This window comes from Mauremys mutica, chromosome 23 (genome assembly GCF_020497125.1).
Source record: "Mauremys mutica isolate MM-2020 ecotype Southern chromosome 23, ASM2049712v1, whole genome shotgun sequence".
Taxonomy (NCBI): Eukaryota; Metazoa; Chordata; order Testudines; family Geoemydidae; genus Mauremys; species Mauremys mutica.
The window spans coordinates 10,925,319-11,203,881 of NC_059094.1; the positions used below are offsets into that span (position 1 = coordinate 10,925,319).

The 278,563-nt window shown below is 55.7% G+C and overlaps 6 protein-coding genes across 11 annotated transcripts; 5 read left to right on the forward strand and 1 right to left on the reverse strand.

The window, feature by feature from the left end:
* Positions 1–21,805: 21,805 nt before the first annotated feature.
* Positions 21,806–130,756, forward strand: AHDC1 (AT-hook DNA binding motif containing 1). Of its 4 annotated transcripts, XM_044997915.1 has the most exons (7): positions 21,806–21,921; positions 22,319–22,439; positions 110,277–110,445; positions 115,715–115,752; positions 116,430–121,520; positions 123,549–124,225; positions 130,099–130,756. In XM_044997915.1, the coding sequence occupies exons 2-5, from the start codon at positions 22,343–22,345 to the stop codon at positions 121,475–121,477; spliced, it is 5,352 nt and encodes a 1,783-aa protein (XP_044853850.1). In that variant the 5' UTR covers positions 21,806–21,921; positions 22,319–22,342; the 3' UTR covers positions 121,478–121,520; positions 123,549–124,225; positions 130,099–130,756. The 4 variants fall into 4 exon arrangements, with proteins under 4 accessions (XP_044853850.1, XP_044853849.1, XP_044853851.1 ...); XM_044997914.1 differs by lacking the exon at positions 21,806–21,921 and having other exon boundaries at positions 22,241–22,439; XM_044997916.1 differs by lacking the exons at positions 21,806–21,921; positions 22,319–22,439 and adding an exon at positions 55,545–56,000.
* Positions 130,757–142,333: 11,577 nt separating this feature from the next.
* LOC123355354 (methyltransferase-like protein 24) lies at positions 142,334–156,932 on the forward strand. The gene is made up of 5 exons (XM_044997717.1): positions 142,334–142,626; positions 151,441–151,539; positions 152,318–152,460; positions 154,253–154,484; positions 155,528–156,932. Exons 1-5 carry the CDS (start codon positions 142,381–142,383, stop codon positions 155,843–155,845), a joined length of 1,038 nt encoding a protein of 345 aa, XP_044853652.1. The 5' UTR covers positions 142,334–142,380; the 3' UTR covers positions 155,846–156,932.
* Positions 156,933–164,582: 7,650 nt separating this feature from the next.
* Positions 164,583–205,289, forward strand: WASF2 (WASP family member 2). The gene is made up of 9 exons (XM_044997720.1): positions 164,583–164,705; positions 186,070–186,223; positions 190,275–190,409; positions 190,943–191,096; positions 193,137–193,254; positions 194,706–194,836; positions 196,945–197,100; positions 199,554–200,065; positions 200,581–205,289. The coding sequence occupies exons 2-9, from the start codon at positions 186,094–186,096 to the stop codon at positions 200,733–200,735; spliced, it is 1,491 nt and encodes a 496-aa protein (XP_044853655.1). The 5' UTR covers positions 164,583–164,705; positions 186,070–186,093; the 3' UTR covers positions 200,736–205,289.
* Positions 205,290–217,055: 11,766 nt separating this feature from the next.
* GPR3 (G protein-coupled receptor 3) lies at positions 217,056–220,273 on the reverse strand. The gene is made up of 2 exons (XM_044998181.1): positions 220,102–220,273; positions 217,056–219,024 (listed from the first exon to the last, which is right to left on the reverse strand). Exon 2 carries the CDS (start codon positions 219,006–219,008, stop codon positions 218,022–218,024), a length of 987 nt encoding a protein of 328 aa, XP_044854116.1. The 5' UTR covers positions 219,009–219,024; positions 220,102–220,273; the 3' UTR covers positions 217,056–218,021.
* A 29,386-nt stretch (positions 220,274–249,659) lies between these two features.
* CD164L2 (CD164 molecule like 2) lies at positions 249,660–266,766 on the forward strand. 3 transcript variants are annotated; one of them, XM_044997901.1, is made up of 6 exons: positions 249,660–249,881; positions 253,872–253,976; positions 257,745–257,822; positions 258,894–258,959; positions 261,186–261,348; positions 265,651–266,766. In XM_044997901.1, the coding sequence occupies exons 1-6, from the start codon at positions 249,692–249,694 to the stop codon at positions 265,655–265,657; spliced, it is 609 nt and encodes a 202-aa protein (XP_044853836.1). In that variant the 5' UTR covers positions 249,660–249,691; the 3' UTR covers positions 265,658–266,766. The 3 variants fall into 3 exon arrangements, with proteins under 3 accessions (XP_044853836.1, XP_044853835.1, XP_044853837.1); XM_044997900.1 differs by lacking the exon at positions 265,651–266,766 and adding an exon at positions 262,706–262,979; XM_044997902.1 differs by lacking the exon at positions 265,651–266,766 and having other exon boundaries at positions 261,186–262,687.
* Positions 266,767–268,168: 1,402 nt separating this feature from the next.
* FCN3 (ficolin 3) lies at positions 268,169–278,427 on the forward strand. The gene is made up of 8 exons (XM_044998150.1): positions 268,169–268,992; positions 269,709–269,831; positions 270,646–270,690; positions 271,461–271,496; positions 272,586–272,713; positions 274,673–274,802; positions 275,237–275,371; positions 277,568–278,427. Exons 1-8 carry the CDS (start codon positions 268,425–268,427, stop codon positions 277,807–277,809), a joined length of 1,407 nt encoding a protein of 468 aa, XP_044854085.1. The 5' UTR covers positions 268,169–268,424; the 3' UTR covers positions 277,810–278,427.
* The last annotated feature ends 136 nt before the right edge of the window (positions 278,428–278,563 follow it).

Here is a 278,563-nt window from a genome sequence, read left to right on the forward strand (position 1 = left end):
CTGTTAATTAATTCCCCAGCACAGGAGCAAAGGCTGCATCTGGCAGGACCAGCTGGGGGCGGGGGCTCTGGAGCGAGCTTGGCTGGCCACGGGGGTCGCTGGCTGGAGAAAGCCCAGTGGGACTTTGGCCTGGTTTTCAGCGCCTGGGCGGCTCTCAGCCTCCAATAGAAACCCCAGGCCCCAGCCCTGAAACGAGCAGGAATCAGGATCTTGTTCTGGTTTCTTTACACTGAAACCCACCCCTTGGCAGCCCTGCGTGTGTGACCCACCCGCCTCCTGGGTGGGATGTTCTGGCCCAGCTAGTGCCACCGAGACCACGTAGAGAGAGTTCAATGAGTCTGCTCTCCGGCCTGAGCTCGCAGCCAGGTGCCTTTCAGCTCATCAGTAGAGGCTCGTGCGCTAAGCTCCAGAGGTCCCAGGTTCGATCCTGCCGACCAGGCTCTATCGTTCCGCTTGGGCAACCCAGCTCTGGCCTGCTAGCCACCTCCTCCATGAGCCCTGGTCAGGAAAAGCCTTGAGTGCCACACTGGTCCTCACGGACGGTGAGAATACGGGCACAGGTGAGACTCCCCCAGCCTGTAAGCAGGGGGCAGCGATTCACCTCGGGTAACCCCGAAAAGTGTCCCAATGGGAGACCTCCTAGGAGTAACTGAGCAAAATGGGCTCCAATGCTCTTGTAGGGAGGGGACGCCTGCCCCCCAACATTCCTGCTGGGGCAGCTCTTCCCGCTGCCCCTTGGGCACATGGCTGCCGTTCCTAGGGGCATTGCTGCGGTGCTGGGCTGGGAATCACTGGCCTGGGGGACGCCTGGTTCGGCTGAGCACAGCTGCTCAGGTGATCTCGGCCTCTCCCCCGGCTGCCCAACCCCTCCGGTGAGCAGGCGCCCCCAGAGCAGCGTGTGCCCCTGGGCTGTGCTTGGCAAACAGACTCCCCCTGAACCTGCCTGCGTCCCGCCCGGCTGCTTTCTGCCGGGTGGCAGCAGCGCAGCCGTGAGTTAGTGCAGGCAGGAGAGCCTGCCAACCAGCCTGCTTTGCGCTGCGAAAGCCCAGGGGCGAAAGGCACTGGGAGCGGCCCCGGAGAGACGTGAAATCCCTGCAGCTTCCCAGCCTCGCTACCTGCTTCCCGCCCAGCTCCCCAGGCAGGCTCCTAAAGCACCCAAGGGCAGCGCCTCGGTGATGGAACCAGGGCACCGCCTGGAGCCAAGGGGGCTGGGCTAGGAAACCGGCTTGTCTTGCAAGGACAAGGCGAAGGACTGCCCCGGCCCATGGCAGCCGTGGCCGTAGGTGGGCCGTGAGGGGAACGGGCTGGCAAAGCCCGATGTGCCCGCTCTGGGGAGGGGCTGCAGTGCGGCAAACACACACACACACACGAGCACACGTCCATGCAGACACAATCCTGTGTACATGCCTGCAGGCGCTCTCAGAAGGTGTGTAAGCACAAGTGTGCACGAAGACACACACTGGGGTTCCAACGTGTGCATCTCCCCACACTGCCGTACCTTCCTGCGTACACGACATGTGAGCACACAGAGGCACTGTTGTTGTTCCTGGCTTGCTGAGGGCCAGGAGTGTATTTGGAGCATTAGGATACACATGGGGGCACGTGGGGCCCTGTAGGAAAGAGCTTCTCATCCACATTGTGCGTACGGATGTGTGCCTGCCTCCGAGTAATCGTCACCATAGACACACATGGTTATGGGCACATGCAGTATACAGGGACAGTCACATATTACATGTGTGCACAGACACATTGCACGGGTGTGTGCTGCACTCTCACGGTGAAGAGCCACATATCCATACCCTGTGCATGCGTGCACAGAAAAGAGGTGCACAAGCACATATCGTGTACATGCAAACACACGCACTCGCACAGTACACATGTGTGCACGCACACCGTGCATGAGACCGTACGTAGATGTGCGTGCATGCCTATGTTCACCATGCGCACGAGCGCCCAGTGCCCAGGCGTGCGCGCACACTCACGCACGCTCACACATATGTCTCTTGCACACATCCCCACCAGTGCACGCATTGCACGGGCTGCCACTGGCCTCCGGCCCCTGCTTGCTGACCCAGGGAATCGCCGTGTGCCCTCCGGGGATCCCTGTCAGACAGAGCGCCCCACTTCAGCAGCTCTTCCAGAGGTGAGGTCATCCATCCTAGGGGCATTGCAGATCCAGGACACTGTCAGTTCTCTCTGCCTGCAGCTGCCCCCCCCCCCCCACATTCAAAATTCTGCACAGCCAAGTCCTTGGCCTCTCAGCACCTCCTGGAAGAACAAAGAGAACCTTTGACCTCTCTGCCCCCCCACCCCCACCCCCGGAGGGAGGGAGTGGGCATGCAGCCATTCTGGGCTCAGCCCTGCTGTTTGAAGTCTCAAACAGGCTCGGATGCTTAATTGCAGCTGGCGGTTTCCTGTTGCACGGAGGAATTTATAGAGCAGGGTTGGCTCCAGGGTAGGGGGCAGAGAAAATTGATGTCGTTCCCATCTGTACCCCGGCCAGGCAGCCATTTAGGGCACCTGTAAAGAGGGGCCATAAAGGGAGGCAGATGGGAAGGAGGGAGCAGGGCTCAGGCAGCAGACGGATGATGAGGGGGAAGGCTCCTCCGGCTGCATGCCAGGCCTGCGTGCTGTCTGCGCATGGGCCCACCATGCCCTGCAATCACAGGCCCTGGCTGGGTTTGCCTGCCCTATGGTGCAGCCCGCAGGGCTCTCGTCAGTTGTTCCCAGCTATGGGGCAGCTCTTCCTTTGGGAGACCGTTTCCCAGCCCCGTAGATCCCAGGGGCAGGGGAGCGCTCCAGCCAGCGATGGCCATGTCGGAACTCCTCCAGCGTTCAGACGGGAGCAGGGAGGTGGAGACAGGGGCTCAGGCCGGGCCCATCACCCTAGATTCAGCCTGCGTTTCCATTGGTCAGTTTCAGCCCCTTCCTCCTAGTTCTGCCCCCGCCACGGGAGAGATCAGGGGAGACAAAGCCTGTAATGGCACAGCCTAATGGTGGGGTAGGGGGCGGTTATACTGTCCTCGCCCTGGTCTTGCTGACTCCTCCTGGTTCAGCCTCTCTGTCCCCGGTGGCTGCGTGGCCGTGGCCGGCAAAGCAGAGGGGTCTCTCCGAGCTAGGCATCCCAAGGTGGGAGGGGCAGGCTGCAAGGAGACTGGGCGGCCCAGGGCATCGGGACTGTCCCTGTTCAGATCTCGCTCCTGTCAGCAGTGACCAAAACCCACGGCCCAGCCAGCTGGTGGCTCGTCAGCAGCCCACGCGCAATCCTAGAATTATAGCACCATAGCTATCATGTCATGAGCCTCCACCCTCAGCGTGACCTCAGCCCCCGGCAGCATGGGGTCCCCTGCTCACAGCAGGAGAGTCTCTCTTTCCCCCTGGAGAGGCAGTGTCAGCAGGGCCTCCCCTCCGCCCCCGGCCAGTACTTACCCAAGCAGCTGGGGTGGTGTTAGCATCCCTCCCCCGAGGCAGCAGGGTTTGGGATTAACGCCCAGTGAGATGCAGGCAGCAGTCCACACCTCTGACTCCCCTAGACGCGGCTGGAGGGCTAGAAACCTTAGCGCTTGTCTACACAGGAGAAACGTACTGATGCTACTAGACCAGTGTAGTTAGACCAGATTAGTTCAACTGGATTCAGCCCCCCACCCCCCACCCCCGGGGCCATTCTCATTTGGAATCACGGTGGCTTTAATTTGGGTCAGCGTAAGGGTATGTCTACACTACAAACGCCGTTGTAGTGCTGGAGTATAGGCACTTACTGCAGGGCTTTTCCTTTGCTGTAGTAAACCCAGCTCTCCGAGAGGCGGGAGCTAGGGTCAGCGGAAGAATCCTTCCATCGGCTGAGCTGCGTCTACACTGGGGTCAGGTCCGCCTAAATTTCAAGTGTGGACCAGGCCTAACTCGCTTTGGAAGTAACTACACCACTTAAGGCCACTTTTATTCCAAATGAGCGGGCCCACAGAAGGGGTTTAACTAATCCAGTTTAAATGCACACTTTTCATGAATCTGGATTAATTTTTCCTGGGTAGACAAACCCTTAATCCGGAGGCAGTCACGTGACTCCGGGAGCTGGGCCCCCGTGATGTCTGTGCCTCCATCCGGCCCTGCAGCAGCACTCTTTGGTTGCCTAGATGCCTTTCTTAGCACAGAGGCTGCAGGTGGCTGGGCCGTACAGACCAAACTCTTCTCTTCCCCTTGCAAAGTGCCAGGCAGTGAAGAATCAGACCCAAGTTGTGGGGCAGAGGGGGGGGCACTCAGCACCTTGGAGGCCGAGCCCCTAAGCGCACACTTCAGTGCGAACTGCACCACCCAAAGGGGAACGCCTGGATTATTACGGCTCTGTATTGCAGTAGTGGCTAGGGGCCCCCAGCCCTGCTGTGCCAGGCGCTGTACAGACAGAGCCCCCAGCGATGGCCCCTGCCCCACAGAGCTTGAGAGGAGAGACTACACGTCCCTAACCAGGTTGGGGGCTGAGCGCTCCCACCATGCAGGCTCCATTCAATGGGCATTTCTGGGGTCCCTGGAGAAATCGCAGGATGGGACGTTGCCAGTAGCTGAAATCTCCCTGCAGCCTCCCCCCCCCTGCCCCCCGGGCATTTGTGGTCACAGCCTGAGGCACTGGGGGATCTCCGGGGTGGTCCAAAAGGAGCTGAACCAGAAAGGCTGGTTAGTTACAGCTTATCTAGATTCCGGCAAGAGGGACCAGTCAGCACAGATCCGGGCTTAGCTCAATTGCATTTCTGCTTTGCAGTTCTACTTCCAGGGCCGGATCCTGCTCTCCCTCGCGGCAGGCTGGATTCACCGTGACTCCACTGGCGTCGGTGACGCACTGCAGAGTCGTACCCTGCCTGCGACAGAAAGCGGAATCTGACCCCCGCTCTCCAGGGGCTGTCAGCTCAGCACCTTTGCCCAGGTGAAATTCACTTAACAGGGATAAAAACGCAAATCCATGAAATAGCCTGGCTGGGAGGAGGAATGCGACTGGCCTCACGGGGAGAAGGCATGCTAGCTAGCTTTGGGCTATCTGCATGCGCACGGCCCCCACGTACTTCAGCCAGTGTAAATCTCCATGTGGACGCTCTGCTTTCAGCTGGGGCAGTTTGTTTCCGTTTAGCTTCACCCTGATCCCGCTGGCCGAAGCTGAACTCCAGCAAGCACAAAATCTGAGCCTCCGCACAGGGGTTTGCACCGATCGAATGGGACTGGTTTAAAATCGCACCTCTCGGGACATCGGCGCCAGCAGACGAGCCCTGGCTACAAGCACGTGACCTCTCCTGAGGGAGGTGGGTAAGTGTGGGACTCAGGTTCCTGGGTCCGCCGCAGACTCCCTTGGTCCGTCTTGTCTATTTAGACAGCACAGGGCAGGGCTACATCTGTACCACACCTAGCACGAGGCCCCGACCTCGGTCGTCGCCCACTAGGCGCTACTGTCCCACAGGCAGCAACGGGAGCGACATCAAGCAGGAAAATAGCCCCCGGCAGAGCAGTTAGCAGGCGTGGGAATACAGACACGTCTTGACCTTGCTCGCGGACAGGCCCCTGAGAACATGGGACTGCCCCACGGTTCCCACGCATGCAGCCTGCCATCTATTCTGCCCACGCCAGACGGGCTGTGGTGGCAGGAGGATCTGTGCTGCCTCCAGGTCCCTCTGCCTGCCAGCCACTGCCTTAACGCCGACCTGCTGCCGCCATCCCTGGCGCACGGCCTGCACCCAGCTCGTTCCCAGTCCCTGAGAGAGGCAGGAGCGGATCAAAGGGTTTGGTTTAATCACGTGGAACTGGCCTGGCCTCCCCGCTGCCCCCGGACCAGACTGCACAGGAGCGCCGCTGTTTGGGGGATTGATTTGCTGTTAACGACAGGCCCGCTGGCTGGGGCTAGAGGCTGGAGCTGTGAAATCGAACGCGGTTCGCTGCTTTTCCAGAAGGACACTGCGGGGACCAGGCTGCTGTTTGCTTCCCTTCCCCACATCCCCAGAGGCAACCCCCGCGCCTGATCAGAAGCGTCGCGCGCTCTCCGCTTTCTCAGGCAGCCTCTCTTGGGGCACCCGGTCCAACCCTCTGCATCAGGCAGGGGGGACCCTGAGCTCCGCTCCCCGCCACTCTCGCGGAAGGGAGCGAGATCTAGCGGTTAGAGCAGCAGGGTTGGGACTCAGGAGGGCCGGGTGCTATTCCTGGATTCGTCATGTGACATGGGCCAGCCGCTTCCTCTGCCATCTGCAAAGCTGGGGGAGGGCAGGGGGGAGGGAGGAAGGAGCCTTATCTGCCTAGCAGAGGGAGCTGTCAGAGTTCATTTGTCAATATTTACCAAGCTCTTTGAGATCCTGGTGCTGTCTGAGCCCCTGATGGAGGTGGGAAGCCCTCAGCCCCTTCCCTGGAGGGAGCTCCGCCCGACTCCGAGTGCCATGGCTCCTGTCTGCTCCATGTGCAATGCCATCCTCTCTGGCCATCCCAGGGTGGGGTGCTGGGACGCTGAGGACAAAGGCATCCCAAGCTCTGTCGACTGGCCAGCGCCCTGCTCTGTGCGTTCCCTAGGAGAGACCCTCTCCCTCCCCTCGCTGAAATGGCCTGGCTCCAGGAGAGCATCTTCCCTCTGCCTCCCACCACCGCCCTCCACATGGCTTCTCTTCCAGTTAATACTCCCCTCCCTTTGATCTGGCCAGTGGTGAGTTAGCCCTCCCGGTGTGTGTGTTTTGCCCTTTACAGGAAGGCCCCAGCGACACTAGGGAGGGCAAGCCTGCCTCGGACTGGACTCTGTCCCTTTAAGGACTGAGCTTCCCAGACAGTGAGTCTGGGTGGGGCTGGGACGTGGAAGTGGCTGCAGAAAAGGGTCCATCTCTTGCAACACCATCCATAAGCGCTGAGGTTCCGTCTAGACAGGGATAAAAAGCCCACGGCTGGCCTGGGTCAGTGGGTGCAGGCTCCAGGGCTGAAAAACAGCTGTGTAGACATTCTGAGCTCTGGGACCTTGCAAGGGGAGAGGGTCTCAGAGCTGGGGCCGCAGCCCATACCCCGTGATCCTGAGTCAGCTGACCCCAGGCCAGCTGTGGGTCTTTTATCCCTGAGCGATGACTTTTGAGCAGCCCCTGGCACAGCGGTGGCCGTGAAGCCCCCTCCCCGCCAGGGTACTGCCGCCGTTTGGCTTGGACTTGCTTCCAGCAAAGCAAACCTGGGCGTCAGGCTGAGCCGGGGCTAAGGCGACCACCCTTGCTGAGTGGAAATAAGGGGAAACCGCGTGGAAAATAAGGGACATGGCTTTATTTTAAGGGGCGTTTTAGAGAAACCCCATTTCCCGTGGCGTATCGTGGATTTTTCCCTCAAGTAGCTGTGTCCGCTGCCCTTCTCAGGAGCATCAACTGACTGTTTGAAATGGTGTTTCCTGTCCGTTTTAAAACACGGGCCGGGGGCCGGGTCAGTGCTAGCCAGCACCAAGCAATGGCAAAGGGTCCTCCCACAATGCACCAGTCACTGCGGCGGCAGCCGGGCGAAATCTCCCACAGTCCAGTGCTCCCAGGAGCTGTGGGGAAGGGACCCAGGGAGCCGTGTAGCTGCCAGGCGGGAGCAGGGGGCTAATGGGGGAAAGCCGCATGGCCTGCCATGGAATGTATAGAGCCCCATCTTACCGTGGCCACTAAGGGGTTAACAGATGGGCTCGCTGCCTCGGCAGCTGTGGCTAATTGCTGGCCCAGCCAGAGCCAGGGGGATCAGAAGGCTGCAGATCAAAGCGGGACTCCTGAAGCAGCAGAGTGGTAAGAAGTGGTCCAGGAAGCTGGACAGCTGAGAAAGTGAGTCTGGAAAACGGCTTATAAGAAAGGGGGGTGGGAAGCAGGCAGGGACTGTGAGGAACCTGGCCCTAGCTGCTTAATGCAGGGTGTGGGCTGGAACCCAGAGGGCTGGCTGGGGTCCCCTGTCATCCCTAGCAAAGGGGGGTAGTAAAACCCCCTGGAGCAAAGAAGGCAGGACTCTGTGGTGGGCTGGGGCTGTCGACCCTTTGCTAGGGTCGGATTCCTGGTCTCTTCCTGGCCCCAGAAGGGGAGGCACCATAAATAACTTGGCTGGAGTCATGAGAGGAAGGCCACCTGGCATGAGGCCAAATGACTGTTGGTGGGAGAAACTGAGGCAGAGTCACCGGCACCATGAACAGCCATGAAAGGGCACTGGCTGGCAAAGGCAACCCTGGACACCCCTCTAATTAGCCATTAGCGGCTCCCTCGGGCAGGCGAGGCCTATGGGCCGGCTGCTGACCTCAGGCAGGGATGTGAACCTGAGTTACACAAATATGCAATCCACAGAGGCAGCATGAGCCAGCCCCTACCCCCAGCACGCCAGGAAGTAACCTTCCTTGGGGACAGAGGGTCCCAGAATTGCAGGGAGAAATTTCTTGCCCCGTTCTCTGAAGCAGCTGGCTCCGGGCACTGCTGGGGGCAGGCTGCTGGATGGATCATTGAGCTGACGTCGCCTGGCAGTGCCTGTAGTCTGAAGGCTTTCCAGACACAGCGGGGCAGAGGCAAATGTCCCCAGGAGAGTTCCCCATGAAGCCAGCCCAGCACTGAGCCAATGCACTTTGAGCCTCAGGACAGTGGACAAGGACAATCCAGCTGGTCTCAGTTGCCTTAGTGGGACAGAGGGCATGAGTCCAGCCAGCCACGCAGGCCTCGGGGCTGAAAGGTTTTCTAGCGGGGGCCTTTGGGGGTATGTGCGGACGCAGCCTCGGGAGCCACTGAGCGGCTACGGCCTCGTACAGGGACCTAATCCAGCGTTTCTCCAGGACACGCTGCTGTTTTTCTGTGCCGCTGGCCGTCAGACACTTCGAACCCCCGTCGCCGATGCTTGGGGCAAGGCCCCTGCTCAAGCCCTCTTCCCTCTGCATCTCCAAGGGGAGGGGAGAACTCCCTTCCCTGCCAGCCATTTTCCATGCAACAAGTGTCTGAACACCAAAGAATTCTCCGCTCTCTTAGAGGGACCTTTCCCAGCATGTGCTTCTGCCAGCTGGCCCTTTAAATCCGGGGTAAGGGCTGGGGCCCAACCAGCTGCCGCCCTACGGGGGGTTCCTTTGCATCTGGCTGCTGCAGGCCCTGCCTCCCAGCAGGTGAGGATCCTCAGCGCCCCCTCCTCTCTTTTCCCCTTCCCCTTTTCCCAGGGGCACAGCTTGTTCCATTGCAGCGGGGGGGGTTAACTCTGCCCTCGCTCACACCTGGCTGATGCCTCTGAATCAGGGCAGACAGGCAGAGTTAATTCTGGGCCCCTGGTTACCAGGCAGACTGAGAGATGGGGACAGACGTCCAAGTGCTCCGCCCCTGGCTTTTCAACAGAGCTCAGGGGACGCAGCATTGGTGGCTTGGCCCGAAATGGGGAGGGATTCCAGGAGATGGGTCACACTGCCTGGGGGGGCTGCAGGGAGCCCTGGGGGGCAGATGAGAGGGAATAACTATTGCAGCACACTGCCGTGGGTGGGAAGGGAGCAGGCGGGGCCGCAAACCAGGAGGGAGCGGAGCTGCTTGGGCTGCTCATTAATTTCATCCCGCGGCAGGGGAAGGCTGGCTCTCGGGCCTGTCGGGGAGCTCAGTAACGCCAGGGGACAGTCTGGAGGCACCTTCGCGGGGGAAACGGGAAACCAGAGTGGCCAAAGCGCTAGAAAATATACCTAGGGGAGCGGCCCTGCGTTGGCCCCTGGGGCAGAGGCCTGGGGAGGTGGAGGAGGTTTCTCCGTTCACTCTCAGTCTAGGAGAGGAGAATTTAGCTGCTGCTTGGCTGTGCTGTGAAAGTGGGTGATTATAACAGTAGCACCTAGAGGCCTCCCCCCCCACCCCGAGCAGGACTCTCCTGTGCTAGGGGCTGTACAGCGGGTGACTCGCTGAGCTTGCAAAGGCGGGTAGGGTGGAGAAAAGGATTGTTATCCCAGTGCACTGGTGGGGGACTGAGGCCCAGAGTGACCCAGGGACATGCAGGGAGGCTGGGACAGAGTCAAATAGTCAACCTCCGGCTCCTCCGTTTTTAGCTGGCTCTCTGCTTCTCTGCCCAGGGTAACCGGCACGACACCTCTTCCCCAGTCCACAGGGGCTTTCACCCCTCGCTTGAATTCCTTTGCGGGTGGAGCTGGTGTAAGTGGGAGCAGGGCCGCCCAGAGGGTTCAGGGGGCCGGGGGCAAAGCCGGGGAGCTGCGGCGCTTGTACTCACTGGGCGGCGGTCCAGGTCTTTGGCGGCATTTCGGCAGCGGGGGGCCCTTCAGTGCCGCCAAAATGCCACCGAAGACCTGGACCGCCGCCGGGCCAGGGCTCGCGGGGCCCCTGCGGGGCACGGGGTCTGGGGCAAATTGCCCCACTTCCCCCCCCCCCCCCCCGGGCAGCCCTGACTGAGCGAAGAATTTACCCCAGAGCAATAACCTGGGCGAAAGTCAGGCTAAGAGGGCAGCATGTGCCTGGGTCCCTACCCCCTCCTCCAGGCCTGGCCCCCCTCCCCTGACTGCCAAATCCTTTTGCCAGGAGGATCTCCCTGGGGTGCCTCCCAAGCGCGCCCACACTCTCGACACCAGAGACGGGATCGGTGAGAGATCCCTCCAAGACCGTTTTATTGAAAGGCTCTTTCTTTGCTCCTGGAGGGAGGCAGAAAGGCAGGAACCAAGCTGGGGGGAGGGGAGAGAGACCCCAGAAAGGGGGGAAGCCGGGAAGAGGGGCTGCTGGAGGAAAAGATGAACGAACTTGGTCAGCCCAGCGCTTTGGTGCTGCTGGTGGAGGGGGCTGGGGGGAGCCAGGTTGTTTTTCTCCCCTAGCGCAGGCTTAATGCCGCCCCCCTCCAGCTCTGCCGCTGAAGCGAGGGGGAGGGGACGGGAGGCTATTTTTGGCTTAGTCATTGCTTTCTGGGATCTGTAGTCTGGTGCGGGTCTGAGCCGGGGGCCGTGTCAGTGAGTTGGCTGCGTGGCTAATGCAGCCTCCCTGTCTGCTCGAGGCTCCTGGCTCCCTGGAGGAGGCTCCTGGCGCGCTGCGTGTGTCCTGAGCCCCTGTCGAGGGCGCCGTTGGCTGGCGGTTCCGGTGGTATTTCCATCTGCTTGTTCCGACACCAGAGCCCGGGCTGACTAGTGCGGGGGGTGCTCTCTGGCTGGGGGTGGGCCCGGGGGAATGCTGATACCTTGCTAATGCAGGGGCTGCACACACTGGGAGGGCACATTCGTCCCCCTCGAGATGTTGGGCCACAGAAGAGGGTAGAGTCTACTACTGCTGCTAGCTAGGGGGCTGGGTTTAGTAGCTCCCATGGTAGCAGCTTCTGCCTTTAGATCTGGAGAGTCCCAGGTTCAAGGCCCCAGTGGGGTTAGTTTTGTCGGCGACAGCTCCGGGGAAGGCAGCGTCTCTAACCAGCCGTGCTGACGCCACAGGAGATAGTGGCATAAGCCAGCTACCCGGGTCAGGGCAAACGACTCGGAGGGAGGGAAGTGGTGATGCCGGGCCGAGCCTGCGGTCCTTCACCTTGACAGCCTGCTGCCCCGCTCCCAGGGAACAGGCTGGTGTCTCTTGCTTCCTAAAACTGTGTGTCAGGGCCCAGGACAAATGATGGAGGGGCTCTCCCAGGCGCTGAGTGCTCCTTCCCCCACTCTGCCAACTTGGGTGTCCCTCGGCGGTGTGATCGGCTGATGGCCCAGCTCCTGGCCTGTGCTGGGGGGCGAGGTGCGGAGCTGAGAGACAAGGCTGGGCTGGAAGGAGCATCCCAGGGATGTTGGGCTGAGGCTGCCGGACACAGACGGACCCTGTGGTTCTCCCTGGCTCCCGGACGAACGGGCTGCGCTGCCTGGTGTCCCCCAGTGGGATCCTCCGAAGTGCTGGTGTGGACGCCACGCTCAGGGGAGGGGCTGCCGAGCAGTTAAACCGTCCCGGTGCTTGGAATGGAGGAGCCCTGGGAATCCCTGTGTGCAAGGCCCCCCTGCAATCTGTCCCTGGCCCTGCTGTGTCCCTCCCTAGGACACATGGGAATCCCTGTTATAGAAAAGCCCCCTCCCCCTCTTCCTGGTACCCTGGCCCCCAATCTCCATGGCTCTGATTTATGGTTCTCTTCCCAGTTCTTCCCCAGACTCAGTGGGTGACCTGGGGCCAGCCACTTAGGGCCAGATTTTGAAAGGTATAGTGCCTAAATCCTACTTAAATCAATGGGACTTAGGTGCCTAAATCCTACCGAAATCAAAGGGATTTAGGAGCCTAAATCCCTTTGAGGAGCTGTGCCTTAGCCGTTCCTCTGGGCCTGGGTTCCCCATCTGTAAAGGGGGGTGATGCCCACCTCCCCGGGGGCTGGGAAGCTAGCTGCAGCGAAATGTGCAAAGTGCTTTGGGATCCTGGTGGACGTTGCCACGGATGCCCAGGGTATGGCTGCTGTCCTGGAGGAAATGGGGGACGGGCCCTGCTGGGTCTGTGCCAGGCAGGCGGTGCTGCGATTGGCTGCACTCTGTGCTATCGGAGGCCCATGCAGCTCACATCACGTGAGACGTCTGCTAAGGCCTGAAAAATCTCTTGCCACAGTTACAGGCCCAGCCCCAGGACTCTGTATTGATTAAAGAATCCCTCAGCTCCTCTCTGCCCCCTAAGTTCCCCAGCACCAGCTGCTGCTGTGTGGCACAGAGACCCGGCAGAGCCAAACTTGGCACCGGGAGCCAGGACCTAATGAACAGGGGACACCAGGAAGCGCCAGGCATGTCCCCCAGGGCTTGGCAAGGAGCAGTGGCTCACCAGCTCTGCTCCCCATTTATGGATACAGCTCCCTGTGCTGTAGCCTGAGCTCTCAGGGGGCGCGGGCCTCCAGAGAGGATAGCAGCCGGTTGCATAGTAGGGTGGCAGAGGGGTACCTGTGTGTGACACCTCCATCTTTACTAGTTACAAGGCGCTGGACAAACCTGCCCCACTGAGCTTACAATGCAAAAACCAAAGAGGAAACTGAGGCATAGACTTGCCCAAGGTCACCCGGCAGAGGAGTGTCCGGTCTCCTGCCTCTGAACCAGGGCTATGGAGCAGAGGGCCTGATGCGGGGGAGTGAGAGAGAGCAGCGCGGACTGGAACAACATGCTGCAAACCTCACACTTAGGCTCTTGATTTCCCTTCTGCTTTCATTAAAGTCTAATCTGCAGCGGAGCCGCCGGGCCGCGCCTGGGAAGGGAAGGGAGGCCCAGTAATGAGGCTCGGAAGCCGAGTCCCCAGGTCTGGCTCCGTGTGTGCGGCTCATTCTGTGTCTGTGAGGCTGTCACCGCGTCACGCTGGGGATTAGTCACTCGGCGGTGCCGGAGGGGCTTGCCTGCCTCACTAACGCTAATAGGGAGTGAAGCGAGGAGCCGCTGCAGACAAGGGTGGCTTCTGCTGGGCTCTGGGAGGGCGCGTGGCCCTGGCTGAAAGCCCCACCAGTGTGGGTAACACAGTTACTGGGGCAGAGGGAGACTCCCCGGCGAGGTGTGTGACTGAGTGTTCCCGATCCCCTCTGCCGGGCCCTACACCCCAGGCCTGTCCCAGCAGGCAGCAGCCACCTGAGCTCCGTGGGCAGGAGCGAATGTGTGGGATGAAGGGTTCAGAGGTGCATGCAGAGGCAACTGGGGGGAAGGCCTGGGTAATTCTATGAGCAGGGAGGGGAGCCACTCTCAGGCTTCAGGGCATCCAGCTCCTGTTCCCTGGGTCAGGAAGGAACGCCACCTCCCCCAGCTACAGCACGGCATACCTAGTCAGCTGCAAGAGGCTTTTTGCCTTCCCTTCATGTCTGCTTGGCTGCAGCCAGAGGCAGGACTCTGGGCTAGCTGGGGGGGGGGGGGCAGAGGCCCTGCCTGATCACCAGCAATCCCTGCTCAGGTTGCTCACAGGTGGGGTGCTGAGGAGTGACAGCTGGTGGGGGTTGCTGAAAGGCCCTGTTCTACCAATGGTTCTCAGTCTGAGCCAGGCTGGCAAAGGGTGCAGGCAGGAAGGGAGAATTTTCCCCAGGGCCGAGCGGGTCAGAGGCAGATCTGGCAGTTGTGATGCCTCCCCTGTGGCGGGTGAATGTATGGGAGCAAAGGGAGCAGGAATCCAACTAAAACAGCCGCTAGCGCCAGCCTGTGCTGGCGCGGGGCGGGGAGCTCTGCTGACCCTGACCAAAGAAGATCCAAGGCATTTTACCAGCACAAATGACCTTTCCTGCCACCCTCCCTTCCGCAGGGCCAGCCTGCGGATCCCCCCATCTGCGTGGGTAGGTGCTGCGCCCCTCCGGTAATGGGCTCCTACACCCCCACGCGCTCCTAGACTTGCAGGCAAGCCGTATGCGGCGGTCCGCGCTACGCTCCCCGGGACAGCTGGGAGTGAGCCGTGATGGAACGCGCTCTGCTCTGACATATGCCGGCAACAATGCAACCTGGAAAAGCAGCCTGTGTCAGAGGGCAGAAATAACCTGCTCCCCGGGGAGCAGGCCGGTAGGGTCAGTTAATTGAGGAGTCTGCAGATTTTGATCCGGCCACGCCGGAGAGCTTGGCAGAACCTCGCAGGCAGCCTGGTGCGTGTGGAACATACAGACTTGGGTCTCGGCCAGGAAGGCAGAGCCCCCCCAATGGCAGGTTTAAAATGCATTACCTCTGCAGCTCTGTGTGCCGTGCTGCGTTTGATCAATTACCTGCTCTTCTGGGAAAGCGGCAGGTCTGGGGAGGTTGTACTGCAGTGCGGGCGCTGGACACCTTCCCTCCCGTACAGCTAGACTCGCCTACGGATGAGCCTGCAAAAACGAGCCCCCGCTCCTGGTCTGTGTCACAGCCGTGCTGGGAGGCCCACGGCCCCGGCGTGCTGGAGGCTGGGAGGGATGGTCCCTGTTTGCCATCTAAGGAGTCAGGAGAGGCACAAGGTGGGAGAAAGGAACTTTTAACGAAGGGGAAACGGAGCCCCAGAGGGAGTCAGTGACTTGCCACCGCTGGGGTTTGAGCCCGGATCTCCTGAGTCATTTCCCCCACCCCACCCTGTGCCAGCTTTAACCACTAGGCCATCCTCTTTCTCATGGGCCCCAGTGCACCTGCTTCTCCTTTCGGCGGCTGCTGCTGCTCCCAGGCGCTCGCCCTGCGGCTCTGGCCTCGCTCTTGGAGGAGGCGGGAGCCTTTCCCCCTGCACAGCAGGGTGCAGAGCAGCAGGGTTTAAAGGCGAATCGGGCCTGTGGGCTCAGTGAAGGGATTTGCACGTTAAGGAGCTTGATGAATTATTGAAAAGCCTCCGTGATGCCTCGCTCCTCCAAACCCCATTAGTGTGTGTGGGCACAGGCGCAACGCATATGGGCGAGGGGGTGGGAGGAAGGAGCACGGCCTCCTTTCCCCCAGCGCCACCCCACTGAGGGAGGACTCCGGGCTGCGCTCTGGTGGGGGCGTAGAGCTGGGCTTGGGGGCAGGGGATGGGGGTTTGCCCTCCTGACATGGTTGATGGTCGCTCTGCCAACCCACCCCTTGGCATGTGGTCACCTCTGTGTTGTCACCATTTGGAACTCCTCCCCCGGGAAGTGTCAGCTGGCACCAGCCTGTCGTTTTATGGTGCCCTGTGTGTTGTACAATGCAGCGTTCGAGAAAGCAGCCAGTGGAAGTGATTAGAGCTACAGGAAGGATCCCCAGTGAAAGAGCCGGGCCGTTCGGTTTCGAGAGGAGCCGAATGAGTACGGATAACGAGTCCTATGGAGGAGGTAACTCGGGCACTCCTGTTTACCCTCTCAGACTGCAGGAACAAGGGGACGCCCAATGACACATGTGTTGCCTTTTCATCTCATAAAAGGGAATTGTTTGTTTTGACCTGATTAGCTTGTGGAACTCCCAACCACATGATAACGGTGAGCACGGAATTTAGGTTTCAAGAAAGGATTAACCCATTTCTCCGGCTGAGAATAGCTGTAGTTACATTAGTTAGGGGAAAATATGCAAGGCACAAACCCTCATGCTTCAGGGCATAAGGTGATCACCATGGGCCTGAGATCAAGAAGGAACTTCCTCCAGGTGCAAGTTGTTCTATACTATGTGGAGGTCCCTCTGAAGCAGCTGGGAGCAGTCATGGCGGTGGGGGTGGGATGACATACCAGGCTTGATGAACCATTGGTCTCAGTTGGGAGGCCAATTCCTGTGTTCCTATAATTTAACAAATATAACCTCCTGTGGTCTCCTCTACCAGTCCCCTCCTCCGCCTGAAACCACCAGAAAGGTCTGGTTATTAATGTCCTAACATCCTTTTATTCTGCTGACACCAGATGGAATTTCCCAATTTGACTCCTAGCGAGTGCTGGCTTAGCCGCCACTGCCGGCTTCAGGGGGCACCAGGAGAAGCTGTTTCCCTCTGCACTGCTCCAGACAGCACCGGGAGGAAGGCGCAAAGCTGGGCCGTCCCCATGCAGAAAGGATAACGCGCCAGCGGGCCTGATTCAGAGCTGATGCCCACTCTGTCGCGTGCCATGGTGTTACTCCTGATTTACACCAGCGGGTCTCTGCTGGCTGCGCATACGCTCTCCCGGAGGCACTCGGATTTCTCTCACACTCGCAGGCACACGCTGGGCGAACCCACGCCCCTCTGTGACACCCGGAGCCCAGCGATGCTGCCAGATGTCCAGCTCTGGACGGTGCAGGGATTGCATTGCCACGGCCCTCCCGGGAATTGATTCAAACCGACCACAGCGATTTCCTGCTTTTCAGACTTGTAGGCTGCCACAAAGGTCTGCAATAACTCAGTTAAAATCCGGCCTCCTCTGAGGATGATTTTTTGCTCTAAAACCCTTCCTGTGCCCCTGACCGTAGAAACCTGGCTTCTGCCCCCCTGCTCTGACCCCGCTCGTGATTAGACGCAAGTAGGAACAAAATAAGTTTACAGCCCCATCGCTGCAAAGGAAGTGTGCGTCTCAGGAGGCCAGTCCAGCAAGCCTGTCTTTAAATATAAGATGAATACAGTGCATAGGGATGTGTACCTTCTCGCATGTTCACCATGTGCATGGCACAGCAGGGCTATACGGCTAGGCCGTAGGACAGCCTGCTGTTCCAGCCTGGTTTTCTAGGGTTTCCTTTCAAGTTTACAGATGGAAGGGTCCCTACCGGGCCAGTAAAGATGAAACGAAAAGCCTGGATCCTATGCAAAAGTTCAGCGGGCGACAAACCTGCGCCCAAACCCAGGCGCGGAGGAGGGCCGGCCAGCCAAGCCAGCCACAAGGTGGCAGCGTAACCCCGCACTCAGGCTACTGAGGCAGCACCAGGTGGGAGAGAGAAACAAGGCCCCTGGGCAAGTTGGGTTCCCGTTAGCCCCCGGTGCGTCTCCGGGAAGATCAGGGGGGAGTCGGGCCCCCGTGTGAACAGTGACTGATGGGCTGCGGGTGCCGGTGGGCGTGCCCCTCTTTGCAGGCGATGGCGGTTTTGGCACGCACTGGTGCGCGCCGTGTCGTGCCCTGCCGTCGAGGCCTCGCGTGTGGGAACGGACCCTAGTTCGCCTGCCTGAGCCCCGAGCGATTCAACACGCACGGGCCCCGGGGACTGCGCGTCACTAGATTTCCCCCTGGCAGGGAATGGACCCATCCAGGCGCTGCCCGTCGGGTCTGCCTAGACCTGCCTGAACCGGGGCCTGGCTCTGGCCGACGCTGGATCTCGCCCAGCTCCCCCTTCTCTAGAGCGGAGCAAGTCGGGACCTCAACGGCCGTGGCCCGGAGACGTTTGGCGTCTACGTCCAAGATGCAGGACTGCGGCCTCTGTCTAATGGGAACGGAGGAGGCTACGGGGTGGAGCCGGGCTCAGGACCGCAGCCCGTGTGGATGCAGTCACTGGGTGTAAGTGGGAGGGTTGGCTCAAAAGCCAACGGGGATGAGCAGGACAGGCACCCACTCAGGACTGAGGCTTGAGTGGGGATTTGGGCAGCTCAGACCCTTTTGATTGTTTGCCAGCAGGGAGCTGAACGCAGCGATGGCACCCGCAGCCCCGTGGTTGTAGGTGAGAGGCTCTGTTCTTCTCTAGCCCCTTTCACCCCATGAGCTCGGCGCCCTTCACACGTAGTAACGAATTAACCTGGGTCTGGTGATTATCCCCGTTTTGCACAGGGAAACTGAGTCACCAAGAGGTGACGTGACTTGCCCGAGCAAGTCGGTGGCAGAGTTGGGAAGAGAACCCAGGAGTCCGGACGCGGAGTCAGTGTGCGCTCTAAGCAGGGTCTCTTGCTTTAACTGTGTGTGTGTCTCTCGGTATAGGCTGATGCCTGGGCTGAAAGCCATTACGTGGTGAAATTCAATCCAGGGGCTTGGGGACAGAATAAGCTCAAGTGGTCTATATTGATCCTTAGGCCCCTCGGATTGAGTTACAGCCTTAGGAATGGCGCAGGGCCCATGCATTGTTATTCACAATCGGAGAGGCGCACGTATACATATTCAGCTAGGATTAATTGCTTCTGGAACAGAGACCGATGCAGGTGGCATAGCCGAACAGGGCCTCCAGAACGAGGACTCTCGGTCCGCTTATAAAGTGGTGACTGCCACCAGCACCCCGTATGACATCTGTATGTGCGGTCACGAGCATCGCACGGGACATATAGACCAACAGAAAGCAGGGGAGGAAAGGGGACGTCCTGTCAAAGGCAATGGGAATTTTGCTACCAGTTTCAAACCGGAGCGAGGGGATGCGGCAGGTCCTACCCATCTCCTTTTAATTCCATGGGGCTTTGGGCCCGGTTGAGATGTATTTTTTTATGATAACTATAGAGATGAACTTCAAACCCGACAAAGGACTCGGACAGTTTTAAGCAGCTCTTTGATTAATACGCGACCTTTCAATGCTGTGGATGAAATTAATAAATCTTTTCCATTTAAACCTATGCCGCTTGCAATGTAATGTTTTCTGTACAGTCTCCCGGGGGGGAGAATCTGCTCCTTTTCTCTGCCTCAGATGTGTGCTATGCCCACAACTCCACTATAGTGCGGCATGGGCATTTACACCGAAAGAGGCAAGAATCCTGCCAGGTAAAATCCTAGGAGATCAGAGTATGTGGATCCTTCTGGATTTTGATCAGTGACTAAAAAATAGCGGAACATTCAAGGCTGACCTCGTGGGCTAAATGATAAAAACAGCCTCTCCATGTGCTCACTCAAACACCACGGGTCGTGTGCATGTGCAAATTCTATCAATGAGCCAGGTGGAGGACACCCATCCTGTTTGCAGCTGCAACGTCTAATATCATGCTGCTCTCTGCATCATCTGCTTACCTACCAGTCCCCGGCAGACCCACTGCTGTCCCTGAGAGCAATGGGGTGAGTGCAATGAAGAGGACTTAGTCTTAGGTGTTTGTTGATCCCCAAATATTAATTAGAATTAAATATACAATAAGCACCCTAGAAGTGTATGCATGGGTGATATATCCCGGTGGTACCTTTTCTGTTTCATCTGCACCTGTGTGTTACTTCATTGATGACTCACGTGTGATTAAAATTCTAGTGATAGTCCCAATCCTCTGGAGTTAACCCTTCACTCATCACTCGGGAAAATAAAATGTCATAACAAACATCAGTCATATTATGTATTTTAATTGTATTGTAGTGCTGAGCCTATGTGACATTAACAATGAGCGAGTGCTTTGAGATCCTTGTCAAGACGGGCCTATAGAAATGCAAATTAGTATTTAGAGGCGGAGATGCAGGGGGCAGGACACTGGACTGAGGGACAGGAGACCTGGATTTTACTCCCAACCCTGCTACTGACCTGCTGTGTGACCTAGGGCAAATCATCTCCCTGCTCTATGGGGAAAGGAAGTATTTTTTCACACAATGCACAGCCAACCTGTGGAACTCCTTGCCAGAGGATGTTGTGAAGGCCAAGACTATAACAGGCTTCAAAAAAGAACTAGATAATTTCATGGAGGGTAAGGTTCATCAGTGGCTATTAGCCAGGATGGGCAGGGATGGCGTCCCTAGCCTCTGTTTGCCAGAAGCTAGGAATGGGCGACAGGGGATGGATCACTTGATGATTCCCTGTTCTTTCACTCTGGGGCACCTGGCACTGGCCACTGTGGGAAGACAGGATACTGGGCTAGATGGACCTTTGGTCTGACCCAGTATGGCCGTGCTTAGGTTCTGTTTCCCCTCCTGTTTTGACTGTAATCTCTTAGAGGCAGGGGCTGTCTCTTTCTACATGTCCGCACAGTGCCAAGCATGGAGCGGTACCAATCTTGGCCAAGACTTCTAAGCATTACCATGATAGCAGTGATGCTAATGCAGTTCCTAGGGCTGTCGATCCCTCACCGTGTTTTACGTGAACGAAATAGAAAGTGAGAAATGGTCATGCTGTTTGCTTGTGCTTCAGGCGCAGCTTTGGATTTTGCACATGCAATTTTACCATGCATGTTTGAAGTGTGTGTGTGTGTTGATTGGGTATATGAGGAATATTCCACCAAGATCCACTTTGTACACAACCCTGTACTGCCAACTCCAAACGTTAAAAAATGACAAGTCAAGGCCCCAAGCACCATGAGATTGGCTTAAAAAGCAGGAGACTTTTTCAAGAGAATTCAGCTGGGGCTCTTTTCGTTTGCCTTCTGGTTTGTGACGCTTTAGGGAGCCTCGAGGTCACATTTTCAATCTTTTGTCCACAACCAGGGTTAAAAACTTACTTGTTTTTAATAAAAGCTGAGAGTCTCTTGTACTCACATGACTCCAGGGGCTGGGGCTTTAATAAATACACCCAGTACCATGGCAACCCCAGCACCAGTGGACTCCAAGCACAAGTTCACCCACTGAATAAGTCACATGGAGGTGGCTTGAATATTTAGGCTGATGTTTCCAAAGCCACTGTCAGGGATTTGGATGCTTCCTTCCCAATGGGAATCGGGTCTCAGGATCCTCTTGAATGGCTTTGAAAATGTCAGCTGGAAAATACACAGCCACCCCACCCGGAAACAGGGAACCCCTAGACCCTCCACCACCACTGCCCTGACCCTAGTGCTGAATCCTGCAATCCTGAGGCAGTGCAAGGCAGTCCCTGTCGGTCCTTTGCCAGCACCTGGCCTGAGCCCTTGACCACGGCTCAGACCCTGGTGCCACCCCCTCCCAGTGCCATAGTCTGGCGACTGGCTTACCTTAGCCCACCCCGTGCTTTGCTGCACATTGGGCTACCCACATCTGCCATCCTTGCCTCTCAGCTGCCCTTCTCTCCAAATCTGACTGACTACCTAAGAGAAAACCACGGGGGTTTTGGCAATGCTGAAAGAAAGTGGATTTTTTCCCCATCCTGTGTGCGTTTAGGTAGCAAGATAATCAACACCTAGCTCCCTGGGATTGTACGGTTCTCTTTGTCTCTCCCCAGAATATCCTAGCAACAGCAGGGAGGAGAGAACTCCAACCCTCCAGCAGCCCCACTGGAGCGGAAGGAGAATCCCCACCAGCAGTAGAGAGCCTATGACACACACACCGCGGAGCAGTTCCGCTTCCACCCAGCAGAGGGCAGCGGTGCCACATCCCAGGAACTAAAAAAACCAACCAAACAAAAAACAACCCCGAACCAGCCCGTCCTGCGGTTCACAGCGGGATGCGTCCGGCGGGCCCCGCAGCCTGCCGGTGGGTGCAAAGTTCAGCCCCAAACTTTGCAGAGGTTGGGCGGCCGGGCGTGGCGTGGATTCAAACACCGCCCGGTTCCCCCCCCCCACCCGCGTGGGCTCCACGTGCTCCGAGCCCACGCACCCAGCTCCCCTCCCCCCGCAGACAGGCCGGGCGCCCCCGGGATCCCAGGCTCCGCCCGCTCCGGGCTCGGGCTTTGCGGAGACTACAATCCCCGGCATGCCCCGCCGGAGCGCTCCCTGGGGTTCCGGCGGCTGCTCCGGCTGCTGACAGGCGAAGGTAAGCAGAGCTCGGAGGCAGGCGGCAGCCGCAGCAGCAGCAGCCCCCAGAGCTAGGGAGAGGCAGGCGGGAGCGAGCCCGTCCCCAGCCCGGCAGGCTCGCCGGAGCCCGGCAGGCAGAGCGCAGCAGAAGGCGAGAGAGGGAGGCGGGAGGAGGAGGAGGAGGAGGAGGAAGGGGGGTTGGGTAACGAGCAGCCTCAGCTGCAAAAGCCCGAGCTCTGCTCTCTGGCTTCATTTCCTTTTCCCACCCAGCCCCGAGAGCCGCGGCGGAGGGTGGAGAGCGATTTCTCCCAGGCTTGCACCCCGCCTCCCTCGGCTCCTGGCTTTTCTTTTGTGTGGCTCCCAGGCAGGCGGCAAGCGAGGCGGGGGGGTGGCTAGGCAGGGGGGGTGGCTGGCTGGCTAGGCGGGGGGGGGGTGGCTGGCTAGGCAGGGGGGGTGGGTGGCTAGCTAGGCTAGGCGGGGGGGACCATGCCCCGCAGAGTTGCTTGAGGAGAATGTGAGCAGAGGCGATGAACATGCTGTCATTGAAGGTGGCCAGTGGTGCTGAGGGCTCCATGAATCTCTCTGGCAGCAAAGACTCAGCCCCAGTGGAAGAGAAAAACCTCCCCCGGCGGGCGGCTTCGGAAGGGCTGGGTGCCCAGCAGCCGGCTGGTAAGTACCAACCTTTCCCTGCCCTCCCCCTCGGCCCCTGGGATCCCCACGCTGCTCCGCTCGCCCGGCTCCTCGGCGCTGCTGGGTTTGCCAAGCAACCCCCCCCCTCCTTTCCTCTCCCCCCCCTGCAATGAGCTAATCTAGTAACTTGCTGCAGAGCGCTTGGGCAGCAAACTCTGTGGGGAGGGGGTTAAAGGGCACCGTGCAGTCCAGATGAAACAGCCTTTGTCTCCCAGCCTAGCGGCTTGGCAGCCGTGGAGGCCAAGCGGGTTGTATTTCTCTGATTTCCTGTCCGCCCTCCCCGAAGCCCGCACCACTCCAGCGACCGCCTCGCAATATGCTGCGAAGCAGCCACCTCTCCATCTCTCGCTGGCTGGCTTTCTGGGGGTGTGCCCCCCCCACCGCCACCCTTTACTAAAAACAAAACAAAAAAAGACTCAATCCCTCCCGAAAATCGCTTTAGGTGTAAACACTAATCCTGCCTTGCACATGCAGATGGGGGCGATGCAGGCAGGGGCTGTGCATTTGAGAAGCCCCAGAGTAAGAGGATATGTTTACTAAGTGGCGGGGGTGGGTGGGGAGTTGCTTTGAAAGGGAAGGGTGGGTGGCGAGGGGGGGGGTGTGGAATGGAAGAACAAGCCAGCAGTCCTTTATTATTTCAGCATGTGGGTTTGGTTCGAGGCAAAAGCGTGGGGGTGTCGGGGACAGACGCCTCCTGGCTCTGGCTCATTCCCCCCTCCCCTCCAACCCCCCCAGTTTGGCAGGGCGAAGTTGCATCCGCTGTGAGAGTTGTTCCCAAATTGCTGGAGTTTTAATTGCAGTGCAAGGAGCAAAAGCCGCAGAAATGTTTGGCAAGGTTGATATGGTGTGGGGGGGGCGGGGGAAGGTAAAGGCTGGGGTGGGGAGACATTGTCTGGCAAGCAGAGTTGTGTGCACGCGCTGGCGGGGGGTGTTACTAGAGCCAGCGTTACCTGTGGAACAAAGTCGCCTACTTCTTTAAATAAATAAATAAGCCTGGAATCTATGCATTTCCTTTTGGAGGGATGTGATTTCACAGGGTTCCTCCGCCTGCCTCCCCCTGCATGTGGGATTGCTGAGTGACAGCTGTCAGGCTGGCTTCTGTCCACTAGAAGGCAGGCGGCAGTTATAATGAAGGATGTCAACAAAATTTGTGGTGATATTTCTTTTCTCGTGTGTGCGCCTGTATCTCGGTTGTATCAGCCCAGCCCTTCCTGCTGTGCCTCCCCCCCGCCAGCTCCAAAGGGGTGGGGGCTGCTGGACAGCAGAGGGATAGACCTTTGGATGGTGGGATTTGTGGGGGGAGTTTTCTTTGTGGTCCATAGAGGCCTTTAGTTGCAAGCATGGTGAAGGTGCTTGGCTGGGCTGTGCAGGGGGGAATGCTGCACAAAGTTGGATGCATTGGAGACCCTGCTGCTACCTTAAATTCTACAGATCTAGTTCTTAGGGGCCAAATTTTTGTAAGAGTCTTTTCTTTTGGGTATTTTTTTTTAAATCCCCTTGGTGCCAAGGCGCTGCAGCCCCTGCTTGCGAATAACACACTGGAATTCTTAGCTCAGACCCAGACACAGGGTTGCTGGAGTAACTCCACTGAGCGGCACTAGTGGGAGACCAGAACTACCCCCCCTGGGTGCTTAGTTGGAAAACACTCAGATTCTTTTACATCCAGAAAACCAAACTACCCTAATATCCAGGCTGAGGAGATTGAATACTCTGCGAGCTCACTTGGCAGGGGCCGGTTCCTCCCCATGCAAGACCAGGTGGCCAGTGCATAGAGAACTTGGCATGTTGCTTTGGGAGTGGAGATCAAACGCCCTATTCTGAGCTCAGTTTCGCTGCTATAAACCCAGCGGTCAGTGGAGTGACTCCAGATTGACACCCACGTGACAGAGAGCAGAAGCGAACCCTAAGGACTTAGGCACCCATTCAGCAAAGCACTTGAGCAGGAGCTGAAGACCCACTGAATTCAAGGCGACCTCTTCAGAGCTTTGCTGAATCGGGGCGTGATGACTCACCCGGTGTCCCCTTGCAGTGGCTGTCTTCTTGTCGGTGGGATCTGGAGCGGGGGCGGGGAATGCTGCTCTTTATACCTATGCAACCTGAATAGGCCAAACCATGCCTGGTGCAACTCCGCTGCAGTCCACTGCCCCCTGGATCGCTATGTGGCAGGGCGATTTTAGCCCACTGGATCCGACTGTGCCCTCGCTCGTGCTGGTTTTGCACTGAGCAAGTGCCCCACTCCCTTCCTCTAACGCACATGCAGAATAGTCTGGCTCTGTTGCTTTCAATGGAGCTGCTCCCGGTTGGCACCAGTGTTGGTCAGAGCAGGATTGGCCCCGGTGCCTTGAATGTGGGGTTGAAGGGGAAGTATTGGCGTGGACGTGATGCAGCGTTGGGAGCTGGAGGCTGGCGAAGGAGAGGCAGTGGAAGGTTATAGGAGGCCTGAAGGGGCTGGCTGGACAGAGTGCCTGCCGTGGGCGCCTTAGAAGAGGCAGCAGGGACCCAGGGCAGTCTGTTTCTGCTGAGATCCCGAGGAAAGCTCTGGGAGAATTGTAGGCTTCTATAAATAGCGTGTGTCAGCCAAGTGGAAACAGGGCCTTGAAATGCTCCTGCTATTCTCCCGAGTGCTGGAAACCAGCTCTTGGTAAACAGGGCTTTGGTGGGGAGGGCTCTTTCCTACTTCTGGACTTGTAATGTGGATGGATGGGGGGGATTTCTGCCTGGAAATGGAGCCCAGCACCCCATGGAGAAGGGGCTCTGGACACCAGCCTGGGGCTCTGGCTGGCTGGATGTGCGGTGGGTCCTTTGCATTGGAGATCTTCTCCCCTGCCCGCGGGGCACCGTAATGGTCAGTCAGGTATGTGCTGTCCTGTCGGGCTGAGCCTTACTGAAGTGACTAGGGATTCTGGGTGCCCAACCTGAGACCCCGTAAAGGGGCCTGGGTTTTCAGTAAGTGCTGAGCATCCTGCCTCTGAAACTCAGACCCCTTTAAAGTGGATCAGGTCAGGCCCCCAAAATCCCAAGTCGCTTCTGAAAATCCTGCCTCTCTGTATGAGCGCATGTGATCAATGTATCCATTGTCGACTCGCTAGATCCGTGGGGGGTCATTGTCTCCTCTGGCACGTCACCACTGACTTGGAGTTATTCCTGGTTCTACACCTGGTATGAGCGAGCAGCGACTCAGAACTGAGATGTTTAGCAAACCCATTGTGCGGTGTGTGTGTGTCTGTGTGTAGACCATGTTTTTGGCCAGATCCCTGGAAGGGTCATGTGAAACGTACAGTAGATCCGTACATTTTATACCTGTGTGGAATAAAATCCAGCAGGAGGTGGTGTTACATTTCCAGTCCTGCTGATAACCTGGGTCTCTGTAGGGAATAAGAATAAACGTTCAGCTTTCCCCACCACCTCCATGTCAGGTGATGCATGACGGGCGCTCGAAAGCCCTGGCTTTTGGTGTGTTTGGGGCAGACAGGTAAAGCTTTGCTTTGGAGCTTGCGTGTTATCTTCCATGCTGTGGAGCATGGGAAGTGTATTGCCCTGTGGCCTGCTGGTTCACATCCCTTCCCACACTGGTACTCGCTGGTGCAATTCGCTGCCCCTCGGCTCTGCTGTGCGGCATTGTCTGTTGCACAAGAGTGCGTTGCAGTGCGTGCTGTGACTCACTCTGCCTCTCTGTAGCACACCTGTTCTGGTGCTTTGCACAGGTCCCCAGGGCACTTTGGCTCTCTTCTGTAAATGTGTGACTGCATTGCTCACTGGGGCATTTGTGCACTCCTGAGGCAATGCCCTGACCGCTATGAGACACCAGCCAGAGAACATATGTGCAAATGCACTGTGCTCTATGGCTCCTAGGCTTTGTGCACGTGGGTGTATTACTCACTGTGAAATAACCGGTGTGTCCCCCTGTGCGTTGCAGGGCCAGTCATAATGCCTCCTCGCACGTACTGGTGCATTGCACAGACCAGCAGGACACCTTTGCTTCTTTGCACACTGTCCTGTGCAGAGCACTAGTGCACCGCCTCTCTCCTGCATGCTCAGACTGGTGCATTGCACTCACTGTTGCCATGTCTCTTGTGTGCACACGCACTGGTGCATTTTATCATCCACTCTTTCACCTTTGCTTGGGCACATGGGTAAATGTTTTGTTTCCACAGCAAAACATAGCTTTACGGCTGTAATTTTCTTTTTCTTCAGATGTGATCTCTGAGGTGCCTGCTGCGATTCTTAGTGGGGTATATTCTGGAGCCCAGGATGACAGGGATCTGACACACTCTTGAGATAGTTTGGCGGTGTAAAGAAAAACAGCCTGGAGTTTACTGGGTTGCATTCGGGGCCCAGGCTAGCTTGCTGTCGAGAGGGTAGCATGTGCTTGCAAGGTGATAAGGTGTGTGCGGGAGAACACACGAGGAAAGCGTCCCACTTCCCGCTTGGCAGTACTCGTCCATTTGGGCTGGGAGCTTGCTGAACTGGGCTCGGTCTCAGCAAAGCACAAAGATATGTGGGGGGCTGAGTCCCTGTTCCTCTCTGTGGGTTGGCTGCTGGGGCTGCGTATGGGGAAGATGGGCGCGACTATCTCCTCTGCGGGGCTGGCATCAGTCACCGGTTCCATTGGCTGTCACAGAACCAGGTGTCCCCGTGGGTCCTGGGTGCAAAAATCGGCATCAGAGAGTCCTGCCGCAGCCGGGGGAGGGGCGTCGCATCCCTCTCCTTCCTCCCTGCTCCCCGGCACTGCACCTTGCCGAGCCCCGAGACAGGCTGATGTTTTCTTGGCGTGGGGAAGGCTGCGGGCCCCCAATGCCCTCGGGGCGGGGAGGTTCCCGGGGCATGGAGAGACCACTCAGGGGATCTAATTAACTAACGGAGCCCCCTGGCCCAGGGGAAGCAGGGTGCTGGGGGAGGGGGATGTTGGGTGGAGCGGGTTTCCAAACAATGGGTTGCCCTTTGGGGCTAGTTACTTGCCTGGGCAGGAGGGCTGCCCCAGGGGAGCATCTGTTAGAGCTTGCAGGATGCATGCAGAGCCGAGCCGGGGAGAGAGACGCAGCGTATCTGAAGTTGGTGTGTCCCCCTCCATCTGGGAGTGAGCTGCTAGAGAGAAGAGTTGCCTCAATCCAAGGGAGGGGTGAGGCAGTAGCAGCCTGGGAGACCCCAAGCCCTTCCCCCCCAAAGGCGCTGACAGCAGTGGTTCTGTTCCCAGCTCTGGGAGTGGCATCTAGTGGTTAACGGAAGTGGCTGATAGCAGCCCGTGGTCCGTAGCCTCCGCTTGGCTGGTCGGCGTCTCTGCCGTGGGAGAGGGGTAGGACCAGACCGGGTTTGTGAGACACAGGTGAGCCTGGCTCTGCGTGCCAGGTGCTGGAGATGGAGAGCCGGCTGCCTGGTAACCAGGCCAGGGGAGTCTGTTAGGGCGGAGCTGTTCTGCGTCCTCTGCCAGCCCAGGTGGGCAGCAGCAGCCGCGTGAGGTGGTGGAATGTGACTCGCAGGCCAGGCGGAGGCTGGGTGCAAAGTGCGAGAGGCTAGTGAGAAGCGGCAGCAGCCGTTGGGCCCTCTGGGGGGGTGGGGTGGGAGATCCCAACCCCCCTCCAGGGAGGGGGCGAAAGGGATGCAGCAGGGCATGCTGGGTGGGGGGCAGGAGACTAGGTCATGGGTCTGGGAGACTCAGATTTTCATAGACATGGCAAGTCGGGGTGGGTGTTGAAGAGGCCACAATGGGGATTGTGGAGGGATGCCCCATCAGAGGCGCGTGCTTAGAGATGGGGGGCTGTTGGGGATCCCCAGCTCAGAGGAGATGATGGGTTGGTGAGCCGAGACCTGGATGGGGAGGGGACGTGTGTGCAGAGGCAGGAAAAAAGACCCTTTTTAGGGACCGAGAGACTCCCCCAGGCACACCCCTGGGGTGGAGAAGGGGGGTGAGACACATTGACGTCTGGCAGACACGACCAGGGAGGGCAAGCGACCGCTCAACATAGGTGCATGTGGAGACGTGGTTGAACGCCGACGCATCCTCAAATGGCAAGATATGAGGAGACTGTGGGAAATTGACCGTGGTACCAGTCTTCCAAAAGGAGGATGCCGTGATCCTGGCGTTCACTGGCCAGGAACTTCTCTCCTCCCATGTTAAATAAAGGGGTGCACTTAAGAGAAAAATGTCAAAGGTCCCAAGCCTCTAAAGGCTTGTGCAGGTGCTTAACATCCATGGTTCTACCCAAGCTAAGCCTGGATGTTAGTCTGTGCAAGATCAGGGTCTAAATATCTGGAGGTTAATGGAACCTTGGCGCAATAAAGATCAAATCTTGCAGTACCGTAAATCCAGGTGGCTCTTTGGAAGTGGCTGAAGCTATGCTGATTGACCCCGACTGGCCCCCAGGAATTTCCCCAGAATAAAATGTGATGGCTTTGGTTGGGGTGGGATGATACAAGGGATGCTCTTAGGGGAGCACGGTGGATGAGCTGTGATGCACCTCGATTTTAGTCACGTCTTTGATAGGGTCTCACAAAATCTTACGGGGAAAGTTCAATCGTCATGGCCTGGAAGGGGCACCTGTGGGGACCGAAAAGTGGCTGAAGGATTGTGGTCAGGCAGGGATGATAAAAGTCAGCGCCTGGCCCGGTGTTAGGGGCCTACCAGGGGCTGCTTTAGAACCAGTCTTGATGGTCCCGAAGATACTAAACTGGGAGGAGCCGGGAACGCCAAGACAGACAGAATAACCCCACGGGCTCTGGAGAGACCAGAAAATAACAAACGAAGATTTGGGTTTGGTGGAGGACATTCAAGTTGGATGGGACTTTGCTGCCAGAATGAAATTTTGACCCGAGATTGAAGAGGTGGAAAAGCCATAACGTTTAGGGAATGTTTTCTTCTTCTTAGTTCGTTCCTTGTTTTTCAGTGTGGCTAGTAGAAAGCCCTGGGAAAACTAGCCGGACCAGATCTTGGATGAGAAGGGAGGAATGTGGGAAGGAGTAATGGCCTGGAGGAACCGAAATGTGACAGTGGGCAGCAGGTTGAACAGGGAGGGCTTTGCATACTCGCAGTGCTCTGTGATAACAAAGGAAGCCAGGGCAGCCTTGGGCCTGTGTGCTCTGAGACCTGGAAGAGGGGAAGCTAGTGTCCTCCTTCCTCCCGGTACCACCCACCCCCTGCTTTGTGTGATGGGGGGGCTGGGCTGTATTGACCGTCAGGGCCTGTTGGAAGGACCAGCAGGGGAGACTGACTGGGATCTGGGGAAGGGTTTTATTTGTGCCGTGATTTGGAGGGGTTTCCCTTGGGGCGCCCTTCTCTTGCCTACCAATCCACCAGCCCACTGGCGCCTTTGTAACACTTCCTGCAGCTGCTGGCGTGTTGGGTGCTTTTTATAAGTGGCAGTAAATCTATAGGTGGTTGGATTGTCCCAGCAGCAGTGCCCCGGGTATGCCGTGCTCGGCTCGGGGCATCTCGTAACCAAGGGAGAAGTGGGCTCATTTGCAGAGGGTCGAGGGAAGAGCAGCAAAACCGATTCGGGGCTGGAGAGGCCAGCCGACATGAGGTTGAATAAGGATAGGTTGGCTATGGGCTGGAGTGAATGGGGCTGGGGGCATATGCCAAGGCTGCAGGGAGATTAGTTTGCATGGGCCTGGGAGAGGAGAGGCAAGGAGGCGGAGGGAAAACTTCGTCTGCTGTCAGGGGAGGAAGCTTCCTGGCAGTGGGAGCTCTGGGAGCATGGCCTAGCATCTCGGGGCACATGCTAAACCCGTCAGCGTATTGCGGGCTCTGAGCCTGCTTGGGACGGGGAGCTGGGCTCTGGTTTTAGGTACTTCTATGGCCCCTCTTACTATAATCCCTAAGTGCCTCCAGTCTTCAGTGTATTTGTCCTCATGTGCTCCGGGAGGCCAGGCAGCGCTGTTACCCCCTTGTGCAGAGGGGGGGACCTGAGGCACGGAGTGATAAAGTGACCAGGGGGGGTCTGTGGCAGAGCAGGGAATTAATGCAGGGCTCCCAAGTTCCAGGCTCATGCCCTAATCCCTGGGCCCCCCTTTCCTTGCACCAATAGGGGTTGCTGCCCATCGGTCTTTTCCATCTCTGATTGCTAGGGGTCCATATGTGTTGTGCGTGTTGGGGTGGGAGGGGAGACCCCAGGGATTTCTCCATGGCAAGGGAAGCTCCTGGTTCTGCAGCTGGCGGGGGGCGTTGGGCGCATACTGTAACATGACCCTGGCCTGCTCTGGCCCAGCCTGGGCTTTCGCCAAAGGATCCTGGGTCAGTGTCTTGGACCATCTCGCTCCATAACCAGGTCTTAGCTGGTTTCTCTGCAACTCCCCCCTGTGCCGGCTTCCCCAATAGCCGCCACTCACATGGCGTGTTCTCCCGGGTGTCCCCAACATGCACACCTGGTCCACCTGGGTGTTAATGGGATGTTGTGGCGTCTCTCCCCCGCTCCCCAGCACAGCCATCCCTGAAAAGCTGCATCCTGGGAGGGCCGGGGGTGAGCGTGATGAGAACTCCGGGCCAAGAGGGAGGGCAGGGGACAACCCTGTTCAAGATGGGGCAGGACCCCCCTGGGTGGGAGCCCGTGGGGTGTGCAAACAAGGGAAGCAGTGAGGATGGGCTGGGCCTGCCAGGCCCAGGGGAGCTGGTGGGGAAGAGAGAGGCAGGATTGGCAACAAGGAAGCACCCACCTCCCCACCACCACCTCCCCATGCCCACTCACCTGGGGGCTGGGGTGAACCCCCTTGGGGAGGGCCGGGGGGAAGAGGCCTGGGCTGACCCATGACCAAAGGGGGATGCTGAGCGTCCAGGGTGAGACAGGGTGGCAGGACCTCACGCGGCGGGCAGGTCCCCAGGGTGCAGAGTGGGGGCTACCGCTGGAGCTGCCGTGGGTCTAGTGGGTGCTGTGCGGGAGGGGCGAAACGGAGGGGCCGAGCTCTGTGTGACGGGATGGGGGTGGCTGCCCCCCCCCCCGATGTGCTAGCGACGGCCGAGGCCCAGTCCAGCTGCTCATGTTGGCTGTTGATGCGTCCCAGCTGTCTGCTGGCCCCTGGGAGCGGCTGGGCGGCTCTGAGGTGCTGGGGAGTGGGTGTGGAGAGCCCGGGGGGGTGTCTGCTGTTTGGCTGCCAGGCGGGCGTGTGTGCGGGCTCCGGCTGGGGCCTGCTCCCCACGAGCCAAGCTGCCATCTCGCCCCCGGGCTCGGGGTGGAGGGGGAATGGAGGCGGGTCGGGGGCGCGGTGCCTGGTTGTTTCCTTGCCTGGCGAAGACCTGGCTAGTGTGGAGCTGTCGCCTGGCTGATCAAAGGTGAATTCCTGAGCCAAAGGCCCAGGAGCTGTAATCCTCGGGCTGCAGCCTCCTGCTTTCCTGCCCCGCACCCCCCAGCCCCAGCCCCACAAGCAAAAGGAGCCCGGGTGGAGGTGCCTTCCTCCCATCCACCATCCAGGGGGCTCCTCATCCCAGGCAGTGTCCGCGTCAGCGGTTTGTAAGGAGATGAAAACAATCCATAAAGCTTGTTCTCAGGCCTAGCATTCTCCCTCCTTCCCTCCCTCCCCCTGTTTTCTCCCTCCTCCTTCTCACCTCTGCTCCTCTCAGATGCTTCAAATGCAGGGATGCCCCGAAGGCAGCAGAAGCACCTAGCGAGTACACACTAAATATTTGAACATGGATGGGCAGCTGGAATTTTGCCTGTGGGCCTCCCCCAACCCCCGCCATGACCCCTTCTCCTCCCAGGGCGATGGGGCAGGAGGGACAGACATAAGAGTGGCCAGACTGGGTCAGATTAACGGTCCATCTAGCCCAGTATCCTGTCTTCTGACAGTGGCCAATGCCAGGTGCTTCACAGGGAATGAACAGAACAGGAAATTATCAACTGATCCATTCCCTGTCGCCCACTCCCAGCTTCTGGCAAACAGACTAGGGACACCGTCCCTGCCCATCTTGGCTAATAGCCATTGATGGACCTAGCCTCCAGGAATTTATCTAGTTATTTTTTGAACCCTGTTATAGTCTTGGCCTTGACAACATCCTCTGGCAAGGAGTTCCACAGGTTGACTGTGCATTGTGTGAAATTCTCTGCCCTCTCTACCCTGCTGGCCATCCCTATGTTCAGGAAAGGGACTGTGGAGGCCTTTGCCCTCTGCCAGGCATGGCATGACGAAAAACACCAACCCCCACCCCCTCCGGCAAGCGCAGGCCTCTTTGCTAGAGGGGGATCTCGGCTACCTATGGAGAGCCCAGGAAAACAGCGGGCATCTCTTTGACACAAAGCGCTCTCTCTGCAGCCCCTGGCACACAGACACATGCACTAGGAGCCGCAGTACCTGCCTACGAGCTAGCATCCCAGTGCATGCTAGTATCCCATTGCTGACACCAGCGTGCCCCCAGCCCACACTTACGCTCCCCCAAGCCAAGAGACGCTGTCCCCCATCACATATATCTACACCCCCGAAATGTTCTGATACACACACATCCCCCCCCAGCACAGGCCTGCAGCTCCCCACCAGACACAGGCAAACATCTGCTTTCAGAGCCGTCTCTCCCCCCCCATGGTTTCCCCCTCCCCCAGGCTGAGAAGCACCCTCCAGCCCAGCCCCGAACCCTGCAGGGGCTCCTGACTCCCCTCCCCTCCCCAGCATTCCATGGGAGTGAAACACGCGAGCTGGCAGGGGCCGTCTCTCTCTCTCTCTGGCCTGCTCTCTGATTCCTGAACAAAGCCTCCCCTAGTTCTCCTGGGAGCCAGGGCTGAAACAGGAGAGGCGGCTTCTGCTGCCGCTGGCCTGGAATGGCTAATGATTGTTCCTCGGTTCCACCTCGGCTTTGCACTGGGAGAGCCAGAGCCTGGGGTGGGGGCACTGGGGAGGAGAGGAAGGGGCAGCAGGGGTCTGTAGCTCGTGGGGGCTGGTCTGGGTAGTTGTCAGACTCTGCGGGGGTTTACCAGCACACTCCCTTCCACACCCCCGCCTTCCAGGCCTTCCCCAGGGGGCATGCGGTGCTGAAGGGTGTTCTTGCCTCTGCTCTGGGGGGTTCCCTGTGCTGTCACAGGGCTACAGTGACTGCCCAGCTGCGATCCTTCCCTGGGGACCTCTCAGAGAGGAAGTTGAGACGCAACTGGAGTGTAAGCACCCTACGGGCAGAAATGCTGGGCCAGTTCTGTTCTACCTGCCCCTGGCTGGAGGGCAGATCAGCAAAGCCGGATTCCTTCCAGTGTGGCCGAGAGCAGAACCTGATCGCGGCTATCCCTGCACCTCAGCAAAATGCCAGGCACCCAGTAGTGCTCCCAGAATTACAGGGATCTCTTGGAGAAGGCTTAGAAATCAGTCACCCTGGTGGATCGACGGGAGGGGAAGCCACGCTCATGGATACTGCTGAATTCTGGGGTCCCCAGCAGGTCCCCTTCACTTACCTAGCCCCGGTTGTCTGGGGAGCTCCCTGCATTTTACACAAACCTCACAACTGCCACATTGCGAGGTGGGTCGGTACCATTATCCCCATTCTAGAGAAGGGGAAACTGAGGCCTGGAGAGGGGCTGTGACTTGACCAAAGCCATGCCAGAACAGGGCTTTGTCAGAGCCCAGCTTAGAAGCCAGGATTACCTGGCTCCTAGTCCTGTGTGCAGGCCACTGGACTGTGCCATAACGGTGGTATTCAGGTGGGCACATGTGAGCCTGCTCACTCTCTAGATACATGCAGCAGAATGAAGCTTCCCCTCCCCATCCGCCTCCGGTGAAGCAAGCCCCTGTCGGAGCGCAGTCCCCGACAGCGAAGGTTATTTTAATGGATGCATTACTTTAAACGAACCCTTCGCCATCTGTTCCACCCCCTAATTACGAATGCAAAAAAAGCCCATCTCGCAGCCAGCGCAGGAGAAAGTAAAGATATAAGTGATTTAAATGCATGTAGCCGCAGCTCTGCAAGCAGCTGGGATGGGCTGACTTCCACTCCTTCCTTTCGTCTCCTAAAGTGGGGCAAGTGGCAGGGGGCAGGGCCTCTGGTGCCCCACGCTGAGGGTATTTCTTCTTGCAAGGGGAAGGGTGGCTTTGCTGGAGAGCAGGCGCTGGCTCTCAGGAGGGGGCAGCAAGGGGGCACCTTGTTCCCCTCCCCCGCAGGTTAGCTTTGCCCCATGGCTAAATTTCTCAGCTCCTAGGATTCTGAGCCTTCAAAGTGCAAGGAACCGTTTTCTGCCTTCGTTTGCTCCAGTGCATTGTGGGAATGCCAGCGGGGTGGGGGGAGTGTGTGAGAGAAAGAGAGAGACACACAGCTGCATGCCGTTTCAGACAAACCCTGGTTCTAATCAGCTCTAAGCCGTGCCACCACTGACACGTTCAAGGCAGCTATTCGGTCAGGATGCTGCTTATTAGATGTTTACGCTGCAGTTGTGCCTCGAGGCCAGGCAGTTTGGGAGCTGGGGCGCTAGGCGCTGTACAAATAGCCGGTAAATGATGGTGCCTGCCCCATAGAGCATAGGGGGTGAGACTAGGTGACTTGCCCAAGGTCACAGGGGAAGTCGGTGGTGGAGCAGGGACCTGAATCCAGGTCTCCTGAGTCGTAGGTTAGTGCGCTAACCACTAGCCCATCCAGCCTGCTAGTAGCCCCATGCTAATATAGCTTATATGGACATGTGGACAATGGTGCCTCACAGGCCAATGGCAGAGATGAGCCTCTCAGTCCAGGGAGCTTCCAGTCTAAGATAGATGAAAGGTTGAATAAAAAAGAACTGCTCACCCCAGGAAGAGAAGCGAGGCTTGGCGAGGGGGGTCAGAGGGTTAAAGCCCACAAAGAGCAATGGGAGAGGTGATGTCTCAGAGAGAGTGTCGGCCGTTCCCAGGGCAGGGGTCATACGCCGTTGCCTGGTTTCGCGTCTTTCGGGTCCGTCAAGGTTTCTGGCAGCCTGATCATGCAAGATTGCCCGGTGCCCTGAGCTCCCGCAGCTGCGAGCAGCCAGCGCTTGGCACCGTTGGCCCCAGGATTTTGTAATTTTACAAGGAAAGCTAATGCGAATGCCCACGTCTGATGGGTGGCTATTGAAAGGGTTGGCAGGGGGGCTTTGTCAACGCCACCTCCCTGTAAGAGCAGCTGCACGGCTCTTCAGCGCCTTGCTACAAGATTCGGAGGGGGAGCTGCTGGAATCACATGTGGGGTCATGGGACAGCGAGAATAGGGAATGCCGAGAGACCCACTCTGCGCCCTGGGGGTAGGGTATGTGCGTTAGACTGCGCTGGTGGGACAGAGACCACGAGGTTCACCCGGCTGCAGAGTCATTGCCAGCCTGTTCTTGGAGGACCAAATTCTGCACTCGTTCACACCAGTGTAAATCGGTTGTCTTCAGAGCGGTTACTCTGGATTTACACCGAGAGCAGAACCTGGCTGGTAGTTTCCAATGTCGTCGTTGCAGCTGGCTTTGTTGTATGTTGTACACGTGAAGGGGAAAGACTATTCAAAACTGTAGGGCAAGATTTTCTAAAGTGGCTAGTGATTTTGGGGGCCCAGCTTGGGCACCTTAAAGGTGCCTGATTCTCAGAGGCGGGGTTGCTTGGTGCTTTCTGAAAATCAGGCCTCTGTAAGGTGGCACCAGAATCACTAGTCGCTTTCAAAAATCTTGGGCGCGTTCTCTGGCAAGGGAGCTGAGCAAAACTCCTAGCTGTCCTTTGTCTCGCAGAGCAGGAGAGCCTGAATCAAATGCAATGAGACCATTTCTGCAAGGGTCATGCCCCATTTCACTCCATCGGTTTGACCAGCCAGGTCAGCCGATATGCCTGAAAATCCAATGCCACACGGAAGGTCGGGGTATGTTTTGCCTAAGTGGTGCTGCACGTGTGCATGCATTTGTGCAGCTTGTGCGCTCGGGGACGTTCTCTGGCTCTCAGCAACACCCAGCTCTCATGACCTTTTCTATTTTTTCTTAAAGCCGCAGCTCCTGGAGTCATGTGATTACAGGAGACTCTTGGCTTCCATTGGGGGCGGGGGGGGGGGAGTGTGTGTTTCTCCCTCCCCCCGTATGGTTGCCGAGAAGCTGGAAAACCCAATCCCTAAAGGGTTAAATACCAGAAAGCAAATAAAAGGCCTAAAATGTGTATTTTTAAAATCTCATTATTTTTAAGCCAGTCTCATGCTTGTGGGGGTCCTGACTTGAGATTTTTGGTCACTTGTGGGTGATGAGTCTGTCTTCTGTGTATGCGCAGGGCCATGTTTCTCCCTCTGGACGGACGGACGGACACGGACGGAAACGCACTCTCTCTCTCTCTCTCGAAACCGGCAGCTCCCTCACACTGGTGTGGTGCCCTGGGGTCGCTATAGACCACCAAGGGATGAACTCTGCCAGCCCCACCGTATGATGTGTATTATCCCCCCCCTTACAGATGGGGAACCGAGGCAGAGCGCGGAGAAGTGACTTGCCCTGGCTCCCGTAGAGAGACTGGGGCAGAGAAGGGCATTGGACGCAGATGGCCAAACTCTTCGCCCTGTGCCTGACTCCACCAGATCCAGCCTTCCTCTCTGGGAAAGGCCAGGGGAGCCATGGGGCGGGTTGGCGATGGGGGCGTGGGAGCCGTAGGGAGAATGTCACAGGCTCTGCAGCCAGCTGGTTCCTCCTGTCCTAGGGAGGGGAGGCAAGTGGATGAGGGGCTGCTCTGACCCCTTTTGCTGTTCCTGGGGATGGAGTCTGCCAGTGAGTTCAGGCCCACCCCTAGTCTTGTCTGTGTTCCTGGGTGCTCCAGTCTCTCTGTGTTCAACTGCAGCAGATGCGCCAGCACTGCAGGAAGAGGGAATTAAGTTGGGCTGGAGGAATTTGAAAGCTTGCTGCAGGCCTAAGGGTCTTAGACACCCCTGTGGAGACGGGCAGTCATGCAGAATTAATCCGAGCGGCAGCCCGGCTCAGCTTCAGCCAGTGCAGATCTTCAGGAGAACAAGAGGGGAGTGGGGTGGGATGGGGGAGCGTGCCGAAGTAAAAGGCAGCTCTCGATGTGGAAATTAATAATAAAAAATTCAAGCTCTAACCTGGCCTTCCCCAGTCTCCAAGGTGGGGGCTGGTGGGGAGAGGAGGTGGATGAATTCTGCCAGGGCTTAAGGCAGACTTGTCGGAGATAGCAAATGGACCCCCACTGCTCCAGCAAACAGCAGGTGGGCTTCGGGGTGGGGGGCGGAGGGGGAGGGCAGGGGGCCGGATTCTGCTCTCATGGCCCTGACAGAGATCGCCTGGCTTTGCACGGGTGTGACCGAGTGTGTGTGTGTGTCCACCAGAGAGAGCGCTCCCTGATGTCTCCCCCATCTGTCCCCCGATGGGAAACCTCGCAGCCCTTCCCTGGATGGCTTTGGGCCGTCTGCTCCGGGGGTGCCTGGGCTTTAAAGGGAAGGCATGTGGGGGAGACGGGGAATCCTGGGCCTCCTCCACATGCTGGACCTCTGTGACCCGCGTCACGTGACCGGGAAGAGCCACCGATGAAGGCTGATCTCATGGAGCAGCAGGCCCCGGATCATGTGGCTGGCGGAAGCCCCGGTCTGCAAAGGGGCTGCGGGAGGGGGAGAGGTGCCTGATGTTCCTTCCCCGCCCCCGAAGGTGGAGCCCCTCCTGAGCGGGCAGAGCATGAGGAACGCCCAGCCGCCCGGGCTCGCCCTTCCACGGGAGGGTGGGAGAAGGGGCAAGACTTCTGCAGACCAATGGGAAAATTCCCCAACCCCCTCCCCCGTGTGCAGCCCCCCGGATTTGGGGCCGTGCCCGGCGGGGTCGTGGCGCTGTCGAGTGCTCTGCAGCTGTTGCCTGGCCCTCTGCTCCTGGGTTTTATAAATAATGCAGCACAGAGGCGTGTTGGCAGAGAGCGGTGCAGACAGTCGGATCGAAGGAGCCTTCAGCACAGAGCGAGAGAGCGAGAGGCTTGTGCAACTTGAACCTTGCGGTCGCTGAAGGTAGCCGGGCTTCGTCTGGCTGGCGCATTCACCTGCCCTCTGCTCAGCCGCCCGGGAACGGCCGCAGGGGCCCCGCCGGGTAGGTCTGCGCCAGCTGCCCGGGGAGCTGTGGAAGGGAGCTAGGCCTCAGGGGAGCTGCTTCCCTGTGTTTTGGAGGTGGCGTCCGCACTGGCTTTCAGCCGAGGCCCGCTGGGCGCTGCTGGGGCTTTAGCTAGCCTCCACGGCCCCGCTGGGGCGAGGGGAGGTCTCTTGTGCCCACTGAAACCGAGGGACGGGGACTTGGCCAGAGACGCTGAATGGCAGAGATGGGGGTAGGAGCCAGGCGCACTGACCCCCAGTCGTGGGTCCTGACAGCCTGAATACAGCTCAGAGAACCCAGGTGTCCCCAGTCCTCTCCCGGAGCTGGGAATAGAACCCAGGAGTCCTGACACCAAGCTCCGTGCTCTCGCCGCTAGACCCCACTCCCTGTCCCCGGGGAAGGAGGTGTGCATTTTCCGAGTGTGAAGGTGTGCGTGTGCGAGCCGCAAGGAGACCGCCGATCAGCCTGTTCTGGGGGCACCCCGCGGAGTCTCCAAGGTGACACCCACACACCACGGGGGCCCTTGCGCCCGCGCCTCGTGGCTTAGTCGCCCGATGGCGGAGCCTGGCTTGAAAGGTTGCCATAGCAACCTGCCGTTGCTAAACTAACCTGAGTAAACATTAACGAGGCAGCCGAGAGCCCCGCTTGGGTCGGGGTTGGAGGTTGGGATGCTCGGCAGGGGGTGGCAGAGGGAGCCGCTGGGAGAGGAGGCGGAGGGGGCAGTGGGTGGCACGCAGGCTTTGTGCGGCTTGGTGCTTGGGCCCTGCAGGGATTAGGGCAGGGGGGGTCCGAAGCCAGTCCAATGTCCATGGTCTTCCCTATGCCCATCTCCCCTCCTCCTGTCTCCGGCAGCTTCTGGTGCAGCCAGCAGGAAAGCCAGGCTCCCAGTGAGGAGCCAGCGATGGACTAGAAAACAGTCTTGTGGAAGTATTTTTTTTCCTCTTTAATTTAATTTCCGACTGCGGTTGGAAAGATGCACAGGGAGGAGTGTGGTCTATTGGCCAGAGCAAGGGGCTGGGAGTCAGGACTCCTGGGTTCTCTCCCAGGCTCTGCGTGGGAATGTGGGCCAATGGTTAGAGCAGGCGTCGCTGGGAGTCAGGATTCCTGGAATCTTTTCCAGACGCTGGGCGAGGGTGTGGTCGAAGTGCGGGAATAGGAGCTGTGGCTCCTGGCTGCTGTTCCCAGCTCTGGGGGGAGAGTTTACAGCAAGGGCCTAGGAGCCAGGACTCCTGGGTTCTACTCAGGTTCTGCTGCTGCCTGGCCGGGTGACCCTGGACATGTCACTTCCCCTCTTTGTGACTCGGTTTCTTCTATAAAAGGGGGGTGAGAACACTTCAAAAACCTTTGCGGCGCAAAAATCTCTTTCTGCTGTGTTCCTCCAGCTGGCCTGTTTGCTGAGTGAAAAGGTCCGAGCCCAATAGGCAAGTGGTTCCAGGGACAGGGCATGGGGAAGGTTGCCTCCCTGCTAATAGCAAGCCATGGGGCTACCTGTGTGGAGGGGAGCCGAGCCTGTGAGCGGGAGATCGTGCCTCAGCAAGAGGCGAGAGGGCCTGTGCCCCAGTCCAGCTCCATCAGGTGGTGCTGGGAATTCCCGGAGAGCCCTGCCCAGCCAGGCAGGCGCTTCCCTTGGGAAGGAGCAAAGCGAACCAGGCTCTTGTCCTGGGGGTGGGGATCGTGCAGGGAGCCAGGAAGTTGCACTGCAGAGGGCGGGGATTTTTTTTGTTTTTTCCCCAGCTCCGGGCTGCCTGCGGGGGCTGTTGGTCTTGTTTGGTGGGGGGGACGGCGGCTTCGCGGGCGACGTGCCGATGTGTGGTGCTTCGAAGGGAGTGGGCTGCAGGTTGGCAGGCTGGAGGGGAAGCCCCTCAAGCTGATGCAAAGCGGCTGAGTCCTGCCCGGGTATTAACACTCTTGTCAAAGCGCTTCAAAGAACTGAGCCTCCCAGCCCACAGGGCACGTAGCCAAGTGTCTCCACTTTACAGATGGGGAAACTGAGGCACGGGGCATTTAACTGACTTGGCCAAGGTTGCACGAGGAGTCAGTGGCACAGCAAGATTAGAACGCGGCTTCCTGGACGGCCGCCGGGGGCCTGGCCTGTGTGGCATAGGGTGTAAGTCAGGGCAGAATCTGGTCTCCATGTGACATCTGGCCCCAAGCGCTAGGAGCTGGAGTCAGCGTCTGAAGTCAGTGATGCAATTGACAGCAGTGGCATGACTGAGATCAGAGTCTGACTCTTGGCTCCCGGCCCCTCAGCTATCAGCGAGGCCCTGCCCCGGGTGCAGGTGCATTTCTGCTGCAGGAGTCTAACCTTTCCTTCTCTATGGGTAGGGGGTGAGTCACAGTGATCTGGGGCCGGGTTCCCCCACCACCACCCCGGTCCTTCAGCCTGGGAGCTCCCCTACAGCCTGGGCTCCAGCAAGTGAAGACGTTACCTGTGGCCTCGAGCACACCTGTATTTTTCTCGCGATGGGCGGGTGGCCGCAGCCCCTGCCCTGCCCCCTCGGGCATAGCGGGGTGAGGTGGCACTGGGAAAGGCGAGAGGAGGTGGGCATGCTGAGCGAGCTGCTTTGGGGGAGACCCCCCTGTGTGTGTGGGGGCGGGGGGACTGGAAGGATGGCCTGAGCCCATGTGCGCAGCTGCTGAGGTCACCCCCCCCCACACACAACCCCCGCATCTCATCTCAGGGCTCTTGCTCTCTGCTCCCCTGGGGCGTCCGCCCCATATCCCCTACTGTGCGCCCCCCCCCCCGGTGCGGGAAGCTAAGCAGCATTTCATCCATGTGCCCCACTGACTCTGAGCCTGACTCTGGCGGCGGGCAGGGGCCGCTGGCGGCTGTGGGTGGCGGCCAGGCTTGTGGCACAGGGCCGAGGTGCAGGGAGCGTTCCGGGGGCGTGTGCGTGCATTTGTGGTGAGGCTAGGGCGTTTCTCGGCAGCCGCCGCCTCGCCTCCCCGCCTCCCCACCTCCCTGCAGTTGCCACGATGAGTCAACTGCCCGGGTCCCTCCCTTTCCTGGTGGCTTCTCTCTTGCTTTGTGGGGTACGGTGACCCCATAGAGCCAGCGCCCCCCGCAGTCAGAGGCGGTGCCGAGCACCAGGACTTGCTCGTTCCTCTGGCTGTTTCTCTGCCCTGGCCGTGCTGGCCACTGCGCCGCCTGGTGAAATGGGCGATGATTGGCTCGTGGCAGTCCGGCGTCAGTCACGGAGAAGGCCCTGTGCCCCCTCATTTGTGTCGCGGGGCTTCAGGACAGTAATGGAGCTCATTAGAGTCGGAGGTGCAGGTGCCCTAGGTACCTTGCTCATCCCAGAGGGCTGTTAATGAGCGGCCGTTAACGAGCAGCTCGGCACTGCACTGCTCACTCCTCCTGAGTCTGAGTGAGGGAAGAGGCTTGATTTGAAAGCAGGACTCGCAGGGCTGTGTCTGAAATTGCAGAACTGCCTTTCGGTGGGAGGTGGGAGCGGCACAGCTGTGGCTGGGTTTGACAGGAAGGGGTTAATGAAAGGCCAGTGGTGGCTGGGGTCCGGCTTCTCCTCCCTTACCCTGGGTCTCAAAGGTCCCCCTGGTATTTATTTGTTTGGTTTGGACCTGACATTTATTTCTTCTTTTCAGTGCGGAGGCTTTCAGGTTCTTTTCTTTGCTACCTGCTACCCGCTGAGTATTTGTGCAACAAAGCTTTGCTTGTGATTGCACAGCTGCCTTTGTGCAAAAGTGCTTCCGCGGGGGATCCGTGTGTTGCACGGCTGCCCCGGGGCCATAGTGCTTCGGTGTTGCAGGCGCGTGGTCGCACAGCCTTTGTGTCACCCCCTTGTGCACTGCTGTTCCTTTCCGGGCACCAGCCCCCTTGGCCTGGCTGCCCCTCGGCTGACTCTGTGGCAGTGCCCTCCCCCTTCCGCCGGCTGCTGCGATTGCTGTCGTCCTGGGAGTTTGCTATGGTCCTAGTGGTTAAATGCTGATTGCACTTGCAGGCCTTCTGGCCCAGTTGTCTAACAGCCTGAAACCTGCAGGAAGATTGAGTGGAGACTCCCTGCCAGCAGCCCGCTGATTTCCCCTCTCACATACACGCTGCACTCGCACCTGATTAGACTCAGGAGCCTCTTTCCTTTTGCCTGCATCACTGCAAAATAAATCCGCCTCTGCTTTTCCCTCCCTCCCTCCCCTGGGCCAAACTGTCGGCGCCTCCCTCTGCAGCTACTGGCTGGGTCTGGCATGCCACAGCCGGGGAGGTGTGTGCAGCCTGGCAGGGGGAAAGGATCTGAGTGCTAATGCCGGCTCTGCCACTGACTCCCCATGTGTCCTTGGGCAAGTGACGTCCCTGCTCAGTGCCTCGGTTTCCCCAAGTGCTCTTAGCTCCATTTTTCCAGATGGGAAACTGAGGCACAGAGGAACCGAGTGACGTGCCTACAATCCCCCAGGAAGCCTGTGGCAGAGCTGGGCTTCAGCCTGAGCCCAAACCTCTACACTGCAGTTAAACAGTCCTGTAGCTGGAGTCCCGGGAGCCCAAGTCAGCTGGCACGGGCCAGCCGCAGGTGTTGATTACCGTGTAGACACACGCACAGTGTACTCAGCACCCACAGCACCAGCTGAAGCCAATGGGAGCTGCAGGTGCTCAGTGCTACTGCAGACCAGGCCCTGGGCATCTCAGGCTGAACGTCTGAAAACGTGGGCTCCCGGAATTAGGGGCTACTTCTGAAAAAGTTTGGCTGTAAGCGCCGTGCCTTGGTTTCCCCATCTATGGAAGGGGAATGAGTAACCCCTTCTGGGGTCAGGGGGAGGGGAGAGATAATGACTTATTACTGTTCGGGACAAGCAGCTGAAGCTATCGTGGCACTTGCTGGTGGGGGGGACGCGTGGGGAGGTGAGAGTGGGCACGTGAACCCGGCTCACTTCCTGCCCCACTCAGCTCCCCACACCCAGCTCCATCTGCGCCCTGCATGTAAAACCTGGCCATAGCGCTCCGGTCCACGTGAGGCCAACTGCCTGCCTACGGCCCAGTGGGGCTGAGCGGCGAGGCGGGTTCGGGTTAAGGAGATAGTCTCTAATATCCCTTCCCCCGCCCGCACTCTCCCTGTCTCCGACTCCCCCTCCAGCTGTCTCCCGCCCATCAGGTGCCATCCAGTGTTGAAGCTCTGGCCTGAGCCGAAGGATATTTCACTCTTCCCGCCCCCGCTGGTGACTTCAGCTGCCTCTTGCATGGTCTCTGTGGATGAGGCCCATGTTAGGACGACCTGGTCTAAATAGAGCCCCTGGAGCGGGTGGGTCTCCCTGGTGCTTTCGTCCTCTCTGCCCAGTCGGCCATATGCAGCGGGCCCCGGGTTCTCCTGTCCCCGCCCCACTCTGCCAGTGGTGTGCCCACCCCCCTTGAGCCCGTCATCCAGGTCTCATGTCACACGTGCGTGGCCACAGCGCCGGCTTCTAGGAGCCTCCCAGAGGTCTGGCCCGGGTGAAACTGGCACGTTGGCAGCCAAGATAGCAGATGCAGGAGACCGAAGGGCAACGGGGTCGGCTGAGCTCGTGCGGCGGAGGGTGGGGGCGAGAATTTGGTACTCGTGGAAGTAAAGGACTCAAGAGGGGGACCAGGGGAAGGAGGGGTGCAAGCGTTCTCTGGGCAGCTCTGCCCATGCACCTCCATGTTAGCCAGTCCCGGGCCTCTCGCTGCCCATGCTGCCAGCTGCACTGGGCTTGCAATCTGGGTAAGAGCCCGCCGGTTGGTGGCTGGCGACCTCCTTGCTTGTTTGCTTTAGCGCGGGGCAGACTGTGCGCCTCATAGGGGGCAGCCGGGACCCCCCCACATCTTCCAGGTGGCGTGAGGGACGTTCCAACCCTCTCGTGGCGCTCTTCAGGGGCGGGCGGGTTGGCTGCCCGGGACAGGCATGGCTGGCGCCCATGGGGCTCATCGGTGGGAAGTTGGGGTGAGTTTGGCAGATTGGGGTGAGGGTTGGGGGGCACTTAGCTGGCAAGAGCAGGCAGCTGGGAGGGGGGAGAGGAGGAGCCATAAGGGGGGATTCTGCCCTGGCCCCATCCTGCTCAGTCTGGATTTGGAGTTTATTCTATCAGCCACTTCCTGGCCTGGGGGGAAAGGGGCGTGGAGGGGCAGGGAGCTGAGGAAGGGGCGTGTTACCAGTGCCGGGGGTGGGGAGCTGGAAGAACGGCTCCGTTAATGAGCTTTGGGTTATGTATGCAGCGCTCGGGCTTTATCCCTGTCCCCGGATGGCCACATCCTCCCATTCAATCCGGCCACGGCGCCTCGGCAGCAGGGTTGTCTTCCGGCCGGGGCAAGTGGGGAGGTCAAGGTCGCAGCTGGGCTCTGGGGCCCATCTCTGGGCGGCGGAAACCACAGGGCACCTTCTGCATTGTGTGTGTGTGTGTAGGGGGCGGGGAGAGGGACCCCGGTGTCCGGGTGCCAGAGCAGGGTCTATCGGCTGAGCGTGGAATGGCTGCCGGATTGGCACCTGCCGTCACAGCACGGCTGGGGCCTACCTAGCCCTGGGGAAGCAGGTGTCCCTGCCCGTTGGCTCCTCTGGCCTCGATCCCCCGCCCCTCTCCACAGGGGTGTCTCTCACACCCCCCTGCCCCAGGGAGCCCAGCCCTTCACTAGAAGGGGGGTGCCCCACCCCCCCACACGCACACTGGAAGAAGGGCCAAGGAGGGGGATGAGCTAAGACCAAGTGTTGCCTCGTTCCACCCTAATTTCCCTCCCTCCCCCTCCCCCCTGCCGGGGACTCTTGCCCTCCTCCCACTCCCAACTCCTTCCTCTTTCTCCCCAGCGAGGAGGCAGCTCAGCCCAGCCCAGCCCAGCAGGCAGGCTGCCGCCAGCAGCAATCAGCTGGGCCTCTCCTCTGCCACCTGCTACTCTGCCTCTGAGTCACTGCTTGCATCCGGGCCTCTCCCCCCCCCCGCCCCCGCCCCGTGCCGTGTGGTCCTGGGGAAGGGGGTGGGATTCTGCCTCGGCTGGCACCGACTGGCCCCATCGCTTCCTGGCCGAGGGGAGTTTCTCGCCTCCAGGCAGTTCCAGTCCGTGGCAAGGGTGGATGCTGGGCAGGCGGGCGGTTCTGGGCCCTCGCCAGCCACTGGACGCGAGTCCCTGGGCCTGCAGCAAGCTCGCAGCCTCGGTGCTGTAGACGTTTGCTTTAGGGGGAAGTCAGGACACCGGGGTTCGATCCCCAACCCTGCCCCGAGTGTGTTCAGTGATGTGTCCAGGCAGACGATACTCTGTGTTTCCATGTGGCCCAGACACCAGCCTCCATCCTGTCCCGCTCAAGCCAATGACCAGACTCCCGTGGGCTCAGGGCAGTAGGGACGGGCCCCCGTAAGGCAGGGGCTGGCATCCCCACGTTGTGGCTGGGGAGGCAGCCGGAGAGGGGAGATAACATGTCCATGGTGACGGGCTGGGATCAGAGCTGGCGCCTCATGGTGCGGGCTGGGAGGTCCTCGATCGTGCCTGGCCAAGGCGATTATGGAATACACCGTTAATGACGTAGTTAATGGCCATGATCCTGCAATGTGGGCTGCTAGTTCAGATCCCCGTGTCTTTGTGCAGACCCAGTGACATCTGTGTACGCGCTAGCTCTGCCCGGGGCATGGGCAGAGAAGCCTTGCTATGCTCTGTGCTGTCTTATCCTGCAGCCCCGGCCGTGACCGCCTGCCCTTCTCCGGCAGAGCCCTGACCCCCGTCTGGGAGGCATGGGGCTGTGACGTCTTTTAGCTCGTCCTCGGAGCTGCTGTAGTGAATGGAGGGCGGCCGGATCCTGAGCTAACCGGGGTGGGCGTTTGGATAGAAGGGGGTCTCTCCTCCTCCGAGTGTCCTGCAGAAATGGTGGGGATGGGCCATGCGTCTCTCCCAGCCAGGCCCTGCTGGAGTATCGAGGTGCCCGCTCTCCTGCCAGGGTGACTTCCCCCTGGCTGGGCCGTGGGGCTGAGGCAGAGCTCCCTGCACATCATTAGTGAGTCAGGAGCACTGAGGGGAGAGTAACCTGGTGGAGCTGGAGTTCACCCCGTGAAGGCTGCTGGGCGCGAGGGGGAGGAAGGGGTGCGGACCTCGCTGCTGCTGCAGGCGGCTCATGCTTGGCTGCAGATGGAATGGCCCCAGGTGTTGCAGGGGATGCGGGCGGCTCTCTGGGAAGCTGGAGGGGGCCGGGTGGGGGCTGGGCAGGAGGATTTAGCCTCATAAATCAGAGGTTCGTCTTCTTCCCCCCCACCCACCCCCTCATTTCATCTCTCGCCAAACCTGCTTTTCCTGCAGGCCGTGTGCAGGGCCCATGTCCCTGATCATCCCCAGAATGCAGAGACTGGAACAGCGCAGTCCCACTCCCGTGCGGCTAGGGGTGGGATCTCCAAAAAATATATTGTCCTCTGGACTATTTCCCCCTCTGCCCCTTGCCTGCCCTGCTGTCTTACCCTTCTCTCCACCCCTCACCCTCCTGTGCCCCCCACCTCTTCCCGCCCCATCTCTTCCTCACTCCCCAGCCTGCCACTGGGCTCTGAGACAACCCGGATTCTGCAGCCCAGGGCACGTGTGTGAGATGTGCCCTGCTCAGCCCATAAACCTCAGCCTACCCAGGCCCGGTTGCACTGGGGACATTAGACCGCTGACGCCGTTTGGAAAAGGGACTGGGTTGGTCCAGCACCTAGACCAGCGGGGCCCTGACCCAGACCAGGGGCTCCTAGGCGCAACCACAGTGTGGCTAATAACCAGGGGACAAGGGGGGGTTGTCCCCAAGGTCTCCTTTGGTGGTTGCTTGGTAGTTCAGCTGCTCCTCCTGCAGAGTCCCCCAGCTGAAGTCCTAATCCACAGTGACACCGCGACCATCTCCGCAGTGGCTAATTGTGGTGTCCCCAGCCGAGGATTATGGTTTAAAGTGGGGAATAAGCAGCGGGAGCAGATGAGCTCCTAAGCAACAAAGCTCCTGTTTTCATGCAAGCGACTTTTATTATTAATATAATTAAAAGCCAACGGGAGGGGAAACGTGCCTCAGCTGAGCGTTCCCTGCAGGGTTGGCTGAGCAGGGACAGTGCCGCAAAGCTTTCCACCTGTCGGTGGGTGCGTTTTAGGGCATCCTGCCAGCCGTCAGGCCAGGAGCAGAACCCAGGAGTCCTGACTCCCTGTCTGCTGCTCTGACCATTGAGCCGCGCTCCCTCCCAGGCTGGGAATAGAACCCAGGAGTCCTGTCTCTACGCACTCGCCCCTTCCTTCCCAGCTCCATCTCACACATGCTTATCCAGCACCTTCCATTGGAGGGTTTCCAAGTGCTTCACAGACATCATAGTATCATAGAAGATCAGGGTTGGAAGGGACCTCAGGAGGTCATCTAGTCTAACCCCCTGCTCAAAGCAGGACCAACCCCAACTAAATCATCCCAGCCAGGGCTTTGTCAAGCCTGACCTTAAAAACCTCTAAGGAAGGAGATTCCACCACCTCCCTAGGGAACCCAGTCCAGTGCTTCACCACCCTCCTAGCAAAATAGTGTTTCCTAATATCCAACCTAGACCTCCCCCACTGCAACTTGAGACCATTGCTCCTTGTTCTGTCATCTGCCACCACTGAGAACAGCCGAGCTCCATCCTCTTTGGAACCCCGCTTTCAGGTAGTTGAAAGCAGCTATCAAATCCCCCCTCGCTCTTCTCTTCTGCAGACTAAATAACCCCAGATCAATAAACATCCCCGGGTCAGGTTCCTCGCTGTCATCTCTGAGATGGGTTCTGTGGTGCTGTCCCCATTTCACGGGACGGGGAGCTGAGACTCGAAGAGGGGAAAAGTGACTCACTCACGGTTCCACAGTGAGTCTGTGGCAGGAAGAGCAGCCAGGAGCCTTGATCCCCAGCCTCTCCCTGCTCTAACCACTTCTGCCTCCCCGCTCCCCTCCCAAGGCCAGGAAGAGAACCCAGGAGTCCGGGCTGCCAGCCCCATGCTCTAACCACAAGCCACCCCCAGTGCTGAAATGCAGGCAGGTCTGTCTCTGGGGTAATCTGTGTGCTGAGCGAATCTAAACTCGGCCCCTATGAAAGGGGCTTTGTATACTCAGGGTAGAAGCAGGCCTGGCTCCTCCCCGGACCGTCTCTCGGTCCTGTCCTGCTGCGCCTTTGCATCAAGGCCACCATTTATTGCGTCCTGCTCGGGAAGGTGACACAGTCAGCAGCTGTGGTTTAGCTCAGATCTGTCTGGCCACGTTTCCACAGCTGAGCGATAAGCGCAAGCCCCTTGCAAAAGCCTGAGCTGCTGAGCCCGGCGCAGGCGATGATTCTCTTTCAGAGCCACGGGCCTCAGGTGTGCCCTGTTCTCTGCACTAGGCAGGTGAAAATGGAGCTCGGAGCACTGAAACCGCAGCATGCCTGGCATGTTCTCTTTAAACAGAACTGAAGTGGATTTCGGGCTGGGCGGAAGTGACCCTGGAATGATCCACAGAGCATCAAATGGGGAGCAATTCGCCATGCCTACCCGCCCGTGCCGAATTTGAGGTGAAAGGCTCTGTGTTTCATTGGCAAGCTCTGCAGATGAGCGGAGGAGGAGGGGGAGGAGTTTCGTCCTTTCTGTACTTCGATGGCCGTGCCCACTGGAGATGTCTCCTAGCCTTTCTCCCTGGAGTTCAGTCTCCATGGCCCATTCGGTCCTGGGGGCCTCCGCTGAGCCTGGCACGACGCTGGTTCTCAGGCTGTGGATTTCTGATCAGTAGGAACTGGCCCGAGACAAACCCATTCGTTTCAGGGAGCCCATCAGAAGGGGAGGAATTCGCAATGCCTACCTGCCCGTGCTGGATTCGAACCAGTCACCTAGAGTGGAAAGGCTCCGTGTTTTATGGGCAATCCCCTAAATCTGAGCCAACCACCCCCATCCTGCAGGTGGCCCACTCTAGCTCAGGTGGCCTCCCAGGGTGACTATTAGGCTGTTGCAGCTGGCCGCCTGTGGGGCATTTTGCCGCACTCAGGAACTGCCCTCCCGTAGCCCACGGAGCAGGTCTCCCCCATGATCTGAACTGTGACTAGCCTGGCAAACCCCATGGCTGCAGTAAAATCAATCTCCTGCTTTTTTAAGCCCTCCAAAGCCCCTTCAATCCAGTCCCGTATATGGGCGTTTCTGGCTGCGCTGCCCAGAGGGGAGCAAAACGACAGTGCCTGTGCCGGAATACCCAGGCTATTTATGTCACACCTTCGAGTTTGTCAGAGCGGCCTTCCGCCTATCAGTGTGACAGAGCAGTGCCGGCAAATGGCAGCTCTTTCTAAGCAGGTGCTTCTGCCTGGGAGCTGCCGGTTCCCCAGTGCCTGGCGCGTTTGGTTTCTCTGCAGGGAATTCAGGGAGAATCAGCACTTCGGGGCGCATGCAGGATTCTTTGGGAGCCGTCTGAAAGCAGCCGCTTGGCCGGAGGAAGCTTGCTGCTGGCAGAGGGGTGTGGTGATGTGCTGGGACACAGGACTCTCACTTCAGCTGTCTGCGGCGTCACCCATGTGCCTCAGTTTCCCCTCCCACTCTGTCTGGTTAGGTTGTGAGCTCTTTGGTAGTGGGGCCGTCCCTCACTACTTGTCTGTGCGGCGCCGATCCCAGTTGGGTGCCTCCCACACCTGCTAACTAAGGGTGATGCTGAGCCCCCGTGTCTGTGCTCATTGCCTGCCCCAGGTGCCCGCGCTGGCCTTGCTGAGGCCGCCCAGGAAGGAGAGAGAGAATTTGGTGCCTGGGGCTTGGCTCGTGGAGGACAGCGGCTTTGGGGCAGGGCTGGATGTGCATCGCACATTCCAAAGCAGGTGGGGCCCAGCCTGCCGCCCACCTGGCCAGTCAGACAGGTAAGGGGCCAGAAAAACAGGAGAGAAGCCTCAGATCTCTGGTGCTCCCTCATCTTCCCATGTGCACTACCGTCGTGCCTTCTTGTGTGCGGCCCCCATGGCACGTCCCTGCACTCAGCTGCAAGGCCCCGATCCCGGCCACGTTCAGGTCCCTCCTAAAGACCTGCTTTGGCCATTCCGCTTGGTGACAGGTATAGAAGTTGCCCGTTGTTCCCCTTCTCCTAATGCCTGTGGATTGGTCCTTAGACTCTACGGTCCACCCATCCCTTTGTGAGTGTTTGGAAGATGCCTGGCAAGCAGCGGGCACTGCCAGAAACAATGACACACAGTGGACCAAGTTCTTGCTCACCTTAAATATTCCCCTTCAAAGTTAATGTGGGGGAGGCGTGATCATGGGAGAAAGGGGAGCAGGATTCAGTGCTCTGCGTCACTCGGTTCCCTGAGCTGGAGCCTCTCGCTGAGCCGTGTGGTACCCGCGCTTGGTACGCCCGCGTTTTGAATACTGCGTGCAGAGGTGGTTGCCCCATCTCAAAAAAGATCTATTGGACTTGGAAAAGGTTCAGAAAAGGGCAACAAAAATGATTAAGGGTTTGGAACGGCTGCCGTATGAGGAGAGATTAATAAGACTGGGACTTTTCAGCTTGGAAAAGAGATGACTAAGGGGGGATATGATTGAGGTCTATAAAATCATGACTGGTGTGGAGAAAGTAAATAAGGAAGTGTTATTTACTCCTTCTCATAACACAAGAACTAGGGGGCACCAGATGAAATTAATAAGCAGCAGGTTTAAAACAAACAAAAAAGGACGTATTTCTTTGCACAACGCACAGTCAACCTGTGGAACTCCTTGCCAGAGGATGTCGTGAAGGCCAAGACTATAAGAGGATTAAAAAAACAAGAACTAGATACATTCCTGGAGGGTAGGTCCATCAGTGGCTATTAGCCAGGATGGGCAGGGATGGTGCCCCAGCCTCTGTTTGCCAGAAGCTGGGAGTGGACGATGGGATGGATCACTTGATGATTCCCTGTTCTGTTCATTCCCTCTGGGGCACCTGGCATTGGCCACTGTTGGAAGACAGGATACTGGGCTAGATGGACCCTTGGTCTGACCCAGTCTGGCCATTCTTAGGTTCTTATGAATATTAGGGGATCATAGGGTGGCTGCTGCAGGCAGGTTCTCCCAGACCTGCTCACTGCAGGGTGTCTTGCACCTTCCTTCTGTCAGCCACCGAGCAAAGTGCCTCCCTGCTCTGATGCTGTCCTCTGGCAGGTCCTGGGGTGCTAGGGGTGGGCGTGGGAGTCACGCCGGTCTGAAAGGTAGCTTTGTGTGCAGAGGTGAGGCTCCGGATTGTCCTGGCATCAGCATATTGGGGTTGATGTCCCCCCTTAAAGCTGCCCTGCCCCTGAAATGGGAACCCAACCATTATTTCCCTGGTCTTTACTGGGGTTTGAAGTCCTGCCAGTGGCACTCTGCAGATCTGCCTCATTAACAGGCGGCCAATTAGCACCCTCCCCCCGCCCTTGTTCAGTCCCTGAGGGGTGGGGACAAGCCGCAGGGCAAGCACCCTCCTCCCACCCTCCAGTCCCTGTAAGCTCTGGCTCTCTGCCTTGTCCCGTCCCATCCTGCTCCGTCCCTGGCCTGATGGTTTATTCCCCTCGATTCTGGCGTGCGGTGCCGGGGCTGCTCTCTCTCTGGACAGGAAGACGAATGAATTCCATTACGGGATCGTGATTTTATTCCACGTGTCAGGGAGTCTGAGATTAACTTGCTCACCAGTCTGTGACAAACCCAGACACACACACACGCGCGCGCGCATAAACACAGAGGTGTTTGCGCGCCTGCTGCAGGTGGGGCTGGAGCGGTGCACCGAGCCCTCCCCTTCCAGCGGCGCCCGCAGCCAGACGTCCTCCTGCGCTGCAGCCCCTCATGCAGCAGGAGCAAATGCCACTGCCTTTGCACGGAGGCCTTGCAGCATGCACCTTTCCTGGGCTCCCCCCTCCCTGCACCTGAGGGTGCAGAGGGGGACCCTAGGGCGACCTACAGGATGAGACCCTATGGACCGGGCAGAGCTCCTCGGGGGCTGGTTCAGGTTCATTTGCAGTGCTGGGGGGAATGGTGGACTGCTCCTCTTGCTTCCTCGGCGTGGTCTCGAGAGCAGCTGTCGTCCGGGTGCCTCCGAGCGCGTCAGCCTGCCCTGGCGGGTGCTGAGCTCCCAGCAGGGGTGCGGTGGTTAAAAAAAGAAGCGGGGAAATGGCCCTGCGCTAAACTCCATATTCCCCAAGTGAGAAGTGTACGGCTGGCTCCCCGGGTGGGCACCACTCCACCCCTCCCATCCCCGGTGCAGCGGGGCTGCACACCAGGCCTGTGCTCCTCAAAATAGGCCGTAAGCAGCTCATAAGCGGTGCCCGGCCTTCCTACAGGCCCCCGGCGCACGGGTAGCGTCGCCTCCAGCGGCTTTCAGGGTGGGGCCGTGAAGTGTCTTTGCCCTGGGGAGGGAAGGCCTGGTGGCCCGGGGTGCGTGGTTAGAGCTGGCGGAGGAGGCGTCCCTGGCAGTGTTCCTCCTTCAGCCCTCTGTGTAATCCCTGGCACGCTGGCTCCGTGTCACTGTTGCTAGGAGAGTGGGTCCCAGGCTGCCCTGCGCGGACTGGCCTGTCGGCCGCGTGTAGAGAAACAGGAAGGGCTCCTTGGCCCCCTCTCTGGGCCCTGGCCCAGCAGGCTGCTGGGGCGGGGGGAGACCCGGCAGGAAGGGCTGAGTTAGCACAGCTGCCTGGAGGGCTGGAGCGACAAGCCGTTCAAGGCTGGAATGGCGGAGCCTGACTCCCGAGTACCTGGCTAAATGGCACCGGTTGTCGGGGGCCGTGCATCTGCCGGGGCTGCGTGTGCCACATGGCTGCAGTGCCAGGGAGGGCTCGGCACGGCCCGGCTCAGCTGGCTGCCTGTTAACAGCCAGGAAAGAGGCGCACACGCAGGCAGTAATGAGCCAGGGAAGAGTAGAAGGGCTGGGGAGTTGCAGTTGACCTTCCCAGTGCAGCTGGCGTCCTCCTTTCCTCTCCCGCCCCGCCCTGCGCTGATATGGGTGCAGGCAGCTGGCTATGTTTGCTGGAGGCTTTTGCATTCCACTTCTTGGATCACTCGCCTGCTAGACCTCTCCAGGGAGTGAGGCTGCTGGGAGCTGGAGCAAACAACTGGAGGGCTCGGTGGGGGACAAACCCCAGCGTGGGGGCCGGAGGGGGGCTCCCAACACCCTGGCCTCACTCCTCTTGCCTCCCCCCCCTCGCCATGTGGGCACATGCTTGCCTCTTGGAGCAATTCCTGGGGTGGGCGTCGGTGAGATGCCAGGGGCTGGGAAGCAGGGTGCTCCAGTTACGCGTAGGGAAAGCCTGGGGCGCGGTATTGTCTGGGCACTGCCTGTATCATGGCAGAGGGCCCGCTAGGTATGGCCTGGTAGCCTGGGAGGTACCCCCGCCTGGTGGTGGGTGGCAGAGGGAAGCCAAGGGAGGGGCGAATGGAGGTTTCACATGGCACAATGGCAGGTGGAGATCGGGGTGCGGGTGGGGCCTGTTCTGGAAAGGAGAAGGAAGTCGGCCCTGGCCCTGCTCGGTGGGTTCCCTGGTTCTGAGCAGGCAGAGCTGCCGGGCTGGGCTGTAGCAGCCGCATTGTTCCTGGGCTTGTCCTGGTTAATGTGTACTGGAATGCGCTGTAGAATTCTCCCTGGGAAGATTAAGGGTCTGTGCGGAGCCACAACAGCGCAACATGATTCAGTGCTGAAGGGAAAGGGAGGGGGGGGAAGTGTGGGGCAGGGAGGAGGAGGAAGGTCCGTGGGGGTCGAGCTCTCCCAGGGAGCCCGGCTGCATGGGGGAAGGTCAGGTTTGGCCAGATGCAGCCCCTCCACCCTCCCTCCAGTGCTTTGCACATTAATGCAAATGCACAGGCCTGAGTGGTTCATTAGCAGTGTGTGGAATGGAATAATGCATCCGCATCCCATTAGCCTAATGAAAAAAGGGAACGGGCACCTGGAACAAAGCTGCCGACTCTTGGCTAGTGTCCTGGAGCCGGCGGCGCTGGGGCCCCCGCTTGCATCAGCCGGGTAACTTCAGCGGGAGCATCCTTGGGGGCCGGGCATGCCCAGCGCCCTGCGAGGGGAGGCCAGGGAGAGAGGTGCCCGCTCTGGACAGGACGGGGACACACGTGGCCAGCTTCCCTGGCGCCTCGGGGCGGGAGCTTCTCCTCAGTCCGTGCCAGGCACAGACGGCCCAGCGTGGGCTGCATCAGGCCAGGGTGGACAGTAGAGCTCATGAACTTCCACCCTGCAGAACAGTACCCTTGGCCCCTGGCGTGCTTCTGTGGCTCCCCCATGGCTCTGACCCCTGGGGCGCTTGGGAATCAGTGCCACCCCCTGGTCCTAATGGCCCATGCAGCTTGCTGGCTGTGTTGGTGTCTGGACCGGGGCCCAGGGAGCGCTGGGGCCAGGGAGCGCGGCGGGTGTGACCCAGAGCTTGGCGCGCCCAGGGTCCCCCATGAACTGGCCACATCCTGATTAGGATTATGCCGGGATTTACTCTGACAAATTTGCTCCGTTTGCTTTGCAGCTTCCCTGAGTGCTCGGCAGGGCGGAGGCTGCTTGGACTCCGCACAGGACCATGCAGAAGCAGAGGTTGGCGGGGGGAAATTTGGCTCCTCTCCTCCCAGCAGGAGGGGCTGTCCAGACATGGAGGAGTGTTAGCAGACAGCTCCTGCCCTCCTCCCTTCGCCCAGCCTCTCCCAGCAGGCGGCGCTAGAGGGAGCAGCGGGGGAGTGTTGGGTGTGTGGGAGGGAGCGGGGAAGGATCAGGGGGTTCACAGCAGGGGGCGCTGGAGGGACTGGGGCAGGAGCAAGGGGTTCCCAGCAGGCGGCGCTGGAGGGGAGCAGGGCAGGAGCAGGAGGGTCCCAGCAGGCGGCGCTGGAGGGGAGCGGGGCAGGAGCAGGAGGGTCCCAGCAGGCGGCGCTGGAGGGGAGCGGGGCAGGAGCAAGGGGTTCCCAGCAGGCGGCGCTGGAGGGAGTGGAGCAGGAGGGTCCCAGCAGGAGGCGCTGGAGGGAACAGGGGGTTCCCAGCAGGCGGCGCTGGAGGGGAGCAGGGCAGGAGCAAGGGGTTCCCAGCAGGCGGCGCTGGAGGGGAGCGGGGCAGGAGCAAGGGGTTCCCAGCAGGCGGCGCTGGAGGGAACAGGGGGTTCCCAGCAGGCGGCGCTGGAGGGGAGCAGGGCAGGAGCAAGGGGTTCCCAGCAGGCGGCGCTGGAGGGAACAGGGGGTTCCCAGCAGGCGGCGCTGGAGGGGAGCTGGGCAGGAGCAGAGGGTTCCCAGCAGGAGGCGCTGGAGGGGAGTGGGGCAGGGGCTGCCTGTCGGCCCCAGCAAGTTTTGAAAACAGCAAAGCAAAGCCCAGCTCCCCCAGCCAGAGGGCCCGACTCAGCTGGGCAGTCGTTCTGAGCCGAGCAGAGAAATGCCCTGGTCTCCGGGGCTGGAAGAGGGGAGGCTGAAGGATTAGGAGAAGCGTCGCCAAACAAACCAGGCTGTGCCGGAACCAATTAGCCTCTAGCAGGCAGCGTTTCAGATGCTGTTATTTCTGCCTCTGCTCTCCCTCCTTCTGTCTCTCTCTGCCGTTCTCTCTCTCTCTCTGGCTCCGCGTCCCTCCCCTTCCCCGCGCGCCTGCCCGCCCCCAGCATCTCCGCTGTCTCCATTCCTCGCCGTGTCGGAGCTTGTTTTGGGCAGCGCAGGGTTGGAGTGAGTCACACCGCGCCGCGCGGAGGGGATTAGAGGAGACGTCTGCTGTCGCTGGGCCTTGGGCTGCTCTGGCACCGTGGGTGGAGAACGGTGTGTTTTTTGTGAAACCCCCCGCCCCCTCACCCGCCCGCCCCCCACCCTGTCGCCCGCCAGCATGGCCCGGAGGGGGTGGGGGGTCTCTTGGCCGAGGCAGCCGGCGGCTGAGTCACGGATGAAACTTTAGAGCCGTTGGAACTTCCCCCGTGCTGGGGGAAGTGGTTTATCGGGGCGACTGGGCCGGGCATGTGGTTACCCAGTTTCCAGACTGGGCCCAGTGCACCGGCGTGAAACCAGGGGCTTTAAATAGAAGCCCGGCTCTGAGGCGAAGGAGGAGAGATGTCTCTCCCACCCAGGGGGTGGGGGGTGAGGTGGCCTAGTATTTCCTGCTGGCCCCCTCCCCATCTCCTCCCCTCGCCTTGAGCTGCACTGGTAAGATATTGCAGCGCCACTGGATCAGGAGGAGATTTAGGTCAAGTGCTCAAGTGAGTGGAAACAGCCATCTGGGTGGGGAGAGGCCAGGCCATCCGGAGCCCAAGAAGCCGATGGCCAGCGTTGCAGAGCAGGCCTCAAGGTGGGGGAGGAAGAGACCAAGGCGAGGGCGCTGGCTTAAAAAGGCGCCGCAGACTCGCCGGAGCGGGCGCTCTTCCCGTCTGCGGGCTCACGGCCTCCCTTTGTCTCCTTCCTGCAAAATAAAAATACCACCCCCCCACCCCCACCCCACCCCATGCACACGCACACGCACACTGGCAGGGCTGCTGTCAAACGGAGCTGCCTTGGCCAGGATCCAAGACCCTCCTGACATCTAACAGGAAGGTGTGTGTTTGGGGCGGGGGGAGGATAAAGCGATCCGAGTGCCAGGCAGAATTAGGCCTCGGGACGGAGCGCTGCAAAATCCCAGCCCTCTCCTGGGGGCAGGCGTGCAACTCTCCCCGCTGATCACGATCTAAACCAGGAGGAAGCATGGCCTAGTGCGTGGAACAGGACTCCTGGGCTCAGGCAGGGAACGAGGGTGGAGCAGCGGGGGACCGGGAGTTCTCCCAGTGTGGTCGGAGGGTGCTGGGGAAGAAGGTATTTTCTTACCGTGAGTTAGCCACCGCAAGGTAAAGCCTAGTGAAGACAAGGCCGTTTGTAGGTTTCACGGGTGAGCAGATCGGGGCAAAGACTCCGGCACGCTAGGGTTTGCCCCAGTCTAACACATGGGAAGACCAAGCGGGGGTAATTTGAAAGTAGGCTTTTACCTCATGTTAATTACAGGGTAGCAAACGTGTAAGGACACACCTTTGTCCTGGTGAAGACAAGGCCTGAAGGTTAGAACCAGGGCCTGGGAATTGGGACTCCTGGGTTTTCTTTTTGACTCTCACTGACTCATTGGGCAAGTCACGTCACACCTCTGTGCCTCAGTTTCCCCATCTGGAAATACTATCGGCTTCAGTAACCCTGTACCACCCTCCCCAGAAGGTGGCATTATATGCGTGGGCGTATATGGCTGTAGTGTGTGAAGACCCCAATCAGGTACCCGCCGTTGTGCTAGTCAGAGGTTTACAAGGTTCTTAAAAGGTCTTTGAGATCCTCAAGGGAAAGGCACCAGAAGAAGGTAAAACAGTGTCATGAATAAGTTCCCAGGCATCTGAGAACGGCAGGATATTGGGACCGCAAGGGATCATCCTCTGGGTAGGAAACTGGAGTCTGGCATTTTCTGTCCTTCACCTGCCGTTCTTGAACTGTCTGTGTGTTTCCTGTGGAGTTCTTTAATTTTCTGGTTGCATGCGTGCATGTGACGGAAAAGAGGAAACCCTTCAAAATCCTGCTGTGGGCGGGCATATGCAAACCAGGCTCTTTCCTGCAGGTGGCACTGACGTGGGGTTGTGGGGCTGGCCCGGGCCTGCTGACTCAGCGTTCCGAAGGCAGCTGGGTCACGGGAGATTTCCTGTCCCGCAGTTTTTGGGGGATCTCATAATCTCCAAAGTTAGAGGTGTGTGCAGTTAGAGGCAGTCAGGTGGCCTTCGGCGGTCCGCTGGTCACACGGATTCGGCGGCGTTTCTGTGGCTGATCTGCCGGTCCCACGCCTTCGGTACCTGCCGCCAAATTCCCACCGAAGCCGCAGGATCGGTGGACCACCTGTAGGCATGCCGCTGAAGGCGGTCTGACTGCCGCCCTCACAGAGACCGGCAGGCCGCCCTCTGCGACTTGCCACCCCAGGCACGCGCTTGCGGCGCTGGTGCCTGGAGCCACCCCTGGATGTGTGTATGCGGGGGGGCGGGAGGGGGAGGTGAAGGAAAAAGCCTTTCTGTGTCATCTCGTCCCTTCCTCCAGACCCGGAGCTGCATCTGTCACTGCAGCGCTTTGCCCAGTCATGTTCTAAATGATCCAAGCCAAGGGGGCTCTCCGGCCCCCTACTTGGGAGGCCGTTCCCCAGGCTCATGGACCCGTCGCACTGCTAAGAAGCTTTGCCCTGTTATTCAGCCTGTTTGCATGGTAATTTCATCCCCATTTGCTATGAAGGTGAAGCGTTGGCTCAGCAAGTGTGTAGCTGTTTCCTGGGCTGCTGAGGACAGGGTTTGTCTTGGTAGAGTGGGGCTGTTTGGGGGGGCAGGGGATGGTGAGATCCCAGTGCACTCTTAGGTCCTGGTCCTTTCCAGAAGCTGGGAATGGGCGACGGCGGGTGGATCACTTGGTGATTCCCTGGTCTGTTCATTCCCGCTGGGACACCTGGCACTGGCCACTGTTGGAAGACAGGATACTGGGCTAGATGGACCTTTGGTCTGACCCAGTATGAACATGAGAATGGCCACACTGGCTGTATATGGCCTTTCCTAGGTTCCTGTGTCCTTCAAACTGCTGCCAGCAGCTGGACCCCGGCACCTGCTCAGAGTCGTACCAATGTCAGGCCCTTAGTGCCCTGCTGCCTCCACCCCCCCGCGTGACGCCCATTAACCCAACGGGGAGGAAAGGCTCCTCAGTGCAACGTTCTGCTTTTAAACTGAGCGGCTCTCTCGCCTTTAAAACCGGGCTCCCGGGGCTCCCAAGCCATCCCCGTCGCTGGGGGCGGGGGGCTTTGTCCTTTCCGTTTCCTGGCGTTATTTCGGTGGCTCTGTGCAGCTTTGCTGAATCTCCACTAGGAGGGTGATTTGATTTGATTTTCCCTCCAGGAGTCCTCTCTCCACTTTGCACTTGTTCTGCCGGCTCTGTGGGGGCCGGGGGGTGAGCAGCACCTCCACGGAGGAGGCATGCGGGCAGCCGGTTTGGTGCTGGGGAAGGGTAGCTGTGGCAGGAAGTGGTGGTGTCGCACATGTGTGTCCGGAGGGATTGCGTGGCGTGGGTAGGGAGACGGGGGGGTCTGGGATGGATGGAGAGGCATATGGGGCAGTGATGGGGGACTGGGTGAGAAAGAGGTGGTGTAGGGTGCTGGGGGGGCGAGTACCATGGGAGCTTAGTGCTGGGGGAAGGTTGGGGTCAGGGAGTGGGGGGTGGTTAGGGGAAGGGAGTTACTATGCTGATTTCCCCGAAGCAGGGGATCCTGGGGGGTGTGTAGTGGCTGGGGGCTGGCGGGCGGAAAGAGTCCGTGGATTCCAGGAGCTGCCAGTTCTTTACCGTCTCCGAGGGCTCCATTAATTCTTTAAATATCCAGCCTTTCCAGGTGGGTTTTGTTGAAAATTAATTTCCGGAGCTATTTTAATTTCGCTGTAGTTAATTTGCTGTTTATTTTAATTAATTAACGTCGGGTAAATCTCCTCCCAAGCATCCCGCAGCCGTCTGTGGTGGCCGAACCCGGGTGGGAGCAGGGCCGCCCAGAGGGTTCAGGGGGCCGGGGGCAAAGCCGGGGAGCTGCGGCGCTCGTACTCCCCCAGCGGCGGTCCGGGTCTTCGGCGGCGGGGGGCCTCAGTCGCTCCGCGTCTTCAGCAGCACTGAAGGGCCTCCTGCCGCCGAAATGCTGCCAAAGACCCGGACAGCCGCCGGGCCAGGGCTCGCGGGGCCCCTGCAGGGCCCGGGGCTTGGGGCAAATTGCCCCACTTCCCCCCCCCCCTCGGGCGGGAAGGGGATGGGGAGGGAGGGAGCCAGGGATGCCAAGGGGATCGCGGGGGCCAGGGGTGCAGGAGGGAATCTTAGTCCCCTGCCCCATTCCTCTGTCCCGCTTGGGGTCTCACCCCTAGAATGGCCTTGAGGATCTGGCTGGAGAAACGCATTGGGATCGATTAACTGGAGCGTCCCTTCTGTGTCCATCTGTGCTGTGGGTCTGGCGCCCCAGGCCACCATGGCCCAGCAGCAGCAGGAGGCAGCAATGCTCCAGGTCCCTGCTCCGTCGCCCAGGGAGGAGCCCTCGGCTCGTTGAAGTCAAGCTGAGGAGCAGTGTGGTCCAGGACGTAGAGCGCTGGCCTGGCCGTCAGGGGATCTGGGTTCTGTTCCTGGCTCTGCCGGTGGCCTGCTGGGTGACCTGGGGCCAGACGCTTCATAATTCCGCCCCCTTTGTCCCCGTTGGCTAATCGGGCCGTAAGCTCGTCAGGGCAAGGATTGTGTGTGTGTGTGTTTGTGCAGCGCCTAGCACAGCTCCCTCCCTGCCCCGGAGCTCGGCTGGGGCCTCGAACCACAGCTGTCATGTCAATAATAGTAATAGCATCAACCCTTCCGGCCGGGGCGGGGAGCCGCCTGCTCCCCAGCTTCTCACAAGGGGGTAGAGCCCCAGGGCGGGGAGAGGAGAGCAGGGAGCTGTGGCAGGCGCAGGGTCTGCAGGAGCAGCGAGGAGGCTGGGGGGGCGGCGTGGCCAGGGACAGGGGAGTGTGCAGTGGGATCTACCTCCTAACCCCTTTGTGACTCCTGGGGAGGAAATGGGGGCATCCCCCAGGAGCCCCCTGCCCCGGGCTGCTGCTCTCCCCTCCCGAGGAGCATCAGCCGGCCAGGCCGCTGTTGAGAAAGGCCTGCAGCCCCGCGTGTGTCTCCATCCTCCCCATCTCCTCCCCCCCCAGTGGCACCACGTGTGGCTCACCTGGCCTGCTCAGGGTGCAGGGCAGCAGCTGACTCCAGCACAGCGGCCTAAGGGTCCCCCGCCCCTCCCACACAGGGCACGTTTCCTCAGAGACAAAGGGGCTTAGGAGCCTTGCCCTGTGGAGGGAGCCTATCTCACCTGGAGGCGGTGGGAGCCGCAGGCGTGGGGCCAGGCCTTGTGTGCATTGCAGTGGAGTCCAAAGGCCCCAGGCGGGAAGGTGCAAGGGGAGGCAGGATGGTTTGAGGGCCTGGCCTGGTTGGTCCTGACCTGCATACGTAGCCGCTGTGGGGGGAAGGGGTCCATGCTGGCAGAGCGGGCCCAGCCCCGGGCACCTCTGCGTGGGGCTATTGTATGGTAGCACCTTCTCTGGCTGTCCTGTGGCCGCCTCCCCATGATGCAGGGACACTGCCCGGCCTGCTGCAGGGGCTCCCCCGGCCCCACGTCTCCTCTCCACGCCCCTCAGTGGCTCCTTCTCAGCCCCAGACTCACTTCCAGCCCCCGGCACAGAACCAGCCCTTGCTGGGGCGCTGGGTCCCCTTTATCCTGCCCTGCAAGAGCTCTCCTGGAGCTATGGGTCCCCCCAGCGTCCTCCCCTTCACTCTGGGGCCCCAGGCCCCTCTCCCCCTCCCTCCAGCTTTTCCCCGGACTCTGGGACCCCCTTTTACAGCCCCGCTCCCAGCAGCAGCCCCCAGCTGTCTTCTCCCAGCCACGGGGCGGGTGCCTATAGCTAGGCCAGGGAGAGAGAACGAGTGAACGGGTGGGGATGACAAACGGAGGAGTGCATGAGAGGGGGAACGTGCAGGGTTAGGAGAGGGAGAGGGTAATGGGGCGGGACAGGGTGAGGTGAGGAACAAGCTGACATCAAAGCAAGGAATAGGAGTGAGACCTGAACGCCCTGGTGGGGAAGGGGATACGGTGGGGCTCGGAGCAGAGCTACAGGCGAGAATTGGGGGGGGGGGAGGGAGGGCCTCTGGGGCCCCAGCTCCTCTGGGATCCACAGGGTCTGGTCTATGCCCCAGCGTGTAAGCAGGCCCTAGGGAGAGTGACCCCTTTAGTGGACCGGGCCCCGAGGGCCCCCACACTAACGCAGGCTCGCGGCCCTGAGACCGAACCTGGGCTGTTGCTCAGAGGGCGCCCTGGGTATGTTAAAAACCGGCTGCCCGTCTCCTTCTGAGTTGGGCCCCCCCTGCCAATTCCACGCCGCCCCCTAGGCCGCCCTCCTCAGAGCCCCACCTCGGCTCCCGCTGTCCGGGCCTGACCTCACGGGTCCCTTGCGTTCATTGCGGGTGAATGCCGGGAATGAGCTGTAGTCATCGGGGGGCTATCGGGGCCCACAACAAACCCCCCAAACCGTGTGATGCTCCCAGATGCGCCCCTGCCTGGGTTTGTGGCCTGGCTAATTCCGGAGAGGTCGGTGGGAACTGCAGGGGCTGGGCAGAGGCCCTGGGCCCCGATCCTGGGCTGGAAAGCAGACGGGTCCCCTTGCTGGGAATTCCCCCACAACGGTGGGGTGGGGTGGGTCAGGTAGAACAGACCGATGCTGCCCCCTCTGCCGGCGTGGGAGGGGGTGTGGCTGGAGCCCTGTTGCCCTGCTTGCCCGGGGTGGTGGAGTGGCCCGAAGAGGCCATAACTTAAAGCAGCGTCTGGGGCTACCCTCTCTTGCGTGAGCAGCCAGGCGAACCCTCAGCCAAGCCCAGAATTCAACGGGCACAAAGGTGGCTCCTTCCCCCAAATTGGGGCCCTGGGCTCTGGCCCGCCTGGCAGTGCCCTGCACATTTTGGGCACTTGGGGTGACGACCGCTGTTCTCTCCAGCACTGGGGCCGGGTGGGGCTCTGCGTGGACAAGTAAACAGGCCCATTTCTGACCTCCAGGAGCTTGCAGTCTGACTTGGACTCAGAGTAACCCTGAGCCCTGGGCCATACCATGTTGCAACAGCTGTGCGGGATCCAGCCAAATTGCTGGGCTGACTTCAGTGGGGTCCTGAGAACGTGGCGGTGGAAGGGAGTGGTGAGGGTCTCCAGGGGTTTGCAGAGAGCTAGTCCTGGTGCTTAGGGCACTGGTGAACCCATGGAGACCCTCACAACGCCTTGCAGTTACTCAGGGGAAGCTGGGCTCTGGACCAGTGGGGTCCCCGGAGCCTTTCCCTGCTGCACTGTGGAGTGTTGGAGGGTGGGGTCCATCCAGAGATCTTTCCCTTGCAAAGCCGTCCAAAGAATGGAGGAGTTGAACTTGCCGGTGTGGGGGGATAAAGAGGAAACCTAAACCTCTCTAGAATGGAATCGACACAAGGGGATGCCGGGCCAGGGCTCCGTCTGCGAGCACGCGCACGCTCGGTGCACGCCAGGGCCTTGACTTCCCTGAGCCGGGGGATCCAAGTGTGGGAGGCTTTGAGGAGGCTGTTGCTAAGAGGTGGCAGGGATGTGCTGAGCCGGGAAGGGTTAATGGCACCAGGACTTTCGGAGAGTCCCCCTCCCTCCCCTGCCTGCCTTGTGTTCTTGGCAGGGAGGCTCCCCTAGATAAGGGGAAGTGCACAGGGGGGAGTCGACCAGAGAGAGCCCTGCTGCTGGCAAGGAAGCAGAGACCTTTATTCAAACTATGTGTCTGGAACCAGCCTCCGGGAGCAACAGAGAGAGAGACAACAACAGGGACCCAGGGGTGTGGTGGGGGAGGGAAACGCCTGCCTCCCTGTTACATTTCACCCTCCGGCCCAACCGTCTGGTGAACGGCAAAGCAGGCTGGGCTGGTGGGGAGGCAGGGAGGGAGCAGAACTGTGTCTGTGCCTAAAGTGAGTCCAGATCCGCTCAAACCGCAGGGCTTTGGAGGCACTGCCTGTCCCGAGTGCTGGGTGCACAGCCAGCCTCTGCAGAGAGCACAGCTCCTAGGCTGCAGTGTCTGCCTGCCTGCCCCTGCCTCGGCCGGCCGCTTCGGCTTGGAGTGCGGGATAGCCCAGCTCCCCACCCCTCCGCGCACGAGTGGGAAGGCGTCTCCCCAGCGTGGAGAGGAGCGCCGTGAGGGAGGCAGCACGGCCTCATGGTTAGAGCAGGGCTAGGAGGCAGGCGACCAGAGTGCTGTGGACATGAACTGGAGCTTTTAGGCTCCATCTCCACCACTGCCTGGAATGAGCTCAGCTGGCAGTGCCATGCGCCCAGGCCCAGCCATCCAGGCCTTTCACAAGCATTGGCTGCAACGCCGGGGGACGAGCCCTTTATCTCGGCTCTGGCTGAGTGGATGCCTCGTCTAATGGACCGAGCAGCCACGAGGGATTTTGCCTGGAGCTGGCTGTGCTCAGCACCTTTGAAAATCGAGCCCTTTCAGCGCCGTGCCTCGGTTTCCCCATGTGTAAAAGAGGGATAATACTGAGCTAGGGAGAGGGGCTTGAGGATTCATTCATTAATGTTTGAAAAGCACTTAAATAATTCACCACATTCAGTGGCAAAAGAAACCCGGCTAGTGCATCAAGCCCCCTGCATCAGCCTCTCTCTGCATCCCTGAGCGTCACTCGCAGCACAGCGCATAGAGGCAGGAGGGGAGCAATCCGGAACTAGGAACCTAAATGGGTCAGAGCCTACGGGTGCTGCATGGAGGGGATCCTGCAGACTGGGCTATGCCCCGGGCAAGTCTGGGCTGGAAAAGTTTACGGGTAGCCCCGGTTATGCTGGTGGTGTTTCCCTTTGCATGTGTAAATCCTCTCCTTTAGCCCAGGAACGGCTGCCTTCACCCGTGCAAATGCACATATAAGCAGATGCATTTGCAGATCCAGTGCACTTGCAGATTACAGGGGCAAATTACTGCTGATTTATTACCAATTCGTTATTTGTATTCTGGTTGTGTCCACAGGCCTTAAAGTAGGATCAAGGCCCCATTTTACCAGGCCCTGGGCAAACATGTGGAGAGATGCCTTGTGCGAAACGTGGAAGATGCTGAAACGCTCTGACTGCCGTAGTACTTTGCACATGTATAGAACCGTTTGTGCTTACTGTGTCCTTACTTAAGCAGATGGTGTGGACAACTGGCTCGAGCAGTGGACTAGGACTCAGGATACCTGGGTTGTGTTGCCACTTGCCTGGTGGGTGTAAAATGAAGCTATTGATACTGAGTCCTTTGTAAAGTGCTTTGAGATCTGTTGATGAAAAGTGCCATAGAAGAGCTAAGAATCATTATTATTAGTCTCGCAGAGGCGAAGTGATGTGCCCAAGGTCACACAGGCTCCCCATTGCCTGCTTTGTCCACATGATCATGCACCACGATCGATGTGTTTGGTAACACCACGCTACACGCTTGTTGCAAGGCTCCACCAAAGATGGTGGGATTTAATGATTCATGTCAGAAGTTTAGCTGAGGCCCGAGAACCGGGCTGGTTGAATTATTTCGTTAGGGATATTTTTTTTTGATGAAAATGGCTTTTTCGGGGTGGGAGGTCAAAATAGAAATTTCTGTGGGAAAATGTTGATTTTGAGAAAATGGTGGTGGGGAGGAAGGGCGTGTGGCTTCGCCAAGAAACGACACATTTTCCGTTTCTAGCAACTGAACGTTTTCAGCCAAATCCCTGCAAAATTTTCAGCTTTGGCAGCCCGAAACTGAAGCCGTTTGCAGAAAAATGTCAATGAAAATGAATTTCGTTTTCCATTTGAGGGGAGGGAGAAAGGGAGAGAGACACAAAAGCATCTGCAGCCGTGTTCTACAAACAGACCTGTGGCGTGAGCCTGGCTGTATCAAAAGTTCCTGAAACGTGGGGATTTCTTTTGGATTTGGGAGCTTGAATTGCAGTTTCACTCAGAGAAATGCATAGTGAGTGTGAGAATGTATGCGAATTCCTATGACTCAAACGTGAGGAAAGGTTCTTGTGAACTGAAGATTGTCCTCGCCCTCCCTTCTGCCGGGCTCCAGGAATCTGCAATGCATTACTCTTTGCCTCTTCTTTATCTATAAAGAACATTGCCATGAGAATGGGAGCTTTGTTTCACAGGGTGCATCTACACTAGGCAAGCAAGCTGCTGCAAGGACGCCACTGGCATGGAGTGGCTGGTTCCTGCTTGTCCTTGTATCGGGTCAGTGAATCCAACCCAGCATCTGACGGAAATGCTTTCGCTCCTTCGCACGTGGTGCACGCAGCCTGGCTGCGCCGGTGCATTGTGGGATGCCTGTGGCACCCAGCGCGGTTGCTGGGAGCAGAGGCTTTTGGGTAACTTCCACATGCGGGACAGAGTTAGGAGCAGCAGCCTGGGTTTTTGTTTGGGTGGTTTTTTCCCCCTAGCCAAACCGGGGAGAAATCCATTATACAAGGCATCCACTCAGCCAGAGCCGAGATAAAGGGCTCGTCCCCCAGCGTTGCAGCCAATGCTTGTGAAAGGCCTGGATGGCTGGACCTGGGCGCATGGCACTGCCAGCTGAGCTCATTCCAGGCAGAGGTGGAGATGGAGCCTAAAAGCTCCAGTTCATGTCCACAGCTACCAGTTCTGTTGCCTGCCTGTGCTGGGAAGCTACTGACAGGGCTTGTGCCTTGAACTCCATTGCAAGGCATGGGGTCGGGAGAGCACTGCATTATTTACAAAACGGGGCCTGCCCCTGCTCAGGGGCACCTGGCCCCTCCGCACCAATAGGATTCGGGTGTCAGGTGGGCAGCGAGCAGCAGGCTTGCAGGATACCTTAAAAAGCGCAAAGCTCCTGTTTTCATGCAAATTCCTTTTGTTCGGAGTGAGCTGGGAAGGCTGGAGGAAGGGGGGGGGGGGGATGGACCTCTGGGGAGACAGGGGTCATCATTCAGCTGGAGTCAAGATTGAAACCTAATGCTCCGTGGGGCTCTCCTCCAATTATAATGAGGGGCGAGGGCTGCCTGTGCTCGGAAGAGGCCTGCCGTTGGGACAGCCGGGCTGACCCTGTTCCACACTGAGAGTCCTCGACATCCTAGGACCAAAGCATCAGGGATGCTGGAGCTCTGTGGGCAAAGAAACAGCGACCCTGGTCCTAGACCTCGCTGTGGGCAAAGCCAGGGTCTCTTGCTCCATTGCCAAAGGCCTCCCAGATATTAGAAGGTGTTAATCAGGAGAGCGGCCCTCTGTCCTCGTCTTATCTCTGTCCGTTCCCAGGCAGATCACGGGTCCCGCCTTCACCGAGCAGGGAGTTGTGGGAGACAAGCTCAGGCCCTGGGGATAGAAGGGTGCCTCTGTTTTTGCGGGTCCAGCTTGAGACACCTTGAGCCTGGTTCTCAGAGGGGCCAGACCTGAGCGGCTCCACACGCTTCCCGAAACCAGGTCCCTGGTGTCTCAGGGGCTCCTGAAAAGAGCAGCCAAGGACGCTAGACGTCTGAGTGCGTCGCCGTGGGACGTTGGAGCCACGCAATAGCCAGCATGTCTGGACAGGGCTCTGCGGAAGCCATCCGTGGAGATACACCCTGCCAGAGGGCAGGCCAATCCCAGTATATAAAAACTGGGCTCCTGGTCCTGGAGTCCCACGGGGCTACTCCCAGGAGGAAGGGCTGTGGGGTCTGGGCCTAGTGTACGTGCGGTAGCCTGTGGAATCTGGCACTCTCAGGGGTCGGGAGAGCGGAGCTCGAGGGGTTTGGGTTATGGTCAGAGGAGCGCTGAAAGATGCACATACGTGCCGCAGCCTTCATAGCCATTGAGGGCAGGAGGGACTCTTGCCATCCCCTGGTCTGATCTCCTGCAGAGCGCAGGCTGTAGCAGTGCCCCCAGCGATTCCTGCATCACGCCCCATTTCCTGCCCAGTGCTTTATACGATGAATGGATCCCCAGGAGTCTTAACGAGGCACCCGTTCGGGTGGTTGCACCCTCCCTCCGCAAGGGGCTGGCCTTGCCGTGACGTTTGCCCTGGGCAGGGCTGCTGTGGTACGTGGGAGATGTTCCGAGACCCCTTCGCGCCGGTCCGAGTTCAGGGCAGCGCAGGAGCGGCTCTTAGCAGGGTTTGCGGCAGGAACGCAGTCCGTCAGGATACGATTCACCTTTGGCAATTTCCTCCCGGTTCTCCAGTCAGCTACAAACTGATATTTTGTAGTATTGACATCAGGGCCGTGAAATGTGACTTCGTTCCTAGCCGGCAGTGGAGCAGGTTTATGCACAGGCACCGGTGAGCTATTTAGAGTGTGACCTTTTCAGGGCAGAGGGCGTCTCTTGCTCCATCTGAACAGCACCTCACACGGCAGTGCCCTGATCTTGCCTGGAGCCTCGAGAACATGCCTGCAATCCAAATAATTAGAAATACTCCTATTTTGTGTGTATGTCTGTCTAATTAATCCCATAGGAAACTAGGGTTTGCCAGACCAGCAGCCAATCTAACATCTAAGAGTGGCCTACAAGCATCGTCCCATAATGCACCTGATCAGTTGTGCATCTCTGTAGATGGTGAAGTAGGAGCAACTTCTTCCGGACCCCTGAGGTGCCCAGCTCCTACCCTGAAGCCTGGAACTGGATCCCCCTTCGCATGTATATAACGGATAGTGGTGGTAAAAATTTTCCAGCCCTTTTAAAATCCAGCCACGGCACATGACCTTGAAACCTCCAGTGGCAGCAGTTCCCATAGGAACAGGGCCTAAAGAACCAATGTCTTTACCTGGCTTGAGCGGCGGACCCCCTCGTTCTCTGATGATGGTGCCGCAAAGCAAAGGAGCATCTGATCTGCCCTTTGCAATTGCAGATCTGTGCACTAAGCCTCCTCGTTTACAATGTAAATAGCCCTCTAATTTCTGAAGCTCTTGGGCCTGGGCCATTCCCATCCTCCACTTGCCGACCTTTCTTCAACCTCTCCTGCCCCTTTAAGTTGAGGCAGCTGAACCTGGGTGTTGGAGCTCCCCCTGTTCTGCTCCTGTTTGTACCGGGGCAATTGCAGGGGTGATTTTAGAGAACGAAATTCTGCCCATTGCCGGAAATGAGCGAGCCCTGATTGACCTTAGCAGTTGTCTTCCGGCAGCACCTAGGAACCTGAACCAGGGAGCAGGACCCCATTACGCCAGGGGCTGTACAAACACATAGAAAAGACCATCCCTGGCACACCAAAGCTGCAGTATAAATAGTCAGGCCAGAAGAACCAATCTAGACAAACAGCTTGTCAGCTGTACAGCTCTTGTAAGCTACTGTCCCTCCCTACTTTTCCCCTCCCCAAACAAGTTTCCCGACTATCAGGCTGCCACAGCCGACCTTCTGCCCAATCTAATCTGTCTTGCATTATTTCCTGTCTCTTTATTAATGCACCCAAGTCTCCTGTTTGCTTCTTTCACTGAAGTAACCACAAGAGGGAAGTTGGAGCGCTCTATGATCCTGTCAGAGCACGGAGAGATGTGTATAAACTCATTCATGGGTCTCCTGCCTTGTGATCTGTGGAGTCAGAAGGCTTTCTCTGTGAAGCAGCTTGCGCTGACCACTGTCAGAGCCGAGACGCGAGGCTAGATGAACCGTGGGTTTGATTCAGTCTAGCGAGCCCTGTGCTCCTATTGCAATTTATTTTTTAACAAGAAGATCATGCTTTTTATCAGAGCCCAGAATACTGTGCCCTTTGCCCTATGGCAGGGTGGCTGCAAGGTTCTGAGAGACCCGCACAGGAGGAAAGTTGCATCAGGATTTGTCTTCTAACTAGAGCTGGGCTTTTCAAAGCAGTCTAAGGGATTTAGGCACCCAACTTGCACTGACTTTCAGCTGCCTTAGGGCCCTTAGCCTGAATCTGTTTCATGCACGGCTGAAATGTGGTGGGGTGGGATTGTGAGGGGAGTTAAGCCCCATCTGCACCGGAATGGAAAATGGTGCTGCCTGCAGCCATTCTGGAAAGCTGTTCAACGGATGGGCTCCCTGCCGTTTGATAAGTCCGTGCTGCCGGCCTCTGGGAAGGAGAGGAGTTTTGCTACAGCATCCACGCCCCGAGCTGGGGTTGGACTGGGCGGGAGGGAATCCTGCAGCAAAGATGAAGTCAGAGTTTTTCCCCAGCTCAAGTCGGGCGGAGGAGATAGACTCCGGCTTGGGACCCCACCCCCGAAGAGAGTAATTGCTGCTCGTCCAGGAGAAACTGGCTGGGTAATTGCACACGGGTGGTAGCAGTAGTGTAGACAGGGCACCGGCACTGTTAACCACTCTCACTTAATCCTGCTCCAAGCAGATCTACCCCTGCCTACACTAGTGCTCTCCTCCTATTGCTGCCACTGGCGGCGCCACCTCTGTGGAGAACCCCGAAAGGAACTAGCAGAAACGCAGCCTAGTGAATTATCTCAGTCCATTCTGTGGTCCTGGTCCCCACCTCGTGTTGATGGCATCGTTTCATCACCCAGTTTGCCAGCACTTCATGTGAACGGAACCCAGGTTCCTGCCATGCTAGGACGCAGCCGTGCTCAGACACGATCACGCGCTCCAGAGTGGAGGTGAAATTCAATTGCTGTTGCTCCGCGGCGGTTGTGATTTCCACCAGCTGAGACTCCGGCCCGTTGACTTCACTGGGCTGGAATGCTCCAGCGGCGTGGGTTACCTGTGCAGGAACCCAAGTGGGCTTTGTAGTTGGGGCAGCACATACGGGCCTGTTGTGGGAGACGAAGCCAAACGCTAAGCGGCTGAAACCACTTGAGCCATGGAGTAGTTGGGTCTAACTCTGCTCTTTGAAATCATCTTGCTGCCGTAAAAGAGGTCTTGATTATGGTGATTTTTTGTTATTGCAGGTTTTAAATAAACGGGAGGACTGAGACTCAGGAGATCGGGGGTTTCTTCCCAGCTTTACCCCTGCCCTGTTAGGTGACCTTGAGCAAATCATGTCCCCTATCTGGGCCTCAGTTTCCCCCAGCTGTAAAATGGGGGTAATGCTACTGATTCTCCTTTGTAAAGTGCTGGTGAAGAGCACTGTATGAGAGCCAGGTGTTGTTATTGTGGGGAAAATGGTACATCCACAGCCCAGCGCCACTGACTAGTGCTGGCAGACCAGCTGGTGGGACTGTAGAAGCACAGTGGCTGCGGGTGTCAGAGCTTATGAAAAGGTTCTGGGCGGAGGGTTTTATTTTAGAATGCCATCTCTGGACATGGGCCAGAAAGGACCCTGGAGACCTAAAATAAAATATTTTCCCAGTCGGATGTCTGTGATTGGAGGATCTGCTGCTGCCATCGTGCTGAGTGGGGCTTTGCAGCTGTGTGTCTCCGGGTGACAACCCTGCATGGTTGTGTGCGTGCGCAGTGAGAATAATTGGGACGTCTGGAGCACTTTTGCTTGCGAGGGTCTCCAAGTGCTTTTAAAAAACGTCCATTTGTTAATCATCACAGCTTGAGGCAACCGCCTGACCCCTGCTTAACAAATGGGGAAACTGAGGCAGAGAGCAGGGCAGGGATTTTTCTACGATGACACGGGGGGCTCAGTGAAGGACATGGGAATAGAACCAAGGAATCTTGACTCCCAGATGCCAGTGGCTTTCACTCTAGCTGTCGGGTATCCTGGTTCAATGGAGGCAGGGACTGTCTTTCATTATATGTTTGAAGAGCACTCAGCACAATGGGGACCTGATCGTGACTGCCTTTAGGAACTTACAAAATAGTATTTTCACTTCTTATGTTGTCGCTTTAGGATATGAGATGTATGTCAGACACACTCACGCATGTTTTAAAGTTGTAGGAGCTTATGAATAGCAGTTAGAGTAGGGGAAATGAGAACTGGGACTCCTGGGTTCTCTTCCTAGCTCTGCCACTGATCTGCTATGTAGCCCCGGTCACTGCCCCTGCTCTGTGCCTCCATCTGTAGAACGGGGTTGCTAACCAACCCGCCAAGATACTGGCGGGGTTCTGGCTGCCAGTGTAAATTTCCAGGTGAATGACCATCTGCAGAGGGCTGGGGAGTCCCCAGGTGAAAGGCAGCTTCACAACGCAACGTGTTATCATCGTAACTTAAAATGTGCTCCCCCCCCCCGCAATTTGTAGCACTGAAGTTCGTATCCGAAGCGTCTCTGCCACCTCTCAGCAGGCAGCTGAAATCTACAAGGGAGATTGTGTCCTTGCTCCGGTGGATTTTCCCCACTGCCTCCCCCTGTGGAAAAGGGGGGGTCGGAGTGCTGAAAATCAGGAAAGAGGGAGTTAGAAGAGAGCCTCCCTTTGAAAACCCTAACCTTATTTTCCCAGGTCCAATGCCAGTTTCCATGGAAACAACAGCCGGGAGCAGAAACGGGAACCAGAATCCAGAAATGCAAAGCCTAGAGCTCCTATTAATTTCACTCGCTGGATTCCAGCTCCCGTTTCCCCAAGGAAACTGACTTCAGATGGAGGAGAATATAGGAAGGCTTTCTCTGTGGGACCACAATGGCTGCTCCCACCGACTCGGCCAGAGCCCGGAGCTTGCATTCCAGGCCAGAACTGGGCCTCATTTTTTGTTGCTTCAAGCCCTGTTTCTGGAAACGCAGTCAGAAAAGCAGCCGGCAGCTGGGGCCAAGGCCTCGCCTTGGGAGATTTCAGCTGCTGGCTTCCTGCTGGGGGATGCGAGTGTTAGGTTCCAAAACCAGCTACGGATTTGGACCCATCTTGGGACAGGCAGTGGCTGGGCTGAGGGTTAATGAGCTAACACGTTCCAGCCTGCACTGTTAGCAATTTCATTCGCACACATACCACGGGGCGGCTGGAGATCACCGCAGTCGGGATCTGTGTCAGCCAGTTGGGCTCCTCCTTTCATGGCAGCCGTTCTTTCCTCGCTTTAGAAACGGTGCCACTGGGGTTGTCCTTTTAGGCGTTGGGGCTCTTTTTTCTGATGTGGCTTATGGCGATTTAATCGTCCTCTTTATTATTGCAATTGTCTGAACGGGGCCCCGAGCACCTTGGCTGAGGAGGGGAAGGGCATGGCTTCAAATGCGTGCCTCTCTGCGGGTTAGTGTGTGCTCTGGGTGTGTATCTGTAGCGTGGTGCCCGGCGTCTCAGTCCCGATGGGTTGGGTATCGCACAGGCCTGCCCCTGCTTCCCACTTGCCGTATAACCAGACACAACAGGTGGGCAACACAAATGAAAAAAAGATCAAATAAGGTGAACAACCGTGAGCCACGTAAGAAGCAAGGAAGATATTTATTATTTGTTTTCCGATTGTGCCGAAGACCCCCAGGCATGGCCAGGCCCCTATTGGGCCAGGTATTGTACAAACTCGAAACAAAAAGACGGTCCCTGCTCCAAAGGTGACAATCTAAGTGTGTGTGTGTGTGTGTGAGAGAGAGAGAGAGAGAGGTAGGCACTGAATGCCGTGCACTACCTGTATATTGCTGCGCCTGGCAGGTCTTGGCAGAGAGCCTGGGGCACGAGGCCCAAGGTGCAGAGTTCCTGTGCAGAACAGGGTACGGGATCAGAACCTCCCCAAGGTTTGGGTGTGTCCGGGACATGGGTTTGGCCAGCCAAGAAGTTTAGCTCCAGTTCCCAACTCCGCAAGCCCCAGGAGGATCCAGATCCAGTGTTTTGATTTGGGGGCACGGGGGTGCTGGAGTGACGGGGGGGGGGGCTGAAACCGTGCAGGGAGGGCTAGTGCCAAGCAGCCTGAGCAGAGGCTCTGGGAATGGGGGAGGTGTCTTAGCCCGAGTCCGGTGCGGTGCAGTGAGGGTGCTTTGTGTCTCAGCAGTGCTGGCTCTGGCCCCGAGCTCCCTGCTCGCGTTCTCATGGCCGGATGAATGTTTTGCTGAGGGTTTCAGGCTATTCCTCGGGGTCTCTTTCCCGGTCTGCCGGCTTGGCTGGGGGAGGGGTGTTTGCAGCCTGGCGGAAGAGAAGCAGAAGCATTGTACTGGAGACAAGAGCAGAACGTTCACGTTCAGAGAGGGGTCGGGCTCCTGTGTGACCCCTGCATCCATCTGTCCTTGCTGTCCTGCCATCCTAGGGGGGCATACAAACATATGCAGAGACCCTAGGCTGGCACCCAATTAGGGGAAGGCTGGGGGGGGGCAGTATTTTAATCAAGTCCACTGTATGTGCTACGTGCGCACCTGGAAATCAGGTTCTAGTCTTGACTCTTCTCCCTACTGGCTGGGTGACCCTGGACAGATCCCAGCCCCTTCTGGGATGCAGGTTTTCCCATCTGCAAAATGGGAATAAGGAGACTTGCCGTCCTGTGCTGGAGTGCTTTGAGGGTCTCTGGTGACGGGTGCTGGTCAGATTCAAAGTTGCATTATTGGTCTGGGCGGCTTGCTGTTTCGCACGTGTTACGAGGTGCCCAGAAGCGACTGAAATGGGAGCTGTAGAAATACTTAAACAGAGATGGGCCCGTTGTGTATTTGGTTCTGCAAAGCCTCCTGGGCCAGCTGCATGTTCTGCAAAGCCGCAAAGGCCTTGGACCTGCAATCCCATGTTTTTGGGCTAAGCTGCCTGTGTTTTCCCAAGTGCATGTGCCTGCAGGCTGGAGCTGAATGCACTCCTCGGGTGGTGCGTGTGCAAATCCCTGCCTTGCTCTAGCAAAAGTGCTTGTGTCGTAACGCGCACGGCGTGTGAGGTACACATGCCCTAGTGTCTCGAGGGTGCGCTATGGAAGATTTCTGAGGGGGTGGCATTGCTGCAGAATGGCCCAGGAACCCAGGAGCGTCTTGAAGGCAAATGTTGGCGCCACCACCAGTGCCCTGTGTAATATTGACCAAGTTGCTGATGACCTGATTTTCCAGAGCACCCGAATGTCCACTGCGGTGAGGGATAGCTCAGTGGTTTGAGCATTGGCCTGCTAAACCCAGGGTTGTGAGTTCTGTCCTCAAGGGGGGCCACTTAGGGATCTGGGGCAAAAATCAGTATTTGATCCTGCTAGTGAAGGCAGGGGGCTGGACTCAATGACCTTTCAAGGTCCCTTCCAGTTCTAGGAGATTGGTATAGCTCCTATTATTTATTATAAGTTAAGCGGAGTTGCTGAGTGCTCTGAAAACCAGCCCATTAGGCTTTCCCAGCCTCTGCTTCCCCATCCATACAATGGGCACAGGGCAGCAGCCCTCCCAGGCAGGTGTGCTGCGAGCGGGGCTCGGGAGTGATTGTCCGGGCCGAGCTTTGGCACGAAACGTTGAGTGGTATTTCTCTCCCTCTCCCTGTGCTGTGTGTTGAGATTCTGGGATCTGTGCATTCTGACCGCTTAACACCGGCATTGTGTGCCCACACCGGTATACATCATTTGCAGACGGACAGGTATTAAGATACATTATGGATAACTCACGAAGAGAGACGCTATTAATAATACAGACACATACAGAGGGAGGAAAGTGCACACTTGATTCTCATGCTGCTACCAGGAGTTCTGAAGCTGGCTCTGGCTGCCTCTTCCCACACGTGACTGCAACACAGTGGGTAGCTGACAGCCCAGAGAGACTGGCTTGGGGCCAGGAAAAAAGCAGAAAACACAATGTCTGTGCATATCCTCTCTCTTAAAATAACACTCCAACACCGTCTGAGACGAATTAAAATAAGATCAGGAGCGATCTTGCAGGGAGAGACGGAGGGAAAGGCAGGCAGGGAAATGTACATGGCTGGCTTTCGTCAGCCGCTGCCGCATGGATGCAGCCGCCTCCCCGCACTCTCTCTGGGTACAGGGCTCTTGGGTTTGAAACTTAAGTTTAAAAAAAAAAAAAAAAAGAGAGAGAGAGAGAGAGAGAATCCAAATCCATGTCAGGAAGCGGGAAGGTGGTGGGGGGAGAGAACCATGACGTCGTGTGTACTGGATGCCCAACACATGTCGGTCCTTTAGGGGAGACTTGGCAAGGCGAGGGATTGCGAGCAGAGCCTGCATGATGGAGATCATCAGGAATTTCCTGCAGCTGGAGAACACACCAAATACCAGAATGAGCGCGCGAGAGAGCGCGAGAGAGCACAGGGCGGCCGAAGGGGGGAGAGGAGAGAACTTTAAAGAATCATTAATGAAAGCGCCGCCAACGACACAAAGCTGCTGCCGCCCCGGTGGCTGGGGGCGGGGGGGGTCAGGAGCGAGCGGGAGCCGGGGAGGAAGGTGCTGGATCGGAGCAGGGCTGGGCGGAGGGGACACTGGATCGAAGAACCTTGGCTCTTGGGGGTTTTTCCATCCGTTTGTTTGCCTTTTTTTTTTTTTTTTCATGGCATGCCGTGGGCTGGGAGGCTGCCCTCGGCTCTCCCAGCACGATCTACAGCAGAGACGCTGGCTTTTGCTTCCTTCTGTCCGACCCTGTCCCCTCCCCTCCCCTCCTGATATATATAGGATGCCTTTCTCCCCAGCTGCATCCTGGCATGGAGCATGGTGGGAGGTGTCACTGATTCCTTGACACTGGGACGTGCCCGAGACCAGGGGCTCGGGTGCGCGTTTCCCCGGTGGGACTGTGGCTTGGGAAAAGCTTGTTGGCTTCAATGTTTGTTTTTGAAAAAAAATCAGCCCCTCAAGTGCCCAGCCTGTTTGCAAAACACTGGCTGGACTTGGTCCGGTCGACCTCCGCTCTGCTTCCTCATCTGCTCCCTTGGCTCATCCACCATTTGCTTCCCGTCTGCCCCTTCGCACCAGGAGCCGTCTCCTCTGCAGCGCCTGCCATGTGGCTCCCTCCCCCTTAGATCTTACCATCCGGGTTCTTCCCACCCTAGTCCTGTAATGGGGCAGGAGCTGTGGTTGCCCCCATGTTTCTGGTTACAGGGGATGGTTCATGTTTGCGGTTTTCCCTCTGTAGATCTCCAATGCAATTTGGGAGGCCTGGGGGGTGGGGGAGGCAGATTGTTACTTATCTGTATTGTGGTAGCACCTACAGGCCCCGGTGGTGGATCAGTGCCCTGCTGTGCCAGGCGCTGTACAACGCAAAGCTAGTCACAGGGGATGGAGAAGGGTTAAAAGCAATAGCACTGGGAGCCTGCTTCCCGTCAGGGCCTGTGTTGCAGGGAGACAAGTTAGTGCGGTGACGCCACAGGCCCCGAAGGGCAGAGATCTGCAGCATCCGTGGGTGTGCTGAGTTTGCAGGGCATGCAGTGAGCTGAGCACAAGCAGCTGTGCGTGGAGAACCCTGCAGGCTCCTGGCTCCGCCACTCTCCGCAGCCCCGGATTAATGTCCTGGGACAGGCTTTGTACAAAACGAGCCTTTTCTGGGGCTTGGAGCCGCTAATGCATCCAGGTGCAGGCTGCCCCCTCCCCCTCCCCGGCTTCTCCCCCTTGGATTTAGTACTTGGCTGTGCAGATGCTCACTCTGGCTCCCTCGGGCGGGCGTGTGGGGGGGCGAAGGGGGGGAGAAGAGATCAGAAGGGGGCATCTTGCAATGCAGGAGCCAGGTAGCTGAAGGTCACAGGGAAAATCTGGAAGTGGAGTTTGGAGCTGGACTGGAGAGCCCTCCGCCTTTGATGGCAGGGAGATGGGAACAAAGCACGGCAAAGGAGTTAGAGGGGAAGGGAGCAGCATCTCTCTTCATCCGTGCCCTCCTCTGCCAGGGGGCTGAGCGCCGGGCACCTCATCGCCACAGGAATGGGTTCCTTGGGATGTCCCAGACAGGCAGCTGGTGGCAGGGGGTGGGATCTTTGCAGTTGGGAAGGTTTGTTTATCAGGTATTTACCTGCAGAGCCTCTGTAATTAACCAGGCGGAAGGGCTGGAGAGGGGTCCCGGGGACCAGCTTGTGCATTATTGCCAGGTGGCAGCCAGCTAAGGTAGAAAGCAGGCCCTGGGTTTGCAGTCCCAGAGCCAGGCACCTCAGTAGCTCCAGCACCGAGGGAAAAGGCTCCATTTATTCCAGGCCACAGCATCTCCTTGCCCACCTGACATGGCTCCTGGGCCCATGCTAGGGATGCTGGGAAACAGCTGATCTTATTAGCAGGCCTCAGACTTGCCCAGCGAACCTGAGTGCAAGTGCCGTGGCCTGGGGCAGAGGGAGTGGGACGTCTGACTCCTGGCCTTCTGTGTGGGCTTGTAGCTGAGAGCCGTGGGCATGCTGTCTTCCCCGCTCCCTGGTTTTGACGTGGAAGGAGCTGCTGCTTGTGCTGTTGGGGTATCAAGCTGGGCAGTGGCTTCCTGGGCCTCCAGGTTGTCTCCGTAGCCGGGCGCGTTCCTGGCCTTTCTCCTGTCTCGCCGGCAGGTTCCCATTTCCACCTGGGGCGGCGGCAGCATGAGGTGCTGCCAGTGAGGGACCTGACCTGCAGGAGGCGCTGTGCCAGTGACGGAGCTGCTCCCCTTGCCGGCACATGCACGCCGCATAGACTCTAGAGAAGATGGTGACCCCCTGTCCGTGACTCATCCGGACAGATCCCAACCCTGCTGCATATTGCTCCGGCCCCTGGCACCTGAGGAGCCTCAGCGGCTTTGCAAGCACTACTTGGTGACATGCACGCACCCCCCCGCTCGGCGGCAGAGCGCCGTTCACACCCAGTCTGGGACTTACCCAAGGTCACGCGGCAAGTTAGAGGCAGAGTCCAGGACGGAATTTGGCAGCCTTGGTGTCCAGTCCGTTGCTCCAACTTCAGACTGTGCTCCCCTCCCCCAAAACAGAGTCATCCCCCCCCCCAGCTGGCTTTTGGCCTTGCCTCTGGGGTGGCTGCTTCCCAAACAAACCCCTGGGGCGGGGGACACCCTGGCTGCGCCTGTGCTGCCGGAGCGATGCGGCTCGCTTGTCTCAGCAAACGGACCGAATGGGGAGTTAACCCACTTTGCTTTTTCCATTGTTTCCCTTTGCAAGAATCCAGAGGTGCCCAAATGGAGCAGGGAGCCTAGTGATGGCAAGGGGGCAGGGGAGGCCCTCAGGGGGTGACTCGGGGCTGGCTGGGGGAGGAGGCGCCAGCAGGCTTGCTCCTTCGTCTTTGCTCCTCCTCTCCCCTCCCTATAGTTCTTCTCAAGACTAGATTGTAAGCTCTCGGGATCTGTGTACTGCGTCTGTGCGGCACCTTGCACAATAGGGCCCTGGTCCTGGCTGAGGTCTCTGGATGCTGCTAGACTACAAATAACACTAACAATTCGTGGGCAAAGGAAAAGCGGTTACTGCAGGGAACGGCACAGGGGTGGAGGATTGTCCGGGGAGCACAGAAAGGCAGCGGGCCATACAAAGCATAGACTGATTCCTGCCCTAGCCAGCAGGGGGCACTGCAGGGGACGGGCTGGGAAGGGCATTGCATATGCTGGGCACCAGGGCATTGCGTATGCTCTGCTAGCGGGGGGGCTGTCTCCCATCCCATTGCTGGTGCCGAAGAGGGCACTGGGGCCATCTCCCTCTCTGCCGACATAAGGAAGTTGTCTCCGGGATTTTTGCGTGACGGGAATCTCTCCTGCCCCGGCTCGCTGATCCGCGAGGCGTCCCTTTGATCTCAGCGCGAGATGCAGCAGCCGCGGCACAGAGAGGGGCTTCGTTTTTACGTGTAATTGCAGGTCCTCTCCGGCTCCTCAGTGGGGGAGAGAGGGAAGAAAAGGAAGGAAGCAAAGAAAGAGAAGTGAGGGGAAGAAAGGAAAAGCAGAACGGATTTTTCGCTAACAAGCTTGAAACCCTGGGGAGGAAATTCGGGGTGGGGGGCTGGTCCTGGCGGCTCGGTGCTGCGGGTCTCTGCGTGACGTGAGGAGCCGAGGTAACCCACCCCTGGCATTGTCTGTCAAGGGTTACCTTAAAATTGGGTGAATTGGGCACTCTGACAAGGGAGCGCTGTGGAGGGAGCAGGGGTGCAAAGCATCCACTGCCCCTCAAACCTCTGCCGCATCCCCTCTTCCTCCAGTCCTGGATTCCACCCAGCTGTGATCCCGAGCTGCTGTTCCCGGGGGCTCTCCGTCCGCTCAACAGCTCCCTTAATGCGCATCCGTCTGCTGCCCCCCTGCTAGGCCGGTCTTGGGCTCCCCACTCAGCGCTGCTAATGCACTTCGTTTCCTGACCCTCTCCCAGCTCTGCCGAGGCCCCTCGGCCCTGAACGGCAGCCCCCCTGCTGCGGCAGGGCTGGGTCTCTCCTGCTCAGAGTGCGCTGGAGCCTTGTCTTCTCTGTGCCTGTTCTGGTTTTGGGTGCCCAGGCAATGCGCTGATTCATCCCCATTCGGATCCACAACAGCCCCTGCCATCCTGGCCCCACCCACCATCAAGTGCCTGCAGCCCAGCTGCCAGCGCCTTCTCCGGGGAGGGGCTGTTCTGGTCCCCGCCCAGGCCCATCCTTTGGGTCACTGCCTGGGATGAATGCAGAGCATCTGCAGTGCTCCCGCACCCTCCCTGCCCAGGGACTGAGCTACCCTCTTGGGAACCCACCTGCGTCTTGGTGCTGCGGTGGCAGATGCCCAGGGGGCTCCCCTCCTACGCATGCGCTGAGACAAGCTTGGGGTCAGCTCCCTAGAGCTGAGGCGGGTTCCCCCCTTTCCCCCCGGCCACGAGGGAGCGATGCCCCCAGCCAGCCGTGCTCCTAGGTCTTTGTGCATTCACTTACACCGGAGACGGGATGCTCCAGATCTGACCTGTGGATCAGTCTGTCCACTCGAGCGGTGGGATCGGCTGCTCTGCCGGAGGGAAGTGGGAGCTGCGAAACATGGGGGTGATGAGTTAAAACCAAACTAGTTGAGTTCCTCCTTTGCTGGGTTTTCCGGCACGTCCGTTCCTAATTCTCCTCCTCTTGCTCCATGCCCGTCATTCTGCACAGCCTGTTAGCTTGACAGCCCAGGGGCCCGTGGCCATTGTAGCCAGGGCAGTCCCTGGAGTGGCCAGCAGCAGCAGCAGCATTGTGCTGCTTGCTGCCGTGGGGGTGGGCAGGAGGAGCTGTGGGTCCAGGTGGATGTTATGCCGTGGGAAGGAAGGAAGCGGTGGAGGTCTGGGAGCAGCTTCCACTGCAGTCATTGACCCGGGGATGGCTGGAGCTCAGAGCACGGGTCTCTAGGTTCGAGCTCCCGCGCCAGGCCCTGCGGCTGGGGCTTGTAACAAACTGGCACACTCTGCAGATGGAGGAGGCGGAACGGGCACTGCCCAGGTTTCATCCTGGGCACACAAGAGAGGAGAGCGAGATGGCGCTGGGCTCGCTGGAGCCCTGCCTGGGCTGAGATTTGAGCCTTCACTCAACAAGAGCCCAGCTCAATCAGCCACTAGCACCGTTCAAGGGGTGCAAACCCAGGCATCAAACCCTCGGCGTGGAGCAAACCATTTTAACTGCTGCCTAGTTTAATCAGGACCCTAAAGCCAGTGTGGCGGGGGTCACTAGCTTCTAGCAGCCCCTTCGCCCTGGCTAGCCTGGATCTCTTCTTCTAACCCACACCGCTCCATTTTCCTAAGCCTGTGGCTGAATGGCACTTGCAGGGGGCCGTAATCATTGATCAGCTTTGCTCCGGTACTGAGAAGAGTCTGTCAGAGGGGAAGGTCAAGCCGGCTGCAGGGGGACCCTGGCACAATCCCCTTGGCCCTTTCACCAGGGGCCGGTGTGAGGCATGGCTGGGGTACCCGCCCGCCCCCTTGGGCTTGCTTGTCCCTGGCTCAGCTCGCAGGGAGGTGACCGGGGATACTGGCTGCAGCAAGTCTGAGCCTGGCATCTGTCGAATGTCACCTTACCCAGACAGTCTGTGCTTCCCTCTGTCTCCATATCAACCGTTCTGCTCCAACCACCTGCACGGGGGTGCGGTATCGAGTGGCTGGAACAGAAGAGCCATTAGGCAAGAAGCATTAGCTCGCTGCCTCGGATCTGCAGCCAGTTCCCCACCTTCCGCCCATTTGCCTCCTCCCCCGGATGCTGGGCTGAGGCCCATAAATCAGAGCTCTGGGGCCTAATCCCGAACGGCTGACTCAGACTCTCCTAGTGCCATGGTGAAAGAAACAAGCCGAGAGAGCCTCTTTCCCCGCCAGGGCCACTCTGAACGGCTTCATTTACTTTAACCCTGGGAATCGAGGGTGACGCCTCCTACGTGCCAGGGCCAGCTCGGATGAGCTGGCAGCTGCCGAGGCCCCCTGGTCCCACCCTGACGAGGATGGTGGGATGGCCGCTGTGCGAGCTGCAGGACCGCGCAGTGAGGAACACAAGCTGCTGGGAGCCATGTGGGGACAATCCCTGGAGCATTTAAGCTGCCTCCCCCAGTAGGCAGGGACAACGATCCAGTGCGGTGGGCGCTCACAAGACGTGGGCTCGGTTCTCTGCTCTGCAGCCTTGGGCAAGTGAAGTCAGCTCGCGCTGTGTGCCTCGGTTTCCCCGGCTCTGAAATGGGCAGGGGTGGCTACTGATCCGTTTGTGAAGTGATTGGAGACCTATGGGTGGGGAGCGTTCATGATAACGCGCTCTCAGCTCTGCTGGGGATACAGCACAGGCCTCTGTACCGGGACAAATCCAGGCCTCGCAGAGAGCAGCTGTGGGGAAGGAGGAGGGGGCCCTGCACTGTGTCCTGCCCTCTGCAGACGGGGCTGGGGGGGGCGGGAGGGGAAGCTCCCTCCAACAGACCAGATGTTCTCACCCCACTGAGGGGCGGGTTGGGGAGTGAGGGCTCTGTCTGTGATTGGAGATAATGTGCATGTGCCCCAGTTACATTGTGCCTCTGGGGTCCGAGCGGCCCAGAGCGGAGAAGCCCGGAGGCTGAGGGCACCTCCTGACTGCAGTAACGCAGGGAGGACAGCAGGGGCCCGGGGCTTTGTTCTGAGTGACCCAGCGGCGCTAGGCGCTGCGCGCTCCCCTTCCCCACGCCCAGCTCCAGCCCACGGCCAGGCCCTGCGTTGGGCTGAAACTAGGGGAAGGGGCTTTGTGAGCTGTACAGAACCCGAGGAAGCTCTCAGACAGACAGATGGACAGATCCCTGGGGCGTGGGGAACGCGGACACTAGAGCTCTCCTTTGGCAGGGCCTCCGTGTTGCTAGGGGAGCCCTGTGTTCAGTAGAGCTGAAGGGGTGTTGGTGTGTTGGGGTCGGGGGATCCTCCACTGATGTGACTCGATGGAGCCCCATTGACGTCAGTAGATCTGGGCCAGTTGGCATCCGCCAGCGATCCGGCCCCAGGAGCACGTGGGCACGAGAGAGGCCATGGGCCTGATTCCGAGCGAACGTAGCAACCGTTGCCGTCGGTGGAGCGGCTCCCAGTTCGGGCCGGTGCCTGCGATCGGAAGCGCGCGGGTGCGTGGGATGGCAGAGTCTGGCTCCCTGCTGGGGCAAGCCGTCTCCGCCAGCATCCGTGCTGGGCCCAGCGCGGTTTGAATCCACTGCAAAGGGAAGGGCTCAGCCCCGCCTCCCGGCACCTGGTCCAGATCGGGAGGATGGGGGGGAGAGAGATGGGCCACAGATAGCGAGATTTGTTTTCCTTCCAGCCCTTCCACTGCAAGTCCGCCTGCTAGTGTGTAATTTTACCACGGTGCCTAAATGAGGGACAGAAGTAAATTGACCTTTTCACCCTTTTTCCTACCAAGGGATTATAGCCTGTTTCCTGTTAAATCTCCTCAAGAACCGGTTTCATCCTGCTTTGGGGGGGCGGGGGGAGTCCAAGGGGGCTTTATTTTTCCTTCTCTCTCTGCAGTTCCAGTTGGGATTTCCAAGGCCTGCTAATTATCCCAGGCTGAGCGCTGGTGGTTGTTCCCGGTCCGTGGCCCGGGCTCCTCTCTAGCCCGGGAAGGTGGAAAATCGCTAACAGGAAGGAGCCGAAGGCAGGGAGTGATAAATATTGAAAGGGTGGGATTTGGATGTGGGCGCAAGCAGCTGCGGTGGTTCCAGTGTCACACTATCTCTCCACAGGTTTACTGACCCATTTCCATTCACACGGCTGCCAGTATCTTAGCAACTGCAACAGTCCCCCAAGAACAGGCATATTGCCTGCTATTAGTGACTGCTGCAACTGTGTCAAGGTTAGCCTGCTCCCTGAAAGCCCTGCAGTGTTTGTTTTTCACGAGAAGCCAGCACAGGCTGTTTTCTGACCCAGGCGCGCATGCGCAGGTAGAAGAGACTGGGGGTGTGTGTGTGTGGTGGTGGTGGGGGAAACAGCCCCTCTCTCCAACCCAGCCCCCTTCTTCCCCGGATCGTGAACCGTCCGGCTGTCCCCTGCGTCAGCTCCCTGCAGCTTTCCCGGGGTGTCCCCAGCATGCTTCTCGGTGTGCGGGAAGGAGCATGCGGTTGGATGCGCCTAGCTGCCCTGCTGTACAATGGAGCTGTGGGTATGGACGACCTTAGCCCTTGTCTGGGGTGGGGATTTACCCCCATTCCAGCAATCTGTGGCTGGCCACCCAGGGGAACCTTCTGGGGGACTTGCAAGGGGGCAGTCACCAGCAGCCGGCCAAGCTCCCAGCACAGACGGCGAGTGCCTTGGATTGGGAAGCTCCTTGGGGAAAGAACTGTGGCTGTTTTCACCGGGAGATAGGCATTTGGGCAGCTAACTCCTTTAAGGTCCTTTGAAAATGCCAGCTTGTGTCCACCGATGGGCCTGCTGCTTGTGGGTGAGCTGCACTCATTGCTTCAGAATAGAGCCCTGCATGGGACTGGTTTTCTTAATCCCATCCCCACTCCCACCCACTCCCGCATTGTTTCTTGCGTTTTTATTCCACTCCCATCTGCAAAAACCTTAGATCCCGCAAGCGAGACAGATTCCCCCATGCTACTGGGAAAAAAACAACCCCAAATGCGGTCGGTTAATATATATAACAATGGCATTCAGAGACAATTTTCACCACTAAAAGAATAAAACAAATCTTGCTTAAACCATTTAGCGTTTTCCCGCAAATTACCACAGTCTGGTTTGGTTTTGTTTTTTTGCCACCCAATCCCGCCCGCAACAAAGTACATTTTACCCGCTCCCACTACTATGGCAGCGGGTCCAGTGGGACCCGCAAGATCCCAGTCCCGGTCTTCAGAGCCGTGACATAGCTGCAGTTCCAGGTGCAATGGGCCACACAGCTCCCAGGTGGTCAGGCACCTAACTAGCAGAGAAGATTATCACAAGAGCGTATCACCCAGCGGTTCCCACTGGGACACGTGTGGCCTTGTATCCCAGCAGCGGGGATCTGGGCCTGACTGCAGGGCCGGAGCCCTTTGGGAACTCACCCTCCATGTTGGTACTCCTAACGCAAACGGGGCAGGGCTCCCGTCAGTAATAACAGTCACTCAGGATGGTTAACGCGGGTCCCTAAGACAGGTGCTCCGGCCTAAGAATGCACTAGCCCTGGGAATCAGTTTTTCCAAAAGGCTTTTTGGGTTGTTAGTCTGAAGTTGGATCCGTCGTGTGTTTTCCGTTACTGGAAGTTTCCTCCATTTGGATGTTTATCTCGTATTTTTACCATTCAAAACCAGGCTGTTGGGATATTTTATTTTTTCCTCCCTGATGAAGTTTGGCAGGTGATTAGTCCTGGATGTGTCTAATCGGTTTTTTCCTTCTTCTTTGGCATCTTTGTATTGAAGAGACATAAATAAATCAGGCAGTGGGGAGAGAGAGATTTAACTTTTAAAAGAGTCTCTCCATCCTTGTGCTCATCGCAATCCTCTGGTGCGAGTGTGCGAGGGTGCATGCCTGCTTGTGTACCACTGCCCTCTACTGGATAGAATCAGAACTGCGCAACTGTGTGCCATAGGCCCTGTATTCTCAGGTGATCGGGGATCTATGCGCTTTGGCGGACCTGAGTTCTGCTTCTGCTAGGATCAGTGTGGGGAGCAGTACGTTCCCGGGCATCTCAGAATTGGTTACGAGAAGCATCTCCATAACGGAGCTGCTAAGTGATTAAAGCAGATAGGTTGGTTGGGGGAGACACCCAGTTTCTCAAAGTCTCTAAATACAAATGAACGTAGTATAGTGCTGACTGTCTGTGGGGTAAGACCCCTGCCGTACTGTGTGTGTTGGGCGGGGAGGGGTCTGAGCCTGATTTACATAGAGATTTACAGAATGTTTTACAATCAAAACTAAGCGCATCTCCTCCCTGAGTGCAGGGCAGGAGCTGTTCATTGGCAGAGCTCACCCGCAGGACAACCCTGCTGTCGGCTCTGTTTTGGCCTTGCCACACGTTTGCAGGGCGAGGCTGTGCTTACCCCTCCAGAAGCCCCTGCCATGCACCACCACAGTGCAGGCTGCGCAGAGTCACCGTGGCAGGGGTTTGCCTTTGTACCCTTTGCCTGTTCAGCCATTGCCGCTAACGCGCCGCGGGCCTTCCAGGCGCACTGTAGGCCTTTGCCATCCCCGCGAGCTAGCGCAGTGTCAGTAGTCTCATATGCAGATGGGGAAACCGAGGCACAGAAAGGGGCAGGGACTTGCCCCCTGGCAGTATGCTGAGCCAAAGGCAGAGCTAAGAATAGAACCCAGGAGTTCTGGGTCTAGGGCCAGAATATTCACAAGGGTCCAGCTCCTGTTTACTCACCAAAGTAAGGGCCCAGATTTTCAGAAGAGGTCAGGATGGTGGGCGCTGAGCAGGCGGAAAACCTGGCCTTCGGTGTCCCACTCGGAGCTGTCAGGTGCTATTCCCCTCGAGCTTTCGGAAATCGAGCCCCAAACTCCCTTTGACTTCAGTGGGAGCGGGAGCAGGCCCCTGCTGTCTGTGCATCTTTGAATTGAGACCAGATCCTGAGTGTTGGTTCAGTGCCCGTGTGCGTTGGTTCAGCAATACCTCCAGGCCTCGTAGTGAGACCGTCCAAGCCCCATAGTGCTTGTGAGCTGGATGGAAAGACAGACAACCAGGCATCAAGGGGGAAAGGGACTTGCCCAAGGTCACCCAGCAGGCCAGTAGCAGAGCCAGGAATAGACTCCAGGTCTCCTGACTCCCAGTCCAGTGCTCTTTCCATTAATCATGCTGCTGCCCATGTAAACAAAAGGTGTCCCTGGCCACCGCTGCTAGGCAGTGAATCATAGACTTGTAGGACTGGAAGGGACCTCGAGAGGTCATCTAGTCCAGTCCCTGCACCCATGGCAGGACTAAGTATTATCTAGACCATCCCTGACAGGTGTTTGTCCAACCTGCTCTTCAAAATCTCCAGTGATGGAGATTCCACAACCTCCCTAGGCAATTTCTTCCAGTGCTTCACCACTCTGACAGTTGGGAATTTTTTCCTAATGTCCAACCTAAACCTCCCTTGCTGCAATTTAAGCCCATTGCTTCTTGTCCAATCCTCAGAGGTTAAGGAGAACAATTTTTCTCCCTCCTCCTTGTAAAAAACGTTTATGTCCTTGAAAACTGTGATCATGTCCCCCCTCAGTCTTCTCTGCTCCAAGCTAAACAAGCCCAGTTTTTTCAATCTTCCCTCATAGGTCGTGTTTTCTAGATCTTTAGTCATTTTTGTTGCTCTTCTCTGCACTTTCTCCAATTTGTCCCCATCTTTCCTGACATGTGGCGCCCAGAACTGGACACACAACTCCAGCTGAGGTCTAATCAGTGCGGAGTAGAGCAGAGTAATGACAGGGCTGCCTGTAGAGACCTGGGGTTGAGAATAGTCAGCAAACTAGGCATGGATTTGCAGTTGGATCGGGCGGGGTCCTGCAGGGGTCCCCATGCCCAGAGGTATCAGCCCAGCCCAGAGCAGGGAGATGAAGATTTCTCTCTGGGCGGCCCTGGTGAGCCCCCACAACCAGCGAGCTCCTGAGCATCTCGGTGATGTGGACAAATTAGAAGGAAGCAAGAAAAATGATTTAAGGAGTTGGAGGGGTTGATTTATTCAGAACAATTAAAAGAGCTGAATCCGCTTAGCTCAGCCAAACGACAGCCAGGCAAGGTGGGGCTGAGACCTGTCTGCCATGTCCAGAGTAGCCCAGGGGAGGAACCATGCTGGTTAGAGTGGGTAAAGGGGATGCTCCTGGGCACCATGCTGCAAAGGGGTGGGTGAGTCCCGGCTGAGTAGCCAGGACATTGTGCCCGTGGTGGCATTTGCAAGGCCTCCCTGGTGGTGGAAGCTCCACTGGCTCCTTGAGATATTGCAAACCAGCCTGCATAGCCCAGGGCATGGTCCTGACTGGCTGCGGGGTGGACTTGGCCATCAGCTGTTTTTTGTCAGCGCTGTCCTGGCACGTGGGGGCTGGGAAGGGACCCGTCCCCACCCTGCTGCTGGAGCAGCTCATGGGCATCGCAGAGGTCTGGGCTCAGAACTGAACTCCAGCTGGGAACGGAGAGAGCCCAGGAGCCGGGGCTCCCATAGCGAACGCAGGGGCAAGAGACTGAAAGAGCCGACGACTGAGCCCAGGCAGGGAGGGCCGCCGAGCTCTGCTCTGGATTGAGGCGGGGGCTAATCTCGTTGGCCTCGGCGGAAGTTGCAGCCAGTTACCCCAGGGCTGCCTTTGGCCCAGCGTCTCCGGGTTCAGAACCAAGTGGATGGCAGGGGAAGGGGTGGGGGGCGCAGCTTGATCCTGGAGCTGGGCTAGCTGCCGTCCAGGTGTCCCAGCGCGCCAGATGCCTCCCAGGCGTATCCTGAGATGGATGGCAGGGGAGGCTACAGCCTGGGTTTGTGCTGTTGCCAGCTGCTCCCCTTGTTGAGTCGCATTTTGAATGAGACAAAGTTAGAAAAAAAAAACCCCACCCCCACCCCTATTCTAAAACTAGATTCTGGTCTAAATCCTGGTGGGCGGGTAGCTGTGCTAATCCCTGGGGTTAATCCGCGCCCCAGGAGCAACCCCTAGCGGGTGCCATGGCAGAAGAGTTGGCGGGACGTGTTTCACTGTCCTCACCATGCTACCCACGCAGACTGAGGAATGAGGTGTCCCGTACCCAGGCGATCCCCCGGGGAGAATTTCCGAGGTCGGCAGGATGTAATTACCTGCCGGGGGGCTCTTGTGATGGGATTGTCAGGGAGCACACGGGGCTGGGGAAAGGGGGTCGGGGGGGCCTCTGGCTCTTCCAGGAGTCAGCACCTCTCTCAGCACGGGGTCCCCTCGGACCTGTGCAGTCACTGAGTCACTGCTGACTCAGTGGGAAGTGCGCCCCCTATCGACTCGCCAGTGCCGCTGCTTGAAGCACGCGAGGTTTTCTTTGAAGATCTCCTACCCTAGTTCGGCACAGGCCGTGCCTGGCTTGGAGGCTGGGATCTGCTCCCAGCCCAGCCTGGAATGGACACAGACATCGTTTGCTTTCCTCTGCTCCCGCCTCTCCTCCGCTCAAACGTTTTGTGGGTCTCGCGGTCTGACCCGAAGCAACTTAGTGCAGGAAGCTCTCCCCAGCTCGGCAGTCAGAAAGCAGAGAACTGCCTCCTTTACTTTGGGTGTTTGTAGCCATGTTCAGGAAACTATAGCTTAAAACACTCAAGCTAATGAAGCCAGGGGCCCTGGCAAGGCTGGGCTGGGGGGTCTAGCCAGTACGTCTACCCGCCCTGCGGGACCACGGGGAGAGAGGATCCTTGTCTGGGTACTGGGAAGGGAACTAGGGGCATTCAGTGAAAAGACAAGGTGGCAAATTCACAACCGATGAAAGAAAATACTTTTTCACCCAAGGTGTAAGTAGACAGTGGAACTCATTGCCACAGGAAGTCATTGAGGCCACGAACTAGGCAAGATTATCTGGATGACCCCAGTCCAGAGCTGGAATAGTTCCCACCGACATACGTTTTGAGAAAGAGAGGAATCCTCCATGCGAGGAGGGTTCAAGCCAACCTCCAACTACTACGATGAAACCTAATGTTAAGGCCTCTGTCCTCTGAAGCATTTGGGGCTGATGCTGCTGGAGACAGGCCCCTGGACTAGACGGACCTTGGTTCTGATCCAGTCTGGCAATGAGTATGTCTCTGCACTCCAGGCACCGCGCGGCCCCCACCCCCAAGCAGCACCGTGCTGCTCGCTCCTGCTGCTGCAGCTAGGGAAGGGGGAGGGTGGGCAGGCTCGCGAGAGGGTCTGGGCGCTGCGCTTAGGGACTCTGCCCGTGTGTGCCCTAAACTCCCCCATCATCTTCCCCCGCCGGCCCCTAGCGCTGACTCTCGCAGGCAGGATTTGCAGCCAGGAAGTGAGGGAGGCGTGTTCCGGAGGCCACCGGACTGATAGGAAAGCCGCCCCCCCCCCCAGCCCAGGAAATATCTTGGGATAAGCAGGGGTGGCACCAGTGTAACCAATGGGGATTTGGGCAGTTCCTGGTGCCCTACCCTTTGCCAGCTGCCGGGGTGGTGAGGTCAGCCCTGCTCGGGCCAGCTGCGGCTGTGGAGACGCTCCAGCACCCTGGCCTGCCCGGGACAGGGTTACTGCCGGCAAAGGGGCCCGTGGAGAAGGGAGGCTTTGGAAGGCCCAGCCGGTTTCAGCAAGTACAGGTTGAAGCTTCCTGCAGCTCCAGCGTAGATCTTCCCGGGCCCGCAGCAGCGGGAGCCGTGGCAAATTCTCCAGCTGCTTCTGTCGGGAGACGTTAGCCTAATTAAAACAGCCTTCCACCTGGCAGATTGGTTAGCGGCTCCTGGCTGCCAGAGAGCCACCGGGGCTGAAGGCTCTCGCCCAAAGCATACGGCTCCAGGAGTGTGTTTGAGAGCGAGGGCACGAGCAGGGCGCCCAGCCGGGGCGGGCGCACAGAAACCGAGTTGCCTTTTCAAGGAGATTAGCTGGGCAAGGGCCACTCCACGGGCTGCCCCCGCCCACCAGATGGGTTCTGCCACAGCCAGCTCCGTGCCCCTCGGCGGTGAGATCTAGAGCCAGCCGGAGCTGGGCCGGAGCCGGGAGGCAGCGAGGAATGTGATGAATAGGAACAAAAGGTCTAATATGCCATTGGATGGGGTGAGTGGAGCCAAAAGGTTTTCTGCTGACCCCGCCACCGCTCAGCCCCATCCTGGCTCCCTCCCTCCCACACACACAATCCCTTCTGTTGACATGTCAGCATTTCTTCTTGCTCGGGCCACCAGGTGTGGGGCCTGCTTGGGGGGCTGCCAGCAGCCAGGTCGGCGTGGAGGGTGTGAAGATCTATTTGTTTCACAGAGGGCTGGGGGAGGAGGTTGTTAATAATGTGTAGCTCCGGTGTAGATAGGGCTCTGCAGCCGTAAAGCACTTTACAAAGGAGGCAAGGGGAAACGAAAGAAAGGGAAACTGAGGCACGGGCAGGAAGTGACTCGCCCGAGGTCAGCCAGCCAGCCAGCCACTGGCAGAGCTGGGAATAGAAGCCAGGTCTTCTGTGTCCCCGTCCAGCGTCCTGTCCGCTAGGCCACACAGCTTCCTGGTGTGATATTGCATTAGACCAGGTTCCCCCGTAGAGATCTTCACCTTTCCTCTGGGACTCCAGGGCCCTTAACATAAGAACATAAGAACGGCCGTACCGGGTCAGACCAAAGGTCCATCTAGCCCAGTATCTGTCTACCGACAGTGGCCAATGCCAGGTGCCCCTGAGGGAGTGAACCTAACAGGCAATGATCAAGTGATCTCTCTCCTGCCATCCATCTCCATCCTCTGACGAACAGAAGCTAGGGACACCATTCTTACCCATCCTGGCTAATAGCCATTTATGGACTTAGCCACCATGAATTTATCCAGTCCCCTTTTAAACATTGTTATAGTCCCAGCCTTCACAACCTCCTCAGGTAAGGAGTTCCACAAGTTGACTGTGCGCTGCGTGAAGAAGAACTTCCTTTTATTTGTTTTAAACCTGCTGCCTATTAATTTCATTTGGTGACCCCTAGTTCTTGTATTATGGGAATAAGTAAATAACTTTTCCTTATCCACTTTCTCAACATCACTCATGATTTTATATACCTCTATCATGTCCCCCCTTAGTCTTCTCTTTTCCAAACTGAAGAGTCCTAGCCTCTTTAATCTTTCCTCGTATGGGACCCTCTCTAAACCCCTAATCATTTTAGTTGCTCTTCTGATGGGCCTTCCCGTTTGGTTTGTGGGGAGCGATGCTCTGTGTGGCTCTAGTACTGGTTTGAGGCTGGACTCCTTTATTTGTGCCGGGAACGGGTCCAGAAGCAGTGCAAGCTTTCCTGGGGTCTGGCCAGTGCTTGCTGTTAAGTTACAATAGATTTCATTCTTCTTCTTCTCTGTGCTCCGTTGCGCTAGGTGCTGCACGAGTACATGGGCGGTGTCTACACAGGAGTTGTTATAGGCGGGAACCGAGGCCCAGAGAGAGGAAGTGACCTGTCTGTAGTCATATGGGGAGAGCTGGCTCTCCTGAGGGCTTTTAACCACAAGGCCATCTTTCTTCCCAGGGAAGGAAGGTGTCTGTGATGTACCCCCTACTCACTGCACACAGCTCCCCGCCATGCTATCAATGCCTTGGCATTAGTGGAACAGGGAAGAAAACACTTTGCATTGACACTTTCCATCTCTCATCACCTCCGACCTGGCCTGGGTTAACACCAGCATCCTAGGAGGTGAAAGCTGCTCCCGTTACCAGTCACTAGCCAGTCAAGGAGGGGAAGTCAGCTAAGAAACACATAGTAAAAGAAAAGACTTCCAGAGCTCCAGTCTGCTCTGAATCACCCCTCTCTAAATCCAGAGTGACTCCATTGGATTTACACGGGGGTAGCTGAGATCAGAATCTGAGGCACCGTGTTGGTCTATGTGTCTAACCTATATTGAGCTCATCAGCATGGTATCTTGGCACTCTAAGAACTGGGCCTGTTTTCTAAATGGGGGCGTGATTCTGATCTCCCCGGAGGAGGTTTTACACCCATCCATTGACTTCCTGATTTACCCAGGGGTAAGCTTGAGGAGAGTCAGGCCGTGTCAAGCAAACGGCCCCCCCAAGCTGCCCCATTTCACCTCCTCTTTGCTCCAGCCCTTCCAGATCAGCAGGCGCTGCCCGAGTGACGCGTCACAGGCTGGGACCCTGTTGCTGCTGTCTGGACGTTAATGGGCTGTAAAGCCTGCGAGGGTGTTTCTGTCCCCACGCGCGCTGCACCAAACCAACACCCTGCATTAGAAACCGAAGGGGCCCCGGCGAACGAATCCCTGCTAGAGTGAGGCCTGGCTCCCCTGCCACCGCGTGGTGCCTCTCGGAGCCCTGTGCTCAGAGACTTACAACTCCACGCCAGCAGCAAATCCTACAGTGCTGTGCTGGTGAAGTGATGAGCAGGGTCAGTTCTCCGCAGAGTGGCCTGGGAGGGGGGACCCATTCCACCCCTTTGCAAAGGGGGGGGTGCACCCCCATCTCACGTGGGTCCATGGCCCCTGCCCTCCTCTCAGCTTCCGAGGGGCATCACCTTCTGCTGGCAGAGCCAGCGACTCAGGGCACAGTGGGATGGGGAGGTCTGCAGGGGGAGGTAGGAGAGGGTTCGCTGGCCCTGGGTGCATGCAGGTGACTCCTTTCCCCCAAAGGCTGAGCCAAGGACGGCCACCCCAGATGCCCCTGCCTATGACTAGGCTAGGAAGGCAGCTAGGAATTGGTGCCTGTAGTTGTTTAGCAGAACTGTTCCTCTCCCTCCCCTCCCATCTCCTGTGGCCTGAATAGAACAGGCAGCCGTGGGAAAAGTCACGTGCCCTTTAGCTGGCAAGAACCCGGCTGGCTCACCTTGCTGCACGGTGCATGACACTGTCCGAGCTCACCGGGGGTGTCCGACGCTGCTCCCTGCTTTGGAGTCCCACCCCGGTCACCCTAGCCCCATTGATGCACCAAGTTTTGCCAGCATTAGCCCCATTTTGCATGGGGGAAACTGAGGCACAGAGCGATGCGTGACATGCCCCAGGTCGCCCAGTGGTTCAGTGGCAGAGCTGGCAGTAAAACCCAGGGGTGCCCCGCTCTAACCACTAGACAATGCTGTCTGCCTTGGTGAGTGCTCTCCACCTCCCCCGTGGGCGGGTCCCGGCTGCCTCTGGCCGCGAGGCGGCTTGTGGCCCAGTTTCTGGGGTGGGCCATGTGGCGGTGGCCTGGCGCAGCGACCCCAGCAGCGGCCCGGGAAGGGTTAATGGCGAGTTTGCTGCTCCTGCAGACAATTAGTGCCATCTCGCTGACAACGCCACAGTGAGCTCCCAGCCTCCTCCACCTCCCTCTTCCCGGCCATTTCAGCTGTTTATTCTGAGCCTTCACAATTGGGATTCTGACTGGAGGAGCTGGCTCCCCTCGCTGCCCTCTGACCCGCTGTTGCTGTGGAAACTGGAGCCAATGTAGGACTCTGATGGCAGGATTACTGAGCCTGAATTCACAATCTCTAAACTCCCTTGAACATATAGAGAGCCCCCCCCGACCCCGTTCCCATGGAATCCAGCTCCCGTCCCATTCGAAGTCGGGGCGCTGAGTCACGTGCCCCGGCCCCAGCAACCCTAACGCCAGAGCCTGCCCTAAGGGGGTCACGCTCCCCATGCCAAGGGAGGGAGCATGGGCCTGGCAGCCAGGTACTGTGGCTCCGAACTCCTGGGTTCTCTTCTCAGAACAGCGGGGGGGGGGAGGGCTTTGTGGGGCTAGAACAAGAGACTGGGTGCCAGGACTCCTGGGTTCTATCCTCAGCTCTGCCCCTGACTCTCTGCATGGCCCCGGTCAAGCCTTTGCCCCTGCCTATGCCTCAGTCTCTCCAGCTGTAAATTGGGGCTAAGTGCCCTTTAACCATCTCACAGGAGCGGTGGGAGCTTTCAGAGCTTGAGCTTCCCAGGCGAGCCGATGACAAAACCGCCAGTGACGGCCAGGGGAGCAGGGCTGGGCTCAGCTCGCTGGTGTTCGCTGACGCTCAGGGTGAGCCTTGTGTGGAAGATGGCGCGGAGCGGCAGAGGGTGCTAACAGCCTGGCCCGGGCCCGACCTGAGTGCCCGAGATGGCGCCCACGGGCTGTTCTGCGGGCTCTTTGGGGCTGGCTGGCTCCTGCCCTGTAATAACAAGCGTCTTCCTTCTCTCTGCTACTCTCCAGGCTCCCCCCGGCAGCCTGCCTCCCGCGGAGCCCCACTCCCATTTGGGTGGCTAGATCCATCCCTGGGGTAAATCCCTGGGTCTTGCAACTTTTCTCCTCCCCTCTGTGGCCTCAATTCCCCCTCCCAGACTCGGGGCTCCTGACGGCTTCTTGCCGGCTGCCTTCCCGCTTCACTCCCAAATCTCCCCACCGCTAAAGAAAGCGGGAGTGAGCCGAGGGGAGAGCTCGGAGTCTGGGCTCGGCTGTCAATTGCCTGGAGAGAGCCCAAGAGGTAGAACCGATAAATCCGCTAGCCCTTGATTTCCCCTTCCTCTGCGCTGGGCGCGCTCCCTCTGCCCAGCTCTGTAGCCAGACAGCCCTGCCCCAGCCCAGCCCCCCGGCCAGATCCTTTGTGCCTTCGTGCGTACGACCCCATTGGCTCCGGTGGGGTTTGGCTGGCAGGAGGGCTGCAGGATCTGGCCCTCATGTACGCAGCGGGGAGACCCGCTCCGGTGCCCGGGAGCAGAGCTCGCTGTTTGTCCTTGTGCTGCCCGCTCATTTCCCCCGAGCAGCCAGCTGGGGGCGCAGCCCTCGTGAGGACCCCGATGCCGCATCGCCCCCCATCTCGCCCCCCGCGTTCCACAAACAGAGGCAGCATTGCAGGCACAGCTGGGCGGGTGGAGGACCCAGGGAGAGTGGCCAGCCCCGAGGGGCACTGCCAGGTCCTGGCTCTGCCCCGGGAGCCATTGCTCTGTTTCCCCCACCCCCCCGGGCTCCGGCCCTCTGGCCTTTCCTGAGCCGGCTGCTGCTGGAGAAACCAGACCCCTTTCCCACACTCTGCTCCCAGCCAACTGCCCCCAGCTGAAACCTGAGCCAAAAGCATCTGCAAGCCTCATGCCCCAGCTGACATTCCAGTTGTGAACAGAGCCCTCCCCCCCTCGCCCCCTCCCCATCACTCCTCTCATCTGCTCCCTCCTTTCCTCTCTTGCCTGCTCCCCTCCTCCCGTCACTCCCCCCCCACCCCCACCTGCTTTCCATGGATTTTCTGCAGGGCTGCGAGCCTGATTTGGCTTCTGATTTCTCCTTTCCCTCCTGCAGGCGCCTGAAGTCTCTCTGGACCTCGTCCACCCTTCTGCTCCCTCTTCTGTCCGGGGCTGCATCCCAGCGATTGAGCTGGGGGGAAGGGCATAAGCCTTTGAAGTCTTTTGAAAACAGGGAGCCCTGTCCCCCATTTTAAAGGTCGTCCCCTCTGGCTCATCCCGGGGGCGGGCGGGAGGGAGGGAGAGGCCTTGTTTGGCTGCGCCACTGGCTGGGTTGGTGGCTGAGCGTCAGGCTTCGTGCTCCGGGCCACTCAGAGAACCCGGCGCTGCGTTAGTCATGATCAATTAGTGCTGCTTGATCTGTGTCCCCGCGTTGTGCCGCTCTGGGCCGGCCCCTTTCGGTACCGATCGCACCTTGCAGGCGCACGGTGCCCCCCAGAGCCCCTCTGAGCCAGGGCACGAGCGCGGGTGCGGCTGGGACAGGCAGGGCGCCCTCCGTTGCAGCAGCGTGGTGTGCTGGCATCCTGCAGCGTGGGCCGCAGCGGGCGCTGGGGACTCAGGAAAGCTGTTGGGAAGATTGGAGAAATGGATGTTTTTGGTGCCTCGCTACCCGACCAGCTTTAGTAAGTGCGTTTTGTCTGCGCTAGATGCTGCGTGCCCCAGTGCAGACTCCCCGATCTGCGTCCAGACGCTCATTCTGAAGTATATCGCAGCAAATGCCCCCAGATCTGCCCGCGAACATGCTGGTTACCTGCAGCATCCTGCTCCGGGCTGCCCTGCCAGCCAGTCTGCTGTGCATTGGGCTGCAACCAGCTCCGTCTGCACTACAGTCCATTTTGCTGCATTATCCTGCAAGGGTAGGATGCTGGGCTGCCACCAGGCATCTCATTGCCAGGAGCCCGGTTCTCCTCGCTCTTTCCCCGGGTAAATCTAGGGGACGTGTGCTGAAGTCAGCGAAGATCAGAATCAGGCCTCTGGGCTTTGGAAGGTGCTGTGAGCAGCACAAGGCGGAGGGAGGAGCCCGCCCACTGAACTGTGGGTCGAGTCAGGTTTGCCGGAGCCGGCCCCCGTTGACATGCATGGAGATCGAAGCGCCTTGCCCCTCCCTGTCACATGCCACTCAGTGGGCTGGATTCCCCTGGGCATAAGCAGGTACAGCTGCACCAGGGCGAACAAAGCTGGCTGCAGTGGCCTTGTGCATGCTTACCGCAGGGCTGAATTTGGCCTAGGCTGTATTTCCTGGGGGGTGGGGGGGTAGGTCTCCTCGAGGCTCATCCAGGGACTTGCCCCAGATGCAGTGAGCGCCCACCTCAGCCCCCCAAAATACACAGCCCCCTCGCTGTGCCCGCTGGAGGCGTCGCTGGGGTTGAGCCGAGTGCTGGGGCAGCGGGAGCTTTGCAAATGGTGCGTCAGGCCCTAAAAGGAGCTTGTGTGCCCCAGCCGTCCAATCCAGCAGCGCTGCCCCTGCCCTCCCCAGGCTGGGCACTCAGCTACACTGCCTGGCGCTGTGGCCATTTCCCTGGAGCCTCAAGGACGTCCCAGGACGCCAGCCCCATCGTCTCCCTCCCCTCCGTTGCTCCCCCCTGCCCCGGGTGGGGGTGTTCCCGGAGGGGAGGGCTGGCTGCACTCTGCTCTTTGGCAGACCCCTTGTTCCTCCACAGCTGTACCTGTTCCCAGATGTGTCTGCCCCTTCCCATTCTCTTTGGTCCCGTCCTCTCTTCGCATCGTCAGGGTGCAAGGTCCTACCCTCCCCCTGCCTGCCTGCCTCGGGGTTTTGGAGAGCAGTTTGCAGTTCCCACTTCTTGAAGACGCGGCGGCATCGCAGAAAGCAGAGGCGCGTTCAGTCGGCCAGCGCCGTACGCCTGCCGGGTCCGTCTCCGCCATCACGGCATCCAGCCAGGCAGGACTCCGGCACTTCAGTGTCCTTTGCACCGGGCACTGGGGAGATCTGGACACGTCCTCTCCGGGGAGGGGCGAGTAGTCCGTGAGGATGGATCTCGGTTTGCCTGCGCCTCTGTCTGTAGCGTAGCTGAGGGTAAAGGCGGGTGAACGGAGTTGAGGAATATGGAGTTTACCCACATCTCGCCCTTGGTGTCCACCATTGCCACTGGCCTGCCACACCAGACAGCCTAGTTCACCCTCTTCTACCACCACCCCCTCGACAGAAGACCTCGGTCTCCTTCTCCACCTCCCCTGCCCTTCTGGCTCTTATCCTGCTGGAGCCCTGCCCCGAGCAGCTCTGCCCCAAGGGCTCGGCAGGGCAGGTCTGCGTGGGCCTCCCCGCCGAGAAGGCACTGCATGCACAGGCCAAGAGGTGCCTGGACTCCGCTTCCTTGGGAAATGGATCGTTACTTCTCTCCCAGGCCTAGGTCTTCAACTTCCCCACCTGAGACCCATCCTCTTAATGTGGGTAAAGTGCTTTGAGGCACTTGGAGGAAAGCCCTAGAGAACGGCAAAGCCTTCGCTCCTCTGCAGCTGTGGGATCGCCGGCGTCATGACAAATCCCAGCAGGAGGTAGCCTCCTGGCAGGTCAAGCCCCGCCCAGTGCTCCGGCTGGATATTCAGTTTATGCCCAAAGCTTTTGGTGACGGCTTGGTTGCCGGCCGCGTAGCCCCATTCATTGGTAAACACGCTTCCGAGTTCATTCGTCTTCCATCTGAATAATGTGGCCGTACCAAGAAAGCTGCTGAAACCGAACCAGTGCTGGGGCACGGACCCCCCCCCAAAGCGGCCGTGGCTGGGGTTAGTCCCCTGGTGCCCTGGGTTTGCCGTCACAGGTGCAACGTGGCTGCGTTTGTCGCTGGGCATTTCTTAGGAGTGGTATTATTTTGTCTCTTGGTGGAGCTCCCAAGCGCCACCGGAACCCGTCGACAGAGAGCGAGCCAGCCTTCCAAAGGAAGCCGCTCCGTCAACGCCCCTCAGCAGCTGCGTTCTCCTCAATTAGAAGAGGTAATGGAGCAATTTATGGGCATCTCCAAAGTGATGCCTGAGTGACAGGCTGCATACAATCAGCGCCGGGGCTCCGCCAGCAACTTGTGTTTTTCCAATTTGAATGGAAAGCTCCCTGGCAAAAATAATAACAAATCCCCCCAGTGCGGCAAGCCGGCCTCTCTCCCCAGCTCCATCATCAGCTAGGAGTAGGGCTGGGTCCCGCCGTTCCTTGCACTAGGGCTGGGACGTTCGGGTTCAGGTTTACTCCCGGAGCTGGCAATGCCATGGCTGGGGTGGGGTTGGAGGAGAGCTCCTTGCAGCACCCAACAGTGCCCCCTCTGCCCACGTAAGGAACAGCATTCGCTCCAGCCCAAGGATGGCGACTGCAGTGCAGAGGCGTGGCGGGGCTCTTAAACGGAGAGGATCCTCCTGCAAGAGCGAGAGATGAAGGGCCTCGCTGCTGGGTCTGGCTTGGGGAGGTGGGGCTGGGAATCAGGACTCCTGGGTTCCGTTTCTGGCCCTGCCGCTTGCTTGCTGTGGGATCTTGGGCAAGTGGTGTAATCTCGCCACGCCTCACCGGTAAAACAGGTCTGATCAAACGTACCTGCCTTGCAGGTGTACATGAGGGACCCCTCATTAGTGTGGGGAAAGTGCTCTGAGATCCCGGGGCACAAGGCTCTGTACAAGTGCGAAGTGGTGGTGCTCTCCTCTCCGCGCCGTTCTGCCTTGGGGCCCAGTGTACATGCTCTGGGAGGGGTTAGGGGACAAGGAGAGGGGGGCAGGAAAGATTCCAGGAAGCAGTGGGTTTGGGGGTGCTTGGCAGGGGAGGACGGGGGGGCTGGGTGCCGTGGGGCATGTGACTGAAGGAACAGAGGGAAGGGGAGAGCTGAGCGGGGAGGGGGTCTTGCAGGCGAGGAGCTTGGACATGGTGCAGTGAGAGATGGAGAGTTTGCGGGGGCGGCAGGTGGCCTTCCAGGCAGTGTCCTGGCTATACCTGGAGGTGGGGCAGCTGGAGAGGTGGAAGCTAGAGGCACAGGCACCGTGCGAGGATTGCGGGGGAGGGGCGCAGCCCCACGGGATCAACCCTGTCAGCCAGGGGAATAGACACAACTTCCCTCCACCGGTGCTCCCACTGCCCCCCTCAGACCTGCTCCCACTGCTGGGGACTGAGCCAGGAGCTGCTGGGCCCGATCCTGCCTCTCACCCCCAGTACAGTGCACGGCTTGGATCCAGCACCCCCCCACACCCCGCTGTGGTGTGAATGCCTGCGCGAGGGGTGGGGCTGGGGGACCCAGGACGGCTGTCCCAGCTCAGTGTCCCACGGGGGCAGCGTTGGCCCGGGCGGGGGGGAGCTCCCGTTCCCGTGGCCCGCTCCCGGGTGCTGTGGCTAGCCGGCCTGGGTCTCTCGCTCTCTGCAAATGGCAGATGGGGCCTGTGTGTTTGCTTCACATGCCTGACTGGCATGCTCACTTAGGCGTTATGCCGTCCCTGGGTGTTCACCTCTCCAGCCGCCGGGGTCTGTGCAGCAACATGCCTCCTTTGGCAGCCTCCCCACAGGCCCCTCTCGATCCCCGTCGGCCCCTCCGAGCCTCCTGCGCCGACGTCTGGGTCTCCCGGGAAACCGGCTCCTCGGCCAGGAGTCTCCGCTCAGCGAATGCGCGCCTCCCAAAGCCCACCAGCGGGCTCGTAAATCCTGCCGGGGAATTCTGCCCTTCTTGTCGAGCTGGTTTCTAAAATTGGCTGAGGGAGGGACCTGTGTGTCTCCCCCCCTCCCCCTTATCTGCCCTCCTCCCCTGCCCGCTTTGCTGGTGAGTCACCAGCATGGCAGGCGAAGTGCACAGGGGCTGGGCGGATTGAAACCCAGCCTGGGTTCGTTGCGCTCACGCTGGCCTATAATAAGGACAGCGTGTAGGGGTGGGTCACCTGGCGAGGGAGAGGGCGAGGGTGAGTCGGCGCCCGGGCACTGCCAGCCCACAGACTCGGTTCCGCGGGCTAGGAGGGCAGACAGGGGCATGGTAGCTGGGGACACGAACCGCTGCAGCCGCTCGCCTTGCACACCTGAGCCAGGCTCGGGAAACGGGCCCAGCGCTTCCTCTGCCTCTCTCGCTCCCTCGCCGCCTCTTTCCCGCTCTGTCCATCACGCCCTCCGCTGCCCGCCCTGCAGCTCCCTGGCTCTCTCCTCCCCCCGCCCCACAGCTTCCTGCTCATGGGGCTAAAAGCCGAGGTGGGCGCACAGGTGACTGGAGCCCATGCGGGGCGCCGCACACCCGCCTGTGTGACAGAGACCCAGAGCGGGATCGCTCTGCCTGCCCCGGGTGTGTGCGTGTCCACCCTCCTGCCCCTCTCCCCCCGGCTCTGGGGAGCACCGCCTCTAGAGCTTGGGACGGGCACGGTTCCAGCTGGCACCTTCCAAACGTTACTTACCTCCCAGCATCCAGCCTGCCCAGCATTAACCCCCCGCGTGCCATAGAAAGGTTAGAGCCTGTCCTCCCCCCAGCCTCCCCCCCCCCACACACACCCCGGCTTGGCTCCATAGCCAGCCTGCGATGGGAAAAGAGCCCCCTCCCTGCGCAGAAAAGCCAGCCTGTGCCATGAGCCGGCGTGGGGTGGGCGCTGGGCAGGGATACACCCTCGCTCAGCCTCGTGGTCTCTCTCTAAGGGGGGGCCCTTCTGCAGATCCTTGGGGGCAGGGTGGTAGCCACCGTTCTACCCGGAGGGGGCAGTGGTGGGCACGAGGCCCAGGCGTGGAGCGTAGGTGACTGCGCAGGTCGGGCCTGAGGTGCGAAACAATAAAGCTGAGAGCAGAGGCAGGCGTCAGCATGGCCGCTCAGCCCTGCAAGGCATGCTGGGCCAGGGAGCTGCTGGAGGAGAGGAGCACCGGCTCCAGCTCAGCGGGGCGGGCGAACAAAGCTGGCACTGAGGAAGGCAGCTAAATTTATCCCCTTTCCCTGCTAGCTCTCTCTGAACTGCAGCTCTCTGTTCCAGCCGGCCGAGGTGCCACGGCTTCGGCAGTCCATCTGTCGGCTGATTTCCCAAGCCCCACCTCCTCCGCCGAAGCACCTTCCCTGAGCCCCTCCGAGGAAGGGGAAGGGGCTGGAGGGAGGCAGGCCCGGTCGCTCCACCCCAGCCAAGTAGGAAACAAGGGTCTGAACCCTGCCCAGCTCCCCTGGATCCAGGGGTGGTGAGGCAGGGAAAAATCTGGCCTTTAAGGATAGAATCACCCGCCCCCCAAGTGTGTGGGGGGAGGCTAGTTTGTTGCCTGGCAGCCCCTGGCCAGACTGACTGGCTCCAGCAGGGAAAGGCCCCTTTCAAGAGGCACCAGCAAAGCCCCCTGGGCTGACCGGTACCAGGCGGGCCGAGCATCAAAGGCCCTGTCTGCCCCAGGTGGGATGGAGCCGAAAGAAGCCGCAGGCTGGGCCCCTTGGAGCGCTCAATGCCTGGGCTGCGTCAGCCGCCCCCCTTGACAGCTGCAGAGCACTGGGGCGCCCCGGGAGGAGGTCGGTTGGTCTGTCCGTTCGTCCGGTGTGGCTGCAGCTGCAGCATCTCTAGTGGTTTCCACCCAGCACTGGGAGAGCAGACTTTGTGGAGTTAGGCAGCAGGGCGGGCTGCGCCCGTGTGCCCAGGAGTGGGAGGGTCATGCCCGCACGCCGGGCCCAGAGCGGGCGAGAGTGGTGGTGCTGAGCCGTTGAAGTCAGTGGATACACGTTCTCATGGGGGTCGGTTAAGCTGATTGCAGCAGGGAAGCGTTGCGGCTGGAGAGGGGGACAGAGGCATCTGTCCACTCCCCGGAGCGTCCCAGAGGCGGGAGGTGCCTTCACCTTGCGTGTGGCCTGCCGTGAAGATCTCTGGGATGCCGCTCTCTGTCGGGTGAGAGCTTAACTCTCCACTGCTTGTGTCTAGCAAGAGCCCTGGATGGCTGGGCTTTGTGCATGGGCTTGCGTGCGCTGCTCAGATCCCAGACGTGCCAGAGTCGTGAGGAAGGAGGGGACTATCTCTAATGCACCCTCCAGGGGTCCCCGTCTTCTGGAGCCTGCATTACCCCTGCGGGGGCCAGCCAGGTGGCTGTGTCCAAGCCTGCCGCTGTAGATGCTCCACAGATGGAGGCTTCTACCCCTTGCCGAGAGCTAGCTTGTCGCCAGCTCCGTGTGCCAGGTCTCCCACCCAAATCCAAAGAGTGGGAGTTTCCCAGGCGGTGCCCATAACGGGGCCATCTGCCTAGCAATTCTGCACCCCGCTGCTAGGCTCCCGGCGCCCGCCATGGAGCATCTCACATGTGACATTTCTCTCCATTCGCTGTCGCCACTAGAGTGGAACTGGGTTGTGGCCATCTCTGCTGGAGAGAGCTTTCCCAGCTCGCTACCCGATTCCGCTCCATGGGACCTAGGAAAGCTCTGCTCCCATGACCTCGAGCTCCAGTGGGGCTATAACCCCCTGATACCGTCAGCGGAGGTAAATCTGCTGGACCCGTTACCTAAGATGAAACACTCTGGCCATCTGTTCTGTCTCCTCATTATAAATGCCAAAGAAAAGAGTCGGTGGCGGAAGGCTCAAGTGGTGTGAATAGTGATGGGAGCACGAGGGAAGAGGGTTGTTCTTTTCTGCAGGATGATGGCTATCGTTCAGGTCAAACAATCCCTCCGCACGCGCACACCCCCCTCCTAGTCCTCCGCTGTTCCACCTCCAAAACCCCGGCTGCCCAACTGGAATGAACTGGATAAAATGGCTTTATCGGTCTCCACCTGCTCCTCTGTCTTCACGCAGCCCATCTGCGGCCGCATTGCCGACTCTCGTGGATTGAGCGCGAGTCTCACGATGATTTCATGGGTTTCCTACAGCTCCAGCTCCTGGAGTCTTGGGAGTTTATGTGAGAATCTCCGTTTTCATTGGGGGGGGGGGATAGTTTCTCGCTTGGAAACATGCAAGACAAATACAAAAGACCGCCGCCACGTTTTGTGATTTTTTTTTTAAATCTTGTCTTTTTGGGGGGGGGGGCAGGGGGTGTCTGACTCCTGATTTTTTAACACTGGGGTTGGCCATGCTGCTGCCACCCCCGCTGTTCAGTGAGAGCGGCTGCCTCTGCTGAAAAGTAGAGGAGATCTGGAAGGCCGTGGGCTGCCCCAGGACTGCAGCAGAAATGGAGGGGCTGCAGTTCTGCTCTGGTTTGCGTCAGGACAGAAGGGAGTTGGCAGAGATGGGGTGGAGCTAGGAGTAGTCTAGCCGGGGGGCGTTCTCAGGTCAGGATTCTGGGGCACTGAAAAAGCTGTGTGGACAAATTTCTCTTCTGGGGTCTCTGCCCTCCCCCGGGGTGTCTGTGTGACTGGGGGCGGGAGAAGCCGAGGGTTGCAGTTGCTACGCCGAGGTACCCCCCAACACAGGCTCATTGTGGGTGGTCCTTGATAAAAGGCTGGAGTTGCGAATCCAGACCAGCTCTTCACCGACGCGGCGAGCGGGAGCGTGCCCAGGCCGGTGGGGGGCTCAGTGGCGCGTTGGAGGAGCGGGGGCATCGGCGAGGCAAGCCTCATGTGCAGTAACATGGACAGGAGGTGCCAGGGGGTGAGAGCAGCCGAGCGTGTGCCTGATTCATCTCCTCTGGAAAGCCTGCTGCAGCGCCCTGCGGGGCTGGGCAGCCAGTGAATCCCGGAAGAGGCTTATTCCTGAATCCAGCATCAGTCACAGGCAGGTCTCTGAACTCCATGTGCATTTGCATCCAAGGATTTGGTGACAGGAGGTCTGTGGCTGCACCGTCCCCGCTGCCATCAGCCCTGAGCCCTTCACTGATGCTCTGTCAGCTGTCTCACCAGAGCCGGGGGGGACGCAATCCCGGGTAGTTCTTCCGGTTTGCGTCTTAAGCCGTCAGTTCTCGTTCTCCAAGCCCCTAGCTTTGAAGGATTCTGCGTTTACAGTGTACCGCCGCTTGCTTTTAGGAGAGCACCGCTCTAGGGCAGGGGGAATCAATCAGCGCCCCGCGAGCCAAATCCGGACCGCCGGATACTTTTGAACCGACCCCGGAATCTTTTTATTTACTTATTATTGTCGTTGATGTTATTTTTTATTATTTTCTCTGGAGTCTGGATCTTGACTCTACCTTGACCGAGAAATTTGGACCTTAGCAAAAATCTAAGTGACTACCCCAGCTCTAGGGTGGTACCCAGGGCCCCGCTGTGCCAGGCGCTGCTCAGAAACAGGGTGAGACAGGCCCTGCCCGGAGACTTTCCGGTCGAAATAGACAACAGGCGGGGTTATCACCCCATTGTGCGGATCGGGAGCCAAGACACAGAGAGACGAATTGGTTTTCCCAAGGAAGGTGGTAGCAAGGCCAGGGATTGAATCCCACTCTGCCGCGTCCCAGTCCCCATCCTTCCTTTCGCTCCTCCGCCTCCCTCTCTTCCCCCAAGAGCCGCAGAGCGCTCAGCATAGTCAGTGTGGTGACGGAGAGGGAGAATGACCTTTGGAGGTCGGGCAAGGGGAGGAAAGACCTGCAGTTCGGCAGCGAATACAGCCGGGAGCTGCAGAGGAGAAGGCTCTTGCACCAGATGGCGAGAAAAGGCGGTTGAGGAATGGGGCGGGAACAGAAATGGGTATGGACAGGAGAGGGACAGAGATGGCCATGGGGCCAGAGTCTTCCTGGGGATCAGTGTGTCGGAACCGGGACTGACTGCCCCGGAGAAGGTGATTTAGTTGGAACCTGCTGAAAGAAGAACTCTGGGTTTCTTTTGGCGTTTCAGTTTCCCTGTTACATCGAGACTGTGAATTTGTTTCTCTTCACCGCCCTGCAGCCCGGGGCGGGGTTCGGACCTGGCCAGCCCCGGCCCGGGCATTTTTCATCTGCACTTTGTATCTCGAATGAAACTAAACAGAACCCCCCGGTTGTGGGGGGGCGCCCGGGGGCGGCGGGGAGGAGAGCGTTCTGGCACTCCTTCCCCCAGCCCAGCGCAGAGCTCTGCTGGGTGGCACGGGTGAATACTTCCTTCTGTTCTCTTTTGATATAAAGCAGCCCATTGGATGTGCGGGGAATCGGTTGAAAGTTGGGACTTTCCCGGGGAAACCCCGGGGCTCCCTGTGCCTCCCCACCCAGGTAACCGCCAAGCTCCTGCCCCGGGACGCTACACACCGTCTGCTCCTCTCTCCAAGTGACCTCCACCTCCCCGCCCCGTCCACCCTGTCTCTGTTGAAGGCCTCTTCCCCCCCGCCACTGCTCTGAGCCCTTCTCTGTGGCTCCCCCCCACTGCTGAGGTATCAGCGTGGGGGACTCAGGCCTGGGAATCCAGGCCGGCTGGGCTGGGCTGTTTGCCTCACTGTTTGCTTTGGCTTACGGCCCTTCCCTGATTTCCCCAGCTGTGGAAGGGGGGTGATGAGACTGCCCCGCCATTGCGAGCGCTGGCGGGGGGGAGCGGTGGTGGTATTTGCACTGGGCTGGGCGTGATGGCTTTCCGAGCTAGCAGATGCTTGGACGTGTTCTGGAAAGGCCCAGGAGCATGCTCAGGGCAGGTCTATGCTGCAGCCATGGGGTGCAGGGGGAGCGGGATGGGGAGCCACAGGAGTGTGAGGGAGCAGGAGGATGCGGCGGGCAGGGCTGCGTAGGGCCACAGAGGGGAGGGCTCCTAGAGTTTAGACTCATGTAGCTTTTAAGTCCAGAAGGGCCTGTTAGATCATCTCCAACCCCTTGCAGAGCTCAGGAGAGGAGCTGAGTGCGGGGAAGTTGGACAAACACAGGAACCCTCTGAACCCACCTGCCGGGGAGTCAGCACCCTGCTGATCGCCATTCACGTCAGCAAGGCCCGGCCTGGTTCCTGGGACATTTGTTCAATGGAGCAGGTTGGGGCCGGCGGGGGCTGAGCAGTGACTGCCGGGGGCGTGGGGGCGCACCATCTACAAATGGCCGAGGGGCAGAAAGAGCAAGGAGGGAGCAGCTTTGTCTGGGGTAAGGCTGTGAGCAATGGGGTGGTGTTGAGAGAGCTCCAGATTTGCGGTCTCGCCCCCCAGCAAGGACGGGCACTGGGGCCATTAGGAGGGTGGGAAGAATTCTGGAGCCAAGGACAAATCGGCCAGGCAAACTGGGAAGCCAGGGAAGGGTCAGGTGGCTGCGCCCAAGGTGGCCAGCGTGTGGCGCTGTTTCAGTGCAACATCCTGGGTAGTGAAGGAATTAGCAGGCGCAGTCCAGACCCGGCAAATGTCCCTAGCGCTCCAGTCTGCACAGCTGCTGGGTGACTGCTGTTTGCCTGCCCATCCCCGTGGTCTCCGGGTGGGCCCCGGGCCTCAGTGCAGAGCCCGTCCCCGTGGTCTCTGGGAGGGCCTCAGTACCAGTGCTCATCCGTGTCCTGCAGGGCATTCCCACTCGGATCTCATCTCCGGCATTACAAGTCCCTTCCCCATGGGCCGCCGCCGCCCAGCACTAGGTGGGGTTGGGCTTTCAGCCGGGTTGGTGACAACTCACTCCCCCACCTAATGCAGTCTCCCCTGGCACCGCTGGCCAGCAGCTGTCGCATGGGTGGGCGAGCGGCAGAGCGAAGCTTCTCTGTTACCCCATCGGCCTGGTGCAGGCGTGCAGGGCTGTGGCACTGACCGGGGGGGCGCTAGTCCTTGGGGCAAACAAGCCCTGTCTTAGCTCACCCCCTCCACGCTTGGCCTGGGCCACCCCGTCCGCCTGCTGGGCTCAGAGCGGTTCAAGGTGGGCCTGACCACAGCTGGCTTTCCTCCCCCACCCCGCAGCTCAGCACCAGACTGAATTAAACACCTTGAAAGAGGCCGTGTCCTTCCTGGAGTCACCTCCTCCAGCCGGGGGGGAGGGGTTAGAGCTTCAGAGGGAGCCCCCTGTGCCCCTCATCCCTCCGGCATGGGGCAGCGGGTGCTGGACAGCTTCCCAAGAGAGGGGAGGGCTGGCGGAGTCTGTGTCTCTGCTTCCTGCCACCAGGAAGCCTGAAACTGCTAAACTAATTAAAGATTTTCAGCAGCAGGATTAATCCTGGGAGGGAGGGGGGGTGGCGAGCCCAGGTAGTCGGGAGGATATTGGATTTCTGAAAGGCGAGTCAGCACTCTTCAGGGCTGTTATCTTCCCGAGGCTCCAGGGGTCAGGAGGTGGGAAACAGAGGTGCCTGCAATCTCTCTCTCACACACACCCTGTGCATTGCTCCTCTCTCTCCTTCTGTGTCTCTTCCTCCCTCCTGCTTCTCCATGCATCTCCCCCCACACACACACCATGCATCTTCTCTCTCTTGTGTGGTCTCTAGCCGTGTTTTGTAACCAGCGAGAGAGAGAGAGAGAGAGAGAGAAATCCCCCTGGCTAACAACCCGGGAATGGTGAAGTCCAGAGCTCCTAATGCAGAACATGTGGCAGGCTGCCTGAGGCGGAGCAGAGGAGGTGAAAGTGAACATTGTGTGGAGAGCATCCGCCTAACGGCCCCTCCCCCGGGCCCCCTCCCCAGCCCACTCCCACCCCTCTCTGGGCTGGGTCAGCCTGGGGCTCGCACGCCCCAGCCGAGGGGGGTTGGGCTCTGCCAGGCAGCGGCTCAGGGTGGGAGCTTACCGCCCCCTAGGCACATGCAGGGACGAGGTGCCTCCCTCCTACCCCAACTCCCTCCGGGCATTGGAGCCGGGGGGGCAGTGCACTAGGCCAAGGGGGCTGCATTCTGGTGCACCCCCGCCCTCCATTTGGAAAAGCCCCAGAGCAGGGGTGGAGGGCAGAGGCTGCAGTCTCTCTCTTGGCCAAGTGAGCATCCCCTGTTCACCCGTCATACGTCAGCAGCAGCTGAGCCCGTCAGATATTGCAGGTCCCCATGCCTAGCACAGAGCTGTGTGCTCCAGCCCCTCTGCCTTTTGGGGGCCAGCGGTGCAGGGGGAGTCGCCTCCTGCCTCCCCTCTGTCTGCTCAGCAGCTGCTCAGGCCTGTGCCTAGTCGTTAAGAGGCTTTGATAACCCAGAGCAAGTGTGGTCTTGTTACAACCAGAGAGGAGCCCGCGCAGAAGCTGGCTGGAGCTGTGTGCGCGCATCGGTGACTGTGTCTCTCTGGAGCCGTGTGCGCGTCTCTCGGGGTGCGAGTGGGCCCATGTGTGTGCGTGTGTTTGTGTGCAGCGTGTGTTGCCCTGGGTGTGTCCGGGTGACTCGGTGTCCTTGGGACTGGGGGGCGCAGGCTGTGCGTGGCATGACGTTGCATCGCCCTGGCCACGGCCTGCCCTGCTTTATCCCGGTGTCGAGCTGGAGTAACTGCCCCGAACCCGACGGACGGAGCCGCTCTTGATTAACGGACACACGGCTCTGGCCCCATCCCAGTCCCTGACTGGTTTTCAGTCTCTCCACGTTTCACTTGAATTAAAAGGGAAAGCAGCATGTGCGGGGAGGGAGGGGGGGATTGGTACCCCGGGGGCTGTTCTGGAAAGTCGTCTGTGCGCTTCCTGCCTGCCTCTCCTCCAGCAGCTCCCAGCTCCGGGCACATTAGCAGCTGCAGGAGAGACTAGACCGGTCTTTCTAGTGCATATTTTGCTGCTCCACGTTGCCCCTTGGTGTAACTCGACACCGCTCTGTGCAGGGCTGGCGGCAGAGCTGCCTGCATTTCCCTGCCAGCCAGGAGACCCAAGGATGGGGAGGGAGGGGAAGAGATGGGGACTGAGTAACTGACAGGTTTGAATTCTCCTTCCCTGCCTTGGTGATAAGTTGTCACGCTAATGCAGGCAATGGGAACAGTGTGTGTGTGTGTGTTGGGAGGACACAGGCAGACAGGGAGAGGGACAGTCGCACAGGCTAAGGGTGGGGAGCAGACAGACACACATGGGAGAGGCACCGGCAGACACACAACGATACAGACACACACACACACACACACACACACACACGTAAGGATACAGAGGAAGAGAGACGGAGACACACGTACAAACGCAGAGGCGGGCGCACAACCCAGGAGAGGCTGGTAGCCACACAATAACACCGACTCACAATCGCACCAAGAACGAGCGACACAATCCGGGAGAGACATGCACACACACACACTAGCGCCCGCACATCCGCACCAACACAAAAGAGAGGGCGAAAACCACAACCCAGCAGCACACCCACAGGCAGGGGGAGCCCTAATGCGGAGCTCAGAGCCTGGCTGACTTCCCCTGGGGCTCTGGTAGATCCCGAGTGAGCCGGACAAACGGACACGAGCCAGAGGAAGCCAAGAAAGAGCGAGATGGGGCTGGGGCCGGAGTGACGAGTGGTCAGGAGGGGAATCACCCTGGAAAAACACTGGAAATGTCAGCACGTGGGCTGCAGCTGGTGCCGCCGGGACAGGCCGAGGGCCTGTGTACATCCGTGCTTCCATCCAGGCTGATGGAAAGCCGTCCGTGTGCAGAACGCTGCCCAAGCAGTGACCTTGGGAGGGTGGGGGAGAAACGGGGGGAGAAGGAGGCGCCGTCACCCCTCACTCGGTGGCCAGAGGGAGCCTGTCAGTTCTCTCCGGCACATTTGGGTGGAGAGGGGGAGCGAGCGGCTTAGACAAACAGACAGTTGCAGACAGATGGGTAGGCGTGAATGCCTGTGCTGCTATCTGTACCCGCGCTCTCTCTCTCTCTCTCACACACGCGCACACAGGCTGAATAACCCTGTGGGAGCCTGTGTTTAAGATGCCAGAGTGGAGCACGATTCAGCAAAGGGCCCTGCTGGGCTCTGTGCTGCTGCTGCTGCTTGCATAAGCCTCCCCAGGGCCTGCCATGCGGGGGGTGGGGGTGGGCGAGAGCCGCTGCCCCTTTGCGCCCCAGACGCCGTCGCTGCCGCCCCTCCCCCCGCGGGAAGGGCATTTCTGGGCCCGTTCACCTGTCGCTGGAACAAACCCCCGTCACCACCAAGTTCCCCTGCCTCTCCCTTGCCCCCAGCGCGGGACCCTGCGTTCCCCCTCGGCTCACGCCCCCGGGTCTGTGTCCTGCTCTGTCACAGATGGGAGCTCCCTCGCCTGCCAGCCCATCGGCCTGGAAAACGGAGCCAGCCCGCCAGCCGAGTGGTTCCAGCGCGCCCAGGGCTCCGGGCTGTGCCAGCCCAACAGCGAGGCGGACGGCGGCGAGAGGAACTTCAAAGTGAATCTGCACTGCAAGCACTCGCGGCCAAGGTAATGGCTCCAGGGCGCAGGGCAGCCTCGTGTTCTCTGCGGGGGGGGGGGCGAGCAGCCCCGTGGTATCTGGAGGGGATGGGGGCAATCCTGTATTATCTATAGGGGATGGGAGCAGCCCCGTGGTATCTGGAGGGGATGTGGGGAGCGCCATGTTATCTATAGGGGATGGGAGCAGCCCCGTGGTATCTATAGGGGATGGGAGCAGCCCCGTGGTATCTGTAGGGGATGGGGGCAATCTTGTATTATCTATAGGGGATGGGAGCAGCCCCCGTGGTATCTACAGGGGATGGGAGCAGCCCCATGGTATCTGGAGGGGATGGGGGCAATCCTGTATTATCTATAGGGGATGGGAGCAGCCCCCTGGTATCTGTAGGGGATGTGGGGAGCGCCATGTTATCTATAGGGGATGGGGCAGTCCCGTGTTATCTATAGGGGATGGGAGCAGCCCTGCGGTATCTGTAGGGGATGTGGGGAGCACCGTGTTATCTATAGGGAACAGGAGCAGCCCCGTGTTATGTACCGGGGATGGGGCAACCCTGTGTTATCTATAGGGGGTGGGGGAGCAGCCCAGGTTTTCTATAGAGGATGGGGGGAAGCCCTATGTAATCTATAGGAGATGGGGTAGCCCCATGTTATCTCTAGAGGATGAGGGGCAGCCCCATGTTATCTATAGGGGGTGGGGGAGCAGCTCTGTGTTTCATTTTTCCCAGCGCACTGGAGGCCGGGGCCATCAGAAATTGGGCCTGCGGCTCTGATTCACGCCCCCTAGGTTGGCCTGTTCTGGGGCAGCCATGCGGGGGGGTCGTGCTGCCTGTCTCTCCCCTGAGCCGGCGTGCTGCAGAGGGGCTGTGCCCAGGGCTGAATGGGGCCTTTGTGTTTCTCCCCCCACCCCCAGCAGCTGAATCCGGGCTGGGCCTGCCAGCGCTGCCCCCCCTGGAGCACCTGCCTTTGCCCCGGGGCGAGCGTCTCACTCTCCGCTGCAGCTGGCCTGGGGTGGGCGGTGAGCGAAGGGAGTGGCAGCACCTGGGCACTTCGCCGTAGCCTGGCACTCCGGACTGAGGATGAGTGAACTGACTGGGGCTGTGAGGGGCCAGGTCTGCAAACCCTCATCAGCCTGGGTTTGGAGCCAGCTCCGTTCATCAGAGCGCCCAGCTTGGAGGGGACGAATGGTCGGCTCGGGTAGGGTGACCAGATGTCCTGATTTTATAGGGACAGTCCCGATTTTGGGGTCTTTTTCTTATATAGGCTCCTATTACCCCCCACCCCCTGTCCCAATTTTTCACACTTGCTCTCTGCGCCCGTGCGGGGGGAGAGACAGGGCCCAATGTCCGAAGCTTCCCCACCGCCCGGCACCGCGTCCTCTGTCCGTGGCAGTTCTGCCCCAGGGAGGCTGGTCAGTAGCATTAACTCAGAGGGGAAATTGAGGCACGGGGCAGTGACGCGACTGGCCCAAGGTCCGAACTCGGGTCCCCTGGTGTCCCCGTTCCCCCCTGCTGCAGCCGCTGGCTCGCCCCGCCTCTCCTCCCGCCCCGCACAGAACGACAGCGCCGCTGCGTTTGATCCCTGCTGGCGCTGGTGCTTTTCCATGGGATCCTGACCCTTCTCACTCCACATCTGGCCAAGCGTTGCCTGGAAACGGCAGCCCTAAGCACCGGGTGTTCTCAGGGGGAGGGGGCGGGAGAGGAAGGGGAGCCAGGGCCCCTGCCGGTGTGTGAAAGGCAGGCCCCAGAAGCCAGGATCCCGAGCCGAGCCGTGGGGCGGGCGACGCTGACAAAAGGAGGGACACGTGGTGGGGCTGACATGCCCGCGCTGGGGCAGGCGGGGCGGAGACGGGGGCCTTCTGTCCCGGCCCGCAGAGGGTGCTGGATGGCGCAGCGCCCGGCCAGGCTCACGGCAGTGCCCAGCAGGGCCTGCCAAAAAGCTGAGGTCACTTCCTGCTGCAGCAACTTTCCATGAGCGGCGCCGGGGCGGAGGGGCTTCAGGGGTGGAAGGGATTCGGAGCAGGGCAGGAGCCGTTGAAAACCACAGGGAGGGGGCAGTAAGGTGGGGGGGGGAGGAACGCTAAACAGGGAGCGAGAAGGAGGGGGGCAAAGGGGGACGAGGCCTGGCGGGAGGGGGCAGAAGTTGACCCTCGGGCGTCCTAGCCTCCTGTGGAGCTCCAGCGTGCGGGGAAGGATGCTGAGTGCCCTCCCATCCCCACCCCTCCCTGATTTACCTTGCACCTCTGTGGCACCAACCCCTCCCCCTCTCCTGCTGCCTTGCAAATGGGTTTTGTTTGGTGCTGCTGGCAGGGCGGGGGGGCAGGGGAAGACTCCTGCCCCATGGGGAGGTTGCGGGGGGAGCCAGCAGCTCCTCGTTATTTAGCCTGTTTAAAGCAACAAGGCCGGAACAGCTGGGCCCAGTCTGAGAGCAGCCTGTGTCCCTGCTGGGTCCCACCCCAGCCCCCCTGCCGCAGCCCCGGCGCGGGGGGTGTTTGCTGCCTGTTTAACAGTGCTGGCGTTCACGCCCCACTGGGCCAAACGGGGGAGCCTCCCGCTTCCCTAGGTGCTATCGGTCCTGGCAGCATGCGGCGCCGGAGGAGCGGCTCACCGCAGGCCTGGTCGCACACCTAAAACGCAGGGCGACCGGGCTGCGAAAAATCCCCCGCCCGGTGAGACGGAGCGCGGTGGCCCTGATGGGGCTGGGCGGGCAGAAGGGATCGTCCGTTCACCTAGCGACTGCCTCTCGGGGGGGGGTGGATTGACCACAGTGATGGGAGAACCCCGAAGCGTCTGCGTACAGCTCTTCCGGGAACGGGGTCAACCCCCAGGAAGAGCTTGGCCCTGTCAGGGGGCTGGGTTCCTGCCATCCAGAGGGGCCAAGTGATGGGTGTGGGGGGTGGAGATTTGCTCGGTGCTGGGGGTGAGCGTCCATCCAGGTGGGGGACATTACACGGGGGTCTCTCTCCTCGCCTCGGGCTGCGGACGAGGGTCCCCAGCCTGACCGCCAGGTGCCAGACCCCAGCCCTCTCTGCTCTGGAAGGATGAATGAAGCCATGTTCCCTGAACAGCCCCTCGCTGCCTGTGGGGCTCGGGGGAGATGGGGCCTGGGGCATCTCCGCTCCGGGCCCATCCATCCATCCTCGGGAAACACTGGGAACAAAGAACTTTTCTTTCTCTCGTCCCCTTCCTTCCTTCCTTGCAGACCCAGGACGGGGGGGAGGGGACGACCAGGCTGTAATGGATCCATTTCCAAACCGTAGTGCCAGGTGCTTGCTTCTCCAGGCGACTGGGTGGAAGGAAAGGGCTGGCTGGCCGGGCACAAAGGGGAATACAAAGGGGCTTTCTCTCAGGCCACAAGGAGCGCAGGTTGCAAACTTTAAGCAGTAGGTGGGAGTAGCTCTGCCGAGGGGAAGGGGAGGGGGCAGTGGGGAAGGAATCCAGGAGTGCACAGGCTTAGCTGGTTAATATGCATCCACACTTGGAGGAGGATCCGTAGCTCACAGGGGACACCTAGCGGTGGTACGTCCGCAAAGCCCTTTCCCTCGGTGTGGGCTGCTTGGCACTCGCCGCCTGGTGCAAAGGGACCAGGAGGCTGAAGGAGCAGGCTGGAAAATGTGCAGAAGGTCCAGGGACTGTGGAGCAGGTGCACAAAGCCCAGGGGCAGCATCCCTGCCCATGGGACAGGCTGCAAAGCCCAGGGCAGATCCCCAGCCTAAGGGCAGGTGTGCAAGGCCCAGAGCAGATCCCCAGCCCGTAGCTCAGGCGTGCAAGGCCCAGGCAGATCTGTAGCTCAGGTGTGCGAGGCCCAGCTCGTAGATCAGGCATGCGAGGCCCAGCCCGTAACTCAGGCGTGCGAGGCCCGAGGCAGATCCCCAGCCCATAGCTCAGACGTGCAAGGCCCAGGCAGATCTGTAGCTCAGGCGTGCGAGGCCCGAGGCAGATCCCCAGCCCGTAGCTCAGACGTGCAAGGCCCAGGCAGATCTGTAGCTCAGGCGTGCGAGGCCTGAGGCAGATCCCCAGCCCGTAGCTCAGACGTGCAAGGTCCAGGCAGATTTGTAGCTCAGGCGTGCGAGGCCCGAGGCAGATCCCCAGCCCGTAGCTCAGGTGTGTGAGATCCAGCCTGTAGCTCAGGCGTGCAAAGCCTGAGGCACATCTCCAGTCCGTAGCTCAGGTGTGCAAAGCCCAAGGCACATCTCCAGTCTGTAGCTCAGGTGTGCAAAGCCCAAGGCACATCCCCAGCCCGTAGCTCAGGTGTGTGAGATCCAGCCTGTAGCTCAGGTGTGCAAAGCCCGAGGCAGATCCCCAGCCTGTAGCTCAGGTGTGCAAAGCCCGAGGCAGATCCCCAGCCCATAGCTCAGGCGTGCGAGGCCTGAGGCAGATCCCCAGCCCATAGCTCAGGCGTGCGAGGCCCGAGGCAGATCCCCAGCCCGTAGCTCAGGCGTGCGAGGCCCGAGGCAGATCCCCAGCCCGTAGCTCAGGCGTGCAAGGCCCGAGGCAGATCCCCAGCCCGTAGCTCAGGCGTGCGAGGCCCGAGGCAGATCCCCAGCCCGTAGCTCAGGCGTGCGAGGCCTGAGGCAGATCCCCAGCCCGTAGCTCAGGCGTGCACAGCCCAGGGCAGATCCCCTGCCTGTAGCTCAGGCGTGTGAGGCCCAGCCTGTAGCTCAGGCGTGCGAGGCCTGAGGCAGATCCCCAGCCCGTAGCTCAGGTGTGCAAAGCCCGAGGGAGATCCCCAGCCCATAGCTCAGGCGTGCGAGGCCCAGCCCATAGCTCAGGCGTGCGAGGCCCAGCCCATAGCTCAGGCGTGCGAGGCCAGGCACAGGTCTGGTGCATTACCTGTTTGAAAGGAGCAGACGGAGCTCCAAATCCCATGCTCCTGTGTTGGTTTTACCCTGCTCGATCGCAGCAGAAGGGCACGTCCCCCTTGGGGGCCAGGCAGGGGTCAGCCTGCGTCGAACGAAAGGGTTAGCGAGATGCCTCGGTGCTAGAGCTTTGGGCCAAATCCAGCCCATGCCATAGGCGCATGCAAGCCAGGCTGGTTTCCACAGGAGCGGCCCCTGCTGTGGAATTCTTACCGTGGCCCCGATACCACGGTGATGGGCACATTCGAAATCTACAGGCCGTGCCAGCCGGGGGTGAGTTCGCCGTCCAGAGTCAGCGCCAGCCCAGGGTGAGGGAGGGGAGTCGGGTGCGGACACAGGGCTGGGCGCTCAGCTGAATCTAAGCTCCAGGCTGTGCAGGGAAGGCCCCGCTCTCCGGGCTAAACGCCTCTTCTCTTCCCTTTGCAGAGAACTCAAGTGTAACAGCCGGAGCAGCAAGGCCGAGGGTAAGTGCCATTCCTGGGGCCTTTCACCAGGCCCGGGCCCTGCAAGGGGGGCTGTGGGGCAGCCGCAGGACTGGCTGGGGGGCAATTTGGGTATCGGCGGCCTCACCCCTGTGAACAATTCCCAGCAGCTCCCGTTCCCCTGCCCCTGCGGGTGGGCTCTCCCTAGAGGGGCTTTCAGTGCTGACCCCGTAACGAGGCTGTGAGTAAGGGGGCCCCAGGGATTCCTGGGAAGCTGCCCTAGAGAGGGGTAGGGGTCCGGCCCTGGCAGGCTTCCGCTGGGGGGGGGCGGGAGGGATTTTGCTAGCGGGCATCGGCTGTGGCTTCTGTGTCAGGCAGGGATGGGGGTATCACAGCATTGTGCTTGTGATGGGCTGTGGCTTAGTAGCAGGAGAAGCTTTCCAGCTCTCAGGGGGTTCAGCTCTGGAGCAGGGTCCTTAGGGCGCTTGTGGAAGCCCCGGTTTTGAAGGTTTTTAAGAACAGGGTGGACAAACACCGGCAGGGACAGTCTAGGTGTACCGGGTCCATCCCTTCCAGCCATCCGCAGGAGGCATCGCTGTACCGTGCTTTATGGAGCATTCACCCCTCCCCTGGAAGCCCGCAGGGTGCCAAGCTAGCTGGCCCAGTGCTGCCCAGTGCTCTGCATTAAGAGCCTGACTTTGCTTCTGTGCCCGTTTCAGGTCCATGCATCGGCTTCCCCGACACCCATGTCAGCAACTGTTCCACCAAGAGGCATCCGGGGGAGGAGGAGTTCAGGATGCGCGTGAAGCCCCCAGGCCCAGTGGTGACGTCTGGTGCCATCCGCAGCTCACCTGACTACGTCCGCGAGCCCAAGTTCTACCAGGCAGGCCATCCTGGGCAGAGGCCGGCAGCGTGCCCGGCAGAGAAGGCCTTATCCTGTAGCGTGCTGAGCTTCCCTGAGGGTTCCTGCCCGGCGCTGGGCCGGGAGCACCAGTCCAGCTCGCTGCTCCATGGGGACCCGGCTGACAGGTGCCAGAGCCTCCACACCCTTGGTCCCACCAAGGGAGAGGACTTCTCCTCGGCCAACGCTCTGGGCTGCGCCAGCGACCCCCGGATCCTGGTGGGGTGCCTGGATGAGACAGCCACCCACGACCGCGCCCCCAAGACCTTCTCCAATGCGACGTTGGCCTCCGGCCGCTGCAACGTCGACAACATTGTCTTGCTGCTGAAGAGCAAGTGTGGCAACGGGCGAATCAACCTCCACCCGGTGGTGCAGCTGATCGACATCATGAAGGACCTCAACCGGCTCTCCGAGGACCTGAAGAACAGCGGCGTCCACCTGGACTGCGGCAGCCTGCGGCTCAACAGCCACCCAGCCCTCAGCGAGGAGAGCCGGACGCCGGCCAGCACCGGGGACCGAGATCTCCAGTACAGCTTCTTCTCCTCGGCCACGCTGGCCAACAGCATTCGCAGCCCGGAGGAGAGGGTGGCACAGTGCAACGCCAAACCCGAGCCGCCCAGGCAGACTCACCCTGCCCCCTCTGAGGAGGAGATGGAGGGGGGCAGGGAAAGTCCCCAGGCACCAGGATGCCAGAGCAGCGCTGCCTTGGCCTCGAAGCCACCCGGCAACCCGGATGAAGCCAGCTGCTCCGAGCCAGACCCCACGGATTACTCGGAGCTGGCTGACGCAGATATACTGAGTGAACTGGCCTCGCTGGGCTGTCCAGGGGCCCAGCTGCTGGGGTCTCAGTCTCTGGAGCCCCAGCCCCAGTTGCTATCAGCCCAGGAGCTCGATTCCCAGTCCCAGTTACTAGATTCTCAGTCTCTCGAGTCCCAGCCTCGGCTCCTAGACGCCCAGACTCTGGAGCCCCTGCCCGAGTCCCTGGAGCTGCAGAGTCTAGAGCCGCTGCCAGAGTCGCTGGGGCTCCAGTCTCTAGAGCCCTTGTCCGAGTCTCTGGAGCTCCAGTCTCTAGAGCCCTTGTCGGAGTCTCTGGAGCTCCAGTCCCTGGAGCCGCTGTCTGAGCCTCTGGGACTCCAGTCCCTGGATCCTCTGCCCGAATCACTGGACCCCCAGCTCTTAGACTCCCAAGCCCAACTGCTCGACCCCGAGGCCCAGTTACTGGACAGTCCGTCCCTAGGCCCCCTGCCCAAGTTGCTGGAGCCGCAGCCCCAGCTCATGGCAGCCGAGCCCCTGGGGTCCCATGCGCTCCAGCCCCGCCTCGGTAGCTGCCGGCTGGGCGAGGTGATGAAGCGGGGCTCCTGCGCGGGGCGGGGCGTGGGGCGGGGCGGGGACGACCACCGGAAATACGCGCTGCGCAGAACAGACAAACCAAAGATGCTCGGTCGCCGGCGGCGGGCGGGGCGGGGCCGGAGGGCGGAGGTCTCTGCCGAGAGCCGAGTCCTTCCCCTGGCCATGCCAGCAGAGGTAGCGCCGGGGCCGGCCGAGCCCAGCGTCTCCATCCTGCTGGCAGCTCCCGCCCCGGAGGCGGACGACGTCCAGAAGGCAGCCCTGCAGGCCAAGAAGGGCAAGTGCCGCGGGGTGCGCAAGATGGTGGTGAAGATGGCCAAGATCCCCGTCTCCTTGGGGAGGAGGAACAAGACCACCTACAAGGTCTCCTCCCTCAGCAGCAACCTGAGCGTGGAGGGCAAGGAGCTGACGGCCCGCTCCTCCATGGAGCCCACCCCGCTGCTGAAGATGAAGAACAACGGCCGCAATGTGGTGGTGGTCTTCCCCCCGGGGGAGATGCCCATCATCCTGAAGCGCAAACGGGGGCGGCCCCCCAAAAACCTGCTGCTGGGGCCGGGCAAGCCCAAGGAGCCCACCCCGGAGGTGAAGAAGAGGAGGAGGAGGAAGCAGAAGCTGGCCTCGCCCCAGCCCTCCTACGTCGCCGACACCAACGACAGCAAGGCCGACTACTCGGATGTGCTGGCCAAGCTGGCTTTCCTGAACCGGCAGAGCCAGTGCTCAGGGCGCTGCTCCCCACCGCGCTGCTGGACCCCCAGTGAGCCCGAGTCCATCCACCAGGCCCCCGACACGCAGAGCATCTCCCACTTCCTGCACAGGGTGCAGGGCTTCCGCCGGCGCGGGGGCAAGGCGGGCGGCTTTGGGGGCCGGGGAGGGGGCCATGCCGCCCGCTCGTCCCGCTGTTCCTTCAGCGACTTCTTCGAGGGCATCGGGAAGAAGAAGAAGGCCCCCGCGGCCGGGCACGCTGACCCCGTCCACCCGCGCAAGAGGGGCCGGCCAGAGCCGGATTCCCTGGGGAAACCCAAGCGGAAGAGGCGGGCCCGCAAGAACGGGGTGCTCTTTCCAGAGCAGAACCCCAGCCAGAACTTCAGCGACGGCACCTCGGAGTGGGCCGGGGACAAGGGGAGCCCGTGGGCGCCCCACCACAGCCACCTCTCCAGCCAGGCTAGCAGGAACTGCAGCTACCAAGGGGCAGAGTCCCGGGCATTCCACGCCTCGGCGCTGGAGTCCAGCTCTTCCAGCCGGGCCGGCTTCTTCACCGGGAGTAACCCGTCCTCCCAGGCGGAGGTCAGCCAGGAGAGGCACAACCTCTTCACCGGCTACTTCCGCTCCCTGCTGGACTCGGACGACTCCTCGGACCTGCTGGACTTTGCCCTGTCAGCCTCGCGGTCCGAGTCCCGGAAGTCCTCGGCCACCTACACGGCCCCGCCCAACACCATGCCCAGCCAGCGGAGCCTGGCCTCCTACGCTGGCAGGAGCGCCAAAGTCACGCCCGCCGTCGCCGCCGCCACCACCGAGACACCCTTCCACGCAGCCATGGCAAGCCGGCAGTCCTTCTCCCACAGCCGGGCTGCCGGCTACGGGGTCTCCCAGGCCGCCTCGGATTGCCGCGGGGCCGACGCTTTCCAGAAGCTGGTGCCGCCCTCAGCCGTCTCCAGGTCACCCACCGCTCACCCCACCGCCACCGCCAGCTATGCCCAGTACGGCAGCTACGGCTCGGGGCAGAGCGTGACGCCCTCCAGCGTGTTCCAGCCGGGAAAGCAGTACCCCACTGCCCAAGACTGTCCCAACAACAAAGACTGCAGCTTCGCCTACGGCAGTGGGAACAGCCTCCCTTCGTCCCCCAGCAGCGCCCACAGCGCCGGCTACGCCCAGCAGACAGTGGGGCCCAGCTTGCCGCTCAGCAAGGCCTCCTTCTTCACCAGCTCCGAGCCGGGCCAGTTCTCCGGCTCCTCGCACACGCCCCTAAGGTGCGACAGCCGGGCCAGCACCGTGTCCCCCGGCGGCTACATGGTCCCCAAAGGTTCCGCTGCTTTCCAGCCCTCGTCCGAGAACTGCCGACAGTTCCCCAGCGCTGCCCAGTGGACTTTCCGACAAGGCTACGGGGGGCTGGACTGGAGCTCCGAGGCCTTCAGCCAGCTCTATAACCCGGGCTTCGAGTGCCACATCAACGAACCCAACGTCATCCTGGACATCTCCAACTACACCCCCCAGAAGGCCAAGCAGCAGACGGTCTCGGAGACCTTCTCGGAGTCCTCCTCCGATAGCACCCAGTTCAACCAGCCGACCGGGTACAGGCGGGCCAACAGCGAAGCCTCGTCCAGCGAAGGCCAGTCCAGCCTGTCCAGCCTGGAGAAGCTCATGATGGACTGGAACGAGGCCTCCTCGGCCCCGGGTTACAACTGGAATCAGAGCGTCCTGTTCCAAAGCAGCTCCAAGCCCGGGCGGGGCAGGCGGAAGAAGGTGGACATGTTCGACGCCTCCCATCTGAACTTCTCCTCCTCTTCCTCCTCCTCCTCGGTGTATCCCTCCAAGAGGAGCACGGGGCCCAGGCAACCGCGGGGCTCCCGAGGGGCCTGCGCCTCCAAGAAGGAGCGGGGCACAGGGAAGGCCAAGTTCCCCACCAAAGCCCAACAGGTCAACGCGCTGTTTCAAGAGAGCACGGACTTGGGGCTGGATTATTACAGCGGCGACAGCAGCATGTCCCCGCTCCCCTCCCAGTCCCGGGGCTTCGGGCTCGGCGAGCGAGAGCCGGGCGAATACGCTGGGCCCTACTCCATGAACCCCTCCACCCCTTCCGACGGGACCTTCCTCCAAGGCTTTCAGAGCGATTCCCCCGGCCTGGGCCAGACGGACTTGGAGAGCAAACACTTCCCCGCCCTGCCGCACCAGCTGGCCGCCCCGGCCCAGCAGACTGTGTTCGAAGCCAGCTTGCAGAAAGCCTTCTCGCCCAACTGCTCCCCGACCCTGGCCTTCAAGGAGGACCTGCGGCCGAGCGACATCCGCAAGCTGCCGGCCTGCGAATCACTCAAGCACAGCATGCCGGGGAGCGGCCTGCCCCACCCTGCGCACATGGCCTGCCGAGACCTCCCCATGCCTCAGCCCCTCTACGACTCCCCCAGCTGCAAAAACCCCACCTACTGGTACTCGCCCAACTCCAGCACCCGGAGCCCCCCCTACGAGAACAAACCTGGGGCCGGCCTGCTGGTGGACTTCATGGGGAGGGCTGACGCCTCCTGCCTCAACCTCCACCTGAGCAACCCCAACCCCTCCAAGGGCGAGAAGGAGCCCCTCGAGATGGCCAGGGCTCACCACCGGGGGGCGTACGCTTGCCCCTTGATGAATGACTTGAATATCTCCCCAGTACCGAGAGACTCTATGCTGCAGCTGCAGGACAACTACAGGTACCCGAGCTTCCCGCCCCAAGGGCATCCCATCATGGCCGCGGCCCAGAAGAGCGGGTTTTTGGGTCCAATGGTAGAGCAACACCCCGAGGACACTTTTACAGTCACCTCATTGTAGTGTCATCTAAAGTGCCAACCGGACAACGAGGTTTTGTTACAGGGTAGGTTCTGGGGGGGGCTCGGGGGGAGGGGAGGCCTCTAACACCCAGGGACGCAGGCCTGGGCCGCCACGTTGGGAGGGCGTGGTTACTCTTGGAGGATAAAGCGGGAGGGGGCAAGGATCGAGGGAAGGAATGGAGGGGGAAGCCCCCCGGGACAAGGGGGGGCAATGAATTGAGTTCAGCTCGGGCTGGGGAACGGATCCCCCAGCAAGGCTCAGGTGACAGGCTCGGGGTCCCGCGAGAATGCCCGGAGGGGAACCGGTGCTTCTCGCGTGTTCACGTTTCTGCCCACACGCGTGCGCAGGGGCTCTCACGTCCCCCAGTCGGGGAGGTGACACCCTGATGGTAGCGTCTCGGTGCGTCTAGCTGCAGTACGTAGAGGGGACCTGTCCCTGGAGGGTCAGGGTGCAGGGGTATATCCAGCATGACGGTGCCATAGAGGTTTCAGAACATAACTGGCTGCTTCTTGGGCTGGTCTCAGCTTTCTGTAACTGGGACCTGGGCATCCTGCCCCCCTGGATTTGCCCCAGGAGCCCCAGGACACCCTTCCAGCTGCGGTGGTGGTATCTTCCGTGGGAAATCCTGAGCCCCAACCTTGAAGCCAGGGTGCTGTCAGGAGCCAGATATCCTCGCTGGCCGATGGCTACCAGATTCCAGTTCAGCCACACTCGATAGCTTGGGCTGCGAGGAGGGACTGTGGGTTTGTTTGCAGTGTGTGATAACTGTCCGGTCCCTCCGGGCTCTGTCGAGTAGGTCTGAGGATCCTGTGCGGGCTGCAGCAGGGAGGAGAGCCCTGCCCCACTTTGCACCTGCTCCCGCTACGTCTCCAGACACAGGATTTGCCTAAGCATCCCAAGCACTGGTCCAAGCTTAAGCCCAGGCCCAGGGTTTCCATGGCACCAAGCCACTGAGGGCTTAGAGAGCTCCCTATTCCCCCCACCTCCCCCAGGGCTATTTGATTCCTTTCCCAGCGAGTCCGTTTGCACCCAGACTGTGCTCCATGCCCTATTCGCAATAGAGATCAGCCAGCCTCTCACTTCCTGACGGCTGCAGGGGCAGGAGGGCTTTGCTTCCCGTGCAGAGCATTGCAAGAGGGCTGAGGGGCATTGATGGGGATGGTTTGTCATTACATCAGCCAGAGGCAGGACATGGGAGATTATTGACCAGTAGGTGGAATCCAGACTATATAGACTTGATGGGCAGAGCCCAGGAGGGCAAAGGGTATGGCCCAGGTTGGTGCAAAAGGCCCATTGGCTTCAATTGCTCTTCACGGGTATAAACTAACTGAGGGTAAGATTTGGACGGTGTGTGGGCTGGGATCTCCCCTCTCAGGGGAGTGAGATGGTTTGGAACAGGGAGACGCCTCCTCTCTCCCCACACACATGCAGGTATAAATCAGGAGTAACTCCACTGAAGCCAGGGGAAAGCCAGAGGGAGACGGGAAGGTCTGTCTTTGTGGGTCCCGGGAGAGCTGGCTCTGCCACAGACACCCTGGATAGCCTTGGGCATGTCACTTAGCTCCCATTTAGCGCATGAATAAGGCCTGGATCTCCCGAAATGCCCAGCGCTTAGCGTGCCGCCTGGAGCCAGATTTTCCAAAGAGTTCTGAGCTTGTTTGCAAAACAGGCCACTTATTTCACTGCCCCAGTCTCTCGGGGCATAAAACGGGGCTGTTCGTCTTTCATTTCTCCCACCCCGTGAGCCTGATTCTCCTTTACACTCTGGCCTCTTTATGCTGCTCCAAAAAAGCAAGTCACGTTCCCATGGACTTTACGGCCTCTTTACGCTCCCAATGCCTTGTGAAGGGCCCTTAGTGTAAACAAGAATCGGGCCCGTTGTCTGGATTGCTATTAAAACTGGAAGCTCTTTGGAGCAGGGCCTGTGTCTCACCACGTGTATGTACAGCACCAAGCACAGTGGGGTCTGATCTCTACTGAGCCATCTAGGGGTGACCGTAATCTCCCCGGGGATAGGCTGGGTTTCTCCTGTCCTTTTCTCACCCCACTCTTCTGTCTCTCTCTTTTTCAGAGCTAATTTAGCCAGCACTTTTTCTGGAACACTTTTCAAGTTCTGTATTTAACTGAGATCGAGACCTGTTTGTTTGTTTGCTTTTCTAAAAAAAAAAAAAGAGAAAAAAGAAAAAAAAAAGAAAGAAAGAAATAAAGTGGAGAAGAGGAAGAGAGAAGCCCCCTGGTTTTTTTTAAAAATAAGAACTTGCTCCGTCTCTGAACAACGTGGCTGTGATTTTTGGACCAAGCCGTGTTGTCGTGTCCCCTCGCACACACACCTCCTGCTCCACAGCCTCTAGCAGAAAGACAATCGGACAGCAGCCGCCTCCTTCCCGCGCCCGCCTGCATGCGTGTGAGCCGACAGAGGGAAGGCAGCGGAACACAACTCGGGATGGCGACGGGAGGGGCTGGGGTGGGGGCTGGGATTTTTTGTTGGTTGCTTTGATTGGTTTTTCTACAAAAATAAATGAGATCTGTGAACTCGACGGAAAAACTTACGGCTGCCGACCGAGGACTTGGCTACGTCCCCTCTTCCGCCACGTTTGCCGTTTTGGAGGGTTTCGTTTATTTTTTGTTCCCCAGTGTGTTTGTTTTTGGGGGTATTTTTGTTGCTTGATTTTTTTTTTTTTTTGGAGAGCCAAATATATATATATTAAAAACTCCACCAGTGGATCCCGGAGACACACCTATTGCCTGGTAAGTAACTGAGCAGGACCTCCCCTCCCCTGCCCCCCAGACCCGCTTCCGGGAGTTGATGGCTGTGGGTGTTAGGGGTCGTCCCCTTCCCTGATGAATCTTGCGGGGCTGGAGTCAGCCACTCTGTGCCGTTGTCAGGGCTGGCTCAGGTTGGCGATTGCTGCAGAGGGCTCCGTGGATGGGGCAGCTAAGCTGTGGGCGGGAAGGGGAAGGCCTCTGCGTCCCGCAGCCAGGGTGGATCAGGGGAAGGCTGTCGGTTGAGTTACTCGGTGAGTTTAGTAGTGGAAGAATAAAGCTGTGCCCTGGAGGAAGGGCCCCCGCAGACTCCGGCGTGGTGTTGGTCCTTCCTGGGCTGGGGGACAAGCCAGACACCCCATGGGGCGGCCGAGGGGGTCCCAGCACCACAGCCCGCCGAGATCAGTGGACAGACTCCTGGGGTTGGGCAGGAGCCCCAGTGCAGTGAGGACGCTGCCGCTAGGGTGATCAGAGGTCCCAATTTTATAGGGACAGTTCCGATTTTTGGGTCTTTTTCTTATATAGGCTCCTATTACCCCCCCCGTCCCGATTTTTCACACTTGCTGTCTGGTCACCCGAGCTGCCGCCCACGCGCTCCCCAGGTCTGTGTTCGTGTCTCACTCATGGAACTAGGAGCTAGATTCTCCCCTCGCTCGCGCTTGTGGGCGTCCCGGCAGCTGGGCGTGTCTGAGACCGGATCTGAACTGCCCTGCATTCCTCTTGCTCTGCTCTGTCTCCTTCCCCCCAGCTCTCCTCTCCCATCGCCCCCTCCCGGCTAGTGCCCCCTCAGCCGCCGTGGGGCTGATGAGACGGACGATCCTAGCACACCTGCCCGGATTTCAGCGTGGTCTGACTGGGCCGTGTTTGGGGAGGTCGAGCAGCCTTCGCCCCCAGCGGGGCACGTGAAATGTTCCCAGTCCCTGTTCATGGTGAGGCTGGTAGAGGCACGGACGTAAAGGGCTGGGTTCAGGCTCCCTCGCCCTCTGTGCAGGGGTGGGGTGAGAGGGGGCAAGGAGCCCTTCCAGCTCCCCCCCGTGCAGCGGGCAGTCCTCAGCCCGGATCTGACACTCCTGGGGGGGGGCTTACAGCGGCTGGCCCGATGCCAGGTTAACAACACTCTCCCCGTGATGCTGTCCTGGGGGTGGAGTTTTGGGGAGGCGGATCTGTGAACTGGGGCTGGATGATGCGGTGAATGGCAGCACCTGCAGTGGTACCATCGGTGCTGATGGGAGGGCAGGCGACTCTCACCAGGGCCATAAACTGGTCACTCCGGGGCTGTGGGAGGGATTCTCCCCCATCACCCCTACTTGGCCAGGTGCCCTGTGGGTCTGGGTGCTGGGAGGCCCTGTCTGAAGCATCGGTCACTGACTGCTGCTGTTGGCGGATCCTGTGCCCTGAGGCCTCCGCTCGCGTGGGCTGTTCGGTGGAGGAGGCCGCTGGGTTTGGGATTTGTGCCTAAATCAGGGGTCAATGGGAAGGGCTGTAACACACCGTCCCCATGCCTCCTGGGCTCTACAGCTCAGCCTGCGTTTGACTGGCAACCACCTACTGCGGGGACCACCCGTGTCGCTGGGCTCGGGTCTCCGCTCACCCCCCCCACCCCCTGGCCCTGCACTGATTTCAGCAGGATCGCTCCTGATTTACACCCGTGTCTGCGTCCCATCCAGCTCCCACTGCTGTCAACAGGAGTCTTTGCGTTGGCTCCTTTGGGAGCCGGATCAGGCTGCCGGGGAGGGGAGACTCAGGTTCTGCTTCACCCCCTCGGCAGGCTGCCCCCGCTAGGCAAAGGGGCAGCCGTCAGCTCCATGCGGCTGGAGTCGCTGCCTGTAGAAGTGGGTGTGAAAAATGGGACACGTGCTGATATGGGGTTGTGCACGCCTGTTTGGGTGTCGGCGTGTGCACACGCATGTTGGGGTGCGGGGGAGAGAGACAGGTTAGCGGGCGGGTGTCCATATTTGCGTGTCCCTTTGTGCATATACATGTCTGTGTGTGCGCATGGCCGTGGGTGGGGTGGGGCGTGTCTGAATGCCTGTCTCTGTGTAGGACTCTAGATCAGTGCTTCTCAGCCTCTCTGTGCTAGGAGCTGGCCCCAAGCCCTTCCCAGCTAGCAGTATAGGAAGGGTAGGTTGGCTGCCAGCCCAGGAGCCCATCCGTGCCCCCCAGGGTAAGAACCCATGACTCGGATCCTCTGTCAGAGCCCGCTGCCTTGGGTTCCCTACGTTCAGCCTGATTAATCCTTCCAGGTGTGTGCAATAGACCCCTCCATTCCCATCCCAGCTCTCTGCCTGGGAAGCCACTGGCTGTTCCCTGCCCCTCGCCCTGCCGGGCGGGACCCCTGAACCCTGCCGAAGGAGTCCCCCTGGGTGCTGAGTCCCAGCCCTTAGTCAGGGTGCAGTTAGAGCCGTCAGTGGCTGGGTAATTGGGTGCTAATTGTGTGCCAGGTTTGTTTCTCGCTTGCTCGGTGAGTTTCAGTAAGGGGCTCTCCCTCAACAATGGAACGATGTTGAATTAACAGGCCAGAACTGCCTTAGGAGTGGCACAATCAGGGCTCAGGTGAGGCCTTTCACGCTCAGCTTCTCTGTAGGCACCTAATGAAATGGGTCGACTTCCAGCAGTGTTCAGCATCCACTGAGAATCCCCCATCTGCCCCACTGAGAACAATGGGGAGTTCCCCACACACACATCCCTCCCCCCCCCCCCGAGGATGGTGGGAGCTGCTGGGCACTGAGCTCTTGTTATTACAGTCACACCGAGAGGCCCCAGCTGCGATCCAGGCCCCGTTGTGCCAGGCGCTGTACATTCCCCCAGTGAGAGACGGGCCCAGCCTCGAAGCACTCACAATCTCAATGGACATGGTAGACAAAGGGGGACGGGGGACAGAGGAGAAGTGATGTACCCAAGACAGAGCAGAGATTAGACTCCCGGTTCTGACTCGCAGCCCAGTGCCTTATCCTCTGGCCTGTGCTGCCTGGCCAGCTGGTGTGAAAATCTGCACTGAGCTCTCCTGAGCCTCCAGCCTCTCATGCCCATGGGCGGATCCTGCAAGGCGCTGAGTGCCTGAGAAATCCCCAAGGCCTCTCCAGGGCAGGACGGAGCCAGCGTTCCCATTGCCCTGGCTGTACCTGCTGTCGAGAAGCAGGAGCCCTCGGTCTCTGGGGCTGGAGGATTCGAAGCTGTGGGGCCTGTGGGAGAGTGACAGCCAGGCCTGCAGTACTGGCACCATCTTTAGCTCCCGGGGGGTGGGGGGCACCTCCTCACCATTGCCTTTGGGAGCACCGTGGCCCGTGCCCACAGCAGGCAGGCGTGTGCCCCTGTTTCCAAGCCAGCCCTTTCCAGGGGAAGGAGACTGACCCTGGGCTGGGGGGCAGCGCAGAGGGAGGGGTTTCTGCAGGGCGGGGAGCTGGCGGCGTGTTCGGGAGGGCGCTTCAGGCAGCGGGGCGAGCCTCAGGTTAATGCCCCGTCCTGCAGAGCAAACTCCCGCTGCTTTCATGCCCACCAGCCCCTCGGTGGGCACCGCTCAGCAGAGCTCCCCTGGGGGCGGTGGAGGCCTCCGGAGCCGGGGGAGCTGCGCCGAGTTCCTCCAGCAGAGGATCTGGCCCTGCGGGGCCTGCCCTACAATAGGTGATTAGCTAAGCCGAGCCCAGCTCAGCTGCCGTATCTATGACAACTGATCTTGGCTCAGGCCTGAGCGCTCCTTGTCCCCCTTCCTCGGCGGCCTAATGGGCTCCAGAGGCCGACCCCAAGGGCGAAGCCGGCGCATTCCTCCACGTTCTCATGCCTCTGGATCCTCCTGCTCGCTGGTCTCCTGCCCTTCAAAGCTGGGCCCTCCAGGCTCCCAGGCAGCTTGCTTTGCTTTGTCCAGCTCGGCACGACTGCCTGATGGCACGGGGCCAATGGGAGTAACCCAGCTGATGTCAGTGGAGTCACTCTGGATTTACATCAGCGTAACCCAGAGCGGAATCTGGCCTTTGGAGCGTTTCTTGTATCCGTTAACACAATGGATGCAGCGCAGGTCTGGTTCCTACATTGGGCCCCCTACTCTGCGGTGAGTGGCCAAGCAGCCGTACCCATTCCCTCCCACCCCCACCGTACGTGTCTGGTCCTCAAAGGCACCCAGGAAAGGTGCCACGGTGACAACTGGGTGCTGCACGTGCACCCAGGTCCCCGCTGTGAGCGCAGCTCCAGAGAAGATGCATCTCAGAAAGACGTCTGCTGCGCGGCAGGGAAATCTTTGCCCTTCTCCCCATGTGCTCTGGGCCAGGCCTGGCTCCCTTCTGGCTTAAACAGGTTCTGCTGCTCTAGATGCTAAAATGCCTCTGAACTTCAGAAACCTGCCAAAACACACACACACACACACCCCGCAGTTTGAAACAAGCCGGGTTCCATCTGGAGCGCCTCATGGGTGTCAAACCAAAACCGGACCCTTGGTCTACCTAGTGAGTCACCCCTCTGACAATGGCCGAGCAGCCAGTGGATATCCTGTGTGCTCTTTTGCAATCCTGTGCCATGAATAACATTTCTTCCTGACCCCCAGCTCATCAGGTTATGCCCTGAACCAGGAGGGCTGAGCGTCCTGGGAATTTTTATCCTATGCTAGTGTGATTGCAGATGGTTATGGTGGGATTGTGTTTGAACTTGACCCTGAGGTGCAGGTACCTCTGAGCAGCGAAGAGAGACTTTTCATGAGCGGCATGACCCACAAAGTTCAATGGTTCTGGCTCTCAGCCCACGACAAGATGGTGTCATTGTAACCGGCCCGTTCATCTAACAGAACCTGGATTCAGATCGGGCTTTGAAGTGCACTCACGCCTCTCCTGACACTGTACTGGCCTGATCCCCTCTCGCTGCCAGCCATGGGACTCCCCTGACTCATACCAGAGTAACCGAGAGCAGAGCCAGGCTCACAGAGCGTATATGTCATGGTGATGAGTTCAGCACCACCCGGGGACCTGGCACGATGCCCAGCGCTGCCAGCAGAGAGGCAGAAGGGCCCTGGGGGTCAGGCGTTGGCCTCGGGTGCAACTGACTTCAGTTCCTGCCTCTGGCTCAGGTTTCCTGTGGGACTTTGCACCAGTGTCCAGTTCCCCACCTTGGAAAGAGCGAGAGAACATATGGCCTGCACCTGGCACCTCTGTGTCCTCCCACCCTTTGACTGCCGGCTTTATTTAGACTAGACGGTTTGGGGGCAGGGACTGTCTCCTATTCTAGGTTTGTCTACACTGGGCATGCTACAGCCGCAGTTGCGACGCTGTAGCACTTCAGGGTAGACGCCGACCACAGCCACGGGAGGGGTTCTCCCGCCCGCAGAGGTGCTCCACCGCCCCGAGAGGCGGGAGCTGGGGCGACAGAAGAGTTCTAGTGCTGTTTAGGGGGTTCGCTCGGCTTAACTCAGGGGGTGGGTGTTTCACACTCCTGAGCACCGTCGTCGGGCCTGGCCTCGGTGTACGTACCGTACCTAGCGCAGCGCCTGGGAACTCCAGCCGTGGACCTGGGGCCGGATTTTCAAAGGTGTTTAGCCACCTAAAGCTGCAGAGGAGTTGGGCACCATGGTGCCCTTCTGTGATTCGCCACCGGTTCTTGTCCCACCCTCATCCCCGTAGTGTCCTGCCTAGCGGCGTCTTTAGGCACCTAAATACTTTCTGCAGCTTTTGACCCCCGTTGTGCTAGACACTGAACAAAAACACAGGTCCTGTCCCCATGGCAAGACCCCCATTGACTGCAGCGGGTGTTGGATCAGACCCAGAGGCCTCCAAGGCCCCGGGGTGAGAGCAGTGTGCCATCAATGTCTGTTTCATACCAGTGAGCGGTTGGAGACAGGTGTGTCCCATTAATTTCCTCTCTCGTTTTGTCTTTTGCAGCTTATATAAACAAATGAGAAGACCCCACCCTGTCCCATCCCAGCCATGAGTTCACTACACCACAGTCTAGCATCCACCGGCAGCTCTGGGCAGCATTTTTTTCTTTTTTTGGCAGGGGCGTGGGGAGATGGGGAACGTCCCCCACTCCCAAAGCATCCGCGTGCACCGAAATCCCAGCCAGAAGAGTGAACGGCGTCGCCCCGCTTTTCGCCCGCCTGATCTCCACCCCGGGTTGGCCTCTCCGCCTCTCTTCTCCTCCAGTCCCCCTTCCCCGCAACTTTCTTCTCCTCTCCCACTCTGTTTGGCAGCAGAGATGCCCCCGGTCTCTCCTCTGTTTGGAAGCAGAGGGACGTCTATTTTTTTTTTCTGCACAAAACCAGCAATTGTATATACTTTTGAAGAAAAGAAAAATGTAAAAAAAAAAAAAAAACCCACAAAAAAAATCAAAAACAAAAAACCCACACACACGGAAAAAAAATTAAAAATAAATAATCCAAAAAAAAAAAACGTTGAGAGGCAAATATGCAGGAGAAAGAAGCAAAAACCCACCAGTATGCACTGAGAAAATTTATTTACAGATCGATCGACAAAAAAAAAAAGTAACAATAACCTATTTATTGTATATACTGTTTTATTATAAATCGTGTCTTGTATATTGCATTCTGTACATCTGCTGTGGTTTGTGATGTGCAAATTCCGCATGGTTTCATTGGGTTTCGGTTGCCTTTTTTATGACAACGACGACGACTTTAGTTTTATTTTTATTATTATTAATAATAATTTTTTTGGCAGGACACACCCAAAGATCCAAATTTGTATAAAAAAAAAAAAAAAGGAAGAAAAAGATTTAAAAACAACAACACGCCCTCTTTGTGGGGGAGGGGGGGTTGCTTGGTGGGGGGACTTCGGGGGAGGGGGGGTTGCGGGCCAGGGTGAAGGAGTTGTCTGAGTTCTTGTTTGCCACTTGTGTGCTACACCAGTATTCCTTCCTCCATGCTTTTCCCAGCTGCGCCTGTGATGAGCTCAGGGTGTGTGTGTGTGTGTGTGTGTGCACGCGTGAGTGGGTGACTTTTTATTTTTGCCCTCTCTTTATCCTGCCCCACCCCTCCCTTTCCCAGGGTTTGGAAACTATGTACAGCTTTGTGGATTGTGCAAAAAAAACAAAACAAAAAAAAATGCCCTCCTGTGTTGTCCGTTACTGATCTAACCTGCAGTGCTTGTATGAACTAGACCAGAAATCTGGTCCCTTTCAGGCGCCGGGGCGCCTGCTCTGAGCATCCGTTCATTAAAGACCATGAGCTCCTCCTGCTTTATGATTTCTTTGAAAAGGCCCCTTGAGTCCATGCCTCTCGCTCACCCCAAAAGTCCCTTTCGCTTTCCCACTCGACTGGTCTTTTTGTGTATTTAGGAAGGAATTTTTAATAGGCACTTTTTTATATTAAAAGAAACCTATATATTGAGTGATGAGGCTTCTTCTTTTTGCTTCTGTGAAGGGTTGGAGAGGATGATTGGGGGGGGTTTAATGGAGTCTGTCTCCCCGCCCTCCCCCCATCCCCCGGTGGTGCAAGGGGGTTCTGCAGCTCTGCAATGGATTAGCTGGTATGGCGTGAGATGCTGTGATTATGCATTAGCTGGGGGGTTGGGTGTTGGCGGGGGAGGGGGATGGGTGTTGCTTACGAGGCTAGATCCGGAGCTAATGGGAGTTTAAAGCTGCCTGCTGGAAATAACCAGTATCCTGAGTGACAGGCAGCAGCCAAGTGAATGTGATTCACGGTGCAGGGCTTTGCATGCAGCCCTGTCAGTATTGGGATTTGCACTGCCAGCCTCTGAGGGGATGTCTGCCATGCAGCTGGGCGTGGGCCTCCCAGCCCAGAGAGATAGACGTGTGCTAGCCTGCTTAAAATAGCAGCGTGGACCAGAGGGTGAGGGGGGGCTGGCCCGGCCTCCACCGTGTTATTTTTAGCAGGCTAGCTCGAGCCCTGCTAGTGCGAGTCTCTGTGTGGACGTCTGCGAGGAGCCTTTTCCCCGCCACGGGTGCAACCACCCTGGTGTTGGTGGGACCCGGGCATTTTTACCAGCCTGTGTTCAGCAAAGCTTAGAGGACCCAGGGTGGCACTAAACATGCACAGGGAAACCAGGCTGAAATCTAGCTCGGACGAGGCCTGAGTGAGCCTGGAACAGCCTCTTTCAGGGCAGGGCTTTAGGAGATCGGCCTTTCCCCTCCGACGCGGAAGGAGAAAGCAGCCAAGCCAGGTTTCAGCCTAGCACTGAAAAAAATCAAGTAGCAAATGGAACGCTCGGCAAAGAGCTCCGGGGCTCCCCTCTGCAAGGCGAAAGCTGCCTCTTTATGGCAGATGCATTGCTGGAGGGAACGTGGAACCCACGAGGAGCATCGGCTGCACCAAAGGGCTGAAGCAGGACTTAACGCGGTGCATAGATCTTGTGGGACTTGAGCGGTGCCTGTGCCTGCAGCTGGGGCTGAATTCCTTGCTTCTTACCAGGCCTGGCTTTGCAAACATGCCACAGGCAGGGGGAAGGCGCCTGCTCTTTATCTGCTAAATGGCTTCTGCTTTGTCTCTTTTCTCATCGCCCCTGTTGTGTGTCCTTTCAAATCCTCCCTGTTCTAAGAGGGGGTTTGGTGCTGGCTCAGTGCAAGCAGGGACAGATGTCAGGATCCGAGGGGGGCGGCTGGGTGCTGCTGGATTCCTGCGTCCAAAGTCTTGGGCAGGGGGGGACCCACTGCAGGGTGGATGAGCAGAAATGGGAGAGTCGGGGCTCAGCTGGGACCATGCCGGAGCTGCAGCAGGAAAGGCCAGAGATGCATGTTAGGAGCCAGGTGCCAGCGAGCGTGTTTACAGATGGGCTGGGTTGCCAGTGCTCCTGGTAGCTGGCGTTTTTCTTAAAGCCCTGGCTCTCAGCGTCACGAATCTCGGCTTCTATTGGGGAGGAAAGTACGTTGCTAGTTGTGGTGCAGGGAAAAGCTTGAACATGTGATGCTCTGAGGCGGGGAGGTGAAGAAAACAAACCCCCAAGTCTAATTGATTTAAAAGACCTCATGATTTTTAACTCGATCTCATAATTTGATAGGGGGAGGGGGGGCTGATTCGGAATGCTTGAGGTTGACCATGCAAGATGTAGGAGGAAGAACGGCAAGATGCCCAGAGCCTCTGTTCCTTAGAAGCAGGGATGGATGTGACTAGGGGCCTGGGAGACAGGCTGCAATCCCAGGAGCTCTGCTCCGGAGAACGGCCTGATTCAGCGAAGGGCTGCGAAAACCGCTTTCGTTTTTGGTGATTGCACCCAGGTGCCCGGCTGGGACCAGATTCCTGGCTTTGGACGGGCGCCGGTCAGGAGCAGCTATGCTAAAGCCCTGACCCTGCTGTGGAAGCGGGAGAAGCAGGTTCCAGGAGGGAGAAGGGGAGACAGACAGCAGTGGACGGCGCCATCAGAGAGAGGTGACAGCTTGGACAGGGAAGGAGGTGATGGGTGAGACGCGTCTCCCGGCAGAGCCTTGCACTTCCAGCCTGGCGCATTATAATGCATCACCCATCATAGCAAGGGGCACAGTGAGCAGGAGTGGCAGACAGGCTTAGGGGCTATTGGGGCAGGGAGCCTGGCCTACTGGGTTTTAGTCCCAGCTCATCCTGTGTGACCTTGGGGTGAATCACCTCCAGCCGCCCTTGGATTTCCTGACTGGGAAATGGGCATAATCAGGAGCTGAAGTACTGGGGGAGGTAAATGTTGGGCATCTGCTGTGGCCCCACTGGCCATGGTATCACCCTGAGTGGCTCTGCCTTGGCACTACATTGCCCCTTCTTCCTTGGTGACTGCTGCCGCCTTCTCGCTTTCAGCCTGCCCGCTAATGAGGAGTAACAGGGTGGAATCAAGAGAAGGAAAACGTAGCCTGCAAAACCCAGGGCCTAGCAGTGAGGGAGGGGCCCGGTAGGGAGTAGAACAAGCTCCTGGGGAAGAGGAGGAAGCCACATCGCTTGGGACTTTTCAAGCTAGCTGGGAGAAAGAGCTATAGACGAATCCTGCACTGGCACGGAGGCTATTACGGGGCCTAATTGCTCTTTGCTGTATCTGACGTCTGTGTTATCCAGACCCTGACTAAACTCATGAGTTGGAGCAGCAGTGAAATAGGCAACAGTGTTGGCGGCAAGTTGTTATGTTTCAGAGTCAACACCTCATTCGGATGAATGGGGAAATCCAAACCTCTCCCAGCTATTCTTCCAGATTGTCTGTCTACAGGCGTAGACACACAGTCCTCCATGGGGCCCATTGGAAGCGCTTCCTCTGCGACCATAAGAGCTGGAAATGGAGGGATTTAAGGCAGAATGAAAGGTTAAATGCTAACAAAATGGATAGGGCCAATGGAGAAGAACTGGAACTGCGAGCCTTGGGAATAGGTACGCCCCACTCTTCACCCTCAGTGCCCACTGATACTGCAACACCAGATTCTTTAGCAATTGCAAAGTGTTTTAAGATCTTCTGCTGGAAGGTGGCTTGGAGGTTAAAAGTGTTGTTATTATTGTACCTCCTATTTGTCCGATACCCAAAAACGAGGGGCATAGGAGAGCGACTGCTGCAGCAGGACGATGGGCTACAGCTGCTGCAGGGGGTGGCTTCGGTCCAGTAGCACAAATCACGTTGTTCTGTGGCATCTCCAGCCCGGAATGCGCCTATCATCACAGAAGCTGGGCACAGCTGGGTGCTTCCTGACGCAGCACAGCTGATGTAAATCGGGTGCAGTAATAGAGGTGAGGCAGCGGATTTGGGGGCTAGACAAGGGCTGGCCCCGGTAATGAGCAATGTGATGAGGGACGGCAGGGAAGGAGGAGGCGGCCCATGGGTGGAGTGCAGAGGGCAGAGGTGGCTTTCATGGGGACTCTGCACTGAGCAGGAGGCAAGACTTGGGGAGAACGGGTTAGGAAAGGAGGTTTTTGTGGCTGTGGGGAAAAGTCTGACAAGAAGAGGGACGGATGTGCCCTGCTCCCCTGTTAACGGCAAAACTCCCATTGAGCGCAGTGAAAGTGGCCCTGCTACGTGTGGATTCCACTGAGCACTTCTTGCACGAGAGGGTGCGCTCTGGTGTCCAGATGATTTCAGCGGGCGCTCAGCCCCCTGGGGCAGCAGGGCCCTGGGCCCAGCTGGAATGAGCCCCGGGGTCTGGATTTGAGCGCTGGGCACGAAGCCCTGGAAGCAGAGATTCTGTGTCCGCCAGCCAGGGAGCAGATCCTGGGACAAGCTCCCCCTCCGCGGAGCAGCGGCTGGCGGAGCGCAAGGCAGCAGGCCCGGCCTGCCCTTGCTCAATGTGACCGTGGCCCCTTGAACATGATTGATCAGCACGCGGCCGGCTCCCCTCCCAGCCCGCCTCTCGCTCAAGGCTGCGGGGAGCAGGAATCGGAGCCGGCGCTCGTTCTCCTGGCCATGGCGCCGCGCCCTTTGCCGTCCTTCGGTGTCAGGGAGGGAGCCGGGCCCCCCAGCACGCGGGCCGAAGGGGGCTCTCCATGCCACAGCGACGGGGTGCTTGACAGCTAGCTCAGCTTCGCTCGGCTCCCCGCCAGCAACAGCAGGGGGAGAGTGCATCGACTTGGGGCTGCAGACAGGTTAAGAGAGAGAGAGCCGGATGGGAAAAACGCCAGTGCCATCAAGGGAGCCCGGCACGCAAGTTCCAGGAACGGGAAGCTAAACCGGCCACCGCCGGCCGGGAGGAGGGAGGGAGGGAGCCAGCCTTGGGGCCTGTGGGCAAAGCGCACCAGCTACCTGCGGGTGGGAAGAGGTTAGCAAGATCCGCAGGGTCATGGCTACTGCAGCTAAGTGCTTTTTGCATTGTTGGGGGCGGGGGGAGGAAGGAGGTTGCCATGGAGAAAAACACATGATCCAGACTGATGGACGAGGGGGGAGTGAGATCTGCCGTAGCAAATATGAGAGGCTTGAACGGCATCTGCACAGTGCCAGGAGAGAATAGCGGGTAGGGGGGCGGGGGTTGGACTCTCCGATGCAAACCCCACTTCCCCTTTTTTGGGCGAGTGCTAAACCAGCCGCCTCGGCGTCTCCAGCCCCCCCTCTTTGTCTCTGACCCCTGCGCACACACACACACACACCAAGGGAAAGGACACCCTCCCCCACGTCGCTTCTGAAGGCAAAAGAACCTCCCAAGTTCCTGCCTTCCCTCCTGTGCCATCACGGCCAAATCAAACAAGAGCCTGGAAACAAATCAGAACCCCGCCCCCCCCCCCCCCGCTCGCCCACCCGCCCGAGCCACCTGCCAATCTGCCACTTCTGAGCGTGACCCGGTGGTGCCTGATTTAAAGGGCCAGCACCCCTCTTTTCACAGGGCCTAGGCAGACAGATGCGGCGTGGCATTTAAAGGGCCACAGGCCCTGATCGATATCGGCCTGCCGGGAGGGGCTGTGTTTGCGGTGAGCGAAGGGGATGGGCCCAGGAGGAAGTGCTGTGGGGCTTTTCAGAAGGATTGAGTGGGACTTGGCATCCGGCGCCTGCTGCCCTCACATTCACCTCCCTCCCCATCGGCAAACTGCTCCCCTGCCAGCAGGGCAAACGGAATGGGCCAGTGGGGCCCGAGACAGGCCGCTCGCTGCTACATGGCAGGATATGCAGCGGCTTGGAAAGGTTCAGCATTGGGGGGCACAGGCTTCCGGCCAGAACTGCAACATGCACAGCCTAGGGAAGACAGCACCCATTCCAGCCAGCTGCTCCAAGGCCTCACACTCCTTCACCGCTGGGCCCCGTAGCAGTGCTCTGGAAATGCATTTCCCCTGATGCACCGGCCACGAGAGGCTGCTCCATGGTGACGGCCGCTGCCAGGGGCGGCTGCCAAACAAGCCTTTTCCAGGTCACAGCACAGCCGGCGTGGCTGGAGGTGCCCAGAGGCCCAAGTAACAAGGGCGGAGGGTTTGCAGGAGTTCTCAAGAGATGACGTCTCCATAGCAGCCACCCCACCGTTGGCTTATACAGAATGAAGACTTGGGACCGGATTTGCTTATTGCAAAAGGACCCGGCAGGCCTTAAAGTTCACCCCTCCTGCCCGCATGCTGCTGAGGGAGTGATGCAAGGTTCAGGTATCGCTTACGTCCCACTGCATCCTGCCTGGGCCTTGTCTGCCCCTGTGCAGAGGGGTGGAAAAGAGCCATGTGGATCCAGCTTCTGGAAGGACTTGGGCGCCAGCAAGGAGATCAGGGGTGCAGGCTGAAGAGATCATGCTCCTGGGGCGGCCAATGCCTTCAGCCAAGCTTTGTGGGGTGTCACATGTCCAGGTGATTGGGTGGGAGGAGTTTAAAGCCCCCCCTGCCCCGTAGCACCAGTATCCCTGACCCCTCCCTGTTCAGATGAGGGCAGAGCATTACTCCTGCACTAGGGAGCGGCAGGATGCTTGGCAAGGCGTAAGGTGGGACTTAGGGCTTGGCCGAGGATGGCTGGAGGTCTCCGAGCCGGAGGAGGGCACACCAGCAATGTGTCTCGGAAAAATACCCCCGAGCTTCCTTGAACTTCCATCACTGGGCAACCCCCCCAGCCCAGCCATCCCGCCCGGCTAGTGTATGACGTGGCAGCTGCCAGGCCGCCGGCCCGGCCCCTTGCCACCCCCTTGCCCTGAGGCCAGCGGCTGGAATTGGCCTGCGCGCGGCGCTGTGGGGAGCCAGGCGTCACCCAGCGAGGCTGGCGAGGAAGAAGAGCAGGGCCGTTGCCTGGCAACAACTCAGCTGTCTGTTGACCTAGAAGGAGCCGCTCACTCTTGATACAGCTGGTGTTTACACGGCGCCAAGGCTCTGCCTTCGCCTTCGCATGGAGCTAGCGCAAGGCCCCGGCCTCTCCCCCACCCCCCAGAGCCGCTTGCAAAAGGCAGAGACAAAAGAGAGAGAGCACAGAGCGGGAGGCAAAGTCAGCTACACACACCACACGTACACACGTGTGCACATGCACACGCACACACAGAGCTTGGCAGGCGTGAGTCTGCCTGAGCCCCGAGGCCATTGCTAGCTGTGCACTGCCCAACCCCGCCTTGATGCCAGCAACCTCCTGAAAGGGGCTGGTGGCCCTTAGCCCCTGCTGAGGTCGGTGGGCGTGACTGAGGCTGAGGGACTGGCACAGCCAGTGGGCGAGGCCCTGGAGGGAGAGGAATGACTAGTCACTAGAGTCAGACTGGGGCGCTCGCTGCTAGCGCTTAGCACCACATAGTGAATGTTTTTGTCTTTCAAAGTACATAGTGAATGTTAACAGACAACTCCTCCCCCTGAGAAGTGGCTTAGTGTAATTAAACCCCCATCTTACTGATGAGGAAACTGAGGCCCGGGGGTGGTGGTGGAAGGAACTTGCCCAAGGCTGCACAGTGAGTCAGTGTCAGGATTAGAACTCAGGGATTCCTGGCCCCCAGCCCTATGCTCGCGCTGCTCCACTCCATAGCTCCCTGTTTATATCCTGAATCAGGGTGTATTGCTTGTAGCAGGGGAGGGATAGCTCAGTGGTTTGAGCATTGGTCTGCTAAACCCAGGGTTGTGAGTTCAATTCTGGAAGAAAAACAACACTGTGAGGGACAGTACTTGGTCCTGCTAGTGCAGGCAGGGGACTGGACTCCATGACCTTTAAGGTCATTTCCAGCTCTATGAGATAGGTATAGCTCTGTATACAGGCCCCACTGCATCATTGCTGTGTAAAAAGGGTACAAAATGCTATAGCATTCTGAACTGGTAGCATTTTCACACTCACCTTGCATTGGTGTAAAGGACTGCACAAGTGAATTGGGCCCTGGTGTCTAATCGTGAACATGTTTAAAAAGACCACAGATCCCACCCTGATTTACTGCCTACCTGAGGGCCCAGGTGTAAGGTTACCCTTTCTGCCCTCATATAGAGTTCTACACTATAAGTGTTAAGGTTAAGTTATAATTTCTATTCAGATCGCTCTTTTCGGTCACTCAATTATCTCAAGAAAAGCATTCCTTTTGCACTGAAAAGGCCTATGCTTGGTCTCAAGATTATTCTTTTTTATTATTTTTCCAAAGTTTCAGACAAATTAATTCAGATTTACCCTAGTTACTAGTGTATGGTGGAGGGGGAAATCCTTCCTATGCACCAGTGAATAATTTTGCATTCAGGTACCAGGAGCGAGAGACTGATTCTAGGCACTGCAAATTTGGCTTGTTGTGCAGATCTCGCTGAGATCTGAGACTCGAGTCAAGTTTGAAGACACTTGCTATTGTAGTTTTGAAGTGACGAGCATTTAAAAGGACCAGCTTCACAGCTGCACAGCAGAATTTTTCCAACTTTAAACGTTTTCAAACGCCTGATCTGATTTTCTTGAACCACAGCTTGATTTTTAAGACTCGGTTAAAAACTGCATGCGCTAGTCACGTGGCTGAGGAAAAAGCTTTTCCGATTGGTTTGATTGCTATGTTTTTTATCAGCGTAATCCAGCCTCTCCTATCAGCACAGCTCCTAGATGTATGTAGTTGATTACAAAGTTTTGCCAGCAGAGGCTACTTGAAAATGACTTTAGATTTTTTGGGGTGGGCTGAAATAATCACATTTAGTTGATTAATTAATTGTAATAGCATGTGCCTATCAAACATGATTTACATAGATTAGAGATCTCTATTATCAGAAATGATTCCAGATTCAAGCTGGTGTTATGTTGACTTCTTTGAAAAATGTCTGCCCCCAGCCATACAAACCTACAGTCTGACAGCAAAATGTGCTTCAGCTGTTACGGCAGCACAAGGGAGGAAAGGTGGTATCTCAGGTAGCTTAGAGGCCCAAATCAAGATTGGGCCCCATTGCGCTAGGGGCTGTACATGGTAACAGTCACTCCTGGTCCCCCAAAGCCTACACTCTATAAATAGACCAAACAGAGAAAGGGCAAGTGGCTTGTCTGAAGTCAAACAGCACAGGTAACATTTGAAGCCAGGGAGCATGGGTCTCAAACACTGCTCTGCAATAGTCTTTAGCACTAGCAGGCTCCAACCTACCATCCTGAGCTGGGCTAAGGGCTGTCAGAATAAGGAGCTGATCTCAAACAGCAAATCCCCAGTCGTGGGAGCTGATTGGCAAAATTCTGGGGGCCTTGATTGGTCCACAGCCCCTATTTAAACCCAACACAGGAAGAGGAAGCTGTCTATGGCAGTGGGAGTCACTTTGCCTTGGACTGTGCGTCCCCTGTGGCTCCTGCTCCTCTGGCTTGACTTCCTGGCCTGATGCTGGTTATCAATCTGTGGTTCTGCTCTTGAGTTTGTCTCCTGGTCACCTGAGCCTTCCTGCCTCCTGACACTCGAGTCTGGCTTGGACTCTGACCTCCTGGTATCTGACCTGGCCTGACTCCTGCTTGCTTTGACCACTAGGTCAGACTGCCCATGTCCCGTCGTGACACCAGGTCTCTTGACTCCCAGTGCAGCGGTCTCTCTGTTAGACCGCACCACCTCTCCATAAGGCAAGGGACCATGTAGAGCAAATGACCCTCTTCAGGTTAGCTCTGCTCTCAGCAGGATCCGTGGGAGATGGCAGATGTCTCCAGAGCATGGCCAGGGCTTTGGGAAGGCCTGGTGCAGACGCAGTGCGGTGCTCAGATACCGCGGTGATGGACCCATCGGAAACCCAGCTACATTCGTGTGAGCTATATCGAGGGTGAGCATTGTACAGTACGGGCTGGGCCCTTCAGGAGATGGCTGGGGGGAGGCACAGCCAGCTAATTGGCCATGACCGGGCTAGGCGTGGCGACGCACTGTCCCTGGCATAGGCTGCGCACACAGAGCTGTCCTGGGAAAACTGGGTCCTTGGCAAATCCATACAAGTGCCACCCCGTTGCTGCAAGGCCCAAAGTTTAGTCTATAACCCCACCTCGGCCCCGCCGCCCCGCCCTGCCCCCTGTGGGAGAGGCCCATCCCCACTGGAGGGGGAGAGAACACGGGGGGGGGGCGCCCGATAGCCCAGACACCCCACAAGGCGGCATTTCCATGTGTCCCTGCTGGGGTGGGAGCCCCATGAGCCAAAGGCCTCCTGCAGCTGCCGCTTTGGCAGCATTCCTGGATCCAGAGCCCAGTGGGGTCTGGACAGAGATGGATGGGGACAATAGGGTCCAGGCATGGTGTGGGCAATATATGCTATTGGGCTATGAAATTATGGCCCGGACCATCCTGGCTTTGCCTGGTCACCATCTAGCCTGGATGTGGGAGAGCATGGAGCTGGGTAAGCCCATGGATGGGTTGGGTTTGGGCACATGGGTGGGCGCAGAATGGGCATGCAGGGCATGGGAGCATCTGGGCACATGGCCCGGGCGTGGCATGGATCCGCAGGGCACGGGAGCGTTTGGGCAGGTGGCCCGGGCGTGGCATGGATCCACAGGGCACGGGAGTGTTTGGGCACGTGGCCCGGGCATGGCATGGATCCGCAGGGCATGGGAGCGTTTGGGCAGGTGGCCTGGGTGTGGCATGGATCCGCAGGGCACGGGTGGGTTTGGGCACGTGGCCTGGGCGCGGCATGGCTCTGGACACGCAGGGCACGGACCCCACGGCCGGCTTTGGGCCCAGCGCGGTGGGCACAGGGATGTTTGGGCACGTGGCATGGGTGTGGCATGGATCCGCAGGGCACGGGTGGGTTTGGGCACGTGGTCCGGGCGTGGCACGGACCCCACGGCCGGCTTTGGGCCCAGCGCGGTGGGCACAGGGATGTTTGGGCACGTGGGATGGGTGTGGCATGGATCCGCAGGGCACGGGTGGGTTTGGGCACGTGGCCTGGGCGCGGCATGGCTCTGGACACGCAGGGCACGGACCCCACGGCCGGCTTTGGGCCCAGCGCGGTGGGCACAGGGATGTTTGGGCACGTGGCATGGGTGTGGCATGGATCCGCAGGGCACGGGTGGGTTTGGGCACGTGGTCCGGGCGTGGCACGGACCCCACGGCCGGCTTTGGGCCCAGCGCGGTGGGCACAGGGATGTTTGGGCACGTGGCATGGGTGTGGCATGGATCCGCAGGGCACGGGTGGGTTTGGGCACGTGGCCCGGGCGTGGCACGGACCCCACGGCCGGCTTTGGGCCCAGCGCGGCGGGCACGGGGGAGTTTGGGCAGAGTCCGAGCAGGTCCGGTCCGGGTCCCGGAGCTCGCCGCGGGCTCCGGCGGAGGCAGGGTCGCGGCGGGGCCTGGGAGCCCGAGCCCAGGAATGCAGCCGCCGGGCGGGGAGCGGGGGCTGCGCTGCCCCTCCCCAGCCGCCCCTCCTCCGGGGCCGGTCCCGGCCGGGGCTGCAGGTGGAGGAGCCGGCGGCTGCGGCGGGAGCCATGGGAGGCGGCTCGGCTCTGCGGCTGCTGCTGCTGGGCTGCTGGGTGCTGAGCCTGGGGCAGATCCTGCTGCGCTGCGGCCGCCCGGGCAACGGGCCGGGGCCCTTCACCATCATCACCATCCGCGGGGGGCCCGCCCCGGGCAGCGCCGCCCCCCGCCACGAGGGGACGGGAGCCCCGGCCCGGGGGCGCAGCCCGGGCTCCCTGCAGCGCTACCAGGACGAGAACGAGAACCTCGGCCAGCCCGTAAGGAACCGGAGCCCCCCTGCCCCGCTGCGCTCTGCCCTGCAGCCCCTCTCCGGGGTGCCCGGCTCCCTCCCTCGCTGGCTTTTCCTTCCTCCCTTCCCTTGAGCGCAACGAGCCCGTCTCCTCCCTTCCCCTCCCCGGCACCCTCTGTGCTGGGCTCCCTTGAGGAGGTGGGGGGGGAGAGACTGCCTGGTTTGGGGGTCGGGGGGTTGCGCTTTCCCCACTAAATCTCCTTCTCTTCTCTCCCTTTGCCTGCTGCTTCTGCTGAACGGGATTCAGGGAGACTCGGGCCGAAGGGGCACGTAAGGAACCCCGGGGAAGTGGCTGCATTGATGTCTGGAAGGACCCAAGTAGGGAGACCCGATGTCCCGATTGTATAGGGACAGGCCCGATTTTGGGGTCTTTTTCTTATATAGGCTCCTATTACCCCCCACCCCACCCCTGTCTGGTCACCCTAGGCCCAAGCCAAAAGGAGTCAGAGGGCGATGAACATCCCGCCCCAGGGAGGAGGTTTGTCCAGGGCTGGGCACTGCTCCAGGGACCCTATGGGCTGGCAGCCTTTGCTACTGGTTAATGAGCAGTCGTGAGATTAACCAGCCCAGCCTGGATTCCATACGCCAGTGATCTACTGGCATCTCCCTGGGGATGGCCGGGGGGCCCTGCCCCTCTGTATTATGGCTTTTTTCCCCTCTACTTGGGAGGTGGGTTTAACATGGGGGCAGCCCCCTACTCGAGCAAAGAAGGGTTGCATGCTCGCCATCAGACTCCTTCCCGAAAAGTGCTGCTCGTTCAGGAAGGTTTGCTGGATGGGGGCCAGGGTGGAGCTTTGCCCATGCGCTGAAATCTTGGCTGGCATTGCAGCCTGCAGGAGCGAACCTCCAGGGTGGAGAGACGTGTTCGGTGCTGTTGTAGTTGCCTTCATGAGGGGTGTCTGTGAACTGTCCTGGTTTGTTGCAATGCCTCCGTCTGCTGAGATTAGGAGCTTTGCTTCCTATTGTAACATGCAGCTTCTTTATAAGGAGGCTTGTCAGGTTTGCTGCTGGGATTCTGGCTGGGGGGTGGGTAGAACCAGAGGGGCGACTGCAGGTTTTCCATGAGTCTAACTTTTCGATTCCCTTGGGAACGGAGAAGGAATTTGCCTCCCCCTGCTTCTCCAGGAATCCCACCCCCTCCATCCTAGAGTGACCAGCCTGATCCCTGTACAGCGGGGAAGGCTGAGAAAAGTTACAGAAGCCCACACATTGCCCCTAAGGGGAGAAGGGCTCTGAAAGAGGAGTTCCAGCGGGCTCATCGGGGTGGAAATTCACGGGATCACTGCAGGGAGGGCAGAGTTGAAGCGACACAGCTGTCCTGACGCATCCCCCGTCCCCCTGGTCCATGCACCGATCTGCAGGCATCATGTGCAGGGAACCTCACAGTGAGTGACGCCTTGCAGCTCTGTTCCTCACATCCAGGAAACCTCTCCCGGAGACCCAGGCAGCGCTGTTCCACGCAGGACAGACGTGCTGTCACAATCCTCTGTTGAAGAGAGTGAGACAGCACTGTTATTACACACACACACACACACACACACACACACGAGTCTCAATCAATCACAGTCCCCTATTAAGGGCCCCTGGGCAACCAGTCTTGTTACACGCAGGGTCCCCTGTTAAAAGGGCTAGTCATGGCAGCTATACACGCACATACGCAGCCACCGGTGGGAGCAGAGGGATGAACAGGGAGGTTGCTGTGACTGGAAGGTTGGGGGAGGCTTTTTGTGTGGGTTTTGCAGCCTCTCCATCTGACTGTTCTTGTCTGCGTCATCCAGACATCTAAAACCACCAGCCGTGTCTGTACCAGTGCAGGCGGAGAGCTTCAGGCTAAGTATCCGCGGGTTCAGACTGGTACTGTGTCAACCGCGGCAGAAAGGGGATGGATGGGTTTCCGCTGGTGAAGTGACTGCCTCACCCCACAGCCCCGGCACTAGATGTGATGCCAGTTGAAGGCTTTTATTAAAGATTCCGGTTAAACAAAGCAAGGGAGATTAGACATAAAACCGCATTAAAGCTGCAGCCGAGGGCCGACTTCTGCATCAGGGAAGGAATTTAGCATGGAGGCTGCTGTGCCCTAAGAGACACTGCTGTGCCTAGGTGTTACAACCTGTCTGAACATGCTCTTCTGAGACGTTGCACACCCTGGGTACAGGAGAGTGAGTGATAGACACACAAATCCACAATCCCGTAGGACTTTGCAGCTGTCTCTGTGCCACACCTGGGCAACTCAGCACTTTTCAGCAACAGTGGGGATAGAACTCAACTCCTCCTGCTCCTAAAGCCCACTATGATTGGTTCTAAAGGAGAATCTTCATTAGTTGTTACCAGTATAGAGTCCATGACACCCGTTGTGTGTTTCTAATGTCAGCCAGAAGAGGGCAGTGAGGTACAAACACAATAGCCAGTTCGTTATGTGTAATCCTAATAGATGCTGGCTGAGATTTTCAAAGCTGCCTCAGAGATCTGGCCACCCGATTCTCATTAAAATTACTGGCTTTGAAAATCACAGTCATTACTCCTACCTAGCCATCCTTTATACGTGGTAACTTCAATCACCTGGCATGTGCCAGATCAGACCTGTGATCCACCAGATCTGGCACCTTGATTCAACAGCAGATGTGGCCTGAAAGGTTTTGAGATTTGCCTTCCCTTCTCACTGATTTCACTGGGAGTGTTGCCTGAGTGAGATCAAAGTAGGAAGTTAGTGATGGATTTCAGGATCGGCTCATTCTCCAGAGCTTTCCAGCTGAGGATCAAAATGCCCTGTGCCAACAGCCTGGAGAATTCCCATTCCTGTTTTATGGACGGGGAAACTGAGGCACAGAGAGGGAGTGGGGAAATACCTCGTCCACAGCTGGGCATTGACTGAATCTCCTGACAGCCAGACCACTGCTTGTAGCCATGACACCATCCGGCCCCTGTTACTAGCCATAAAGCTGTCCTCCTTGTGCACCCCCCTCTGAAGTCTTTGACTCTGTCACCCCCTGTGGCAGCGCTTCCTGTGGGCTGAGTGTGTGTTGCTAGCGGAAGCCTTTCCCTTTGTTTGTTTTTAAATCTCCCGACCAGAATGGCTTCCCAGCGAGGTTTTCAGAGAGGAGGAAGTGTCCCGGTATCTGGGAGGGAGTTCCTGAGAGATGGCGTGATGCCGTGACCTCTCCTGAGCCTTCTGACTGATAGGCTAGGGGCCATGTGCACACGGGGGTGCATGCGCCTCTGTAAATTACACGGGGACAACATCAGGTTTTTCCAACCCTCGTGCTGCACGCAGCACCCTTCCCACATTGCAAGGGGGAGAATTGTCCCTGCAGCTGCAATGCCAAACCTCCCCTGCTTTTCCCAGGGGTTCACCCATCCCCAGCAGCACACGCTTCTCACTAATGCCAGAGTGCCACACCCAGGAGCCCCAAAACCTTGGCCTCAGGACTGGAGGCTGGCAGCCAGGCCTCCCAGCTCTGATTGAGGGGGGTGTGGGGGGGTGTTAGGAGGTACCTGCTTCCCCAGTAGAAACTGGGCTAAGGCCCAGCAAACTCATTTCACGTACCAGCGAAGAGGACAGTGACGTTCACTCACTACTGCCTTTGGCTGGAATTGAACCAGCAACTTCCATGGCCTATTACTGTTCCCCTGAGCCATTTAAGCCCCTTCCTGCTCTGACTTTGATGGGATATTAAGCAATCACAGCCGTGCCCTTTGAACGAATGGGGGCCGAATTGCCAAAGCCCTGCCTCGCTTTGTAAACGCGCGCGCACCCTTTGCCTGCGTGTGCACCCTGGGCATCTGGTTTGCAAGAGCAGATGAGCATGTGTGCCAAGGTAGTGATGGTGGTGGAGGGAGGAGCGGGTTGCAGCCGCTCTGATGCTGCATTTGGCACTGCTCATCCTTTGTGTGCGGCTTCAGAAACGTGGCCCTCGCTGTCCTGTTTGGAGCATGTGGGGGAGGGAAACCAAAAGCCGACCCAGCTGGGGGCAGCTTGCAAAGGTCTCCACTCTCCAGTAATTTTGAAAGCTGTTTTGGAGACGGGAGGAGCTGAGATCAGCAAAGCATGGGAAAAGGAGAGCTAGAGAATCAAAGCGGAGGTTGTTTTATGTAGGGGGCAGGGGGTGGGATTTACTTGCTGTGTGTGTTGCTCAGTGTTGTCCAGAACAACTGTCTAAAACAAAATCCGGGCACTAGAACTGATAGGGAGGGAAGCAGTCAGGACACCTGGGTTCTATTCCTGGCTTTAGGCGGGAGTGTGATTTGGAGATTCGAGTAGGGGAGTGGTGGGAGTCGGGTTCCTGAGTTTTTGTCCTGGCTCTGGGAGGGAGCGTGATGTAGTGAGGAGATCAGGGGACTGGCATTCTGTTCTTCTTGGCTCTGGGGCGGATGAGACCCAAAGGGGGCTTCGGATCAGGGCTTGTGTGTGTAGCAGAGGGGCCTTGCGTGTGTTGCTGAGTGGTGGTGCCCGGCCGGGCTGACTCCAGGGTACGGCCCTGCCAGGCTGTAGGCAGTGACTCCCGCTGAACGCTTTGCTGCCCGAACGCCACGCGGCCTGTCTCGCCAGCAGAAGCCAGGGACATCTGGGAGCGGGTAGGCGAAAGTGACATGTCAGTGGGCAGTCAGGACCCTGCCACGGTACTGGTAAATATCCTCCTGGCTCTGATTCCAGGCAGCCTTGGCAGGACCTAGCCCGAGGCAGAAGGGAGTGAAGAATGTGTGGGTGATGGAGGGTGAGTGGGGAGAGGGGCCTCGGTGAATCCTCAGAGAGGGGAGGGCAGAGCTCTTCAGCTGGGGGGCACTCGTTCATTTTCCATGGGCCCAGATTGTCGGAGTTATCAGCGGTGGCAGAAGCTCTGTGCTTCCTGGCTCTGCGCGGAATGCAGGCTCCTAGGGGAAGGGATTAAGGGGATTATATTATTATTTGTTATCGCGGAGGGGGGAGAAAAAAGAAGAAACCTCCCTCGCTGGGAATTCAGCCTAATCAGAGTGGAGATTAGCCTCTCCCCCCCACCCCCCAGTTCATTTGGCAGCCTGGGTCGGCTCCAGCGGGCAGCGCGGGCTGTCCAGCCTCCAGCACCCTCCTTCTGGCTGGAAGGGAGAGGTTCCAGCAGGCGTGATGGGTCCCCGCTGTCGCCCTCGCATCTCCTGCTCTTTGATCCCACACGCTGCTGATCTTGGCTGGGCCCAGCCCCTTTGTGTCTAGGATAATTAAGAGGAGATATTAGCGCCATGAATCACAGCCCCCTCCCCTCCCAATAGGGGACCCGGGTCCCATCCTGCCCCTCATGCCTGTGAACTGCACGGGACGCAGGGAGCTCGCAGGCTTCAGCTGGGTCCAGAAGTATCTGCGGTTCCAGGCCAGATCTCTGCTGCTGCTCCCTCCCCCCATCAGTCCCCCCCAGTGGTGCCCCCCCCACTTCCGCTACCTCCCCCCATCAGCTCCCAGCGGTGCCCCCACCCCCACCTCTGCTACCTCCCCCCCATCAGTCCCCCAAGCGGTGCCCCCACCTCCACCTCTGCTACCTCCCCCCATCAGCTCCCAGCGGTGCCCCCACCCCCACCTCCGCTACCTCCCTCCCATCAGCCTCCAGTGGTGCCCCCACCTCACCTCCGCTACCTCCCCCCATCAGCCCCCATCCCCCACCTCCGCTACCTCCCCCAGCAGAGCCCCCACCCACCTACTCTTCTCCATCTCCTCCCCCCATCAGCCCCACCAGTTCCCCTCACCTCTCCACTCTCTTACCCCTGAGCATTCGGCCTCTCCTCCCCCACCCCACCAGTACCCACCTCTCTCCCCCCCCCTCCCCACCAGTACCCACCCCCTATCCCCCGCACCTTGCCACCTCACACCTCCTTACCACCACCAGCCCCTCACCACCACTCCCCCCAGGCCTCTCCATACATGCCACCCCCCCACCATTCACCACCTCCCTTGTTCCCGCCTCTGTCTCCAGGACCCCCGAGGGGTAGGGTCTGCAGATTGGTGTCACCCCTAAGCATTGGGGAATATGTGGGTGATGAGGCTAAGAATGTGGCAGCTCCGGGAGGGGAGGCAGGGTCACTCGGGGGGGGGGCAAGTGGGGCAATTTTCCCCGGGCCCCGCGAGCCCTGGCCTGGCAGTGGTCTGGGTCTTCAGTGGCATTTCAGCGGCAGGAGGCCCTTCAGTGCACAGAAGACGCGGAGCGACTGAGGGGCCCCCCGCCGCCGAAGACCCGGACCGCCGCCGGGGGAGTACAAGCGCCGCAGCTCCCCCGCTTTGCCCCAGGCCCCCTGAACCCTCTGGGCGGCCCTGAGGGGAGGACCTTGGGCTAGGCTGGGGTAGTTTAGCTAGGATACGTGTGTGCTGGGCCAGTGTCCCCTGTGCCTCATGGCAGCGGGCCGCAGTGCAGGAGGGGTTTGGCTCGCCCTGGATTTAAAGGTTTCAGTGGTGCCCGTGTTAGTCTGTATCAGCAAAAACAACGAGGAGCCCTCGGGGCACCTTAGAGACTAACAAATGTAAAGCTTATGCCCAAATAAATGTGTTCGTCTCTAAGGTGCCGCAAGGACTCCTCATTGTTTCCCCTGGATTTAAAGGCATCTGTGCAAGCCCTGGGAGGCCTGGCTGGGTCGGGTGTTGTGTAGGTGCACAGGGAGCAGGCATTGAAAACCCAGCCGTGGGCTCTGAGTGTGAGGAGGACGCCGGCCCCCGTGTGAGGCGGGCCAGGGAGGCGGTTGGCACAGAGCCATCGGGAAGACCAGCTTTTTGTTTCATAAAGCCCTGACCTGCTGAGGCTCCACCACTTTGTCTCCCCGCTCCGTGCTCTGAGCTCTGATCCTGCTGCGGGAACGGGCTCTGCTGATCCTAGCTCTGCAGAGGGAGGCTGGGCCAGCCTGTGAGCTGGATGAAGCTTCCCTGGGACGTGGGCCCCTAGATGGTCATTAGTTTGCTTATGCTTAAGGCTGGCTCTGGCCATAATTAACGACCTGCCGGTCCAGGAGCTGCAGCAGGCCTATTGCTGATCGTGCTGATAAGGCAGAGCAGATACAGAGCCATTTCCCTGCTGTAGCTGACTTTCCCTTTGTACTCAAAGCCTCCTGCCTGCGCCAAGGGGCCTTTGTCTCCCACGTTGCCCCTCTCCACCCATGCTGGAAGGGAGGGAGTTTCTGTTTCCTCCTCCTGATCCACATTACTGGGAACTGTCCGTGTAGTGTCTCGTTCAGGAGACAGCATTCCCTAGGAGTTAGAACACAGGGTCAAGCGCTGGGACTACTGGGCTCTGTGCTGGGATCTGTCACCGACTTGCAAAGTGGCCTTGGACAAGTTACTCCCCCTCTCTGTGCCTCAGTTTCTCCACTTGGAAAATGGTGATAATGGGACCTCGCTGCTGCTGGCGCAGGGGGTGGGGGGGAGAGCGAGTTGTGAGACATGGTTAAGTAGTGTTTGTAAAGAGCATGGCACCCCTCAGGTGAGAGGCACTAGAAATGCAAAGTCTCCTGCGTTAGCTGGTCAGCCCTTCAGCCCCTTTTTGCCACAGCAGCTCTGGGGAGACAGAGCCGACAGGAGCTCACCAGTGCAGTGGGGGACCCTGGTCAGCGGCAGCAATGCTTCTTGACACTCCACTCCCCTCCTCTTCTCCAGTGTGGATCGGTTCCTGATGGTGGTGGTACTGCTGTTAACCCCACAGCTGAAACTGCAAGGAGAATTTTAGGCAGGCAACGTGCAATTACCTGCGTTGGAATATGGCCAGGACACTGGGCTTAGCGCCCCTACTCTGTGAAATGTGTCGGAAGAGCTTATAGTGGCTAGGAGCGATCAGGGCCTCAGGTTCACACCTCAGTCAAAAGAAATTTCCACTCCAGCAGCACAGTGCCGGGTCATTGGGTTCAGGCCTGACTCAGAGGAGAGAGCGCCTCCTAATGCTTTACCTACCCATTGCGCCCTGCAGCACGGCGCCCCCTAGCACTGCGCTGGGGCATTGGGGTCAGGCCTGACTCAGAGGAGAGAGCGCCCCCTAATGCATTACCTACCCATTGCTCCCTGCAGCACGGCGCCCCCTAGCACTGCGCTGGGGCATTGGGTTCAGGCCTGACTCAGAGGAGAGAGCGCCCCCTAATGCATTACCTACCCATTGCTGCCTGCAGCACGGCGCCCCCTAGCACTGCGCTGGGGCATTGGGGTCAGGCCTGACTCAGAGGAGAGAGCGCCCCCTAATGCTTTACCTACCCATTGCTGCCTGCAGCACGGCGCCCCCTAGCACTGCGCTGGGGCATTGGGTTCAGGCCTGACTCAGAGGAGAGAGCGCCCCCTAATGCATTACCTACCCATTGCTCCCTGCAGCACGGCGCCCCCTAGCACTGCGCTGGGGCATTGGGTTCAGGCCTGACTCAGAGGAGAGAGCGCCCCCTAATGCTTTACCTACCCATTGCTGCCTGCAGCACGGCGCCCCCTAGCACTGCGCTGGGGCATTGGGGCCAGCAGTGGCTGGGAGGAGAGGAGCACTGAGGCACACGGCTCCCTGCAGCACCTGCGCTGTCCTTAGAAGTTTCCCATCCAAGTGCTGCCCAGCCTCGCGGAGCTGATAAAAGCACAGCCTGGAGCGCTAGCACTGCAGCCAAGGACGTCCCCGGGCTGTTCAGGCACTGGGGTGCTGCCATGCTGAGCCTGTGTTTCTGGGTTATTAAACCCTTCAGTGCCTTGGCAGGTTCCTCCGCCACGTCAGAATCCTTGTAGACACTCAGGGGCCGAGGCTGGTTCATTTCCCAGCGTGCCCCAGCGCTCCCAGCGCTTGACTCACTGCGCATTTTATCTCCGTGACCTTAGAAAACCCAGCAGGAGGTGGCCCTGCAGCCCTGGGCCGATGGCAGCGAGTCGCTCCAAAGCGAAGCCGAGCGGTTCCTTACGTACATCAGCACCCCCCAGGTAGGTCACACAGCATGGCTCCCCCTCCCCACGCCAGCCCCCAGCTACACAACACGGCCCAGAGGTGGGTATGAGAGCTCCGGGGGGCACCCCGCCTGGGAGGGAGCCTGGGTTCCAGCTGGATAAGACTTGCCTGGAGAGGCAGTGACCTGCATTTGGGGTTCTGCCTCTCCCCTGATTACTCCCCCACCCATCCTCCGGTGGCTGCTCCGCTCTCTCCTCTTCTGCCCTCATTGCTGGCACCCGCCTCTCGCATATCAGAGGAGCGGCCTGGTGGTTTGCAGAAGGGCAGGATCTGGGGGTGATAAAATCCCAGTCCCTGACCAGTGCTGTGGAAAGCTCCTTGGGGTCTGTGGTGGAGACGAGACAGCCCCGCAGAGTCCCATCCCTTGGGGGCCATGATGGCATGGGGAGGTCTCTAGATAGGAAGGAGGCCCAGGGCAGGGGGAAAGGGGACATTCCTGTGGGGCCATTAGGGATCGGGAGGGCAAGGGGCATTGGTGGACCTGGGCTGGAGGATCCTGAGCTGAAGTGAGCTCTCCTGGAGAGGGATGGTGCTGGCTTGTTGACATGGAAGCGAAGAGCCATATGGTGCAGGAGGAGAACTGCCTCGTACACTGGCTGATGAGAACTGGCCGCTACTGGGCTCAGGCAGGGGATGGCTGCTGAGCCGTGATGCCAACAGAGTTTCCAAGGGCCAAGCACCTTCAAGCCCCGGGTTATGAACCCAATCCAGTCCCCAGCTAAAGGGCTGATTTGGTTTTCCCTTCTCCTTCAGCTGCCCTGCTCCCGAGCTCTGAGCCAGGCTGGGCTCCAGGATTTTACAGCCAGCACTGCCGGGGCATGGCGAGTTTGCCTAGATCACATGCCCACTGCGTCGCTGAAGCTGCAGCAGGAGAGGTGCCTGATTTATACCTTCAGGTGAGCACCGTGGACGGGCACCTGAAATTTGGAAGAACAGAGGCAGGGAGAGCCGCTGAGGAAGGATGGATTCAGGGGGTCGGGACTGATACTTACTCGACAGGAGGGCTGTCACTGTCTTTTGGATTTTGATTTTTTCAATGACATTTTTCATGGAAAATTCAAATTTTATCCAAACAAAACTTTGTTTTTTTTCCAGCTGACACTTTTCAATGTTTGAAAAATGTCATCCAAGTTCTGAAAAAAACAGTAAAAAATGTTCAGAACGGGTTCTCGGGGGTTTGGGGCTGCTTTTTCCAACCAGTTCTGCTGTGTGACCCCATGTCCTTCCATCAGGTATAATCCTGGGTCCTTCGGGACAGAGGCCTCCTGAGCAAACCTTCTGTCTTAGGGTGTGTTTTCTAGTCTCAAGTGCTGGTCAAAAGCAATAGTTTTATGAGCCCTAGCCAGCACAGGTCCCTGGCATCACAGAACAGGGACAGCACAGCTGGCAGTCGGGCCAGCTCCCCCGTACATGCTACTCACCCATGTGCTCACCCCAGCTCTGGATGGACTCTTCTCTAGGGGTGGGAGAGTCATTGGGTCTCGTTGGCCAGCTCAGCCCCAACCTGCAGACAGCCAGCTGAAGGGCTGATGGTGGTGGGGATTTTGTGTGTGCTGGAAACTTGCCCATTAGGATTTGCCAGGCCAGATTGGACCGATGGTCACCTAATCCAGCATCCCATCTCCAGTAGTGGCCAGAACCAGAGACATCAGAGGAATGTGCAACTCCCACGATACACACCAAAAAGGATCAGCATCCCATTTCACACAGGCCACCGCCCGGCCTGCAGACAGTGACTTTTCAGTTGCTAGTGACATGGGACTGGCCACCAAGAGGTTAATATCGCCACGTCCCATCACCAGTCCTGGGAGCCGTCCACTTCCCTGTCTGCGAGTCTGTTACACACGCGTGAGTCAGCTGCTGCGGTGAACACCATCCACTCTTGGGTACATTCTGGCAGCCTGAGTCATGACTAGCCACAGTGACTGGAGCCAAAACCGTGCCCCAAAGGCCTGTGTGAAACTCCGGGCCTCTAACCAGGCTTTGTTCTTGTACTTGCTCAGCTCGGACTGGTTGCAGGTGCAGATGGAGAAGAAGCTGCTCTTAATCCATGTGACAGCTGCTGACTTGGAGATTCCAGGCCTGCCGGGATCCCTTTTGAGCTGGTCTCTGAGCCTGTGGGCTCCAGAACAGAGGTTCTGCACCAGCAGCTCACAGACCAGTGTCATGATAGTCGGTGCTCCAGGCTTCCCTTCCTTCCCCTCCCTTAACTGGGCCCGGGTATAAGCTCTGATATAACTGTTTTTTTCCTTTCTCTTGCTCTCCAGTCTGCCCCGATGCTTGGGCTGTAAACCTGGGGCTCAGGGCAGCCAAACCTCCAAGGCACATTCGAGGTGCGTCACTGCGATATGTGCAGACCAGGGCGGAAGCTGCAGAGAGTCCATAAGATCTGATGTCTCCAGCGAATCCCTTTGCTTCTTCAGATCTGTCCCCCTGGCAGTCCCTTTAGCTGCCCTGTTATCAGTGGGCTTCGCAGGGACAGGTTGCATCTGAAAAGCAACCTGAAGGGTAAAGAAAACGTGCCTGCTTGGAACCTCAGCTGCAGGGCTGGATCAAAGTCAGCCAGGGTGTCTTTGCTTTAGTTTGCATAACATTACCCATCATGCTTTGCCTTGCACCCGCATATTCTGCAGGTCAGCCTAACTTTGCAGAGCCTGAAAGTGCCTCTCTCCCTTTCTTCATTTGTAGCATGGTCAAAAGGGGTTTTGAGTTCAGCCAGCGGATGAGCGAAATGCAGTGCCAGGTGCACAGCTTTGGCCTGACCCCCTACAAGCAGACCGACCTCTGGCAGAAAGGACAGGTGCAGCACCATGCGCTGTGGCTGGACTGGCACGAGCGACGCCCAGTCACCTCCTTGCAGAGACGGAGGAGCCCTTCCAAGAGGCTAAATCAGATCATGCAGGACTTTGGCCACAAGAAGGTAATGGCATCTGATAACATTGTCCCCCCTGCCCCATCACCATCCACCCGTTAGATGTCATAGACAGAGAAGCCTAAAATCCAGTTCCCTCTCTGCATCTCAGGTGGCTAGTTCACGTCTTCCTTGGTGTAAATTCAACCACAAGCCAATCTGAGGAAGACACCAGAACTGGAAGGGCAGCGAATATGCGAGAGGACAGAACTGATGTGCAAGGTGACCTGGAGAGGTCAGAGCTAGAATTTTCAAAGGTGTCTAAGAATCCGGCACCCAACTCCCATTGGATTTTAATGGGGTTTGGGAACCCAGCTCCTTTGAAAATTCCATCCTAGAGCAACAGGGCTGCTTCCGTGGATTTCCGTGGAAGTTAGGAGCCTAAATACCTTTGTGGATCCGGGCCTTTGTTCCCAATAAAGGCCCCGGCCTGATCCCAGAGAGCGGAAATCCACAGCACAGGGACGAAATAGGGGGAATGCAACCAAAAAGCCCACCCCTGCCACGTTTAGCTGAGTTTACTTCCATCTTATCCTCTTGCTACCCACGCGGGTTTCTGGGTTCTCTGGCTGCCATCAGGAAAGCGAAGGGTTCATATGGGAGGCTGTGGGGAGGTGCCCACAAGTAGAACTTGCTTTTAAGGGCCATGTGAAGCAGACTGAGCCCCTCTGGTCTAATCCATCCCTCGGGCAGTCCCCAGCTGGAGGGCATCTCCGCTATTGCGAACACAACTGCACGCGGGGGCTGAGCCGAAGCCAATGGGAGCTTTTCCATTGATTTCACTAGACTTTGGATCAGGCTGCAAACATCAATGGACAGCTCCCCTTCTGCTAACTCCTCGGCTCTCAGAAACAGCCTTAAACAAGGATGTTGGCGGAGCTTGGCTAAGAGCAGTAGGGCTCATTTTTTCCCCACTCCCAGGTGTGTCCAGATGTCTCATTTTCAGACTTCTCTTGGCTTGCCCCAGCCTAGTCCCCTCCCATGACGGCGCCAGTCCCTGGGCAGCGCTGACTAGAGGAGCTGAGTTTGCTTGTTCTTTCTCCCTGGGATAGATCGACGTGTTGGAGGCGGACTTGGCCAGCGCCGAGTGGAAGATTTTGGAGAGTATCCTTGTGGATGGCACCGTGGCCGCAGTGCACCAGCTGATCCTCGCCATCCACCTCCACTGGCCCGGCTTTGAGGTCAGTGGGAGCGAGGCAGCCGTGGTGCGGTACTGGTACAGCCTGCTGAAGGCACTAGAGGCCAGAGGGTTTCGCCTGTTCCATAGCTTCAAGGACCTGCAGAAGCCACAGCTCTTCCTGCACAAAGAACTCTTCAATGCCAGCAGCTCCTACACCCTGAGCTGGGTCAACACCTACTGGATGTACTGAAAGGGGGCACACCATGGGCATTTGTGAGGGTGGGGCTGGGTATTTTCAAACCTGGCTCCTGGCTGAGCTCGGAATGGGTGTGCTTGTTAGGTCCCGGCTGGCCACAACGCACCACGGGCGGAATTTGTATTTCTGCTGCATTCCAGGGACGGGTGAGGCAGCCAAAGGGGTTCTGGAGATGAATCCAGGAAACGCTGACAGAGGTCTAAGGCCTGTGACTCTGACAGCAAAAGCCACTCAGATGGACGCTTCAACGGGGACTGAAAACCAGCATAAGAGACTCAAAGGTGCCAAGGTTCCAAATACCTCCTCCCACAAGACCATCTAACCACTGCTCTGGCCTTGAGCACATGTAAGAGCCTGAGTGTCCAGCTCACGTCCTTCCTGATGACGCAAGGAGCGTGTCGGGGCACCGAGACCTGGCAGCCCAGACGATAAGAAGCCGAGCTGATGGCTCGGGGGAGAAGGTACAGCAGTGCTTCTGGCTGCTGTTTGCATTGGCCCCCACTTCCAAAAGCCACCGAAATGGCCACAGCAGACCTGGGAAGGAAGTTGCCAGTGCTCTGTTGTTGGGGGAGCCATTCTAACCGGGATGCATCAACGAGTGCGTTTGCCAAATGGAAGCAATAGTTGCGGGGACCGGCAGCCTGTTGGCCTGATGCTGTTAAGATCAGCTGAGATTTTCAGAGGAGGCTAAAGGAGGTTGGTGCCCAGTTCACACTTGGATTCAGTTAGACCTGGGCACCTAACTCCTGTTGGCACCTTTCAGACTTCCAGCCAACGTCTATATTGAACGACACAGACTGTTCCACGAAGACTCATCTGGCCCTGGGAGCACTGCTGCACCCACATGCTGTCTACACAGTGGGCTGGAGATCCCACGAGAGCTGGCTCTCTCTTCAGACACCAGCTCCTGCCACTTGGGTTAGGCTGTCCTGACGCCTTGCCTGTCTCATTGTATTTCAACTCATCTATTTCTGTCCAGAACCAGGGAGTGCAAATTTGTAAATGACTTTTAAAAACAAGGTTGGGAAAAGGCCATTCACATTTTTGGAATCGCCAAAGTAAAGTTCAAATTTGAATTTTGGGCGAAGGTTTGGGTCCATTTGCGTCCAATTATTTTGCTTCACCCCTCCCGAGGCTCCGACCACTAGCACCGAATGGTGCTATCAAATGTCATTAGAGCTGGTTCTGCCCGCATCCTTTCTTGGTGGACAGCACTATTTTCTTTAGTCTTCTATTTACACTCTATTGCTCTTGGGGTTTTTTTTGCAACTGCAAACTCTGCTGGAGTGCACAAAACCCTTTAGATCTCGGCTGGCAGTAGAGATACGCCTAATCATAGTCATTATCTGGTAGCAGGTAATGGGCATCTTTCCCATGTTAATTTCAGAACAGAATAGATGAGATCAGGGCACTTCTGGGAAGGGAGCATGCTTCTGGCCCCCCCTGCGGTGGGAATTCACTGCATTTGTCCCAGGAAGTTGTGTACAGCTTTGTGCTCTGACTCTCCTGCTGCCCTAGCAGGCCCCGCAGTCATGTCAGTATTAAATACAGGAGGATTTTTTTGAGTATGTGCGACTATAACTTCAGGAAACCCAGGCGTCTAGGTCACCATAACCTATCGGGCTGCTCGGCTGATTTCGTCGGCACCGACCCCGAAATCTGCTGTTAAATAATCAAGCCCGGGTGACCCTCAGGGCTGGATGATTGTGTGTGTCAGCTGCAGGAAGGAGGAGGGAACGACATCCACCAGAGAGCCATGAACGGCACAAATTTTGCCCTGCCTAGCAATGTAGAACCCTGCCAAGGACACCACTGTACGCTATGGACAGAGACCCTTATCACTGCTGTCTAGGGTGACCAGACAGCAAGTGTGAAAAATCGGGACGGGCGTGGGGGGTAATAGGAGCCTATATAAGAAAAAGACCCAAAAATCAGGACTGTCCCCATAAAACTGGGACATCTGGTCACCCTATGATACAAAAAAAAAACACCTTGAATATGTTTTCTTGGTGGGTCTTTGGAGAATAAGATGATCTCTCCATCCATAAAACTGTTGTAAGGCTCCATCATAACTTGCAGGACTATCCCCCCACCTATATCACACAAGCAGGGCCAAATTCTGCTTGCCTCTTTATTAGCAATGCAAACAGGGACACCTTCCTCCCCAGCTTCAGAAACAAATTGTCCTACAGGAAAGAGACAGGTTTTCCTGCAGTGGACAAGTTCCCATTTCCTCCAGGTGTGCGGGAGAGGGCGTTGGGAGGAAGGGTGGCGTCTGTTCCCAGATACCATTAACTAGTGAGCAAAGGTTGCAGTGTCTCCATGGAGACAAGACAGCGAGCGAGACAGTGTGTGTGTGGATCTCAGGTTAGAGCTGATTAGTAAATGTCAGCTGCACCACTGCGTTCCTGTAACTGCCCTCCACCAGCACCGGCTCGGGTCCCCGTTGGGAGAAAAAACACAGCCAGCCGTGGGGGGAGGGGACAGGAAGAGAATACAAAGAAAGGGCTACTCCAGAGCTTAGCGCTTAAGGTGTTAGCAAGTTTTCTCTTTAATTCTTAACTGTGAGGTCGTTATTGCTCCTCCGTACTCTTAGGTGTCCAGGTCAGGTCTTAAGACCCAGGGATCTTCATGGATTTCATCTGAACCTTGATTCAATGGAAGCGCCAGCCGGTTCACACCCATACTCTTACAGGAACAGGGTGGAATGACTTGTTGACATTCAGAGGGCCTGCTCCTTTGCTTTGAGCACTGGGATGTTGCCAGAACCTCCCTCCCCTCCTGCTTAGTCTGTACTGTAATAACACTCTACCCTTCTAAGATATTTAGGCTCTTAACTTCCATTCAGTGGAAGTCAGGAGCCTAAATACCTGTGAGGATCTGGGACTCAGTGCTGGAATAAACTCCAGGTCCTCTTGGTTGCCAGGCCCATGCCTTAATCATGAGCAGATCCTTCCTCCTGGCAAGTATCGCTGAGTATCCTGCAAGAATCAGCCCATTTTAAAGACTGAACAATGTTCATTGTCTGAGAGTGCTCCCAGCGACACTAGCACGCTCCTTAGAAACATGCCCTGCAACTGAGAACAAGAAACAGAAGCAGAATCCTTCCAGGCACTCTGCACAAGTGAACCCCCAAATCCAAGCTCTCTAAGCTTTGTTCTTTGTAATGTTTCCTATTCCCCTCCCCGCCCCCCAAAACCCACAGAGTGCTGAACCACTGCTCTTTCTTCACGGACAAGGTCAACCTACTTGTTGCCTGGGGTTACTTGACACTGCGGCGATATCCCTTCAGTTTTGTTCCAGGTCAGCACTGTGTCTGGGATCTTTTTCTCCTGCCCTCTACGCCTTGCCAGGAGCATTAATAATTCACCAATGCAAGCATCAGCCTGCATGTAAGAGAGGCGTGAACCCATGATATCAGTAGTTGCAGAACCAAACCACAGTTGCAAGGTATCTCGGCTCTGAGCTCAGCCGTGTGGGTTCACGCCTGGGTTCAGGTTCCTTTGACAGTGTGGGGCAGAGACCGTGTCTTACTCTGTTCTGTACAGTTCAACCACGTAGTCAGTGCTTCACAAATATAGTGGCAGAGGGCGTTTTAATGGTGCAGTGAGTTAGTGCACTAGCGTTCTCTTGCCGAGACCTGAGTTAGGTCACAAGGGATGATGTGTCCTGGTTTCATCCAAGCTCTGTTAGTCCAAGGATCTCAGTGGACAGAAGACACCATTTGGACAAGCGTCCCCTAGTCCCCTTCAATGGTTCCCAAAGACATTAGCAGACACAACACACGGGTTTAATGTAGCATGATAGTCTGTGCTCAGGAAGGGTCAAGGTGTGCGATAAAAAGGGCCCTACAAGTCAGTCCGAAGCTCATCCATAGACGGCCTGTTGTGGAAAAGCCTGTAATACATCTTCCCATGGCATCGGCTGGCGTTCTCAGCCTCTTGTACGAGCATTAGATCCCCTCATTGTAAAAAAAGACGGCACAAGCAAAATAGCTGAAAAGATGCCTGGTCACAGCTCCGGCTGGCGTGGGCAGGGCTGTTCTTCTGGTCACTTTGGCCGTCTGTATGGCAGCTGAGCCGGAGAATGATTTACATTCAGAAGATACAGGAAGGCAATTGGCAGGCGACCACATCTCTTATAGAGAAACAAGTGTCGGGGGGTATCAATCACTTTTGTTTTGGATATTGCAGTTCAGGAGATATTATTCCGGGGTTATAAAAAAGAGACTGTCTTAGGCAGCCCAGCAATCAAGGTTGCAGGGCAGATACGGATTACAGGATTCCCTTGGGGCTGTGATGACACCTATCAATGGAGGCAAATCCTCTTCAAGGGAATGGCTGACGGGCAGCATAGAAAACCTGGAGGTGATAACCGTCCAATGCCTTCCTATAGGAGATGGGGCCGAGGTCCATGCCGTAGAGCTGTGCAAGCTTGTTACCACAGGAGAGAGGTGGAGGAGTGTTGGCAAGGGGTGGAGCGTGCCTAGTGATTTCAAGGGTGGTTTCTCCAGGAGAGGGGTGTAGCTGTTTGAACAGTCAAAGAGGGAGGAAGGGGTGGAGCCAGGTTGCAAGGGTTGACTATTTAAAGGCATAGGAAAGTGGGTTACGTGCAGGCCCGGGGTGTTAGCTATGGGTGTCAGGTGGCACTGGTGCAGCATTCAGTATCAGGCACTGATGGCGACAGGTGAGATCTTGAGTGATGAGAACGCTTGTCTGTTTGCCCCAGTTGCTGCAGCATTCAGCCACTGATCGATCCACTGTTGGCCTTTGCTGCTGCTGGCTTGTCTTTCCAAGGTGCTGCACACTAGGAGGGGAAGAATGGCAGGATGGGCGAGAAATGCATAGAAATATTAATGTATCATACATGTCCTATGTGCCATGGGTCCATATAGAAACAAGGGGGGGCAGCAACAGGGCACATTTTCTCTCCTGCTACATACCCTTTGCAGGGCCGGCTTTATGAATGGCAGGGCCTGATTTGAATACCCAGCGGCGGTCTGGGGCTTCGGTGGCACTTCGGCGGTGGGGGGTCCACTCCAGGTCTCCCACGGCACCAAAGGACCCCCTGCCACCGAAATGGCTCCGAAGCCCCGGAGCGGACCACCCCCCCACCCTCCCCGCCGCCGCCAAAATGCTGCTGAAGCCCCAGAGCAGACCCCCCCCCCTGCCACCGGGTGAGTAAAAAAATAAAATAAAATGAAAAAGACACCTAAGGCGCGGGGCCCGATTCCGGGGAATTGGCTTAAAGCCAGCCCTGACCCTTTGTACTGCTCCTACAGTGCAAAGGGAATGGAGATTGGCTGCATCCCCCTAGCTTGGTATGGAGGAGTCCCAAGTGGGTGCAGAGCCGGCACAATCAGCTCCAATGCTATCCTCCCTGCAGGGGCAAGGAAGAGCATGTAGGAACAGGGGCTGGACCGTGATCACTCCAGCTATTCTGAACTAGTGAATGGCAGGGGCTGGACCATGATCACTCCAGCTATTCTGAACTAGTGGATGGTTTCTTGCCAAGCTAGCACTAGTTAGAGCACTCCCCAGGTTGCTCTAACCTGCATCAGGGCCAACAGAGAATCAGGAAATGCGCCCAATTTGCAAAGCATAATCTCCGCAAACCAGAAAATCTGGCCCAAGGACGGCACTTGCACTCAGTAAGGACTGCATTGATGTCAGCATGTTGTACTGTGTTATCAGTAACATTTTGCAAATGATACAAATCAGCACCAAAGCAACACTAAACTGAAAAAAACAATCAGGAAGCTAGAGAATAGCATTTAGTGATTTGGTAACTGTAGTTTATTTTAAAATCTGATCACTTTATTAACACTGAATGGATGAGTATGCACATCTTATTCACTGTTAATTGGGTGCATCTGTCCATTACTCCTTCCAGCTAGTTTGTGTATTTTAAGTGTAAACCTTGAGTCTACAAGCAGTCGGTGAAGAAAATAAAATTGTACGCCAGGAAAAAAATTGCAACGAGTGAATGGGCAGAAGAGTTAAGTCCCGTACTATGGTGCATCTATTGTGTATATTTTAAATTCTGATCCAATTATTCACACCTGCAGTTTGTGACATGGCTCAAAGCTGTTGGTTCCCATTTCTTCTCTGCCCTTTGAGGATGCCATTTCTGAACGGAGAAGGGGATATCCGTGTTTCAAGTAGCGATTCACATCTTCACGCACTATTACTGCCTCCTTCAAAAAGTGCTTTGCCAACGCTCCTCCAAAGTGCTTTGCCAACGCCATCAGTATCGTTGTCCCTATTGGACAGATGTGGGGGGGGGGTGAGGGGGGAGGCACAGGGAGAAGCAGTGACTTGCTCAAGGCCTCCCAGCAGGCCAGTGGCAGCATGGGAATAGAATCCCAGGCCTCCTGCATCCCAGTCCGGTGGTTCCTCCACTCAGACCTCAATTCTTCAATGACTTATGCCCATTGGTTCTACTGGGACTGCTCATGTGTGAAAAGATGACCATGTGTAAGTCTTTGCAGGGTTGGGGCCCTTGAACATATCTGCTTCTGTAAGGTTTACAGTTTACTTATGTTTTCTACTTCCTTTCCGTTCTTATATTAGTAACACTTTACTGTATAAATTGTTTTATTCCCAACCCCCAGATTATATTATAATCAGGTGATTCATTTAGTTCTTTCCAGAGGATGCCAAACTTGACTTTGCTGCCTCTGCCACTAGCGGAGTATTACAAATGAATTCCTGGGCCTTACTGGAGAGAGAAAATCTCCCGACACCAATGAAATAGAAACTGCTAGAAGCTGAGACTAAGCCCCCAATCCTGCTATCAGATGCACACAGACAGACCTCTGTGCCTGCAAGCAAATTGGCTTGAAGTCAACATGGCTTCATCCACATGGATCAGCCTGCAGGACCGGGGCCAAAAGCTGGACTAGATCACATGTTTCGCGTTTCTTTGCACAATCCAAATACTACAGGATTTGGGTCTGTCAAGCTGGGGTCTCCAAACTGGTTTAACCAAAAGTCTTGCCTTGCACCCCAAAAAGAAATGCCAATAATGCAGCATTGAGAGAGCTCCCCAAACACCTGGTCGCTGTGAATACGGGATGCACCATGCCACCCGGATACAAGGATGTCATTTTAAAAATGGCTTCCTTCCCTCTACAAAATATTTCTATTTCCTGACATTTTTTCTGTTTAGTAGCAACACAACCTAAAGTCTCCCTAACTCCATATCCCTGCTGTCCCACAGCACAGCCCCGTGGGAGGGAGCTGGAGTAAGCTCCCCCGGGGGAGGGTGATGGAGGAGGCAGATGGCCACCAAACTAAAGCTGTCACCTCCTTCCCAGCCTTCCCCGTGACTATCTCAGCTCTCCCAAAATCCTGCAGGCTCCTCTCTATCTTTGCCATGGCCTGTCCCATCATCGCCAGGCCTCCTCCTTTATGGCATTCCCTGCATTCCCCCTTCCACCAGGGTTCCCTCTAATTCTTGTAACTCCTTCCCTGCCACCCCCTAGGGTGACCAGATGTCCTGATTTTATAGGGACAGTCCCGATTTTGGGGTCTTTTTCTTATATAGGCTCCTATTACCCCCCACCCCCATCCTGATTTTTCACATTTGCTGTCTGGTCACCCTACCACCCCCACACTCCCTGGAGGGCCATCTCCATTTGTGCCAGAGGCAAGCTCCTTTCCCTCTCTTGTATGGCCATCCCTATTACTGCCACGTCTGTCTTCTCCTAAACCCTCTCTAGCTCCCGCAGGTCCTCCTCCATTTTTTGGAGGGCCTGCCCCCCAACGCTTCCTGCTTCCTCGCCACCTATTGCAGGGCCCTCCCCATCTCTGCCACGGCCACCTCCTGATCCATCACCTCTGCCAGCCCCTTCCCCATTGCTACTTCTGCCCAGGATCTCCTCATCACGACCGTCTCCCTTCTCCTCCCCATCTCCGACTGGGTCCTATCTCAGCCCGGGCCTTCGCTCTCTCCATCTGCAGGGCCCTCACCAGGCCGTGGGCAGAAGGGAGGCTCCCACACCGGGCAGCAGCCATGCCCAGCCTTTGCCATCCGCCGTCTGTCCCTGTCCTCCCCATCGGTGGTGGAGTGTGAAAAAAATGAAGTGGGTAAACTAACCTAACCTAAATATTCCCCCAATGAGACGCGGCCTCAGTTTACCCACTGCTACACTCCTGCCCTCCCCCCATCAACCCTCCCTCCTCTGCCCTCTCTAAGTTCCTGCCCCCTGCTGGAATCTCCTACTGCCCCCCCCCCTTTCTATTTCTCAAATGGGCTAGTCATGCTGGTGTGACACACCCCCCCCGCCGGTGGAACCTTCCTTGGAGGGCCTCACACCATAGAGAAGAAGGGCAAAGACCAAGTGCAGTCATAGGAGGAGGAGTCCAGGAAGGGGAGGGCCAAGCGTTTCGCACAATAATCCGGAAGCCCAGTCATTTCCGACCGCTCTTAATCACCGTGAAATATCTTTAAAGTATCGTATTCATTCAAAACATTTGATTGACCTTCAGGAAATCTTGATCAGTTTAAATCCAATGATGTGTGTGTGTCCCCCCCGCAGCGCTCATATGGCACGTTCCACCTTGTTGACTCTCTTTGCGGGGCTTACTTGGGTGGGGTCCTTCTGCTGCGTTGGGGGCGTACGCAAATTGCGTAGCAAGTTTGACGGGCGCGGCGGGAGAACCAATCAGCTGCCGGAGGGCCGGGGTGGGGAGCCAATTGGGCCGCGGACCGGCGGTTGGGGAGGCGGGGCGAGTTTCAGTCAGGGCCCGGGGGGAGGGAGTTGTGGAATGGCGGACGGACGGTAGGGGCGGCCCGCCCCGGTGGTGCTGAGTGGAAGGAGCCGGCGAAGAAAGCGAGGCCGCCTAGCGGGGTGAGTGAGCGGGCGCGTGGGCAGCGACGACCCTCTCCCCAGCTGGCCCTTTTGCCTGGGGGCAGCAGCCAGGCCCCTGCCAAATAGGGAGCCGCGCGGGTGGGGCGGGCCCTGCTTCCTGCCACATAGTGAGCCCTGGGTGCCGCTGCCCAGCCGGAGCCTCCCCAGGGCCCCTTCTCCCCCCCCACCCCTCGGCCTGGTCTGGGGGTGCGGGCGCGGCCTGCCCGCTCCGAGGGGGGAGCCTGGCTGCCCCCCCCCCCGCCTTGGGGCGACACTTTCACAGAGTCTCCCTGAGAGTGGCTGCCACATTCATGGGCGCCTATGGGGGGCCGCCCTGTGCTGCGGGGGGCGCCCAGCTGCCAAGCTTTTAAAGGGCTTTGCTGTCTTCCCCTATAACCAGGGAAGGGCACAGAGCAGAAGCCCCCATGAAGCCCATTAGGGTCCCTGCTGTGTAGATCTGATTTGCATGGGAAGTGCTTAGATAACGGGGTGGTGGGTTTTACGTAGCACCGTAAAGTAGATAGAAGGGCTGGGAACGGATTTGGGGTTTTGTTTTCATGGCTTGGGTGGAAGTTTTTTTTTTCCTTCTTTTTCTTTTCTTTGTGCTATGCTTTGCTGCTGGGTTTTCAAAGAGCCCCCTTAAAGGTGCTCGCAAAACTTGTGAATGTGCCTGCTTGCTTGTGTGAAAAGTTTGCCTGTTTGTGCAAATGGCTGTTTTTGTTGGTGCGAGTTTTTTGTGAGTGGAATTGTGGAGCATTGGTATGAAACTGTTATCTGCCTGATTTGCTGCCTTCTCACCCCAGAGGTGGCTGCATTTTGGTGGTGGAAGAATTGATTCTTCTCCCCTCTTTCCCTATCTCTCTCACATGTGTGGGTGTGAGACTGTGTACAAATATACTCCCAATTAGTGGTGTACTGTGTGATATACACCTACTGCTTGAAACAGATTGGGGTGTGACCCTGTGTTTGCTGCAATGCATGGTGGAAAATGTCTTCAATACTGATTCCTCAGGGCCTCTATGAGAGGATACTTAGGAGGATGTAGCTGACTAGCTGTAACCTCTATACAGTTTAGTTCTCCTTTCCAGGGGAACAGAGTGCCTGGGGATATTCTTCAGGTCGTTCTGAATTAGCATGTAGGCCTGCACTAAAGCTGCTGCTTCAGGATATGAACAGTATTTTACCTTTTGGAGCATGGCAATTGCAACAGTTCCCCATACTAGTCACAATTTGGCCTAAAGGCCCTGTCTAAAATAGGGACATTTTCTAAAGTGTTTTCATGGGTGCCAACACTGATTCAATTCCCCTCTGCGTTAGCAACACTGGAAGTCCTAGCACAGATGGGGCAATTGGCATTCTTAATATCATATTGTATAATTCTAAGAGCAGATCTGATCAATGTGGTGTTAAAAATGTTGCCAGCCTGTCTACTTTAAACAACAACAAAAAACAAACAAACAAAAAACACGAAGAGTCTTTGTGGCACCTTAGAGACTAACAAATTTATTTGAGCATAAGCTTTTGTGGGCTAGAACCCACTTCATCAGATGTACATAAGTCAACGAAAGCTTATATTCAAATACATTTGTTAGCCTCTAAGGTGCCACAAGGACTCTTCATGTTTTTGTTGTTGTTGTTTTTTTGCTGATACAGACTAACATGGCTAGCACTGAAACCTGTCTACTTTATGGCATCCAACACTGCAAACATGAGTGGAGCAGAACTGATACTGTCAACGGTGGGTAACTCTTAGAAAACATGCCTGGTGTAGATGGCGCTATAGTTTTTAAATCCCCTGTGATCCCTATATTTGTAAAGCACCCGGAAGAGTGGGTAGTTCTGTGAGAAGAAAAAGTTGAAAGTGAAAAAGATGGGAGTCCAGCAGAAAATGAGGGTGGTGCGTTGCAGTAGAACTGAGACAAGCTGTGTTGCTTTATGGGGAACAGAGTGCACCCACACGCAAACCAATTGTCTAATGAGGAAGGTAAATAGCCATGGATTTCTTGCACCAGCTCTACATGGCTGCAGAGCTGGTTGCTATTAAAAGCCACTGGAAGGAAAATGCCCATTGTTGTGACTTACTTTCAGTAGTATTTCTGTATCAATTTCTTTTATTTTGACTCTTGTGTGGGTTTTTGTCTTATATTTTGGTTAAACTTTATATCAGGCCTCTTGTAAAAATGTATTGCTAAAATCTTTTACAGACTTACATAATATTTACAAATTTTAAAAATAGACAATAATAGCATGACTTTGAAAATCCATTCACTGACTCATGAGTAAGTGCAAAGTTGTATGTGGCTGGTGAAGGTAGGGCAGACACAGATGCAGAATTGATGCTTTTACATTTTTTTAAAGTTAAAAATATAAAACCCTGATTTGGGGAAGCTCCTCCCAAGCTTAACAACAAGTTCGCCCAGTTCAAATCCTCATGCAAACCATCACTTGCAATGCCACTCCCCTGGGTGGGTTGTCAGCAGCAGGGATTGATCTCTGGGTCTTAAAACATGAGCCTCTACTACTTGAGCTAAAAGACCCTCTAAGCCAAAGCTGTAGCAGGATCATCAGCCTCAATATGTAGCCCAGCCAGCGCTTGATGGGGACAGAGTGCCACACTGAATGGAGGTGAGTTCCAAGAAGATAACCTTCCAAGGATGAACTGAGTGTCAACGTTTTTATTGTCCACTTCCTGAGTTTGCAAACAGATGGTTCTAGTACAGGGATAGGCAATCTATGGCATGTGTGCCAAAGGCGGCACGCGAGCTGATTTTCAGTGGTATTCACGCTGCCCCGGGTCCTGGCCACCAGTCCGGGGGGCTCTGCATTTTAATTTAATTTTAAATGAAGCTTCTTAAACATTTTAAAAACCTTATTTACTTTACATACAACAATAGTTTAATTATATATTATAGACTTGTAGAAAGAGACCTTCTAAAAATGTTAAAATGTATTACTGGCACGCGAAACCTTAAATTAGAGTGAATAAATGAAGACTCGGCACACCACTTCTGAAAGATTGCCGACCCCTGTTCTAGTACTTCTTAACAAGACCATGGTTGGTTTAACTATTTTTCTTTAGAATCCTGTGAGCAGCAGTGAAACCGACAACTCAGCTGTCGTTTGGGAAATCTGTGTTGTCCATTTACCAGGCTGGTGGACCTCCACCAGCCTTTCATTTTGGTTTTGCCTAATAGATTTCTGGTGAATTTTTCAAGCCCTGATTTCTAGAAGTGTGTATAATACAATCCATAATAACGGAAAGAGATGAGAGAATAAGAATTGAAGACAGCTGTAATAAGGCAGGGTATAGGCCAGGGATGGGCAAACTTTTTGGCCCGAGGGCCACATCTGAATATGGAATTGTATGGCGGGCCATGAATGCTCACAAAATTGGGGTTGGGGTGTGGGAGGGGGTGAGGGCTCCGGCTGGCAGTGTGGGAGGGGGCTTTGGGGTGGGGCAGGGGGTTGGGGCATGAGAGGGGGTCAGAGGTGCAGGCTCCGGATGCACTTACCTCAAGAAGCTCCCAGAAGCAGCAGCATGTGCCCTCTCCGGCTCCTATGTGGAGGCATGGCCAGGTGGCTCTGTGTGCTGCCCTGTCCGCAGGCGCCGCCCCTGCAGCTCCCATTGGCCGTGCTTCCTGGCCAATGGGAGCTGCGGAGGTGGTGTTTGGGGCAGTGTGCAGAGCCCCCTGGCTGCCCCTACATGTAGGAGCAGGAGGGGGGACATGCTGCTGCTTCCGGAAGCTGTGTGGAGTCACAAGCCCTGGAGCTCGCGCCTCGCCGGGAGCTCAAGGGCCATATTAAAATGTCTGAAGGGCCGGATGTGGCCCCTGGGCCGTAGTTTGCCCACCTCTGCTATAGGCAGTAGAACTAATACAAAATGCGGTACTTTCTTCTGGAATGCTACATTTAAAAATAAAACAAACTAGTGACTGGCGAGTTGTATTATGGGATAGCTATCCACAGTGCACTGCTCTCTACAGTGATGCAATCGCTGCTAGTGAGGACACACTCCACTGTCACAAGGAGCGTGTGGACATGCACAACCGACTTAATTACTATGGGGGCTGTATGTTGACTTTACACTACAAACTTAAGTCAATTTAAGTTTGTAGTGTAGACATGCCCTTAGTAAGGGAAAGAGACATGGAACTGTCAAGAGATGCAGAGCTGTCACTATTGGAGACTGTAGAAATGAGTTACTGATAACATTCTGTTATACCAACTTCACTAGGAATTGTATTGCATACCAAATAGATAAACAGTGTAGTTTTAAGCTTACAGTTTAGAACACTTCTTGTGATCAATGATTCATTTGTTGACAAATATCATTTAAAAAAATCGTATGTATAAATACTAAACCAGGTTTCTGGCATATTTTAAATGTGACTTCAGGGCTTGGTTTAGATGGAATTCATCCATTCATTCAAAGCTTAGGTAGATGTGTGGTGTGGGTGAGTGAGTAGGTTAAGTCGTCTGAAGTTTGCACTGTTTAAATCCAGTTATGTCGGTGAGTCCAGCTCTGTTGACCCCTCACCCAAATCCCAGAGAGAAAAACAAGGGAAATCCATTGGGGTTAGTCCTGCCACAAAAGTTAGGTAAGGTTTTGATTGACAGCTTCTTGTACAGTAGGCAGATTTACAACATAAAAGGTTTGACTTTAATCATTCTACTACCCTTTTCAGATAGGCTTTTGGACTCAGTTTCGTATCTTATTCTTTCAAACTAAGGTTTCTGTTGTGTTTTTAATTAGACGTAACACAGGTACTGAGGACTGGGCAAAATACAGTGGAACACTAGGTAAGGAACAGTCCTGCACAGACCAGGAAGTGAATGGACTAGAAAGATCTTATAAGTGTTTTCCTGTCTCTTGTTTGCATGGTTCAGGTTAAAGTTTTTACACTTTCTAGTGTCTCTGTACGTAAGAGTGCTAAAAGTGAAGGTATTTTCTTGAGGGCTAAAACTGGCCAAAGATATGCTCTGGCCAAATGCTCAGCATTTATTTTGTGTCTTGTGTAGTGCCTGTAAGAATGCTCTAGGTGTGCAAAATACACAGTAGAAAAACTAGAGGTAAAATCTGCAGCTTGTCCCTCAAATAGCAAGTCTGAGAACTACACCTAACTTTTTTTTTGGGATGGGGGTAGGAGGGGAGAATAGCATGACACACCAAAGGCCTAATATTGTTGCCCTTTGCACATAACATCTGTAAAAGTCTTTGGCCCCTTCATTGCCTTAAATCTTTAGTTATATGGACAAAATGCAACTGTTCTCCAGGAGAGTAGGTGCTTAGGGCATGGTGCTTACTACTTTGAGCAATACCCTTTTTTTTAGTAGTGCTTAGTACTGTGAGCAATACCGTGCCTAATAATAAATATTTGCAGGATCAGTGTCTTAGACACCACAGCATGCACTTTATAAGTGCCTAGATAGATATTTTGGTGAAAACTGAATAGTAAAAGTTCTATGTACGAGCTGTTGATGGTTCATAAGCAAATGAGTGCTCAGAACAGAACTACCCTAGTGAAGTTCACTTCCTCTCACTGCAACTCTGTGTGATAAAGAAAAAAATTGCATACTGTATTTTCTCTTTTTTGGGAGTGGCTATATCGACTCTCCTACGTATGATAGCATATGGGGAGGCTCATAAGGGCTTTGTCTAGATGTTTACAGGATGGTGGCCTCACCCAGATTTAGACAAGGTTTTTATTTCTTTGGGAACTTTCTAGTTTTTTCATTGGCGGGTGGAGTGGAGCGTGAAAGAGTACTCTCCCTTTTTTCTCCTTCCAGAAAAGCTGAAATATGAGCTTGGGCTGTGTTTTGTTCAGATGCACAATCCATAGGCTGCACATAGTGTTAATCACACGCAAATGCAAAACTCACATTTGTAGTAATAAAGCTAAAAAATAGTTCCAAGGTCCCACCTCTAATTCTTGAAATTGTAGTGAAGCCCATTGATTGAGGCATTGGAGCACAGACTTTCCCCATACATGTCCTAACTGAGGAATTTGCTGAGGGGGTTTTCTGTAAGAGACGCTGGAGTCTTTGCTAATATTAGGGTAGGTAACAGAAACTGGTATTTGCAGATATGCAAGATGAACCTAATAACACCTAGTTCTTTGTATATAGTGCTTTTCATCAGTAGATCTCAAAGTGCTTTACAAAGAAGATCATTATCATAATTGCCTTTTTTACAAATGGAGAAACTGAGGCACAGGGCAGCCGAGTGACTTTCACAGGTTCACCCAGCATGTCAGTGCAAAATCCAGGAATAGATCCCAGGTCTCCTGAGCCCAATCCAGTATTCTCTACACTAGGCCACACTTCCCACACCTAGACTCCCCCTGGTCTGAAAGGTACTTCTAACTTGGCTTTGACATCTGCAAGTGTCCTGGAATTTCCCTCCCTGATCGATAGCATCTCGCCCATTTTCAGAGGAGGCCTGGTGCGTGCCCTTACAGGAAGAGGATGCTTTGGGGTTGGATGCAGTGAGTCCAGGAGGACAGAGAGAGCATACAACAGACATTGACTCTCAAAATCTTTTGCTGCTCTTGACATTTTTTTTTCTTGTGCTTGTTAGTCTGTTATCCCTGCTTTCTGATTGGCTGTGGTTAAGCATATTCAATGACATCACATCTCTGACATAGGGGATTTAGATCCAAGTGATTTGTTAACTCTCCACTTGGGTGGCCTGGGTGGTTCTGTGCTACACCCTCCGTCTCCACTTGCATAGCTGCTTCTGCAAATAAGATGGGGTGTAACCTATACCATTCCTCTCAGGAGTTCTGTGCAGTCCTTCCTGCTATTCTGTGCAGTCTTATTTTTAACCCAAAATCCTTGAACCTGTGTTCAAGATTAGTAGTGACTTACATAGCCTTGTAAAGCTCTTGGAGATAAACAGATAAAATGTGCTTATAAATGATTGCTTCATTATTGAAGGCCTACATTGTTCTGCCCCTTCTGTATGTGAGATCTGCCCTGAGGCCACCTACTAGACTGTTGTTCTGAGATCATGTGTGACCTGTTATTTTGAAGGTTATCCACTATCGCTCTTCGAGATAGCACACAATAGAGAATGGGATGGAACATGTATAAAGGAGTTTCTTGCTAAAGTGAATCCATTCTTAAAGTTGCTGTAAGAATATAAATGAGCTCTGGTTTATTTGATTTTCATTGGAAAACATTTAGCTATAGTTGCTCTTTTCCTTCTATTTTATGCTGTTTGATATAGATAGATACTTTTCTTCTTGAAAAGGCCTGCTTTAGTGTGGGAATGCATGTTATTTCCCTGCTGGATTGCAGTGTATCTGTTTGAACAATTCCTTCATGAAATGAAGACCTTCCTTTTTTTTCCAGTACAAATTGACTTGTGGTGGAAAGGTGCTTATTTCAGAACAGATGGCTAGGGCATAGGCCTGGAACCAAGGTTCTGTGTGCAGCTCAGCCACTAACACTCCATATGATTCAGACAAGTCACGTAACTGTTCTGCGCCCCAGTTTCCCCTTCTGTAGAGGTGGATGAATGGTTCTTACCTTCCTTTTTGTAAAGCAAGATGAGAAAGATTGTTATGGGAAGGATGAGCTGTGCCTCTTTGTGATGCCTAAAAAAGCTCCATTGGTGAAGGTGACTTAGGTGAGCATGCTCTGAGTACCTAGATAGAAGGCATGTGCTGGAGGGAGAACAGTATTCCCTGCCCCCATCCTATCCTGCTAAGATACTGTGTAGTGGAAAAACACAATAGTATTTTGGTCCTGACTCCTCCATGACTGGACTGTTTAGAATTTCTAATAGGAATATGTGACAGCAAGTGGGTTGATGTCACTTTTTTTCACAGCAGGTTTGCATTAATTGTTCACATGCAGTATAGTTTTGCTAAGCATTTGTTGGCCTATTATATTACCAGAACAGGACAGAGTGTGTTTCATTTCTCCTGTTTCCTCTTTCAGAGCCTTCCTTTTTTCTTCTTTTTTTAGAGTCTTGCTTCAGTCTCTGTGTAGCTAAGTTCTTTTCTTTTGCTTGGAGGAATGAGTGATGCTTTGCTTTCAACCAGCTCTTCACCGGGAGGCTTAAGTGGCATTCAGAGGAGGCTATCAGCCACAATGTCTGATGGATTGGTATTGCTGCAATTCATGCATGGAGTGCAAAAAATAGGACTTAATTGGTAGGGAGGGGAAACGGCAACCGGGGTTGAATGAATGGGTGAAAGTTCCACGACTACCCCTAGATGAGCAAATAGTGTTGTGAGTTGCTGGCGCTGCCAGAGCAGAAGTGAGTCCCCTTTGCATGCACCCTGCTTTTGTGCACAGTAAAGGGAAAACCCACATTCTTTATGCCTTTGGTCTTACAGCTGCAAATAGAAGAGAGAACTACACCCCTGCCTCCCAAATCCTGTCCTTTCAATACCAGCAGCATCTGGTCTGAGCCTCTGCTGGAGGAAGACACTGTAACTATAAATACAGCTTTATCTTCTGTCTCGGACATCATAAAAGAACTGACCACTTCCCCTTTAGAGGCTAAATGATAAAACATGTAATCAACCGATTTGTACAAAGTCGTATTTTGGTCTCTATTGAGAATTCAGTCTTGTGTCAAGGACGTTGCTTCTAGGGTCTGGCTTTACACGAGAGGTTTTCATAAAGGAGCTTTAAATGCTGGAACATGTGGTGAGCCGTGAGCATCTTGTATCTAAAGACTTGGATCAGTAACAGCCCGAATACAATCTATTCTCTCTTCCTCATGAAAATATCAGTTCTGTGAAATCATGGTTTCAAACACTTTACCCCTTAAGAGTCCGAACTATTTTTTGAATGGTGCAGAACTCAGGGCCGAGGGCTGCGCTTTATTTAAATATCTTAAGTGTCCAAGTTGACAGTTTCAGCACATGCAAAAATTAAATTACAGTTAAAACAAAAAAAAATTGCTCCATTGCCTGCAGACGATTCCACAGTCATCTACCACTGAATCCTAATCAACACTTGCCCATCTTCCCAAATCAAGAAAGCCTGGTTAAAACAACTGGGGTCTTGCTAGCATGCTCTAAATTCCATTAAATCTGACCTCTGGAAGGCCAAGGGAGAAAAAGAATGCCGGACTCAAGGTCTCTCTTCATTGAGAATACCCTGCCAGCAGCTTAACCAGGGGACTGCTCTCTCCTACTTCAGGCCTTGCCTTCCCTACAGGAAAAGGTGTGCTCTTAACTCAAGGGAAGACAAAGCAGTTCGTAGTTGGTGAGGTTGAGTTAGAGACTACTCAACTTGACTTGCAAAATCATGAAAAAACTACAAACTGCTTTGCCTTGGAATTTGACTTGAGTGAACTTTTTAATGTAATGAGACTAAGGCCTCAGTCTGGCTGCTGCTGAATCGTACAAAGTCTGTAGGCACTGTTGTCCAGTGGAGAAGGGGTTAAATCCTGGTTTCTTCTAGTGTTCTCTTCTGGCTGCTAAAGAGATTAGGCTCTTTACAAAAAGAGTAAAGAAACCTTTACCCTGGTATCCTGCCCAGCATCCCATCACTGCCTTTCACAATAAACAGTTCTGATGTCCAGGCTTGAGAGTGAGATTACTGAGCACATCATGGTTGCTGCACTGTCACTAGGCTTGGGAAGATTAGATTTTTACTGGTGAATGTCAGTCAATATCAGTTTCACCATACACAAACCCATGAAGAAATATTTCCATGGATGATCATCGAAATTTGCAGATAGGCAAAGTAAGAAAAATGCTGCTTGATGACTTATTAGAGGCTGATTTAAGGATATTTACTTGACATGTGATGTTATAAAACTTTTACATTCCAATGGCCACTGTCACTAAATAACTCTGACCTCCAATTTCCTGCAACTGTAAAAATTTAAATGGATACATTTAAAAATGCTTAAAAATAAACATAGGTATCTGTCAAAATTAAAAATTGAATTCTGCCAAACCTATTACTAATTTATTGCTTTCTAAATCTCCTTGGGTTGTCTGAATATGAAAGTCTCCTTATAATTGTGATCTAATCTAAACGTGCCCAGTGTATTTGAGAGACAAGGTGAGTGAGGTAATAACTTTTATTGGACCAACTTCTGTTGGTGAGAGAGACGAGCTTTTGACCTTAAGGAGCTCTTCTACAGTGCATTTCATTATTTTAAACTAGCTGTCACTGTTGGGTGACTAACTCCACTTCTTCCCCCATTCTGAAGATACTGTTCTAATATATAAATCAGTGAGGTTGATAACTACTTAGCCCTCCTATAGATGAGGAAAGAACAAAACAAAGCTTGACCAGGTATTAAGGATTGAGCATCTGAAAAGTGTGAACGCCAAGGTGCGGGAAGAATGGTCTGGCATGGTGCAGTGGGTAGGAGTAGGAATGAGAATAAACAAAGGACAGGTTGGGCTGGGTGCTGGTACAAAACGTAAGCTAGAACTCCCTGCTGGGGGAGATTTTCACTTAGAGAATAGTCTCCAAGGGCGGTGATGGTACCCCTGTTATTTACTGGCCTGGTTCAAGTTGTAAACTCACCCAGTTAGAGCCCCTTACCCCGTGTGTACTGTTAGCCTGGAGAAAGATTCAGTGGGACTCCTTGCATTAGTAAACATAAGCAGGTGCATGTTTTCAGGATCGGGGCCCTACTGCAGAGTAACAAAATGCTGGGTTTTTGAATGGCTCCCTTTACAGTTCTTTTCCATCTGACTTTTGACTTCTCTGAGGCAATAAAACATGTTTTATTGCCTCAAACACCATATCCTGTTCCTTTTGTAATTGCAAGGGGATCTACATCTTATTTTGACTCTATGTAGAAATCATTAGCTCTTTCCTCTAAAATTGCTTATGACTGAAATCCCCACAGATATTCATAAAATAACATTTAAGACATCAACTCCCTCACATTTTCTAATGTCAAAGGTTAACTTAAAATATTAATGCTGGAAAGATTAATTTAAGATATTAAATCATTTCAGGCAAGAATACATGTACATATTGTAATTACTTCCTTTTCTTACAATTAAAGTAATTGGATTATATTTAATGAGCTATTTACATTTAATAATTAAGAAAAGACTTATCTTTCTAGTATTCCCCAAGTGTGGCAGAAGGGTGGAGGCACTCTCTGCTGTGATACAGTTATCTAGGCATGAGTTGAAACTGAAAGAGCAGCTAAGCTGTTCAGAAAAGGGTTAGAGCGGCTTCTTTGTTTCACTAATAAAATATAGTTTAGGAACTCTGCTAGAAAGAGTAATGTATATTTAAGGATAGGTGGGAAGGTTTATTGGGCTCAGTTGCAAGTGAGGTATAACAGTTGACAGAAAAAGAGGCTTAAAACGTGCTCCGACTTCAGGAATAAGTCATTTCAAAAACTGCTTACACCCATTACAATGTTCTGCTATATGATGAAAATATACCAGTGTGAGATTTGAGGCTTCATAAGAGCCCGGTGAATGTTTTATTATGGTAGCAAACACACGCCCCCTCTGGTGGCTAGCGGAGGGTAGCATGAGGGAGGGGAAGAAAACATGCTATTCCTGTTAGCACTGCCTCAATTTTGGAATGAGGTAGCGAGTGGTGCCTGCCTTAGCAGACGTGCACCATTTGCAGAAATTGGCTTGTAGCTTTGGGGAGGCATTCATGGAGCAATGCCGTGAGACTTGGATGCATATTTTTGGTAATATATGACACAGCTAGGAATGCAGCAGTTATTCATAAAGCCAATTGAAAATGTGTTGACTGGAAAACATGTATTTTAAGTCAATTTAGTGATGTTAGAAAGTGCTAGATTAAGAGCCCTGGAGGCATCTTGCATTTTATCCATAATTCTGGTTCTTCATGGAAAATGACAGAGCAAGCTTCCACCACACTGCTGTGATGCCCAAGTAATGCATCTAAATCCCGATCTGGAGAGGCCTGCTCTTGGGCTCAAAGAGGAATTGTCTCCCTGGCCCATTCAGTCACTGGTCTGTCTCCTGAGATTGCCAAGGATGCTGAATGACATGGTAATTGTGCTGTGGACTCTCATCTACTGGGAAAGGATTGAGACCTACTCATTTAACAATTTTCAGATGCTAATGATCTAAGATCCAGATCTGGGCCAAATGGGAATCAAAGACCTAAAGATGAAAGATTGTATCTTGTTACCAGTCCCCTTATCCATCCTTTCCCCATGTGTAATTGTAATATCTGAGAATCCAAGATGATACTTCTGGATTATTTGAATAATCTAAACTTTACCTGCATATTTGAAGCTAGCAGCTCTGTGCAGCAGAGTCACTAGTAACCTTGGGTCCTTGCCAAAATTAGTGAACCTTAAAAGCAAAAGTCAAGAGCTCAAGTGAATGTTTCACTGCTTCTAATCCACCTATTTCCCCTGCAGCTGCAACAGCAAAGAGCTTCCAGTATTTAAGTAGCAGATCTCTTTTTTTGGTGTACCTCTACATACCAAGAACCTGAAACTTTCTACTGTTGAGCTTTATTTTCTGCAGATAGTGTCAGTAGTTCAGTATTCTGAGACTTAAACATCTGTGACAATTGTTTTAATTGTACTATATATTGACTTTATTTTGTCACTACTATTCTAAAATTTTATTTAAATATGTGAATTCTGAATGTATGCTTAGTCAAGGACCAATAAAGTCTCATACAGATGACCATTTTTGTTTAAAACCTGTTTTTCAGTTAAAACAAATGAAAACATTAGAGTTCTTCTCTAAAAGTGGCTGTGTAGAAAGGCCACCTTTTCACTCAACCGATTTTCCTGTTTGTATTGGGTCATATCAGCTTGTTTTTAGTTCACTTCTGCACAATTCGATTCCCATTAGCCATGTAGTGCCAACCCAGCTATGGGAGAGCGAGCTGGATTCTTTTCTGGTTTGCTCATCGTCATCAGAACTGATAACTAAGTCCCAAATGAAGATCCAAATTCTGACTCACACCTGTGCAATCCCCTTGAAAGCAGTGAGTGGTGGTGTAGTGATGCATGAACCAGTAAAAAGAACAGCTTGGCTTTCAGATTCCATGATGGGTTTGCAGGGCAGGCAGCTTTAAAAAAAGAAAAACTCGCTTGTAAACGGAGCAAACTAGATAGGGAGTCCTTGAGAGACAATCAGCACAATGCTACTTCTGGACTCACTTTTCTGTTAGAACTGCATTTAAGTTTCTGGGAGCAGATCAATATTTCTAGGGACTCCAAGGTGTATTCTTACCCCATGTTTTCCTAGACCTACTCCTTCAGCACTGCCTCCCTTTCATAATGCTTCAGGATCCCTCTTATCAACATCCAGATTTGGTGATTGAGGTGGGCCCCAGTGTTTGTTGATGTTCACACATCTTCAGGGCAGTTACCTGATTGGGCAAACCTTCAAATGAGTGTGGATCCAGCTTCAGGGAAGTTTTTTGTGCGATGGCAGGCAAAGGGGAGGACTGGACTGACCTTTCAGTACCTAATGAGCTCTAAGAGATGTTAGGGAATGTTTTTTCCTATGCATGTGGGTTTTAACCACACAAATCCTCTGACTTGTGGGGAGAATAGACCCCTGTGAAAGAAAGTAGTCCGGAACTGCCTTCCACTGCTGACTCTCGTTCAGCTGCTGGCAGGCTTGGAAGCTAATGACAGATGAGCATCTGACATGTTTTTGGGACTGAATACTTGTTACAGCTGGCGGAGTGGAATAGTTTGTGGCATCACATGGCAGTTTGCTCTATAATTTCACTCCCCATTGCTCAGATGCAGTACTGATTGCTAGGTAGGTCTCCTCTCTTGGGGTAGCATGTAACAGCAGCATCTCTGATTACTGCATGCCACTTCTCTGTGGCCACATTGTGCACTTGGATATTGCCATGAGTTCTCAGCAGAACCTTCTGCTGACTTTTCTGGTTTTTTCCCCCGTTCTCCCTGTGTGTCTGGCTGCTCTGTCCTCTTTCCCTCCCACTACCCTTTTGAGATTATGCAAAAGCCAGTTTCTCTGGCCATTACAGCTTGATGAGGGAGCAGTTACTGCTGAGAGAAGCTTGAAATTTAAAGCAGAGTTGTCATAGACACTAGAATAAATGGTCAGTCTGCATTGGCAGGCCACTACGTCCCATTTCATACCGATGGGAAATTCATATCTGATTATCTCTTAACTTTCTCATTCGCAAACCTGCTGGTGTGTCTAATACTCCCAGAGGCTGCTCTCTGAGGAGCTTAGCTGGAGACCAGTTCCTCTTTGCTATGCTCTTTGTGTTTGGGAGGATTATTTGTAGCAATCAATACTGCAGAAACGTTAATTTGATTGCTGGGGAAGGGTTATCAGTGACCTGAACACACTTGAAAATGCAGATATAAAAAAATATGCTATGTCCATCTCAGGTGCTGTTTCACCAGACATTGTGGCAGATATTACTTCTGGTGCTAAAATTTACTCACAGACTGTTTCTAATGTAAGAAGTCACTTCTTGCACTAACTGTAGGGAATTATATTGGTAATTCCCTTTAATGCACTGCTAGTCATTCAAATACCAGTGAGAAAATAGCTCCCAAAATCTTGTAAGCAAAGTTGGTGATGCATGTGACCTTTGTTTTTAGACTCTCTTCTTTCTCCTCACCACCATGATGACCGTGGTACCTGAGCACTTTACAAGAAAAGAAAACAAATAATTGGTTGCCAGTTGGTGGTTTTCTTCCCCACCCCAACTCCGCAATAGGGAAGCTTTTGGTCTTGATTTCAGTGATTTCTTCTCATTGACAGAATTCATGTAGGAAAGCAGATAGTCTTTGTCAAGTATAAAGAAGCAACACAGTGACGTCCCAGGATTAACTATCTCCCTTATTATTCATAGCAGTTGTTTCGTCTCATGGGGTTTGCTGTTCCAGCCATGTTTTTCAGAATGGTGAATACGGGTGCAGCTCTGTCCAGACGGCTTGTAGACTGGCAAGAGCTGTTTCAAATAAACCAATTCTACTTGAATTCAATCCAGAACTCTGATTCCTGTAGGCTCCACTGTAGCAGTGCCCAGTTTGCGGGATTTGAGTACCATAGTCAACTAATCCAATATAGTTGTAATATCCAACTGACCAGAAGCCTTAGTAGTGGGATGTTCCCCGCAAGTTAAACTTTGTTCCATGTGGTGGGTAAGCAGAGACCAGCATTAGGAGTTGCATTTCTCCATGTACAGTCTTCTGTCCTATTAATTAGTTAATTTACCTTATCTTTTTGTAGTATCCTCGATGCAAGTTTTGGGTTGAATAATTTTGTGCTAAAGAGAGAAACAGATTCAAGGAGAAGTCCTGATTGCTTAGGGTTTAGAGTTCTAGATAGGCCTGTCTCCATGAGCAACAGGGCGGCACCTCTCCAGCTGTGGAGAAACAGGAGGCTGTTAAGACCAGAGGGTGTGGAGTAAGAAAGCAAGGGGGAGGTAACATGAGGGATAATCTGGAGCAAGTGCATAGTGAGTTTTGAAAATGAGAGGGTGCTGCTGGGTGGAAGACTGCTAGGAATCTAGGAGTGGTGGTATGAGCTTCCTGGAGATGAGCACTCAGAAAAGCATAAATAGACATGTCAGCAAGGAGTAAGAAAATGACACATTCTGGCAATGTTTGGTTGGAAGTGATAGAACTTACAGCTATGGGAGAGGCAGGAGGAGAGCAGGCTGGCCATTGGGCAGTTCAGCCTGTAGTCTCCTCAGAGTTCAGGGTGAGGAGGAGAGACTTCTATTGTTAATTCTGAAATTGTGTTTCCAAGTTATCCCAGTCATGTGGCCTCTTCCAGGGCTTGAAAATAATACAGTTGTCAAGTGGGAAGTTCTCAATCAGTTTTCATATGAAAAAGTTGTTAGTTGTGGTTGTGAAGATAACCCTGAAACTGATAGTGTTGTCTGCCTGAGTCTGCAGAGAAATAGCTCCAGTGCTTCTGCTTACAGATTTCCCAACCAAGCAGCCATGTGAAACTGCCAAGTCATGCTGTTGCTTGGGTCAGCAATGAGTAGCAGCTTGGGCACTGGCCTTTGGGTCCTTGACCTGGGTGGTACTGTCCTTCTGTGTGGTTTGTCTTTCCCTATCCAGTATTCTGTATCAGTCTCTGACTTGAAAGTGTTGCCTCTCTGTGGAGGTGACAGGCCACCCTTTGAATGCTTAGCCACACCCCATGTCACAACAGGAAGTGTGTGGGTGCATTAGATCCATAAAGTATTCTTATGGTGGTATACAGTACTGTATATACTGACAACTGCAGCATTTAAACATAGCCAAGCCTAAACTTTCAACAACAAATCCATATGACTGCTCTCCAAGGATGCTATCACATCTCCGCTTCACAACTCATTTGATTTGATTTGAGAGGAAATATCTAAATCCATATATCACACACAGCTTGAAACATGTACCTGACACCTACTAGCCTGATGACTAGTGGTACTAGCCAGGTTGGAAAATAGTTGTTCTGTCATGTTCCTACAACTTAAAAGAATAAAGTAGTTGTATACTGTCCTTTGTGTCCTGTATTTATTTGTAGCATATTGTGAATCAGCTCTCTTTAATAAATTTTTTTAAAGAATAAAACTTACTAGCAGGCTCCTACTTTTACTAGACCTTTTCCTTCCTGACTTCACTGACTACTTTTCTTTTTTCTCCTAGATCATGGTGCATTTGTCCTTGTGTTGTCTAAGTATGGCTACACTGCTCTGCACTTTGAACTATGGGCGCACAAAGAGCAATGCTCACCGAAGTGCCGCGCTGTAACTCTCCTGTGTGGAGCTGTGGGGAGTTAAAGAGGACTACGTTAAGCAAACTGGGCACCTTTTAGTTCACGCCCCCAGCGTTCACACGGGGATGTTACAGAGCGTCACTTAGGTGCGTGCTGCTGTTCACACTTGCGTTGTCTGAACTACTCTAATGTCTAGTTTCCTTTCTTCCTTTCTCAGCATTGTTTCCTATCTCCTTCCCCTCATCTTTTCTCTCTCTACTTTTATGTCCCCCAAAATCTCTTTCAAATTCAGGACACTGTTCTTTGTGTCTAATCAGTTGCATGATTCTCTTCTTTCCATCCACTTATTCATAGGGCTTGGAAATGTTACAAGATATGTAATAAGTGGAGGGATAAACCTCCTACCCAGAGACGGATCTTACAAGATGTCGGGGGCCTCGATGTCCAAATGCAGTGGCCTGTGGAGAAGCCACCCCACCCCAACAGCTGCTGGGAAAAGGGAGAGGGCTCAGCCATTACCAAAAGCTACTGTCAGTGGACCCTACTCAGAAGCCCCAAGTATCATGTCTGCCTTGTCTCTGGCTAGTAATTTTCTGATACAGCTGAAGCCCTGAATCCTCTGTCCCTGCTGAAAGGGAGAAGGAGAATTCTTCTTTAACTGCCTCCCTCCCCAGAACCTTCCAGCTACTGCAAGGGCAGTTGGGTGGCTCTCCGCCACATCCCCTGTGCTCTGACCCTTGAGTGCCCCAACATGACACCTGGGGCCTGTGAGTGACAGCTGTACCCTCTCCCTTTTCCCAGCCCTCCAGCATAGGTGGACTGCACCAGTGTAAACAGTGACTTTTGCCAGATGTTTGCTGTTTGCCTTAGTTTCAAACAAAGCAGTGTAAGCAACACCGTGTAGACAAGTTCTTATTTCCTGGGGGCCATAGCCAACATAGTTCTAAGCCCGTGGTTCCTAAGAGGAGTGTGCCCTCCCCTCCCCCATTAGATTGGCAGTAGTGTGCCCCCGCCCCCCCAGGTCCCTCCTGTGTCATAACTAGAGTCCTTCCAAATTCAAGGTCCATTTTGGTCAATTTCACAGTCATAGGATTTTTAAAATAATAAATGTCGTTATTTCAGCTATTTGGGGGGTGGGGTGGGGGGCTTTCATTTTCTTTCCTGTCCTCTTTGGTCTCCTTTTCAGTATCTTTCCCATGTTTTTAATTTTTTCTTTCTCTCCAATGGCTTCCCCACTCCCCAGAAGGTTACTCCCTGCTCTAGGTTGGTGGTGTGATGGGTTGGATCACAGAAACCCCCTGGGAGCTGCCACCTGATGTGCCAAGACTACTTCTGCCCCCTGCTTTCCCTGCCAACTCAGGACTCCAGCACCCTGTCTTGCTGAGCCAGACACTCCCATCTGCTCCAACAAAGACCCAGGGTCTGAATTACTTGCCCCAAAGCTGCAGGTTTACCTGAAAACCGCTCACAGAAGTGTGCTTGTCTTTAACACCCAGCTCCCCAACTCCCAATAGGGTCTAAACCCAAATGCAGGGTAAACTGATGGAGAGAGATGCCCAGTTGTTTGCTCCCCCAGGTATTAATACATACTCTGAGTTAATTAATAAGTAAAAAGTGATTTTATTAAATACAGAAAGTTGGATTTAAGTGGTTCCAAGTAGTAACAGACAGAACAAAGTAAGTCACCAAGCAAAATAAAATAAAATGCGCAAATCTATGTCTAATCAAACTGAAGACAGATAATCTCACCCTCAGAGATGCCTCAGTAAGTTTTTTCCTCAGACTGGACCCCTTCCAGGCCTGGGCACAATTCTTTCCCCTGGTACAGCTCTTGTGCCAGCTCAGGTGGTAGCTAGGGGATTCCTCATGATGGCTCCTCTCCTCTCTCCCCTTTGTTCCGTTCCACCCCTCTATATATCTTTTGCGTAGGGTGGGAATCCTTTGTCCCTCACTGGGTTCCCACCCCCTCCTCCTCAATGGAAAGACACCAGGTTAAAGATGGTTTCCAGTTCAGGTGACATGATCACATGACATAAATTCACATGACAAGATTTCATTGCCCACTTGCCAGCACACACAAGACTTACTGGTAAAACACACCCATCTGCAGACAATTGTCCTGGCTAATGGGAGTCATCAAGATTCCAAACCACCATTAATGGCCCACACTTTGCATAATTACAAGAGGCCCTCAGAGTTATATTTCATATTTCTAGTTTCAGATACAAGAGTGGTACATTTATACAAATAGGATGATCACACTCAGTAGATTATAAGCGTTGTAATGACACCTTACAAGAGACCTGCATGAAGCATATTCCAGTTATGTTATATTCGCTCATTAGCATATTTTTTATAAAACCATATAGACCTCGGTGTCACAGGTGGGATGCCCACAGATAGTTCTGTGGGGCCAAGCAACAAATGCTCATATGAGTCAGTGCCAGAGAACCAGGAGAAGCCTGAGCAAGTTAGCTACTACCTAAGCTTACAGCCCCATATATGTGAGCTGCGGGTGTGGCTGGTGTTATGGGGTGCTGCCAGGGGAAGCAGGGAAACACTGGCTTAGCTAAAGCACGGAAACCTAACATGACAAAAGAATTTAGAAGGGTTTGACTTTAGTCCATAAAATGCAGGGAATTTAGAATTAATGGTGGAAGTCCTTCCTTAGCTCACTTTGTCCTTAGCTGTCTGATGGGCTTTACACCAGTGGTTCTCAAAGCCGGTCTGCCGCTTGTTCAGGGAAAGCCCCTGGCGGGCCGGGCCGGTTTATTTACCTGCTGCGTCCGCAGGTTCGGCTGATCGCGGCTTACACTGGCCACGGTTCGCCGCGCCAGGCCAATGGGGACTGCGGGAAGGGCGGCCAGCACATCCTTCGGCCTGCGCCGCTTTCCACAGCCCCCATTGGCCTGGAGCGGCAAACTGCGGCCAGTGGGAGCCGCGATCGGCCGAACCTGCGGACACGGTAGGTGAACAAACTGGCCCAGCCCGCCGGGGGCTTTCCCTGAAAAAGCAGCAGACCGGCTTTGAGAACCACTGCTTTACACTACCCAGCCACAGTGAGGTCCGAGGGAGGGATTTCAGCCCTGTTAGATTTTCCTGCTTTTCTTGGTTTTTAGATCTGGCTCATCAACATGGCTTTAATTAGGTTTTTTGGTCTTTTGGAACCTTCTGTTTCACAGTGACAAGTGAACTAAATGACTGATTTATAATGGAGTTTGGTGGTAATGTAACATAGCATCCTTATACCTGGCATACCCTGCAGTGCTCCAGACCTTCAACTCCTCTGCATAACCAAATTTGGAAATTCAGAATCTGTTTTGTGAGGTAATTGGTGAGATAATACCCACTCCTTCTTTTTAACATCCTGGTAAAAAAGCATCCAGGAAGGACTCCTGGACCTCAAAGATAAGCTGCCAGCTGCCCGGACTATCAAAGGGTGGCTCAGAGTCAAGTGCAAACAGCTGATTTTTTTGATTTTTTTTTAATGGTTCTTGGTTTGTTGCTGTGGGTGACAGGAAGCGATGTTCCCCAAGCTGTTAGCTTCCTGTTTTATTTTTACACCCATCCTGAGCAGATCAGCTCGTCCATCACAAGGGGAGGCGTCTGTTTCTATAGCATTGTTTCTCATCCGACCTACAAGAGACTGTTTTCCTTCTTAAATTAATCAAGAAGTTGGGATATATTTGCTGTCGTGTTAGAAATTTTGGAGATGTATCGAACTGCTTGTGCTGTGCTCCATTATTCAGGAGTTGAAGTTTTGTTTCTCTTTTGCAGGTAGGCGGTATAAGAGAATTAATTGGTTTCTTCAACAGTTAGGCATGTTAGCAGTGGAGATTTTGCTGTTATAAAGTACTGGGCAGGAAACAGACACACATGCAACCATTTTCTGAAGAATAACTTTCAGAAGCTTTTGTGTTCCGTAAATTTTAGAAGAACTGGAAGTTGGGGTTGGAAGTTCCATCTCGCTGCGTGTAGTAAAATCAATTTTGATGTCTTTCAGCATTGGGCTCTACCCCACCCCCCCAAATCCTTATAAAGCTACCAATGTGATAAACTACTAACTCTAAAACAATGGGTCCATAGAAACTAGACCACGTGGGAATTTCCCTCAAGGGAAGGGCACAGCCTGCAGGATGAGAAACAGTCACCAGAAAGTTTCCTGGTCAGCTGCAAGAACTTCCTGTTCTCATGTGAGCCCTCTCTGTCTGTGCTGTTGGTGAGGAGGGCTGGAGTGTACATGTCCGTGTGTCAGACATAACAGACGTGCTAACTTCTGTTAACATTCATGGTTAGAAAATGGACATGTTAAAATGTTCCTATGGAAAGGTTCACAGTAGCTGTCGTTAGATGTTCTGCAATATTTGGTGAAGGAATGAGACTATTCAGTGCAGATGCATCAGTGGGAAGGGTGGTGCAGGAACAGCAGTAATGTAAACAGTCCCTTGCTCAGCTAAGATGGCTCAGGTGTGCAGGCAGCAAAGGAAAATTACCCAACAGGTTGTCTTCTCCACTGCAAGCTGTAGAACAGTAGGATCTTTATTTTCAAAGAACCAGTTTTATAAGGGTGCGGAGGGAAAAAGATGCCTTATACATAAAGCTGTTTCAGAGCAGGAAAATGACCATCGGGGCTCTGGTGTGCCTGGAATTTGTGGGTGAGTAATCCTTTCCTGTTGTTTTTTTTTGGGTTGTTTTTCATCTTTCAGAACACTGCCTGAAGCGGGTCCACCATGCCGTTAGTAACGAGGAACATTGAGCCAAGGCACCTGTGCCGTCAGACGTTGCCTAGCGTTAGAAGTGAGCTGGAATGCATGACCAACATCACCCTGGCAAATGTCATTCGACAGCTGGGCAGCCTGAGTGAGTACCACTGCGAGCCTGCATGCTGCCCTCAGGAGTCGTTAGTGCTCTTTATTTAGCTCCCTTTCTGTTCTTGTATTCCTATTTCTCCCCCATCTGCTTTCCCTGGGTAATGCTAAAATATTTTCCCAAAGAAATCTCTAATGCTCATTTCCTGTCCTCCTTCTCCCACCTCCTCCTCAACAAAAAGAAAATTGGAGAGGAGGGGAATGGAAGAGCTGCAGCAAAATTGTAGATGGAAGGATGCAGCATAATTCAGGGCTGTAAAATGGGAGGCTCGCAGAGTGGCCAGTACCTTGTCAGAGAAAGCACCTGCAATTGCATGCACTATTAACTGTAGCTCAACTGTGTTTAAATCTACAATTGATAATTTTTAAGGAAAGGTAATCAGAATGCACACACAGATTCTGGCCTGTTTGCCCCCGCTACATTTATTGCATTGCAAGCCTGAAAGTCCCCAATTCAGGCTAAAAATTGCCTCTGGGATATTGGAGTTTGCAGGCTGCATGCTGGTACAGCGGCACAAATGGTTACCACTGGTGGTTTGGCTCTCCAGTGAATTGGCAGACAGCGTTATGAGGGGCAAAGTGAAAACATGGGCCCAAGCTTTATAACAAGAATAAATGGTAAGAATTGCCCTTTTTTCTCCATTAAAATGTTCTGGATTCAGATTAACCCCCTTTGCTCATTGGCCTTGAAATGACCTGCAAATGCTTTGATAAATGGATTCATACTTGTAGGTCCTAGAGTGAAATTAAACAGTGTATCTCTGTTTCCTTCACAAGATAGACCCTTTCTCTTGTGCAGTGTGAACATGGGTGAGAGGATTCCAGGCACAATTTTTCCTGTTTCTCCAGTAGTGAAAGCACATTGCTGTCACTAACACCCCTTTGCTGCCTCCAGGTTCTCATCTGATACCAACAAGCCTTGCATTAAGTCTGTTGCTAAAAATATCAATGTGCAGTAATGGATAAGACCAGTCTACCCATCCATTGTCAATTGCCCCTCTCGGTTCCATAGTTAGATGTGATTCCTGAGATGGTCACATAGCATAAGGGTTCTCTTAAAATCCATCCTGTGTGCATAAAATGAGGACGGTAAAGCTCTTTAAATCCCGAATACAGCGAGTAAGCTGATCCAGATCCAAAAGGCATGCTGTGGGTTAGTGTGGCAGAGCACCAGCAATATCCCTCAGGCTTAGACCTTCTTTGTGCATTTCACTATATTCAAAGCACCTCTGCTTATCCCTCAGAACAGAGAGTGAAGTGCTGGAAGCCAAATCCCAGCCTGGTTCCTTTATCAGGAGGGTACCAAGGGAGCCTCGCTCTGGGGTGTGAGGAGGACCAATCACAGACACAACCAGGAGTGCTATTGGGGAAGCTCATGTGAGACAGATTGTTCGTATTGACACTCATGCGCATCACTGTGCATTTGAGGGTAATGGGGAGGGAGGGAAATAAAATTGAGCATCTTCTCCTGTTTGCATCCCCAAGGTTGAAGACAGAATTGTAAGTGCTATGGTCTTTGGGCTAATTACTGCAGAATGTTGAGATCCAAATTAAATGACCAAACTCCTCTCCTAGTTGTCTGTACATTATTTTGAAAATGGGAATAATACTATTTCTTCATGTGCTGAATACTGTAGTAATCCGAAGAGAGTTCAGTAAGTGACAGCAGACCTGTCAAGTGAATAATCAGCCATGCCTAGTATACCACAACCTCTTTACAAAGACACAAACATAAAACTTGTGCAGCATTCATATTCCAGTGAGTTTGCCCTTTGTTACTATGACAGCCGGTAGCACTTTGGAGAGGCAGTCTGTGCATTTCTGTTAATTCTGTGGAGTCAGAGAAGCTAGAAATGGGAAAGACCTATTAAATCATTCAGTCTGTCTTCCTGCCAGTGCATGATAAAGATAATTTTGATTGTAATTTTTGCTCTTGAAGTAAAATCAATCAAGCAGCTAAATCCCTGAAAACTAATCTCTGCCCTCATCCAAAAATGTGCATGAAATACAAAAGCATATGCTGGATCCTATACAGTAACCATGTGTTGACACAGTTATGCAATTAGAGGAATAAATATACACCCAAACACACAGACCAGTGCACATAACCGTGTTTGTATATTTAAAGTGTACTGCTCAACAACTGTTCAGTTTTTCCCAACATCTGTAGTCTCTTCCTTGTGAAATGCAGAAATGGAAACACATAACAACCTTGTTGTATGAGGTTATTGCTGTGAGGTCTGTCAAATTACATTATAGATGAACCTTCTCCCTCCTTTCATTGTGGCATCCTTTGTAAAATGTGTGAGTTGCTCTTATGGGGAGGTAGAACAGAGAGGATGCTTCATGAAAGCTGGTTACAATGAGATCTGTCTGACTCCTGTGTCTGAGGGAATGAATATCTTCTGATGAGTTAACACAGGGAAGCTGACAAGACGTGTCAGCAGGGCAAAGGTAGTGTCCCTGTATTAAAACCCCATATACCAAGGGAGGCAGAGGGGAGGAGAATCACACTGTGCGCAACCTGCATAGAAAACATAGCCACGGGGCTAGGTTCTAGGACTCAGACACAGAGGTTTAGCACCCTGGTATAAAATGACTGCAGGGATAAGGGCTTGAGCTTGGTATTGCTTCAAAGTGCAGACTCTTTACTCATGTTCGTAGATGTCATGGAGACAGCTGCCCTTGAATGATAGCCTAACTTAGATGTTTTTTCCCCTCCTTCCTTCTGGAATCAGCTGTTGGAAATGCAATTTCCATTTTACCCATATGACTTGTGCTAAAAGCCAAGGTTTAAAAAAAAAAAAAAAAAGACTCTAAAGTTACATCTTTATTTAGGCTCCTGTCTGACTGGGATTTTTCAAAAGTGCCCAGCACTTGACAGCCCCCACTGACTTCCAGGGGAGCTATTGGCTACTTGGTGCCCTTGAAAATCAGGCCACTTATTAGAAGCTTAACTTCAGGTTTCTGTTTTTAACAGTCTTGGCCATAAATGTTTAGATAGGCAGGATTCTGCACAAGACAGGGTAAGGGCAGATTCTGGTGGAGGAATAGTTAGGCGACTGGTATAGTGAGACTGCTGCCTCTTATGGCCAATATTGTCTCATTGTTTCCTTGCGCTCCCCACCTGTCTGAATCCACTTAGATTGCAAGTTCTTCGGGGCAGGATAATCGTTTTATGTTTTTACAATGCCCGGCACAATGATCCATGAGTGGAGGCTCATCGGTGCTACCGCAGTGCAAAGAATTAATAGTAACATCATTTGTCTTGGTTGTTCACCGAGCAGTCTGAGGTTTTACAGAGGGATCATCACATTTAAGAAACTCCAGTGAAAGTAGCAATCGCTATTTATTTATATTTTTGATCTAGATAATCTTGAAAGCATCAGTCTTTCAGGTGCTGCCCTATCTGAAGGAACTCGCAAGTCAGTACCCTTGTCTATGAATGTGGCTATGGCTTTAGGGTCAAGACTGGAATATACCATATAGTTCTAGAATACAATGAACTCTAAAATAGGTGCCAGTTACCCTTGGGGAGGCCTTACTGCAAGGCAGTGATTTATAATTTGGGAGCCTTTTGAGGTGCCATACAGCTATAAAATCTAGTTATGTTTGGTTGTTGATAAACAGAACATCATGTAACCCTAAAGGGACTGCAAGCCAATCAGACGTAGACTAATACAGCATGCTGTCAACTTGGCTGGTGTCGACCTGTGTTCGTTACTTTATTCAAGACTTAAGAAGTATGCTTCAATTGTGTTTCATTGTTGTTTAAAGATCCCTTAGAAGAGTGTCATTTAGCTGGAGTGGTGCATCAACTCACCCTCTATGCTAATATCTTGGATGGTATCAACACTGCCAAACTTGAAAATAACAAATCTTGCTTTTGTAAAGGCTAATAAATAGCTTGCTGATGCTAATGTGGAAGAAGCAGCGCGGGGGGCGGGGGGGGGGGGAGAGATCTGGAGAACTCAAGTATTAAGGGCTGGGTGTGGAAAGTATAATACAGCTCAAAGAGTAATACAGCCCCTTGAATATTCCAGGTAAATTTGCAGAGGACATTTTTGGAGAGCTGTTTACTCAGGCCAACACCTTTGCCTTTCGGGTGAGCTCTCTAGTCGAGAGGGTCGACCGCTTGCAAGTCAAGGTCACTCAGCTGGATCCCAAAGAGGAAGAAGGTAATGGAGTGGAGCACAGCACTTGCAGACCAAGCATGCTAAAGAGCCCCATCAAACCAGCAGAGCTCATGGCCTTGAAATGAGTTTGAAGCTGTGTTTCCCCTTCCACTAACAGGGACTCTTTCTCCTACGGCCTTGAAAAACACTTTGCTAGTGACGTGTGGAGTGGTTCCAAACAAGTCTGTTTCTGCTGGAGTTGGTCACTAGCAAGTCTCCATGTCCAGTGGCTGGCTAGTCAGTAAATAGATTGGCAGCATGATTTTCACACTGTGTTTACGCTGAAATTTGAAACCACCTTAGCACTTTTCTTGAGAGCCATATTGAAACGGTTTCAGATCTCAGTGTAGACAGGGTTGGAGTTTCTTTACTCTTCTCAAGAGCATTGTGGGGGGAAAAAGGAACCCAATCATAGAAAGTGCTGAGCATGCTTACAACTGTAACTGAAATCAAATGTGGCTACTTGGCCGTGTGTCTCAATCACCTGGGTCAAACTGTCCTTCACTTTCTCTTTCCATCGCTTCCCTCCTTCTTAGTGTCCCTACAAGGCATTAATACAAGGAAGGCCTTCAAAAGCTCCACCACTCAGGACCAGAAGCTCTTTGACAGAGACTCACTCCCGGTGCCTGTCCTGGAAACATACGGCATCTGCAATACTCCACCACCTCTCAACATTCTCTCCCCTTACAGGTAATGCTGTAGCATCTCTTTAGCCCCTTTTTTCCCTTGTTCGGAACGTCTCCTCCACAGTTAGCTGAGAGAGGTCCTCACCCAATGGCCAGGGTCACAAACCACTTAATCAAGAAGCACTAGTCCCTAAGGAGAACGGAGTAACTTAATTAGAGTCCCTCGGGCATTCTCTGTTCTTTAGCTGGATTATTTGTAGATTTGCTTCTGGGGTTGCACAAATGAAGGTAGCTGAAAAATTACAGTTATGTTATTGCTTTTGCGATGGTGCCTTAGGGAGACAAGTCTTGAATGGCACTGCATAACATTGCTAGGTGTTTTGTATATGATGTATTTTCTCATGCTTTTCTGTGTGATCTCATGGCCACTTGCCAAGAGCCTTCTTGGAAACTGCAGGACAGAAATTTGCATGTGGCATTGACCCAAATGGGTGCAGCAGACTCCTTTCGATTTTGAGCATTATCTGGTCTATTCCTGGTCAGGTGACTAACTCAGCTTAGACCCTGGCTGTTTAACCAGCATAAAGCCCTTCTCCTTAATGGTCTAGCCATGTTATGTCATCCTGTAGATCAGTGATATTCGGACTGAGGCTCGGGAGCCACAGTTGGCTCTTCAAGTTGTTTCCTACGGCTTTTTCCAGCACATGATATTGAAACACTGTGAGATTTAATTATTAACCAATCAGGATGCTTTTACTATGTTGTTAACCAACTGTAGTTGATAAAATAATAATACGTGGTCAGTCATTTTGCTGTGAGAATACTATATATAAAAACAACTAACTATTTCCTCATCATACTGTTTAAATATGAATATATAGCACTATAGTAAATGAAACTATTAATTCACACAACTGTGGCTCTTTTGGGTAGCTCCTGAACCACTGAGCTCTGAGTGTCACTGCTGTCGATAGTTGTAGAGCAGGGGGTCGGAGTATGAATATTTTTTAGCCCACATCCGTAAATGTCTTTTGAACAGGTGAAAAGTAATTACAGATAGCTGGAGGCAGCTGTCTTCTGTGAGATGCAGCGGTACTGCAAAGTAGGAGGGTGTGCGTGTGAATGCACACTCCTGAGTTTCAAGGATGCTGCTGCTCTGACTTGGGGTTCCTGAAGTGGAGAATATTTTTCTGAAAAGGCGGGTGGGTGGGGAGGGAAGGAACTTGCCGAAAAGCCCCAGTACATAATTGTGTAATATGTCTTGGAGGAAGTAGCAGGAGCCCGATCTGGTGGGTGGGGGTGGGCAGGATGGGGATTATCGCTGAAAAGAACTCTGCTCAGTATTCGGAGCTGCGTGCACTCAAGCCTGTATCCATTGACGTTACTGTGGAGCAGGCTATCTGGAAAAGACAGATGGGGAGAGGAAGGATGGGAAGGGGCATGTGTGGAACGAGAGAGAGGGTGTGTTTGAGAAGAGGGTGCGGGGACAGACATCTGCTGCTGCCTCTGTAATTGTTAGAGTGGCTGCTCAGTGGAGTTCTTGCACCATACTTAAGATACAGAAATCAAAACTATAGATCACCAAACCAGAGGAGAATCGTGGTGCAAGGCTTTGAAAGAGGAGTGGTTAGAGTTCCCCGGAGCCATGGCTCATCAGCCTGATGCAGTTAGGGCACATCAGTGTCATAGCCAGTGGCACACAAGGGAGTGATGTGGCCAGCATCACATCTGACTGCCCTAACCCAATGCATCAGGTACCCATTTTGTAGCTGGGTGAACTGGAGGTGGCCTTTGAGCGTGAGATCAAGTGAGACAGAAACCCGCAACCTTCAGAATTGTAATCAAGCGCTTTAACTATGCAGCCACGGCTGAGAAGCGGTGGTGACTTCAAATTAGGTGAGGTGTGGTGATGGTTTTGAATGAGCAGGTGGAGTGGGTGGCTCCTCAAGGGCAGAGAGGCCTCTATTGGAAGGGGACGGAGAAAGAGTACAAAATGTTTGGCCTCTTGTTTCAGATCGATAGATATTGACACCTGGTGGGTGTCTGAAATCTTTGGGCATCAGACAAGCACCTGACTGGCTCCTTGTGTGTGTTTCTATTCCAGGGATGATGGCAAAGAGGCACTCAAATTCTACACAGACCCTTCATACTTCTTTGACCTTTGGAAAGAGAAAATGCTCCAGGACACCAAGGATATCATGAAAGAAAAGCGGAAGCACAGGGTGAGGGGATGGGGCATCGCTGCTACATGCTAACAAAGAAACTGTAGATAAGACAAGGTAGGAGGAAAAGCCAGAGACTCACAGGAGATAGTTTCTCTTCAAAATCCAAGTTGTCACTTTCACTTGGGTTCTTTAGAGGGGATATGGTCCAGTTTAAAATTATACTTTTAAAAAAAAAATCCTTGTTGCCTGTTACTATTATCCTTGCTTATTAAAACAGAGAGATTTTAAAAATCTGTTCTTCTGAATTTCACGCAGTTCGAATGGTGACACTAGTTCATTTTGTAGCTTTGTACCATCTGTTTCCTGGCGTTCGATGCATTAGCACAGTAAATGCTGTGTTTTGGGTGACAAGGGCAACCTTAGATCCTCTTCAGTACTCTTGCAGTATCTTGCAGGCATCTCTGCTCAGTATTAAAGCACCTTTGGTACGCTTTGATGTAACCGGAAGATCATCACCAGTCCCTTTGAAGGAAACAAGGGATTAAGTTTAAAAATCCAGTTACACTTTAACATATGAAAGTGTTTAAGCCATGTAAACTACAAAAACAAAAAAACCCACCACCACACTGGCTCAATTGCTGCACTTGAGTGTCCTTTTAACATTAGTGAATTACAAGGCAAATTGCATTATAAAAAGATTCATTTACTATACCTGCAAGGTTTAGTTTGGGGAAATCTGACTTACATTTTAAGTGATTGTAACATCAAATCTCAAAGTAGATCATGACCTTCCAGTCAGAGTATAAGAGAGTTTTGGCCTATTGGAATCTTTGGAATGGGGTTGGTTTTAGCCCAGTTCATTGTGGCCAGGTTTCCGCCTAACAAAAACCCTACTTACCACTTGCTATTAAATGGCTTCCTTTTGGAAGGAAACAAAGCACAAAGACCAAAGATGCAATAGAGGCTTGTCGACATTGTAAGTTGCTGTGCAGCAAGCCAGGGTGTGACTCTTGCTGCGCAGTAATGTCCCATGTTGATAGTGTGGCACTCCAGGACTTTCATTGCCCTGTAGCATTTTCCTCATGGGGCATTAGTATAGATGCACACCTTGGCTTGGTGCACAGTAATGTGCCGTTTAGGCAAGCCCAAGGCTTGGGAAACTGGTCTGGCCTTCCGCTCCAGAAGATCTTTCCTGGTTATAATTGAGGCACACTGATTGGAGCACAGGGGGGAAGGAGTTCATACCTGTGCTACTACCTGTGCAGTAGCTGTTCTGTAGAGAGAGGCCGTTAGTATCTCAGTCTGAGGGCGTGTCTAGATGAATAGTTAGTGCACCAGTACTAAATTCACTCTATTGCAGCCTCAAAGAATCCCAGGATTTTTTAATCTCTTTAAATGTTAGTTCACCCTATCTCTACTCCTCCCCTCCCAGTGAGCTGAAATAAGGACAGACTAATTCCAAACAAGTTTGAAGTTCTAATGGGACTTTCTTTCCTTTTCTTCTCTAGAAAGAGAAGAAGGATAATCCCAACCGAGGGAATGTGAATCCGCGGAAAATCAAAACCCGAAAAGAGGAGTGGGAGAAATTGAAAATGGGACAGGAGTTTGTTGAGTTAAAAGACAGACAAGGACCTGCTGGGTAAGTGAATCTGGCTATTTATTCAGCTCTCCATGAAGGGGAAGCAGTCTGGCATTGTTGGTGGTAATGCAATTCACCCTGCTCTGCAGTTTCTCCAGTGCAGTGTGGATCGAAATCACCGCTAATCAGATTCTCTAAAGTAAATCTGTCTGTTGATTTAAAACTTGCAGAATAAATCAAGAATCTAAACAGTTTAAACAAGGTGGCGCAAGTGGTCTCGGAAGCAAATCTACTTCTGCTCTTGGCTCCCCTATCCCACAGATGCAGAAATGTCATGGACTTAGTCCCTTTACCCCATCATCACTCATCCCTTTACAGCTGGGTCACCAGTTTGTCTGGCCCAGAACAGTATTAGCAAGGGCCAGAAGCAGGGCATTTGAGCATGGGGATATGGTATGGAAGGAGTGCAGACTCCGTGGCGTGCTTCCAAACCCACAGAAGCTCTTCTGAGAATGCTTCATAGGCGCCAGGCTTTCCTGGGGTTCAGGGAGGGTTGGCTGCTATCTGCAGAGAGGGGTGTTCCCCACCACGAGAAATCAGCAGGTAGGGTGATGCTGACCCTTCTCTCCCAAGTTCTCACAGCAGCACTCAAGGCGTTAGTGACATAATTTTAGTAGCCTTTGTCTCCTTGTAGTTATGGGCTGAATTAATATAGTAGCCTCTTGTGGTGAGAAAAGCCGGTGAGTAGGGCAGGCAGATGTTCCCAATGTTGCTTTATGTGTCTATTTCTTTTCACACAAGGGCTCTCTTAACCTTTGGTGGCGGGGCACCGTTTCTATTACTGCTTTTTCATAAGCCACGCTTCGTGTTTCAAAATTCAGGATTTTTCTCCTCCAATCCAAGTTTTTTCAGCTACAGATCTCTCTTCAGTGCTTCCTATTCAGGATTTAATTTATCTTTTGACACCAGTCTGGCGGGAAGCAAACTGAATTCCCAAAATGCACTTCCCAGTATGCTCTTCTCTTGCCATTTGTGGCTCTTTTCACTTAAGAAAATCTTTTATTTTTTAATCACACATTTTATATTTAAAAGTAAAACCTGCTTTTCTTTTAATAGCCAAGTCAGTTGACTTGAGACCAGGCAGGAGGAATCTGACTGCAGGACAGCAGCTTTTCCTTGCTTTCACTATTTCCCCTACAAATTCTCACATGAATTTTAGTTCGCTGTAGATTCTGATATGAGGCTTGAACAGTGTTTGTTTTTGTTTCACTGCTTTGGGTGATCTTACTCTACTGTCAAACTCGGGGATGGCCCAAACAAAACACTGCATGTTTCAGCTTTGAATACTTTGAGCTTTGCTTATGACTGCATCCACAACGTGCTAGGTGCTTTCCAGACATGCAGGAGGTGATAGCCTTTGCCCTAATGAGCACATGGTTACATTAGGACTTTTATGCTGCTATGGAGAGTATGCAATGTAAATGAGACCTGACAAGTCTGTTTTTTGCCCATAATCCAGCTTTAAGAGCAAGCTTTTACCAACCCTAAAACTAACAGAAATATTTGTTTTGTTTTAAAAAAACACAAATATTCTCTTGCAGTGTTGGCAACCCACGCACTGAATTACTGCGCTGACCCGTAAAAACCTGAAAATAAACTTGTCTAGATACTAACAATAAACCAAAGTGAGAATAACTAGTCAACTTCCATTGTCCGGACTGAGAGAGACAGAGAATAAACAGCCATAATGAGTGAAAGTGAATTTTAAATGACTAAAAATTTAAACAGTTTCTAGTAATCTAAAATGCTTCAAGAAACATAGATCAGGAAACATTTTATGTACAAATCATGATTTGGAGCCACATGGTGTCCCTTTTTAAATTTAATGGTTTGTATTACTCTCGCGTATAGAGGCGCAAATTGTGACTAGGGGTCCATTATGCTGGGCTTTTAACAGAATATGAGACGTTCCTGCTAGAAGAGCTTACAGTCTGAATTTTGGAGTGAGGCATTTCAGCGTGAGTCTAATAACTAGGTTATTTGTGATAGAGCAGCCTGCATGGCTGTATTCCTGTTTTTGTTTCCCTGGCACTTCGTGCTGGAAATGCTCTTTTTGGAGGTGAGGAGGAAATTGGGTATCACTATTCCATTGTTGTTTTTAATTTTAGCTATCCCTCTAATGTGGTGTATCAGAATGGCAGCATTGGCTCAGACGAGAGCATGGAAATGAACTACTATCCACCACCACCGCAGTCAGATTCTATCTCACCACCATCTCCATCCTACCCAGAGGACAGCCTGCCTCCACCACCCTTGGATTTTAGGTAATCCTCCAGGAACCATTCAGCCACAGAGAAATAGTAGGTGGTGCAAAGCAATGGAGTTCGCTGGTCTAGGGCGAACATAAATACTGTATTGAGACCCGAGTGAACCTGTCTGTCAGAAAAGTGTACAAAGCTTGTGACCCCTCCTTAATGTTTAGATTCCGTTCACGTAGTCATAATGAGAGAACACCCATCAGTATAGAGTTTAAGGCTGGAAGGGACCACCAGATCATCTAGTCTTACCTTGTGTACAATGCAGGCCACTAACACCATCCAGCACCCACACACACAACCCAATAACCAAAACTAAATCCAAGTATTACAGCCCACAGGAGACAACACTCTTACATGCCACAGGCAGAGAATAGGAAGGACCAAGATGCACCAGTGCCCAAGGGCCCCCACCCCCCAACAGCAGGGAATTGATTAAGTGAGCTATACCAAATGATCCTGCCAGCGTGTGTGTGTGTGGGTTGCTGCAGATGAAAGCAAACCTCCCCCCAAGGTCACTACCAATTTGACCTGAGGGAAAATTCCTTCCCAGTCCCACATATGGTGATCAGTTAGACCCTGAGCATGTGAGTAAGAACCAGCCAGCCAAGTACCTTAGAGCGAGAACGCTCACTGCCACCTCAGAAGCCTGGCCTTTCCTGTCCAACAACTCATCTCTAGCCATGGCCGTACCTGATGCTTCAGAGGAAGGAGATTAAAAAACACCCCAGAACATGTTTTGGAAGGGGAGGGGAATCCCTTCCTGAACACTGCAGGTGACTGGCTGAAACCCTGAACCATGAGTTTTTAGGAACATAAGACATAAACTGGAAGCGAGCTCCAGGGCTGTTAAACCCTGCCCCCGACTATCACAAGCAACCCCATCATACAATCACACTCTTAAATTTGTCCAGCTCTCTTAAAATTAATTATGTTAAAGCCCCAAACTTCCCATAATACCCTGTATAACAGGAGAGCATTATCCCACTTTTCTTACTCTGTGAATTCTCCATATGTACTCTTACTATGCTGAAGCACCCCTCCTCGTAGAATCAGGGTTCCATTAGACGGTCTTGGCCCAGTTTTGGGTGCCCAATTGATCTGTCTCCCTCTTCAAATACAAATGCTTGAGAGCATGTGGTCCTGCATCCCCAACAGCACTCTGCACAGAAACGGTCCCTGTTACTGGGTTCTTACGCTATCACCACTTTCCCCTCTGATCTTTGCAAGTGCAAGGTGTAGGTGCTCTGAGACCTCAGAGTTCAAGTTCTTGGGGTCCTAGCGTCTCATACACGGTCTAGATCCTCATATCCCAGAGACATCAATGTTCTGCAGGATCAGGTCCATTACACACCAGTTCCCGAATGGTCTGATATTGGCTCAAGTCACAAAGGTCTAAACTAGAGTATCTTTTAAATAGTAGGAACCAGAAAAGTACGGCAAAAGTAAATATATAGAGGGAATAGGTGACTGACAAATGCTATACTACTAGCTTGATTAAACCATATCAAAAGGCAACCTAGCTTGTGAGTCTGAGTTTCCAATACAATCTGTCAGCCTGAGACAGGCACTCCATCCTGCAGCAGCTCTCTAGGTGACAGTGGAGATGAGTGCTTCAGTTAAAACTTGTCCTGGTTTATGCAGTTACTTAAAGGCATGGCTGCCCCCTGAATCTCTAATTTGAGAAAAAGGGTGGAGGTAAATCGGCCCTTCATTATAAAACAACCAATAGTCTCTATGATGTATCAGATGAACACCATAGGGTGCATGTTACATCTGCTAGGTTTTGAGGTGAAAGCATTCTGTTTGCTAGCATTCAATGTAAGCTTTTTACCAATATGTAAGCTAGTAACACAGCATTTTCTTGGCACCATTGTTTCCTGCAATGGAAAGTTTATTCAGTCATTTATGAATCCATATTTCCCTTCAGTGTGTATTGGATCCCATTACCTTTTTTTCCCCTAGACAAGAGGTGACAAATCATCACCAGTGCTCCAGTAAAGAACTAGTGAATGGGTCTATACCAGTATGTGTTAATAGCATATGAACTTGCATAGCACAGAAAACAAGAACTAAAGGTTAGCTCGATAGACATCCCTGCTTAGCAGCTGAATGGATACAGAATGACTGGCGTTGCTCTAGAAGGTTCTGAGCTGAGAGGGCAGTCTGGCCTCTGGCAGAGAGAGATTTGGTGGTTGGCTCGTACAGTGTACTGTTACTGTGCTGGCTGATGGGATGTCTGATGGCATTTCTCTCAGCTGCATTGTCAGCTGTCAGTTCTGTTCTCCTAGCCAAGAGTAATGCAGCAGGATAGTCAGCACTAGGACCCTGGAGAACTTCAGTAAAAACTGGGAGTTGGAGGGGATAGCTGGACAAAATCCTCTCTAATCTGACTCAAAGCTAATGGCATTCTTTCTCTCTCTGCCCCCACCCCCAATATTACTCTTTTTCTCCTGCAACAGCTACCCAGTAGACAACCAAAGAGGTTCTGGTTCTGGAGGACAAAAAAGATCCAGCCTGGTCAGTCCAAGCCATCCTCCACCAGCTCCTCCGATTGGATCCCCATCCAGTGCCAGGCCAGGCTTTGCTCCGCCTCCTGCTCCTCCCCCACCACCACCAATGTCAGGAATTCCCCCGCCACCTCCTCCTGGAGGATTTCCAAATTCAGGGATGCCGTCGCCACCATCTCCATCCTCCTTCCCTCCTCACCCCGAGTTTTCTGCCCCTCCTCCTCCATCACCTCCAGCAGCAGAATACTTTGCTGTGCCTCCACCGCCATCACCTCAGCCAGTAGATGGTGCTCCTCCCCCTCCTCCCCCTCCTCCTCCTCCTGGTCCCCCACCTGTGCCTTCCAGTGGCATGGATGGTGCACCAGCTCCACTTCTGCCTCCAGACTCCTCGGCCTCCAAGCCAAAATCTTCCTTGCCTCCTGTTACTGATGCCAGAAGTGACTTGCTGTCAGCTATCCGTCAAGGTAAGCCCTGGCTGGGATTTTTATGTATCCTCTTTCCCATAAGCCTAGCTATTGTCTCTTCCGAGGGAGGTTCCAGGGCGCGGGAGCCCGAGATCCATCCCATGGGCAGCACTGCTGCTGCCTTGCTCCTTGTGACACACACCTCCTGTGGATGATCTAACCCAGAGAGAATCTCAGCACCCCGTTTCACCCCGATGAGGGTGCCCCACAAGAATCAGTGCAGCTCCCAAGCTGCAGTCAAACTGCCTTGAGAGCAGCAACACACAGCGCTTGGGCGGAGTGTGGGAAGCCAGCTCCTCCGGCTTCCTCCAGTCACCTGTGCTCCAAACCTATCCAGGCTGGGTCAGTGGTTTGACCTGTATGCCCCCTTCTGTGCAGTCGTTGTGCCAGGCTGGCCCAGCGCCATCCAGGCCCAGGGCTATTCAGAGCACAGCATTGGAGCAACAGTTCTCTGTAGACCCCGTGAAATCTCCAGCCGTTGAGTGACCACCTCTCTGCCTTCTTCCCCTTGCCAGGCTTCCAGCTCCGCAAGGTGGAGGAACAGCGGGAACAGGAGAAGCGGGACGTTGGGGGCAATGACGTGGCAACGATCCTTTCTCGCCGCATCGCTGTGGAATACAGCGACTCTGAGGATGATTCTTCGGAGTTTGGCGACGACTGGTCTGATTAACCGTGGTCCTGCTCCCCAGGCTCCTCACTAGCCTGACCCCTTTCTTAAAGAGCCAAGTACTTCCTAGGTTGCCAAAGCCTTTTAGCTTTTCCTGTCTCCTCCAGTAACCGAAGATGTACCAAGGGGTTTCAGCAAATCACCATTGGCTTTGGCAAGACTTGCACTCGCCTTTCCAAAAGGTCTCATGCAAGATGCTGTGGGTTGCAATGTTGTTTTCCAGCAGGAGGGGGAGTGGTGCTTGCTCATTAAAGGAAACTTAAACCACCAGATTTGCAATGCCACAGAACAAAGCACGGTTAAAGATCCTTTGGGATGTGTTTTTTTTTTTTTTTAAGTTAAAAATCGGTGACCCTATTGCAGCCATAGGGCTCTTCAGAAGGGCATTTTCAGCCGGTTTTCTCATTGCAGCAGCATATAGGATATAGTGGACATAACTCTCTCTTCCTCTCCAGTTAATATTGGGAGTAGTGCTAGAAAATTGGCTTAAAATGTCTCTTCTAGGCTACATCCCATTATTAAATAACCCTTGGAACAATCCATTTTTTTTGGTGATGGAAGCATCATTTTTCCAGCATTTCAAAACTAACCTGCCTAAAAAGCTCTCTCAAGCTGTGGGGCTGCAGGGTGCACTACATGGAAACCTGGGGGTTAGGTTTTCTTTAAAAGCTGCCTCTACCCCCTCCAATAGCCTGGTTTGTGCCTCCACCATTGCTGAAGGAGGCTGAACTAAGAGACACCGCCTTAGCAAAAGGCTAACCTGGCTGGCTGCCCACTCCGGGGGGTGCAGGGGCATTACCAAGTCAGGAAATTTCCCTGCTGCTACTAGTGTGCTGAGGGAACTAAGCAGTGACAGCTGGGGCTTGCTAGGTTCTGCTGTGCTGGGAAGGTTTTCATCTGTTACCTAGTGAGCTCAGCAGTGTCTCTAGAGCAGGAGATGTAACCAGCGGTATTGGGTGGGAAGAGGCAAGCTCTGAGCACCAAATAGGCCCATTTGGCGTTCAGTGTCTCTACAATTAACTTACCAGCCAGGGCAAGGAGGTGAAGCATCAGTGTCTCATTTGGCCTAGTCAGGGCAGCACTTTGGTCAGTTTGAATTCAGGTGCTTTTCATTGAGGTTGATGGTGCACTTTATGCAGGGAATTGAGCAGCAGAAAATACCAGTATTTAGCCTATGCTGCTGTCTCCTATCCTGGGGGAGAGGGTTACATGTTGCAGGGTCTCTCTGTGGACTGTCAGCCATCGGTAACATTATATCTAGCCCATATTAGTGGTTTTCCACTACTTCACATCCACACTCTAGTAGTTAATTCTCAGAAAAGATTGTACTATCTCCTTTACCAGACTAAATTTACAAATTCCTGATCTGCTCCCAGGAGATGCATTACAGGTAGGGGTGGAAATGGGGATTTTAGATTAGCTAACTTAGGTTTTATTGTTTTTATTACCTTTTTAAGTTGAGTGCAAGCACCTCCAACCGGATAGATAACAAAGACCTCTGTGTAGCAGGTGCTTGTTTAATATCTTATCTGGGCTTGACTGTCCAAGTCTCAGTCAGTGTGACATCGAAGAGCAACTCCTAAGTTTTTCACAGAGATCACAGCCCATGTGATTCCAGCTGGCGGGGAGGGACAATGCAGCTCTGCCTTTACTTTTCTAAAGTATTTTGCCAACATGTGCCTCTCCTTCCCTTCCCTCTATGACTTGCCTTATTACTGCTTTTGTATCTCTAAACAAAGATGTCACCAATACATGGGACACCAGATACAGTCAGAGGTTGCCATATTGCCAGAAGGGAAAAAAAAACCCTCTTGGGTTTGTTTGGTTTTTTTTAGTGTTTAAATTCTCACTTTTCTGGATTCTTGCTATTTTCTTGAATACCTTTCCCTTTGCTAACATTTGAAAGAGAGACTAAATGAAGTGGCCGAGATCTTAGGTTTCTCTAGAGGTTAGAGGACCACGTTTTTGGGTGCAGGTGTTGTCATGTTCCAGTCTGACTGTAAAACACCAGTGAAGTTAATTTATTAAACCCCTGCACTGCTATATTTGGCAGCAAGCCAAGTGGGTACGGTAGACTCCTAAGAGGGCATAGGGCTGGTCTTCATTATGGGGAGATTGATGCTGCAGCAGTCGATGCAGCAGGGGTGGATTTAGCGGGTCTAGTGAAGACCATAAAGATGCTAAATTGACGGCAGAGCACTCTCCAGTTGACCCTGGTACTCCAGGTCTCCGAGAAGAGGAAGGGAAGTCGACCGGAGAGTGTCTCCTGTCGCTGCAGCACAGTGAAGACACCAGGGTAGGTTGACCTAAGCTATGTCGACCTAAGCTTCGTTATTCACATAGCTGGAGTAGCGTAACTTAGATTGATTTACCCCCGTAGTGAAGACAACCCCATAGGCAGTGAAACTGACACTGCTTTCTGATGGGACAAGAACATGTGAGCAATGTTAGTTCCAATCCTCCAGCGCCGATAAGCCATAATGTACTGCAGGGCACTGGAAATTAGGAACACAAAAATGCCAAACTTGGCTTCTTTTTAAATTGCTTTGGCTCCACCTGGCTCCATTTCATGAGGAGGAAGCTAGTACTCCTTTCATTCAAAGCTTTGAAAGGTGCGATATCCCTTGTGACCTTAAATGGATAATCCATCTGTGTGCAAGCCACCAGTTGGATTGTGGAGAAATAGGGTTGGTGCCAGATGGTTCTGTGACCAGTCTCATGGCTCTGCCCAGTGTTCTTAACATCTATGCAATAAAGCCTGTCCCTTTGTACTGGGTGGCCATAAAGAAGCAATGCCCACTTATGCTGCTCAGCCATCCCATCAATAGAAGGAAAAAAAATTCTTTATTCAAGTCTAGTTTAAAAACAATTCTGCTTTTAAAGTCATTGGGGTCCTTAGGAGTGGATCTGAAACATCGGTTCTCAACCTGGCGGGAATAGGAGGCGGGGAAGAAAATAGGCACCAAGAACAACCTCTCTGCAAGATGGTTGTACCCAAATGGCTCTAACTGTAGGGCTGTGACCCATTCATGCAAGGGGCACGTGCTTGGCTGGACAGCCTCCTGGCCACTTTGTTGGTTTAACGTGTTCTTAGCTTATTTAGTGTGACCGTAGGTACATTCCAGACAGCACAGTGGAGGGAGCTGCCAGCGTTTAACAAATCTGGGGATGAGAATAAGAGGCTGCTTTTTTGTTTTTTTTAATAGGTGTTCAGGCACGCCTTTGTGTTTCTGTCCAGTCTAACCCAGGTTACGGGTTATGCAAATCCAGTGCAGCCATCTAGCCAGTGCTTATATTGGGAGTCATTTGCCATTGGATCTGCTTACTCGCGCTGTCACTTCAGAGAGCATGTTTGGACAGGTCGGGTTGTCTTTCCTTTCTGAGCCTGGTTAAGTATTCTCTCTCTCTCTTCTCAGCTGTAGTGCCTGGCTGCTTCTCTCAGCATTCTCCCCTCTCTTCCTCCTCCTCCCCCCCCCCCCCCACAGAGTATGCCTACTACAGGTTTCCAGGGCTCAGCCTGGGGGCTCATCTGCAGTCAGTGACCTTCATTGGTTCTCCTCTCCTTATCAGTCACAGTGCAGCAGACCAGATCCGGGGAAGAGGCTCTAGGAAGTCCCAAATGGCCAAGAAACTGCGTGTGAAGTATAACTTCGTGAGAGAGAGAATTGCAGTCCATGGACTTCTTAAATATGCCTGCTTTAAAAGTACCTGTCCTGGATGGGTCAAGCCCATCTCATAGCTGCCCTGGGTCAAGTTTTCTGTGTCTCTCTTGTTCTTTTACAAAGCCTTGAAGTGGGATGTGGATCAGATTTTATTACTGTATTAACGTTATTCCTTTTGATTCATTTTAGAAACTAACCAATTTTTTTCCTGTCTAGAATGATGTAGAACTAGAAAAGCCATAAAGCTTCTGAAGTGCCTTATTTCCTATATGATATAAATATATTTATAAGAGTAATTATTCCATTTGTAACCTGGGGGTCTACTCTGTGCAAAGGTTGTATTGGTGGGGAAGAGATGCACCATGTCTTATAAGGAGCCAAATGAGTCTTATGGTGTGAAAGGAAAAGGGGTGTGGGAAAGGATTCTCTGGGTTGTGAGCAGTGGGGGTTACTCCCTTTCAGACCAAAGGAACGCAGAGAAGTATCAAAAACGAAACCCTGTTAAAGTCTCACCAGCAAAACACTGTATGTCTTTGGCATCGAGGTTAACAACTTGTTTTACCCCACAGAGTGAACACTGACAGCCAGATTCTGGTTTGTTATGTAAATCAGGAGTAACACCGCTGGCTTCAGTGGAGTAGTTCTGCCTTTACACCGATGTATCTGAATCCAGAATCTGGCCGCCTCTGTTTTTCCTAGTAGTGCCTATTTTCTATTTTCCTCTGTCAGGTGCTGTTTAGCCAAGCTTTCATACTGCTTCTTTATAGTCTGCTTGGTCTCCCCCCCCCCCCCCCCGGATGAAGATCCTTATCTGCAATTTTTGTAATGTACCTGTAAAAATCTTCCTTTTTTAAAAATGTAAACTTTAAGAAAAATCTTGATAAAACCTTTCTATCCAATCAACACCTGTGTTCATGTCACTTTGGAGGGGTTGGGAATGATGCCTCTGGGTGATAGAGGGTAAAGATCCGACCCTTCCGTTATGGCCTTGAGGATGGCGGTCCCATGAGAGACCGATTTTGAGAAGCTCTTATTGTGACTGTTTGAGAGGACTTGGGAGTTACCAACAAACTGGCAAAACAAAACTGTGACTACAATTGCCACCAATACCCAGCTGCCGTGACTTGTTTATCTTTACCTAGAAGTTCCCCAGCCCCGGAATAGAACAGGAGTATCAGAACAGGAGTATGAGTGATGCCACGTTAACGCCTCAGGTCTGTATAGCCAAAGTGTCCTGCGATGTGTCCCTTTAAGGCCATTGTATTGTAACCTGAGGAGCCCAGCAGTGCTGGAGCTCTGAGTCTGGAGCCAACTGTGAGAGCTGTGCCAATAAGCATTAAACCTGTCTCTGGGTTTACCATCACAAGAGTGTACAGATTCCAGAGCCCTTTGCAAACACTATACGTACAGAAATCTCTTCCTCCTCCACTGAAATGCAGCCACCTCTGGGGTGGAACAGTGTCATCTCTGCAGCCAACCTAGTGCTTGCCATGCTGCGTAAGTGTCAGGAAGGGAAATGGCATCCAGGGAGTCAGGCAAACCTCTGCACAGACATAGAGGAATCAGTGGCATTTCTTGCAAGAGCTGAGTTACACAGGGTTTGCTTTTTTAAAAAATGCTGCTGAAAAGGCCCACTTCAAATAAACTCTGTGGTGCACAACTCAGCTAGCACGGATGGAGGACTTGCAGCCTCGCCTCATTGGGTTTGGGATGCTCTCTCATGGACTGTCTTGCAAACGACTTGCTGAGTAAGCCTATTGCATGAATATGTTTATTGCAGATTGCATGGGAGCAAAAAAAAGCCTGTCTCTCAAACACTGTCCCACTTCTACCACAGACTCCAGGCCTGAATTGCTAGTATGTAGATTTCCGATCGACTTCTGTGTTTACATGCACATGCTGCAGCGTAGTGCCTTTTTCATGCTTTGCGGCTGATACAGTGCCTGCTGCAAACGCTTGTTAGACTAATTTGTGGGTTATTCCTGCCAGCTCCAGAATGAGCTTCCGGCACAGCTACTGCAGAGCTGCTTGTGAGATACTCAAAGGGTTGGGAGAAAGAAGGAAGGGTTGTTTACGATTGGCCCCTACGTGCCAAGCCTGCTAGGCACCTTTAGAAGTTCACTGGCTATCGGAAAAGTCCATCTTGGACATAAAAGGTGCAATCTTAGCTATGCCAGCTTGTCCTAGAAGTGGAATCTCAATGTGCCTCTGGTTTGTCATTAGCAACCAAGGCCAGAGTTAATGTGGTGCTCCTGTTCTCAAGGAGAGCCTGACATACAAAAATTTCATATTCTTGCAGTTTCTAATCCATTCCGAGTTAGCTTTTCATTTTCTAAAGGCTGCTGACCTGCAAACTCACTGATAGCAGCAGTCTCCCCAATCAGTTCCAAAAAATGTGTACAGCCCTGATCAGTGGAAAGCTCCTTATACCAGATTCTCCTCCCTATGGATCCCATCATCTATCCTCTTTGTAGTTGCTGTACATGTTACCTGGAAGGCTGTGTCATTCCTGAACTGGGACAGCCTGGCTACAAGGATAGGAGTCTTGCAAGCTGGATTAGACCCTGTGTATGTGGGAGGAGACGACATGATTTGCCATGTGTGGAATGGGCAGTTCTGGGCAGCTGGATCGTCAGTCTAGGGCTAGTCCTGGTTGCGTCATGCAACACTGCAGCAGAGGCTACACAGATGTGATTGAAATTGGAAGGAAGTGCACCTGCCTTCCAGGAAAACTGCCACCAATTTTTTTTATTTTTGCCAAGCAGTGCAATCAAAATGATCTCTCACCAGTTGCCCTCCATGCTGCGGGTTCAGTTCAGTCTCCCTGCAACCAGTACCGAAGCAGTAAAGGACATAGCGACAAGGTTAATTGTGCACTGGTGCTTTGCATTTCAAAGTTCTCCTTTCCATTAGCAGTGACTTCCTGAGGAGGAACTGCTCGCTGAGGCAGCTGTGAGGGTCTCTTGGGTCTGCCTGTGCCTTGCAACCCTTGTCCAAAGCATTTGATGTGTGTACGTCTCTCTTTCCATGGAGTTCAGTGCTAAAGCGCAGCTGGCTGGGATGCTGCTTCACAGGAGCCCTGGTCTCCAAAGACCCATTTAATTTTCTCCTTCAAGGTGGTGTTAGCAGCACCAGGAAGCTGCTTCTGGCTGCCTTGGACAAGTGGGATGTCGGTCCTCTCCACAGCTGACGTCATGTTCTTTCCCTTAATTCCCCCTCTGGGACCAAGGCGAGAGCAGGCACTGCCAGCTCCGATCAGTGTTAACAGCCTGCTCTCCCAATGTGTGGCAGAGCAGAGTGCTGCCAATGTCACCCCCTTTCCAAGGCCAGATTCATTATTTAAGCGTCCAGGGGCAGTGGGAGAGAAGTGGAGGGGAGGATTATCTTCTTCTGCATGCGTAGTCCGTCCAAAGCACCCATTTCCTTCTCCCTGCGATCGGGGTGTGCCAGGAATGCGGGAACAGCCCTTAGCAATGGCTGGCTTCTTTTTGCTGTTGCCTATGCAGGCGGGTGGGGAAAGGAAATAAGCTCCTGAGCTGTGTATGGCTTTATCTGTAACTCTTCCATCTGCTCGCAGCAGTGCACAAATAACTACAGGGTGCCTGAGGAATTAGGTATTTGGAGCTAGTGCTTCTGCAGTCTGGCAGCACAGCAGCTCTGCGCAGGGCTCAGATGCTTTAACAAAGGCCAGCTCCTGCATGGGGAGGGCTCAGGGCAGCAGTTGTCAAGCTCGTTTTGTGGAGAGGGCCAAGTCACACTTTTAATTGCCGACTGTGGGCCAGGGCCATGCAAATTCAGCAAACCCCCAATCCTATAACGGCAGCAGCTCTCCCACCGCAACCAACAGGAGGTTGGTATTTGAGCTGGAGTGTGGAACAAGACCCACGGTTGGTACTAGAGAGCTGTTCTTTCAGCAGTGCTGATGTGGGTTCTATGCACCTCTGAAACCAGGCCCCAGGTTTGTAGTTAGCGTCTCATTCAGCATCACCCCCTCCCCCCCCCCCCCCAAAAAGGCAATCTCTGTTAAAGGACCACACCACTGTGTCTGCCCTTTGTTTATCTAGCTGTGTGGATGCAGTCACCTGATTTGTGGGCACAACTGTGGTAAGTGTTCAAGTGGAGTGCATCATTGTAACCTATGTTTGACAATCCAGTGTGCTTAAAGCACTATCATTAGGCTTGAGAGTCAACATCCCATTGAGATGAATAGAAGTATTTCACATTTCTGAGCTCCGGTTCTGGCTGAGAGCTCCTAACGACGAGTGCGAATTTGCTTTGTGTCAGTTTAAGCTTAGTTCTCATGTGGAAGGCTTTCTTCACAACACTTATAACCCACAGCAGCAGCAGTGTCACTCAAACCATCCTGCTGACTCCACCTCCTTCAGGTGTCGGTAATATGCTGGCAGCTGGGGAATGCCTTTTGCTCATCTCCTGCACACCCAGCTCTGCCTTCTTAGGAAGCTAGACACAGCAGACCATGCCTAGTCTTTCAGCTCTAGGTTGCTAATTCAGATCTCACTCAGACTAGTAATGAGAGCCATTCAAGTGTCCTATGTGATATGAGCTTGTAGTGGGTGAGTTCATGTCTCAAACGAGCAGCGCTGTCGGCAGCCAGGGAAGAACCAAGGATTGAACAGAGACATGGAGAATGCCCATTGCTCTCGGCCACAAAAGCTGCCCCTCCAGGAGTGGGTAGAGGTACATTGATTTGGGCGGCCAGCATGGCTGGCACTCAGGCACTCTTCAGAGTTTAGGGCACTTGGGGTGGAGGTAATTAAATACAGGCAAGGGGGGAGGGTTTGTGTGCATGTGTGGACACAAAACTCACTTCCTCATGGTCCATATTGGAGCACTCCTCTATGCCTGTTTTGTGTCAGGAGCAGCTCAGCTCCTGGGCACAGCAAAACCCAGCTTCAGGAGCGTCTGGGCGCCGCCTACTTTGCTGACTGGTTCGGAGCAATGAATGAATCTGCAGCAGACAGGACAGAGGTGTAAGCGTGGCGGACAACCTCCTCCATAAAGGAGGAGAAGCATGGAAAACCCTTTGTCCGTTTTCCTGCACTGGGCTTTGAGATGGTGAGGCTAGTCATTGGGTTGCTAGGGGAAGGCTCTCGCCAAGAAAAGAACAGCCATCGCTTCTCCATGGTTACTTTCAAACGATGTAATCTGCAGCCCTGCCCCTGGTGTTCGCTCCCTAAAAACACAGTGAGTGGAGAGCAGTAAATTCTAGCCCTGTACCTCTGGGTGCGTCTACACTGCAGAGAAAGGGGGGGTGTTAGCTCTGGTTAGCCGTTTGAGTTCAAGCCTATAGGGGTGTGTCTACGTTGCAGCTGGGAGCAAGTCTCCCAGCCTGGGTAGACATCTCGCATTAGCAGGGCTGAAGGTAGCATGCCAAAACTAGCAATGTGAACGTTCTGCCTTGGGCGGGAGCTAGGCCGACCCCTTAGGCTCGAAAGCCCAAGTTCCAGCACATACCCTAGGGGAATCGGGGGTTGAATTCCAGCTGCTAACCCAAGTTAAAAGCCGAGTTGATGTATCTTCACTGATGTTTTAACCCGAGTTAGCTAACGTAAGAACATAAGAATGGCCATACCGGGTCAGACCAAAGGTCCATCCAGCCCAGTATCCTGTCTACCACCAGTGACCAATGCCAGGTGCCCCAGAGGGAGTGAACCTAACAGGCAATGATCAGGTGATCTCTCTCCTGCCATCCATTTCCACCCTCTGACAAACAGAGGCTAGGGACACCATTCCTTACCCAGCCTGGCTAATACCCATTAATGGACTTAACCTCCATGAATTTATCTAGTTCTTTTAAACAGTTATAGTCCCAGCCTTCACAACCTCCTCAGGCAAGGAGTTCCACAGGTTGACTGTGCGCTGTGTGAAGAAGAACTTCCTTTTATTTGTTTTAAACCTGCTGCCCATTAATTTCATTTGGTGACCCCTAGTTCTTATATTATGGGAACAAGTAAATAACTTCCTTATTCACTTTCTCCACATCACACATGATTTTATATACCTCTATCATGTCCCCCCTTAGTCTCCTCTTTTCCAAGCTGAAAAGTCCCAGCCTCTTTAATCTCGCCTCATATGGGACCCATTCCAAACCCCTAATCATTTTAGTTGCCCTTCTTTGAACCTTTTCTAATGCCTGTATATCTTTTTTGAGATGAGACCACATCTGTACACAGTATTCAAGATGTGGGCATCCCATGGATTTATATAAGGGCAATAAGATTTTCTCCATCTTATTCTCTGTTCTTTTTTTAATGATTCCTAACATCCTGTTTGCTTTTTTGACTGCCGCTGCACACTGCGTGGACGTCTTCAGAGAACTATCCACGATGACTCCAAGATCTCTTTCCTGATTAGCTGTAGCTAAATTAGCGTGTGGGTTACCCACCCATTCAAGGTGTGGTATTGGACTCAGGAAGTCAGGGGTGGGGGCAAACATGAAGTTGGGCAGAGACACTCCACTGATGCAGCAAAGATAATGGCTCAGCTGCTAAAAGAACCAGGATAGCCCTCTCCCTTCCCCCACCCCCTTCAGGAATGGCTTTTGCAGAGCCCTTAGGGTCAGGGGAAAACTGGGAATCCATCTTGGAAGTTTCCCTCGCTTTAGATCCAGTTCTGCTTCCATCCCACGGGAAGCTGGTGAAGGAAAAAGCCATGTACAGCTAACAAAGAAGCAGAGGAAAGATCATGGTCTGCCAGTTCCTGAATTTTCACAAGGGCTCAGCCCACCTGCTCTGAGCAGATAATCCTGCTCCGGAGGAAAGCGAGTGAACCTTGCCAACCTGGCCTCTCCCCTGGGTAACCAGTTCAGAACCCTGCAGCTGCTGTTTTGTTCATACAAAAGCCAGGAACTCTGCAGTGTTTTCTGCTGCCTACGACGATTCTCTCTTGTTTGCCTGAGGTATGTTTGGCTGTGAACCTTGTCCCTAACAGTGGGGCGTGCAAGTTCAACACTGGACTAACCATTTCCATGGCCCTGAGCGGAGACTATGAATATAGTCCTCTGCCTGCTCCACGTAAGGACAGGATATGGAAAACAAGCTGTCTTTAACACCCCCCCCCCCCAGCCTTCAAGGCTGGCACTGATTGGGGCAGGCAGGCAGAACTCCAAGCCTATGGAAGGGTGCACTGGGCCCTGCCCAAGTGATTGGAGAGCAGTCAGGGAGCTGTAGTAAAATGTGTGTCCAAGTCGTAGCAAAATGACTAGGGGATACCCACAGTGAAACCAGCAGTTGTGGATCCGCTTTCTTCATGGCTGCTTGTTCCTTCTTGTTCGCCGACCCCAGGGTGCTGCCAGTTTGGCCCACCAGTCCAATCCACCCCGGAGACCCTTCGAGGGAGCTTCCCCTAAGCAATGTCTAGAATTCAAACAAGCTCCAACACTGGTAGTTTAACCCAAAACAGTTGCAGTCGTGATGTTGTTTATTTAGTGCGTTTTTTATTTTCACCTATAGATTCTGATCCTTTTTCCTTGAAAGGGTACAAGCTTGTCTCTGACGTGAAGGTGTTTGTCTAATCCAGCCCTGTACTGCATTCTCTGTGAGCCGAAGGACTGGAACAGTGCCTGGAACTACTGTGGAATTGCTTCTGGTTTGTGTCCTGTGAAAGCAAACATCAAGGCTGCGTGTGGGGTCTGGGCGTCTGCTACTTCCCTGCACCGAGCTTGGCCTGATTTTCAGTTTAGGAGGGAAAGGAACGCAGCTTCAGGTAAGAATTACCTGACCCTGTAGGTCTCTCAGCTTCTAAGTGGGAGCAGTTGGTGGCTCACTAGTGCAAAATCAGGGTGAACGGGGGGCATTTCTGGCTAGTTTAATAGTGACCTAATGGTATGGAGGACATGGATATTTATTATAGCTCCATTAATGCCCATAGGACTTTGCCAGACACTAAGATGGCCAAGTGTTGCCTGTTCTAGCCTGATTTTCACAAGTGCTGAGCACCTGCCATTCCTAACAGCTTCAACAATTAGCGTTCCTGGAACAAAATAGGTTGCTAAGTATTTGGGAGTTTCGCCGTGTGATTTGGGGTCCTGTTTTCTAGCCCCAGTGGAAGTTTGGAGTATACTTAGTCCATTGTGCTCTCTAGGGATGAAAAGCTATTGATGCTGATGTGAGGCAGCACCCACCTGCAGTGGGACTGACGGAACAGGAAATTAGACGGGAATCAGCCTGGGAGCATATTGGAAATCCACGAAGAGGAGGTGAGGGAGAGTGGACAGGGATTCCTGGGGTGCTCAGTCAGAGGTGAAATTGCTAAGCAAGCTTCAGGCAGCAATTCTGTCTTTGCCAGGGGTTAGGTCATAGGCTCGGTGGTTGGGCACCTGATGGTAATGTACACAGTTAGGGAGGCTGACCGTCTCCTTTGATCTTGATGAGAATTTGGGATTGTCTCTGCCCTTCTGGAATATTGGGACGATTGGGTATAAAATGGGAGGGAGGGGGGAGAGGAGGAGCGGGAGCTAAACATGGCTCTGGTTTGAGGCTCACAAATGTGGGTGTATTGGGTTTGGGATGAGTTTCCTTTTCTGGATGTCTGAAAGCAGCAACACACCAAACTGATAACGAATGCGTGAGAACTAGTGGCCCCAGCCGGCTTTCTTTATAGGAGGTCAGGCTGGGTGATCAGAGTGGTCACTTATGACCATGATAAGGTCAGGGAACTCAGGAGACCCAAGTTCTGTTCCTGGCTCTGCCACTGACCCTGCTGTGTGACCTTGGGCAAGTCATTTTCCCTATCTGGGGCCCTGTTTCCCCTCCCTCCCTCAGTCTGCTTAGGTCTGTTTCGGTTTAGGCTGTCAGCTCTTCGGGGCAAGGACTCTCTCCCTGTGTGTCTGTGCAGCATCCAGCGCAATGGGGCCCGGATCTTGCTTGGGACCTCCAGGCATGACTGTAATACAGCTGATAACATTCTGTTTCTGCAAGAACACTTTGCATTCAGGCGTGGTAGGGCACAGTCTTCTTTGTGGAGGGGGAGGAGGTGCTGAAGGCAGGATGGTGTGTGCCCACTGGAAACGTGTTCCAGAATATTTCTCTCTCAATTTCAGTGAAACTTTTTTTTTTTAAAGAAGTAAACATTTTTCTAGGGTGCTGGAAAGCAAACTCAATAATCTTGCACTAGGTCTGAAGCTCTGGAGTGTGAAACTGATCCAAACAAAGAGAAACTGACCAGCGTTTCCACACTGAGGGGGAAAGTAGGGATTTAGGGAGACCTGCGGTTGCATCTTTTCTTAATAAGTTTAATGGTTTTTATTTGGGAGGGGCCCTAGAACCCTAGATCAGAACCTCTTTGAATTTCAGGAGTGCGATCCAGATCCACATCTTCAAGTCTAATTCCTCCCAATGGATTGGGTTGCACGTTGGATCCGAAATCACATGGGGACAAATGGGTCCCCGTTCCAGTTCATTCCAAGTTGGCAGAAATGTCACAAGAAGAGCTACTTGGATGGAGACGTAAGCCATTTAGGGCTGAAATCTCATGAGAATAGCCTGCAAAGTTGGTGTGTTATTGAATCCATCCTGATTCATCCTCTAACCCAAACTGGATCAAAATCCAAACTGCTGCACGCTAGTTTTTATGAAATAGATGGTTACAAACTTGTTACAATACAAGAACTTGACGCTAGTCACTGTGCTGCACACCGTAGCCACAAAGGACCCCATGCTGTGAACTCTCAACACCACAATGCCACCCCTCCCACATATTTAATGCAAAAGAGAATCTCTCCCTCCGATGTTAGCAGTGTAGGGCCTATGACATGCCGTGCAGCAGCTCTGATTCCATTCAGAAGAGAGTGGTGTTACGTGATCTGCATTCCTCCTGATTAATTTCTGCATGGGCTGGGAATAAATACCTTCTCATTCCCAAAACTGAGCCCTCCTACTAAGGGGAATAAGTGCACTATACCTGTCCTCTAGCTATCAAGAAGGTTTTGGTCTTCAGGGCTGCCTTTCATCAGCTCTGTATTGACTTAGCATCTGCTGTTCTCGGGCTTCCAGCATGGGATGCTTCTGACTCTCTCTGGAACCTGCACTCTCACCAAGGCCAGCAAGAGAAAGGAAACCATGTTGGGATCAGTGTTCTCAGCACCTGTCGCATCTCAAGAGAAGCCTTTTAGTTTGCAGTCCCTTTTCCCTTCCCTCCTTCCTCCCCATTGAACAGCTCCAGCGCCGTGCATTGTGGGAGCTGTAGTACGAAGGCAGCTGCTGTTTTCCCTCAATCCAAGGGGGTGTCCGGCCTGTGACTTTCTCCTGGCTCTTCGCTCTCTCGTGACAGTTGCGGAGGCCTGCAGCATTCGAGTGCCAGGCATAATGCATGTAAAGACCAATGATTTATTTGTTGTGGCTGCGATGAGGACAAAGATTAGGTGCCCAGAGAGAACAATGTTCCTTTCCCTCCCTCTGTGCCACCATTCCCACCCATTGTGCTTTCAGCCTGGAGTCATTTCCAGCACTAGCTGCATTTAGATTGCCGGAGCCGTTCCTGTAAAGGAAATAAACCCAAACCCACAGTTTGGGAACCGCTTTTCTTTCCCAGGCTTCAGCCACTGCGATTGGTTTCCCTGAAGCGATTTGAAACAGAAGAGTCCCTTTATATTAGAATATAGGAGCCTAAATTACAGAGGAGATGGGCAGCTGGAGCACTGATCTGCTGAACCTAGAGCACATCTGAAACTCACAGGCCCTCTGTACTATAGCCAACCCCCCCTCTCCCCCAGGAACGTTATTGTACGTGTAGGTACTGACACGGCGCAGTAGTTGAACACCTCGTTCTCTTTAATATGTTTATTCTCACAGCCTCTCTCGGAGGCAGGGCAGGGCTATTGTGTCGCCAACTTACAGCAGGGGATTTGAGACACAGGGAGACTCTCTTGCCATGGGCCACACAAACGGCCTGTGGTGAAACGAGGAACCGAACCTGGGTTTCCCAAGTCTTGGGCCAGTGCGTCGGGCCCGAGCCGATCAGCCATTCTAGGAGCAGCATCCCCTTCCTTTGCGGGCGGCGAGCCTCCCCCAGGATTCTAAAGCCCGTTGCAAACTACAGGCCAAGTGGTGACATGCTGAGTCCTGTTTTACTCCCTCCCAACTTGAGCAAAGCTCCTGAGGAAGTCACTCGGGTGCGTCTGCCTGAGTAAAAAGGAAAAATAAATGACTGTGTGGCATTTGGGCTGGTGTCCATGCAGCAGCCTGTCTGCAATGCACCTCCCTCTGGGTTGGAGGGTGGCATCCAACCTGTGCCCAGCTTGCTGCATGATAGGCCTATGGAGGAAGTGCTAAATCCTCACTCCTGTGAAGGTGTCATGGCCCTACGGAGCAGGCAGGCCCTGTGTTTTTATAGCCTCATTCAAAAGGACCCCTCAAAGCAGTAAACTGCACAGAACTCAGTCAGAGAAGGATAAAGGTCTGAGTCAGCTTTACTGGGATTTGAACCTGTGACTGCAGCATTTCAAACCTGATGCTCAAACTGCTAAGCCATCCCTTGTGCGTGCAAGGCCGCAAACTGTCCTGTGATTGAAATGAGGGTGCCCAGAGCTCTTCAGTGTCATGCAGTTTCAGGATGCCTTGCTGTTTGCACTAGGAGAAAATCTCACACTCCCATCTGGTTCTGTTTAACCCCCGTGTTATTCAGGGGTCACAGATGGAAATGACCACCCTGTCTCTATCACCCTCCTAGGGACCACGCACCAATCACAGAGAGCGCGCGGTGAATCGGTGTGCAGACTGCTTTTGCCTTCCTTTTCCCCTCTCCCCTCATCAGAACTGCTCAGACGAGGGATCATTCGGCTCTCCAGCAGCATGTTTCATCTTCTGAGATACAACACGGTGTTTGCTTTGCCACTCTGGCTCCCAGGAGTTTCATCCTGGGTCCCCCAGAGGGCAGCCATCTCCATGTGTCACAGACGGAGGGGTAGCCTGGTCCCCAGATGATGAGAGCTTTGGAGATTAGAACAAGGACTCTGAATTGGACCCAGACACCCCTGAATAGCCTCCTCCCTAACTGAATAAAAGCCACCTATGCTAGGAAGAACTTCCAGCTAAGTTCTCCTCACACCTTCTATGGGTCATCTCAATTATCACTTCTAAGTTTTTTTTCTCCTGCTGATGATAGCTCATCTCAATTGATTAGACTCTTCCTGTTGGTATGCATACTTCCACCTTTCCATGTTCTCTGTCTGTATAAATATCTCCTGTCTGTGTGTTCGTCTATGCAGCCGAAGAAGTGAGCTGTAGCTCACGAAAGCTCATGCTGAAATAAATTTGTTAGTCTCTCAGGTGCCGCAAGTCCTCCTGTTCTTTTTCCAACTAACTAGATGCGTTAGGCAACAACGGACGTGTCTCCCAGGAGGGTGGAGGGAAGCACTATTACTTGGGATTTTGTACAAGATTGGCCAAAACTCTAGAAAATATGCCATAGCGAAGAATCCTGCATTGGCTCCAGGGAGGTGGGCTGGGGGCTCTGACACTTTTTTTTCAGTTTCTAGAGGGTCTATGATGAAGGTGGAATTAATTGGACCCAACTCTTTGTAATTTATTGAGGATGAAGTGGTCTCTTTCCAGTTACTCCCCTCACCCACAGTGATCTTCCAGTATCTCCCTCCCACACACATCAAGCAGCAGCCACATGTCGTATCACAAATTATCTTTATTTTTCTCTTACGATTGTAAACAAGAATACAGTACTTTCCAAATCACATGGAACAAGAGTCTGTGCAACAATGCAGTGAGATTTCAAATGTCCAAAGTGCCTCTTACATTCGCTTCCTTTCCAGATTCATGCAACCCTGAAGAACATACAGTACACGGAATAGCTGTCCTCTGAATCTGAATTTGGCCAGTTGAACACGTGCAATCTGTCTCTACTGGGACAGAAACTTTAGTTAATTGAATAGTCTCTAGTGCAATGGTTTAGAAAGCAACTCGGATCATCTGAGCCCTTGGGTTTTTATAGGCACAGTCTAGTATTGCAGCGTTCCCTTTTTCGCTCCAGTTGTCTATATTTGATACAGTTAAAACATTCCATTACCTAATACCACCCAGGGTACTCAACATGCAAAAGGAGCCACCATTAGTTTTTGTATTAAAACATAGTGAACACTAGAGGGCAGCAAACTACAGAGTTCAGAAAAATTTATTGTCTTGAAAAAGCTGGTCATAAATAACAATAAAATAAATAATGCATAAATATTTTTTTTTAAAAAAAAAGGTGATTTGGTTCTGGTCCATTGTTACAGGGGAAACAATGGATCTTTGATGTAGAAAATAATATCTGAAGAGCTGAGGTAATTAACCAGGCTGTATAAAAGCCAAAAGAACAAAAGATATTCTCTCTTTTTAAAAAATGTACCATAAATATTGTGTCAAAGAAAATATTTATGGAGGATCTCTCACACACTCACAAATATACATATTTATTTATTATGGATAAAAAATAAATACTTTTTCTTCTGTAAATTCTAAAAGTGGAAAAATAAAGGAAGAGAGCAGCTCATGCACACAAGGGAAGGGGAATCATAGAAGACACAGAATCTTTAAGAGCTCTCACAAAATCTCTGTGGTTGTGCAAAAAGGGGAACATTGTGTGCAAATGGGTCTTTGGACCGAGGGCTGATGAGTCAGACGTCGCTTGGAGATCTGGACCTGAAAGGCATTGTGGAAGAGAAGCACCCACAGCACACAGTCCACAGCACTTTCTGGATCTCTTGGTTCCTGAAGGCATAGATAACAGGGTTAATCATGGAGTTGTAGGTAGCAGGGAGGATGGTCATGTAGGTATAGAGGGCTGGGTAGGTGTAATCTCCCAGGAGGCAGTAAATGGCAAAGGGTAGCCAGCAAGAAGCAAAAGTCCCCAAGATGACAGCTAAGGTGGAGATGCCTTTCCTGGTGGTGACGTAGTGTGAGGTGGCCAGGAAGTGCCTCTGCACAGCGATCTGGTGGGCGTGCCTGCAAACGATCTTGCAGATCTGGACGTACAGCTGCAACATCACCGCAAAGACCATGAAGAAGGAGATGGAGAGGATGATGAGGTTGTTCTTGGTCAGGGGCTTCACAATGCTGCAGGTGGAGATGTCTTTCAAGCAGTTCCAGCCCATGACAGGCAGCAGCCCAAAGCAGATGGAAAATCCCCAGGTCAGGATCAGCATGATGTAAGTCCTGGTGACCGTCCTTTCTGAATAGTAAGTCAGTGCATTGTAGAGGGAAAGGTAGCGGTCTACAGTGATGGCCAGCAGGCTGGCCACGCTGGCAGTGAATGAGCTCACCAGTAGCCCCACGGTGATGAGGTTCACCACCTGCGACTGGATGCAATAGACAAAGGCAAAGTGGAATATCAGCCCCAGGCCGGCCAGGAAGTCAGCAATGGCAAGACTCCCAATGAGCAGGAACATTGGAGTCCGGAACGCAGGGGTGTAAAATATGACAGCTACCACAATCGCGTTCTCACAGGAGATGATGGTCCCAGATATGCAAAGTACCACATCCCAGGGATTCAGGACAAGAGGTTGCACCACGGAGTCCAGGTTCAAGGAGCTGCTGCTGCCGTTACTGGCTGCAAACCAGCCCTGCTGGCCTTCAGTGGAGTTGTGGGACACGTCCTTGTTCATGACGTCCAGGTGTGACCTGCGAAGGCATAGCACCAACTTCCACTTAGTGTCATTCTGGGCATACAAAGGCTCTGGCATGCAAACTGACTTGTTTTACTCCTGAGCATCTCTGAGCCCTGATCAGTGTCCAGTCTCTCAGTGGCAGATTTTGGGGGGCAGGCTCACCCACCTCGCTTCCCATGGGCTTTCCCAAAAGCTGGCTCTGATCAAGGCTTACACAGTAGGCTACAGTGCAGGTTCGATTGATTTAAGCTACCCAGGTGTGGAGTATGCTCACCATTTGCTCCTACGATGGGGATATTTCTGGTCAGTTTTGCACTTTTTCCTCTTTTTTTTTGAGCAGGCAAAAAGAAAGGGGGGGGTGGAGAGGGTGAGGGGGCAGGAAACTCCCTCATCCAGTTGTTTCCTTGCCTGTGTTTGCTTCCACTGAGCTGCATGCAGTGCACAATTGCAGTGGACAAGTACCCCACAGCTGGAACTAAATTTTTTACCTCACAGGGGCTTTTACTAATTTAGCCCTAACTGCTGACGCTGTAACGTTTAGAGCGCTAAATCCTCAGTAATGGAAAGAGGAGGCTGGGCATCACGTCCCTGACCATTAGCCTAAGTACATATTTTTTTCTTTTCATGCTACATCCCTTGCTTGGGCTCCGGCAGATCGATACCTGAGAGCTGCCACCCGCCAAACAGCTGCTTTCTCAACCCTGCCATGCATCTGAATTTGCATTGGGATTGCTGAAAACCCTTATTTTACTGCTGCTGGCTGGCTGCTGGGTTGGGGGTTGGTTTTTCATTTTTAATGCAGTTCTCTACCTGGAAAGCTGCGCCCTCAGGTCAGTTATAAACCCAGGCTCTAGGTTAACATGCGAACCTTGTCTGCTCCGACGTGCCAGCCAGTGGAGCGAGACTTTGCTTTACATTTAAGGGGGGGGGAGAGAATTAATGTCTGTAACCCCCCCCCATCCTTCTTTTAAACCTTATTTTGCTCTTCTGCAAGTTCTAACGCTCCCGGGGGTCCAGGGCGTCTGAGCTGCAATGGAGGGGGACGCAAAAAGGGCTCCCCACCCCCCATGCACAGAGAGAGGCGCCTCACCTGGTGCGCTGGGGCAGGGAAGTCCGCCTGGCTCCTTTGCGGCTCCTCTGCGGCTGCTCCGGTCCTGCTGGCAGGCTGCAGGCGGAGGCTCCGTTCCATGGGCGGCTGCAGAGAGACGGGGCTGGGGGAGACGCCGCGGAGTTATAGTGAAGTCGCCGCTTTTGGGGGTGACTCACTCCCCCCTCCCCGGTTTTTTTTTTTTTTTGCCGCTGCCTGAGCCTGCGGCTCCTCCTGGCTCGCTGCTGGGTGACGTCAATGAGACGCAGGAGCCAATCACCTGCGGGGCGAGGAGCGGCGCGTGCGGCGCGGCATAGTAATTGGGTTCCCACTGGAGAATTCCATTCATAAAGCGCCCCCCCCGCCCCGCCCCCTCCCCGTCCCCGGGGCTCGCGGGAGCGGTCAGGTGCCTCCCCCCCCCCCGAGTTCCGTCCTTGCAGCGCCCGCTGCTGCGGGGAAAGCGGGGGGCGGTGCGGGGAAGGGGGCGTTGCTCTGCGGTCTCCCCACCCCCCATGGGGCCGGTGCCCCCCAGCAGAGGCTGTTCCCCGGAGCGGTGGGTTCCTGGCAAGGGGGGGGAGCTGCTTGCTGCAAACTTGTACGGAGTGGGGCTCGGCTTCCCGCCCGCGCAGTGGGGCAGGGACCCCAAAGCCTTCGGGGTGAGCATGGGCGGGGTCGGTGTAACCCAACAGGGCGGATGGCCGGAGCCCCACGCGGGACCGCGTGTCGCAGTGATCCATGGGGGGGCGGGGTTCGTGGGCGCATTCCCCTCGTGGGTTGAATAGCTTCCGGCTCCCACAGCGCTGGGCTTTGAAATCAAGCCTGCAATGCTGCCCCCCCCCCCAGCCGGGGAGGCTGGGAGTGGGGAGGAGGGAAGCAGCCCCCCCCCCAGCTTGGCCCCGTGGTCCAGGGGCAGAAGTGATCCTCTGCCCGCCCCCCCCGGGCTAGGGTTTCACAGGCGAGCGCTGAATAATTCATGGCCCGGAGAATAAGTGATGCCAGCCCAGCAGGGCTGGGAACTGGAGCTCCGGGCAGACAGCCCTTCCCGCCAGGGGCCGGGCCGTGCGTGGAGAGCCGAGAAACGCCGCGCTGCTGCGGGGAAGTGCCTCTGGTGCAGGGCCCCGTTAGGTGGCTTTTATGGGGGAGGGGCGAGAAACCCTCTCCCTGTTGTGAGTGTCTTTGGGGAGGGGGAAAAGGCATCAAGCCATTAGGTGGAGGGGGGAGGGAGGTGTCTTTCACAGGAAGCTCCCCCGCACCCCTCCCTCACAGCACGTGTCAGAGCGGAAGCAGGCTCGAGGTGTGCAGTGTGGGAATTGCACTCTCCGGCTAAGGGGGGGGGGTCCTCCAATCGCTCGCACTGCGGGAGACCTTCACAGGCAGCAGCTGCTGCTGCATCCGCCCATGCCGGTGTCAGCTGGTTTGCTCGGGCTGAGCCACAGCTCCATGGGAACCCGGGGCAGGGGGAATCAGGTGAATTGATTTCAAGGAGTGGGATCCTGGTTTTGCTTCGCTCTCCCCCCACATGTCATTGTTCAGTCTTCCGGGGTTGTGGCCATGGCAGAGGGCTAGGGCTACCAACACACAAACTGAGGCAGGATCCCATCCTCTCCTGCCGTTAAAACTTGGCTATAAAGCCCTGATCCAGAGACCAGTGAGTTTGTTGACCAGCTATGGTGATCAATCCCCCCCCCCGCCTCACACCTTTCTACATCCGTGGGTCCTACACACGCCTATAACAACATGTGCTGTACCTCATTCGGTGCACCAGCTGTCCCACCAGCAGCCATGGGGTGCAACCGGACAGTCACTGCACTCTCAGATGAATTCAGGCAGAAAAACAATAAAAGACAAAAACACCCTGTCACCTGTGGGCAAACACTTTTCACCCAGCGACCCCTCCATCTCTGATCGCTTAGTCCTCCTCCTCCAAGGAAACTGGCACCACAGCTTCAAAAGATGAGTCTGAACTTAAATTCATAACTTTGCTCAACACTAAAATCAGGGAGACTGATTTTATGGGCCATTACAACAATTTGTAACACATCCTGCTGCCTACTAACCCTCCATCGTCCTCCCACTTCGGAGATGTTAATTGCCTGCTTCATTTTAAGTGCTCTCCTGCAATTCCTGTGAACCCTTCTGCTTAACAATCTGTCCTGCCTTGTATTTAGCCTGGACACTCTCCAGACCTGAAGGAGAGCTCTGTGCAGCTCAAAAGCTCGCTCCTTCCATCGACATAAGTTGGTGCATTAAAAGATAACGCCTCACCCACCTCGTGTCTCTTAGGCCAGCTCTACACTACAAACGTACATCGCTTCAGGGTGGATTAACTATGCCAGTGGAAGCGCTCCCATCTGCGTAGTAGCATCTTCACTGAAGCACACCGCGGCATAGCTCAGGGCCGGCTCCAGGCACCGGCTAAGGAAGCAGTTGCTTGGGGCGGCCAATGGAAAGGGGCGGCACGTCCGGGTCTTCGGCGGGAATTCGGCGGCGGGTCCCTCAGTCCCTCTCTCCCTCTTTGAGCTGCTGCCGAAGTTCCGCCGAAGAGGAAGAGAGGGAGTCAAGGATCCGCCACCGAACTGCCGCCGAAGAATGGAGCGGAGTGATTGAGCTGCCGCCGAAGAATGGAGTGGCGTGACTAAGCTGCCGCCGAAGTGCCGCCGATCAACTTTCTTTTTTTTTTGCTTCGCCGCTTGGGGTGGCAGAAGAGCTGGAGCCGGCCCTGTCTGCGCTGGTGTGGTGCTGTATGTGTAGACAAGCCCGTAGTGAGCGTTTGGTATGACTGTTACACCGTGGGCTTTCTCAACGGTCTTTAGGCGCCTAACTCCTGTTGAAATCGATCCGTGAGATTGAAATCAATAGGCCTCATGTCTAAATACCTTGGAGGATCTGGGCTGAAGGGCCTATGTTTTTAAAAGGGACATTAATGATTTTGCTTTTTTACTGTACGTCCTGGGAAGTCGCTTTGGGTAATTTGCTGCTCACAATGGCCCTAGCTCTGAGCTCTGTCATCACTGTCTACATTTCAGCCACCTCCAGGTGCCTCCCTCCAAAGCAGCAGCAGGGCCCCCAAAGCCTTCAGGGTGCGCATGGGCAGGGTCTCCGTAGTTACATTATTTTGCTGCTAAAGGTTTTCCCCCTTGGCTGACTCCCTCATTTGGCTTTGTAGCGCTGGCTACTAGGGGAAGGGAAGAAGGGGCCACTCCAAGGTGGAGGGGAGTCCAACCATCTAAGGAGGCACGAGATTCAAAAGCCAAGAAAATGCCCCAATATGTTTAGCCCGGCCGATAGCGTTTCTAGAACACTTGTCTGTGAGGATCTCAAAGCACCTTACAAAGGGTAATGGAGTCTGACGGATGTGTGCGTAGATAGGCTTGCCAGTGTCTCATTGTGTGTAAATCTGGAAATAGAACCCAGGAATCCTGGCTTCCAGGCCTCAGCACTGCTCACTAGGCTGCGCCTCAGGTCATACTGCCTTTTTGTGGTACATTTCTTTTTATTCTCAGGACGGATGTTTGAATTAAATCAAAAGTTTTTATTCCCACTGCGGTGGGCGGGCGGAGAGCAGTTAAATTACAAGAATGTCACATGTGGGGTTTATTTACAGCAAACAAACAAACCAAACCCAACAGAAATTCGTTGTATTTTTATACAAAAGGCACTTTCCAAATGCGACGGCCACTAGCCCACTACAATGAACGAAACAGAGGAGGTTTGTCCCTCCTTTACGGCTGAAGCTTTCACCAGTGGAATAGCAAGCAGCCGAAGTTATATAATAGCCCAGTGCAAGTCATAGATCTGTAATTAGATCCTAGTCGAGCAAGCAGGCACTGGAAGGAGCCTCTTTGAAGTACTTAGGGGCGAACTCTTGAGTTGCACCGGATGAATAATGGATACTTCTGTCCTGAAATAACAAAAGGGATGCAAATTTGATCCAGCTCTAGGTGCCACCTGCCGGGCTATTTCTGGGCCCAACGAAACAACCTGCTCTTGATCAGTGCTCGGCTCGCGTTACCCCAAGGGGCGTTTGAGCGAGGAGCTGTTGATGGTGCTGAAAAACTCTCGCGAACTCTTGCATTTTAGCAGGTAGAGGCTGCCCAGAGAGCTGCAGGCCCCTGGGAGCTGGGGTCTGGCTTTTCCTCCAGCAACACTGATGAACCAGGGCTTTTAAACCTCAGCTTGTTGGTGTGGTTGAGCTGCAAATTTCCAAAGAGGCTTTTCGGTGAAAGGCAATGACATGTGGTTGAGATCTGCCCCCTCTCTCTGTGTTGTGGCACAGTCTAGCGATCAAGGCCCGCTGGCGTTCGGCGCTGTACCTTTGCGCCATACTAGGCAATCTCTGCTCCCAAGATCTTACCATCTAAACATACGAGTGGTGGATCTGACAAATGAGCTGGGAGGAGAACATGGGCTCAGCGAAAAGCTCCCATGGGCTGTAATAAACAACATGGAGTAGAGAGATCACAGCTGTTGATGCCTGTGATCCATACTGACCTAACACAAAGGCACGGTGTAGGGGGTTTATTGGCTAGTTTTATTTGGGAGGGCTGCTTTAGCAACAAGAGGCTATCAGCATTCTCCCTGTGTGTGTATCTTTTCAGGTTCTTATCTTGAGCCCATCACCCCGGTATCTGTGCACCTCCTAATGATGCTCGGAGCAGTGGGATTAGCATTGATGGTTCCTTCTCCTTTTGTCTCTCCACAAGGAAATTGCATGTGTGTGTTTCAGTGATGTCATCTGTGCTTTTATTAGTGAAGGCCAGGCTGAAGAATTGTGCTTCGCACTTGGAAGAACATGTGGTTTGTTTTTCGTGGCCCCTGCGATCTGCACTCGGAAAAGAACCTGGTTTGTTTTTCATGGTCCCTGCTCCACGCGAGCTGTTGTGCTGGGTGCTGTTCAGCTGGTGCCACAGCTTCCTTCCCACCCCAGAGCTGGCTGCATTTCAGCAGAGAGATTCACACGCATGTGGTTTGTACAGGCGGAGACTCTCGAGAAGCATCTCGGGACCCACCCAAAAGACAGGCTGTCAGATCCTTAACACCATTGTCTGAAGCTGTAACTGTGCTCAGTGCCTTCTGCAAGTGGTTCCCACCATCACTGCGTTACCAGTGCTGCTTTATATGGGCCCAGTGGAGTCCCTGGAGTGAGTAGGGGACCCCCCCCCCACCCCGTCAAACCAGCTTCTCGACTGCAGCGGAGATTTCAGGCCATGTTGCCCTCTTGATGTGCCTACGTAACAGCATTGAATGGACATGGCAGATGTGTATGTGAAGGGCAGGGTTGGCAGCCATATGTGTCTCTCTCCCTGGGGAGACGTCAGATAACAGCGCTTAGCACTTACGCAGCACGGCCCATTTTTCAAAGCATTATACAAAAAGGGAGGTAGCTACATCTCAACATCAACATGGACAGGAAGGTTGGTCTTTGGCAAAAGCCTTGGATTGGACTCAGGAGCTGTCGATTCAGTTCCCAGCTGTGCCTCTGACTCTTGGCCAAGCCACTTCCCCTTCTCGGGCCTCCCAGCCTTTGTCTGGCCCGTTTGGATTGTTACCGTGAAGGGGGCAGGGACTGTCTCACTCCATGTCTGTTCTGAGTTTCCCAGGCAGGAGTAAAGCTTTCCTGCCCGTCAGCATCAATCCCCTACCTGCTGCGGTGTTTTCAGGGCTAAAGGCCCTTGCGATGAGGCTTTTATCTTTCGTTTTGCATGTTCTACGGGGTTTCACAAAACCTCCCCCGGCCCAAGTCTGCAGTTGGATGCGCTCTGCATCAGTGTCCTAGCGCCTGGAGGCAGGTGTGTGACTCTCCTACTGCTCCTGGGGCTTGCATGCAGAGGCTGCATCCGGGAGCTGACTGGTGAGGCAGGGCCCAATCCTGGACCGAGCTGAGTGCAGGGGGGGTTCTGTGGAGGTCGAAGGGGTGGGAAATGAATCCTAACTCCTAAACTAGAGCATCCCCATGCAGCCCAACCCCCTGTGCTCAGTAGAGGGTTAGCTGGGTGGGGGTCTGTGTAGCCAGGAGTTTGCTGGCCCCCGTCTTTCCTCTGTCCCCGTCCTCAAACCTGGGCTGCTTTAAGGCAATCTGGTGTCCTAGGCATGCTCTGACCCGTGCTATGACACAGCTACCCACCCTGTGACTTCACCTCTGCCCCTGCCCTTGCCAGCACCCACCACTCCAGCAGGGGCCCCCTCCCTTTGGGAGCAGTAGGGGCTCCCCCCTGCAGTAAGGGGCAGCACTTACCCCAGCAGCTCACGGAGTTGTGGGTGCTCAGTACCTCTGAATATCAGGTCCAAGGTGTCTCAAGTTGGGCACCCGAGAATGGCGGCCACTTCTGAAAATCTGGGCCTAGCTGACTGCCCCAAGGTCTGCAGTAAACCAGGAAGGGAACCCAAGAGTCCTGGCTCGTGGTCTTCTGCTGTGACTAGGGGATGCTCCCATATGTTAATTACCATATGGAGAGTGTGACGTTGTGCAGTCTACGTGGTTTTATAAAATTTTAATAACTGAATATAAGGTAACTGGAATATGCTTTATGCAGAAGGTCTCTTGTAAAGTATCATTACAAAGCTTATCTACTGAGTGTGGTCATCCTATGTGTTTAAATGTACCACTCTTGTATCTGAAACTAGAAATATGAACTATAACTCTGAGGGCCTCTTGTAACTATGTAAAATGTGGGCCATTAATGGTGGTTTGGAATCCTGATGACTCCCATTGACCAGGACAACTGTCTGCAGATGGGTGTGTTTTACCTGTAAGTCTTCCTGTTTACCTGTGTGCTGGCAACTGGGCAATGAAGTCTTGCAGTGACATGTGATCATGTCACCTGAACTGGAATCCATCTTTAACCTGGTGTCTTTCCATTGAGGAGGAGGGGGTGGGAACCCAGAGAGGGACAAAGGATTCCTGCCCTACGCAAGAGATATATAGAGGGGTGGAACAGAACAAAGGGGAGGAGCCATCATGAGGAATCCCCCAGCTACCACCTGAGCTGGCACAAGAGCTGTACCAGGGGAAAGAATTGTGCCCAGGCCTGGAAGGTTTCCAGTCTGAGGAAAAAACTTACTGAAGCATCTCTGAGGGTGAGATTATCTGTCTTCAGTTTGATTAGACATAGATTTGCGCATTTTATTTTATTTTGCTTGGTGACTTACCTTGTTCTGTCTGTTACTACTTGGAACCACTTAAATCCGACTTTTGGTATTTAATAAAATCACGTTTTACTTATTAATTAACTCAGAGTCTGTATTAATACCTGGGGGAGCAAACAACTGGGCATATCTCCCTATCGGTGTTATAGAGGGTGAACAATTTATGAGTTTATCCTGCATAAGCTTTATACAGGGTGTCACGGAGTGTGGGGGAGTCAGGCCCTGCACCCCCGGGCTCTCTGCCGATTCACCAGGACTCTCAGCCAGCCAGTAAAGCAGAAGGTTTATTTAGACGACAGGAACACAGTCCAACACAGGTCTTGCAGGCACAGATAACCGGATCCCCCCGGTTAGGTCCATCTTGGGGCCTCACAGCCCCCCTTGGGGATCGGAGCCCTCTCTCCCTGCTTCCCCTCCTTTGCCCAGCCAACTCCAGTCTGCCCAGCCCCCTCCGGCCCCTCCTCTCTCCTCCGCTTTTTTCCCGGGCTAGGTCACCTGACCCCTTTGTCTCCAACACCTTTAGATGCACCTTTGCAGGGAGGGGCCGGGCCATCCGTTGCTAGGAGACAGAGCTTCAGGCATTTGGCTGCATGGCCTTTTGCTGCTAGATACTTAGGATCTGTACCCAGCCCCCAGCACGAACAGTCCCACTTCGTCACACAGGGTAAAACGGATTCATTTGGGTTTAGACCCCATTGGGAGTTGGGCATCTGAGTGCTAAAGACAGGAACACTTCTGTGAGCTGTTTTCAGTGAAGCCTGCAGGTTTGGGGCAAGTAATTCAGCCCCTGGGTCTTTGTTGGAGCTGACAGGAGTGTCTGGCTCAGCAGGACAGGGTGCTGGAGTCCTGAGCTGGCAGGGAAGGCAGAGGTAGAAGTAGTCTTGGCACATCAGTTGGCAGCTCCCAAGGGGGTTTCTGTGATCCAGCCCATCACAGAGTGTTCAGAATTATCTGCCTCTGGTGAGTAGGGGAAATGGTCCTTTGTGTACGTGAAATAAATACACCCTAGTCGGTGGGGATTGACCTCCCCTGTCATCACTAGAGGGGATCCCGGCAGGGCAGGACCAAGATGCGTGGGCAGAGCTGTGTGGGCGAAGGCAGCCCTGCCTCTGTGCTTACAAGATGGACCTTGATCTCCAGGGCTGCCCATCCGCCGCAGCGCTATGATCGCCCCCATGCGTGCCTTCCCCGGAGCTGTCGGCACAGGTGTGTTACCCTCTGTGGCACAGATTGGATCGTAAACCAAAGAACCGGAGTCTTATCATCCTACCTTTCGAGTCTCTCCAGGCGATTAAAATGCACTCCCCCCACTGTGGGGAAGTGAGCTGGAAAAGCCTCTGTCTGCATGTGGGTGTACGTGAGGCATCGCACTGACTTGGGAAGCAGGATTCAATCTGATTGTATTTCTCACTCAATTACCTCAACGCCTCGCCACCCACATGGGCCTGGTGCAGAGACGGTTGGCTTGATTGGCTCTGCTGGGAATTTTGAACGACCCCGGGCTAAGGTTCATGGCCAAATGGATTGGAAGGGGACACTGCAGTGTGTGTGGCGAGGAAGGCCTGGATCCAGACGCACACACAGAATGAGAAGCTAAACATGCGGCCCATGACAGCAGCACTGAAATGCTGTGTGATGAATCAACCTGCGTAGGATGCACCGGACTGGTGACTCACTTTGCTGCAGAGGCAATCTCCTTCCGACGTGCTTGAGAGCAGAACAGCTTCTACCCTCACAGTCCGTAGTGTTTTCTGCATGGCAGCCCCTCACCCCCACGCACCAAGGGGAGCTGGGGGAGGGGAGATAAAGAAAGGCCTCTGCCCCCTGGACAGTCTGACCAGTGGCTATTTGTCTCACCCCAAAGGCTTCAAGGTGGCGTTAGCACAAACTCTATAGACGTGTGTCAGACATTTGTCAGGAGGGAGAAGATAATTTACAGGCATTACAAAGCAGGGAAGCCAGGACTGGGTAGACTTGAACCGAAAGTATAAGCAGGGCTGGCGCAACTCATAGCCTAGGGCGCTAACATTTGGGGGGCGGCGACCGCGGCGGCTGGGTCTTCGGCTGCCCTGGTCGTCAGCGGTATTTCGGGGGCAGGACCTTCCGCCGCCTCTGTCGGGGGCGACATTTCAGGGGCGGGACCTTCCACCACCTAGGGCAGCAAAAAAGCTGGCGGCGCTCCTGAGTATAAGGTATGCATAAATGAACTTTAACACCTATTTAGCCGCAGGGCTGCCCAGAGTGGGGGGCAAGTGGGGCAATTTGCCCCAGGCCCCGCAGGAGCCCTCACGAGAGTTTTTTGGGGGTCCTGGAGCGGGGTCCTTCACTCGCTCCTGGGGCTCTGGAAAACTCTCGCGGGGCCCGGGCCCCCAGAGCTTCTTCCACTCTGGGTCTTCGGCGGCGGGGGGTCCTTCCACTCTGGGACCCGCCGCCGAAGTGCTGGTTCTTTAGTGGCAATTCGGCGGCAGTGGGCCCTCACCGCCGAAGACCCCAGGCCCCCTGAATCCTCTGGGCAGCCCTGTTTAGCCGTCAGAACTCGCTGATACAAGATATTTATTGACAGAAGAAGCTGAGCAGGATTGTTTTAGAAGGGATTAGATGTTAACGTAACGAATAAGAATACCACCCAATGTGACGGTAATGCCGGGATAAACATTGGTATTGGTCCTCATGCTCCAGCCAACCACGGACTGCTGGGGTTAGGGAGAAATTTGTCAGAACTTTGTTACTGCCAGATTGTCTATTTTGGGAGTCTTAAGGCAATGCTGGCTGTGCTCAGAGGCGGGATAGCATGTTAGCTGGAGCCCGTGTTTCCAAGCCATTCACCAAGCACCCTAATACAGTATGTTCCTGCTGCTTGCGCTAGCCAAAAAAAGTCCCAAATGTCAGAATACGGATCCTGAGGTTCTGATCAAATTCCAGCTGAGTCATTGTCTTCTGTCTGCCTAAAGGTTCCCCGGGCATTTCCACTGGACACAGTCATGTTTGTTTTTCACTCCCTTCCCTAAACCATTTAGTGTTGCTTTGTGCTGTTTGCCATCTGCAGCATCCCACCCCAGAAGCAGCTGCATTTCAGTGCTGTGTGGTGCGAAGCACTTCCTGTATCATTTGTACCGGCAGTGTGGGATCTTTGGCTAAAAAGCTCTACGTCAATATTGGTCGCTAACTAACAGGTTGGGAGCATGATCTCGCTGTTAAGGCGAAGGAGTGCGGGTCAAGAGATTTTGCTAATGTGTTGTGAGGCTTTGGCCAAGTCCCTGCCCTTATTCTGACTGGATGCCATGCATTATCCCCCACCCACCGTGGAAAAAAAGTGGGGAATAGGATTTCTTTAAGCCTTTCTCCTGAGCAGCATGCACTGAATTACAGTCATAAGAGACTGTATTGGACTGCTACCATTAAAATTGCATCAATCTTACCATTACAAAGTCTATCTGATTTCTCCCACAGGGCTTATAACTTGGCCTTAAACATTTGTTACGAGATTAATTTGGCACCAAAGGTCTCAGCCTAAAAACAGTATATAGTACCTGGCTGTCTATCTGGATTCTACTACATCTCCCTATCTTCAGAGCAATCAGGTAGGCTGGTTTGAAGCTGGATATTTGTTTGCAGGGGTTTTAAAGACCGCTTTCAGGCCTGCGTTTTTCAAGGCAACCAGTGATTTTGGATGCCTCCATTTTGGGGTGCCCAGGGAGAGGCCCCTTTAAGAGGCCCTGGATTTTCAGGAAGCGCTGAGCACCGGCCTGCGGAGAATTGGAATCCCTGACCCTGGCTCAAGATGGGCCCCCAAAATCACCTGTCACTTTTGAAAACATAAGCCCCGAGGTCCCAAACAGGAATTGTCCTGAGCCTGCTGCTTTGCCTTTCTATAGCACTTTTCAGCTGAGGATCCCAAAGCACTTTACAATTATCTTTGTTAATGAGCCTTCACAGTCCTCCTGCGGGGCAGTACTCTCGCCCGTTGGAGAGGTGAAACGGCTCCCCCAAGGCATCACCGCAGTGCTGGACGGGTTAGACGTTTATAGACCAAGAGGGATGCAGAAGGATACAGTAAGTGGCTGAGAGTAGTATGATCGACAGTAGTAGTAGTTCCAAAGTTTGCCAGGAACGGGGGCGGGGAGTTATATAATTTTAGGCCTTGGGTGCCCAGCTCCTGTTGAGTTTCAATGCCATTTAGGCACCTAACTCCCTTCGGCTGCTTTGGCGCTCCCAGCCTGCATGTTTACGTTGTAAAGTGAGCGCGATGAAAAGGGAAAACATAAGCCGAGGCCTGGCCCTGCACAAGCAGGAGCCCACTCAGTTTCACACTGTTTCTCCTCTGCCCTTTCCTCCTCCCTGGAGCTTTCTACAGCATGGGCAGTTCCCTGTGTGACGGCATGCACCCTGTGTCCACACCTTATACGCTGTTGTAATAATAAAGTAGGTCTTGCGAGGTGTCATTTGAAAACTCATTAATTTACTGGTCAGTATTGTCCTGATAAAATATGCGTGGCAACATTGTGTGTGAAGTTACAGGATTCCACTGTATGGGGTTCTTAACACAAGTTCCAAACTGAGGTTGGCAGACAGGCCTGTCTCAAACAAAGGAATGTGTGCTCGGCTTAACTTGCAGGAGAGTCATCACGCAGCAAGGGAAAGAAGATGCTCCAGCAGGTGAGGAAAAGCAGCAGGGAACATCCTTCCCTATAGACACTGTCTCCTGAATCTCAGCTGGAAATGTTTTCCGGGAGGAGGGACAGAAACTATAAAAAGGGGGACCTTCGTCTCTGAGCAGCTCACAGTCTTTAACACGTTTATCCTCACAGCATGTCCATTGTATGGCTGGAGCACTGAGGCCCAGAGAGACTATGTGACTGAACCAAGGTCACAGAAGAGATCTGTGGCAGAGCAGGACATAGAACCATTGAGTTCTCAAGTCCCTGGCACACACGCTAACCGCAGAACCGACCTGCGTCCCTGCCTCTGGGGATATGCCGATTAACACGGCTCCACTGTGCACAACCCTTTGGCTTGCTGTATGCGCGCTCCCCTTACTTGCTGACGTCACGACCTCCCCATATCACTTGCTCTCAGCCTGTCTCAGAAACAAAGGCTCAGCCATCCAGTGGCCGCCATGCCCAGCACTGGTTTTCATTTGATGCAATAGGAACATGGGAATTTCCACAACGGAACATGCATCACGCACGTCAGTCTCATCCATCTCTACTGTCTCGGATTGGCCCTGCTCGGCCTGAAGTTTTACGCCTTTGCCTGGCTTCCTTGTAGCTGGTTTGCACTCTGCTTTGGCAGGGCATTGCTCATCCAGTCTGGGTCGGAGCCATCGATCACCTTTGCAGAGTCCCCCGTCCCCCCCCCGCCCGAGCCCTGAACCTGCTTGGTTGGTGAAAGCCTCTTTGCTCAGGTCTGATGGGCTGACAAACGTATGTGAGGTCTCATAGCAACCGGGGAAATGGATTGCCGAGGCTGCGGTGTGGGCAGGAGGGGCTGTGTCTGCATCTGCGGGGGGACTCTGCAGGTTGGACTTTTCCTCCCCGTGATTGATCCCGAATCCAGGTGCTCTGAGCTGCACTTGGCTGTCCTGCCTGAGCTGCCAGTTCCAGTGGCTACGGAGAACTGTTATATGTTAAATACCAAGTGGATGTTAAGGCAGTTATTAAAATGTAACCACCCCCTAATAAGTCTAATTACACAGCCATTCAGCCGCCTCCAGCAATGCCTGGCTTTTAATAATAATAATAATTAGGGTTTCACTTTTACACAATGGCTGCTTCCCACCCTGGTGACTGAGTTCAGCTCTGGTGAAAGGTGCCAGATTGGCAGTTCTGGTGACCGTGGGCCTCTTTGTCTCCAGAGGCCCCCCCCCCCTCCAGCCCTCCACAGCACCGCTGCTGCCTGTCCTGGGGGAGCACCTGTAAGGGTTGGGGGGAGTTCAGCCTCCATGGGGCCTATTCAGTCTTAGGCCTCCATGCTGAGACTGTCGTCGCGGGGTGGGGGATTAGTGTCAGCTGTGATGTTGGGTTTTGACAGCACTGGACTGAGACCCAGCAAACTCATTTCACACAGACAGCAGACAGGCCTAATCAAGGGCAGTTAGGCGCCTACATTCCTGTGAGGCTCTGGGCCAAAGGAGCTGGGCGTGATCAGACAGCCTGGCAGGGCAAGGCCATTCCCAATGGCCAATGCAGCCTGGTCCCCAAAACGGATGGATGGAGCAGGAGGAACCCGGGTCACAACCGGAGATCGAGTGTGGTTCGAAGCTCCAATCGTGTCCGTCAGACGCACCATTAAATCTGACTCGAATCCCTCCCCCAGCACCGGTTCTCCCTTCAGGGGACTGACGCTGACCAGCCCATGCTAGAGATATCCAGCGGTGCGGGGTCCCGCTCTCCGGGCCAGCTCCTTTGCTCGGTGTTCACGCGGGCAGTGATCCCATGGGATTGGGGGCTCGGTAGGGACTCGTTTGTCAGAGGTGCTGAGCGCCTGTCTCTCCCAGGAAGGGCGACGGGACCTGCAGGCGCTCAGCTGCACTGAGAATGGGGACCTCAGAATCTGGCCTTTAGTGAATGTGGATGTGATGAGCCAAGTGGATAGCCAGGGCCCTGTGAGTGGAAGGAGAGACAGGCTGGTCTCAATGGTCCGTCTGTTTCTTCCTGTCTGTCCTAGCTGTATATGTCCGTCCTCCCCCCCGGGAGCTCTGCCGTGCTCTCAACCCCCTCCCACTCCAGTGCTGAGAGTCAAACCAGTGAACCAATCAAGCCAGACTGGATGACCCCAGAGAGGCTCCCAAGCTCACTCCCCTCAGGAGGCCAACTGAACATGGGGGGATGCGGGGAATCTAGAGTTTCATCTCCATCTCCACATGGCAGTAGCCTACGAAGTGTGAATGGAGGTGTGAGGAGTGGAGGGATGGTCCCTGTAATGACATGTTTACTTGTTGTATATTATTCAGCCACTAGGTGTCCTCGTGTGCTGAATAAAATTCCAAGCAGTGGAGAGAGCCTGGTAAACAAGGGAGACAAATCAGGGACTCAAGCTGTGTGGGAATCTCTTTGTATGTGTCTGTAATAGTAGCTGCTTTCTTTAATAGATGCCTCCTGTTAAAGGACAGTGGTACTGGGTAACAGCACAGCCCCTTTCCTTAGGGGAGACAGTGTCACACAGGAGGAAGAAGAGGAGGGGAAAAAACCTCACTGTCTCTTTGGAATGAACCAGGCCAGCAGGGGCCACTAATACATTGTCACAATCTGCTGTGCCAGCAGCTGCTCAAACCTGCCCTGAACAAACTGGGTTAGGTAGCAAAATGAAAGGTAAGTGAGGCCAGGATTAGGCTGGGAGAGGCTGCTGCAAGGCCCGTTCCCCTGTGCCGCAGCCAGCATCTGACTCTGCCTCGGACACAGCCGGGGGCCGTGCCCCACTCAGGAAGATGAGAGGAGAGGCTTTGAGAGTTTGTCATCCCAAATCCACACACTCTGCGGCTTTTCACTGCGCAGACAAAGGGGCAGCGCCTCCAGTGCTCAGACTCCACCAGGGGCCACTTGGGCTCCGAAGCAGCAGGACGTCTGTCCCATTTGGCTCCCAGATCACACCAGAAAATGGACGACACCATAACTGGCTGAGCCAATCCTGGATGCAACCGCCTTTGCTCTCCAGCCCTGCCTCTCCTGACAGGAGTGTCACTGCCTGGGATTGCTCGGGGTGCATTATCTTATTGAGTCTGCGTGCGGGAGCTGAACAGTCGCGTGGCCTTGCAGCATTCGCGCCTCTCTGTCGGGACATCGCGTCGCAGTCACGCTGTGCCCTGCCACCCCTCAGAGCCAGTGCTTATCAGTGCATCAACCCCACGTGAAGACGCCGCACGCTGCGACGCTGGAGCGAAGCGATGCCTGTGGCCTGGCTCTTCTCACTGTCTCCCGGCTTGGAGGACAGACCCACGGACCGCAGGATTCTCCCAATCGCTGGCAGGGTGGATGCCACAGACTGGCCCCTACTGTGATTCCCCGGGGAGAGGCCCTGAAGGGTTAACAGCCCAGCCTCTGCGCTACACCCCCAAATGAGGATGCATCCGCGTGCACTTCCCTCTCCAGGAGGTGCTGAGCTTGTTAATTTCCAGAGCCCATAAAGAAGAGAGTAAAAATAAATCAATACATGGAGCTTTATTAGGATTCTGGTCACCTCCATGGAGGAGGCAGGAGACACTTGTGCTGTCTGCAGAGATCCCCGTGCAGACAGGGGAGAGCCAGGCACCAGCCAAACCCGCAGCTGACAGCCAGGGCTTCCCAGCTGTGCACCGCTGGACAGTGCAGCGCCGCCTGCTGGGAGAGGAGCCCCGCAGGGACTGAAGCAGCCGGGAGCCAGTATCTGCGGCTGGCGCTCCCCCAGCAGTGCCTGTACCCCACAGCGACTCAGGCTGGGAATGCACAAGCTGACAGCCAGTGTGCTACGCTCGTCCCCGAAGCTCTCCCTGCTAGGAGACTCCCACACAGCTCCTGCAGCCATGCTCCAAGCTCATGCTGGACTGGAGCAACTCCCCTCGTGCAGCGCCTCCTGCTGGGAGAAGCTGGGACCAGTGAAGCTGGGAGCTGTCCGGCAACCTTAGCTACGGCGCCTCCTGTCGGGAGAGGCCGGGACTGCAGTAGCTGAGCACTTCCTAACACCAACCCTCCTGGGCCGCCCGTGCATTGAGTTCCCCAGTAACTTCCAATCATCTGTCTGCATCTCTCCCCTCCCTGCCCTGTCTCTTTACTCAGCCTCCCCAGCGCGCTGCCCCCTTGGAGGGACATGGCAGGGCTGGGATTGGTGCAGGCCCAGCCTGAGGCCAGCTCTGATTAGGATTCCGGGCAGCACCTTCCCTTCCCCGCTGATGATCTATCACAGCTGAGCTAGCCGCCAGGAAGCGTCTGTGCGAGTACCGCTGCAGCAGCGGCTCCTTCTTCCCAGGACCAGCGTCGCCAGGCACAGGTGGAGCTGCCCCTGTGCCATCAGCACTTAACTCCCGGGCTCGCCAGCGAATGGAACGGTTCTCGCTCCAGCTGCCAGCCCAGCATGGCCTGAGGGGGTGGCTGGGCCAAGCCTGCTATGCAGCGCTGTGGTGCTGCCCAGGGGTGAAGAATTCCAGTGCAGCCTGGAGATCTTGATGGAAATACAGCGGGGTAGATTCTGCGCTCGGTTCCGCCAGTGTCACCTCCCCCTTGCACCCGCACACCACCCCCGCCCCAGCTGCAGTGGGGCCGCTCCAGATTTACAACAGACTCTGGAAGGGCAGGTGCTGCTGACCTGTGGGATGGCGGCACATGGATCACATTCGTTTCAGCATCAACAATCCAGGGCCGCCCAGAGGATTCCGGGGGCCTGGGGTCTTCGGCGGCGGGGGGGCCCTTCCGTTCCGGGACCCGCCGCCAAAGTGCCCCGAAGACCCGCGGCGGGAGCCCCCCGCCGCCGAATTACCGCCGAAGCGGGACCCGCCGCCGAAGCGCAGCCCGGTCTTCGGCGGTAATTCGGTGGCGGGGGGGGGGTCCCGCCGCGGGCCTTCGGGGCACTTCGGCGGCGGGTCCCGGAACAGAAGCGACACCCCGCCGCTGAAGAGCGGGCTGCGCTTCGGCGGCGACGACGGCGGCGGCGGGTCCCGCTTCCCCCCCGGCCCTAGCCTCAGCCTCAGCCTCAGCCTCTTACCCGAGCGCGTCTCCGGCGGGGCCTGAGCTCCGTCCCGCTCAGAGCCGCGTGGTGAGGGGGCGGGGCTGTGAGCTCCACGCCGAGCGGAGGCAGCTGCCCCGCCCCCTCCCCACGCCGCTCTGAGCGGGGCGGGGCTCAGGCCCCGTTGGAGCTCCCAGCCCTGCCCCCTCCCCACGCGGCTCGGAGCGGGGCGGGGCTCAGCCGGAGACACGGCGCTTGATGCGCTGAGGCTCCAGGAGAGGGGCGGAGGCGGGAGCCTCCGCTCTTCTCTTGGGGGCCCCTGCGGAGCCCGGGGCCCGGGGCAAATTGCCCCCTTTGCCCCCCCCCTCTGGGCGGCCCTGCAACAATCAACCAAAGGAGCCAAATAACAGGGTGACGGCTCTCCCCGTCTGAAGCGCTTGATCCCCCACAAGCCCACCCCCATGTGCCCCCCCCCCAGGAGAGCAGCAGGAGGCGCTCTTTTGCGTTTCAGGACTGAGCCCATAGCCCAGCAGGCCATCGAGACCAGCAGTTCTCAACCCGCTTTGGGCTCAGGACTCGAGAAAACCTTGATGGCCTGTCGTGACCCAGGAAATAGCTTTAGTGCCCAAAACATCTGGCTCATGAAATATTTCGTACCCATGTTATGTAATGTGGACGTTAATGTAACGAGTACACGGTGCAGACCAGAGCAGCAGCTCCCGTGTGGCGTCTGTCCCCAGGGCTGGCTCCCTGCTCTGGGCACTGTCGTCTCCGGGGTCACAGTGCCACTCACGTTTGGACCGGCTCCCCTGATAGGGGGCCAGGTGGGCCAAATTTGTGAGAGTGGTGGTGTGATCTGGCGCATCGGGTCGTAGCGCCACTCCCTCAAATTTGGCCCGGCCAGGCCCCCGTCGTCATGATGGAGGGGCAGCTGGGCCAAACCCGAGCAGCGCTGCAACGCCGTGCACCAGGGGTCACAATGCCCGAAGGGGGAGCCCCGCCAGCCCCCCGGCACCAGATGCAGAGGGAGTGAGGGGTGGGTTTTGCATTACACTCCCTCCCTCTGTGGCAGTGACATGGCGGAGCAGCACTGGGTGCCCAGACAGGTGCCATCAAAGGCTCCGTCTTTTGTGAGCAAGAAGCTGTGCTGCGAGGCTGAGCGGGCTCCACCTGCTGCCCATGGGAAGATGGGTGGTCCAGCATCCCCCTCCCACCTGCCCTGTGCCAGAGTTTAATGAGCCCAGCCATCAGGTGCCAGCTGGGGTGGAGCATATGCCAGCCATCTGGATGCTGGCTGAGCGCTTGCCAGGTGGAGAGGGGCCCTTAACTCCCACACAGGAGCAGCTCCCCTTGGAGGATATGCAGAGGGGCATCTGTATCTCCCAGTGCTGGGCCATAAAGGGGAAAGGCCCCAAGGCACCCACAGGGCTATTGAAATGTACAGGGCTTTGGGGGAAACCAGGGACAGCTGTGAATCCTGGGTTCCCCTCTGCCCCCCATAGCTCTGCCGGTGCCCCTCAGTCCTGACCCGCAGCCCCCTGCTATCCCTGTTCTGAGCATCTCACGGCCACATTACGCACCAGTTCGGTGCCAGCTGCAGCCTCCAAACTGATTTTGCTGGGAGCAAAGTGGCAGGAGGCTGGTGAGTGAGAGGCTGGGATCTCCCTGCGATGGCTGCAGGCGCAGTGGCAGGTGCTGCTGGGCGGGACAGAAGGGGGCTTGGATTTGGGGGGTGCACGGGATGGGCTGCACCCTGACAACGAGGCTGTCTCCCCGGCAACCTAGCAGGAGCCAATGGAGGGGGAGCATTTGGCCCCGACTTTCAGAGTTGCTCTCAGTCTTTTGGAAGCTGCATCTCCATGGCAACCATCCTTGAGTCTGGCTCCACTCACTGCAGATGGGTTGCCAGGGGCCTTATCAGCTGATCCAGCTGCATTTCTCTCCAGCAGCCTCCAATGTGCCTGGGTTACCTGAACAGGCAGCTCAGTCACAATCTCCCCCACCACCACCATCCTAAAGGCAGGTCTGTGCTCCCCGAAACCACAGCCTGGGTGCTGGGCCTGAATCTGTTGTGTGAGCCTTGGAGAGGGAGGGGGCACTGGGGGCCCATCTCCCTGGCATTAGGGCTGCTCACGGGCAGGAAGCTGCCTCACGTGAGCATTGCGGCAATGCTGGGGTTAGTTGTCTTTGAACCAGCGTTGTACGGCACCAGATTTAGCCGGGTCGGCTCTGTGTAAACTGGCCTCTCCTCCCTCAGCTCCGCTGAGGCCCCTCAATCCTGCCCTGCTGGGGCTCTTCTGGGGCTCCCCACACCTACCTCTGCCCAGGCACCTCAGCGCTAGCCTGCAGCCCCCCTCTGCAGCTCATTCCCGATCTGTGGCACCTTTCGCTGTTCCAGCCTTGCAAATCCCCAAGTCTCTCCTGCTCTGTTATTTATTCCAGCGCTGGGCTCTGTCACACGGCTCCGTCACTGCGTCTCGGGGCCTTTCTAGTGCAAACGCCTATTTTCAGTTGCTTATCACTTTCTCAAAGCATCGACTCATCGGGCTACAATGCCTCCTACTTGAGGAGTCTTTTGGAATGGCTGGAGATGTGTCAGGCCGTGATTTATTATTGTTTGTTTGTTTGTTTGAATGAGCAGAGCAAGGAAATCCGGCGTGGAGGAAATGTGTTCCGAAGGGTTTCAAAGCAAAGTGTTTGGATGACTCAAGAAAACTCTCACTTTGCTTTCAGAAAATCAGCCTTGGCCCAGATGAGGGCCTGGCTTTGCCCCGGATGCGGGTATTTTTCACTTTGCAACACAGCTAAATGCTGAACATTTGAAAACTATTATTTATTTGTCTTGTGGTAGAGCTGAGGAGAACCAGTCCTGGACCAGAACAAAAAAACAGTCCCTCCCCAGAGAGCTCCCAGGCCGGGCCTCTGATCCGGCAGAGCACGTAAGTGTCTTGCTGGGCCGGGGTCCTGCGACTGGCAGCCACCATGCAATCGCCTTCACCTCGTGGCCCATGCTGAAGGATGACGCTCGCAGTACTCCCGGGGGGAGGGTGTGTCTGATTGTACAGTCCTGCTCGTGGCAGTGCTAGCAAGCAGGAGAGCTTTCAGGCCCGGATGTCTTAGGAGCGTTCAGCAGGAGAGACGCATGTGCCGCTCCTGCAGGTGTCGTGCAGAATGGGGCCTCACGAGGCTTAGGGTTCGCCCTTCATGGGCGACAGAGCATCCCATATGTGTCCACTGCGGGGTTCTCGTACCTTCTCCTGGAGGAGCTGGTGCTGGCCCCTGGTGGAGACAGGACACCAGGCTACACGGACTTGAGGTCTGGTCCCGGCCAGCAGTTCCTCTATAACCATCTAGACTCTCTAACAGGGGATGAACAGTGATCAACACTCGCTGTTTCTCCAGCCATAATCTTGAGGGCCCGGCATCGGTCCAGGCTGACCTAGGGCACCCCCTTGCAGGCGGGCGCGGCATCGCAGGTGAGCCCATACTTGATTTTCCCCTCACTTAGGGTATCAACTAGTCAAGACAGACCCTTAGGTGCTAAAGAGCCTCCCCCCGCCCCGCCGGTGGAGGGTCTTGTTGATTAACAGAAAAGCCAGAGCAGAATGTAAACAAAACTTGCACCCCAACATCTCTGCTGGGTGGCCAGGTCATCCTTAGTCCATCTGTCCCCACCTGAGTCCAGGGCTCGCCTCTTCCCCAGGGGTTCTCTCGGTTCTGGGCATCTTGCCCCTACCGGAGTAAGATCCTTCTCAGGGATCTGGGGAGGTCCATCCACTGTGACCCTTCTCCAGGGACAGCGGGGGATCCTCGCTAGGTCGGGCTTCCAGCCAGTGTCAGGGGAACCCCTGGCTGAGACCAGACCCTTGTGGATGTCAGCTGCCTGCAGACCCCTGTCTAGGAGCACCTCACTTCCGGTGGGTTCCCCAGAGAATTCACCCTCTAAAGCTCCCTGCTCAGACCTCTCCTGGGAGCTCCTCTCCACAGGCGCTTCCTGCATCCCTCTGGAGTTCCCCTCTGACTGAGCTTGGGTCCAGGTGCTTGTAATCAGCTACCTGGGACAGTCAATGACCCCCAGGTGGAGCCGCCTTAAGGCAGTCACAGGCAGCCTGGGCCCTCATGAGTGTTGTGTATTTGGTTGTCATGGGTTTTGTTACTATGGCAACTGAGTTAGACTATTAAGGGATAGCTCAGCCGGTTTCAACCGGCTGAGTGAGCTCTCTGTTCCTGTAAATAAAATGGAGGTTTTTGTTAGCTGTCTGCTCTCTGGCCTCAAGTGATTGCTTCCTACACCGGCTGCCCCAAGGATATAACACTGGCGACGAGGATGGGATCCTGGTGCTGCTCCAGTAACAGAAGGAAGTAGAAGTCAAGGTAAAGACCAAACTGTTATATCCTTGGGGCAGCCGGTGTAGGAAGCAATCACTTGAGGCCAGAGAGCAGGCAGCTAACCAAAACCTCCATTTTATTTACATATATACAGAGAGCTCCCCAGCCGGTTGAAACCGGTTGAGCTAACCCATAATAATCTAACTCAGTTGCCATAGCAACAAAACCATGACAACCAAATACACAACATATTCCTCCCCCCCAATAAGAACATCCCCTAAATAAAACACACACTAGACTAGAGAAGGAGGGTAGACTGCCTCCATTCCCGGCTAAACCCTGGGGATTATTTTGCCCCATAACCGTGGCTTCGCCCTAGCTAAAGATCCAGCCGATGAGGAGGCCTTCTGTCTCTAGGTGGATTACGGCGAACTACTGGTGTTATTGCACCCGAAAGCACTAGGGGCTCAGAGTCCGCAGCACGAACAGGTGAGGAGGTGGTATCAGCTCGTGCTGGGCAAAGGGGTATCTCAGCCGCCGGCAGTAATGGAGGAGAACAGTCAGAAACAGGTGACTCATGATTCGATCCCTCACCAGAAGAGGTGAAGTCAGACCCCTCAACTGCAGATGGGTCCTGAGGACTGGCCTGAAAACCCGTGGCAACGTATTCACGTTGACTTTGCTGGCCCCCTTGAAGGAAGCATGTTCTTGGTGGCAATAGATGCCCATTCTAAATGGCCAGAAGTCTCTATAATGCAGTCCACTTCTGCAGAGAGTACTATCCAAAAACTACGAGGACTCTTTAGTCGTTTTGGTCTGCCAGAACAACTTGTGAGCGACAACGGATCGCAGTTCGTTTCTCAGGAGTTTCAAAATTTTATGAAAGCAAATGGGATACACCACATCACGTCAGCACCATATCATCCGTCCACCAACGGATTAGCTGAAAGATTTGTGCAGACAATGAAAAACGCTTTGAAATCAGCAAGGGGACAACACTCCATTCAAAAGCGTCTGGATACCTTTTTACTTTCCTACAGAAACACACCTCATGCTACGACCCACGCATCTCCGGCCTTTCTAATGATGGGACGACAGCTGCGCACTTGCTTTGATCTGCTGAAACCTTCTGAACCCCGACAAATTGTGCAACATCAGCAGCAATATCAAGTCATCAGACGGGCACCCAGAGCAAAAGACCGAACCTTTAGCCCGGGACAGCCAGTTTTGGCTCGGAATTATACTTCCAGAGCTAAATGGGTTCCGGCCACAGTCATCACTCAAACAGGACCTGTTTCCTACACAGTCCGGACTGCAGAGAATCTTACCTGGCGGCGACATGTAGATCAGCTGTTGCCAGGTCATGCCAGTCCTCAGGACCCATCTGCAGTTGAGGGGTCTGACTTCACCTCTTCTGGTGAGGGATCGAATCACGAGTCACCTGTTTCTGACTGTTCTCCTCCATTACCGCCGGCAGCTGAGATACCCCTTTGCCCAGCACGAGCTGATACCACCTCCTCACCTATTCGTGCTGCGGACCCTGAGCCCCTAGTACTTTCGGGTGCAACAACACCAGAAGTTCGCCGTAATCCACCTAGAGACAGAAGGCCTCCTCATCGGCTGGATCTTTAGTTAGGGCGAACCCACGGTTATGGGGCAAAATAATCCCCAGGGTTTAGCCGGGAATGGAGGCAGTCTACCCTCCTTCTCTAGTTTAGTGTGTGTTTTATTTTGGGGATGTTCTTATTAGGGGGGGAGGAATATGTTGTGTATTTGGTTGTCATGGGTTTTGTTACTATGGCAACTGAGTTAGACTATTAAGGGATAGCTCAGCCGGTTTCAACCGGCTGAGTGAGCTCTCTGTTCCTGTAAATAAAATGGAGGTTTTTGTTAGCTGTCTGCTCTCTGGCCTCAAGTGATTGCTTCCTACACCGGCTGCCCCAAGGATATAACAATGAGTAATGCCCCATAAAGGAGAGCTGCCCTGTGACAAGCCCCCAACTGGATCCAGGTGGGCAGACCCCAGTCTGCGAGTGCTGCTGTCCCATTGACTTCGACCGGCACAGACCCAGGTGTAGGCTCAGGGCCTGACTTTTCAACCTGCCGTCTGCACAAGAGTTCATCGGATTTCCACGCGACTCGACTGCTTTGTCATACGACCGGGTGGAAAGACGTTAAACTCACGTTAGGTGGAGCTGGGATGGCAGCCCCGGCAGGGCAGAGCTGAGCTGGTTTGAATGTGGCAGCGGCTATGGGAAGCTACGCAGGCCGAGGCCCGTAAAGTAGCACAAGCAGGCGACTGCCGAGGGGAAAACTGACCCACAACGACACACCAGCCGCTTGCTCAGATAGGACGCTTTGGGTCTGACCTCAGGCCCGTTGAAATGACTGGGAGGCTCCATGGACTCCATCGGGTTTGGATCAGACCCTGCCACAGAGTCGTCTTCAGCTTTGCCTTAGGAACCCCTGGGCCGGTTTCTTGCTGGAATGGCTCTGTCCCGGGGAAGGTTAACCCTTCACGTGCTGCTCGCTTACTTGGGTGCTTTCTGATAGTCCAGTGCCCGCCGCGGGAGGTGTCATTATCCCCAGGCGCAGGCACTTGTCATCAGGGCTGTGAGGCGAGAGCTCAGTCGAAAGCGTCCGCTGATCTCAGCGGGGGCTTGGCGAATGGGAGCCACGTCGCGTGAGGTGGGGCGCTGGAGAACGAGGCCAGGGTTCGAAAGAAGGGACCTCGCTCTGTGACGTGAGGAATACAGGCTGCTCGCCCCCAAACGCTAGCCCCCCCAGCGTGTGCTGCTAGCCACTCTGCACCCTTCATAGAGATCTGTCCTACAGCTCTGCCTGCCTGCTGCGTCACATGGCTCACAAGGTCTGATCCTTGAGCACCCACACAATTACCCTTTGACCGACCCTTCCCCTGGTCGCACCCCAAAGAGGAACATTTGGGGGATGGGGTGGGGGGGATCCATTTGACTGGTGTTGAGCATCAGCCATTCCAATAAAACGAAGTGTGGCTATTGCTTGTTTCTTTATTTTTTGTACATCCTGACGTATTCAATTGGGATTTACAAAGGGAAATTTAGCAATACCTCTCCCCTGGATTTCAGTGGTTAAATCTCTCAGCCAGCTCTGGCAAATCTCCAGCTTTCATTTTATGTTCTCTCTTTCTGTGTCTTCCGTGATCAAGAAAAGATAAAAGGGAGGGGGGGTGTCTCTGTGTGTGTCTCTGTGTGTGTGCGGTGTGTACACAGAGTGACATCTGAACTGCACAAAACTTAGAGCTTCAGAACAGAAACAGAAGTCAAATAAATTGCTTCACAGTCTTGTGATTAACCAGGGGGCTGTGATAAATTGTAGTGGGGTCAAGGCAACATCGTATCATGGAGAAGCTGCCCCCTTTTATCTGTGCGGCTCCTGAAGTCCTTCTTTGTAAATCAATTATCCTGCGTCCTATTTGCTATTTAAACGGGCCCTTGCCTAGACTCTTAACGCTGCAGAGGTGGAATTTGGCATTCCCAATATTGCCAACCGCACCCAGGTGAAAATTATGAGTCTGGCCTCCAAAAATCATGCGATTAAAAGAAAAAACACAGTGCGTTTTGCATCTTTTCTTTGCCTTCTGGGTTTTCAGCCTTTAAGGGTCACATTTTTATGCTTTCCCTGCAACCAGCAGCTAGCGATTTCCATTTTTTGTTTAACGAGAGCTGAGATACTGGCCTCACTCGCAATTCCAGGAGCGGAGGCTTTCGGGAAGACACCAACAGAGGGGAGAGTTGGCAATGCTGCATTCCTGGTTTAGCATCGTGTCACATTGCAATGGGTTGCCCCTGCCCACCCACTAGGCATGCTTCGAGAAGGGCTGAGGTTGTAGAAAGCCATTGCAAGGGAAGGATCTGCAGCAGAGGGTTGTCGGGCCTTTAAAAGCCTGTGATCTCTTCTCATTCAGATTCTCCGGCCGCTACCGTATAATGAAAGGCCCTATTGGCCCCCTGGGTCTGGAGAAGGGGGCAGGGTTACAGCTGATTTGGAAGCGTTAGGTAAATATTGGGCATTAAAAAAAAACAACTCACCCCTCCTGCTGCATAAAGCGGGGTGTGGGGGAGTTTGGATTGAACGACTGGCTGTAATCTCCAGCTGGCCCAGGAGGCGGCGTTCAGAGTTAAGGTTACACAGAGCCAGTCACAAGGCCCAGGATTTTCAGGGCTCAGTTTTTCCTCCTTCCCTTGTTTTAAACTTTTCTGTGCTGTTCAACAGGAAACTCTGCGCTCTGCGAAGCAGCCCCCCAGGGCCACAGAACTGTGGGGCATGGCCTACGGGTGTGTCGTGGCGACAGCGCCGTGGGCAAACGCGTGTGCCACTCAGCCCTGCCTGAGACAGAAACAGCTGGGGGGCTTTCCTTCCATGAGTCGTTGTAAGATGGGGGAGAGGGGAGCTTTTTCATCCAACATGCAGTGGCTTCCCTTGGACTTGGGTGAAGCCTTTCCGGGACTCCTGGCCATCACGGGTAGCTGCTAATTACAAACTACAAAAAGCACACCCTGTGGAAGCAGTGCTTGGAGTGATCTGAACCAAAGGACGGGTCTGTCATAACCTGGGAGCAGCAGCTTTGGCAAGACAGTGATTAAAGTGTGTGTGACCCTCCATGACCTGGGTTGATCTAAATGTTGGGGGGGTTGGCCAGGTCTCTGAGGCCTACAGACACACACTCTCTCTCTCTCTAACTAATGGGACAGCAAACACAACTAAGGATGCCGCAGATGTTCCACTGGATCGGGTGTTGGCAAGAGCAGGGCTGAGCAAACCTGCAGTGCTGGGGAACGGGCACCTCCCACAGAAACGTTCTGAGCGACTTTGGCATTTTCCCCGGAATGAAATGACACACACATGAGTCGGAGAGAGCAACTGAGCTAAATGAATCTGTCTCTGGTTCTTATCCAGCCCCCTGTTGCCGTAGCATCTGAGATCCTCACAGGCTTTGGTGTATTTCGCCTCACTACGTGAGGCAGGGCAGTGCTGTGACTCCCATTGGGCAGATGGGAAACTGAGGCACAGATAAGCTATGTGAGGTGACCAAGGTCACAGGGGAGGTCTGTGTCAGAGCTGGGAAGTGGACCAGTCTCAAAGGTCCAGGCTAGTGATTTAACCAGTGCGCCATCCTTCCTCTCATCTCCACCATGCCTGGCTGACTAGAACAGAACAGCCCATCACAAGTAGTGAGTTCTGCGGGTGGTCAGCATGGCCAGCTCTTGCAATTTTACTGGAAGTCTTGAGATATTCCAGGGTTTTCTTAGAGCCCCAGCTCCCAAAGTCAGCTGAGAATTTCTTTCATGAAAAGAAATTAAGTTTCTCGCTCTCATGGGCTGATGAGAAAAGTGTCAAAATGCTCAAAACCAGAAGGCAAATAAAAAGAATCCAACTGTTATTGTTATTTCAAATCTTATGATTTTTAAGCAAATCTTGTGATGGGGGGGGGCCTGACTCAGGATTTTTCAATGGCGGGGCTTGGTTGGCAACATGGAGATGGGGAGCCTCAGTTGGGAATGCTGCTTTCTAACCTGAGCATACAAATAGCTGGCCTGTCTTCCGACAGTGACCAATGCCAGGTGCTTCAGAGGGAACGGACAGGACAGGTAATTATCGAGTGATCCATCCCAGATGAAGATGATACAAAACTACTCAAGACTGCAAAGTCCAAAGCGGACTGCGAAGAGTTACAAAGGGACCTCACAAAACCAGGTGATTCAGCAACAAAATGGCAGGTGAAATTCATTGTTGATAAATGCAAAGTAATGCACACAGGAAAACAGAATCCCAACTATACGTATACATTGATGGGGTCTAAATTTGCTGTTATCCCTCAAGAAAGAGATCTTGGAGTCTGTGGATAGTTCTCTGAAAACATCCACTCAGTGTGCAGTGACAGTCAAAAAAGCAAACAGAATGTTGGGAAGCATTAAAAAAGGGATCGATAAGACAGAAAATATCGTATTGCCGCTATAGAAATCCATGGTATGCCCACATCTTGAATACTGTGTGCAAATGTGGTCGCCCCATCTCAAAAAAGGTACAGAAAAGGGCAACAAAACTGATTAGGGGTATGGAACAGCTTCCGTATGAGGAGAGATTAATAAGACTGGGACTTTTCAGCTTGGAAATGAGACGGCTAAGGGGGGATATGATAGAGGTCTATAAAATCATGACTTTCTGTGGAGAAAGTAAATAAGGAAGTGTTATTTACTCCTCATAACACAAGAACTAGGGGGCATCCAATGAAATGAATAGGCAGCAGGTTTAAAAGAAACAAAAGGACGTATTTCTTCACACAGCGCACAGTCAACCTGTGGAACTCCTTGCCAGAGGATGTCATGAAGGTCAAGACTATAAGAGGGTTTAAAAACAAGAACTAGATACATTCCTGGAGGGTAGCTCCATCAATGGCTATTAGCCAGGCTGGGCAGGGATGGTGTCCCTAGTCTCTGTTTGCCAGAAGCTGGGAATGGGTGACAGGGGATGGATCACATGATGATTCCCTGGTCTGTTCATTCCCTCTGGGGCACCTGGCATTGGCCACTGTCGGAAGACAGGATACTGGGCTAGATGGACCCTTGGTCTGGCCCAGTATGGCCGTGCTTATCCCCTGTTGCCCACTCCCAGCTTCTGGCAGTCAAAGGCTTAGGAACACCCAGAGCAGGGGGCTGCATCCCTGACCATCTTGGTTACTTAATAGCCATTGATGGACGTCTCCTCCCTGAACGTGTCTAATTCTGTTTTGAGCCCAGTTGTACTTTTGGCCTTCACAACGTCCCCTGGCAACGAGTCCCACAGGCTGAGTGTGCGTTGGTGTCATTTACTCCTGTACGTGAGCTCAACTGTGCTGCTGTTCTGGTCTGGTAGCTTTACACCAGCATACAACTGCTTTGCAGGGTAGGGGAGAATGAGGACCCTCCTCTGCAGGTTTCACATAGGCTCCCCTCTGGGCGGCTGGGCAGCAGCATTTGCAAATACATTTGGATTTTTTTTTTCAACCCTTCACCCTTCTTTGCGCACCTCAGTTCCCTGTTAGCCTCATTTTAGTGAGCGGCAAGTGGCTGACGGTTGGCGCAATAAATAGCAAACACGGAGCAAAATGCGAACAGCAGGCGGCGTTGCAAACGCGTTTAAGGGAACTTTGGAAACGTCCGGAGTTAGGCCCTGTCCATCCCGGCTGTGCCGAGTGTGCGCTGCAGCGCAGCCACCCCTGCAGCCATGCGAACGAGCCTGGGCCAATGGACCAGCTTTCCAGCTGCTCCTGCTTAGGCCCTTATAGAAGAGGTGACATTTTCCCAAAGGCCTCAGCTCCCACTGGGACACTGAAGGCCAGATTCTTAAGGGAGCTCAGTTGCCGGCCAGCACCTGGCGCGCTGAGCTCTCTGCCCCGGTTCCAGGGCTGAGCCCTTTGGTCTACATGAGGAAATCCAGGAATTTAGCAAATGTGGGAGTGAATTTTTGGAACTCATAAGAACGGCCTCACTGGATCAGACCAAAGGTCCATCTAGCCCAGTGTCCTGACTTCTGACAGTGGCCAGTGCCAGGTGCTTCACAAGGAATGAACAGATCAGAGAAACATCAAGTGATCCATCCCCTGTCACGCATTCCCAGCTTCTGGCAAACAGAGACTAGGGACACCATCCCTGCCCAGCCTGGCTCATAGCCATTGATGGACCCATCCTCCATGAGCGTATCTAGTTATTTTTTTAACCCTGTTATGGTCTTGGCCTTCACAACATCCTCTGGCGAGGAGTTCCACAGGTTGACTGTGCGCTGTGTGAAGAAATACGTCCTTTTGTTTGTTTTAAACCTGCTGTCTGTTAATTTCATTGGGTGACCCCTAGTTCTTGTGTTATGAGAAGGAGTAAATAACACGTCTTATCCACCTTCTCAACACCAGTCATGATTTTATAGACCTCCTCATATCCCCCCTTAGTCGCCTCTTTCCCAAGCTGAAAAGTCCCAGTCTTATTAATCGCTCCTCCTACGGCAGCCGTTCCACACAGCTCGCTGGGGAAAGGTCACCGGGTGCTAGTCAGGGTGCAGAGTGGTCACCCACCGCTGCCCCTTGGCCAAGACCTTTGACATCCCTGCCCAAAGGGGGGGGAGGTTCCTGGGGAAAGGGCTGGGGGGCTCTTTGGGGAGGAGCCCTGGAATTTAGCAGGTGGAGAAAGGGCTTGTGTGCACCTGGGGGAGCTTGTCCCGCCTCTGCCCTGGATATGGGGAGGTCGCATCTCGGGGGGTGCCCCCCTTTGGCTAAGACGGGGCCTTATCTGGAGAAGCAGCTGCGCCCCCACGGGGTGGGCCGGGGCAGCACCCGCAGCAGCCCGTGGTTTGGGTGGGGCGGGGCGGGGCGGGGCCGCACCTGGCTCTCGTGGGCGGGGCGGGGCGGGGCCGCACCTGGCTGTTCCCCGCCCCCGCCCGGGACGCTGGCTGCTCGCTCCCCGCCCCTGCGCGCATGAGCTCGCTCCGCTCCGGCTGCTTCCCGGGAGCCCCGCTCGCTCCCCCGAAAGCGACAAACCGCCGGAGCCGGGGACTCGCTGCTGCCCCCCGGCCCGGAGACATGGGAGCGCCCCGCTGCTGGGCGCGGCGGGCTGCGCTCTGCTGCGCGCTGCTCTGCGCGCCCTGGCTGCCTCTCGGCTGGGCAGGTAGGTGGGGGCCCCGGGGGGGGCAGCTTCTCCCCCTCGCCAGCGCCTCTGGGGAACGCAGCAGGACCGGGGAGCCCCCCCCCCGGGGTACCCCCCAGCCCGGACCCCGCTCCCAGGCTGGAGCCGCGGTCTGGGCTTGTTGGAAAGGGAACCGCCCCGCTCAGCGCACCAAGGGTCTCTGCCCCCCGCCCTGCGCAGCTTGCCAGGGCAGCGCCGAGTTTGTTTACAAACCATCCCAGGTGAGGGGGCTGAGCCCTCCTGGCTCTCCTGCCGCTGGGGACGCTGCTGGCTCCTGGCTCAGGCTCCTCCCAAGTCCCCGGGTTCAGGGGAGCCCTTTGCAAGGCAGCAAATCCCTCCTGGGGCTTGTGGTCAGCTGGGCTGTCAGGCTGGGGCTGCGCTGGCCTGGTTCTGTGACCCATTCCCCCACTGGCCCACGACGGGTGCCCGCCCCTAAGCTGTGACCCTGCTCAGAGCCGATCTGTGCCTGGTGCCCAGAGCAGCCCTCGTCCGAAGCTCCTTGCTCTGGGGCAGACAATGGACAAGGTTCCCAAATATGGTTATGACCTGAGATCCAAATCCGGCCCTCGGTTTGTGGGGTTCTCTCTTCGGGGGTTGGTACCTATTTGTGCAGGGTCCCTTTCCTTGCTGTAACTTCCAGCTTCAACTGTGCGCCTGTGTTTTCCTGCCTCCCGGGGGACTCACATGATCCCTATGTTCTCACCATGCAAATCCAGCACTTGTTTCATTCCCCCGAACAAAATGCCTGGGAGAGATTTCTAGCTCTGAGGCCCACAAGAGACCTAAATAATTCCTGACCGAGTTCTCCAGCTCCGCTGATTGCCTGCCAATCGGGGACGAGCGCTTGCAGAGCCGCTCACCTTCCTGCAGCTGGGACTTTCCTGCTAAGAACTGGTGAGAGGGGGGCTTCAGATCCTAGGGCGACACAATCTGTGTGTTGTTTTTTTCCCCCTCCGGCTGCCCGATCCCTACGGTAAAGTACCAGAACAGGCAGCATTCAGCAAAATGTCTGATTCTGTGTCTCTGGGCCTGGCAGGATAAAAATAACTTCAATTCTAAACCTGCCTGAAACCCTGAGAACAAAGTCCTACTTCCCCATTGGTTACTTACAGGTTTCTAACTGCTAGGCAAAGACCAGTGTTAGCACCAAAACCCTGTATCCATGGCAATGTGCCGCTCAGCCTTTCGCTTATTGCAGGAAGGTAATTGCCTAATTATTTTCTTTTCCATTTTCCTGGTTTGCAAGAGCAGGAGTGGCCTGTGGGTCAGGCTCTGCCTGGCGGTTAATGGCCAGCTGGTTTGAAGGACCCTTTGTTTCAACTCAGACCCTAAGCTGCTCGTTAGCTGTCCCGAAACAATCCTTTGCGCTCCCGTGATGCCTCTCAGTCCAGCTTTTCCAAGGGATATGAAATGGTGGGCGTCCCTCCCAGTTTGCAAGGGGGTAAACTGAGGCACAGAGGTTAAGGTCCTCCAGGGCCCTAAACCTGCAGCGACCTCCATGGGTGTGCTGGGTTTTACCCAAGTGGGATCGGTGCCTAGGTTTTTCCAAGGTGATTGCTAATTTTGAGCTCTCAACTTGTCATCTGGGGCCTGATTCTTGGCAGTGCTGAGTGCCCCCAACACCGGCCGTTATCAGGGCAGTGAGCACTCCATCCCCCCCAAACAACAGGCCCTCGAGGGCTCAGGTGGACACCCGGAGCTGGTGGTGCCCGGAGCCCGTGAACCTCTCCTGAAAACTTAGTACCAAGGCCCCAGTGCTATGAACACTGAACACGCGGCCCACGTACCTCCTGCCGCACGAGTCGCCCCCTCGGCTCCGGTGCTTTGAGTTCAGCCCAGGCCTACGTGGGCTTTGACGAGGAATCCTGCTGTCGTGACGCCAAAGGGCCTGTTCTAACCACTAGATCACGCAGCCTCCCCTCTGCCCCCTCCTTACTGGCTATCACCACTTCCATTTCGAACAAATAACGCAGGGGCAGGAGAGTTCTCCTCCAAAAATAAAGATGAGACGCCCCTTCGATACCTGGGTGACTCACTTCATTTCCCCCGGGCTATTTTTTTAAATGTTGGGCCATGATGAATAAATGCGGGGGACGGGCAGGCACGGTGGGATCCCACGCAGGACAGTGGTTAGACTTGCTAAGTCCTATCCAGGTGGGGGTGGAGAAGGCAGTGTTCATAAGCCAGCAAGGGAGGGGGAAGGGAGCAGACCCCTCTTATAAAGAAGCCCGGCCTGGCTGCGGTTCTGGGAGGCAAAGGCTGGGGACTTCTAGGGTGGGCTCTGATTTTTTTTTTATCTTGCACTGAAATCCAGGTTCTGGTTGTACGCCCCCGCCCCCGGAGCTGCTCTCTCTGGAATTGCCCCCGGCTGTTAGCAAGGATCCGGCCGTTAGCAAGCGAACAGGCCCAGTTTGGGGGAATAGCCGCATAGTGACCTGAACTGAGATCAGGGCTCCCTGGGGCTGGGTGCTGTGCGGACCAGTATCCGGACAGTCCCTGCCCCAAAGAGCTTACAATCTAAGTAGACAAGACAAAGGGAGGAACTAATGACCCCCATTTCACAGGTGGGGAAACTGAGGCATGGAGCTATTTCAGTGGCTTGCCCGGGGTCCCCCAGCAGCAGAGCTGGCAATAGAATCCAGCTCTCCTGAGTCCCGGTGCAATGTGTTAGCCAGGAGACCAGCCTTTCACTGTCATTGATCCACCCCAGATGTACCTAATTGAATGGCTTTTACGGGTCCAATCCTGACAAATGCCAGTCACCTCCTGGGATGTGCTGAGCATTCTCAGTTGCTGATTTCAGGATTGGGACCCACAGCTGCCGTGTATCTGTGGCTGGGCCTAGGGACATGGGGGTGACTCTCCCGTGACCAGGCTTTGCAAGGAGCTAGGCAGGAGGCCGGAGGAAGCAGGCTGCCGCCTTAGGACAGTGGCCCCAGAATGTGGGGCTGGTACAGGAATCCTGCAAGGCCAACAGGGCTCTGCCCAGAGCTGGGCGCAGGTGAGGAATGCTGCAGGGTTGTCCCAGCAGCCGGAGGGAACTGCCCAGGCGGAGCACAGGGAAGTTGACCCAAATAGTTTGGGCCATTCACAAAAACAACTGGAGGTGGTGGTGATACAGCCACTGTCCCACACGCCCTCATGGCCCTTAGCCCAATGCTCCAGGCAGTCACCGGACATTTAGGGAACCCCGGGCCAAGGCCCTGCTCTGGGACAGCCTGAAACAGGCTTCTGCAGTTCACTGAACATTCAAAACCCCCTCAGAGTTGGAAAAAACTCACTTCAGGTTGAACCAAAACTGCTTGGAACCAAAAAACCCAGCAATGAGCCCAGCTCTGTGTATTCGTGCTTTGAGATCTGTGATTACAGCGGCGAGGCGTGGGTGGGGTGTGTTCTGCCTCTCTGCGGAGGGCGTACAGCATGGGACACTTATAGCTCAGGGCTGTGGCCACATGAAAATGAACATCCTGCTTTCCGAGATGGAGAAACTGAGGCCCAGATTTGCAAAGCCGTTTAGGTACTGAAGTGACTTGCCTGAGGCCAGAGAGGCAGTCGGTGTCGGAGAGCTCTGACTCTGTCTGGTGCTCAGACCTCCTGGGTCTAATCATTAGATTCTAATGCACCTAACTTCCAAGAGGGGGCAAGGGTGGGAATGTCTCGACTCTCCAAACGCTTGCCAGGGCCGTGGCGTGCTGGGGCTGAGAGGCAGGGTCAGCTCAGAGGCCCTGGTACTGTATTGTCCTTGGGGGATGCTGGCCAGGCTCCCAAGAAGCCCCCTACTCAAGTGCACTCAGGTCAGAACCGAAGCGGACGGGGCTGGGGACCGTTCTGTGTCTGTGAAGGCTTCACTTAGCAGTTCTGAGGTGCCCTTCAACCCTGAGGCCTCACGGCTCCGTGCCCCGTCCTCCAAACGGGCTAGTTACCCGGCTGCTTGCTGGGACCTGACATCTGGCGTCCTCTGGGTTTTGGCAGGAGAGTGCAAACAGCTGGAGCCGTGTGAGAGGTGCATTGAAGGAGACGCTTCCCGGAACATCACCGGCTGCGTGTGGATGCGCTGCGGAGCCGCGGAGGAGCCAGGTACGCTGGGGGAGCCTCTCTAGTTCTCCTGCCTTAACCCTTTGCAGCCTGGCCCCATGGGCCCTGCCCGCCAGGAGGTATCAAGCTGTATTCAAACATCATCATCTTAAAACTGTATCCCAAGCCCTCCGTGTGGAGCGAATCCATGGCATGGTTCTCAGCCCCTCCCTGGGCCCCGTGACCTGGGAAACGGCTGGAAACAGGCCCTAGGATTGTTCTGCTGGTGGCCTGGAAAGTACCAGTCTCCTAAGTGTTCGTGGGCCCTGTTCCTTTGAGCTGGAGTCTACGCACCCACACCTGGGGGCTGGTTTTCTGAGCCCTTGTGAAACCCCCTCTGTGAGCGTCACACTGAGCGCTTGGAAAGCCTGGCCCGCTCTGCAGGTGCCTAAACGGGTGCTGAGCCCCGGCTGCGGGCACTTTTACGCTGGTCAGGCCACAGGCTGGCTCTCTCTCCCAACACCAACGCCCGCGATGGGTCACACGCTGCGCCCATCACCATGATTCCACTGGCAATGGCTTCAGGACAGATTTCCCGGCTGCCTTTCCCGGCGGGGGTTTGTCCCCGGGCTGGACAGGGCGCTGTGGTTGCATTGGGCTCTGCTAGCCGGGCGGGGGGTTCAGCTGAGCGGTGCCCCTGGCTGCTTCCTCTCGCGCTGGCAGGTCAGTGGGGAGTTTGTTGCCCTTTGACAGCTGAATTCCAAGCTTTCTAAGTGACTCAGTGATGGAAGGTTTCTTCCCTGCCCACCTAGTCACGTCCTGCTTCCCTATGGAGACCGTCTCGGCGAAATCGCCCTGTCTCTGGCTGCTGGGGAACTCCCCCACCCCGGCTCAGCCCTCTAGCGGAGGTGACACCCCGGTGTGGGCAGAGCTCTCCTCCTGGCGGGGTAGACAGAGGGCATGGAGGGGCCCCGGCTGGTTCTGTGAGCTGAGGCCTGGTTTCCCTGGCTGCTAGTCAGCCGCCTCTTCCCATGCAGCGCCCTGCTCGAAAGCCAAGCTGAGGCCAGGCTCAGCAGCCTGCTGCGAAAACCTCTGTGGTGCAGCGAGGAGCCCGCCCAGAGGGAGCCGCGAAACGCAGTGGAGAGGCAACAGCTGGCCTGCTGCGCTCCGATTAAGATGGGGGAGAAGTGTCTTAGTGGGGGCCCCTCCCTAGTCACATCACCCCCCCCCAAAAAAAAAATTACCCAGCATCCCCCACACATTCACCTGCCAAAAATGCCATTTATCCTCCCACCCTGTCCTGAGCCATCGCCTCCCACGGCTCCGTGACTCACGCTCCCTGGTACCGAGTGCCACCCGCCCCCAGCTGCTTCTCTTGGCGGGTGCAGCCTGCTCCCTCCGCTCCCCCACCTTAAAGGCCTCTGGCTTTAGGCGTCACACCTCCAGCCCCAGCACCGGCCGACAGCAGCAGCGCCCCCTGGTGGCCAGGGCAGGGCTGGCGGGTTGCTAGCTCAGTCAGCCGCGGCTGGTGATGCTTAATTTGTAAAGACAGAAGTGCCGGTAATGCTGGCGTCCTCTGCACAGCATGGCCTGGCCTGCCACCGACGGGCGAGATGCTGGGCCTGAGCCCTGCCAACCCCAGGCACAAATTAAGCTCTGGTGGCCGGCAGCCCAGTTCCCCCCAGTGAGCAAAGAACAAACTCCGCTCGCTGCTTTGTTGTCTACCCCGTCCCACCCTACGCACGCTGTGGCCAGCAGAGTCGCTTTCCGCTCCGGCTGTCCCATTGCTGTGACTGGCGCACCCAGGGGATCAGGCCCAGCTGGGCAAGGGGAGGTGGGTTGTCCCTCTCAGAGCCGAGCGAGGAAAAGTGACAGAGTGGTGACTGCGTGAGGGGCTTTCTCGGGCGTCCGTGTAATTCAGTCTCTCGCTTCGGTGTGGCGTGAGCTCTCTAAGCTGGAGGCTTTGCGAAGTCCCTGCTCTGTGACCCATGGAAGACACTAGGTCTTTGCTGGGGGAGACTCTCTCTTTCACATCTCACCCTGGTGCCTTAAAGCCCAAGGCCCAGCCAGCCCTGAACAGAACAGGACGCGGCATCTTTGTTTTCTGGGTGGGTGTTGAGTTTCCGTGTCCTGTTGCTTTGGGAGGGGCTCTGGCTGCTTCTGCTGCTACCTTCAATAACAACTGATGTCAGCGGGGGAGGGGGGGGGAGAGCAGAGATAATAGAATTGAAAATCCTCCACTTCCCAAAGGGTGGGGCAGAGAACTGAGACAGAGGAGCATGCGGCAAGGGTAAGCCGACCCCACCGGCCCAAGCACATGGACCTGCAGAAAACCCAGGAGCTTAATAATACCTGCCACCTGGTTTAAACTCTTTTGGGAAGCCCCGTCTCCTTCAGTGACTTTAACTAGAGTAACCCGAGTCCATCTATTTGGAGATCACGTCACCTGCTGGTAACATGCAGCCACCTCTGGGGTGAGATGCATCAGATTCTGCTCTGCTTGCAATTCAACCATGACCTCTTGCTCCAGAAGTGGCATCTGAATGGCTTGTCTGCGTGGTCGACAAGCCGGTAGGCTGCCTCTCACTCTCCAGGAATGGGTTTCTGATGTGCCGTGCTCAGTCCAGCTGCTTGTTTGTCCAGCTATTCTCATCCAGCCACCATGTGCCAGGGTGGGCTCCTGCCAGGTTACCAGGGTCGGCTCCAGACCCTAGCGCGGCAAGCACGTGCGTGGGGCGGCCCTTTCCCGGGGGGGCGGCAGGCTGGGCCGGCGGACCTTCCGCAGTCATGCCTGCGGGAGGTCCACCGGAGCCCCGGGACGACCGGACCTGCCGCAGGCATGACTGCGGAGGGGGCGCTCGTCCCGCGGCTCCAGTGGACCTCCCGCAGGCATGACTGCGGCAGCTCAAGCAGAGACGCCGGACCTGCGAACCGTCCGCAGCCGCAGGAGGTCCAGCTGAGCCGCGTGACCAGCGGACCCTCCGCAGTCATGCCCGCGGGAGGTCCGCTGCTCCCGCGGCTCCGGGGCGTCTCCCGCGCATGACTGCTTGGGGCGGCCAAAAAGGTAGAGCCGCCCCTGCAGGTTACTGGGGTCTGCAGTGACGCTATGTAAGGGTCCGTAGCTGAAATGGTAAAATAACAACTGGCTTTCCAAAGGGGATGGAGCTAATGCAGCTGAGCTGAAACATGGGTTGTGATTTGAGTGCCATGGGATCCAATGGATCCCAGACAGGGTGGAATTTGGGGTTAGGTGTTTAATGCTGGAGAGAACCACAAAACAACAGGGGATGTGATCTCCTTGCTGTTCCTCCATCCTCCGGGAACTGAAATATCCCCAAGGGTCAGAGCCGGTCTCTGTCTCAGCCCGCGATGGGGCTCTCCCAGGACCTGGGGGAATTGTCAGTACAAAGCGTGGGCCCTAGTGGAAGCCGCATGGATCCGATGGCGGGGAAGAGGTTTGCCGCTCGTCCACGCAACGTTGCCCAGGAACGCGTCCCAGCAGGAGATCGTGTTCCAAGCACGACGCCGTCCGCACAAGCTCTGGGCGTGAGGCTGGGCAGGAGCCTGGGGGAGCAGAGGCTGCTGATGCAAAGTCGGAACATGTCAAACTCAAAGCCTGGATGCTCATTTGGGGGGGTGTGGACTTCGAGTCCTTAGGTGCTGCTTCCCCGGCTCTCGTGTGCGGCTTACCAGGCTGGCCACGTGGTCTTGCTTGTTGTCGCCCACTCAGAGCCCCCTTTGCGGGGGACTGGCAGGGCTTTCTAGGGGGCAGGTTTGCTCGGGGGAGTTTTGTGAAAGGTTTTTCCTGCTGGTTTTTCCTGTTTCCTTCAGGGCCCGGGAGCTGCATTGGTAAGGGAGACGCCACCAAGGAGACGTGCTCCATCTACAATGTCACTGCTGTGTGTCCAGGTAACTTCCCGGTGTGAACGCAGCAGCGTGAACTCTGGGTGGAGCGCGGCGCCGGGCCTCGGGAGACCTGCATTCTACCCCGGCTCAGAGGCTGTTTTATTTTCCCATCTGTAAATTGGAGATAATATTCCCCTTTCTTTGCAAGGTGCCGTGCGAGCCGATGGTCTCGGTGTAAGTGCTAGGGGATAGTAGTATTATTTATCTGCTTTCATGGAAGAGAATCCACGCTCCATTGCAGGAGCGACCGCCGTGAAACCAGTCCCAGCCGCGCTCTGCAGGAGGTGCTGTGGAGAGCGTGGCAGGAGCACTGGCTGTCAAGGCAGCTGCTAGCTACTCCTGTCCCAGCTGCTTCCAGGATCCCGTAATCACCTCTGAATAAACGTGTGCGGGAGCCTCTGCCTGCAGCTAACTGCATGCACAGGGAGTAAGCAGGGCTGCCTGTCCTGGGAGAAGGGGCAGTTCCATGGGCTCAGCCCACTGGGGGACTTGATATGTCTGACAGCCAGTTGATGTCCCCAGCTACACGAGACCCAGCTGCTCCCAGCAGGGGGCGCTGTATGGAATGGGGCAGGAGCGGAGGCTGTGGGGGGGCTCACAGCTATTCCAGTCCCAGCTGCTCCCAGCAGGGGGCGTTGTAGGGAATGGGGCAGGAGCGGTGGCTGTGGGGGAGCTCACAGCTACTCCAGTCCCAGCCGCTCCCAGCAGGGGGTGTTGTAGGGAATGGGGCAGGAGTGGTGGCTGTGGGGGGGCTCACAGCTACTCCAGTCCCAGACTCTCCCAGCAGGGGGCGCTGTAGGGAATGGGGCAGGAGCACTGGCTGTGGGGGGGCTCACAGCTACTCCAGTCCCAGACTCTCCCAGCAGGGGGCGCTGTAGGGAATGGGGCAGGAGCGGTGGCTGTGGGGGGGCTCACAGCTACTCCAGTCCCAGACTCTCCCAGCAGGGGGCGCTGTAGGGAATGGGGCAGGTGCACTGGCTGAAGGGGGCGTTCCAGTCCCAGCCATGGTGAGAGCCAGCGAGGAACTCTGGCCTCTAAGCACTTCGTCTTGTTCTTCCACCCTTGCCCCCTCAGCGCGGAGATCGCCCACCAAGGAGCCTCTGCGAGCGTCCACCAAGGCGCCGGAGATCCTCACCCCAGGCAAGTGGCACCCGTGTGGGCTGGGGAGGGAGTGGCAGGCTGGAGAAGAGGCAAGTTCTAATGTGCGGTTCTTGCACCAGGCTCAGGTCAGCGGGGAGGAGTCTGGTGGGGTTTGCTGAGCTGAGAACACTCACCCTTCCCTCCTGCGTCAGCCCGGAGCCGGCTGGGGCCGGGCAGTCGAACGTCTCTTCGTTCCAGAATTTCTCCTGCAGAAAGAGGAGAGGGAAGCGTGTGCTGTAATTCAAGCACAGGCCTGGCCCTCAGGACTCCTGGGCTCTACTGAGAGCGCTGGCTGTGAGACTTCTGGAAAGTCCTCCTCTCCCTCCCCCCGCTCTGTGCCTCAGTTTCCCCATCTGTACTAAGAGGGGGAATAATGACTTTTACTTCCATCCCAGGGAGCGTTTGGACGATTACTAGTCACTGCCTGAAGTGCTTCTAGGTAAATGTCAGGTGCTATACAAGGGCAGAGTATTCTATTAACCAAAGCCCTGTCACATAGGAAATAGCCCCATGTTGGGGACCTCCAAACATGTTGGTGGTGAAAGCCTAGCATGTGCTAAGTCAGGGGTGACTGACACCTCCCTTCCAGAGCTCCCCGCGCTGTGTGCAGTGCCTTGCCTGCCTTTTGTGAAGCATCCAGTGCTACATATTATGTCTAAATGATGGGCCTGACTTTTTTTTAAAAAGTGGGGGGCGGGGGGCTGGGAGACCTGTGTACTAACTTATAGGCACAGTTAACTGTGATTTGTTCGTGCAAACAAGGTCATCGCTCGTGCAGAGTATCACAAGTTGATCAACTTGCACGCTCGTTTTGCACGTGTATTTGGGGTCCAAATGTTCGGAAAAATCAGGCCTGGGCGCAAGTGAGAGAGAGAGAGAGAGAGACATCTGCTTTCACATAGAGACTCTCCCAGCATTGCTTCACTCCCCATTAAAATGCAGCCAAGCCTTGGGTGGAGCAGACCTGTGAGACAGGCATAGGAAGAGAACACTGCATCCAGCTGAACCTGCCTGGGGAAATGAAGGCAGGCAGACAGTAACAGGAACAAATTCTCTTTCCACTCCCTTGCTCCTAAATGGGCTCTTGCTGCTGGGATGGGGAACCGGGAGGGAGGCTGGGGAGCGGGAGGGCAGTGTTATGAGAAGGACTCTCTTTCCAGGAAGGAGGCGCAGGAATCAGAGAGCTTTCAGCTAATTAAAACGAGTAACTGTATCCCGGAGCTTTGTGAATTATTGATCCAGCCCATTCTCCGATGGGCAGTTGCTCTCTTTAGCAGAGCAGCCGACGGCTTCTCTTCCCAGTCCTCCCATTCCGCATGCAGCTGGTTCTCTCTCTGCTCCCAAACATGCACATACAGCCTCTGCTCTGCAGTAAACTCTCTGCTACAGGAGGTGGTGTGGCCAGAGGAAAGGGCTGGCGTAGGGAGAGCACTGAAAGGGTTAAACTCCATTCACTAAACAGTCTCCTTACAGGGACCCCTCTGGAGTCTGTAGTGTGCATGGGGGGCCTGAAGTGCCCCCCCCCCTCCTCTGCATTTCACTCTGTTATAGAACATGTCAGGATGCAGAGCGCTGCTGCTGCTCTGCGGGGTCTGCCCCTTCCTCTCACCTCTGCCTACAGATGGGTCTAGTTCAACAGGCTGCTGTGTCACCATCAGCTTCAGTGCACGACACGCCATCTGGGCTTGGGAGACTAGATTACAATAGGAAGCCCAGCATGCTGGCTGCACTGGAGTGCAGCCACCTCCGGGGAGGAGGGCAGCCGCCCACTCGTACACTGCACCACAGGGAAGGAGAGATGCTGCTGGCCAAAGAGAATGAGGGAAGTGCCATGGGATCTGGAGTGACCCTCGTCCCAAACAGCCAGGGCCTCAGCTTCATCTCTGACGGCCCAGTCCCCCTGGCACTATGCTGGGGCGTTGGCTGCGAGGGCAGTGTTCTCTCTAGGTGGAATGCCCCTCCGAGTGCCTGGAGAGCTTCAGGTGAGCCTATTCCAGAGCCGGGGGCATCTCCCGTCCCTTTCCCTCCATCACTGCCCGGGGAAGCCCTGCTTAGCCGGGGCAGGAGGGGGATAGCGTACCTATTATCCGGGCTCGGGGCCCAGAAGCCTGCTCAGGTGGCCAGTAACTAGGGAGCAGGTGGCATGCTGGGAGAGGGAGCGCGGCATCACACGGGCGTGTGCGTGGCATCAGGCCCCAGTAACGTTGTTGCTGCTTCCCCCCCCAGGGACAACGGCCGGCCCCCCGCTGACAGCCACCCCCGAGTTCCGCCCGCCTGGCTTCGACTCGGCCAGCTTCGTGGGGGGGATCGTCCTCGTGCTGAGCGTCCAGGCCGTCTTCTACTTCATCATCAAGTTCCTCAAGTCCAAGGACAGCACCTACCAGACGCTGTAAGCTTCCCCCGCCCCCCACACACACTGTCTGCCTTGGCCAGGTCCGGCCCTGGGGCTGGAGAACAGCTCTGATCCCGGGAGTGGCTGGGGGCGAGCCCTGCTGTGTGTGATGGGTCGTGGAGGGAGACCCTCTGGTGCCGCAGGCTCGGGATTGACCCACCCATAGCTGTACGTGGGGCAGCTGCTAGATCCAGCCCGTAGCACTGTCCGGCTCCCATCTTTCCACCTGTTTAGAATAGCGCCGACTGCAATCCGTCTACAGCCGCCGGGGGTACGTTTCCCCCTTCCGTGGCTAGGCAGTCGTGAGCCTCTGGGGTCTCTGCACCTGCTCCCCAGCGCGCTGAGAGATCCTTGTGTGTCCGTCTCTGGCAGCTGCGCGCACGTGGCCGCGTGTGGCGGCTCCTGTGTCTTGCTCATGGCCATGCGCTGTTGGTTCGCTCTCATGCAAACCCCGCTGTGAACCTTTCCGTGTTCTCCCTCTGCCTTTTCCCCTGTCCCATCGCACTGGGGCGTCCACTCCACCTCTCCCTGCCCCGTGGAGGCCAGCGCCCCAGCGCGCTCGCTCCGTGAGCAATAAACCCCAGCCCTCCCTCTGGTGGAGTCGCTCCTGTCTGTGTGTTTCTCATCTGGTTGTTTTTCTGCCTCCTCGTCCATCTGTTGTCGCTGGTTCATCTCTCTGGTGCCTGCCAGCTGGCTTGTCCCCTGCCCGGATCATCCCCCGTCTCCCGCCGTTCGCAGCAGAGAGACAGGATCCGGGGACGCAGCCCCTAGGAAAGCTCGTTCTGCTGAGCCCTCCTTGTTCAAACCCCTCACGCTGATCGTGTCCAGGGCCTGGCCGGGGCAGGCGGGGATGGGACGGAGCTGGGAAGTGGCTGTTTGCGAGAGGGGAGGCTGGGCCGGAGTCACTGAAGCTGGGTGAAACGGTGGCTCGCTCACTCTTCTCCCTGCGTGTCTCCAGAGGCTCTGGGCTGGGCCCATTCAAGCCCCCCCAACACCCACACTCTCTGCTTCTCTCCACCTGCCGGCCCATCCACAGCCCCCTTCCCCTCTCCAGAATGAACACGCTTGGCCTGACGCCCCTGCCACGGTGCCATGCCCCATGTAGGGGCTGGCCTCTGGGCGTGCCCCAGTCCTGGGCACACCCTCGCCTCCTTTCCCCTCGGGCCCTGCCTCTCTCAGCCCCAGGCCCGGCTCAGGGACCTTCTCTCTTGGGGGAGCAGGGCCCCTGCCTCCCTTCGCCCCCCCTAGGAGAGCGTGGAGGGCAGAGGCTCGGGCTGGGCGGGGAGCTGGGCCTGTGTCTAATGTCGGGGGCCGTCCCCTCTCTCTGTTTCCCTTGCACGCTGCCCGGCGCCAGGGAGGAGAACCAGTAGGTGTTGCCGCGTGGCTCTGCTTACACGTGCAAGGCGACGGGAACCGCAACAAGAGAAAACCTCGCCCTTTCTTGGGGCTGCGTGGGGGTGGGGATGGGGATGGGGGGGTCTCCAGGGCAGCATGGTAGCCCAGCCTGCCCCCCTCCCTGGCTGTGTGGAGGGGACATGCAGGCCTTGGCTAGCCCGTTGGCTTGTATTCAAATGCTGCCTCCTTGCCCGGAGGCAGGGCCGAGGTGCTCCACTCGGGGTGGAGCGGGGTAACGCGTCCCGTTAAATAGCTAGGGGGCTACCCAGTTCCTATCCACCACCACGGCCCACTGCTGTCCCAAGCATTTTCTTGGCAGGCGTCTGGCCGTCTCTCCCCGCTACCCCAGCCTGTGCGCTACAGCAAGGCTCTCTGCTGTCATAGCAGTTCTCAAATAAGCTCCTTTGTGGACTAGGAATCCCCCCCCTCCCGCCCCCAAAGCGTCCTCAGTCTGACTCCAGCTTGGCTTGGTGCAGCCAGGCCGGGGTGAAAGCCTGTGCTTTCCCCAGCGCTCATGTGGCCCTGGTGAGGGAGAGTGGAGTGGTGGAGTTAGAGTGGGAGTGCTTGGTTCTGTTCCTGCCTGTGCCACTGCGCTCACTGCAGAACCTCTGTGCCTCAGTTTCCCTGGCTGTCCAGTAGTAACGGCTACCTGTAACACGCTGTGGGGTCCTTGGCTGGAAGACGCCAGAGATGGCGTTACAGGGGCGAAGCAGCATGTCATATAACAATGAGAAGAGCCTCTGTGTCCCACTGGGAGAAATTCTGCACGGCCCTTCTCCCTGCAGTCCCACGTATGCTCAATGGAGCAGGCAGGGGCTGTTCTCTTAGCACTGTAGTGCCTAGAAGATCTGAATAAAATCAGGTCCCCCTGGTGTCAGGAGCTGTACAGAGGCTCAGTGAAACACAGACCCTGCCCCAAAACGTTCACTGTCTTCAATAGGGAAGACAAAGAGTGCAGGAGAGGAAAGATTATCCTGGTTTTACAGAGGGGGAACTGGCTCCCTGCGAGCCCGTCGGCCAGACTTTTCCAGTGAGCTCAGCCCCTCATGCGCTGGGCACTTTTGAAAATCTGGCCTGAAGTGTGTGCCGCCCGGTCTCGATGGCACAACCAGAAATGGAATCCAGGTCTCCTGAATCCCAGCCCGGTGTGTTATCCCCGAGCCCATCAGCCCCCCCCAACTGGGGTGAAAACCGGGTCCAGCTCAGAGTGGGTCTTGTGAGCTCTCCCTCCGGCGATTCCTGCTGCCGGGGCTAGTCGGGGAGGCAGCGAGATGCCTGCCCCTCGTGTCCTCTTTTCCCCCGTCCGAGCCCTCCCAGGAGCAGTTTCCAAATAATCCTGTCCCTTCATTTCTCACTTGATTGCTGAATCCCCAGGAGGATTTTTGTTCTCTTCATTCCCCGTCCCCCCACGTGGCAGGGCAGGCGATGCTCCGAGCAAGGCGTTGCTGGCTTGCTGTGGGGCCATCTCTAAAATACCGGGCCCTCCTGGCCACTGGCATCCCCTCCAGCCAGCGGCTGCCCGCTCTGTCTGGATGGCAGCCGCTGCCTAAGAGCGGTATCTCTCCTACAGGCAGCTTAGCGGCAGATGGCTCTGAACCCCGGGCCAGCAGCACAGCTGCCAGTTGCGAGGGGCAGGTGGGATGGTTAAAGGGGCATGTACCCACCCCTCCCCGCTCCCCCCCAGCCGTCTGTGTGCTCTTGCTGTGTCGTTGTGTTGCTGTGTGGGTCCCTGGGGGCGCAGCTGGGGGCATGTTGTGTGCAGTGGGCCGCAGCCTTGTGAGCGCGGAATTAAAGCTGCACGGTTTGATTTCTCCGGGGTGACTTTGTTGCTGGGTGGATCCCTGCGTGGGCCGGAGGTGGGGGGGGGTGTCGAGGACAGCTCAAGGCGTGGAAATCCCTTGGCAGAGTTAGACCGGCCCGTGCAAACTGGGCTGACCCGCTGGGTGTGGGTGGGGGCTGCATTAGCAGGTGTCTGGCTCCCCTGCCTCACTGGGCTGCAAGGGGGAATGGATGTCTGTCCAGGTGTGCACCCACGCTCCATGAGAAAGGTCTGTGGGAGAGCATCTCCAGCACCCGCTGCAGGCGTTAAGTCCTAAGGGGCCGGGGCACGGCTGAGAACATTTGGGTTTTCAAGGCCGGGGGCAGAATAACCTGCCCGGGGGAAGCAAGGAGCCCTGTCCCTGTGCTTCAGGCAGCCTCTGAGAAATGGCTTTCAGGGGGGGGGGGGGAAAGGAGCAGCTGCTGCGCATAATTGGCCTGTTTCCCTGAAAGCGGCCCTGTGTCTGTCTGCGTCTGTCTGTCCCCCCACCCCCAGTTTATTTGCCTGTCTAACTACATTACCCGCTTGGGGCCAGATCGACAGCGGGAGTCTCCGCTCCGTGCCAGCCCTGGCTTAGGGACAGAGGAGGATCCTCAGCCGAGAGCTCCCTTGGGCAAGTGGGGGTGTCCTGGCAGTGTGGGAGCTGCTATGGGAAGGGGGGTGGGTGTCTTTTCCTAAGGGCAGCGTGATTGCTTTGGTACGTTGCAAACCGTTGCCCCAGCGACAGTCTGGGTCCCCTTTGCCCACATCTCGCATCCGTCTCCTGGAGGGAGAGGCCTTCTCGTCCCCTGGAGCCGTGACCGGTTCACACCGTGGCATCTCGGCCCAGATAGGCGCTAGTTTTAGACTCCTTGCTGGGCACGGCACCGTCACTTCACAGTGGCCCTTGGACATTGCCTCCCTGGGCTGGGATTGAACCGGCGACCTGGTCGTGAAGGGTTCCTGGTGCTGCCACGCCCCTGGGGCGTCCAGTCCTGTCTGGCTCAGCAGCCTGCCGGGGTGTGGAACGGCTGCGCCGGGGGGCAGCGATGGCGGCAGCGCTCGGCCCCCGCTGGTGAGCTCTCTTCTCTGTCCCACCGCATTAGGATCTGACGGCCGCTGCCCGGGGCGGGGCGGTGAAGTGGTTTCCTGTGGGAGGAGGAATGGAAGACGAGGCGGCCAGTGCTCCGGCTGCCCTGCTTGCTCTCGGCCGTGCCCCTCTCCCTCCTCGCCGGGGCAGGGGATCTGGGCGCCGCGGAGCTATGCAAAGCGCTGCCAGACTGGGTCTTCCATGCTTGGAGCCGTGTTGTGCCCGGTAGACTCGCCACGGGGAGGGCTGGCCCCGGGGCCACGCACGCCACCCAAGGCTCAGGCCCGTCCCCAGCAAGATCTAATGTCGCTGCCTTGTTTGGGAAGCTCAGGGTGCCCTCCTGGCCCTGCTCTCTCTGGATGGACGGACCCCCCCAGGGGTGACAGGCTCAACCCACCTTCGTCCGACCCTCCACGGCTCAGCTCTGCCTCCCTGTAGCTCTGTTCCTTTCGCTCTCCCCCCGGGGGGCGCTGGTGAGCTCCCATTTCCTGCTGTAATTCCAGTGGGTGGAGGGGAGGGGGTTGAAGCTGGGTCAGCCGCTTGCCTGGGGTCAGCAATTCACTTGGCCTTCACCTTCTGTCTCCTGGGGGAACATTCCCCCCCCACACACATGCCCTGAGCTCTCTGCCCCACCCTGGCCTGTAACTTCCCACCAGCCTTCATCTTTGTAACCCCTGCTCAGTGGGGCGGACACAAGGGCTTTCCCAGGCTATGGGAGCAGCAGAGGTCTCCCCTAGGCGCAGCGGAGCTTCCTCGTGCTGTTCCTTCCAGAGATCTCAAGGGACCCACGGCTGGTTTCCTCTTTAAAGGTGGCCTAAGGGCCCCCGCCCCCGGAGGCTCCCCAGTTCATTTCTCTGGTGCCTGCCAGCTGGTGTCTCCCCTCCCCGGGCCTGATCTGCTCTCAGAGGGGGCTGGGTGTGTTATTCCCTGGGCTGGCGGGACGCTGGGCTCCGACCCCCGGCCACACAGCACGGTGGGGGGATGGAGTCATCGCACGCAGAGGAGGCAAATAAAAGCACTTTCTTTTTCTTGGATCTTTGGTGTCTGGGTCGTGTGTGGGAGCGACAGGGGCTACGTTACACCCAGTGCCCCTGTAGCCTGACTAGCAAGTTTGCTGCACCTGGGAGCCCCCTGCTCTGGTGGTGGGGGCTGGCACGTACACCTGGGACGGGGCGGTGGGTGGTTCGTTCTCACCCTCGGCCTGCTGGCAAGGGGGGCTGTTTGGTGATGGAGGCAGGCGCATGCCTCTCCCCTGTGCTGCCCTTCTCCAGGGCCAGCGGCAGGGAGCCAGGCTGCCGAACTGCACTGCTGCCCATGGGCCTGCCCCATGGCCCCTGCGCCCTGATCCTAAGCAGCAGTAAGGGCAGGGCCGGCCAGAGCGGGGGCAATTTGCCCCAGGCCCTGGGCCCCACAAGCCCTGGCCCACGGGCGGTCCGGGTCTTTGGTGGCAGGAGGCCCATCAGTGCTGCCAAAGACGCGGAGCGACTGAAGGGCCCCCCCGCCGCCGAAGACCCGGACCGCCGCTGCCGGGGGAGTACAAGCGCCGCAGCTCCCCCGCTTTGCCCCAGGCCCCCTGAACCCTCTGGGCGGCCCTGGGTAAGGCCCTGGTCACTGCAATGGGATCCTCTTCCTGCGCTCAATGATCAGCCAGCGCCCGAGTGCAGATGGACATAGGGGTGCAGCGGGGAGGCTCCCCTGCCCCAGGGGCGATGGGTGGGAGGTGCTGAGCTTGGAGAAGCTGGGGCTGGGGCTGGGAACGTTCTGCCTAGCCCCGCTGGGAGTGAAGGACGCGGTCGGGGTTCTGCTCTCCTCCCTGTTATTCCTAGGAAGAGAAACCAAACCACTTAGGGATGTGAGCTTTGGACCCCACTGTGAGGGCGAGGGTGTTATCCCCTTTTCACAGATGGGGAAACTGAGGCACGCAAAGGCGGCTGGAGCAAGGCATTCGTTTCAGTGCTGGGCAGTGAGCTCACGACTTCCTGGCTCCCAGCCCTGTGCTCGGTCACACCTTGTATTTGAACGCTGAAGCCTACAGCTGTCAGCCTGACCCGGTCCTCAGCACAGAGCGGGACTGCCCCAGCGAGCTCGTGTGTCTCCCCTTTGCAGGGCGTTGTTATGGCCTGTGGCCTAGGACAGGGAGACTCACAACACTCTGGCTGGTGGCTGAACTGACATTTTTTCCTGAAATACTTAATTAACTTTAGAAAAAACAAATAAATCTGTGCACGTACACAGCCAGAGCACTGTCATTTCTATATGTAGGGTTTTTTCTGTACTCAACAATAAAAATAATGCTGTGAAAAGTGATATTGGTATGTTTGTTAATATCACTTTTCACAGCAAGTCCTGGCAAGTTAAGACCTGGACGAGCAGTGGGGGTGAGGCAGCGGGTGCCAGGGAGGATGGATGGAGGGGATGGGGAGTGAGGCAGCAGAAGCCTGGGGTGATGGATGCAGGGGGACCTGCCACCGTCTGGTCGGGGGTGTGGGTTGGTGCATGGAGCTGGGGGTCGGTGCCCTGGGCCAGCACTCACTGGAGCCCAGGGTGGGCACCTGCAGCTGCATGGCCAGGGATCAGAGCCCAGGGTTGGCGCTTGGGGGTCCATGCCCGCTGCTGCACAGCTGGAGCTAGGAGTCAGCGTCCGTGGCCAGCACCCGCTGGAGCCTGCTGCAGCATCATCAGGACTGGAGCTCGGCATCCAGGGCCAGAGCCTGCCAGAGCCTGGGGTTGGCGCCTGCTACCGTGTGACTGGGACTGGGGATCTGCACCTGGAGCTGGGGATTGCTGCCCATGGTCAGCACCTGCCGGAACCCAGGGTCGCCATCCAGGCGCAGTGCCCAGGCTCAGTGGCCAGGGCCGGGGATCGGCCACCACTGGGATTGGGGTCTCTGCCTGCTGCCACATGGCCAGGGCCAGGGATTGGGGGTTGATGCCACACAGCCAGAGCCAGGGATCGGAGCCTGCAGCCAGGAGTTGGCATCTGAAGCCCCATGGCTGAAGGCCAGGGCTGCATGGCCAGAGCGGGGGGTCAGCGCCCAGAACTCCACGGCCAGAGCTGGCAAGGACACGCTGTCCTGTGCTGGAGGAAGAGGCCCGGCCCCACCTCTCCAGAGGGTCTCTTGGGGGATGGTAGTTGGCGGTGCCAAGCTTTTGTGCCTAGGAACAATGGTGGGAAGCCCGGTTTACTTCCCAGGAAAAGCTCCCCACAAGGGCATTGTTCCTGGAACGTCCATAAACCGAGAGGCAGTTGGGGAGGGACGGGCTCACGAGAGAACAGTGAAGATGTGGAGTGTTATTCCAGCCCTGCTTTGGCTCTGCACCTGGACGCTGGTAACCGGGGACCCAGGCACCTGCCCAGGTAGGAGACTCTCTGTTTTGGGGCTGTAAATGGGGGGGGGGGTAGGTTGAGCTCTGAGGCACCCATGTTGCCTAGCGATGGCGGAGGGTGGTGGTGGTTCTCTAGCCATTTAGCTGGGTCCAGTGCTGCAGTAGCTGAGTCAGGGCGTTGACGGCTGGGCCCTGGCTGCGGAGCCCGTTGGGCTGGCTGCGGGGATCGGTTTGGGGGCTCCAAGCGGGAGATGGGCTGGAGCTGAGCCGGGAGGAATGGAGGCTGGACCACAGCGGAGGTCCTGTCATGGGGAGAGCTTGGCTGGATGATGCACCCCAACGAATCCTGCCTCCCAGCTTAAAGCTGGTTGTAAAGGCCACGTGGCTGGGATGGGATGGGCAGCCCAGAGTGTGTGTGCGTGGGGCGGGGGGTGGATGGAAGAATGGGGTGAAAGCTCCCCGACCGCCCGCCCATCCACTTGGTGCCCCTGGGAAGGATTTCTTTCCGAGCGCCACACCGAGCCCAGCCCTGCACTGGGGGATGCTGTGGGGTGGGCCATGGCGCAGGGACAGTGGAGTAGGAAGACGCAGGCTATCGCGGGGCCGGTGGTCGCTGAGAGCAGGGAGGCAACGTGGACATGGTGGTAGATGCCTTTTGGGTCCCATCTCACCAGGTGACTCGCCGGGGCCGAGCCGGAGCAGGCGCTGGGCTCGTGCCTCCTCCCGTGTCTCTTTGTGTTTCCACAGAGGTGAAGGTGGTGGGTCTCTCCGGTGCTGAGAAACTCACCATATTACAGGGATGCCCCGGGACGCCAGGCGCAGCAGGAAGCCCTGGAGAAAAGGGGGCACCGGGTCAACCGGGCCTGAGAGGTAGGAGATGAGAGAGGGACTCTCACAACAGGCGCTGCCCCCAAGCTGGAGCAGGTGTGGGGTGGTCTTGGGCCAGCTCCCAGCGGGTCTGTGGGGCAGGTGGAGAACGCAGCGGTCACAAGGGGATCGGACTCTGGCAGCTACTGAGCACTATGGCTCCAATCCTCTGCTGGAGTCAATTGGTGCAGCGGCGCTGACATCAATGCACCACTTACACCGGAAGAGGCTGGGGCCCAATGGCTCAGAGGTGTCACCAGGGCCGGGGAATCTCTGGCTAAGGGGGCAAATCCCAGATTGAACTGGGCCCTTCGCTGGGCGGTGCCCGGTGCGACCCCATCGCCCGTGGTTACCCTGGCTGGTGCATGGGCCTTAGCAGACTGTGTGTGTTTGATGGATCCGCCCCTCCTGGCGCGGTGATTAGTCCATGATGAACCGCATGCCCTCCGCTGGTGGGAGAACAAGGCACGACTTCATGGGCCAGCCGCCCCCTGAATCGGGCCCTCCGCCCCCCGGGGCCTCTTGCTGCCACACACAGGGCTCAACTGACCAGCCCCACCCCTCACCTCCTCCAGGCCCGATGGCATCGTCCACCGGGATTAGCCGGGCAGCCCCCATGAGCCGCTTCTCGTGGTTGCTATGGGAACAAGTAGTGATGGACGTTGAGCGCTTCCCTTCTTTCACCTCTGGGTCCGTCCGTTTGTCCCCCTTTAAAAGAGCCCCCGGGGACTCCCCCCCCCGACCATGTTCTGCGCCTTGGCTGGACTCAAGCACTTGCCTGCGTTCACTGCGTCTCTCCGTCTGCTCTGGATTTCAGGGACCGTGGGACCGCCCGGGAAAGCGGGACCGAAGGGGGACCGAGGTAACTATGTAGCAATGGTCTTGGGGGGGCACTGAGGGTGTAGATTACACCCGATGGGGGGTTGTTATTCGAGGCAGGCAGGAGCCTTAGCATTCAGATGAGGAGCCCCCCCCAAGAGGCGCTGGTGCCTGGCTGGGGTCCACTCCTATCTGTTCTGGTTCCAGACGGTTTAGTCCGTCCTGCCAAAATTCTCCTGTGGTTTTCAAGAGGGGCCTTCGGGGCTGCTAATAGGGCTCCCGGGCCTGATTTCCCCCCCGCCTCAAGTCACCACAGCCCTTCCCATCGATTGCAATGGGCACTGGGACCAGGCCTCCGAACCCGGGGTAGAATGAAGCTTTGGGACGGGTGTCCAGTGTCAGGGAGATGAGACAGCGTCCAGGATTGGCTCCCCACCCCCTTCCCCTGTGCTGGCATGAAATGGGCTCTCTCTGGAGCATTTCCACCTCCTCTCATGCTGCAGGGGGCCGAGTGGGGGGGCTCTGTGGGAGGGAGCCTTTCCACCGCCCTCAGTGGGGTTTGGTTCAGGTCCCCAGGGAGCCGGTGGCCGCGAATGTTGCACGCAGACACTACAAGCACATGGCCGCGGTTCCTCGTACATTGCAAGGCGAGAGGGCAGTAATACACATCCCTTCCAAACAAGAGAAGCAGCTGTGACACAGCAGGAAAAACAGCTAACCAGGAACCTTCCACTCGTCATCCAACCAAGTTCTACGGGCGCCTGCTAAGCTTTGCTTTCTAACTGCGTTTTTTTTGGTTTCTCGGACTGGCAGGAGATCACCCAGACCCTTCCTTCCTCTGCCAGAACGGTGAGTTTGCCTCCTCGGCGCTTAAAAAAATGACTTACCAGTGTTTGCATTAGGGTAGCGCTTGGAGGCATCCACCCGCCATGCATGGGGACGTGCTGACACAGAGCGGGAGACGGGCCCTGCCCCAGCGAACTTACAGTCTGAACAGCCAAGGCAGGCCAAGGGAGCAGCCCTGGCCCCATTTTACAGGGGGAGATGGTCAGGGCCCAAGAGGGGTCGCTGGACGAAGAGGTCAGTACACTGCAGCGCAGAGCTGCGCGGGGTACCCCTCCCCCGCATCAGACTGACCCCATGGAGCTAGTTAAAGAGATAAAGTGACTGGCTCAGGTCACACAGAGAGTCTATGGCAGAGCTAGAAACCCAGTTCCACAGAGTCTTCATCCAGGGCCTTAACCAAAAGACCGTCACTCCGGAGCGGTGAATATTCCCCTTTCAGGACCGGCCCCTACGTACTCACCGGAGCAGTTTAGTCCTGCTCTGTTGCAGTTGCAGTAGCCTTCACATCAGAGGACTAAGCAGGCTGTGTATGTTCGTCTGCTTGCTTTAGAAGGTTTAACTCTCCTTCGGCCGGGAAAGCGCACGGGCCAGGAATGATAGCCAATAACACCTTTCCTCCAAGGCTCTCAAAGCACTTAGGCGGGAAAGTATTATCAGCCCCACATGGGGAAACCGAGGCACACAGAGGGGCTGTGACCTGCCCTGGGGCACACAGTGAGTCAGTGAGGAGCCCATGAGTACAGACTCCCACTTCCTCCTGGTCTAACCATTAGACCACACTTCGTCCCTGAGCTGGCGCTAGGATCCAGGGATCCTGACAGGCATTCCCCCGCTTTTAAGCACTAGACCCCATTCCCTTCCCAGCTGTCCCTGTTCTAAGCACTACATGGAGATCAAACCCTCCTGAAATGACATTTAGCCTAAACCAGGTTCCTGGCGCCTGCTGTGGCTGCTAACTTGGTGGCAAGGTAACCGCCTATCGCTGCGAGGTGATCTCAGCATCGGCAGCCACTCAGTCCCGTCCCCTCTCTCTGGGAGAAGACGAGACTTCAGACACATTTCCCCAGGGACCAAATTCTGCCTTGATTCCAGGGCCAAAGAGCTGCAAGGAGCTTCTGAGCAAAGGGGAGTTCCTGAGCGGCTGGCACACCATCTACCTGCCGGACTGCCGGCCGCTGAGGGTCTTCTGCGACATGGACACTGATGGCGGAGGCTGGCTGGTAAACGCAGTATCCTAGCGCCGGAGCGATGGTCACATCCAGAGCTGCCTGCTCCCAGTGCGGTGCGAGAGATTTACGCATGGGTAGCAGAATGTGGCCGTGATGTGGCTGGGGAGGGGTAAAGAGAGAATAATTCCTTACCCATATGTAGCGCCTTTCACCTGAAGGGCTTCACAACCCGTCTACACAGGGAATCATGTCACCCAAGGCTGGAATGCAGCTGCATCTGGGGAGGGATGGGGCAAATGTTTGACAGGGTGCAATAAAGCTACAGTGCAGGGCAGGAAGCAAGGAAGATCGCTGCATCTCCCTGAACCAACAGGAGAGGTTCAGGTAGAGGAAGTTAACCCAGGCTGTGGAGTTAGCTGGGGTTATCAGTCCACGAGTTAGTGGAGCAGAGAAATCGCTGGACGGCAGATGCATCTGTCTCACCTTTCCCTGACTGCTGGCATGCCCCACAGATGTGTCTTTCTCTGCTTTGTAAGATTTCCCTTCACTCACCCAGGCATGGTGTGAGTCCCCGGTGGCTAGCGGCGTGCAAGGCTGACACCCTGAAAGGACGACGATGGGAGGGATGCGGACCATGGTTCTGTCTCTGATAGCTGTGCCAGAACATCCTGCACTTGTGGGGGAAGTGGAGGGGAAGGAGGCCATGGGGCTGTTGCTCACAGTATCGCACTGGCTTGGCCGAGATTAACAGCCAGCGCTGAATGTGCTAGTGCTGGGGCCAAGCGGCAGAGTCCAGAGCCGCTCTAGCTCGGTACTTCCCCAGCACGTGCGGGGTGGGAATTGGAGCTGGTTTGCTTTGTGGATCCACCTCCAGACAGATCATTCTATCCCAGGGGTCAGCAACCTGCAGCACGTGTGCCAAAGATGGCACGTGAGCCAATTTTTGATGGCACGTGGTCAGCCCGCTGCCAGTCTGGGGTTTCCGCTGCTGGCTCCTGCCAGCCGGGGTCCCACTGCCAGTCCCACTCAGCACCCACTGCTGGCCTGGGGGAAGGAACCCCAGGCTGGGAGCGGGCTGAGACCCCGGCTGGCAGGAGCCGGCGGCTGGAACCCCAGAGCAGTGACAGGCTGAGCTGCTCAGTCGCTGCTCTGGGGTTCCGGCTGCTGGCCCCTTGCCAGCCAGGGTCCCCGCTGCAGCCCCACTCCCCTTGCTTCCGGTTGGAGTTCCAGCGCAGGCCCCCTGCCAGACAGGGTCCAGGCCTCCAGCCCTGCTCAGCCCTACCAGCCACCAGCTCCACTCACCTCAGCTGGCGATCTGGGGTTCCAGCTGCTGACCTCCTGCCAGCCGGTTAACAACTGATCACGCAGAAGCCTGTGTGCAGCTTAAAATATCCAAATACGTGCCACCAGACATTGGAAAACTCAGCAAGGAAAAGCAAAGGCAAGGATCACACTAAACTGATAAGATCTGCATTTTAATTTAATTTTAAATAAAATTAAACATTCTGAAACATTTTGAAAACCTAGTTTGCTTTACATATAACAGTAGTTTGGTTATATAATTTATAGAGCGAGACCTTCTAAAAAAATGTTAACATGTATGACTGGCACATGAAGCCTTAAATTAGAGTGTATAAATGGAGACTCAGCACAGCACTTCTGAAAGGTTGCCGACCCCTGTTCTATCCTGTCTCCAGCCATAGTTACCGCTGGGTGCTTTGGAGGTGGAGGGGGGAAGGAAAGGCATCAAAACCCCATGATGTATCCAACTGTGCAATATTTTATCCTAGTGGGGGAATTCCTTCCTGACCCCAGCCAGGGACAAGCTCATGCCCTGAAGCCTGAGACTGGACAGCCCAGTTGATCTTTACTTCCAGTGTCCCCAAAGCTGCTCAGCTGGATCCTCCATGGCCCAGCTCAGTCAGGGCTCCAGCTATTGTCTGAAGTTCGGCTGCCGGAGCATGAGAGCCGAGTCAGCTCCCAGCCCCCATTCTCGCGCCTCTCCTCCAGGTGTTCCAGAAACGCATGGACGGCTCGGTGGATTTCTACCGCACTTGGAGCGCCTACAAGAAGGGCTTCGGGAACCAGCTCTCCGAGTTCTGGTTGGGCAATGAGAACCTCCACCTGCTCACCCAGGACGGTAAGGAAGCCCAGCCGCTGTCCTGGGGGAGCTCTGGCCTGCCCTGCGGGCTGTTATGCCACAGGGCCTCTCCAGGGGGCGAAAGCGAGCGGCCATTACCCGTCAGAGGCCTTTTAGATCCAGCCCTTGGATTCTGAGAGGCTGGAAATGCCCAGCTTAGGTGGGAATATCCCTTTCCCCTGATCCCCTCCTTTTCCCCGGGGGATCCCCGCCCCTCCCTCTCAGCCAGTTCCCACAGTTGGTCGTTCTGCCCTGTTGCCCTGCAAAGACACGGCGTCGCTCACAGGGAGGGTCACCCCTGGGTGTGCTGGCGTCGCGGTGGGCAAGCCTCCCTGCTTTGTGACTAGAAGCCCCGGCCCAGATCCCCCTCCTGGAGCTGAGAGGGAGCCAGAACGGGCCCCTGGCTAACACGGGGCTCTGTCCCTTCCCCTCAGGCGAGTTCCAGCTCCGCGTGGACCTGGTGAATTTTAATGACAGCAGCTCCTTTGCCAGCTACCGGTCCTTCAAGCTCAAGGGGGAAGAGGACAAGTACGAGCTTGTTCTGGGGACGTTCCTCGGCGGCTCTGCAGGTGAGGAGAGCGTGTCTGGCTGGCGTTCTGCGCTGCGCCACCTAGAGAGGCAGCCCGCGGGGGTGTGGGCAAAGGCACCTTTAAGCCACTTTTATGCCCTCAGGATTCAGGGCTGCTCCGAGGCTCAAATCAGAGCAACCCCAGGGATGCTCTACCAGCAAACTCCTGAGGGCTGCCCTGCAGTCCAGAGCAGCTCAGAGTCTCCATTGCACCATATACTGTGGAGACACCCCCTTCTGTCTCTGTGCCATGGGGGACCTGTGGGACCTACACAGTGCCTCCTGCAGCAGGATCTGGGCCCCTGCACGCTGCGGGAGCAGCACAAAGAGGCCAAGGCGGGGGAGAGAATCTGTCCCATTGTGTGTGTGAGTGGGAGAGACACCACATGTTCCACTCCTCTTCGCTGCGCCTACAAAGAAATATACGTCCGAACTCCCAGAGCAAGGGATGGAGCGAAGCATGAAATGGGCTGAGCTTCTCCAGGGTCGCTCAGCCATTTGTAATCACACGATAATGACTGATCAGCATTAATACTTAACCCTTGGCGCGCCTCTGGTGCTGCCCCCCGGGGGCTTTCTGAGCACTTTGTGTAGGTCCATGGATTATGCCCCAAAAACCCTATTGGGGGGGGGGTAAAGAATGGAGGGTGTCTGGGGAGCCCTCAGAAATGCAGCTGTTTCTGGGGAGGAGGAACGCAGCAATGCTATCCAGCAATTTAAGGTAGGCAGAGGAACAGCACATCTGGCTCAAACTGTCACGCGGGGATTGGAGGAGCCGGCCAGAGATGCAAAAGACAGATCTAGGTCTCAAACGATCACACACAGAAATACAAACGCCTATCCTGGGGCTCCCACATCTGGCAAAGAGGGATCCTTCCTTGTCTGCCTCCCTGCTGGGATCGCTGCCACAGGCTAGGCGAGGCTCAGGCAGTGGCCTCCCCCGCCCCACCCCGCAGCCCCTGGTTCCTGGTAGAGAAGATTGCACGCGCTCAGGACACTTGGCATCCAAAGCCCCAGGCAGCCCCACCGCAGCTGCCTGTACCTGGCATCAACCCCCTCCACCCTCCTTCTCCAGGCATTAACCCCATCGCTGCCAAGGGCGAGCGCAACTCTCCCGTGGGTGGCACCCACGTTCGCTGGGGGGGGGGGTGGGAGGGGATGCAGCACATGCCCGTGACAGCACTGAAGATTGCATCCTGTTACAAACTGATCCGTGGAGCATTGGGGTTAACAATCATCCTAAACCAGCCAAGTAAGGGGGCAGCAAAGTGGTGGGGGAGGAAAGCCCACTCTGGCCCACTTTACAATGGGTCTGTCTCCTCCAGCGGGGATCCTGCTGGCTCAGGGTTCCTGGACACTAAAGTGATTAATCCCTAGGAGCCTCAGCAATCCATTTCCTTGGCCTGAATTACGCAGATGCTCCCTATCCGGCCCTGCCCGCTTCCCCCGAGAGCGCTGCTGGCAGGGAAAAGCCGACCCGAACGCCACGCTCACGGATCTGAACCACAGCTCAGCTTTGCTAATAGCCCAGCTTCAAAGCACTTTACAGACTTTAGCTAATTAGCCCCCACGTGGCCTGACAGCAGGCCCAGACTCAGGGAACCCTGGGGTTCAAAACCTGGTTCTGACACTCACTGCGTGACCTGGGTAGGTCACAGCGTTTGTTGTGCCCCACCACGTGATGGGGATAATGCACCACCTGGGGTGTATGAGGATTCATTACTGTGCTATTGACACGCTAAGCATTACTACGTAGGCGTGTATTAGCATTGTCCCCATTTCACAGCTGAGGAAACTGAGGCAAAGCCATGAAAGGCCCGATTTGCCACCGAGTTCAGCACATCGACAGCGCAGTGGGAAATCTGGCCCCGATTGTGGGTGCTGAGGCCTTGAAAACAGTCTAGCGCCTTGGAAAAAATGTGGCTCCCTAGCGCCGTGGGCAAACCCAGGACTCCCAGATTCATAGCTAGTCAAGCCAAAAGGGACCGTGATATGCACATCGCGTCTGTTCTCTGGCATGACACAGCCATAGCATTAAACCTCAGGAGCGTGGATCCCAGTCCTGGGCTCAGACCAGACCACGAGCCCAGGCTGCCTCCAGGGATATAGAGCCGGCAAGGGAAATGCTCCCATTTCTCTGCTGCTCAAGGTCATGCCTTGGTGCGGTTGTGGCACCGGGGTCTCGTGTGTCCCGCAGGTGACTCCCTGGGCCTCCACAACGGGCAGCCTTTCTCCACCTATGACCGTGACAACGACAGCGGGACGCAGAACTGCGCCGTCTCTGTGCATGGCGCCTGGTGGTACACGAACTGCTACCGCGCCAACCTGAACGGGGGCTACGCGGTGGGGGAGCAGAAGCGGCAGAGGTACGGCATCGATTGGGTCTCTAGCCAGGGCGTTGGCAACCCCTACAAACGCACGGAAATGAAGCTCCGCTAGCCGGGGGGGTGGGCATCCAACCTGTGCATCTGCGGCACGCCCGAGACAGCAGGACCGAGCTGCCTCATAGATCCTCGTACAGCAAACCAGCTTCCTCTCCCCCTGCAGCAGCTTCAGGAGCCTCCAGTAATTACACCCCCCCACCATCTCTGGAGGGATAAAAGACTCCTTCCTGGGATGATCCCCAAGGTCCCGTGAGGACAGCCCTCCTGATGCAGTCACTCCCCTCACTCCCAGAGCAACGGGGCAGATCCTTGCTCTCCTGGCCCTGCCATCTGACGTTGCATTGAGTCGTGTTGTGTCCAGATTCTCTGGAGGCAGCTTAGCGCCATCACGTGCCCAGAGGCAAACGCATAGGCCACAGTGAGCTCAGTGCATGTCCCCACACAACGCGGTAGCATGTGATCCTCTGCAGAAACTGCTTTCCAATAGCGTTGCCCAGATCAGGACTACCGACTGATATAGACTTTGTGTGTGTGTACATACATGTCGTTGGGCCTGTGTATGCGTGTCAGACCCAATTACACGCATGTGGAGGGTAGCTCTGGCGTGTATTTTTCATACGATACTGCTGCACTTGCGGCTGCTGTGTTCTGTGCACCCAATAAAAGCATCACTCCCGGCCGTTGGTTTGAAATCTCGCTCATTTGAACACTCCCCGCTCTGCAGCGGCTTTTTGGCAGCTCCGGCTGAGTTTGCCCAGCTGTGGCGGTGCCTTTGATCCCAGTACTCGGGAGGGCTGAAGGTCGCCATG

What these genes read in the sequence shown, in the direction of transcription:
- AHDC1 (XM_044997914.1), top strand. Translation starts at nt 22,298, where the DNA reads ATGAACATGCTGTCATTGAAGGTGGCCAGTGGTGCTGAGGGCTCCATG. An exon ending in GGGTGCCCAGCAGCCGGCTG is followed by an intron (nt 22,440 to 110,276) that starts GTAAGTACCAAC and finishes GCTCTGTCACAG; the next exon opens with ATGGGAGCTCCCTCGCCTGC. An exon ending in CCGGAGCAGCAAGGCCGAGG is followed by an intron (nt 115,753 to 116,429) that starts GTAAGTGCCATT and finishes TGCCCGTTTCAG; the next exon opens with GTCCATGCATCGGCTTCCCC.
- LOC123355354 (XM_044997717.1), top strand. Translation starts at nt 142,381, where the DNA reads ATGGGAGGCGGCTCGGCTCTGCGGCTGCTGCTGCTGGGCTGCTGGGTG. An exon ending in CGTACATCAGCACCCCCCAG is followed by an intron (nt 151,540 to 152,317) that starts GTAGGTCACACA and finishes CTTCTCCTTCAG; the next exon opens with CTGCCCTGCTCCCGAGCTCT. An exon ending in AGGACTTTGGCCACAAGAAG is followed by an intron (nt 154,485 to 155,527) that starts GTAATGGCATCT and finishes TCCCTGGGATAG; the next exon opens with ATCGACGTGTTGGAGGCGGA.
- WASF2 (XM_044997720.1), top strand. Translation starts at nt 186,094, where the DNA reads ATGCCGTTAGTAACGAGGAACATTGAGCCAAGGCACCTGTGCCGTCAG. An exon ending in GACAGACAAGGACCTGCTGG is followed by an intron (nt 194,837 to 196,944) that starts GTAAGTGAATCT and finishes TTTTAATTTTAG; the next exon opens with CTATCCCTCTAATGTGGTGT. An exon ending in GCTGTCAGCTATCCGTCAAG is followed by an intron (nt 200,066 to 200,580) that starts GTAAGCCCTGGC and finishes TCCCCTTGCCAG; the next exon opens with GCTTCCAGCTCCGCAAGGTG.
- GPR3 (XM_044998181.1), bottom strand. Translation starts at nt 219,008, where the DNA reads ATGAACAAGGACGTGTCCCACAACTCCACTGAAGGCCAGCAGGGCTGG.
- CD164L2 (XM_044997900.1), top strand. Translation starts at nt 249,692, where the DNA reads ATGAGCTCGCTCCGCTCCGGCTGCTTCCCGGGAGCCCCGCTCGCTCCC. An exon ending in TGTCACTGCTGTGTGTCCAG is followed by an intron (nt 257,823 to 258,893) that starts GTAACTTCCCGG and finishes TTGCCCCCTCAG; the next exon opens with CGCGGAGATCGCCCACCAAG. An exon ending in GCCGGAGATCCTCACCCCAG is followed by an intron (nt 258,960 to 261,185) that starts GCAAGTGGCACC and finishes TTCCCCCCCCAG; the next exon opens with GGACAACGGCCGGCCCCCCG.
- FCN3 (XM_044998150.1), top strand. Translation starts at nt 268,425, where the DNA reads ATGGTCAGCACCTGCCGGAACCCAGGGTCGCCATCCAGGCGCAGTGCC. An exon ending in GGACCCAGGCACCTGCCCAG is followed by an intron (nt 268,993 to 269,708) that starts GTAGGAGACTCT and finishes GTGTTTCCACAG; the next exon opens with AGGTGAAGGTGGTGGGTCTC. An exon ending in GGGTCAACCGGGCCTGAGAG is followed by an intron (nt 269,832 to 270,645) that starts GTAGGAGATGAG and finishes TCTGGATTTCAG; the next exon opens with GGACCGTGGGACCGCCCGGG.